This window comes from Globicephala melas, chromosome 9, assembly GCF_963455315.2.
Source record: "Globicephala melas chromosome 9, mGloMel1.2, whole genome shotgun sequence".
Lineage (NCBI taxonomy): Eukaryota > Metazoa > Chordata > Mammalia > Artiodactyla > Delphinidae > Globicephala > Globicephala melas.
The window spans coordinates 96,594,229-96,879,148 of NC_083322.1; the positions used below are offsets into that span (position 1 = coordinate 96,594,229).

A 284,920-nucleotide genomic window follows, 5' to 3' on the forward strand; every position below is an offset into this window, starting at 1 on the left:
GCCCCCTGCTGTGACATTCCTCCTGTGTTCTCCCCACCGTGGGGCCTGAAGTGGCCTCACTCCGCCCCTTTGGCAAGGCCCCCTCCCTGACCACACTGCGATGGTGTGGGCGTGGACCAGCAGGCGGATCATGTTGTGGGTCCACATTCCAGAAGGGGTGGGGCTGATTGTGGGTACCAGCACCACTCTGGAAACCCTGGGACTTCCCCATTTCTTCAGGGAAGAATCCTCTGGTTTTGCCTTTGGGTGGGTGGCTTGCACAGGTATCTGCTGTCTGGACAGGGTGTGGGAGATGTCCAGGGCCCGGAGCTGCAGCTGCTCTAGACGCCGACCTCCCATCAGTGCTGGGTGTCTGTGTCACTCCTACTCCTGGCCTCCACTATTCCCGATGAACTTGAGCTCAGGGCAACAGGGCAGACTTCCGGGATGTTGCCGGCTGTGACATCCCTCGCTCTGTTCACCCATCCACAAACACCTGTCCCCGTGCCTGTCTCAAGTCATCCTTAGACAGAACAACTTTCCTTCCTCCTTTGCTCTCATGGGTGTATTTTCTGTGCTTTTATGAGGGCATCCAATGGGGTTTCCAGAGGGATAAAAGCAAATGCAATATCAATGTTTAAATTATTGCTAGAAGTATGGGTGACAAAAAGGCATCACTTCATGGCTTTACTTTCCATTTCTTTGCTTACTAGTGAAATTTAATTTTTGTCACATGTGCATCAGTCATTTGTACTTCCCCTGGGACATGACTCTTCACATCTTTTGACAACTTAAATATTTGGGTCTTCATATTTTTCTTAATTTTGCATGAGCTCTTTATACATAAAAAGTTGTTCACGCTTGTTATAATATCTGCTGCAAATAGTTTTCGGTGTGTAATTTAAGAATAATGGATTCCTCTGAAGGAGAGTAAAGCCATGGTGAAAAATGTGTTCTTATCATTCACTGCTGCATTTGCATTTTATCTAGATCACAGGGCTGTTCATATATCTCTTTGAATTTAACCCAGACTACTCAGCACATCATTCTGATAGCCTCCCTCCACCTCTTTCTGATTCCCCTGAGCAGTACAGAAGCCAGATTAAACATGGGTAGTCTGATTTGCCCAGAGAGAATATCATGTGCTCTCTGCAATTACCTGTTACTTAACAACTCGATCTATTTATGTTTATAAGAATTAGTTGGTGCCAATCTAGTTCATGAAGATGCCACTTGATGGTGCGCCATGTAATTGCACCCGGGCTAATTACATAAATCGTCTATTTGTGTTCCAAAACAAGCTTTGAATGCTGTTCTTTTTCAATTGTTCCCCATAAGCAAACAGAATTAGGCCCAGAAAGCCAAACTGAGTGATCCCTGGTGATCAGTGGTTTAGAATCTGCCTTCCAGTGCAGGGGATGCAGGTTCGATCCCTGGTCGCCCTAAGATCCCACATGCTGTGGGGTAATTAAGCCCACATACTACAATTAGAGAGCCCGCTGGCAGCAACTACAGAGCCCAGGCATTCTGGAGCCGGTACGCCACAACTAGAGAGAAGCCCATGCACTGCAACGAAAGATCCCGTGTGCCGCAACTAAGACCTGATGCAGCCAAAAATAAATAAATAAATAAAGAAAGAAAGAAAGAAAGAAAGAAAGAAAGAAAGGAAGGAAGAAAGAAAGGAAGGAAGAAAGAATAAAGAAAAATGAGTATAAAGACAAGCTACAGGTTTGGAGAAAATAACTATAAACCACATATCTGAAAACAGGCTCATATCTAGCATATATAAAGAACTTTCAAAATGAAACAGTAAAAGAAATGGGCAAATATTTCACCAAAGACGGTATGCACATGGCAAAAATGCACATGAAAATATATTCGTTATTGGCCAGTAGGGCAGTGCAAATTAAAACCATGATGAAATGGTTTACTACACACCTATTAGAACAGCTAAAAAAAAATAACAATAACAATATCAAGTGCTGGTGAGGATTCAGAGAAACTGGATCTCTCACACATCACTGGTGGGAATGTAAGTGGTACAGCCACTCTGGAAATTCATTTGGCAGGGTTTTTCGCTTGTTTTAAAATTAAACATACAATTACCATATAAGCCAGCAATCACACGCCTGGGTATTTACCTGCTATGGACTGAATGTTTGTGCCTGAGCCCCTGCCACCAAAATGCATATGCTGGAATCCTAATCCCCAGGGTGACGATACTTGGAGGAGGTAGGGCCTTTGGAAGGTGATTAGGTCATAAGGGTGGAGTCCTCATGAATGGGATGCATGCCCTTATAAAAGAGACCCCAGAGGGGTCATTGCCCCTTCCACCACAAGAGAACACAGTGAGAAGGCTCTGGCTATGAACCAGAAGAGGACCTTCACGAGAACATGACTGTGCTGGAGCCTTGATCTTGGACTTCCAGTCTCCATAACTGTGAGAAATAGAGTTTCTGTTGTTTATAAGTCACCCAGTCTGTGGTGTTTGGCTATAGAAGTAAGTATGGTTTAAGGAGATGTGGAAGGGTGCCAAATTGACAAGGGGTAGACTGTGGTGGTTAACTTATGTCAACCTGCCTGGTCTACGGTGCCCAGTTTATTGGTCAAACACTAGTCTAAACGTTGCTGTGAAGATATATTTTAGGTGTGATTAATATTTAAATCAGTTTCTCAGACTCTACTCAGACATGGAGTAAGGTTACTAATGCTCTGTAATGTGGCGGGGGGGCCTCATCCAGTCAGTTGAAGGCCTTAAGAGCAAAGACTGAGGTTTCCTGAAGAAGAGGCAACTCTGCCTCAAGACTGCAGCACAGGGGCTTCCCTGGTGGCGCAGTGGTTGAGAATCTGCCCGTCAATGCAAGGCACATGGGTTCGAGCCCTGGTCCGGGAAGATCCCACATGCCAGGGAGCAGCTAAGCCCCTTCGCCACAACTACTGAGCCTGCACTCTAGAGCCTGCGAGCCACAACTACTGAAGCCTTCATGCCTAGAGCCTGTGCTCTGCAACAAGAGAAGCCACCGCAATGAGAAGCCCGCACACTGCAACGAAGAGTAGCCCCCCACTCGCTGCAACTAGAGAAAGCCTGCACACAGCAACGAAGACCCAATGCAGCCATAAATAAATAAATTAATTAATAAAAATTTAAAAAAAGATTTCAGCACAGAAACCCTGCCTGAGCTTCCAGCCTGCTGATCCACCCTGCATATTTCACAGTTGCCCCACAATCACATGAGCCAATTCATTAACATCCCTCTCCACTCTATTAGCTCTCTTTCTCTGGAGAACACTGAATAATACACCAAGAAAAAAAATCTCTGAACTTGAAGGAAGCCAATAGAAACTTCTCAAACTGAAATGCAAAGAAAAAAAAGAGCAGAACAGACCGTGCAAGAACTATAGAACAATATCAAAATATGTAGCATAAGTGTAATTGGAATACCAGAAGGAGAATAAAGAGAAAGGGAGGTAGAAGAAATATTTGAAGTAATAATGGTTAAGAATGGTCCCAAATTAATGACAGATACCAAACCACAGATCCAGGAAGCTCAGAGAACCCCAAGCAGAATAGAGGGTGAAAAAAACCACCTTAACTCTGAAGGAACAAGTGTAAGAATTAGAGAGACCTTTCTGCCAGGAACCATGCAAGAAGGAAGAGAGTGGACTGACATCTTTAAAGTGCTGGAGAAAAAAGAAACCTAGAATTCTACATCTAGAGAAATTATTTAAAAATGAATGAGAAAAAAGTAATTTCTAAAACAAAACTGAAGGAACTCATTGCCACCTGACATGCCACACAGAAATATCAGAAGTTCTTTGGGTAGAAAGGAAACTGCATAGATCAGATACTTGTATTTGTACAAAGAAAGGAATATTGCTGGAGAAGGAATAGATGGAGGTTAAAATAAAATATTTTATTTTTCTTGTTCTTAATTGATCTAAAAGTAGTTGTTTTTTTAAACCAGTAATAATAACAATGTATTGGGTGACTAAGTGAGGTGAATGATGACAATGACAGGAGAACGAGGAGGGAAAATGTGAGAATAGCCAGTACCTGTACCACATGGAGCTGTAGAGTGTTGTTTTGAAGGCAGACTAAGGTTAGTTAAAAATGTATAGTGTGGGCTTCCCTGGTGGCGCAGTGGTTGAGAGTCCGCCTGCCGATGCAGGGGACACGGGTTCGTGCCTCGGTCCGGGAAGATCCCACATGCCGCGGAGTGGCTGGGCCCGTGAGCCATGGCCGCTGAGCCTGCGCGTCCGGAGCCTGTGCTCCGCAACGGGAGAGGCCACAACAGTGAGAGGTCCGCGTACAGCAAAAAAAAAAAAAAAAAAAACTATATATATCTATATCTCTCTATATAGTGTACTCTCTAGGCCAAAAACTAAAAATTTTTCAAGAAGTATAAATGATATGCTAAGAAAATATGAAAATACAATAATATAAAATGCTCAGCTGAACTCACAAAATGCACCAATAGGGAAAAAAGAGCAAATAAGGTGACTATAAAACAGTTACAAAGATAGTAGATACCAATCCATCTGTATTAATAGTCATTTAAAATATGAGTTGTCTAAGCATACCAATTAACAGACAGAGGTTTGCAGAGTGGACATAAAGCCAAACCCAACTATGTTGTCTACAGCAAACCCACTTAAATATAAATATTTAGATAGAAAATCTCCCTAAAGAATGAAACAGAGAAAGAAATACCATGCTACTAATCAAAAGAACACTAATCAAACAAAAGCTTGAGGAACTGTATTAATTTCAGACAATACAGATTTCAGAACAAGAAAGATTATCAGGAATGAAGAGTAACATGATAGATTCTCTAAGAAGCTATAACAGCACTAAGCATGCATGAACCTCACAATACATTAAAAATATGTCAAAATATATAGAGCAAGACTAATAGAACTGAAATGAGAATGTACAAATCCATTTTTGTAGCTGAAACTACAACATGCTTCTGTCAGTAATTGATCAAGGAGGCAGGAAATCAGATGATCTGTTAAACACTATCAATCAACTTGACCTAATTGAAATTGAGAGAGTTCTCCATCCAACAGCAGAATACACACTCTTCTCAAGCTCACATGGAGCGTTCACCAAGGTAGACCACATTCTCAGCCTTAGAACACACCTTAACTGATTTAAAAGAATAGAAATCACACAAAGTATGTTCTGACAACAAAAGAATTAAACTAGAAGTAACAGAAAGAGGAGTGAAAAATCCCCAGATAGATGGAGAGTAAAGAACACACTTCTAAATCATCCATGAATCAGAGTCCAGAGAAACTTCAGAATACTTTTAACCAAATGAAAATAAAAATGATCAGACTTTTCATTTTGATAGTTAGCTGTTGGAGGCTGCACTAGAAGCCTCATACCTGCATGAGAAGAGAAGTCTCCGATCAATAATCAGAGCTACCACCTCAAGAACCTAGAAAAAGAAGTGCAGAATAAACACAAAGCAAGCAGAAGGAAGGAGATAAAAAATATGCGAGCAGAAATCAAGGAAATAAAAACACAAACGTAATAGGAAGACACACACGTCCGTGTGCACGTGCACGTGTGCACCTGAACATCCTCCTCTAGCCTTCTTTCCAAGAACGGACTGAGTTCCTCTTTTCTCTGACATCTCCCTTTCCCACCACGGAGAGGTTCTGCCTGGGGTGGACAAGGGTATTCTCTGTCCTCCAGGAACTGGGTGGATGGGCTGTGTCCTCCAGGCTGGGCCCTTGCTGTGTAGAAGGTTCCTATACAACCTGGGTACCTCCTCTCGGGTCATTTGCATGTCGCTAACATTATTTTGCATATCAAACCCAAACCTTCTTTCTTTTTAAACTCACTTGGTATAGATTCTTTCCTCTCTAACTTCTCCCCTCATATATGTTGTGGGTCCATAAAGGTCAGGATTTCAGAAAGGCGAAAGGATGGTCCATCACCCATTGCTCAGAGCACTCTTCCCATTGACCTGAAGGATGGTCTGGGAAGATGCTCAGCATGGCGGCCACCATCCAAGATCTATTTGTCACTTCTGTTCTAGAGCGTGGTTCCAAGTATCTTTCCCAAATGTCTCTTCCAGTTCTTCACCTGCAGGATGACCACTGTTCTATGTCTGCAAACCCTATTTCCAGGGATGTGCCTGGGGGTTGCTGCCACCTTGCTGGTGATACACCAGCTCTCATCTCTTGTCCTACACAGAATCACCACATCTTTTGCTTAAGGAGCTGCTGTTAAGCCATGTATCTTTTACCTCTTTTTTTTCACTTTTTATTTTGAAATGTTTCAAACATACAGTGGATATTAAAATGAATATCCATATACACACCGCCTAGATTTCACTGTTAACATTTTGTTATATCGCTACAACTGTTGTTTTTAGCTGAAGTATTTTAAACTAAATAACATACATTGTGGCATTTACCCCTAATTACTTTAATGTCCTCCTCTAAAAATCAAGTACCCTTTCCTATATAATACCAATCCTATTTTCCACACCTAAGAAAATGAACAATCATTCTTTGTCATCATCTCATACTTATTAGAAAGTCAAGTGTCTCCTATTGTTTCCAAGATATCTTTAAAATATGGTTCATGCAGATGAAGGACAGAATTTTTGAGTTTTTATTTCTTGTATCACTTTTAAGCTAAATGGACTCCTCCCTCACTTCTCTTTTTCACTATATTGTTGAAGAGGTCAGATCAGTTGTCTTGTAGAGGATCTGTCCTCTGGTGGGTCTGACTGTCCTGCAGTGGTTTAATGGCTCACTGTTTCCTGTCTCTGGAAAGGAGGTCCCTAAGCCCTGAGGTGGTTATGTCTGAACAATTTAAGCAGGAAACCACATCAGGGTTCCACGGGCTTCCTGACTGTTCCTTTTGCTCAGGTAGCTGTCTGGGTTTAGGAGCTGAAAGCTATTGGGGTGCGCATCTGGAACCCTGAGTGTATCTAGCCCCATCTACCTCAGGGCCCTGAGTTATTTCATCAGGGGCTATGAAAGGGGATTTTCTCATCTTATCACCTGTGGTTATTAGCTCGCCTAATGCCATACAAAAGATTGTTTTCTTATCAGCTGGGGCTGTTTAGTAACCCCAAATATGGATTCTGCAGGAAAGGTGAATAAGGCCTTCATTCTTCCCCCTGCCTAACTGAATTTTCAGAGGAAAGCATTGGTATAACTCTTGGTTCTAAAGAAGGCAAGTTAGGGAAGGGCTTTTGTTTGTGTGTTTGCTCTCTTTGAGAATTATGATGAGCTCATGGATTTTTATAGGTTGAATGTGTTTCAGTCAACCATGGTTACTCTCCTTTCCGATGTTTGCTTGTCTCCACTTTGGTTGGTGAGAGCCCTGTTCAGCTGCTCTGGCATCCTTTCTCCTCATCTACGGTTTGTCACGTTGGGCACTTTCGGAGGGCAAATCTCAAGACTTGCCTTTATTCCAATTAGACATGATAGCTTGTTCAAGACCGTTAAGGTTGGGGTGTGCTCAGAGCAGGGGGTCTGAAGAAACAGCTCCTCTGTTTTACAGCATACCCAACAGGAATCTGGGTGCACTGTGACAAGGGACACAAAACTTGTGGCCTTCCTATGAGCAAATACCCAACCCGTGTCCCTCTGCAGCTCACGTGGCTGTTGCACAGGACTAGTGGGACAGGGCTCAATACTGAAAGGAAAGCTATAGTATTTAGTGGGGGAGTTTGCCGCCTAGAGCCTGTCTGGTCCGTGCATGGGTGGACCATGAGTGGTCTTACAGACATAAAGGCTTAGAACCTCTCTTTTGGAAAAAAAAGAAAAAGAAAAATAGGTTCTATATACCATTCCGGAAAAGGGAAAACTATGGAGACAATAACCACAGTAAAAAGATCAGTGGTTGCCAGGAGATTGGGGGGAGAGGAGAGATGAATACACAGAGTACAGAAGCTTTTATAAGCAACGAAAATACTTTGAATGACATTATAATGATGGATATATGTCATCATACTTTTGTCCAAACCCATAGAATGTGCAACACTGTTCACTTCATTATAGTGAACCCTAAGATGAACTGTGGACTTTGGTGATTATGTGTCAATGCAGTCCATCACTGGCTTAAAAAAAAAAAAAAGGTACCACTCTGTTGATAATGGCTATGCATGTGAGGGGAGGGGGTATACGGGGAATTTCTGTACTTTCCTGTCAATTTTGTAGTAAACCTAAAACTGCTTTAGAAAAATAAGTCTCAAAAAAAAATTAACACTCAGGGTAGAAGTTTTTGGCAAAACTTTTGTTTCACTTTTATATATGTATACATATTAGATATGTGTTTGTTGGATTGTGGTGTAAAATGTATTTTTTAGATCAAGAAAGTTTTCTGATCACTGTAATTAAGTTATACTGGCAAACAAAAGCACAAATTAACCTAAAAAAAAAAAATCATCATTCTTAGGTCCAGGGCTGGTACCCATCCTCCCAGGCCATCTGAACCCCACACCATACCAATCCATCTAATTGCATCTGCAAACTTGATTAACTATTTGGAGATAATTCCATGAGGACAAGAAAATACATATAAGTTTGTCCAAATTTTGTATCACAAGTTCAATGGTATGATTTGCCGTCAGCCTCATGAGAACAGTGAGATTTCCCTGAGGGCCTGGAGGATTTACCACCTGACCAGAGGGCAAGCTACAGTGAGGGGACTGAGGGTGGGTCCTAACCAATGAAATTACATAGCCTGATTATCACGAGAGTCACTCCAGTGTCCCCTGGGGAATGGCAGGTTAGATGTGTGGCCCGTGAGCTCCCAAAAGACTGACTGGTAGAAGGGGCATGGCCTGGATGACCCCTCACATCTAAGAACTGCCCTGTAGCGAGATGTGTGGGAGTTGCTGTGATTCCGTAAGATGATGAGCAGCACAGAAGCAGAAATAGCAAGGGAGACAATGGACTCTGAGGGTACAGAGCACAGCTCTCAGGCTGTTGAGAAACTGACACATGGCACATGGCAGGAGGTGGTGAGTTCTCTTCAGGGGTTACCTTGTGTAATCTGCGACTGTAAGGGAGGAAACTGAGGCACGAAGCATGTAGTAGAGTGTTGAAGCCAGAGTCCCGCAGGCATGCTCTGTGGCTCCCACAGTCCGAGGCGCCCCCCACCCAGCTGGAGCCAGCTTGGTTATAGATGGGACTGGCAGGAAGATGGCATGCAGGACACAGTCTACAAACACTTACTTCTCAGGACTGTCATCAAAGGAAAACAGGACTTCTGCCAGTTAAACCCTAACGCGTTGACGGTGAAGTCTATCAGCTCACACTGTCACCTAATAGCTCACACGCCCAGTAATTTCACAAGAAACTGCAATCAGCCAACTGCCCCACACCCATCTGTGGGGATTCTAAAGCACGTCCTTTGCTGATGACTCAGTGTTCGTTTGCAGCGTGTTTGTGGGTTCACGAGGATTCTTTCTTCTTATTACAAAGGACCAAGAGTGATGGGTCCCTGTACCCCTGATGCAGGTTGGGAGCAGTTCCTCTAATTACAGGTTGTCAAATAGTATTTTCCCTGTTAACAGCCTGAATGGCTCTCACAAAGAGAATTAAGAAGTTTGTTATTTCGCTTGATGTGCCAAAACATGCCCATTAATTTCAGCGAACTGAGAGGGGGAAATACACATTGACCTACGGGCTGCATTACGAGCATCAAAATATTTGTGTTCTAAAGTGTAGCCTGGAACACGTTCTCCATATTTGCCTTTCCAGATACAGCTTTCATTTAGTTTTCACTCTTGAATTCGGTATCATGTCTGTTTAAGATTCTGAAAATTGAACACAATGTGCTTTCAAGTATACTTTAAAATATGGCGGTAGTTTCCTTTTAAGACTGAATATGCTTTTTAAAATAAAAAGGGTGTGTGTTTTCAGGATTCCAGTACCCTGCAGAATTTAGCCTGAGTTCTTCAGGGTTTTCACTATCTGGCCACTTGTGTCACACCCTTGTCTACGTCCCCTACACAGGACATGCCATTTGCCAGGCACTACTGTCGTCTGTACCTGCAATGTCCATGACCTGTTGTTAGACTCTGGAATATTTTCAGCTGTAAGTAATAGAAGAAGAGCTCTAGTGGCTTAAATAAAACAACAACAAGTCAGAGCTTGGCTCAGCAGCTCAAAAGTGTCAGGGCAGCCATTTTAACAATTGTCCTGACCTGTTCCTCATACCACAGCGTGGCCACTGCGGCTCTAGCCATCACATCACCTTCCAGGCAGGAACACACAGCTAACTTCTGCTCACCTCTCGGTGCTCTCCAGACTCTGTCACGTGATCCTCACAGCAGGAAGGGGTTAGGAAAAGGCAGCTGAGCGATTGAACTTTTCAATTGTTCTGAACAACAGCAACAACAACAACAACAACAAAAAATATATATGTATATATATACACATACATAAAATATTTTCAAAACTCTTTTGAAATGTTCTAAAGGAAGAAAGTGGAGAAGGAAAATCCTCTGCATATAAATCTTGGGGAACATATAAATCTTGACTGTCAGATTTTTTATTAATTTTTTTCTAAATTGGAGACTTTAAGAATAATTTCTGCTCACACTTTAGGAAGTTGGTAAAAACATTTGATTACCAGTCATGCTTACGAACAGGTTTGGGCTACTATTTTTTTCCATATCAAGGCCATCCTTGTCTCTAGGAAATGTAGCATCAGGGAAGAGGTGAAAGCGGAACAGAGCAAACACGGCAGCCTGTACCCAGGGCCCTCCAGGTAAAGGGCCTCTAAGAAATAATCACTAACCTGGTAGGAAAGGCCTGGAAGGTTCTGCTCTTCCTTGCACACAGCCTTAAGACTTCAGTGAAGCCGGGGTTCCTGGCTAGCACATAAATCACAGGAAAGAGACGATTTTTTGAGTCGAATCTGGGAAGTAATAGACCATGAAGATTTCACTTAATAACAGGTTTGAATACATCAAGTAGCAGCACCACCCTCAGATCAGGGTTAGGACGGCACTGTGAGGACAGGGATCTCAGCGTACACAGGCCAGGTAAGTGCCCAAGGCCACACCTATACGCTAGACAATGTGGTCCATCCACACCGTGGAACATCAATCAAGCATTAAAAAGGTAGGCAATTCACATGCTCTGAACCTTGAGGTCATTACACCACGTGAAATAAGCCAGACTCAGGAGGACAATACTGCACCATTCCACTTCACACTCATGGAGACAGGAAGTAGATAAGAGATTGCTGGGGGCTGCGGCAGGGGGATGGGGAGTTACTCATCAGGGGGCATAAAGACTCAGTTGAACAAAATGAATGAGGTCCCAAGATCCGCTGGACACCACTGTGCCTACGGTCCGCAATACTGAATTGTACACATAAACATTTGCTCAGAGGGTAGAGCTCATTGTAAGTGCTCTTGCCACAATAAAATTAAAATTGAAAAAGAAAGAAAGAGTAAGGAACACAGCCAGGCCTGATTCTGAGGCCCACGGGGTTCTGCTCTGCCCTGTCCCCGGACAGGCATCCACGGGTCCCCATGGACACAGGTGCTGGAGGCTGTGCTCTCTCTGGCGGTTTAAAGAGAGGAGATTTCAGTTCTGCCCTCCGTCCTGGCCACTGTGCCTGCCACTGGACCTCGCCCGGCCTGGATGGTGGCCCCTCGTGCAGCTCTCTAGGAAGACCCTGGATGGGATTCTCAGGCCCATTTCCCAAGAGGCAGCCTGCAGCTCTGTCCGTCCACAGACATGAGGCTAAGGCCAAGGTTGCCCTGGGAATGGCACAGTCCAGGGAGCGGGTAGGAATGGGGTGACACCAGAGCAGCACAGGGGAATACTGATGTCCATTTAAGTCATTTCTAATTACCCATGCGTAGGGTCATTGAGATCAAGGGAAAATATTACATGGGACGCCTCATACTAAAATTATTCATTGTGTATCTGAAATAAATTATGTCTCTAAGTTATATACCGCTTTAATTAATTCTATTTCCCTCTTGACTTAGCTCTCCTTATCAGTTAATTGTTTTGCAGAATTCGCTTATGAAATTCCTTGCATTATTGCCATTTTCCACGTCCATCGAGATGCACCTTCTACAGCGGCTACCTGCCACTTATTTCATTCCTTCGTCCCCTGATTATTTATTAGTGAGAAGCCGTGCTCAGTGCCAGCATTGTGAGCTGGTCTACAGAGCATGTACTGGCAGAACGTTGGCAGCTCTGAAAACTGTGCAGTGAATTTGAGTTCTGGAGGTGCCTCATAGCACATTCTCTGGTAGAAGTTGCTTTTTCATTCTTCGGGATTCCATAACATCTCTTGTTCAATGACTTTTTAAAATGTTGTTCACCACCCCCCCGCCCCCAGCACACAAGCATAACAGTTCATTTTTGTTCCCTTCCCCTTTGGGACAACGGCGATGCCCTACTTCTCCCCTCGAGGGGAAGGGCATTTAGTAACATCCACATAAAAGAGAAGAATGCTCGAAGGGGTGAAATCCATTTCAAACAGGGTCATGGCAAGTGCCGTAAGGATGAGCTATTTTAAGTCAGAATTTCCTTTTCTGCTCATAATTAATGCCCCTTTGAAGAACAGCATTGACATTTGAAGGAATAAATAGTTCTTCAGTTTGTTTTAACAGATTCATCAAGTTTCTTATTAAAGGAGTGCTTCAGTAGCACTGTGGGCTGCTCTGTCAATTTTCAGAATCCTGTTGCTAAAAGGATTTTGAAAACTCTGAACAGCAAATAAGTAGACTTGTTTCAGTAAATCATTTCTAAAATCAGCATGAATTTGGGGGCCTTTCTTCAGAATTGAAGTATGATTGCAACACTTCACATGAACAGGATTCTCTCAACTGCATCTGCTAATGAGAACCAACCATTTTTGAATGTGAGAGAATGGAATACAACTTAATGGCCACAAAATCACCCAAGTCCTTCAATTGCTCCATTTGAACAGTACAAATGTTGAAGTTAGAGAACCGTTTCATGCCGATGGCTTTGATGTCCATAGAAAGGACCTCAGATGCTCTCTGAGCAGCATTATGCAGAATCTGGGAAGGACAGCCCACACCTTCCATGGTATCGTTCCCTCCCTGCTTCAACTTTGAATAAACGTTGCATCTTTATGCAAATATCCCCCAAATGTGTTTGTGTATCATCTCCACTAAAAGCAGTGCAATTTTTTTCATGAACTCCTAACTCAGTAATAGAAGGTCTGCACAAATTCACCACTGTTACTCAAGGCTCTGCTGGAAGAGCTCTTACACACAATAGCCGTAGAAGCAAGGCTTTTTCAGGAGAAAAATATTGCACAAGCAACGGGAAAGTTTTTTCTTCATTGTGATGACTTGTGTCTGTGGCTATGCTGTAAAAAGGTGAAGCACTGAGATCTTTGACCATGCATGTATGTATGTAATGTCAATGGCGTGGTTACACTTTTGTTATTGCAAGAGATTTCGTGCCGGCACTTGAGAATTGGCTTCAGCGTTGGAATCAGAAAATACTTCTGGCAGCAGTACGGTGAGACAGTCATCTAAGCTGAAGGACTGATGGCTGTGAGCAGAGTGGGAGTCATTACAGCTTCTGCTGCCATCACTGGAGCTGCTTCATATGAGTTTCTGTTAAGCAAAAAAAAAATGTTATATTACGTTCTTTGGTACTCTTTGAGGAAACCGTATATCTCTGCTGGTTTATGTCTGACTTGTGTCCTGAACCAAGAGCTTCAAGAGAACTTTTCTTCTGCTTAGGAAATGTCCAATGTTCAGAAAACTCATCAGGAAATTTGCACTTGCATTTTGGCATTTGAGGCCCAAATACACAAAGTATAAATCATAGGAACATGGCAAGAATCAAAAAGACTGAGTTAGGTAATCTCGCAGCTGCCAGGACACACCTGTCGCTCCCAAGTCCAAACTCATAACTGACCGTAAGCAGGGGGTGGAACCAATGAAATTGATTATGAGCTTGTGAACTAGAAGTAAATTGAACCCGTTGCAGAGAAACGGAACTTCCTGTTTGTCTGCCAGGAGAGCTGGGTTTCTAGGGCTCAGGCTCCCCCATCAGAGCTCAGCTGACGTGACTGAAGGTTTTGGTGGCCTGGCGCTCAGGACCAGTGGCCTTGAGAACCCCCCGTGTTCAGGACTGGTCCCAGGACGAGGGCTGGTGCTCACGGGTGGGCTGTCAGGGCGGAGGTTTGTCCTGGATGCTTTTCAGAGACTCCGACATCACTGACTGTGTGAGAAATAAGTACTTTCCATTCTCAGCACTGCCCTTCCCCAAACCCCATCCCACCTGCGGGAGAGGCCCCCAGGGATCCCCAACCTTTGTCTGTGGAGGTCTGGCTTTCTATTTGTGGGACCACATAAGCGATTCTGGCTTCAATTACTGTGGTGGCAAATTAGCTCTAACTATCAAATTTTTTTGGTAATTTATTGTTAAAAGCTGAATATGGACCATTTAGGGCCTCCTGACATAGGTAGTACAGGATGCAAGGAAAACCATGAAATACAGGTCATACCTTGTAGATGCAGAATGCCTGACTACCCTAACTTAAGATTCTCTGGAGAGAAAGTGGGTCATAGCTTCCCCCCCACTTATAATTTTAAGATAAATGTGAGGTTTGACAGTGAGGCAGGTTCTGCTTCAGATCCTTGACCCCTTGTCACACCTGACGGGAGGGCTCCGTGTCACTGACTAGATGGTGCGGGGCTTTGTGGAACCAGCTGAAGCAGGGAAAGGAATGATACCAAAGAGCCTGGCTTAAGGGCTCCTTTCACCAGCCACACGCCCCCAGGTCTCCGCCACACCCCCAGGCTGTTGTGGACGTGGCCAAGGTCACCAGAGCCCCTCTGGACTCTTGCCGGCGCCCTGGGAGTCTCACCTAGTCAGAGGGTGCCTTGTGGCAGGTGGTGATGGGCATGTGTTCTCCAGAGTCTCTACAAAAACAGTTAGACTTTATAAAAGAGTTTGGTAAAAAGAATCGCTTCGTAGCAAATATGTTAAATGAAAAGCATTCACTTCTCCTGGAAGATCTGTCAGAGTGTGATGAGAAAAGCATTCACCTGGGAATAGAAACAAAAAGCACACGATGCACAGAAGAATGAGATTAATGAGAGCTGTACCAGCTACCAGGGACCTCCCGGAAGGTGTCAGAAGGGAAGAAAGCCACGTGGACGGGATGTGTCACATGTCCGCGGGCAAGCAGGCAGAACGTCGCAAAATGTGATTGTTTTCCCCAAGGTAATCTGTGGACTTAATGCAAACCCAACCCTTTAAACATCTTAAAGGATTTGGGAATGAATGAAACATTCGAGAAAAAAATCCTAAAGATAAAGGGAAAACATATGTGCAAGATTATCAAAGCTTCTGAAACAAAACAGAAATGATCAGGAGTTCCAGCTGCTTAAGATAGTGCTGCTAAGCTAAAATCTGCAAAAGAATATTTTTTTTTTTTTTTTTTTTTTTTTGCGGTACGCGGACCTCTCACTGTGGTGGCCTCTCCCGTTGTGGAGCACAGGCTCCGGACGCGCAGGCTCAGCGGCCATGGCTCACGGGCCCAGCCGCTCCGTGGCACGTGGGATCCTCCCGGACCGGGGCACGAACCCGTGTCCCCTGCATCGGCAGGCAGACCCTCAACCACTGTGCCACCAGGGAAGCCCTGCAAAAGAATATTTAAGCAAAGGTATAGACACACAGATCAAAGGAGAACGAAAACACACCAGTGTCTGAAACTTGCAAGATAGGGTACGTCTCTAAGGAAAGGATAGAAGGAAGGATTTGTTAATGAATGTCCTTAGACCAAGTGGATAGCAATCTCAAGGGGGGGCATGTTGCATCCACACCTTGCATCCTGTGCTAAAATTAAATCCAGCTAAATTAAAGCATTTCATGGAAAAAATAAGATTTGCAAAACTAGAGGAAAACCTAAATTATATTATCATGGAAGATAATTCTTTTCAGTTTTGAAGCAGTGGGAGAAATCACAGAGGACAATTCAGATTCTTAAAATAAAAATGTTAAATTGTGATATCACAAAAAAACCCTAAAGTCAAAGGGACAGTAGCTGATTGTTGAAAATATCTGTGTCATGTAGACTTTCCCAGAGCAATGAGAGCTGGGAGCTCGGGTCAGGCAGGGTTGGTTTAGAATCTCCCCAGGGAGTTTTCTGAGGCTGTTTCTCTGTTCCTTTCAGAGGAATAATAATCCTGCTTTCTTAGAATTGTGGAGGAAATGAGCACTGATAATGGATGTAGAGCGTCTGGCATATAGATGCTAAAAATGATAAGTCTCACTGTTACTACATAGATACAGATAAAGAAGCCCTTACTGACATTTTTATAAGAGAAACAATACCCCAGAGATAAGCAGAGAAAGGATTTGAAGAGACAAAATCATCCTTTCTTTATTTACCCTTCTATTTAAGTTCTTTCTCCTCCATCTATTTGTAAAAGAAAAATATAATTAGTAGACAATTGTCTGATAAATTGATCGACTCCTTTAAGATTTCTTAGTGTCCAAATGAAAGCATCTTTAATTATTTTCAAGCCAGTTCAAAATCTGTAAAGAAGTGTAAAGCACTCAATGCTTGCACAGAAGACACCTAAACGGCCATGTCCATGGTCCCTTCATGTGTAGCATCACAAGGAAAGGACAGAGCATCCACAGTCTGACTCAGTGCCCAGAAAGCCCTAAGGACAGGGTCGTTGTTTGGGCACAAGGATGTGTCGTCCTGACCCTGCAGGGCTTGCTGTCTGGTGGGCACTGCAAAGGCAGATACGAATTTAACAAGGAGGCTTAACCCTCCTGGTAAAAATAAGGGGGAGATGCCCCCGGCCCTCCTTAGAGCATCTACTTTAGGAAACTTGCAACTGTAAGTTCCTTCCCTTTCCCTTGGAAATATATGGAAATCTGGTTATAAGCAAAATAAGCTGGCCTCCAGCTTTACACCAGGAGTGTCTTTCTCCAGGATCCGGAACCGCCTCTTTGGAAAGACAACCTCCCAGAGAGATGGCACTCTGGCTCCCAGTGTCCATGGGGGTGTTAGTGTCCCACTAACCTCGGTGGGTGCCTGTCCCCAGGTTGCTAAACTACTCCTGTCATAAGGAGAGGAGATATTTGTTTTTCTTTTGTCTAAAACCAAGAAGCAAACCCAGGTGGTCACCCCCAATTACCGGACGAATCTAGGAGGAACTACATGTGACAAATGGTGCTGTCAGGTCTCTTACCTGAGAAGTTGTTATGTTTATCTTGGAAACACGTGGGTAGTGGGTTGTATCTGCTTAGAGTCTGAAGGGAGAGGCGTCTTCCTGTCTCTGCAATCTCTCAGCAGGTTGCCTGGGATACACATCCCATTCTGTTTTATTGCTCCCTCAGTAATACACCTGTTTTCTCTGCTCCCTTTCTGAAGAGATTTCCTGGATTGGGAGAAGCTTTTGTTTGCCGTCACATTTCCTTAGCAGCGAGCAGTGGTGTTGGGGGGACCATGGCTGCAGTGCGCTGAGCACAGGGGGAAGACCTCTCCGGTGACCAAACCTTCCGGATGCTTAGTCAGTAAAATGAGGAGCACAGAGGGTTGTCGCGAGAATTAAATACTATATGTAAAATCCAGAAGCTCAGTCTATGCTCAGGGCTCCTGTGTTCCCATCCCTTCCACCCTGGTACGGAAAAGAGGTAAAGAAAGAGGAACCAGGTAGAAAAGGTGCCTGGCTGAGCCCTGCAGTGACAGGACAGGTTCTGACTGTGCTGACCTCAGCCTTCGAGGGGGATCTGAGGAACCAAAGCATCCCCCCAGCCCCCCAGCCCGGGCCTGACCGGACGACTGGACGGCATCTTACTGTCCATTCTTCCACCGGCGTAAGCCTCTGTGTGCCCAGGTGTGCTGAAAAGCAGAAATGTAAAGAAATGGGAAGAGCCTCTGTTTTTCTGAAGAAGCGGAAAGAATTGCTGATCTTACAAAGAAACTTTGCTCCCTGAAGATTTTAGCGCTAATCTCGTACATTTAGAAATCTTGGTCACTTCGGCAGCACTGGAAGCAAAGTCCACATTTCTGGGGCTCATTGACTCGCAAACGTCCAGGCCTGATGAAATGGGAGCAAGCCTGATGGTACCAGATTTCCAGAGCCCAGGTGGCAGCTGGTTGTGACCCAGAGCTCAGCCTTCTGTCATCTGAACTATTTCTTACCCATCCATCAGTATCGAAAACGTGAGGGCCAGGGTTCAGTGCCTGAAAGCACTTACTCCTTCTGTGGTGACATCCCGGGGGAGGGGGGCAACACTTCAGACCGGCTCCTGGATCCCCATCCCGGAAGCCTTACAGATGACCCGAGGAAAACCAAAGCCGCGGAACATTTGTATCCCCCAAACCAGAGCGAAGTGTCATGTGTCCCATGCTGCATGGAGTTTCTGCTAGATGTGCCACAAACGGGACCAGACCAAGGGCTGGGAGGCCTGTGTCCTGGGAAGTGAGCGATGGAGGGCCTGCTGGTAGCCTGTCGTCGGGGATGGAGGGGTGGGCGGAGGGCTGGGGGCCCAGCTGGGCCGCGGGAACAGGGCTGCGCTGCTGAACAGCGTCAGGTAGAGGATGCGGCTTCCCAGGCCACTGAGAAAGTAATGTGAAGTCTGTTAAGAAAAGAGTTTCAAATAAAGGACTGTGGTCCTTTATATAGCTTACGACAGACAAAAGTGCCGCATCTTTGTGAGAACGAAACAGCAGTATGTGCTCAGCGTTTTTAAGGAAATTAAGGGCAATGGGATAATAAACAAAGACTTTTGAGATGACAGCAGGGGCAGAAGGTAAAAGAACGACCACGAGGAAACATAATTAAGATTTGTGTGTCCGGGCCTCCTTGCTGCTCCAGGATCTCACTTGCCCCGCAGTCACGCACACCTGTGACGGGTGGTCCTCGAGAGCACCCACTTTTCCCAGGGTGGGGATGACCAGGCCCTTCCCGATTGGTGAGCGATCCCTCAAGGATACAGTGATGCCAGGGCAGGCTCAGTGAGCCCAGAGTGCTGACAACGTGCCGGATTCTGTAGCGCCTGGGAAACGCCCAGGACCAGCACATCTGCTTGCTCGTGTTTCTTTCTGCCTTGCTAGGCGCCACCCAGCTCCTTTTTCCAAGTTCAGGGAAAAGCTGAGTGGGCCAGGCCCCTGTGCCCCTCCTGAGGTTTGTAGAAGGGCTGGGAGCTCCGGCCTCAGCCGGGAGGGCGGCACTGCAAACCCTCTCCTGGTCCTGCAGGGAGGTCTGTGAGCCAGCCCAGCCCTGGGGAAGGGGCCTCCGTCCCCACTCTCCTGGCTTCCTGGGTTTCCACCGACTCCTCTGGGAGGTGGGGACCGGCTTCACCTCCGGAGGGGATGCAAGCCAGACGGAGTGGAAGGCGGGGAGCCTGGGGGTTGGTCTCGCTCGCAGGTGTCAACTGTGCAGATGCTGCTACACCCGCTGCTCTGGTTCTCGTCCTTCTCAATGCTTTCTCACTCTTTCCTTCCCCCAGCTCTGTCAGCTGCAAACACATACTATTGATTTAAAGACGTTGTTTTAAGAAGCAGGAAGTGTGTGCCCTTGTGCACAGGCAGGGTCATCCGTAGCCCCTCAGGACGCAGCCATATGTCCCATACACTGGAGCCCATATCAAATTATCTCTCCCCCTAGAAAACTAAGCTCTGTGAGGACAGCGCTTCTCTGTGCCGGTGTAGACAAGGGAGGAGGGGATATTTGAATGAATGAATGAATGAATGAGTGAATGGATGAATGGCATGCTCACTTGTTAGCCCCACTCCACCCCCATGTGGACCAGGGAGGCTGACTCTAGCATTTTGCTGGTGTAGATGACATACTAGTGAGTTCCTAGGGATAAACATCTAGCAATGGCATCTGCTCTGAGCTCCCGGCTTGTCTTGTGGCTCCGGCCCCGGTAGGATGTGCGATCAGGCTGACGGGACCCGGGTCAGAGCCCACACCCCAGCCGCGAGCCCACCTGATGCCGTGCCCCTGGCCAAGGGCACAACCAGGAGGCCCTCAGCCGGGTCTAGCTGTTTCAACGTGTCCTTGGAGCTCCCATACTGTGTAACAGCTATGTTGCATCCTATCTCAGCACATGTCCCCTCCTGCCTCCCTCCCCCCACGCCCTGAAAACACTGGGGAATATGTATCCTGCGGGTAAGAAGTCATCTATTGGCACATGGTTGGCCCTCTCCCGGGAGCTGCACCTTTGATGCCCTCTGGGTGGCGCTGCGACCACAGACAGAGAAGCTGGCCAGGCAGCTCGCGGGGAGCCCACTGGCCGGGGAGAGTCCCCGCCGCCAGAGTGTAGACTCCCGTTGCCAGGACCTGCCGGGGCCCCAGAACCTGGGTTCTCTTGTGAGAGTGATGGACATCCCCCAGCGTTCTGCTGTTGGGTTGTACGAGAACAGGCTGAACTGCATTTGCAAAACTTCAGTAGAACAGAGAGCGGTCACCCAGCCCTCCCACGGACGGAGCGCGGCTGTGTTCTCAGGGCTGGGCCCGCAGCTCTGCCCTGGGCTGACAGCTCCAGCTCTCACAGGGCTCCCCTCCAACAGGGAGAGGCCGCCTGCAGGAACCCGGGGCTTCTGAGGGGACCAGGACCCCAGAGCTCAGGAGAGGGGACTCACAGGGCCCTGTACGAGTTGGCGGAGGGGGTGTGGCCAACCCTGGGACGGCTTCAGTTCCAGACTGAGATGTTTCATCGAAGGGGAATGGGAAGCCACCAGGGGCTTTGAAGCAGGAAGAGACATCATCGCTTCTTATTTTTTAAGGAAAATCCGCTGGGTAAGGTGGGGTTTGGAAAACTGGCATGGAGGGAAAGGAGGAGGGGGAGGGGAACAAGCATCCTTGGAAGTGGCTAGTGGGCGCTCCAACGTGAAAACGCTGCTGTGCCGCCCTTCAGGGGTTAATGAATGAAATGAGTCCTCCCCAGGAACACCGGACTTTAACTCTTTTAAATGCTCAGCGCCCTGTGCTTCCCCAAGGTTCTTACATAAGTGAAGCAGGCCCATCCACCTGTGTCCAGAGAGTCCTGGAGGATGAGGCGCCGCCCTGTTTAAGCAAAGTGGAAAAAACCCGTAGGTCAGGCATTGGTGAGTGGCATGGACATATACACACTACCAAATGTGAAATAGATAGCTAGTGGGAAGCAGCCGCATAGCACAAGGAGATCAGCCTGGTGCTTTGTGACCACCTAGAGGGGTGGGTTAGGGAGGGTGGGAGGGAGGGAGACGGAAGAGGGAGGGGATATGGGGATATATGTATACGTAAAGCTGATTCACTTTGTTATACAACAGAAACTAACACAACATTGTAAAGCAATTATACTCCAATAAAGATATTAAATTAAAAAAAAAGAAGCAAGGGTAGTTAAGCCCCTGTTAAATAAATTAAAAAAAAAAAAAAAAAGAAGCTAGGGTAGTTAAGCCCCTAACGGGAGCGGGGAGGGACCGCACTGCTGATGGGGGCCACCTGCCACCCCTGGGTGGAGGTCTGTGCTCAGCCACTCCCCTCCTTCAGGAAGCCCCCTAATCACCTGGGACCTCCTTCCAGGAAGGCCTTCATGGAGTCCCCTCCCCACCTGCCATGGCCTTTGCAGAGTGCTCTGCTCAAAGTGGGAACACAGCAAAGTTTCATCAAGCTGGGTTGAGCAGTGATTTCGCTGAATCCCCAGAAACCCTGGGGTTTCTTCTGCCTCTGGGGTCCTCGGAGAGAACTGTTTTTAGTGAGTGTTTTGTTTCCTAAGGTGAATAAACGTGAAAGCCAGGTTGCATGGACTAGAAAGTGCTCTTTCTAAGCCATGCAACTCACCCCGCTATTAGGGAGGGACCCCTGGCAGATCCTTCTGCTCTGCCATCCCCCCAATTCCCCCACCCCCCCACCATCAAGAAAGCAGGCACCTGGCAGGCAGGGGCAGGAAACCTGGGCCAGGGGGCCGGGTCTTACGCCGTGAAAGCACCGCCTGCGGTGGCACCCACAGTCCTGCCTTGTGCCTCTCCTCTCTTTAAATAAACCCTTCAGAAACTCCTAGCCCTGGAGGGGCCTCCAGACACTCACTCACTCAGGCCACAGATTTTACACATTTTCACAAATGTGTGGTCCATTGAGAGATACACAGTTTATCTGCAGACCCACAAAGACAGAGGCGTTTGCAATACGCTGTCCTGCATCATTTAAGGTTCCTGACACCTCGGTATATCTGAGAAATGCCTGCTGGACAGACTCTCTCCCTGACTGAGCTCTACCAGGCTCCTCTGAGCCTCTTCTCCACCAAGGCTCAATCTTGGGCTTCGTGTTCTTCCTGGCAGAGCTGTTTATAGCAAGAACCCTGCTAAACACGTGTAGAGACAGGTCCCCACCTTGACATCTGATCAAATTCCACATCCACCACCCTCCCTGGGCGATGTCTGATCATCCTGGCTGCCCTCAGCAAGAATCCTGGGAGGTTGGTTTAGCTAGAATCATCTGCCCACCCTTACCCCTGATGTCTCCTCTTAGTGATTTTCCATCCACTGACCAGCCCACTCCTTGCCTTGTAAACCCTCACTTGCTGGTGCTGTATTTGGGATTGAGCTCAGTTCTGTAATGAGGTCTCCTTTCCCTTCTGCAGTAGTTCCTGGGTAAAATCTGTTTTTACCACTGTCTGGCTTTGGTTCTTCCTAACAGCCATTGGGAGAGAGCAAATGCAGAGATGCCTCTTTGCCCAAAAGCAAGTGAGGCTTCAGTATTCTGATGCAATTTTCTGACCTCCGCTGGGTGTCCCACGCTTCAGTTCAAACCTGACAGCAACTCCCTGGAGTCAGAGCAGACCCCTCAGGTTAGGCGCAAGGTCCCCAACGAGACTGCCCCACCTCAGATGCCAGCCACCAGCGGGGTCCCCATTTCTGCCCGGCTAGCTACTGATTCAGGGCTCACAAGCCCCCTCAGGTTGAATGAGTTGCTGACACCACACGCAGAACTTGGGGAGGCACCGTGCTTGGAGATTACTGATTTATTCCGAACGGTACGAGGGAATGGCCACAGGAAGAGCGCTATAGAGCGATGTCCAGGAGGGTGCTGAGTGCAGGATCCTCTGTCCGTGGGCCAGAGTGCACCACCCTCCCGTCTGTGTGCTCAGCCCCACAGGGGGCTTTCCTGTTCACCGCACGAGGAGACGCATCCGCTCATAGATTCCTATGGCCTGAGTGCAACCGTGTGAACTGTGTAGCACAGTGGCTATGTATGGCCACCCCTCTGCTGCTGACAGCGCTATATGCCCTTCTTCAAGAGACACAGTGACCATAGCAGCAGCCCTGAAATCCTGACTGGTTGGTAAGCCCTGCCACGTGAGGAATGGTCGTAGGAATAAGGAACACTGCCGCTGGAGATTCCTCAGACATCAGGTTCTACACCAGAAATGGGAACAGAGACATTTCAGCCGCCTCCAGTGGGATCAGAGGGTGGAAGCCACAGAGATGCAGATTTTGGTCCAACTGCAGGAGCGCTAGTGCTTTCTAATAAATAGAGCTGCTCTATGGCAGGATGCCCCCTGGTGAGGTGGTGTTTCCCCAGGACAGAGAATTCAGGGAATTTCAGTGACCATCCGGCTAGCAGGCTGTAGGGAGGGCCCTGTGTTCAGTGTGTTCATCCGCATCTGAGCTCCGATGAGATGAAGTTCACAGACCTCCCTTTGCTTTGAGTGGACTGGGACATGTGGTTCACAGCAGCTCACGTCACTCAGAGGTCGTGTAATGTTGAGGGTCTGTTATATCCCTCTATGTTTTCAACTTATGTTTGTTATCTCATTTTATCCTTGAGTTTCTGAAGGTTCCATTTTGTACATACTTTTAACTTTAAAGTTTTCCTGACATACAACAAACCATCTGAATTCCATAAACGCTAAAGGACTCACCCTCAATTCTCCCTCTTCAAAGGTTTTCTTTGTTCTCTGGTCTCTTCCTCTCTTTTCACAATCCCTAAGGAAGAAGATATGAGATTACATTTTAATGTGATTAAAGCACTGGAATGCAGCCGGTGGTTTTTTTGGGAGGTAATTATCACTGGAGTCAAATCTAAACAGAGGTCTCCGTGAAAAGTTGATAACGGTGAGGATTTTGGGTTTTGAGTTTTGACTAGTGATTAACTCGTTTGTTTATTTTCTGTGCCTCTACACGTTATTAAACATGACCGACCTCCTGTTAACAACTTGATGGGGAAACCAGGCTCCTGTCCCCGGTTATCAATTTTACCTCGCATTTCCTCTCCTCGGAGCAAAGCCATGCTCAGTCTACCCTCAACTTCCGGCCAACGTTTAGGGTCTGGAGGATGACTTGGTGGCTTTAGCAGACAGCGACCAGGCTAGCTGCAGTCTTCCAGGGGACTGGCCCTGCCCCAGTCTCTTTCTTTTCTAGCCCAATTCTATGACCTTCCAATTATTAATCATGTGTCTCCATCTCAATGAGTTTTTTTGGTTTTTTTTCAATGAGTTTTAATCCTGAGTATATCCCAACATATTTGGCTACTTGGGTCACTTCTCTTGTTATTCTCAGATGTTCCTTGCCAAAAATATCAATAAAATCTTACCAATACCACCAGCCCTCCCCACCCCACATGCACATGCTATCTTTCCTTCTATGTTGAGGATGGTGGGTGGACATTTACATCCTCTCTTTTCTATTTTCTCTACCCCATTCATTGATCTATTATTACACCAGAAAATCATCAATTTATTGATTAAATGATTATATCTTTATATAATCCTGAAAATTAATCCAGTCCACATAGTCTATTCTTCTTTCTCAGAAATTTCTTTGGGCATCTCAATTACCTACTTTTTACAAATAAACTTTCAGATGACGTTGCCAACAACTTAAGAAAAATGATCTCACCATAATTTTCTTTGACAATTCATTGGACTTTCAAATGAAACACATCTGTAGAACAGCCTGCAGGAAATGTGGACTGCACATTCAGGTATGCTGGGAAACTGGCTAGCCACATTGTAAAGCTCGAATCTAAGTCTTCTCATGACATCAAAACACATTTTATAAGGATAAAGATTCAGATGTAAAGAATTAAACCAAAAAGTGGGTGGAGTTCTGGTTCCGGGTAAGACGGAGCTAGGGTACTCTGTGTGTCTCTCCCATGGAATGAAGTTATGGATTGTGGACACAGTACCTGGAACAGGGGCATGAGACCCTGACAAGCAAATAATGGTGGACGGAGCTGGGAGATAGACAAGATTTTGAAGTACCATTAAACCAACACTCGGTTCCTGGTCTCTTTTATTTAACGGTGTCCCCTGGGCTGGGCTCAGGCTGCCCAACCAGGAGTAAGCACTGATGTGACCAGAGCCTCAGGAAGAGCCCTCCAGCATGGGCTCAGAGAGCGGAAAAGACAGAGAGGGGTGAAACATTCCTCCTTTCCCCCTTTTCTTTGGTTTGTCCATGCCCCAGCCCCCAGGCAGCCCCCCACCAGCAGAGGTGGTGGTAGGGGCAGCAGCAGCAGGGTCCCCAGGTGCTCAAAGTGCTGGAGAAAGGAACCTTCCTTCCAATCGGAGGAGCTGCTGTAGTTCTAGGAGGGAAGGGCGAGCTCCTCCTGCTTCTCTTTTCTCCTTGGCCTCCCTTCACTCGGCCCAGGATGCCGATGCCGTCATTGGAAGTTCAGGGTGGAGCAGGGTAACTGTAGCACCAGGACCAACAAGGAGATGCACAGAGATCAGAAAGTACCAAAGAGATCTCGGGAACGAGGGAGGAAGCCATGTGGTTGCTTGTGAGCTTTATGAACTCCTGACTCCAAACAACACATCAAGGAATTTGAGACCTGAGCCAGGGCATACACCACCTCAAGGCCCCAGGCTGGCTGTGGGTAGCACACGGGTAGGCAGATCTGGATAGTGGTGAAGAGCCTTTGACAATAGAATGGGCACTGAGACCACAACCCACAGAAGGTAGGTTGAACTTGTGGCCTGAACCTGACCTAATCCCACAAGTTCAGGGTACACAGCAAAATTTCTCCGCACACAAAGAACCAGAAGAATGTCAGTTTGCATAGGAAAAAGCAATCAACAGAAGTCAATGCCAAGGTGACGGAGGTGACCAAATTATCAAAGACTTTAAACCTGATCCTATGAAAGTACTTTAAGAAGTAATAGCGCATAATCTTGAAACATACAGAAGGATAGACAATCTCAGAAAAGTAATGGAAAACATGAAGGAGAACTAAATGGAAAGTGTAAACCTCAAAAATACAATAACCAAAACTAAAAAATTTGCATAATGGAGATGAGAGAGTAGTCAGACTTTAACATTGCAGAAGAAAAAGACTGAAAAAAGAAAGCAGTGCCCGAGCCTTAGTGATTTGTGGGGTGCTGCTGCAAGGTCTAACGTTTGTGTCCTGGATTTTCAGAGACGAGGAGAAAAAGTGTGGTGCAGAAAATATATCTGAAGACATAGTTGCTGAAAACTTCCCAAATTTGGCAAAAACCCTGAACCTACAAATGTAAGAAGCAAACTTCAAGAAGGGTAAACTCATAGAAACACAATGAAAATATATTATAAACACACTAAAGCCAAGAAAAAAATCTTGAAAGCAGTCACTGAAAAATGATGCAGTGCCTATCTATAAGAGAACAATGATTCAAATGATTGTGGATTCTCATTAAAACCATGGCGACCAGAAAGAAGTGGAAATACAGTTTTGAAAAAAAAGAACTGTCAATCCATAGTTCTAAGTTCATTCAGAGAATATCCTTTAGGAAGGAAAGTGAAATAAAGACATTCTCAAATGAAGGGAAACTAAGAGTCCTGAATGCCAGCCAACTCCTCCCAAAAGAATTGCTAAAGAAAGTTACTCAGACAGTAGGGAAGTTACTAGAGGGAAAAGGAACATCAGGAATGAAGGGAGAGGAACAGAAATGGGAAGTATCTGGGCACATGTAGTAACCTACAATTCGTCTCTTGAATTCATTAAAATGTGTTACAAGTGAAAGCAAAAAATATAACACTGGTTGAAAGTGTTGTCAATTTATATAGATGTAATTTATAGAAAATGGTATTGAGGTGAAGGATAAAGGATTTTCTATGGTGGTTAAAATTCTATATTGCACTGGAAGTGTAAAATATGGATTCTAAGTGGACTGGGAAAAGTTAAGCGTGTGTACTGTAGCCCTGAGAGCAATCAGTACACCAAGTAGATAAAGAGATATACATAGTCAAAACCACAACAGATACATTAAAATGGATTATTAAAAATGTTCAAATAATCAATATAAGGAGGAAAGGGGAAGCAGAAGGATAAAAAGTAGAGGAAACAAACAGAAAACGAAAATAAGATGGTAGACTAAATGCAACAATAGCAACAATTACAATACATGTAAGTGGCCTAAGCACACCAGTTAAAAGACAGAGAATGTCAGAATGGACGAAAAATGTGACCCAACTCTATGCTACCTGGAAGAAACTTACTTCAAATATCATGAAATAGTTAGGTTAAAAGCAAAGGGCTGGAAAAGGATCTAGCATGCAGGATCTGAGTAGGAAAGATGAAATAGGTACATTATTTTCAAAGTAGACTTCAGAGCAAAAAAATATTATCAGGGAGAAAGTGGTATTCCTAATGATAAAACAGGGTCAGTTTACCAAGAAGACACAGCAATCCTAAATGTGTGTGCACCTAAAATAAGGATTAAAAATACATGGAACAGGGCTTCCCTGGTGGTGCAGTGGTTAAGAATCCACCTACCAATGCAGGGGACACGGGTTCGAGTCCTGGTCCGGGAAGATCCCACATGCCATGGAGCAACTAAGCCCATGCACCACAACTACTGCACCACAACTAGAGAAAGCCCGTGTGCAGCAACAAAGACCCAACGCAGCCAAAAATAAAATATATGAAATAAATAAATTTATATGAAAAGTACATGGAACAAAACTCCTACCACTTGTTATAGCTAATCATTCTTAACATTAAGCTTTCTCTATTCAATATATAGAGAGCAAAATCAAAAGCCAACAGAACTGAAAAGAGAAATAGATCCATAATTATAGTTGGAGATTTCAATACTCCTATCTCTGTAATTTATAAAACAAGTAGACAGAAAATCAGCAAGAATGTAGAAGAATTCAACAGCACAATCAACCAACTGGATCTAATTGACTTGTATGAAACACTCCACCACAAACAGAATATACAATTTTTCAAGTGAACATGGACCATCCATCACAATCAACCACACCCTGCGTCATAATTAAACCTTAACAAAAGTAAAAGAATTGAAATCATTTGAAGCAGATTTTTCTCTATATAGTGGAATTAAACTAGAAATCAAAAACAGATAGAAAGGAGGAACATCTCCAAACACTAGGAAATAAAGCAGCATATTTTAAAATCATCTGTGAGTCAAAGGGAAATTCTCAAAGGAAACAGGAAAATGTTATACACTGAACAAAATTGAAATTATACCAGAATCTGTAGGATGCAGCTAAACCAGTATTTGGAAGGAAATTTATACCATTAAATGCTCATATTAAAAAAAAAGAGAGAGGAATGTCTTGAATCAGTAATCTGAGTTTTCACATTAGGAAACTAGGAAAAAAAAAAAAGAGCAAAATAAAACCAAAGAAAACATGTTCTAAATAGATATTTATGTCATTGGCAAAAACTTTGATTTTTCCTTTACAATGTTTGTACTTGTGTACTTTTCCCCCTCTTTTCATATTGCATTGGTTAGAATGCCCAGGAAAAACCTAAAATTTATTGATGATGGCGAATATTCTCATCTTATTCCAGGTACGAATAGGAATGCCTCCATTGTGTCACCACAAAGTAAAATGATCATTTGAGGTACATTATTCTTTATTATGTCAAGCAATGTTTTTCTTCTATTACTAGTTCAATAAAATGTTTTAAAATTAAGAATGGGTATTGAATTTAATTTTATATGTGTATTATTTATTTTGAATGGACACAGGTAAATGGAACACAATTCCAATAGCCTTCATCTTCAGAGATAAAGTGATTTTTTTTATCTTAGGGGGAAAGGGAGGAAATGAGAAGTGAAATGTAGATAGGAATAGAGAAGGGAGGATTATATTTTCAGTAATTATTATTTTTTTAGTAATTATTTTTTAAAAGAGCATTATGATAAACTTTGTAGGGAAGCTTGGTAAAATCCATTTGTTGATAAGACAATATATGAAATATATAAGAAACGTACAATTTCCTTTAAAGAAATTTTGAAACCAAAAGAACAATTTATATGAAAATCTGTAGAGAAGGTAATTGAAAATGCATTCATAAAAACTATTGCAATTGCATAATCTATGTATTATAATCTGCATAGTCTTTCAGAAGGTTATAAACAATACTAGTCATCATCTCGAGTTATTTCTCTTTAACTATTTTTACAGCAGATACAAACAAGTTAGGCATATTTCAAAAATAATCACAAAAGAAAAAAATAACTTTAGGAAGCATATGGTGTAAGGAAAGGCTTACTGCTTGTACGAACCCTGCTGCAGACCAAGGGTTCCTGCATCTACTTTCCTGCCACTCTGCCCGTCCGTAAAGTAGGGGGTTAGATAAATGTAGCAGAGTGCTGAATCACATGGACCAAGCTTACCTGTCACACCTCTCCTTGGGACAGCCTGACTAAGGAGTTGTGGCCACTTGGCCAGGACCTCAAAGGGGACGTGATGTGTCTTGGTCAGCTCTGGTGGCCATAACGAAACAACACAGAGAGGGGGGCTTAAACAACCAGCATTTATTTCTTACAGCTCTGGAGGCTGGAAGTTCAAGATTGCGATGCCAGCCAACTGGGTTCCTGGCTTGCAGATGGCAGCTTTCTCACTGTGTCCTCACATGACAGAGAGAGAAGAGAGAGAGAGAGACTGTTCTGGTGTTTCTTCCTCTTCTTGTAAGGGCACTAATCCTATCCAGGGGCCCCACGCTCATGCCCTCTTCTAACCCTCATCACCTCCCAAAGGCCCCGCCTCCTAAACCATCACATGAGGCATGAGGGTTTAACATATGAATTTTGCCCACAACATGGTGCTAGTCAGAGTCAAGGCCCACAAGGAACTCAGAGTGTGGCCAGAACCCACTTCTGTCTACATGTCCACCTGAGCCCTGGAGGACCCTGGACGCCTGCCCTAGAGGCTCTGAGCTCTTGTCACCCTGCTTGTTTGAGTGCTGGCCTCTGTACGTCTGCCGGGCCTCCTTTACACCTATGACGTCCAGCGTGGGGATTGCGCCTCGTGAGGCATTGTGTCAAATCCAGGCTGGGGACCAGCTGATTTTGAGTGAACGGTCATGCCATATGGACAGGAGTAATTTGTTTTGTGGCAATTCTGTTTTTGGGAGGAGGGGCCTCACCATGCGGCGTGAGGGATCTTAGTTCTTAGAAACTTATTCTCTCACAGATCTGGAGGCTGGAAGCCAAGGTGTGGGCAGGGCTGTGCTCCCTTCAGAGACTCTCACGGAGGAGGCTTCCTGTCTCTTCCAGCTTCTGATGCCTCCCGGTGTTGCTGGGCTTGTGGCCACATCACTCCAGTCTCACCTCCGTCTTCACGTGGTCTCTGCTCTGTGCGTCCCTGTGTGTCCTCTCCTCTCCTTATAAGGACACCCGTCCTCGGACTTTGGGCTCACCCTAAATCCAGGATGATCCCATCTTGAGATCCTTAATTAATTACATCTGCAAAGACCCTATTTCCAAATACAGTCCTGTTCTGAGGTTCTGGGTGGACATGAATTCTGGGGAACACTGTCCAACCTGCTCCATGGTGAAGAATATTATACATTTGTCCTTAGACTCCTAACCCACTTAACCACAAGTAGAATGAGCGTAGCAAAGTAAGAAAAGGTAAGTTCTTGCATTCATCTGTCAATGTTAGAGTGTTTCTCTTTTCTCACTTCTGAATAACTTGTCTACTCTATTGTCCTCAGAAGTCTTTCTTTTTCCTATTTTAGCTACGCCAGGAAGAACTGTAATATTTTCCAAGGCCTGAGCTGTCACTGTCATGGGCTCTTACCCTGGTTTTGTGCCTCTGAGTGATATTCTTGGGAAGAGGCAAGTGGAGTAGATCTTGGGCACTGGGAGGAAGGTGGACCTCTGCAGGGTCCAGCACAATTCTAAGAAGAGTCCCCGTGGTCACGTGGCCACCACCCGGGGCTTGGGGAGGTGTCGGTGAAGGGTGAGCTGAAGCACCGATGGTCCTAAAGCAGGCTTGCGGGTGGGGTTGGGCTCAGCCATGCAGGCGTGGGAAACAAGCGGATCTTTCTGAGAAGAAGCCTGACGGAGCTGTGATCCATGGTCACTGGTGTGTTAGCAGCAGGAGGGACAGGGGGGCCTGGAAGCAGTGCTAGCTGTCCAGAGGGGATATTCTCAGTCTGGACTAGAACCGATAAGTGTGTGGAATGGAGCAGTGACAGTAGAACAAGAAATGAGGACGATGCACTATTTACAATAGCCAAGACATAGGAGCAGCCTAAGTGCCCATCAACAGATGAATGGCTGAAGAAGATGTGGTCTGTTTTTTTTTCTTTTTTTTTTATTGGAGTAAAATTGCTTTACAATGTTGTGTTAGTCTCTGCTGTACAATGAAGTGAATCAGCTGTATGTATGCCTATATCCCCTCCCTCTTGGACCTCCCTCTCCCTCCCCCCGCCCATCTAGGTCATCACAGAGCACTGAGCTGAGGTTCCTACTAGCTAATTATTTTATACATGGTAGTGTATTTATGTCAAACCTAATCTCCCAATTCGTCCCACCCTCCCCTTTCCGCCCTGTGTCCACATGTCCGTTCTCAACCTCTACTCCTGCCCTACAGATAGGTCCATCTGTACCATTTTTCTAGATTCCACATATATGCATTAATATATGATATTTGTTTTTCTCTTTCTGGCTTGCTTTACTCTGTATGACAGACTCTAGGGCCGTCCTCAACTCTACAAATGAGATGTGGTCTATATATATACAATGGAATATTACTCAGGCATAAAAAAGAATGATATTGCCATTTGCAGCAACATGGATGGACCTAGAGAATATTATGCTTAGTGAAATAAATCAGAGAAAGACAAATACTGTATGTTTTCACTTATATGTGGAATCTTAGGAATAACACAAATTAATTTACTTACAAAACAGAAACAGACTCACAAGTCATAGAAAACACACTTATGGTTACCAAAGGGGAAAGGGGAGGGATAAATTAGGAGTATGGGATTAACAGATGCACACTACTAAATATAAATAGATAAACAACAAGGATTTACTGTACGGCACAGGCAAATATATTCAATATCTTGTAATCACCTATAATGGAAAAGAATCTGAAAAACGTACCTATAAGTGAATCACTTTGCTGTACAGCTGAAACTAAATAACTAACTAATAACTCCTGTACCTGTGTGAGGAGCTGCATTCGGAGTCCGTGCTGGGCACCAGTCATGCTTTTCCATGCAGATGCTCACTCAGACAGGTAACTCGCTGTCCCGGCCCAGCTCCCCATTGCCTGCGGGTGGCAGTGGTGGCCCCCATGCTGTGTTGACCTGGCGATGTGAGGACCCGCTCCCCTTCCTAGAAGAGATACTTGTGGGGCCCTGCAGGTCGGAGCTCCCCACGGTGGCGTTGAGCTCCGCGTGTCCACTGCTCAGGCCTGCCGTCCCCTCCCGCAGATGCTCCACCCGAGGGCACAGCCAGCAAACCTCCTGCACACGCGTCCCCATCTCAGAGACAGCCTCTGGGACCACCCAGCCTGCAGCAGGGCCTGGCGATTATAACACCTCCTAGGGAGGTCCCAAGGACTAAAGAGAGGCACGGGTGGAATATGAGCCGCCCCTGGCAGGTGGGAACTAACCAGGGATGTCGCCTTCCAGACAGAGCTCCAGGGGAGGCAGGTGGAAGTTAGGGTGTGACCACGGAGTGAGGCAGATATGCCTTCCTCATTAGCTGAGGGGGAGCACCGTGGGTCAGCCGGCTTCACCTCCCAGGTTGCAAAGAAAACAGCCACCGGGTTCCTTTGTTCACCAGGGATTTGTGAAATTGAGGCAGGAGAGGCTGAGTGTGCAGGAGAGGCCAGAATTAGACCGCAGGTGGTCATGGATCTGGAGGCCTTGGGAAAGCGAGCGCCAAATGCAACGTGGAGATCTTAAAAACTACACACTTAATTGCTCCAGAAAGCGCTGCGGCATCAGAACTATATTTGGATTGGAATGGCTTATTGGCAAAATATTGCAGCAGATGCTGGAGGCTTAATTGGAGGAGTCTGCCTGCTCCGTTTCCAGAGATTCTGAGTTTGATGCAATTTAATTTTTGCAAAATAGATCATCTTTTAAAAGGTTGAGAGCTACAATATAAGCCATTTATAGTTGTTAGAGTGGCATTTTTCTTTTCAAAATAATTGAAAGTAATCTGTAATGACTGGGAAAGAATATGTGATTTCTGGGAGCGGGGTGAAGGAGAAACTGCAGCTGACATGCTCCATGTCATTATTTAATTTACCCTTCACACTGAAACTCCCGAAAATTAAATAATTTTCTTTCTCCTTTCAAAATAAATTAGGCATCACAGAAAGCCAGCGGAGAAAATTGATTCTATCTTTTCTAATGAGGATCAAACATTGCACTTGAAAGCCGTGGAGTTTTCAAGGCACGTTTACAAACATCTTTACAGGATATTGCAGTAAATATTGGGTGATCTGCCCAGCCCTCTTCTCTAAGAATTGTCTTATCTTTCTCCAAGGTTGTCCCCTGAGACTATGCTTCCTGACCCCAAGACTGGCCGCAGTTGATTGGACTATGGTAGGTCACCTGACAAAAGTGAAATCTGATTTTCTCTGCTGGGTGTAGAGAAAGGAGGTGGGGAGAGACCACAGCAGCCAGACGGTGATCTTGGGAAAAGGAGATGTTTACTCTGGGCGAGTGGTCGTCCCCAGCCCCGCAGGCATCCCAAGAAACAGGGATTGATTCTAGGTCAGAGGTCCCCAGGTGCATCACAGAATGACCCAGAGGGCGTGTTGCTGGGCCCCGCCCCCGAGTTTTGGATTCACTAGGTCAGGTGGGGTCCCAGAATTTGCATTTCTAGTAAGTTCCCTGATGCTACTGATGCTGCAGGTCCAGGGACCACGTTTGAGATCCACTGCTCTAGACAAACGTCGTGAAGCTTCCCGTTCAAATACAGCTGACCCACGAACAACTCGGGGGTTAGAGGCACCGATCATCTTCACAATAAAAATTTGAGTATCCCTTATAGTCAGCCCCCCTTATCCACAGTTCCTCCATATCTGGGTTTCCTCCATATGCATGGTTCTGTATCCCTGGATTCAACCAACTGCTGATAGGATCATGTCGTACTATAGTATTTACTCCAATTATAAGTTGACCCATGCGGTTCAAACCCAGGTTGTTCAGGGTCTGCTATATAGTAGTAAACAAGATTGGCACAGAAATGCAGGCTGGAGCAGGGGACATTCTAGGAGAAAATAGAGAAGAAAGTCATTCCTCTGCCCTGTCCCCGGCCTGAGGCCAAGAACTTAAAGTAGGGGAAAGTGGAAATGGGGGGAGACCCCAGAGTGGGCGTCAGTATGAGCTGCCCTCACGTAGGGCCTGCTTCTGTGAGGTAGCTAGTCAGACATGAGCAGTCCGTCCTCCACCTGGACACTGGCGGTCAGAGCAAACCCAGAGATCCTCCCTCCTGTGGCCAAGGACCACGGCTAGGTTTCAAGCCACATCAGGGCCACAGGTTGGTGCAGGTGCACCAAGACATAGACGGTGACTCAAGGTGACCTGGGGTTCATGATGCTGTATTTGTAAGAAATCAGCATTGTGGTTTCTTCCACACACCCCTCCCCCTGCCACCATGGGTTTTGCTTGGGTGCTTATGGGTAAGCACCTGCACACTAAGAGAAAAGTTATATAACCTAAAGCTGTCAATCAACTTGTCAGTCAAATGACACAGGGCACAGGGAGGGACTTTCCACCGCTCCGAAAAACCCAACCCCACCCTGTTGCAGGGCTGCTTCTGGTTTCCAGACAGCCCGCTCTCATCCTTTCTCGGGAGTGACTTTCACCCTGCTTAATAAAACTCTTGCTACTTAAAACTGCTCTATGCCCCTTGACTGATTTCTTTCCCTCGAGAAGGGCAAGAACAGAGGAAATCACTGTTCCACCAGTGACACTTCTGTTGCAGGAAGGCGGACCCCTTCCAGGGCCCGAGAGCGGGCTCTTATCTAACACTTGAAAATGAATTGTCCGAGGAGACACGTGCTGACAAAGCAAGAGACTATTGGGAAGGGGCACCTGGGCGGAGAGTAGCAGGGTAAGGGAGCCCAGGAGGACTGCTCTGCCACGTGGCTCGCAGTCTCGGGTTTGATGGTGATGGGATTAGTTTCCCGGTTGTCTCTGGCCAATCATTCTGACTCAGGGTCCTTCCTGGTGGCGCAAGCATCACTCAGTCAAGATGGATTCCAGCGAGAAGGATTCTGGGAGGTTGGTAGGACACATGGACTGGCGCCTCCTCTCTCCTTTGACCTTTCCCGGTTGGTGGTAGCTTGTTAGGTCCGAGTTCTAACATGACTCATGCAAGTGGTTACTATCGGGCCTGGCCAGGGCGGGCAGCTTCGGTCAGTGTTTCCCTAACACATCTGGCAGTTCAGAAATTCATAAAACAAGATTAAGCAAGGTTTTTTTCCTTTCTTTTTTTCTTTTAAGTGAATTCACATTTATTTTTAGAAATATTGCAATCTATTCTATGTACCGTTGGACAACTTTTTTTTCCACTCAAAAGTATGTCAGATATCTTTCCATTTTGGTATTTAAAGATATTCCTCATTCTTTTTAATGACTACATAGTTTTCCTTACAAAACAAGTACTCTAATCTAACCATATACCTTTTTTTAAAACATTTTCGTTGGAGTATAGTTCCTTTACAATGTTGTGCTGGTCTCTGCTGTACAACAAAGTGAATCAGTTGTACGTATACACGTATCCCCTCTTTTTTAGATGTCCTTCCCATTTAGGTCACCACAGAGCATTGAGAAGAGTTCCCTGTGCTATACATAGACACTTTTCACTTTTCTTAAGTATACAAGTTGCTGATTTATTTTAAACCTGTGTACCCCCTGACACCCTTGAATGAAGAGCTATAGAACATTCTCACTGCCTCATATACCTCATCCATCATGTTCTTTCCTAGTCCATCTCTCCAAAACTGAGGTAGTTGCTGTCTGGTTGAAGGCACCATCGTTAGTGGGGTCGTTCTCGAACTTCACAGAAATGAAAGCACACAGCAGGCGCTCTGGGCCTGGCTTCATAGCCCTCTGAGATTCATCCGTGTGTTGCAGGTAACAGTAATTTAGTCTTTTTAAAGGTGTACAGCCTTGGCCTTTAAAAAAACTTTTTACGTTGAAATAAATGTAGACTGATAAGAAGTTGCAAAAATGGAGAGGTGCCCTTGTCCCCTGCAGCTGGTTTCCCTTGTCACAGCCTAACTGTGGAAGACTATTCACACCAGGAAGTTGACACAGGTACACTGTGCATGTAGTTATAGTTCTACGTCGTCTATCACATGTGTGGATGCCTGTAAACGCCACTGCAATCAAATTATAGAACCACTCCGTTATGGCAAAGACCTCCCTGTGCGGCCCCTTTGTAGCCCTGTTTGCCTCTTGCTGGTGTTATTGAGCCAAAAGACACAGCCAAGCCATAGACTGGGAGAAGGAAGGATTGATTACTTGCAGCGAGTAAGGAGAACACCTGGGATCTGTCCCAAAGCACTGGCTCCCCAAAGAGCAAAATTGGGGAAGCTTTAAGCTGAGAGCAGAAGCACATTCATGAAGGGACTTCAGTGGTGAACAGAGTCCAAGCTTTAGGGGACTGAAGTTACGAGGGTCAGAAAAGGTCAACATCGTCTCCCTTAGGTTCTAGCTGACCTGGTGGTTGAGTTCAGGCTAATCTTTACCATTGAAACAGAACGGGGAGTCTTTGCAACTGACATGTTATCTTTGCTATTGTTACTTCTCCGGCCTGACAGCAGTCCTTTCTTCCTGCCTGCTTTTGTTGCCTTAAGGTTATTAATTACTGAGACCTGTCCAAGGGCAAGCACTGTGGCCTGGCTTAGATCACAAAATGGCTTCTCTTCTGTCAAGAAAGCCATGCCTGGTTCCCTTTCTCCGGGGACCCCCTACCTATCTGCCTACAGTCATCCCAACCTTCGTCCTCTTGCTACCATCCCTGACCCGTGGGAACCACCAGTCTCTTCCCTACCTCACGCCTTTGTCATTTCAAGAATTATAATTATATAAATGGAACAGTGCAGTATGGGATTGCCTTTCTTCACTCAGCACAATGTCCTTGAGGTCTACTCAAGCTCTGTGTGTATCAACAGCTCTTTCCTTTTAACACTGAGTAGTATTCCATGGTTTGGATGGCTGGGGAGGGTGAAAGTTCCCTCCTACCCCTCTTGAGTTCTTTTGTCTGGTCTAATAATTAAATTGACATAGGTTAACAAGAGAAAAAGATTAATTTGTATGCATGGAGGTCTCATAGAAATGGGACCCCCAAAGTGACCAAAGCAGGCTGTTTATACATCATTTTCAGACAAGGAAACAATTACTTGTGAAGATTTAACAGAACAAAGGGGCTTGTCCTTGAGGTAGCAAACGAATGAAGAAGTAAGATCTGTATTACAGCTTTCTTAGCCTTGAATCCCCTAACTCTGGTGACAAAGATGCTTTCTGTCCTTCTGGTACAGGGAAGATACCTTCACATGGGGGATGTATTTCCTGCTTTCAGAGGGAAAAGGTAGAAGTGAGAGTGTTTTTTATATATTTTTTCCCACCGGCTGTTTCTCAATTTAATTCAAAGCTATCAAATATGCCGCTGTGGCATATCTTGGGCTGGCCTGTCTGAGCCTCAACAGGAGAACTGCAGTTCGTTTTACTACTCATCTGTGAAAGGACATTTTGGTTGTTTCAATTTTTGGTTCTTACAAATAAAGCCGATATTCATGTACAGGATTTTGTGTGGATGTAAGTCTTCTCTTCTCTGGGATAAATACCCAGGAGGGAGATTGTTGCGCTGCGTATCATCAGTGTATGTGCAGTTCCTTGAGAAACTATCACACTATTTTTCAGGGTGGCTGTACGTTTTACATTCCCATCAGCAACATTAGAGAAGCAACTTTTCTGCATGCTTGCCAGCATTAGTACCAAATACTATTATTATTATTATTTTTTGCGGTACGCGGGCCTCTCACTGTTGTGGCCTCTCCCGTTGCAGAGCACAGGCTCCGGACGCGCAGGCTCAGCGGCCATGGCTCACGGGCCCAGCCGCTCTGCGGCATGTGGGATCCTCCCGGACCAGGGCACGAACCCGTGTCCCCTGCATCGGCAGGCGGACTCTCAACCACTGCGCCACCAGGGAAACCCCCAAATGTTATTTTTATCTCAGCTATACTAATAGATGAGGAGTGGTGTCTCATCATGGTTTCTATTTGCCTTTCTTCTAATGGCCACAGATATTAAACATCTTCCCATGTGCTTATTTGGCCCTTGAATATCCCCTTCCATGATTTCATATATCTTCATCTTTTGCCCATTTTCTGACTGGAATATATATATGTGTGTGTGTGTGTGTATATATATATATATATACATATATATATATTACTATTGAGTTTTGAGAGTCCTTTATAGATTCTAGACACTAATGTTTGTCAGATATGTGGTTGTCAAAAAACTTTTTCCCCCAGTTTGTAGCTTGTTTTTTAATCCTTTTGATGGGGTCTTTTGCACAGAGAGCTAAGATGTTAAATTTTGCTTAAGTTCAATGTATCAATTTCTTTCTGTTATGAATGTGTCTTTGATGTCAATTCTAAGAACTCTGCAACACACTCTAGATCCTGAGGATTTTCTACTGTGTTTTCTTCTAAAGGTGTTAGAGTTTTACATTTAAGTCTGTGATCTTTGTTGAGTTGATTTTTATAAGGTGTGAGGAGTGAAACTGAAGTGAAGGTTCATTTTTCTGTTGGATGTACAAACACTCCAGCAGCATTTGTTGAAAACGCTATCCTCCCTCCATTGAATTGCTTTTATATGTTTCTCAAAAATTGCTTGTCTGCACTTGAGTGGGTCTGTTTCTGGGCTCTCTTCTATTCCACTCAGCTCTGTGTCTTTTTGCTGATACCACACTCTTTATTACTGTCACTGTATAATGTCTGAAAGAGTGTTTCCTCACACTTTATACTTCTTTATTAATATGTTTGATCTGTTCTAGTCCCTTTGCCTTTCCAGGTAAATTTTAGAATAATCTAGTCCACATTTTATACAATTCCTGCTGGGATTTTGATAGAATTACATTAAATATGTATAGCAATTTGGGGAAGAATAACATCTTTACCACATGGAAGTTTTCAATACAAACACTGTATGTCTCACCAATTACTTATATCATCTTGCATTCCTTTCACCAGCATTTTGTAGTTTTCAACATATAAGTTCTGTACACATTTTATTATATTTATACATAAGTATCTTACTTTTTGAGCAGTTAAAATAGCATTGTACTTTTAGTTTCTGTTTCCATGTGTTCCTTGCTAGTAGAGAACAACATAATTGATTTTGCATGTTGGTCTTGTCCTATGACCTTGTTGAACTCACACTAGTTCTAGGAATTTTTCTTTTTTTTTTTTTGGAAATTCCTTGGGATTTTCTACTTGGACAATCATGTCATCTACAACGAGCATTGCTTTTATTTCTTCCTTTCCAATTTCTATGTCTTTTGCTTCCTTTTCTTACTCTATTGCACTGGGTAGAACTCCCAGCACTTTGCCAAGTACAGGTGGTGAAAGCTGACATCCTGACTTGGTTTCAGCCTTAGAGGAAAAGTATTCATTATTTCACCATGACGTATAATGTTAGCTGTAGGTTTTTTGAAAATCCTTTTTTTTCAAGTTGAGGTAGGTCCTCTCTATTCCTAGTTTTGTAGATTTTTTCTTTTTTGAGTTTTTTGAGTTATCAGGAATGTCGAATGTTGTCAGATGCTTTTTCTGCATCAATTGATATGATCTTGTGGTTTTTCTTCACTAGCTTATGAATATGATGATTACATTGATTGATTTCCTGAATATTGACCCATCCTTGGAAACCTGGATTAAACCCCACTTGGTCATACATTTAAAAAAAATACAAACATCGATAAATTGGCTTGCTAATATTTTGTCAAGGATTGTTGCATCTCTACTCATGAGGGATATGGTTTATAGTTTGCTTTTGGTACAATGTTGGTCTGATATTGATATCAGGGCCATTCTGGCCTCGTAAAATGAACTGGTAAGAGTTCACTCTACTTATTGTTTGAAACCCAAATCAACTGTCACCTCCTCCAGGAAGCCTGACTCAGCTGGTCCTTTTCTGCAGAGCTCTGTTAAGCAGCATCACGTAAGGACTGGCCACCTGTCTTTATTCACCTTTAGACTCTAAGCTCCTCCAGAAGAGGGTGGGTCCCAAGTTGTCAATGGGAGCAGATACTCACTGTTTTTGTACTGAACGGAAGAGTGAACAGACACACACCTGACTGCAAACTGGAATGTGGCCAGGCTGGGACCAGAGCTCCCAGTGCCATACTGGGATCTGTGCCGGGTCAAGGTAAGGTCAAGATGCCGTGCTCAGGGCTAAAGCTTGGTCGTCAGGTCACTCTCTGAGAGGGTACCACCAAAGGGGACACGCTCAACAGAGGAAGCCCAGCCTGGAGAGCAGACATGCCCAACCCTTGTGCTTGAGAGAGAGAGGGTGGACTCGGGCCCCGAGGGGACGCAGTCTTCCTCTCTGTTGGGCCACCTCCTCCAGGAAGTGGGGCTCTGTTACAGGTGAGCTCTGTCCAGGGGAGCCACCTGACCACAATGGGCAGAGGCCGGTCGCCTCAGGGCTGGGAGCTCTGAGCTCTTGCAGCCCAGGAAAGGCAGACTGTGGGGGGCTGCAGGGGCTTGACTCACAAGGAGGCTGGGCTGCGCTCCACGCGGCTGCTATTCTCATATTCTTCTAGGAAACCTTGACAGCTCTTCCCAGGATGTTTGGGGCCACCTTTAGGGACAAAATCCCTCTTCATTGTCACCATTAGACGAGATTTCACGAGCAGACTTGCTCAGGACCACGTTTTGTGCTGTACACAGTTTGTTATGAGTAAGAACTTTCATTCTGTATTATATTTACGTGATATTTACAAAGCCCTGCCTCAGTGAGGCTGGTTTCACGATTTCCCCATTTTCCAGCTGAGAGAGAAAAGGTGAGGAGGGTCCCAGGCACAGAAGCCCAGCATGTCAGCCTGGCTTCCCAGGCCATGAGCAGAATTGGCATCTGGGTTCTAACCAAGAGGTTCAGACAGACATTCCCACTGGAGTCTGCATACTATCTACTCAAAGCGGCAATTCCTGAACTCCAGATGATTCCATCTGATTCCCTGGTGCAGCCGAGGGCATAGCCCATGGAATCAACCAATTCAAAGTCATTCAGTACAGAAGTGTGACCGGATGGTCATCTCCCAGGTGGCGTGCCCAGGAAAGGTGAATGAGGCCAAGGATACGTATAAGCGCTGCATTTCATTAGCATCTGCAATGCCCTTGATGGAAGCTAGGCGGACGGCCCCTCGACCATCCTAAGGGAGTAGTGGGATAAACACAGTGGAGATCTTTTACTGTGATTTCATCTGTCATCTGTGCATGGGGCACGGAGCTACACCTCAGCCTGGAGGGATGGTCAACAGTGGTTCCCCCTCTCAGAGAGCTCACAGCATCACGGGAATTCAGGTATTGCTCCACTGTAGGAACAGTTTAATAGAAAGATGTAAAAGGGAATATTAATAAGGAATATTTATTGAGCACTGACCATTTCCTAGGTAGCAATAGTAAAACATCATTCCCTGTAACAGCCTTGGAGGTAGGTTATTATGACCCCCATTTACAGAAATCAAGGCCCAGAGAGGTCAACCAACTTGCTCGAGGTCATTCAGCTAGAAGTGTTGGAAGAGGGTCTTGAACCCAGGTGGCACTCTTGACCACTGAAGTTATAACTAATCTGGGAGCAGAGTTTGGGTGCTTGCAGGTTGGGGTGCTGAGGACAGGGCTCACTTCGCTGGGGGAGGATGGTCACAGGGGTAGGACTCCGAAGGTGGAAGCTTGTGAGCTGAAGCAGGAAGGCTGAGCAAGTGTTCCCAGGTGGAGAAGGTGGGCAAGGGCAGTGAGGCAAAATGGGCATGGAGGCCACGGTGAGCCGGGCGAGTTCCAGAAACTACAAGCCCCTCGAGTTGGTTGGGGCCCAGGGTGTGGGGACAGGTGGAGCTCAGAGCATGTGCGACCTTTATGGTCTGAACCAGAGGTTATTAAGAGACTCTGGACAGTGTTAGACACAAAGAGACACACTCATATTTCCATTTAGAAAATTCAACTTGATGACACTTGAGGGGGTGGGGGTGAGTAAGAGAGGGGAGAGGCTACTGTGGTGGGAAAACAGCTACCTCTCAGGCAGCAGGGATGGGGAGGGAGAGAGAGATGCAGTGGTACCCAGTGTCCGAGAGATAGGTATGTGATTGGATATAAGAAAATAGAGGCACCTAGCATAATCCCCAGGAGCTTTTCTTGGATGACTGAGTAGATGGAAGAGAGATTTACTAAACTAAGAAAAAAAATAAACCAAAGACCGAACAAAACAATAATGACAAGGGAAAAAAAACTAACAAGGGCAAAGCAATATGATTTTAAGGAGGAATATGGGTGGACCAAACAAAACAATAATGACAAGGAAAAAAAAACTAACAAGGGCAAAGCAATATGATTTTAAGGAGGAATATGGGTGGACCAAACAAAACAATAATGACAAGGAAAAAAAAACTAACAAGGGCAAAGCAATATGATTTTAAGGAGGAATATGGGTGGGGATATCAGTTTTTCACAGACTGAGCTTAAGATGCTTTTGCAAGAAGCAGATGAAGATCTTTAGAGGGTCGTTGGTGGGCAGAGGCTTCCACAAGAGGAGACTGAGAGTTAATCATCATTGCAGCTGCTGAATTTTGTTCTGTGTTTCTGGTGAGCCAACTACGAGGATCTATAACAAAAACACAAGAATGAACAGGCCAGGGGAAAAACGAGTGACAAAAGTGCCAGTGCCAGTCCAATATGTAAGCCTTCAGGTTAAGTGGGAATAAATGCTCTTGCATCATCTAGCCACTCAGAAGCCTGTGGTGGGTGGCATGGTAAGTAGCTGCCACTGTCTGTCAGTTTACAGCATGGAGCTGGTCTGGGATGTGCAGGGGAATCTAACAGGGACGTTAGCCCTGAAGGACAGGGTGAGTTAACCCGGCTCCTTTATTAACCAGGACCCTCGCCAGATGAACAACGATGATTGGACAGTGCATCAGTGCCAGGAGAGAAACCAGACAGGATCGCCTCTGATTTGTTTGAAGCAGTTAACAGATGTCTCCTCTGGTTTTAGCCATAGAACCGACAGGCTTGGAGTGGACTTTTTGCTTAGAAAAGGTCAGAACCCAGAGACAGGAGGGTATAAGGGCCCCACTGAGATAATGTAGCTTCAAACAGATACTGGAAAATAAAAACAGATCTTTGGTTTCAAAATAAAGTCTTGCTAAGATAGCCATCTGGGTCAAGGGACCCTGTTGGGGTGCTGGAAATATTTACTATCTTGATTTGGGTGGTGCATCTATGAGTTTATATTGAATAGGTAAGTAAAACTTAATCTACATTTTTAACATCTGTACATTTTATTGTATTTAAGCTGTTATAGGCTGAATCGTGCCCCCCCCCCCCAATTTTACAAATTGAAGTCCTAATTCTCAGAACTTCATAATGTGACCTTATTTGGAAGCAGATGTAGTTAAAGATGAGGTCATCCTGGAATAGAGTGGGCCCTTAATCCAATACGACTGGTCTCCATATGAAAAGGAAAAATTTGGACACACACACACACACACACACACAAACAGGTGTCATGTGAACATGTGAAGACTGGATTATGCTGCCACAAGCTAAGGAACCACCAGCAGCTAGAGACAGGCCTGGAACAGACCCTCCCATAGGGCCCCAGAAGGAACAGCCCTCCTGACACCTTGATCTTGGACTCCCAGCCTCCAGAACTGTGGGAGAATAAATGTCTGCTGTTTCAGCTGCCTAGCCTGTGATACTTTGTTATGGCAGCTCGAGGACACTAATAAAGAATATACAACATTAATAGGAAAAAAGGAGAAAAAAATGACCATTTCAATGGACACAGGAAAAGCATCTGACAACATCCAACAACCTTTCATGATAAAAACACTCAACAAACTAGGACTAGAAGGAAACTTCCTCAATATGATAAGGGGCATCTATGAAAAACTCACAGCTAACATCATACTTAATGGTGAAAGGTTGAATGTGTTTCCTTTAAGATCAGGGACAAAACAAGGATGTCTGTTCTTACCATTTCTATTCAACGCTGTACTTCAGGTTCTAACCAGGACAATTAGTCAAGAAAAAGACGTAAAAGGCACCCAGATCGGAAAGAAAGAAGTAAAACTATCTCTATTTGTAGATGACATGATCTTGTACATAGACAGTCCTAAGGAAGGAACTTACAAAATTAAACCAATAGAGCTAATAAGTTGGACCAGTTTGTAGGATACAATATCAGTGTACACAAATCAGTTTAAATAAATGGGAAGATATCCCATATTCATGGATTGGAAGTCGTAATATTAAGACGGCAATACTCCCCAAATTACCTACAGCTTCAATGTTATCCCTCATAAAATTCCAATAGCCTTTTTTTTTTTCCAAAAATTGGCAAACTTATATGAAAACCCATATGGAAATGCAGGGGCCACACATATCCAAACAATCTTGAAAAAGAAGAACAAAGTTGCAAAGTTGGAGGGCTTACATTTCGATTTCAAAAACCTACTTGAACGCTAAGGTAATCATAACAGTGTGGTACTGACACACAGATAGACATATGGATCAATGAAATAGAATGGAAGGTCCAGAAATAGACCCAACATCTACGGTCAGCTGATTGCAACAAGGGTGTCAAGGCAATTCAAAAGGGAAAGAATAGTCTTTTCAACAAATGATGCTAGGATAATTAGATATCCACATGCAAAAGAATGGATTTGGAGTCTTACCTCACACCACATAAAAAAATAAATTTAAAATGGAACAAATACTTAAATGTAAGGGCTAAAACTCTAAAACTTTTAGAAGAAAGCATAGAGGTAAGTCTTTGTGACCTTGAATTAAACAATTTCTTATTTATGATACCTAAAGCATAAGCAACCAAAGGAAAAAAATAAGTTATTTTGCCTACATCCAAATTAAAACTTTTATATATAAGAGGACATTATTAACAAAGTAAAAAGAAAGCCCACAGAGTGGCAGAAATCATATATCTGATAAGCGTCTAGAATGTGGAATATTTAAAGAACTCTTCTTACAACTCAACAGTAAAAAAATTAAAGACCCCAACTAAGAAGATTAGAATAGGTATTTCTCCAAATAATATATATAAATGGCCAATAAGCACATGAAAAGATGCTCAACACTGTGAGTCATTAGGGAAATGCAAGTTAAAACCACAGTGAGATACAAGTTCACACTCAGTAGGATGGCTGGAATAAGAAGATAGATATTAGCAGGTGCTGATGAGGGTCATGGAAAAACTGACACCCTCATTCGTTGTTGGTGGGAATGTGAAACGGTGTAGCCACTTTGGAAAACACTTTGGCAGTCCCTCCAGAGGCCAAACCGGAGGACTCTGCAATTCTACTCTTAGGTATATACCCCAGAGAATTGAAAATACAAGTGCACACAAAAGGTTGTACACAAATGTTCATCACAGCATCATTCATAATAGCCAATCCAAATGTCTATCAACGGATGGATGGATAAATAGCATGTGTTATATTCATACAGTGGAATATTATTCAGGCATGGAAAGAAATGAAGTACTGATTCATGCTATAATGTGAGTGAACTTTGAAAACCTTATGCTAAATGAAAGAAACCAGCCACAAAAGCCACATAATATATAATTAAATTTATATGAAATGTCCAGAGTTGGCAAATCCATACATAGAATGTTGATTGATTGTTGCAAGGCATTGGGGGTGGTGAGGATGGAGCACGACTGCCTTGAAGTCCTGAAAATATTGCAGAATTAGTGGCAATTGTACAGCTTTGCAAATTCATTAAAAACCACTGAATTATCCAGTTTAAAATGGTGATTTTTCTCTTTCTGACTTACTTCACTCTGTATGACAGACTCTAGGTCCATCCACCTCAGTTCAAATAACTCAATTTCGTTTCCTTTTATGTCTGAGTAATATTCCATTGTATATATGTGCCACATCTTCTTTATCCATTCATCTGTTGGACACTTAGGTTGCTTCCATGTCCTGGCTATTTTAAATAGAGCTGCAATGAACATTGTGGTACATGTCTCTTTTTGAATTATGGTTTTCTCAGGGTATATGTCCAGTAGTGGGATTGCTGGGTCGTATGGTAGTACTATTTCTAGGTTTTTATTGGGAAGCAGCCACATGGCACAGGGAGATAAGCCCGGTGCTTTGTGACCACCTAGAGGGGTGGGTTAGGGAGGGTGGGAGGGAGATGCAAGAGGGAGGGGATATGGGGATATATGTATATGTATAGTTGATTCACTTTGTTATACAGCAGAAACTAACACACCATTGTAAAGCAATTATACTCCAATAAAGATGTTTAAAAAAATGGTGATTTTTATGGTACATGAATTACATCTCAAAAAAGGTAAAGACAAAGTAAAATTGAAAGATAAAGAACAAACCACAAAATTATTTATAATAATTAAAACAAGTGAAAAGTTAATATCTTTAAAATATATAAAGATCTGTTGAAATCCAATTTTAAAACACCACTAGAAAACTCAGTAAGGGACACGAAAAGACAGCAAACAGCCTCATATCAAATGAAAAAGAGATGTAAAGGCAAGAAATAGATGACAAGATGTCTGTTTCACTAGTAAATTACTTCATATTAGAAGGAGATAAGCATTGATTGCATCCTTACTGTCCCTCTATTTTTTACATTTTCTGCAGTGTGTGTTAGTTTCCTATTTTAGTATAAGAAAAATTCATTTAAAAGCTACATGATGGGTGGTTAGGAGTCCGCCTGCCAAGTCAGGGGACACGGGTTCGAGCCCTGATCCAGGAAGATCCCACATGCCGCAGAGCAACGAAGCCCGTGCGCCACAACTACTGAGCCTACGCCCTAGAGCCCACGAGCCACAACTACTGAAGCCCACACCCTGGAGCCCGTGCTCTGCAGCAGGAGAAGCCACTGCAATGAGCAGCCCGCGCACCCCAACGAAGAGTAGCCCTTGCTCGCCGCAACTAGAGAAAGCCCGCACACAGCAACGAAGACCCAATGCAACCCAAAATAAATAAATAAATAAATAAATTTATTTTTAAAAATAAGGCTACGTGATGCTTTAATTAAGCCCTTGGGGATGTTCAGGGACTGGGCCATTGACAGGAGGGAGGGGTTTCCCTTTGCTCATTTCTCTGACTACACCTGGCTTGTGCGGCACGGTGCACAGGCGGTTCCTTTTGATTCTGTAATAGGATATTAAGCCTTCCTTTACAGGTGGAGAAACTGAGGCTCAGAATACAGAGATGTGACTCATCAAGGGCCGCACAGCCAACAACTGGGAAACAATGGGGAAAGAGGATTCTCCTGGGCCCGTCTCATGCTGTTTCCGCCCCAGGAAACCCCGTTCATGTCCAAACATAATCTTAGAAGGAAGACTCTTATCAGTTGTCGTCCATGGAGCGCTTGGACTGAGGGGAGGGGCTGGTACCCCAGGTGCCGGAGGAAGTTCTCAGACGTAGGCTCCTTGAAGGTGCAGGCCCGCACGGCCCCTCACAGGAGTGAAGGCAGAGATGGAAAATGGGCTGCATCACTAGGAAGCAGCCAGCCTCGGGGCCCGGAGATACCAGGAGAGCCCTTGGGATGAGGGGCCCTGCCTCAGAACCCAGGAAAGCCGTACAAAGGAGAAGTGACAGTTGGAGCACCCAACAGCAGCTGGGAGCGGCAGAAAGCAGAGCCAGCAGAGATCTGAGGCCCTGTGGGGATTGCCGAGGTGCAGTGGGTGGGCCTCTGGGAATGGGGTCTGCAGGAGAGGGTACGGCTCCTAGAGAATCCTGCTCGTTACGATGGCTGGGCCGTGTGTGTGCCGGCGGCTGTGTATCTGTGTGTGTGCATACCTGTGGGTGCCTGTGTGTGTACATGTGCGCGTGTGCATGTACATATACTGGTCAGAATGTGCAAGAGAGCAAAGTGTGGGAATGTGGATGTCTTACGGCCCACGTAGGCAGGGCCATCAGCCTCGACTCTCAGACCCCAAAGTGCAGCTAACAATCCCCCATCCTGAGATGACTGAGTGGGTATCTCAGGGCAGGAACCACCTGCAAAGTGCTGTTTCCGTGTGAAGGACCCCGTCCTAGGCCAAGGGGCCCAGGGTTCCTGGCTCTCTGTGATCTGCCCCAGGAGAGGGCCCTCTTGGCGGGTCCAGAGCACAGGCACCGCTGAGCACCCTGCCCTGCAGCCTCACTCCTTGCCCCCAGTGCTGGGGGCTTCTCACGCTTTACTTTCTTCTTTCCAGTTCCCTAAATTTAAGAAGAGGCCAGTGCAGGAGTGACAGCGAGGACCCTGGGACCAAGCCGCCCGACGGAGCCCCGGGTTACTGCTGAGGGACTGCGGGTAAGCCACCTGCAGCTCTGTGCCTCAGTGTACCCACCTGTCCCCATGCCCAGGATCGCTGCCAGGATTGCAAGAGCTAAGATGCCTAGAATGCTTACGCAGGGCCTGGCACGCAGCGAGGGCTCTGCATACTAGCCCCTGTTATTTACACTCACGGTAGAAAATATGAAAATGTATACAGGAAACTATCTTCTGTACATTGAATTCTAACCTGCTTGGAATCATAGGAACGCATAGTGTTGACTTTTTACTTTTTCCATTCAGTATGAGTTCATGAAAGCCCGTTGTGTCATTAATAATTTTAGGACTCTAAACGCACTGAAAGCTTTCTATTTTTATTTGTATGAATACATGAACTAGACACTGTGGGGAGACCCAGTACTGAAAGTACTCCCCCTGGATCTAGTCAAAATAAAACTCACTGAAATCAACATGAATCTTTAAAGTGATAGAAAACATTTAGGTAAATGTGAAAATTCTTCTTTTAGCATTCAAATCCTGCTGTGCTGGGTTTAGTGTTGTAAATTAGAGTTCCTGTCCCCTGGTGGTTTGCTGCCCATGGACGGGATGGGAATGGTGAAGTGTTCTCCATTTGCTTTGCCTGTCTGACCCACTCAGAGTGAGACGACACAGCGACCACCTTGAAAATTTAATGGGAAGAGTCACCGCTTCTATAATTGTGTAGTTATATATAGAACAGATTATGTCTGTCAAATAAAATTGTTCATTTCTATTCCTGTTCAGATAATGGGAAATGCAAATTTTAGCAATTTAAAAACATTTTCCCAAGTTTTCAATCAGATTTTAGTGCTTTTATCTCATAAGCTGATTGAGGAAATAGAGTAACATAGGCTGTTTAGGCAGAAAGAAATGTTTATTGGTAGTACTTGGTAACAAATACAGCAGGGTCCCTCGACCAGCGGCATCACATCACCTGGGAAATTGTTTAAAATGCAGTCTTTGGCCCCAGCCTAGACCTACTAACCCGGAAACTGGGAGAGGGGAGGGCAGCCCTCCAGGGGATACTGATGCAGGCTCAAGTTTGAGAACCACTGATTTATAGCGTGGAATTTGGGATAACATTCCCGATTATATAATTCAGCAAAATACACACACACACATGCATACACGGACACACATACACTCACATACATACATACATACACATACACACATACAAAAACAGTTTAAGGCTCTCTCTGACTTTCACAGAGAAAAACAGTGAGCTAGCTATGAGCAGGTTCTTCCTGAATGACAGCTTGAATGTCTCTGCAGCTCAGTTTTTTTCCTGATCTTACAAAATAGGCTTTTAAAAAAATGTGTGTGCATCCCTAAAGTTTCCGTAAAGTTTCATAATTTTATCTCTATAGGACTTGCACGTCTTTTGTTGCATTTATTCGTAGGTACCTTAAACTTCTGGCTATCATTATAAAAGGGATCATTTGGAAAATTCTGTCTCTGTTTGTTTCAGAGGTATAAACACCTCTGTTCTTAATTTTTTTTTTTTTTTTTTTGCGGTACGCGGGCCTCTCACTGCTGTGGCCTCTCCCGTTGCGGAGCACAGGCTCCGGACGCGCAGGCTCAGCGGCCATGGCTCACGGGCCCAGCTGCTCCGCGGCATGTGGGATCTTCCCGGACCAGGGCACCAACCCGTGTACCCTGCATCGGCAGGCGGACTCTCAACCGCTACGCCAACAAGGAAGCCCTGTTCTTAATTTTTGATGTTGATCTTATAGCCAGTCATACTGTTAAATATGTATCATGTCTGATAATTTAGGCATGGATTTTCTTGAATATTTGATGTAGAGTATCATAAATTAAGTAATACTAGCTTTGTTCCTTATGATCTTCCAATGCTTAAAGCTTTCAGATCTTTAGCAACTATTTAATACTGTTTATATTTATTTAATACTATTTATTATAGTTTGCCAGGACCTCGAGTAAATTGTGAAACTAATTTATGAGAATGGGATTCCTTGTCCTATTCCTGAGTTTTAAAGAAATGATTCTAAGATTTTATCATAAAGAATAATGTTTTTGAAGACTTTTATCAAGAAGTCACCTTCCATTTGTATTTAATTAGATGGATGATGAATGTGTGATGAATTTTATCAAATGCTTTTACTTCATCAATTAAGATGATCATATGGTTTCTCCCTCATCAATCTATTAATTTGGAGAATGATACTTACAGATTTTTTTTCTAATGCTAGCAAAGCATAATAGCTCATAAAAGAACGTGGAGTGCACCCAGTTTTTCTATACTCTGGAATTGTCTGTGATTCTGCAGAGACGGATTCCTCAAAAGGTCGGTCGAGCTGACCACTAAAATCTCCTAGGCCTGCTGTTAATTACTGACCTGATTCTTTTAATGATTATGCCACTACTGGAATGTTTCATTTCCTCTTGAGACGTTATTCTTAAGTTATATTTTTCCAGGATCAGTTTATATATGCTTTTAAATACGTTGCCACAGATTCATGAATGGTATCATCTTAATTTCTTTAAACTGCAGCTTCTGTAATTAAGTCCTCTTTTAGATTCTTAATATTTTCTTATACTTTCTCTCCTTTAAAACAATCAACTTCTACAAAGCACTGTCAGATTTATTAGTCATTAAAAAAAAAAAACCATTTGGCTTAGTTGATTCTTAAGATGGAATACTTGTTTTCTATTGAATTTTAGACTTTTCTTTACTAACACTATCCTCACATGATATTCTATAGTTCTTTATCCAGCCTCTTAGGTTGGGTTCTTAGTTTTTTATTTTTAGCCTCGCTTCTTCCTTATTTAAGTATTTGAGGCTATACATTTCCCATTAAATACTGTGCTCATTATGTCTCAAGTTTTGCTATGCAGTATCTTTTATTGTTCAGTTTGAAGTATTTTGAATTTCTCTGATATTATTTCACTTTGAATCATGAGTTACTTAGACATATGGGAACATTTTAACAATCTTTTTATATTTACACACATTTTACTTTCATTGTGGCTGGGTGACTGGTTTGTATGAATCTGAGTCTTTGACATTTTTGAGGTTTGCTTTGTGACCTAGTGTTAAATTTTTGTAAATGTTGCGTATGTGCCTAGAAGAATGTATTATTGCATAAACCAAGTTTGTTAACAGTTTCATTCAAATCTTGTTTAGCTTTACTCATTTTTTGTCAGCTTGAATTATTAATAATTGAAAGAGGTGGATTGAAATCAACCACTCTGATAATATGTTCATCAATTTCTCCTTGTAGCTCTACCAATTCTTAATTTACATATTTGGAGTAGACTTTTTGCATGCAAATTTAGAATTCTTATACTGTATGCATTGAATGTGTCTCTCCCCCAAATTCACATGTTGAAATCCAATCCCCAATGCAATGGTATTAGAAGGTGGGTCCTTTGGGAGGTGATTAGGTCATGAGGGTGGAGCCGCTGTGAATGGGATTAGTGCCCTTCTAAGAAGAGGCCCCAGGGAGTTCCCTGGTGGCCTAGTGGTTAGGATTCTTGGCTATCACTGCCATGGCTGGGGTTCAATTCCTGGTTGGGGAACTGAGATCCTGCAAGCTGTGTGGCCAAAAAAAAAAAAAAATTAAAAATAAAAATAAAAAAATAAGAAGAGGCCCCAAAGAACTAGTTTGACCTATTCCTACCATGGGAAGAGAAGTCAGCTGTTTGCAACCTGGACGTGGTTTCTCACCAGAACTTGACCATGATGGTACCTTGACCTTGGCCTTCCAGCCTCCAGAGCTATGAGAAAAAAATATCTGTTATCGTGGTGTTTTGTTACAGCAGGCTGAGCTGGTCATCACCTGTATTTTCCTGATGAAGCTGTTGATATTATGTTGTGATCTTCCCTGTCCTTAGGAACACTTTCTGTATTAAAGCTTATGCTGCCTGGTGTTAGCCTTGTTACCCAGCTGTCTTTTGCTCAGTGTTTGCTTTTCTTTCCTGTTTCTTGACTTTCCATTTTTGGGTGTCGTTACCTATTAGCTCTTATAATCAAGGAATTACTTAATTTTGTTTGTATGCCCAGTATTCGTCTTTTCACTCACCACACAGTTCAGATAATTTTTCTGGGTTCATTTTCTTTTCCTCGTGGAGTACTCCTTTAGAAATTTCATTATTGTTGGTATATTGGTGCAATTCTCTTGGTCTTTGATTTTCTGGAAATGTATTTCATCCTCATTCATGAAATTTTTTTTCTGCAAATTGCACCATTCTCAGTTGAGAGTTATTTCTTCTCAGTCCCTATAAATTGTAATTCCCCGGTTTTGAGGGCTACTTTTTGTTGCTGTTTGAAAAGTCTGTTCTCAGGCCACCTGTTGTTCTTTTGTAAGTTGCAGATCTTTCCCTTCTGGCCGCTTTTAAGACACTGTGTCCTATAGTCTGTTGCTCACTCACTTCTGTAACTACACGTTTAATTCCTTAAAAAATGTATTCATCATTAGTTGATACTCTGTATACGATCATTACAATATCCCAGGTCTTTGAGGGTCTAAATCCATGGTTGGTTTTTTTTCTGTTGACTGTTACTCTCAGTAGTTTGCTTCCTTATGTCCTTGATGATCTTTGAGTATGAACTCAGGTTCGGTTTATATTAGTCTGAGGAGATACCAGGCGACCAAACCGAGGCGCTTTCTGACAGGCAACATTTAATGATTCTGTTGGTAGCCAAGGGGCACTTCTGGGCTGAATTCGCTGCAGGTGCCCCTTTTCCTTCCCTCCCTCTTCCCTTTTCTAACTTTCAATATAGAAACTTTCCAACATAAGGGAAAGCGGAAAGAGAGTTTTCTTTAACTGAACACATTCGATGAAAGTTATAGACATTGTGAAATTTCATCTCTAAATATCCCAGCATCCATGTCCTAAGAACCAAAACACTCTAGTTCGTCACTGCAACATCATTATCACACTTAAGAAAATCAAGTCAGCTGGCCACCTAGTAATTCCCCAATATCGTCTCAGACCCAGGCCATTTTCATGTTTCCCTTACTGTTCCCAACAGCTCTTTTATGGATTAAAAACTAGGATTCTAGAAATTATCATACTAAGTGAACTAAGACAGACAAAGACAAATATTATATGATATCACTTATATGTAGACTCTAAAAAATGATACAAATGCACTTACTTACAAAACAGAAACAGACTCACATAGAAAATAAACTTATGGTTACCAAAGAGGAAACGGGGGTGAGAGATAAATTAGGGGTATGGGATTAACTGATACCACTATATATAAAATGGATAAACAAGGGCTTACTATAGAGCACAGGGAGGCATATTCAATATCCTGTAATAAGCTATAATGGAAAAAATCTGAAAAAGAATAGATATACATATATATGTGTAACTGAATCACTTTGCTGTACACCTAAAACAAACACAATATTGCAAATCAACTGTAGTTCAATTAAAAAACAATCAACAAGTAGGATTCAATCAAGGTTCATGTGTTGCTATCGGTTATTATGCCTCGTTTATTCTAGACCAGTCTCCCTACCTTTTTTATATAAAAGAAAAGTTTTTTCCCCTAGCATGTGATTTCCCAAAGGGGAGTCCGGGACTGGCTGTACCACCCACACTGGTAAACTCCAGCCCGGGCCCAAGGTGACTGCTCTGGGTCGTCCCTTTCTCCCGCCATGAGGAAGGAAGGAAGAAGTGGAGGACAGCCTGCTCCCCAGCCCCTGAACCATCCCACCCACAACTCCTCAATCAATCTCCCGGTGGGGCTGACCGGGAGGTGGAGCTGACTCCCGGTGGGGCTGACTGCCTCCCACCCACAGTCTCTCAGGGCATTTGTGGGGGGCTCTCCCCAGTACTTCCACAATGGGCAGAGCACCCCATTTTCACAGCAGTGAGGGAACATCAGTCACCCTCCTTTCAACAGATGAAAATATTGAGGCTGAGAGAAGGGAGGCTGGCAGAGGTCTCACCCGGACAGGTGGAGGGTTCGCTCTGGAAAAGGTCAATGGCAGCAACAAACCCAAGGGGGGTGTAAGGCTGGAGCTGAGCTCTGAGTGGTTTGCAAAGTGAACTGTGCCCCTCACCCCAGTAACTCCCACCAAAATCCAGGTGCAGTGCCCAGGAGTGCCCAGCCTGCCCACCGTGCTCACGGGTGCAGGTGTGCACACAGGTGTGCATGGGGCTGGGGGCTGCACCCTGCCGAGCACTCGGGGACCTGGGCCACACCCCTTTGCATCCCACAAGCCTTGAGCAGTGGGCTCTGACGTTGCGGCACCCTCACCAGTATCCTGATTTGTCCATCCCCCCCGGGGTGCAGTGGCACTTGCATGAAGCTTGGATTCTCTCTTCCATGACTTCTTAGCATTCTAACTCAGTTTCTGCCTGGGAACTTTTATTTTATTTTATTTTTTAATTTTTATTTTTGGCTGTGCCGCGTGGCCTGCAGGATCTTTGTTCCCTGACCAGGGATCGAACCTGTGCCCCCTGCAGTGGAAGCACAGAGTCCTAACCACTGGACCGCCCGGGAATTAATACGTGATAACTAAGCATTTACCCCCTGCTTGCAACTCTCTGTGGGGAGAAGGAAGCCCTCCCTGCAGGGTTCCAGCTCTCTCTTTCTAAACAATACCTGACCAAAGAAAGAGTGCGTTGACCAGAGTTCACCAGGGAAGCCCAAGACCTGCTTTGCTGTCATTTCTGGCCAGGCCCTGGAGGCAGGCTCTGCATCTTCCCCCAGCAGGCCGGGAACAGGGACTTAATCACTGTGAACTGAAAACACATATAAACTGGCTTGCTTTTCTCTCATTGAGTACAATTTGTCTTGACCTGCCCAAGAAATACAATAATATATTATTGTATATTGTAATAATACCCATTATTATTGTAATATTATTATTACAATAATAATGTTTATTTTGCCTACTTTACAATGGCCAAAGTCCTTCCCTATCTGTTCTGATTTATTCATTAGTCCTCACAGCAAACCTGTAATGTGTTGGATTTCAATCAACCCATATTAAATTACATTTCCCTGATTATAAAAATTTGTCATAAAGGAATATTACTCAGCCATAAAAAGAAACGAAACTGAGTTATTTGTAGTGAGATGGTTGGACCTAGAGTCTGTCATACAGAGTGAAGTAAGTCAGAAAGAGAAAGACAAATGCCAAATGCTAACACACAGATATGGAATCTAAAAAAAAAAGGGTTCTGAAGAACCTAGGGGCAGGACAGGAATAAAGACGCAGACGTAGAGAATGGACTTCAGGACACAGGGAGGGGGAAGGGTAAGCTGGGACAAAGTGAGAGAGAGGCATGGACATATAGACACTACCAAATGTAAAATAGATAGCTAGTGGGAAGCAGCCGCATAGCACGGGGAGATCAGCTCGGTGCTTTGTGACCACCTAGAGGGGTGGCATAGGGAGGATGGGAGGGAGACGCAAGAGGGAGGAGATATGGGGATACATGTATACGTATAGCTGACTCACTTTGTTATACAGCAGAAGCCAACACACCATTGCAAAGCAATCATACTACAATAAAGATGCTAAAAAAATTTGTCATAAAATTTTTGTAAAAATTTATGCACAGAAACATGTATGGGAGAGGAAACAAACACCCATACTTTCACCCACAAGAGGCACGTGGACGCCTGGCTTCATGCACGTTTGCCGTTCTGGGTGCCTCGCCACAGGTGGGCGAGGGCGGCCTGAGATTCAGGGCCCCAGCGCTGGGCACACCAGGGACCACAAATGATTGAGTAGCTCGCCCTGACTCAGTGGCCATCACTACTCTGAAACACGGGACCCTCGGTGCTATGAGACTCAACGAAACTTAATGCAGGAACATTTGCTGGCTACTCGCTGAGGGGAGCTAAGCCCTGGGTGTGGAGGAGTGGGACGTAAAAATGAATAAGGAGTGGCCATGTGCTCCAGGGGTTCACAAGAGAGGGAGATGCAGGTAGCTAAATAATTGTCCTTCAAGACTGTAAGAGTTTCCTAGGGCTGCTGTAAAAAAGTAACCACAAACTGGGTGGTGGTTTTATAGCAGAAATTTATCCTCTCCCCACCTGGATGCTGGAAGTTCAAGATCAAGGTGTTGGCAGGGCTGTGCTCTCTCTGAAACCTGCAAAAGAATCCTTCCTCACCGCTTCCAGCTGAGGTGGTGGCTGGCCAGCCTTGGTGTCCTTGGATTGAGGCAGCATCACTCCAAGCTCTGCCTCCGTCCTCACATGGCCTTTATCCCTCTGTGTCTTCTCCTCTCATAAAGACACCTAAATGCAGGATGATGGCATCTTGAGACCCTTAACTAGAGTTAAGTAAGAACTTATTTCCAAATAAAGTCCCATTCTGAGGATCCAGGTGGACATGAGTTCCAGGGGGACCCGGTTCAACCTGCTACAGAGACAGATATTGATGAGTGTGGAAAGGCAGGGGAGCATGGAGGGAATCAGCGTGGGGCGATGGGGGGTCTCCTTTGATGAAGAGGGAGCCAAGTTGACCCTTAAATGGGGATGTGCTGACTGTGTTTTATCTTACCAGTGTCACAGCCTTTCCCAGTTGACATGGCTCCAATGGGACGCCAGGCTAATGTGTCTCCCTGATGCCCCCTTGCCTAGGGAGGACACAGGACCCAGACTCTGGGGCTGGCTATCGGGGACTGTGGGCTCCCGGCAGAGTGACTGTCCCAGCAGTGAGCACCTGGGGGCCGCTGGGCTGCCTTTGCTGGCGTGTGGAGGACAGAGCTGCCCTGGAATGACCCAAGGTGCAAGAGGCACCTGCCCTTCCTGGCGTTGCTCCCACGGGTGTCTGGAAAGCATGATTTGGGCCTCAGGACCCATCAAAGACGTGCAGCAAACCTGCTGCTCTGGTTTCCACTCCTTTCAGTTGAGCTGGAAGGTTTCTGGCCAATGCAGTGGGTGAAACTCTGCAAGGCAGAGGAGAGGTTTGGAGAGGGCATGACCATGCAGGTGACAGCAGGCAACAGGTAAAGCATCACCAGGCTGAGCTGGGGGCAACAGCACGCAGGTGTGTAGGGGAGGGGCGGTCTGGGTGCTGGCCTGCCCCGCCTTGCCCAGAGCCCATTCATGCTACGTGGTGCCCGTAGGTGTTCTGTGGTCAAGTTAGTTGAAAGGCAGCGTTCAACCAGGGTACGTGGGTTTCCTGCCTGCAGCATCTCTTGAAAGCTTTCAGACACAGCGTTTCTTTTCTTAGGGTTTTCCTCAGGACGTGTGTGCTGTAAAAACACGCTTGCGGGATGCTCTGAGGCAATAGGAAGCATCTTTTTTTAGAGCATGGAATGGATAAGACGCTTTCTACATTTTAGGGAAAATGTGCCAGCGACTGAGTGATGGGAGGGAGGGCGGTTCCAGTGGTCCTGGCAGGAAGTGGTGAAGACCCGGATGAAGACAGCTGCAGCGGGCGTGAGTGGAGACGCAGAGGAGGAAGCTATTTCAGGGGCCGGATTCACAGGACTGGGAAGCAGATTGGACGTGAGGCGAGGAAGGGAGGTGTGGAGGGAGGCTGCCGGGCTCCTGGCCGGGGAAAGGCAGTGCCTAGAGACGCAGGGAATCCGGAGCGGGCTGGGGTGGGGTCCCGCTCACATTTCCTGTGGGCTGACCTGAGTGCTGTCACCAACACTGAGTGTGACCCAGAGCTGCAGCTCTTCAGCACGGAGAAGGGCCAGCTTAGCCAGACCCCACAGCAGTGAGCATGGGGCTGGCGGGCAGCAGCGTGGCTCTGCACCTGCCTCCACCCTCTGCAAAATGCACGGCTAGGAGCTCATCGCTCAGGTGCCCTGGGCTGCATTTACAGCACTTTAAGTCCCTTCCCTGTACAGCAGATGCAAAATGCATTTAAAAATCCTTCTGGAGTTTTGGTTTTCCTTTTAGTCACAGATGGCCTTTTCGGCCTCTGGCTCCTATATTTAACCTATTTAATGAGATTTCTTTTCCAGTAATTCCTGAAACTGGTAATCTCTAATTGGGTCAAATTCTCTACCCACAAGCCAGCGATTCTATTTTTAGTGCAAATCCTCAGGCTGAAGCTTCCCTGCCTTTTGGGTGCAGCTGTCACAGCCGACTCTCCGCCATGCAAAGCTTATTTCCACCCCGCTCCCCTGCACGTTTCAGGGTGCGCCTATAGCTCCACCCTCCTGCCTCCCCATCACCTCCAGCCCTACCCTCCCGGGGATGGTTTATACAAATCCACTTAGTGCCGGTCAGCTTAGGTCCCCCGGGTCACTACAAATAACCATCAGCGGCCGGCGTTGGCGCGGGGCCGAGCAGGCACCCTGCCTGTCGCTTTCTGTCCCCGTGGTGGACGGTGCACCAGGATGGGGAGTACTAACAGCATTGTTTCATGAACTGTAAGGACCCCGAACATCACTGGGGAATCCATAGAGAATCCCGTCCTTGTCCTTTTCAGTCGGGGGACCCCGCTTGGTTTCAGGGTGCACGCTGGGCACTGTCTCTAGGGTGGGTGGCCCTTGTCTGTGCTGACCGCCCCGTCCTCTCTAGCAGCAGAGGTGACCGTCTGGGCACTGAGTCTGTCCCCTCCTTTCTCCCCGCTGGACAGAGCCACGCTCCTGTGCAGGGCACTCAGCCCCTGCGCGCTCACCGACTGAATGGAGAGCTCCTCTCCCTCGGAATATACCCACGCACACCTGCCTGGAATCTAATTTCTTTTGAACTTAGCAGAAAAAAAAATGCGATTTAGAGGAAACAGGAAGGGGATGCACTTGCTCTGGCTTGTTGAGGGAGGTGTGTTAGTTACATCAGGAAAGACAGCGAGGGCATTGCGGGGGCTTGGATGAGCTGCCTTCTGCACCCGCGAGTGTCCACTGTGGTCTCCCTCCCAGGGTCACCTGGACCCTTCCATCCTACCCGTGGCTGACGTCCCCTCCTCATGAGGCCACTTGCTGTCTCACCAGGATGACACAGGAACCTCGCAGGGACCCCTAAGGAGGTCAGTCCACACCCCCTTCCCCACCCCGAGTCTGGACTAATCATCCAGGCCCCACAACGTGCTCTGGGCATCAAGAGCTCGCGGCACTACGTCTCCCTGCTGCCGCCGGTAGCCCACTCTGCTGGGGGCTCAGGTGCTGTTCACAGAGCCCAGCGTGGCCTGACACCACTCCGCTCACCACAGGTTTCACCCAAGGACATGCCCTGCGGCTGCTCTCTTGGGAGTACTTGCCTCAGTTGTGATCGCATATTTATCTGTGTGATTGCTGGGCTTGGCGCCGGCCTCTCCCACCAGCCAAGACTCCTGCTCTGTTTGATACCAAATCCTAAGTGACAAGGGCAATCGGCAAAAGTGTCAGTCACACCAACCTCCGCCCGCCAGCCAGGTCTCCCTGCAAAAAGCTGGGACAGTCCGCTGTTATCTGATGCCTTCGCCCCTAGGCCGGCCGGCGACCCTGGCACGGAGGGCAAGACGCTGAGTCCCCCAGGACCGGCGAGCCCACCACCCTGGGGGGAGGTGAGTGGGAACCAGCTCTGGTGCCCCAGTTAGGCTTCTTCCTGCCAGCACTGCAGGGGACAGTGATGTGTGAAGGGACCGAAGTAGGCTGGTCGCCTGCCCGTTGGTCATCCAGCCGCTTGTCCATCTGCAGTCCCTGCTTGGGCTCGAGGACTCCCCTGCCCTCGGTTCCAGGAGTGGAGCGTCTCCCCCAGGGGCCTCCCCGGGCCTCTGAGTTGTGGTCCTGGGTCATCCATCCAGGCTTTCAGTTGGGAGAGTGAAGTGGCCTCCTAGTTTTCCGGTTAAGGTAGCTGGGGTTGGAGTTCTCTGCCCCCTTTTGACTGGAGGAGTCCTGAACAGATCCCCCGACCTTTTCTAATCGTGGTCCACAAATCATGTTCGCACGTCCCTCATGCCCCAGACAGCAAGTCCACCAGGAGAGACCTGAGGAAGGCCTGAGAAGCATGCTGTGGTGGGTGTCAGAGGAACATGCGTCCCAGGCACCCTGGAGGCTGAGCTCTCCCAGGTCACCCGGCTGCAGGTGTCTCCACTTTAATGGCCCGTTGAACCTGTCATGTGGGTCGTTTGATTACCCGGCAATGGCTCTGACAAAATTAACTTTCCTGAACGTAGTTTCTTATTGAACTTTCCCACTTCTTTCCTGACCAACCTGCATTTCCACAGTGGTTCAGAGTCAGTTCACTAGAGGTGGGTCTCTTCAAACAAACCCACAGGGCGAGCTTTGTCCCAAATACAGAGTGGCCAGCGGAATAAGAAACGCTCGTCTGGAAGCCAAGTCTCTGGCCAAAGTCCGAGGAACTCAACGAGCTAGCTTAGAGCGATGTCCCTGGTATCGTGGTCTCTGTTCGGACATGCCTGAGACTCACACATTTACCTCAAAGAGTCTGAATGACACTTGACCCATTCCTGTGTGCATGGAACGTTCATTCATGAGAGGCAGAAGCCGTCCACTTTGTGCTTACGAAGTGCAGGCTCTGTGTGCAATTGGGCCTCTCTTCCCTTGATAACCCTGTGAGCCAGGGGCTGTTACCTACTCAATCTAAGGAGGACATGAGGCACAGAGAGGTTAAGTAACCTGCCCAAAGTCACACAGCTAGGAAGGGTGGTGCTGGGATACCAGCCCAGCTATGTGACTCAGGGTCCACCACCCCTGTGGTGTCCACGATGCTGGACCTGGCTCCAGGCTGGGCCCACCCTGAACCACGCCTACGCACAATCTGAAATTGGATTAGTTTCTGAGAAGGCCAGAGCCCTTGGCAGTTGTGAGGCTCAAATGCAAAGATACACATGAGATTCGTAAACAACAGGAAGTCAGACAGAGGCCCAGTGGCGTTACTGCCGCAAGAAGTACTGCCTGCCTGTCTCAAGTGAGGCGTCAGCTCTCTTTCTGAAAGTGGGGAGAGGACTCTGATACCCCCAGAGGAACAAGGGGGCCAGAGGTATACTAGTTTTGTTTTGCTCTTTTTTTGGAGAGGAAAGCTTTTGTTTGGTGACAAGGAGGTAACCGAATGCCCGTCTTCCCAGACCCGCAGGACACAACACGGCCCACGATGGTGCCCTGCATCGGTTCACCTCCGCTGGGGAGGACGTGCTCCCCAGGAGAGCAGAATTTCTCCTTGTGATCTTTGCAACCCCTTCACTGTTGGTCAATATTTACCCTCTGTAACATGGAACATTATCCAAAATAGACCATATGCTAGATGTATCACTCTGCTAGGGCCCCTGTAATAAAATACTGCACACTGGGGGCTTAAACGACAGAAATATATTCTCCCACGGAAGTGGGAGGCCGGAAGTCCAAGATCAAGGTGTGTGGGGAGGGCCACGCTCCCTCTGAAGGTGCTGGGGGAGGATCTGTTCCCGGCCTCTCTCTTGACTTCCAGTGTTGCTTTGGCTTGTGTGTGTGTGAGTCTGTCTATCTCCAAATGCCCCCTTTGTATAAGGACACCGGTCATATTGGGTTAGGACCCACCTTACTCCAGAATGGCCTCATCTTAATTATATCTGCAATGACCTCATTTCCAAATAAAGTCGTGTTCAGAGGTACTGGGGGTTAGGACTTCAGTATATGAATTTTGGCGGCGGGGACACGACTCAAGCCGTGACATCCAGAGAGAGTATGGGATGTGTGCATTTGACTGTCTGTCAGATAACTTCCCTGCTAGCCCTGACTGCAAACTGCCCATGTGAGGCCTTCTCCTTTCCACCCAGAAGATTCGATGAGACAAGATGAACTTATGAACAGTGCATGTCCCCACTGTGGCAACCCCTCCCACCAGCTGGAGTTAGGAAGCTGGATCCCTCACAGCTCACACGAAGCTCTGGTGTGTTCCTGTCTCCGGCATTGCACAAGCATCTCCGGGCCTCTGCTTCTTGGTCAACAAGACGAGGGTGACAGATCTTTTCTCCAGGATGCCAAATGGGATGATGGATGTGACAATGACCTGTGAACTGTACCCCATGGCCCTGGCTGCTTTGTCAGGAGGACCACGTGTGGCAGCAAGCAAAGGGCATGGTGCCTGTGCCTGAATCTCTTTCCATCAACCCTGACACACACAAGCTCTTTAGAAAAGGAGTTGATGCCAATTTTGTCTATTAAATTTGTTGGCCAAGGGAAGAGTGTGCCGTTGATCTGTGAACTTTGCACCCAGGTCGCTTTGTCATACTTGTTTCATTCTTACGTAGTTTGATCCGTTTTTGGATATCATTCAGCTTTCCGTTCATAAAATCATTAGGATAAAAAATATACTACGTCATTTAACAAGAGAATATATTCTTGATACTCAGAACTTAAAAAGAAAAATCCTGCAGACTTTGCTACCATTTGGGGGCAGGGAGAAAACTAGATGATGGAAGTCAGACACTTTGCCACATGAGGGGGAGGCAGGTGATATTCGTGGTTCAGACACGGCCCTCCCAGGGCTGCCAGCTCCACGTGAGGTTGGACATAAACAAACTGATGACCAGATAGAGTGGTGGGTATTAGGGGGGAGTAGGAACTGGGCTGAGGAAGCCATTAGCTGGGTCAGGGGGAATCGGGAAGGCTTCACAGAGGAGGTGCCCTGTGTGGGGAGGCCATTTCACCAGGAGGGACCCGATGGCCACCAAAAATTTGCTGATGTGAACTGCTGGGGACATGGAGTGGAGGTGCCTAGGCAGAGTCTGTGAGGTGCTGTCTTTATAGCTATTGGCACCGGTAAGGGATTACTTTGGACTCTCACAAAAATGGCAACTTCATACGGCTCAACTAATACCGGTACCAGAAAGATGTGAAACACACCTCAAATTCTAATTCTTCACACCATTGTAAAGCAATTATACCCCAATAAAGATATTAAAAAAAAAATTCTAATTCTTGTGCCCACATAACAATATATGGTGCAGCGGCTCTTACCTCTAGAGTCCCTGGACCCCAGGGAGTACCTCTAAAACAGACCCATGCTCGGGCTGCATTAATTAAACCTGTTTGTCTGGAAGTGGGCCTTGGGAGGGCCTCCTGCAGAGGGCTAGCCTCCTGGTCTCGGGGACTTCCTGGGACCTCCTGGTCCACTGGGGGTTCACACATATGAGAAGCAGCATGGGGTGATGGAGGGGACAGGGGTTCCGCTGTGAGTCCTTACACCTCTCCACACCTCCTGGAGCCAGCTGCTCACTCTGGGATCCCCATGGTAAAGGGCGGACAGAGGCACAGCCCCCGGGGCCACTGTGAGCACAACACAGGTGGAGGCCGGCACAAAGCCCCTTCCCTTAGAGTGAATGAATGAGTGTAAGCCGTGGGTCCCACGCACGCGCCATGGCAACAGTCCCTACATTTGTCCTGCTGGAAGAAAACATCTCCCCATCACTTGGGTTTCCAGTTTCCTCTTACGGCAAACTGCAGGGTCCCTTCTCCTTTCGACACCCACCCCATCCCTGAACCAACAACCTCCCACCTTCTTCCCTAGAGGCCTCACCGCTAGGACTCTAACCTGCTCCTTCTGCACCCAGGTGGCACTGGCCACACGCCCCACGGCCCGAACTCCGGCTGGGGGCTCTGCTTGTCGGACTACACCACCTGGTCACTGCTCCTGCACCGCTGCACCCACTCACGGGGGTTGTAGGAACCAGGGCAGGACTTGCCCACAGCCCGCCGTGGGGAGGGTCCCGCGGGCAGAGGACCTGTGGGGAGATGCCGTGGCGGCCACCTTCCTCCCTGCCCCCGGGTCCTTGGGCATCGCTTCACCTCGCAGGGCCCTAGCTATGGATCCGCAGTCAAGCATGGGCCCCACTTTGCGTTCCTCTAGAATAGGGGACCTGCTTTTATTTGGGGGGCATGCAAGGTAAGCCCTCCCACAGGGGAAAAGCGCAAAATTTCAGCATTTTTAACGCCCCGAGAGACAGCACAGTGCGTGGCACTGCGCACCAGTGGGGAAACTGAGGCCGGGAGCGGGCTAGGTGGGTGCCCGAGGTTTACGCGGCCCCTCCGGCGGCGGGGGGCCTGGGATGCGGCGTTGGGGTGCGGGCCGGGGCGCGCGCGTGTGCCTCGCGCGCCCAGGCCCGCGGCTCCGAGCTCGGCTGTCGCAGCGCGGTCTCCGGAGGACCGGGGCCGGGGCGCGGGCGGCGCCAGTGCGCAGGCGCAGCGGGCGGGAGGGGACGCGCTCGGGGCGCGCGCGCGGGGCAGCAGGCGCCCCAACTCTGCCCGCCGCGCCCCGGCGCCTCGCCGCCCGCCCGCCCGCCCGCCCGGCGCCCCGGCCGGCGAGGGGCGCGCCCGCTGCATGGCGCTGGGATGGCGGGGGCGCCGCGCGGCCGAGGCGGCGGCGGAGGCGGAGGCGGCGCGGGCGAGTCTGGGGGCGCCGAGCGGGCGGCGGGGCCGGGCGGCCGGCGCGGGCTGCGGGCGTGCGACGAGGAGTTCGCGTGCCCCGAGCTGGAGGCGCTGTTCCGCGGCTACACGTTGCGGCTGGAGCAGGCGGCCACGCTGAAGGCGCTGGCCGTGCTCAGCCTACTGGCGGGCGCGCTGGCCCTGGCCGAGCTGCTGGGTGCGCCGGGGCCCGCGCCCGGCCTGGCCAAGGGCTCGCACCCCGTGCACTGCGTGCTCTTCCTGGCGCTGCTCGTGGTCACCAACGTCCGCTCGCTGCAGGTGCCCCAGCTGCAGCAGGTCGGCCAGCTCGCGCTGCTCTTCAGCCTCACCTTCGCGCTGCTCTGCTGTCCCTTCGCGCTCGGCGGCCCCGCCGGGGCCCACGCCGGGAGGGCAGCGGTGCCGGTGGCAGCCGACCAGGGCGTCTGGCAGCTCCTTTTGGTCACCTTCGTGTCCTATGCCCTGCTGCCCGTGCGCAGCCTGCTGGCCATCGGCTTCGGGCTCGTGGTGGCCGCCTCGCATTTGCTGGTCACGGCTACCTTGGTCCCCGCCAAGCGCCCACGTCTCTGGAGGACGGTAAGTGCCGCGCGCGCTCCCGATCCGGTCTGGGACACACCTGCCCGGGAGGGACTGGGAATGCGGGGAGGAGGGCGCGCATCGCCAGGCTGGGCAGGTGGGGAAACTGAGGCCCCGAATTCGAGGGGGGACGTTCAAGGTCACTCAGAGAATTGGGGACACAGTGGGGGCTGGCACCCTGGGGCCGACTCTTTTCCGAGTTACAGTCCACAAAGCGCTCCTGGGTGTGGAATGTGGAGACCGGTAGACTAGTGTAGAGAGGGCAAAGATTGGCAAGGTCAGGCAGCTGGTGAGCGGCCAGGTGCGGCCAGAGCTCGGGTCCGACGCTGTCTGCGCCCATCCCCGCAGGAGGGACGAAAAGTAGGCGCGGGGAGCAGGCCAGGGCAGGCAGGATTCCTGCAGGCTGTGCGCACAGCCTAGGGTGCCTCTCCCTCACGCTTGGCGCCTGGAGCCCATGCGGCGCTCGCAGAGACCCCCTCCCAACCGTGCCGCCATGGGGGAGGTGGGAAGGGGGCAAGGACTTTGGCCCCCTCCAGCCACCCTGGCGCCCAGTTGTGGACCCGTTTGGGGTCCACAGGGACAGGGTTTGCCAAGGTCGCACAGGGCTGTGGTCTCTTCCGACCTGCTCTGCCGCAGCCGGCACCCAGGCTCGCAGCGCCTGAACTTTGTCACTGTCTTTCCCTGGCGGGCAAGATCGTTGCGAGGATCCCATGCCGGCTGCTGCCCGTGGGCTCCTCCCCAGCCCAAGGACCCCAGAGGTCTTGCTGCGTGGTGCTTTTGGAGCTTTTCCGTGCAGCCCAGCCTATCCCACCTGGGCTTGGAGGGCCCTGAGGGAGGGTTCTGTTTCTGCCTCTGGCTGCATTTTGGCAAGAGGGCGGGGTGGGTGGGGTGGGGTGGGGGAGCACATCGAGGGAGAGAAAGGGGGAGATGGAGGAGATGGGGTGAGGAGAGGAAGCTGGACAGATCTGGCTTTGGGAGGAGCAGCTGGGGTGGGGGGAGTGATGGGTGTCAGACAGCTGGGGCTGGGGCCCCACTAAGGACCCACCACCCGAGGACCAAGGGAGGGGCCCCCAGACGGTGATGCCCAGGATGTACAGGGTCAGAGGGGCCATGGGACACACAAGAGTGACACAATGCTGGACCTATATTTCAGGGCCCAGAGAGGCCAGTGTGTGGTGAGGGCTGGGAGGGGAGGAGGAGGGAGTATGTGGAGAGGGGCTGGGGGGTGGGGGGAAGAGAGGAAGGGAAGTAGGGGTGAAGGCCGGAGGCAGAGAGGAGGCAGCGATAAAGGCAGAAAAAAGAGAAGAGGGCCAGAGGGCTGCGTGCCCCCAGGGAGGGGAGGAAGGTGATGGGAGGGGGGAGGGGGAGGGGAGGGAGAGGGGGGAGGGGAGGGAAGGGGGAAGGGAGGGGAGGGGGAGGGGAGGGGGAGGGAGGGGGAGGGGAAGGGGGAGGGTTTGTTTCTCCAGCAGGCCTCCTATGGGCTTTGAGTGCAGCTTGTTTGACCTTCGCAGGGGGCACCCCTGTATCTCTCCCCCAACAACCCTCCCATGTGTTGTGGTTGTCCCTCTCCCCCCCCCCCCCACAGCCAGGTCCCCCCAGCAAGGACAACTTCCCTACCAGGACCGGGAGGGAGGCCAGGTCAGCTGCAGGTGGGGAGGGGGCCTGGACAGGCCTGGGCTGGGGCCTGGCTCAGTTCTGGTTGCACCCAGGGCTTCAGTCAGCTGCTTCAGTGACAGGCAATACTATTGTCTTCTTTTTTAATAACCAATGCTTTATGTAGCCTGTAGTCATTCCTTTTAGAGAATTAAAAGATTAAAACAGAGAGGGGGGAGGGGTGCGGGAGGGGGAGTCTGTAAAGGTGCCTCGGGCACTCAGAACTCTGCCCCTCCCCCAGGATAAGAGGAGCGCCTGTATTCTAGGAAGAAAGGGAGACCATCCTGGGGGCGTGGGAGTCGTAGGGAGCAGATATCTGGGCTTCACTGCCACTGGCTGTGATTCCCTGGGCAATGCAGACCCTTCCTTTTCTGAGCCTCAGTTTCCCCACCTGTCTAAAGGGCGTCGCAGCTCCCCTGTAGGGCTGTGGTGAAAGTTCGTACTGGAAAAGCACATATTGGAAACCTCAGGCCCCTTCTGAATCGTTTTGGCTTCTTTAGAATGTTCATATTCAAACCCATGAGTCTGTACAGGTGGTGGTGATATTGACAGATAGATGGGGATGGATGCAGAGGAATACGTGGTGATCCGACTGTGTGGCGCCCCAGGGATCCTCCCTTCCAGTGAGAAAATTCTGGGAGTCTGTGAAATCTGTCCTTGGTGAGCTCTGCAACTTGGTATTTGAGACCAGTGAAGAAGATAGCACCCATGTTTCCGAAGCATGTCCGCTGCTAATCACGCTTCACCGCCTCCCTGCCATCTTGCAGTCCACTCACCTGCTCACAGCGCTGCTCCCGCAGGATGGAATTTGGGGCAGGCAGAAGCCCTGCAGGACACAGGGTAGAGGCCAAAAAGCGGCAGAAGAAGGACTGGATGAATGAGGCGGTCTGTGCATGGGTGCCGCCTTTGCTGCCTATATGCAGCGTGTCATATGCTCGCCGGAGAAAGCGCGCTCTGGGGACTGAGACCGGGGTTCAAGTGTGGGCTCCCAGAGCCTCAGGCCCTCCGCAGGGAGGCTCTAAGGCTTTCTTGCAGCAATCCTGTGCCGCCCTGGTGTGTGGGGATCTGGGGACGCAGCCGTGTGCCTTTGGGCTCTGTAGAGCCGGGACCAGCCCAGTTGCCGGGAGGCCGAGGTGGACATGCAGAAAGCCGGCCACGTGACTGCACTGCTGAAATTTGGGGGCCTCCACCCTTCCCCGAGAGGGTATGCCTGCTGCTTTCCGCTAGAGCAGAAAGAATTTGGGGGAAATGGCCTTATTCCCACCTGGACCAGCACCAAGGATGAGCCCCATGAATGTGGACCGGACTGGGTCCCCCCCCCAGCCCCTTGCTTTCAGGGCCCCCCGGTTGTACCTAAACACAGTCACTTTTATTTAACTGGGCAACGTGTCAGAACTGAAGGCATCACGTTCAGGAACACCTGAGGCCTGCTCAGAACCAGCAGCGGTGGGCAGGCTGGAGGGCATGGGGTTGGGGGGTGAGCACAGCAGCCTGGGGGCCTGGGGCTTCGAGGGTGGCGGAGGAGGGGAGGGGGAGATGCCAGATTTGTCCCTTGTTGACTGACAGAGCCTTGAGGGGGGAGGCTCTGGGAGGAGGTGACTGTGCTCAGGGACAGGTTGGCTGGGGAGTGGCGGGGAGGTAGAGTCAGGGCAGTGCTTGTGAAGGTCATTGCCGGGGAGTGACGGTGGGGCAGGAGGGGTGTCTCTGGAGAAGGGTTGCTGGCTCAGGGTGCCTGCTCTGCCCCTCAGGCGCCTTGCCTGTGACGGGTGCAGGGCGCAGAGCCCCAGCTTCCACCCTGTGCTGACTCTCTCCCCAGGGCTCCCTCCCGGATGCCCGCTTTGTGGGCAGGCGGGTCAGGATTGCTGTCTCTTTTCAGAGGGGGGATAGCGAGGGTCCACTGCAGTGTGCAACTTGCAGTGCAGTCTGGTTGCCTATCCACGTAAAGGAAATGTGTTTAGTGCCTGAACCACAGAAAGGGTAACAAATCGCTGCTGTGCTGGGGAGCTGGGAGCTGGCCAGAATTCCCCCTGCCCCTCCAGTTGGGCTGAGCCCTTGAGGAGAACGTGAGTGCTGGCAGGTGGAGCCACGTGACCGCTGTCAGAATCACCATGTGTGCTGGCTGTACCGGCCGCCACACGGGCTTGGGCAGCCCATGCCTCCCGCCCCTATGTGTCTCCCACCCCTCCTTCCAGACCTGTGCCCCTCCGTCAGCCCAGCGCCTCCTCAGGCGGGGCCCTCCCCCCCATGGCCCCCTCTCCACTGGCTGGCCCTCTTCCCCTCTGGTCCTCTGCACCTCCCCTCACCCCACCTCCCTGGACCCTCTCCTGACCAGCCCGCCTCTGCAGCCGTGCCGCACAGCCGGCCCCTCACCCCGGTGGGGCCCCTTCTCCTCTGGCTGGGCTCTTTCCTAGGTGGGGCCCCTCTCCTGCTGCACGTAACCCCCCAGCCTCCTGACTGCCCCCTACTGGTCCCTCCCTCTCCCTCCCCTGCCCTGGCTGGATCCCATCACCCGCTGGCTCACCTGCCTTGGCTCCCGTCACTGGGCAGGGCTCAGCCCCATGGTGACTTACTGCCCCGGCTTCCCACCCCCTGCACATGACAGCCCGGCTGCTCCCTGAGCCTTGGGCAGTGTCCAGTGGCTCCTCCAGGCCTCCAGGTTCATGTCCAGCGGGCATCCCACAGGGCACACCTGATTCCCCAGCCCCCTTGTCTGCTGGGCGGTCCCCTCCCTAAACCTGGTCTGTTTCCATCACAGCTGTGTCATCCTCCCGCCAGGGCAGCCTGCTCAAACTGTAAGAAGCATCCAGAGCTGCCTACACCAGGGCAGCAGGAGCTGGGGCCTGGGTGAGGGGGAACCGTCCTGGCGTCGGGCGAGGGTTCCCACCTGTTCCCCCTCTGGGCGGTCCTGTGGGCCCCAGGCTTTCCTTTGTGGCCGCAGGACCCCCAGACTGTCCATGTGCTGGAGCCTGGCCCCCCGGTGGACCTGGTGGAAGGGACGGGGACCAGGCGAAGCAGACATGGCTGTGAAGCCTTGCAGCTGCTCGGGCTGGGGCACCTTCTCTGGACAGTTCTGTGATCCACGTTTGGGTGCCAGGCCCCGAGCTAGGGGACCAGACCACCCGCCCTCCAGAAAGTTAGTCTCTGGGGACCCCGATCAACAACTGGGACTGCAGTGTGTGTGTGACCTTCGGAGGCGTGTGAAGGGGACAAGGCAGACAGGGGGCTCAGGGTGGCCTCCTGCGGACAGTGCGCTCCAGCCAAGGTCCTGGATAGATGAGGCCAAGGGGCTGCTGGACCCTGGGGCTGCAGGTGGCTGCCTGAGGGACTGAGCTGGTCACCACGGGGCCAGGGAGGAGGGCGTGGAAGAAAGGCACGTGCGGGGAGGCCCTGGGGCTCGGGCCACAAGGAATACTTGGAGGTCTCCCTCAAGCGGGTCCTGTGGGGAAACGTCCCCACCCGCTGCCCTTTCCATGGGCTTACAGTGGTTCTGGGGTGATGCCCTTCTCCCCTCACATCTGTGAGGTCCAGAGGGTCAGGGCCCAGCCTCTGGGTTGACGGGTCTCCTGCTGGCTCTGTGTTCCTGCAGCTTGGAGCCCAGAAACGTCCTCGGATCATTTCCTGACTCAGATGGGGTGGGTCGGAATTCCCAGCACCGCGGGGGCTCTGCTCCGAGCTGTGGTGCGGTGGGCAGGGGACTTACCCTGTGCCTCAGTTTCCTCCGAGGTCATGCCCGTGGTTGTGTAGGTGCAGGTGGCCCTCTGGGACCGTGGCGTCCCCGCAGCGTGGGCCAGCACTCAGTGAAGTGGGAGTCTCCTCTTGTCATCACCAATTGAGCGTAGCCTGTGACCTACGAGTTTTCCCTACCTTGGTGACCCTCTGTCTGGTCTTGGTCAAACGCTGAAAGAGACGCGCAGGATGCCGGTGGCAGGCCGTCTGTCCAGACTGTGCCCTTTGGGTGTTCCCATCGCTTCCGGCCGATGTGCTGTTGGGAGCCCTCCCGTAGCACAGCCCAGCAGCGGCAGCCAGAGGGCTGTGTCTGTGCTGAGGCCTCCCCAGGGCCAGGGCTTCGCTCGTCCACGTGCCAGGCTGGGCAGGGGCTGGCGGTGGGGCAGGAAGGGCCGCATGGCAGCCAGGAGGCCTGGGCCACCACCCCGCCCCTGCACCTCCAGGTGAGACCCTGTTCCTGGACTGCAGGCACCTTAGTTTGCACCGAGGGGCTGAGCCAGGCAGGCAGAAAAGAACTTCCCGCCCCTAAAGTGCTGGGTTCCGCCATGTTTGAGGATGTGAGTCACATGTGGTCTGTTGTCTCTCTCACACGCATGTGCATGCACACATACAAACACACTCAAGTGCACACTCACACCCACACAAATGCACATACAAGCACACTCACACACATTCCTACTTGTACGTACGTGCTCTCACACTCACGTGTGTACATGCATGCACACATAAACACACACCCTTGCACGCTCACACAGGAACACACCCACATGCACACTCACAGGCGCGCTCACACACGTTCACGCAACACACTCTGATTATTTTTACTGTTTTCCGGGTGGACGTGTCTCCCCCGAGGGAAATGGGGCCCGGGGCCCTCCAACTCCACGACCAGTGCATGAAATGACACCAGGCCCCAGGCTCTGCCCAGGGGGGGAGGTCGGGTGAGGGGGCCGTGTGTGTAGGACTGAGAGCCTTGGGGAAGAGTGACAAGGGCCGGGACCCCCACCGGCTGTGTCCCTCTGCCCTCTGTCTGCTTTGCGTCAGTCCAGGCAGGGCAGGCTGGGCTTCCTCGGGCTCACATCCACGTGCGGGGTGTGGCATGGGGCTGACGCGGCGTCCCCACCCACTGCAGGCTGTCCCTCACTGCCGCGTCTGCGGCCCTCCAGTCTTCGTCCCCCCTGGATCCTGCTCTGTCCCCTTCCCTCCTGGACCCTGTCTTCTTGGATTGGAGAGTGGTGGGATCTGCCTTGATACTGAGCTGTCAGGGTTCTCTGGGCGGGGCTGTGCAGAGCATGCCTGTAGCTCTGGGGGCGGGGGCCTCTGCGTGCGCCTGCGCGTGTTGTGGACGTGCGCGCGCGCGAGTGCACACGTGTAATGTACGTGCCTGTGTGTGCACACGTAGGTGCCCGTGTGTACACACGTGCATGCATCCTGGTGTGCAGGGGTGTGAGTGTGTTCACGTGGGTGTGCCTGTGTCAGGCTTGGTACAGGGTCTGTGGTCTGAGGGCCCACAGCCTGGGCGCAGGGACAGCAAGCAGGGCCTCTGTGTGTCTAGGTCTGGAGTCGGGGGCACTTGCCGAGGTGGGCAGTGCAGCTTGGAAGGGGGCCTGGCCAGGCAGTCGCGGCCTGTGGGGATCCTGTGGGCAGCGGGGCTGCTGCAGGCCCAGAACCAGGGTGCTTATGAGGGGTCCCAGGTGAGGGGCCCCTTGTGCAGGTAGGTGGAGGGGATGTCCAGGTGAGGGATCCGGGTGCAGGGGGACAGCATGCCCAGAAGAGTGACCCGGGGGATGGGACTCCCATCCGTGGTGCATCAGGGTCACTGGACATGCTGGGTGCTCCCTCCTGCTGTCCACACCCTGCAGAGGGGGAAGCCCTCCCTGTGGGCACATTCCCAGTCTGAAGGCAGCTTTCTAGTTTGATTCTGAAGTACAGAGTGACTATATCAGGGTCCAGCTTTTCCTTTGCTGACGTAGACCCTGGCTTCCCGGGAGCACAGCTGACTCTGATGCATGGATGGGTCTTGTTGTTCATGCAGTGGCTCGTATGGGGCCCAAGGCACCATGTGCCCAGGGTGGGGGATGTCAGATGCCACACTCTGGACAAGGAGAATGACCGACCACAGCAGGGCCTGCCCCCTCGAACCTGGGCCGTGCCCGGGACCCTGGCCCTCCGGCCGGCCCTCCTGTGTGGCCTCTTGTCCCGTGCACTGTCCCCCTAGCGCCCTTCTCAGCAGCTGCCTGATGAGCCCGTGTGAGACTGCATTCTTCCAAGGGTGCTTCTCACATCTGCACTGGCAGTCTTGTGCTGCATGTGAGCATCTGAGGGAGGCGTCCGCTCTGGGACACTCTGCCCACTGCTGCTGCGTGGATGAGAAGCTCAGTGAGCACATCTGGGGAATCACTGGTTTAGCCTAAGGATTTGGAAATATCTCTGATGCTTTATTTTATTTTTTTTAATTAAAAAAAATTATTTATTTTATTTTTGGCTGCGTTGGGTCTTCATCGCCGCACGCAGGCTTTCTCTAGTCGCGGTGAGCGGAGCTACTCTTTGTTGGGGTGCGCAGGCTTCTCATTGCGGTGGCTTCTCTTGTTGCAGAGCACGGGCTCCAGGCGTGCGGGCTCGGTAGCTGTGGCTCGCGGGCTCTAGAGCACAGGCTCAGTAGTTGTGGCTCGCGGGCTCTAGAGCGCAGGCTCAATAGTTGTGGCGCACGGGCTTAGTTGCTCCGCGACATGTGAGACCTTCCCGGCCCAGGGTTCAAATCCATGTCCCCTGCATTGGCAGGCGGATTCCTAACCACTGTGCCACCAGGGAAGCCCCTGATGCTTTATTTTAAAGCAGATCCTTACCTGCAGGAATCACAAGTGGTTCCTGGGTACTCACTGTGTCCCGGGAGCACCCTGTGCGGTGGGACCCTTTTCTGAAGTCCAGTTTGTTCAAGGGTCAGAAATGGGCAGTGGGGTGAGATCTTCTTTGTGGATAGAGTCGGCGTCCAGGTGTGTAAAGGTGAACGGAGGCGCTGAAATACTGCAGGTGCTGTTTATGGGTGGGTGGGACTTGGAGGCACACGGTCCTGTGGCCCAGCTCACTCGTGCACCAGCAGGTGGGGTGAGCCGGGACCCCAACACCAGGAGGTGCCCTTGATGAAGATGCCGAGGGTTACATAGCACTGCGCCTGGATCCTCCCGCCCCTACCTAGGTGTGGTGACCACAGCCCAGCGGGCCTCAGCCTTGGGGCTTAGAAACCCAACGGCAGGAGCTCACAAGAGCCCATCAGCATCTTTTAAAAAATAACTTGTTTTTATTTTATTTTTATTACGGAAACTTCAATCATACACAAGAGTAGAAGGACCAGCGTGGTGATTTCTTGGGTAGAAGCCCTCAGCTCCAACAGTTACCGACATTCTGCCCTTCTTCTTTCAAAAGATGGTAGCCCTAAAATACTTCTATTAATTGGAAAACAGAGCTAAGAAGCAATTACATTAATTTGACAACACACCTGTGAGTGATGTGGACAAGCCAGCTCTGCTTGAAAAGACAAGAGCGCCACCCGGCTTGCGGTGACTGAGTAGAGGTGGGAATGAATGGGTCCCCCTGTGAGCACCCTTGGAAAGGAGGTGAGAGGGACCCAGGGGTCTTAGGGCCTGGCCCACAGACCAAACGCACAGTGGCTCTGCAGGGTGGGGTGGGAGGCACGTGGGGAGTCAGGGGGTGGTGGAGCGGGGGGTGGGTGCTTTGGGCAGCAGCTCCCTCCTTGTCTTGTGACCGCACTGCCCTCTGTGACTGAGGAGGACATCCTCGAGCCGCACCCTCGAGTCCACACACCTGGCTTCTCTGCAGGACGGGCCCCGGGTCCCGTGCTGGGGACAGTCTGGGCGGCAGCAGATTGAAAATGGATCAAGTTCAGTGGAGGAGTTTGAATGCTGAGTAGGGGTGATCTTGGGGTGCCTCGGGATTGGGGGGTCAGGAGGCCGCCGAGTGAAAGGAGGGGAACCCTTGCGGGCAGAGGCATCAGTGAGCGGGAGGAGTGCCGAGGGGAGAGCGTGGGCTCCCCAGAGCTGCGTGCTGCGTGGGCCGCGGGGGCATTTGGGGTGCGACACGCTCTGTATGTGGATGGGGGAAGGGGGACAGGGGAGCGGCCGGCCTGGGAAAGTGGGCAGAGCACGGGGCTCCTCGGGTCTCAGGCCTGCCGTGGAGGCGGGATGTTGTCCTGGAGACCACGAGAGTGTGAGAGCAGCGACCGGGGGTGTGGATGCAGCAACTGGGGGTGTGGGTGCAGTGACGGGGGGACGATCTTCTGCAGATATTTTTGTTTTTTCTTTGTGGCGTGTGTGTGTTATTTCCCCTCACGAAGGGTCCCTCTGAGGACACCAGGGGCACACGTTTCCCGTTTAACTGCCCAGCTTGTAAATCTGAAGTGTCTGCCCTTCCTTCCTGAGGCCCTTTGGGGATGGAGCAGGGCCCTCCGGGTGGTCCAGGTCTGACGCAGGCGCTTGTGCTTTCCCTGTTTGGCTTCTTCTGTCTTTACATGCTTGGGGCTGACCAAGCGCCCTGCAGAGGAGCCTCTGCGGGAAGCCCAGCGCAGCGGAATTCCACTGGGGGACAGAGCGTCGGGGGTGTGAATGTCTGAAACTCAGCGCACACGTGCTTCAGCACCAACGGGGTGCTCGGCTCTGCCTCTCAGCTCAGCCCCCCGTTCTGAGATGGCCCCTCAGGAGATGGGGAGTTTGGGGGGCAAGGGTCCCAGGGGCGAGCTGGGCCCTGTGTCTACACTGGGCGTGGTCACTGTGCTGGGGGACTCTTAGCCAGGTGGGATTATGCCCCACCCGCCCGGGCCCTGTGGAATTGGCGCGAGCGTGGGGTCTCCCTTAGGGAAGAGGTGCAGTGCAGACCACACTCCTGGGTCCACGTGGGGACCAGGCCGTGAGAGCCGCAGCGGTCCTGGTGTCATCGTCCCCTGGGAAAGCAGCCCCAGGCCGGGTGTGGTCGTGCTGGTCACTTGTGCGCCAGCCCCGGCCCAGCCTCGGAGCCCAGAAGCCAGTGGTCGGGCCCCGGAGGAGGGACTTTCTTCTGGATTGCTGTCTCCCCATGCCAAAGAGACGTCCGTTTGGCTAGTGTCCAGTGCTGGGGGGTCCCCCTGGGGTGGGAGCCCCTTGGACATCCCCATCTGGGAGGAGGTCCTCTGAGGGGCACCGAGACGTGGCACTAGTCTTGCTCGGGCCAAGTGGCAGTTTCCCACGTGGGCCTTAGAGGTGCCCGGGCACAGTTCCACTGCTGCCGACTGCTGTCCGTGGCAAGAAGCCGTGGGCTCCCCTGGGCTGGGCAATTCTGCCCGGACTGGCTGCTAACTCCCCTGGCCCAGGTGTTGTCTTGGGGCCTTCCCGGAGAACCCGAGGGGTGATCTGCCGCTGTTTCCTTCCTGTGCTGAGCAGTGAGTGATGTGGGTGCCCATGGGCTCGCCAGGAGTGCAGCCGGGCTGGACTGGGCCCGAGATGGGATCACTGCTGCAGGAGTGGTGGGTGATGCCTCCCGACGCCTCCTCCCCTGACTCTCCATCCCTCAGCCTGTGGGCACCTGCATCTCTGAGAAGCTTACGGTGACCCCCGGCCTGTCTCCCTTGTGGTTTCTGCACAGCAGGTGCTAAACCATGTGGTCACCATCTTCAGGGCACCTCCGGCCGGGCCACGAGTTCAGAGAGCTTCATGGGAGGACTTTTTGTTTTTTTTGCTATGTCATGAGGCACGTGGGATCTTAGTTCCCCAACCAGGGGTTGAACCCGTGCCCTCTGCGGTGGAAGTGCGGAGTCTTAACCAACCACTGGACTGCCAGGGAAGTCCAAGAGACCTTCGTGGGGAAAGGAAAACTCCTGAACCCTGGGGAAACCCCGGGGCTGGCCGGTTTGGATCAGTAGATGCATTGGGCGTGTGAGGAAGCTCCCGTCTGGCAAGGTGCGGAGGTGGGGGGGACACCTGGTCCTAATGGTTCACATTGGGGGGGCTCCAGGTGGGAGGGCCCTGGGGGTTCCCAGGGTGGGGTGACAGGTGGTTGGCAGACGCCCTCCCCCAGTCTCCCTGAAGCGTCCCTTCCCACCAGTGATCCCATTTTAAGAAATCCCTTTGATCGGATTAATGGATACAGAAGATGTGGCACATATATACAATGGAATATTACTCAGCCATAAAAAGAAACGAAATTGAGCTATTTGTAATGAGGTGGATAGACCTAGAGTCTGTAATACAGAGTGAAGTAAGTCAGAAAGAGAAAGACAAATACCATATGCTAACACATATATATGGAATCTAAGAAAAAAAAATGTCATGAAGAACCTAGGGGTAAGACGGGAATAAAGACGCAGATCTACTAGAGAATGGACTTGAGGACATGGGGAGGGGGAAGGGTAAGCTGTGACAAAGCGAGAGAGGCATGGACATATATACACTACCAAACGTAAGGTAGATAGCTAGTGGGAAGCAGCCGCATAGCACAGGGAGATCAGCTCTGGGCTTTGTGACCACCTAGAGGGGTGGGAGAAGGAGGGTGGGAGGGAGATGAGAGAGGGAGGAGATATGGGGATATATGTATAGGTATAGCTGATTCGCTTTGTTATGAAGCAGAAACTAACACACCATTGTAAAGCAATTATACGCCAATAAAGATGTAAAAAATAAATAAATCAAAGAAGTCCCTTTGCTGAGTGCTGCTGGAGTGGGGGGCAGCTCCCAGCTCACTGCAGGGGTGCGGACGATGTGTGGTTTTCCTGCGGGATGCAGGGCCCACAGGTGGTCTGAAGTGGAGTGCAGTGGAGTATGGGCTTATGCCGCTCAGGTTTCCTAGCCGTGGGGGAGGTGAGCTCTTCCGGGGAGAGGGAGAACAGCTGCTTCCCCCCGAGTGGGCTCCAGCCGAGCCCAGTGAGGGATGCAGTGGCTAGCGGTGGGCGGGGGGCAGGGGGAACGTCTTTCTGCTGGGCAGACGAGCAGTCCTTGGCCTAGCCATTGTACTTGGGAGGGGTGCTGACCACACACATGGCAGGGGTGTGTGTGTGTGAGACCCAGGACCCTGGCAGATGAGGACAGACTGACTGGTCAGTCACCTTGAGACACACACACACACACACACACACACACACACACACACACACACACACACACACACACACACACACACACACACACACACACACACACACACACACACACACACACACACACACACACACACACACACACACTGGCTCTTTTATGCCCCCCAGGGACTCGCCATTCCTGTTTGTAATCTAACCCCAAAGATGGCAGGAAGGAAGCTAAGATGATGAGAAAATCCCCAAAGGGAGGTTTCTGATCTTCTCAACTATAGTTTTAATTTCAAGGGCTGGAGTCCACCTTTCACATCCTCCCGTGCAGGCCTTTCCGAAGGTCCCCTCACGCGGGCTCTCATGGCTCCAGGGGCCCCGCCCCCTCCTCCAGGGCTGGCCCTTCCGGATCCCTGTGTCCAGCCAGTGCCCAGGATCTCTGCTGCCGTCTCAACAGTCTGCTCACGTTCTGCCTGTGTCGCAGCCACTCCCTGACTCCTTGGCACCTGTGATGGGGTCCTTGTCCTGAAACCCTGCTGCCCTGAGAGCGTCCTGCTGCCCCTGCCCTGCCGCCCCTTCCACACTTCCCACTAGGCACTTGTCCCCACCTGCCCTGGGCCTTGTGTGCAGGACAAGGGGCGGGTGAGGCCCCGGCCATCCCCCGACCAGCCACAAGCCCGGCAGCCCTGAAACCCATGACTGCCACCACCCGTGCAGGGCCCCCAAGGCCCATCCACCCAAGGCCTGGATCCAGAGATGTGCCCGTGGCCTGGCGGGCCCTGGAGTTACGTGCCTGTGTTTGGGACGTCCTGGCCTTGGGACCTCGGGGAGATTTAACCTCTCTACGCCCGTGTCTTCCCCATAAATGGCAGGCCTCATTTCCGGGCTCACCCACCTGCCCAGGGCCTGCTTGGGGCCTGCATGGTGCCACCTTTGCTTCAGTTTGTAGCAGTCCCTGCTCGTGTGGCCTCCTGGAGGTTTACCTTCTGCCTCCTAGTAAAGGTAGGCCTGCCCTCCTCCCATAGCCCTTAGAGTCCTGAACAATGGGTTCTCCTCGGTTAAGTTACTGATCTCACAGCCTCTCATGGGTGTGAGATGGGGCTTCCCTGGTGGCGCAGTGGTTGAGAGTCCGCCTGCCGATGCAGGGGACACGGCTTCGTGCCCCAGTCCGGGAAGATCCCACATGCCGCGGAGCGGCTGGGCCCGTGAGCCATGGCCACTGAGCCTGCGCGTCCGGAGCCTGCGCTCCACGGCGGGAGAGGCCACAACAGTGAGAGGCCTGCGTACTGCAAAAAAAAAAAAAAAAACATAATGATGCAACGTTCAGGTGCGTGTAAAGGGGTGGGGGGCAGTGAGCCCTGTTGGTTGTGCAGGAAGCGAAGCTGCCGCGGCCTCGTGCTGAGCGGCAGGGGGAGAGCTGAGGGCAGCGCAGCGGGGCCTGGGGGCCAGGGTGGAAGGTGAGGGTCTTGAACGAGCTCTAGGGCGGCGTGCCAGGCAGGGAGCAGGGACGTGGGATGGCGGAGTGCCGGCGGTGTTTAGAACTCTTGGTGTGCAGGAGATGCTCACTTGACGAGGGCTCCCAGCCCTGCCTGAGAAACTAGCCAAGACCTGGGCATGTGATTCCATCTGCAGGGCGTGTGGGGTTTGGGGGGCAGCGGGCGAGGGCCCTCCGGCTGGAGAGCAGTTGTGTGCCTTCCTGAGTGCAGGCCAACTGCAGGGATGTAAACGCCTGAGGAGGAATTCTCCCCCCAAGTCTTTGCCCTGTGTCACAAGAGTGGCAAAATATTGGGAAGTGCTGCGAGTACCATCGATACGTCACGGTTAAGAGAAAGATGCCCTTCGTCGTGGTTTCCTGCAGTCACTGAATCAGTGATTCTGAGCACACGTCTGACCGACAGAGTGGGTGCCCCGGAAGTCCCCAGCTGGGCCACTCGGATGAGGGGACACAGGCAGAAGGTCTAGCCCCCTCCCCCCGTGCCCTCCAGGTGGTGGCCTTAACCTCCTGGCTGGGTCTGTATCTTTGTGGTCACTGTGGACTCAGAAAAGGCCTCCATTCCACATGCCAGACCAGGCCTGTTTGTTCTCAATCCAGCCTCAGAGCTCATCTCCTCCCAGCCCCGGCAAGGCTCGCCTGGCCCTCTGGGACCTGGAGTGGCCGGGACAGGAGAGCCCTGCCTGCCACAGGGGACATCTGGACAGTTCATGTTGACTGATGACCCCACGCGCCCACCCACTGCGCGGTACCAGCTTCTCCCTGCTCTACACTGGCCTTCCCAAGGGGCCGGGGGACCCCCAGTGCCCACTGTGGGGTGGGGTTGGCTGCCTGCCCCGTGGGCAGAGGCTGACGAGCTGCCGTGGCCATGCACACCTGTCGCCAGGTGATCTCATCCTTTTCCCTGCAGTGCTTCCTCTGCTGGCCATCTGCCCAGGTCACGGGGCCTGCAGGGCAAGGGCTTGGGAGGGGGATGCTCCTGCCAGGCCTGCCCCGCACGCTCCAGTGCCGTTCCCTGGGCTGCGTGATCTGGTCCATGTGTGCATGTGTCTGTGGGCTGTGTCCCAGCAGCTCCCACCAGCTCAGCCTGCCCCAGAAGCCACGTCACTTTCAGACACTAGGACACGTTGATGCCTTGCCTCTTTGTTTTTTTTTTTTTTTTATATTTTTCCCAGTCTAGCTCTTATATTTAGATTTTTGATCCATTTTTAAAAATAAATTTATTTGTTTACTGCTTTTATCTTTGCCTGTGTTGGGTCTTTGCTGCTGCGCGCAGGCTTTCTCTAGCTGCGGTGAGTGGGGGCTACTCTTTGTTGCAGTGCGTGGGCTTCTCATTGCGGTGGCTTCTCGTTGCGGAGCATGGGCTCTAGGCACGCGGGCTTCAATAGTTGTGGCATGTGGGCTCAGTAGTTGTGGCTCGCGGGCTCTAGAGTGCAGGCTCAGTAGTTGTGGCACGCGGGCTTAGTAGCTCTGTGGTATGTGGGATCTTCTCAGACCAGGGCTTGAACCCGTGTCCCCTGCATTGGCAGGCGGATTCGTAACCACTGCGCCACCAGGGAAGCCTGATGTCTTGCCTCTTTTGTGCCTCTCTTGATCGTGGAAAAGCTGGGGTCCCTCCCCACTGCCCATCTGACGAGGCATATGAGAGTTGGGACACAGTCTTATCAGGTCTCGTCCGAGACAGCCTGGAGAGAGGTTGGGCAGTGCAGGTGGCAGCACAGGTGTCTGCGTGTGAGTTCTCCCTCTGTCCCTTTCCAGCAATGTGACGGGGCCCAGCCCCCTCACCACCCCGTGTCCTCAGTTATTCATTCAAGAAATACCAGGCACCTGGTATGATACGAGAGGCTCTATTCCAGGCTCCCGGATCAGTCGTGGACCTGACAGACTGAGGCCCCTCGAGGGCTAGACAGCATGCAGGGAAGGTGACAAGTGAGTTAATGTTATATAACGTGTTGGAAGACGGTAACTGCTAAAAACAATAGGAGGAAAGGAAGAAGGAAAGAAATAGAACTGGTCAGCGGGAGAATACTCCAAGCCCAGGTGAGAGTGTGTGCCTTTGTAGACACAGGGGTCGGGTCGGCTGTTTCGAGAAGGTGCCTTGTGAGTGGAGGCCCTGGAGGTCGGGGGTGAGCCAGGCGCTGTGTGGGAAAGGGGTCCCACCCAGGGACGCAGGGCAGAGGCCCTAAGAAAGCAGGCGAGGCCGGGGGGACACGAGGAGGACAGGGTGTAGGGGCCTCTGGCCTGGGCCACGGAGGGCTTTGGGCACAGGAAGACTGCAGGTCAGGGGTTCAGGGCAGAGGACCGTGCGGGGAGCCTGCAGAGCTGGGAGGAGCACAGGGCGGGTTAGGAGGTAGCTCGGTAGCCAAGCAGCCGTCGGCAGCGGGGTGTCAGCGCCCCGTCTGTTGGAGACGGAGCCGGGAGGATTTGCTGGTGGGGGCAATGGGCCCAGGCCTGAGGGGCTTCCAGGGGCCCGGGTCTGCTGAGGTGGGAGAGGCTACCAGGGTGAGTGCTGGGGGTGACCAGGGGTCCTGCCAGGGTCTGTCCCATGCAACGTTGGGCTGGGGAGGGGCACGGCTGGCTGGCCCAAGCTGAAGGTGTCGATCTGGGGTCTTTGGCACAGGGCTGGGCTCCCGAGGTGAGTGTGGATGAGACATCACGAGGGGTGGAGTTTGCGGTGGAGGGGGGTCCAGGTGTGAGGCGTGGACCAGAGGAGGCTGGGGAAGGGGCCAGGGGAGGGGAGCTGACGGTGGGCTGGGCACTGGGACCTGAGCGTGGGCTCAGGATGTGAAGGTGGCCCCGCCCAGGGCAGCTGTGAAGGGAAGGCAGGCTGGGGTGCGGCCCAGGCGGGGTGAGGTGAGGCCTTTTCAGGAGTTTTGCTGGAAAGGGGAGAAAGATGGGCCCGCCTGGGAGAGGAAGAGGCGTTAAGAGAAGGATCTCATTTTCAGGGGAAAGAAATAATCAGACGCTTGCTGTCGAGGATGATGGTTGGAAGTTGCGGGTCCCAGTTGAAGTGGGGGGGGCGGCCCGCAGGCAGTGGGCAGTGGGACCGGCTGGGCTGGGCAGAGGGAGGTCCCCGGGGGAGGAGGGACAGACGAGGATTCCCTTGTGGCCGGAGGAGCACCCCAGGCACAGGGTTGTGCACGGAGCTGGCTTCGCTTCCAGAGTGTGAGCGGGCAGGGGGCTGTCCTGTTGGGCTGTGGAGTTTCAGCTAGACAAGGAAGAGAGCTCGAAGGGCAAGGGTGGGAAAGGTGCAGGATTGAGGTCCCGGCAGGGCCCTGGCATCCAGGGCAGCGTGGGCTGTGGGAAGGTCCTTGGGGGCCCAGATGCTGAGGCCCGGTGTGCAGGTCTGCTGGGTGTGCTGCGCCCTCTGCAGCGGGGGGCCCTGCCCTTACACGGGGCCTGTGTGTGTAGTGCCAGCAGGGGTGCCGTGGGGTTGGCAAGGACTTGGCATACCAGGACGCCCTGTGGTCCTGCGGCCACGTGCTCTGGGGTGTGGTACTCAGCCTCCACCCCGGCACGTACCCTTCCCCGAGCTCAGAAGCCTCTCAGCCTGTTGCCCCCGTCCCCTCTCTTCTGGTGCCGGTGTGAGCCAACGCCCTCTCCAGGTGACCTCTGGGCCAGATTCTCTCTGCCTTGTCACCCTCGTCCCTGATCACTGATTATGAGGCCAGTCTTGATACCTCCCTGTGCCCCATGGGGGCAGGGGCTGCGCCTCTTGTCGCTGCTGTGTGCCCGTCACCGTGGCTGCTGGTCTGGGGGTGTGTGGGAATGCAGGGGGGCAGGTGTGCCGGCAGCTTCTCGTGGACGGCCTCCTCTTCCGCTCTCCTGCGGGAAGATCTCTGGGGCGCGTGGAAGCACCCTGGGTGTGTGAATGTGAATGCAGAGCACCAGGCAGGGGAGACCTGCCCGCTCCCCAGATCGCTGCTTCCGCCTCGCCCTGCCCGCCAGACTCCAGCTGTGGGGTGTGCCGTGGGGCTGTTTTCCATGTGAGCAGCTCACACGGTGTGGCAGGGCAGCTAGGTACTCAGTGACTGCGTGGCTGGGCCTTGCTGTCCCTGGGGGGGTCACCATGGCCGGAGTAAAGGGAAGGTGGGTGTAGAGGAGGTGACAAGGTGGGGCTCCCGGTGACCCAGCCCGCTCCCACTCTGCTCCTGAGTTTTCCCTTGACCAAACTGCCCAGCCTCTGCTGGCCCTTCTGCCCCCAGCCCATGCCTCACGTCTCTGCCCAGACCTCAGTAGGGATCCGCACTCCCCCCCTTTTCTGCCATCGGCCACCTGAGGCCCTGCTTTCTGGAAAAGCCGCATCTGCCAGGTGTGACCTGTGGCGTCCTGCACCCTGTGCTGAGCTGACCCCGGGCGCCTGGCCCCTCAGTTGGACTCCTTATGCTCCACCTGACTGCGTACTCCGCTCGACAGTGACAGCTGGGCGCTTCACTGCAGGGGTCACGGAAGCTGTGGGGCTGACGGGCTGGAGGGCATCTTGGGAGAGGTGTCCTGTGTGTTATATGTTCTGCATGTTCAAAACCTTAAATAGAGGCTGGGAGGGGCGTGCAGAAGCCACAGGTGATTAAGGGTCTGCTGGGAGAGAAGCGCATTTTGTGCAAAGACTCACTATCGTTTGAATTTTTAGAAACGTGTTCACTACTGCCTGTGGGCGTTTTAAACACGCTCAGTACGCATTTAAATATTGACTCCACCAAACTACAATTTATTGTTTCATATACGCCGGTCTTCCCGCTGCCACCAGAAAAGCGCCTTCCTCTACAGACTGGGATGAGCTGATCCCAGAATACAGCAGGTGGTCCTTTAGACGCAGAAAACGCTGCGTGGTACGGGGGCCAGTGCAGTGCACCGGGGTGCAGCCAGTGCTGGCCACTGCCTGTGAGAGGTGGCACAGGCGTTGAAGTTGCGTTTGTGTTCCAGCCCCGCACCGGTTAAAGCATGGACGCTCCAGCTAGCGGGACGCTCAGATTTGGAGGTGTTCAGGGGCACAGCAAAGATGATCAGGGTCACATGGAGATACTCGGGGTCACATGGAGATGGTTGGGTCGCACGGAGATGCCCAGGTCACATGGAGATGCTCAGGTCACAGTGAGGTGTTCTGGGTGACAGTGGGCACCATTTTTTTTTTTTTTTTTTTTTTGCTGTACGTGGGCCTCTCACTGTTGTGGCCTCTCCCGTTGTGGAGCACAGGCTCCGGACGCGCAGGCTCAGCGGCCATGGCTCACGGGCCCAGCCGCTCCGCGGCATGTGGGATCTTCCCGGATCGGGGCACGAACCTGCGTCCCCTGCATCGGCAGGCAGACTCTCAACCACTGTGCTGCCAGGGAAGCCCTCTTTTTTGTTTTTAATCAACTCTCCTTCACTGCTTCTCTCCAGAGCTTTCCATGTTGCCTTTGTGGGAATAACCACTCTGTCTTCACGTTCAAAACTTCTGGGTGTAATGGTTTCCTCGGGCTGTTGTAACTAAGTGCCCAGACTGGGTGGCTTAAACAACAGACATTACTTCTCACACTTCTGGAGGCTGCTTTCTCCCGAAACCTTTCTTCTTGGTGTGTCAACGGCCATCTTCTCCCTGTGTCCTGTCTTCCCTCCGTGCGTGTCTGTGTCCTGATCTCCTCTTCTTATAAGGACACCAGTCATGTTGGATTAGGGCCCAGCCTAATGGCCTCATTTTAACTTGATTACCTCTTGAAAGACCCTGTGTCCAAATACAGGCCCAGGCTGGGGGGTTAGGGGTGAGGACTTCCACGTGAATTTCGGGGGACACACCTTGCGTCCTTTCCTACTGTTCCGTTACGTGACAAGCTTATAGCACAGGTGACCCCTGCACAGGGTGAGGGATGAGGCCTGGCTCGTGGCCATGTGAAACCGGCTTGGCACCGTGGGTCTGGCTGGCGTAGTCGTTTCATGGGCTGGTGGTCGGAGGACGCGTAGGAGCCTCTGCTGAGCTGGGCCCTGTGTGTAGCCCTCTGCAATGTTCTCTCCCCTCCAGCTCGGTGCCAACGCCCTGCTCTTCCTTGGCGTGAACATGTACGGGGTCTTCGTGAGGATCCTGGCTGAGCGCTCCCAGAGGAAGGCCTTCCTGCAGGCCCGGAACTGCATCGAGGACCGGCTGAGGCTGGAGGATGAGAATGAGAAGCAGGTCAGTACCCGGGGTTTCGCCCCGAGGGACATGGGGGGCCCGGGGCGGGGGGCATAGAGCCGCACAGCCTTCTCACCAAGGGCACTGGGAGTGAGGCCCAGCCTGGCCCGCCTGGGAGTCGGGTAGGGGCCTCAGGCCCCGGCTGGCCCCTCTGTCTCTGTGGACCAGCCCCCTCAGCTGGTCGGAGGAGAGGGGACAGCTGCGTGGGAGCAGAGGCAGAAGAACTGCCACCGTGGTCATCCCTGGGCTTCGGCGTAACTGTTGGTGACATGAGGTACGGGGCTGTGGACGAGACGCCCAGGAGGCAGGCCTCAGTGGAGGCAGAGGAGAGCTGGCCTTGGTGCCGCTGGAAGGCGCTGAGTTGCTAGGAAGTGATGGTCACCCTGTGAGCCTCACACCCGCAGCTTGGCCTGAGGCTGCAGAGCACCCTGCCCGGCTCCTGCCAGGCCTGCTGGGGCAGCTGCACTGTCCCCTGTGATCTAAAGGCTTGGAGGGAGCCGGGTGGGTTCCCACTGCCCCAGCTACCGTCCCCTGCATGTCGCGGGCTCACCGCTTTCGGCGGCGTTTCCTCTGCTGCTGTCCTGGGGCTGCGGGGACGCTCCAAGAGCCCTGGGCGAGGCCTTTAGCTGGGAGCACCCGGACTCCTGTGCTTTCCCAAAGTGCTTGTTTTCCCGGGGTAGGGTGGATGGGACGGGTTTATAAACGAGATGCTATTATTATTGTGAATACGAGGCGTTAAGAACAGACTGTACACTTAAAAATGCACACGCACGTTTCCATTTGTAGGTGTTGTAACGATGCCTAGTGTTTACAGTAAAAGTTGGCCATCACTTAGAAACAGATGGTGCCTGTATGTTTAGATCGTGTGTGGATCAGCGGGTGGCTCTGTCTGTGGGTGGTGTTCGTGTGGGAGATGTGTGTCTGTGAGGCTGTGTGCATTCTTGCGATGTGCATGTGGGCATGTGTGTGTTGTATGCACGTGCATGGGCACATTTGTATGTGTCTGTACACGTGTGTTTGTGGATATGTGGGGCATGTGTGCAAATGTATATGTGCGTATATGTGTGCATGTCTGTGTGTGGGTATATACATGTGTGTGGATTGCATTCACGTGGACTGCGTGTGTGCATGCCTGTATGTCGCTGTACACACCGTGTGCACGTGTGTGCACTTGTGGGTGTGTGTGCATATGTGCACGTGTGGATGTGTGTGTATGAGTGTGCTAGCACCCACATGCACAAGTATAAAGAGCACGTCTCCTGGGGCTGTGCGCTGAACGTTTTCCCATGCCAGCGTCATCGGCGCCGATGGGGAGTCTTCGGTGCGAAGAGACCCTTGAGCTTGGTGCCTTATTACGTTCATCACCTCCACGGGATCCCAGAAGTGACTCTTCAGAGTCCTCTCCCCTTAAATACATCGCCTGAAGCACTGGAAAAATCAACGTGGGGGCCATTCTTGTGTGTTTCTGAATCTTCCTTTGCTTTCTCTGTATTTTTCTATCCTCTCCATCTCCTTTCAAGTATCTTCCTTTCCCACTTCCTTCAAAAAATCACTTTCTTAAGAAAAAATATTTATTTTTACTGAAGTATAGTTGATTTACAATGTTGTGTTAGTTTCAGGTGTACAGCAAAGTGATTCACTTATACGTACATATATATCTACTTTTTTCACATTCGTTTTCCACATAGGTTATTATAAAACAATATTGAGTAGGGTTCCATGTGCTATACATTAGGTCCTTGTTGATTATCTGTTTTATATATAGTAGTGTGTATATGTCAATCCCAAACTCCCAGTTTATCCCTCCCCCCCTTCTCCTTTGGTACCCATAAGTTTGTTTTCTATGTCTGTGGGACTATTGCTGTTTTGTAAATAAGTTCATTTGTATTATTTTTTTATTTTATTTTTTTTGTGTTACGCGGGCCTCTCACTGCTGTGGCCTCTCCTGCTGCGGAGCACAGGCTCCGGACGCGCAGGCTCAGCGGCCATGGCTCACGGGCCCAGCCGCTCCGCGGCACGTGGGATCCTCCCGGACCGGGGCACGAACCCGTGTCCCCTACATCGGCAGGCGGATTCCCAACTACTGCGCCACCAGGGAAGCCCCATTTGTATTATTTTTTAAGATTCCACATGTAAGCGATATCATGTGATATTTGTCTTTCTCTGTCTGACTGATTTAGTATGCTAATCTCTAGGTCCAGCCATGTTGCTGCAAATGACATTACTTCATTCTTTTTTATGGCTGAGTAATAGGCCATTGTATATATGTTCCACATCTTTTTTTTAAAATTTAATTTTATTTATTTTTTTATACGGAAGGTTTTTGTTAGTTATCGATTTTATACATATTACTGTATACATGTCAATCCCAATCTCCCAATTCATCCCACCTCCACCACCCGCTCCCCCACCCCGCTTTCCCGTCTTGGTGACCATACGTTTGTTCTCTACTTCTGTGTCTCTATTTCTGCCTTGCAAACTGGTTCATCTGTACCGGTTTTCTAGATTCCACATATATGTGTTAATATCTGATATTTGTTTTCCCCTTTCTGACTTACTTCACTCTGTATGACAGTCCTTGGGTCCATCCACGTCTCTACAAATGACCCAATTTCGTTCCTTTTTATGGCTGAGTAAATTCCATTGTATATATGTACCACATCTTCTTTATCCATTCATCTATTGATGGGCATTTAGGTTGCTTCCATGACCCGGCTATTGTAAATAGTACTGCAGTGAACATTGGGGTGCATTTTGAATTATGGTTTTCTCTGGGTGTATGCCCAGTAGTGGGATTGCTGGGTCATATGGTAGGTCTAGTTTTAGTTTTTTAAGGAACCTCCATACTGTTCTCCATAGTGGCTGTATCAATTTACATTCCCACCAACAGTGCAAGAGGGTTCCGTTTTCTCCGCACCCTCTCCAGCATTTATTGTTTGTAGATTTTTTGATGATGGCCATTCTAACTGGTGTGAGGTGATACCTCATTGTAGTTTTGATTTGCATTTCTCTAATAATTGGTGATGTTGAGCAGCTTTTCATGTGCTTCTTGGCCATCTGTATGTCTTCTTTGGAGAAATGTCTATTTAGGGCTTCTGCCCATTTTTTGATTGGGTTGTTTGTTTTTTTAATATTGAGCTGCATGAGCTGTTTATATATTTTGGAGATTAATCCTTTGTCCTTTGATTCATTTGCAAATATTTTCTCCCATTCTGAGGGTTGTCTTTTCGTCTTGTTTATAGTTTCCTTTGCTGTGCAAAAGCTTTTAAGTTTAACTAGGTCCCATTTGTTTATTTTTGTTTTTATTTCCATTACTCTAGGAGGTGGGTCAAAAAAGATCTTTCTGAGCCTGCGCGTCCGGAGCCTGTGCTCCACAATGGGAGAGGCCACAGCAGTGAGAGGCCCGTGTACCGCAAAAAAAAAAAAAAAAAAAAAAAAAAAAAAAAATCTTTCTGTGATTTATGTCAAAGAGTGTTCTTCCTATGTTTTCCTCTAAGAGTTTTATAGTGTCCGGTCTTACATTTAGGTCTTTAATCCATTTGGAGTTTATTTTTATGTATGATGTTAGGGAGTGTTCTAATTTCATTCTTTTACATGTACCTGTCCAGTTTTCCCAGCACCACTTATTGAAGAGACTGTTTTTTCTCCATTGTATATCCTTGCCTCCTTTGTCATAGATTAGTTGACCATAGGTGCGTGGGTTTATCTCTGAGCTTTCTATCCTGTTCCATTGATCTGTATTTCTGTTTTTGTGCCAGTACCATATTGTCTTGATGACTGTAGCTTTGTAGTATAGTCTGAAGTTGGGGAGTCTGATTCCTCCGGCTCCATTTTTTCCCCTCAAGATTGCTTTGGCTATTTGGAGTCGTTTTTGTCTCTGTACAAATTTTAAGATTTTTTATTCTAGTTCTGTAAAAATTGCGATTGGTAATTTGATAAGGATTGCATTGAATCTGTAGATTGCTTTGGGTAGTATAATCATTTTCACCATATTGATTCTTCCAATGGAAGAACATGGTATACCTCTCCATCTGTTTGTGTCATCTTTGATTTCTTTCATCAGTGTCTTATAGTTTTCTGAGTACAGGTCTTTTACCTCCTTAGGTAGGTTTATTCCTAGGTACTTTGTTCTTTTTGTTGCAGTGGTGAATGGGATTGCTTCCTTAATATCTCTTTCTGATCTTTCATTGTTAGTGTATAGGAATGCAAGAGATTTTTGTGCATTAATTTTGTATCCTGCTACTTTACCAAATTCATTGATTAGCTCTAGTAGTTTTCTGGTGGCATCTTTAGGATTCTCTATGTATAGTATCATGTCACCTGCAAACAGTGACAGTTTTACTTCTTCTTTTCCAATTTGTATTTCTTTTATTTCTTTTTCTTCTCTGATTGCCATGGCTAGCTAGGACTTCCAAAACTATGTTGAATAATAGTGGCAAGAGTGGACATCCTTGTCTTGTTCCTGATCTTAGAGGAAATGCTTTCAGTTTTTCACCAATTGAGAATGATGTTTGCTGTGGGTTTGTCATATATGGCCTTTATTTATTGAGGTCGGTTCCTTTTATGCCCACTTTCTGGAGAGTTTTTATCATAAATGTATGTTGAATTTTGTCAAAACCTTTTCCTGCATCTATTGAGATGATCATATGGTTTTTATTCTTCAGTTTGTTAATATGGCATATCACATTGCTGGATTTGCATATATTGAAGAATCCTTGCATCCCTGGGATAAATCCCAATTGATCATGTTGTATGATCCTTTTAATGTGTTGTTGGATTCTGTTTGCTGGTATTTTGTTGAGGATTTTTGCATCTGTATTCATCGGTGATATTGGTGTGTAATTTTCTTTTTTTGTAGTATCTTTGTCTGGTTTTGGTATCAGAGTGATGGTGGCCTCATAGAATGAGTTTTGGAATGTTCCTTCCTGTGCAATTTTTTTTAAGTGTTTGAGAAGGGTGGGTGTTAGCTCTTTTCTAAATGTTTGGTAGAATTCAACTGTGAAGCCATCTGGTCCTGGACTTTGGTTTGTTGGAAGATTTTTAACCACAGTTTCAATGTCATTACTTGTGATTGGTCTGTTCATATTTTCTATTACTTCCTGGTTCAGTCTTGGAAGGTTATCCCTTTCTAAGAATTTGTCCATTTCTTCCAGGTTGTCCATTTTATTGGCATAGAGCTGCTTGTAGTCTCTTACGATGCTTTGTATTTCTGCGGTGTTCGTTGTAACTTCTTTTTCATTTCTAATTTTATTGATTTGAGTCCTCTCCCTCTTTTTCTTGATGAGTTTGGCTAAAGGTTTATCAATTTTGTTTATCTTCTCAAAGAACCAGCCTTTAGTTTTATTTATCTTTGCTATTGTTTTCTTTGTTTCTATTTCATTTATTTCTGCTCTGATCTTTATGATTTCTTTCTTTCTACTAAGTTTGGGTTTTGTTTGTTCTTCTTTCTCTGTTTCCTTTAGGTATAAGGTTAGATTGTTTATTTGAGATTTTTCTTGTTTCTTGAGGTAGGCTTGTATAGCTATAAACTTCCCTCTTAGAACTGCTTTTGCTGCATCCCATAGGTTTTGGATCGTCGTGTCTTCGTTGTCATTTGTCTCTAGGTATTTTTTGACTTCCTCTTTGATTTCTTCAGTGATCTCTTGGTTATTTAGTAACGTATTGTTTAGTCTCCATGCATTTGTGTTTTTCACCTTTTTTTCCCTTGTAATTGATTTCTAATATCACAGTGTAGTGGTCGGAAAAGATGCTTGATATGATTTCATTTTTCTTAAATTTACCGAGGCTTGATTTGTGACCCAAAATGTGATCTATCCTGGAGAATGTTGCATGTGCACTTGAGAGGAAAGTGTAATCTGCTATTTTCAGATCAATGTCCTATAAATATCATTTAAATCTGTTTGGTCTATTGTGTCATTTAAAGCTTCTGTTTCCTTATTAATTTTCTGTCTGGATGATCTGTCCATTGGCGTAAGTGAGGTGTTAAAGTCCACCACTATTGTTGTGTTACTGCCGATTTCCTCTTTTATAGCTGTTAGCAGTTGCCTTATGTATTGAGGTGCTCCTGTGTTGGGTGCATATATATTTATAATTGTTATATCCTTCTTGGATCGATCCCTTGATCATTATGTAGTGTCCTTCCTTGTCTCTTGTAACATTCTTTACTTTAAAGTCTATTTTATCTGGTATGAGTATTGCTACTCCAGCTTTCTTCTGAGTTCCATTTGCATGGAATATCTTTTTCCATCCCATCACTCTCAGTCTGTATGTGTCCCTAGGTCTGAAGTGGGTCTCTTGTAGACAGCATATATATGGGTCTTGTTTCTGTATCCATTCAGCGAGCCTGTGTCTTTTGTTTGGAGCATTTAATCCATTCATGTTTAAGGTAATTATTGATATTTATATTTCTAATACCATTTTCTTAATTGTCCTGGGTTTGTTTTCGTAGGTCCTTTTCTTCTCTTGTGTTTCCCACTTAGAGAATTTCCTTTAGCATTTGTTGTAGCGCTGGTTTGGTGGTGCTGAATTCTCTTAGCTTTTGCTTGTCTGTAAAGCTTTTGATTTCTCTGTCAAATGTGAATGAGATCCTTGCCAGGTAGAGTCATCTTGGTTGTAGTTTCTTCCCTTTCATCACTTTAAATATATCATGCCACTCCCTCTTGGTTTGTAGAGTTTCTGCTGAGAAATCAGCTGTTAACCTTATGGGAGTTCCTTTGTATATTATTTGTCATTTTTCCTTTGTGTTTTTAATAATTTTTCTTTGTGCTTAATTTTTGGCAATTTGATTACTATATGTCTCAGTGTGTTTCTCCTTGGGTTTATCCTGCCGGGGACTCTCTGCACTTCCTGGACTTGGGTGGCTATTTCCTTTCCCAGTTAGGGAAATTTTCGACTACAGTCTCTACAAATATTTTTTCGGGTCCTTTCTCTCTCTATTCTCCTTCTGGGACCTCTAAAATGAGAACGTTGGTGTGTTTAATGTTGTCCCAGAGGTCTCTTAGGCTGTCTTCATTTCTTTTCATTCTTTATTCTTTCCGCAGCAGTGAATTCCATCATTCTGTCTTACAGGTCAGTTATCCGTTCTCCTGCCTCAGTTATTCTGCTATTGATTCCTTCTAATGTATTTTTCATTTCAGCTATTGTATTGTTCATCTCTGTTTGTTCTTTAATTCTTCTAGGTGTTTGTTCTTTAATTCTTCTAGGTCTTTGTTAAACATTTCTTTATCTTTTCAATCATTGCCTCCATTCTTTTTCCGAGGTCCTGGATCATCTTCACTATCATTACTCTGAATTCTCTTTCTGGAAGGTTGCCTATCTCCACTTCATTTAGTTGTCTTTCTGGAGTTTTATCTTGTTCCTTCATCTGGTACATAGTCCTCTGCCTTTTCATTTTGTCTGTCTTTCTGTGAATGTGGTTTTCATTCCACAGGCTACAGAATTGTAGTTCTTCTTGCTTCTGCTGTCTGCTCTCTGGTGGATGAGGCTATCTAAGAGGCTTGTGCAAGCTTCCTGATGGAAGGGACTGGTGGTGGGTAAAGCTGGGTGTTGCTCTGGTGGGCAGAGCTCAGTAAAACTTTAATCTGCTTGTCTGCTGATGGGTGGGGCTGAGTTCCCTCCTTGTTGGTGTTTGGCCTGAGGCGACCCAGAACTGGAGCCTACAGGCTCTTTGGTGGGGCTAATGGCAGACTCTGGGAAGGTTCACGCCAAGGAGTACTTCCCAGAACTTCTGCTGCCAGTGTCCTTGTCCCCGTGGTGAGCCACAGGTGCCCCCCGCCTCTGCAGGAGACCCTCCAACACTAGCATGTAGGTCTGGTTTAGTCTCCTAGGGGTCACTGCTCCTTCCCTTGGGTCCCGATGCGCACACTACTTTGTGTGTGCCCTTCAATAGTGGAGTCTCTGTTTCCCTTGGTCGTGTCAAAGTCCTGCAGTCAAATCCCTCTAGCCTTCAAAGTCTGATTCTCTGGGAATTCCTCCTCCCCTTGCTGGACCCGCAGGTTGGGAAGCGTGACGTGGGGCTCAGAACTTTCACTCCAGTGGGTGGACTTCTGTGGTCTAAGTGTTCTCCAGTTTGTGAGTCACCCACCCAGCAGTTGTGGGATTTGATTTTATTGTGATTGCGCCCCTCCTGCCATCTCACTGCAGCTTCTCCTTTGTCTTTGGATGTGGGGTATCTTTTTTGGTGAGTTCCGGTATCTTCCTGTTGATGACTGTTCAGCAGTTAGTTGTGATTCCAGTGCTCTTGCAAGAGGGAGTGAGTGGATGTCCTTCTACTCCGCCATCTTGAAACTGTACCACACCTTCTTTATCCATTCATCTATCAAGGGGCACTTAGTTGCATCCATGTCTTGGCTCTTGTAAATAGTGCTGCTGTGAACATTGGGGTGCATGTGTCTTTTCAAATTATGGTTTTCTCTGGATCCGCTTTCTCTGGTTCTGTCTTGCGTTTCTTTTCTTACTCTTGCTGCCTTTCCTATAGACTACCTAGCATCTACCCTTAAAACATTTTCGAATGCTTGGTGTGCCCTCTGTGCCTCCAATGGGTCCCATCTGTTGATGGCGAGGATGCTGGCCATGGTGTGGCCACTCTTGCTGCCTGCACGTGCGGGTTCTGCAAGTGCACATCCCTCCCCCTGCACGCCTGTCCAGGGAACACAGTGGCCAAGCAAGCACTCGTGCTTGCTGCGAACCTAGCCTTTGCTGCTGTACGTGTGTCACCTCTCTGCAGCTCCGAGAGCAAGGAGCTTCTCAGTCCCAGACTCACGGAAGCTCAGCGACGGGTCTGAGTTCTAACCGCCGACCTGATGTTCTTAAGCAGGAAATGTGCAATCACCCAATCCCATGAACCCAGCTGAGTGCTCTGTATTTTCGAGTTTCCGTCCTTACGCACATTCTCTTCCCTCATCTTCGTCATTTTGGTGTATACGTAATTTTATTTTCTGCATTTTGACTTAACATTTCCCACAGGTGTATCCACTGGTGCCCTAAAGGTCACCTAAGACAGCTGCTGCTTCCTCGTCTTCATGCAGGTCTCCGCATCTGACTTTTAGACACCATGTTTTTAAAAATGTTTCTTTCTCATAAGCATCTTTATTCGTATAGACTTGAAGTATCCTTGGTTACATTCTCAGGAGTGCAAATATTACAGTGTCATCTCTCTCCCTGTCCTGGGTATTTTCCAAAACATGTTGTGCTTCCTTTTATCTTGTAAGTAATACTTAGTTACACCCAGCTCTGGGTAGCAGTGGTTGAGTGGGGTCCTGGGGCCGACAGGGTTGGCGTCAGAGGGAGCCTGCCAGAAATGCAGATTCTCAGGCCTGCCCAGTCCCATGGCTGGGAAAGCTGGGGTGGGCCCAGCGTTCAGGGTTCTGGTGTGTATCCCCAGCGTTGCACGTGACCCACTTTCTCTCTCCCTCCGTCCCTCCTTCCCTCCTCTCTTCCCGTTAGAACTCGGTACCCCCTGTTTACTCAGATGCCGGTTCCTTGCGTGGTGGCCACTTTTCCATGCGTGCTTACCGGTTGTGTTTCTTCGTGGAGCGCATGTTCTGATCCTCTGCCCATTCATGCTCTGACTTTCCCGTGGGTTTGAATGAGCCGCTCACTAGGGAAAGGCTGGTGTTCCTCAAGTCTGTTCCTCTAGCTGTGCTTTTCTTTGTGTGAAACCTCAATCTTTCGCGTATTCCACCGTATCAGTCATTTTCCTCTGTGGCTTCATCTGTTGCTGGGAAAGCTGAGCACACGAAATGCAGAAGTGCGGATGGGTCACCCCTGTGAGTTCCCTTGGCTGGTCCTGAGAGGGGGCGAGGCAGTATCCTGACTTGCTATATTTTTTTGATTGGAACCCCCGGGTCGTATCACCGGACAACTCTCTCCCTGGGAGGCCTTGTCCCTGGCACTCAGGTTACTCCCTGCCTCTGGCTGGGACGCCTGTTTTTAGCTCAGGGAGCCCTGTCTCTTTGGGGGGCAGAAGGCAAGCACTCGGGCTCAAGTGGGGCTCAGCCACCTCTTCAGGGCTCTCAAGCACCAGTAGGCACCAGGCGACGGCCTGGCCAGGCCAGGGGAGCCTGAAGGTGGCCAGGCAGCTCTGCCCAACTCACACCTCTGTGTCAGTGTGAAAACCGCAGCCCCCTGAGTTGCAGGTGAGGGACGCCCTGACCATATGGGCTTGTCTGCGTTTTCATGCTTCAACTCAAGTAACAGAGCAATCCAGTTCCATAGCCGCTTCCAGAGTCTTCTCCAGGCCCTGACCCAGTAAGGCGGCACCCTAGGTGATGTGAGGGGATGGTGGATGCACCCTGGTTCTGGAAGGGGGTTCTGGGAGAGGATGCTGCGGACGTGGTCCAGTTCTGGGAGGGGGTGGGGTGGGGCGTCCAGCTCCAGAAGGACCACTGTGTGGCGGCAGCTGTGCCCCACAGGCTTCTGGGGGGAGGCAGGGAGATGCCGGGTTTGGGCTGCAGGGGCTGGGAATGGGGTCCTTGAGCAAGACCGAGTCAGGGAGGCGCATGAGCGGTGAGACGGGGCGGGGCATGTGATTGGTGGTCAAGGGGTGGCGTGTAGTTTGTTGTGGCCTCAGCTGGAAGGAGATGGGAGAAGGTGAGAGGGAGGCAGGGCTTTGCCCTCGGTGGAAGGTGGCGCACCGGACCGCGTGGCGGGGCCCCTGATGTGTCTGAGCAGGACAGAGAGCTGGTCAGACGCAGGTTGGGGGGGGGTCAGTGCGGAGGCAGGACTTGCCCTAGAAGCCGGGCAGGTTGTTCTTTCCTCTCTCCCCAGATGAGTGTCCACCCAGGTATGCCGAGGAGGCTTCTGCAGGCAGGAGAAGATTGTGCTTCATGGCCCGAAGCAGGAGTTTCTCCAGAGCCCCCCTAGACGTCCTCTCTCTGGGATGCACCTGCAGGACAGGCGTGCGTTTGTGTGGCCACCACTGGCCGGCCAGGGTTTGCGGGAGGGGCGAGTGAGGGACCTGCTGTGAAATGCAGACACGCAACCTCAGAACCCTCGCCTGGCCCAGCTGCTGGACCCTTTTGTTCCGGGACAGGAATCAGCAGATGCAAACTGTTGAGAAGCATGGCTCCCACTGCAGAATCCCGGGCAGTAACTTAGACGGGATTCGCAGGTCCTTCCCCGCTCTGTACAAATCTGATGCCAACGTTGTTCTCGCCCAGGTTGATCGGTTGCTTCTTTCTTTTCTTGAAGTATAGTTGGTTTACAATACTGGGTTAGTTTCAGGTGTACAGCAAAGTGATTCAGTTACGTAGATTTTAGGGTGCCCTTCACCTCAAACCTTGGGAAGAGTCTCTGACTGTCTTAGGCAAGGATGCCACTGTGAGCTCTTACCTCTCACCCGCCTGCAGCCGGGAAGGACCCGTGGGCATTCCGTGCCTGTAATCACTGATTTTCGCAGCAACACTGAGAAGACAGTGATGATTGTGCCAGAAATCGGGAGCATCTCCTCCCCTCCCATAGGGTTTAGAATTAATAGCCCTGAAGTTGCTATTTTAAAAGAAAGTCCAACTGCTTTGGCTACAAAATCTGAGTGTTTCTTTATCTCCTGCCCTGCTCCCTGCAGACACGGACAGGCATGTTCTCCCCAGACCAGTCTCCAAGAGCAAGGCCTCCTCCAACGTTTTCACAAGTGGGAATATTAGAAGCGTTCTTTCCTCCTCAGGGCAACCCACAGAACCAGAGGGGCTGGAGAGGATGGGCAGGGGGCCTGTCTGCTTCATTGGACGCACTCTACTTCTAGAAGGTTCTCTGCTATATTTTGAAAAAGCTACCTGAGTTGTCAGTGACCCCCTCCTCCCACCGAATCAAAACAGCGGCCCCTACGCAGGGCTGCCCGACTCTGTCCTGTCCCGCGGGGTTGTGGCAGAAGAGAGGAATGTGTTTGATCGGAAGGTGTTCTCTCCTCTGGGTTCTTAGATCTTTAAAACTAATTTCAGCCCCCTGTATTGCAGTTAAGCATGTAAAAACTTTGTTCCGTTTTGTAAACCCGAGAACTGGGGCTGGCTCGGAGAATTTAAATGATGTGGGAAGGCCAATAACGCAAGTGACAAAGCCGTTGGTGGCAGAGGGAGGAGAGCAGGGGCCAAAGCCCAGAATCCCCCCCAAACCAGCTGTGGCCCGCTTTCTGCCTTTACATCCTCGTGTCTCTTCAGCCACAAAAAAAGGCTCACACAGATGTTTTGGGTTGATTGATATCTGGATTAAAGTATTCCAGAGGGCTGTGAGGGGTCTTTTAACAGGACTCTTTCAGTTTCAGACAAAAGCATCAAAAATTGGTTCTTTGACACAGAAAAACTTTAGAGAGACTGACCAAGAAGAAGGAGCAGGTACGAGATGATCCGGGATGGGAAAGCGCACGCCCTAGGGATAAAGCCAGGTTAAAAATAGATGAGAGGGAAACGCTAAGAGGTTTTTTTTTTTTTTTTTTTTTTTTTTTTGCCAGAATATTTGAAAACTTAGACAGAATGGACAAATTCCCAGAATGGTGTTAGTTACTAAAACTGATTCTAGAAGAAAAAGAAAGCCTGAAACATCCTATGATCATTAAAACGATGGACTCAGTAATGAAAAGTTTGCCAAAAAGTCATCACCAGGTCCCAGTGGTTTGACAGCTGAGTCCTACAAACGTCGAAGGAAAACACCTTTCCAAGCTGATCTCGCATAGGACAGAAACTCCTCTGAGCGCAGGATAACCTTGCTCATGACTCTGGAGGATGGAGCTAGGATTCCAGAATCTCAGTTATGCGGCTCAGACTGACACGCAGGGGAGCAGCCCCTGTGTCCCCAGGCTTGCGTTCATGAGTGGTGTCAGCCCCGAGGCCCTTTGCCTCTTGGTGCCCGAGTGGGTTGGGAGAGGCCCAGCTGGAATCCCTGTGGGGGTAGTCATTCGTGACTCTGCACATCTGAATGCTTGGCCCACGGCTCTGGAGACCCTGGGATGGAGGGAACCTGGTCTCAGCAAGATGTGGTGTAACTGGATGGGAGACAGAGAGCAGCAGCAGTTGGCCCCTGTGGCGAGGCCCAGCTGGAGGATGGGCGTGTCCGAGGGGCATGCTGTGTGTAGGGAGGGTGGGACGTGCACTGGAAGAGTATTTGGTTGGGGCTTTGAAGGATGTGTAGGAGTTTGCCAGGTAGGGGCTGGGAGATGGGGAGCAGTGGGTGGCATTCATAAAGCTAATGGGGGTGGGGCGCACAGGTATTACTTTCCAGTCAGGGCTGGCAGGTTGGTAAGCTGCAGCTCTGTCTTCCTACAGCTTGGTGAGAGTTGGGGTAGAGCTGGAAGGGCTGCTCCACTGGGGGGCAGGGACCACCTGGGAGCCTTAGGTGATCACAGCTCCCCACCGGGGTCTAACCCTTAGGTCTGAGCCTGTCAGAGCTGGTGATCCTAGGGAAGGGGGTGAGAGGCCTCTGAAGGTCACCCCTTAGCTCCTTGGGGGCCTCCTTTCCTGCCGTTCCCCGTAGCCCAGCCAGGGAGCCTGGGCTTGCAAGGTCCTACCCCTGAGATCGCGTCCTTGACCTGACTGCACAGGCCACTGCTCCAAAGGCCCTGATATTCCTCAAATACCATTATTAATTCGTAATTCTAAAATTACCTACAGCTGTTTACAAAGCACATCTTCAGTTGTCATCCTAACAAGGTAAATGGGACAATTTTGATTTCCCATTGTGAGGAAATTTATCAAGAGGAAGCACATTTCCTTTTCAGTGATATAGGATGGATTTTTAAAGAGGTCTGACTCATTCACAGCATCTTTTGAAACCACTATAGTTGCTATTTATTTTTAATTTAAAAAAGCCTATTGATCTATAGTTTATGTATCAGTACTATTAAGTTCAATGTAAAGTTCAAAACAACTAAATGTTTTTTTTTGATATTTTGAGTGTGTAACCATCACAATAATCTAATTTTTGAATATTTTCATTGCCCCCCAAAGAAACCTGTACCCATTGGTGGTCACTCCCCATCCGCTCTTCCCAGACCTAGATGCCACTAATCTATGTTCTGTCTCTGTGGGTTTGCCTGCTCAGGACATTTCACGTAGCAATACATGGAATCACACAGTACGTGGCCTTTTGCGTCTGACTTCTTTCACTGTGCGTACTGTTCTCAGGGTGCGTCCGTGTTGTAGCATGGGCCAGTGCTTCACTCCTGTTACAGCTGAGTAGTATTCCACTGTGTGGACGGACCATGCTGTTTATCCATTCATCCGTTGATGGACGTCTGGGTTGTTTCTTCTATTATTTTTCCAGTCTGTTTTTCAGTTGGGTTAATTTCTACTGTTTCGTCTTCAGGTTCACTGAGCTTTCCCCTGTCCTCCCCATTCTGTTGTTGTTGCCATCTGTCGAGCTTTTTATTTCAGATTTTTTTCCAGTTCTAAAATTTCCATTTGATTCTTTTTTTGTGTCTTCTGTTTCTTTGCTGAGAGTTTCTGTTTTTTTGCTTTTTCAGACATGTTTGTAGTTGTTCGTTGAATCATTCTTAGGATGACTGCTTTCAAATCTTGGTAGTTATTCTGATCATTCTGTCGTTTGGTGTCGGTGTCTGTTGATTATCTTCATTCGTTGAGATTGTTCTGGTTCTTTGTGTGATGAGTGATTTCTGATTGGAACCTGGACAGTTGGGGTGTTACCTATGAGACTCTGTGTCTTCTTTGAAAGTGGGGACCACCACCCCAGTACTTCCTAGTGGGGCTGTAAGTCCAGGCTCCACACTGGGCCTCGGTTGGGGTTCATGGGGGTGGGGATACCTCCTTACTGCTGTGCAGGAGAGAGTTCTGGCTTGTGACTTGGAAGGAGCAGGAAAGCCTTTGGTCTTCACTGACTATGTGGAACAGTGTGAGAGGTGAGCCGCGTGTTACCAGATGGGGGAGGCCAAAGGCAGGGGTCCCTGCATGGCCTCTCTGACACCCCAGCCTGGGGTTGGTGCTTCCTCACAGCCTGGGGAGGATGGAGGTTTGCAGATATTTTTGGAGGTGTGCCTGGAGTGGGACCATTCTTGTACAGCAGTTTTCTCACAAGGCTGCCCCTATCCTGATCCTTTGATTAGAGAGAGCCGACTTTTGTTGGAACTTACTGCCATGCCTGTCGGCACCTCTGGGCCACCCACATGTCCAGCACTCAGTCTGGGTTATGTGAGGCAAAAAGAAAGTCCAAGGACTTATCTCCATGCCATCCCTGGTCCTGAGGTTCCTGCCACCTCCTCTCTGCCTTTCACAGCCTTGGATGACTGTTTTATGTGTAACGTCCTGGACTTTTGGTGTATTTAGTGGGGGGAGCAGGGAAAAGTACATCTCCATCTTTCCGGAAGCAGAGCCCTCACAATTGTTGTTTAAATGTATTGAGGATAATACGTTTAAGTCCCATTTTGATAATCAAGAAAAACACTGAGGTTTTTATATAGCCTTCATAGGACGCTGGGATGTTTGATATGATCCATGTTCATAAATCTGTCCCTTTGATTTCTGGCTTTGTATCTTATTCCACTGGTTAGAACTCATTAGCGTAGCTGTCTACTCCTAATGTAATGAAGGTCTCATTGCTGCCTGAGGCTTTAGGGCTGTGTTTGGAATTGGATTTCAGGTCTTATCTTTAGGATGTCAGAGTGCTACTTTGTCTTAGGTTGCTCGCTGGATTTTTTTTTGTTTTTAATCGGGGATGGGTGCTTGATCTTTTCAGGTGGCTGCTTTCCTCCCCGTGGGAGAGGCTGTGTGCTTCTCTCTAGTCTTGATTATTAATGTGTGTTGGCTTTAGGCACCATCACTAATCTTGTGGATGGAGTTCATGCTGGGCCCTTGGTCAGAAATATAACCCGCAATTAGGAACTTCATACGACAGTGGCTTACCCAAGTGAGATAACCCTTGTCTCTTACATACGTATTCCAGGGTAGGCACTTTATGGCTGACGTGGCAGATCTGATCCGTGTAGCCCTCACACCCCAGTCTCCATCCAGTTAAACGGTCTCTGCCATCGCTGGTGTGTGGCCTTCATCCTCCTGAACAACGATGGTCGGTATAGATCCAGCCATCATGACTGTATCCCCAGCAGCAGCAGAGAAGAGGGAAGAAGAACAAGCTATCCTTAGGGAATATTCCAGAAGCTTCCACAGGACCCTTCAACTCCTATCTCCTTGGCCACATCTAGCTGCACAGGAAGCTGGGCAATGTAGTCTTCACTCCAGGTCTCCAAGTCCCCCAGTGAGAATAAGGGGCTGGATCGTGGTGCTGGTGGTGGAGAAGGGATCTGGGGACAGCACTGACTCTGCCGCAGCCATCTGTCCTGCGCCCCTCGCTGCACTGGGTGTGCACGCCTGGGCCACCAGCAGCCCTCTCCTCTGTCCTCTGGGATTGGCACCTGCCTCTTCATCACCTCTTGCGTCTGGGGCCGGTCAGTGTCCCTCTGCCTTTTCAGTCCTTCCTTCCCTCCTGGTGGCTGCCTCGGTTTTCCTGTTCTAACTCCAGATGGTGCCGGGCAGCCGAGGTGATGGAGAGACCAAGAGTGGGGCGGGCTCCCTTCCGCAGGGGCCCCCGGGGGGAGGCCGTGGCTCGCTCAGGGAGAGCGGTCGGTTCCGAGGCTGTGAGACGGGGCACGTGCAGATCCCCGACGGTGCAGGAAGGAGTGAGACGGGCGCCGGGGAAGCACAGTTTCGCTTGTCTGATTTGGCTTGGACAGCACCTGACTGGTTTTGCAGGTGCAGGTGACAGATTGTAAAGATGCAGGAGACAAGAGAGCGAAGCCGTGAAGAGCTGTCACTGGAGGTGCTGGGAGGCGTAGTACCAAGTAGGGACCCCTGAGGGTCAGCCAGGGCCTGAGACGTTCGTCCCCTTCTCAGAACACCCTGCTGAGGAAGTTGGTGTGATTTTCGCCCTGACAGACGGGATGGGATTGTGACGGAGCTTGACTAACCGCTCCGAGAGGCAGAGCCAGGATGTGAGGCCAGGCAGCTGTCTTGCAGGCCCTGGGACTCGCCTTTTCCCCGACACCTCTGTGCGGGGCCCTGGGGTGCAGGGGCCCAGGGTTGTAGACGCCCACGACACTGGGGCTGCGGGAGAGGGCACAGCTGCCCTGTGTGTTCCCAGGGCCCTTCCTGGGTAGCCTGCCCTGTCGTCCAGCTGCTTTTGTTTTCCCACCTTGCATCTCAGGGCGGTGACAGTCTCTGGAAGCTTCCAGGTGGTCCTTTGATGGTGGCCCGAGTGAGCCCCCTGCCGAGTTCCCTCCACCTCAGGACAGCCGGCCACCTGCAGAGGCTCCTCTCCATGGGCCGTGCTCGGGCTTGTCCCAGAGGCCCCTCTGCTAAGGAATGGCCGACGTCCTCCCATGCAGGCTCAGGTCACACACCAGCTCCCGTGCCCTGGGCAGTGGGGCTTTCCGTCCCTGAGGCTGTCCCCGAACACACGCTCGGACCGGCACTTCTGTCTCAGAGGGTCCTCTCCCCGTGTGGCCATGGACAGCTGCGCTCTTGCGATGTCCCTCCTGAGTGTGGAGGTCTGTCCAGCCTGGAGCCGCGTGGGGACCACAGTGGGTGGGGCCCCCAGCATAGATACGGGCCTCGCTCAGGACCCAGGGCCCCGGCCACAGCCTGGCTTGCCTGGGCAAACACGCTCCGCTCCACCTGGCGTCTGGCGGGCCTGGGCCTGGCCTCCCTCCTCAGAAGTGTATGTGGGGATGCGTCGCCTGGGGAGACTCTTCCAGTGCATCAGAAACATTCTCCCATCTTAAAATAAATGTGTCACCTGGAGCCAAGGCGGAGAAGCCCTGACACCCGCACCCCAGGCCGGGAGGCGGGCTGGGCTTTTAGGGTCTGTGACTGTTGCCCTACTGCTGCTCTGGTTGTCCTTCAGAGGGTGTCGCGCAGAGGAGCGTCTGCCCCCGGTCAGGGATGTGGCCTCACACTGCAGGGTGGACGTGCGGTCTAGGAGGGTCTCAGGGCCTGGTGGCTGCACCCAGACCCTGCTCCGGGTGGGCCATGCCAGGCATCCATGTGGCCCCGTTGGAGCCTCCTCCATTGACCGGACAGGCCGGGGCCGAGGGGCTGTGGGCCCAGCCTGGGGGCTGCTGGAGGGAGGGAGGGGCTTCCTGTGCCCCCTCCCTGCCCCATGTTCACCCTTGTAAGACGTCCACCTGATTCCAAGCAGGATCTAAATTCCGATCTTTTGTTTGCTTTCTGAAGCAGAGTGGGAGGGAGGGGCTGTGAAAGGGATTGAGGGAGGAGTGGGGCCTCAGTCCAAGTGTCTAGAACACGGTTTCTCAGATACAGTGTGGCCAGTGGGTCTGAGGCCAGGGGCGGATCCACCAAGAGGAGGAGGAGTGGAGGCCAGAGGAGGAAACCGAGGGCCCGGAAGGGCGACAGCGTCCCCAGGGCGGCACGGCTCCTGTGGATAAGCCCAGACGTTTGCTCCATCCTCTGGTGGGGACGGTGGGGGGAGGAAATGTTTGTCTCCCGCAGATCGGGGGAAATCAGAAGACAAGACCGGGAGGAAGTGCCACAGTGTGTCCAAAGCCACTCACTCTGTGTGAACACGGGCCCCGTCTGCTGGGACACAGGTGCTTTCGTAGCCCACCTCGAGGTCCCTGCTGGGGCCACGCTGGACAGGTCTGCTTGGCGGCAGCGACACTCCCCCCCTGTGACCCGCTGCTCACTGAAGCTGGGGCTCACGGGCGGGCCGGGTGTTCTGGAGGCGATGCTGGTGCCTGTGCAGTGCTCTGGGCGCGGGTTACCTGTGCGGTGACAGCCCAGGCCTGCTCACCACCCACCTGGGGCTGGGAGGGTCCGGGGGACTGGACCACGTGCCGGTCACGTGTGAGGAGGGTCCGAGGCCCCTCGTGGAGGGCAGCTTCCCGGCACCAAGGTCACTGGGGTGGGCGTGTCCAGGAATCGTCGGGGGAGCTGCCGTGTCACGTGGGCCCGTCTCTCCTGTCCAGGAGCGGCTGCTCATGAGTCTCCTGCCCCGGAACGTCGCCATGGAGATGAAGGAGGACTTCCTGAAGCCCCCCGAGAGGATTTTCCACAAGATCTACATCCAGCGGCATGACAACGTGAGGTAGGGCTGGCACTGGCCTGGCCCTGCGATGGGCCTAGGGAGCACAGGTGGGAGGGGATGGAGGTGGGAGGGGTATGGAGGTGGGGGGGGTATGGAGGTGGGGGGAATGGAGGTGGGGGGTATGGAGGTGGGGGTATGGAGGTGGGGGGTATGGAGGTAGGGGGTATGGAGGCGGGGGGTATGGAAGTGGGGGGAATGGAGGTGGGGGTATGGAGGTGGGGGTATGGAGGTGGGGGGGATGGAGGTGGGGGGAATGGAGGTGGGGGGGATGGAGGTGGGGGTATGGAGGTGGGGGGATGGAGGTGGGGGGATGGAGGTGGGGTGGGATGGAGGCGGGGGGTATGGAGGTAGGGGGTATGGAGGTGGGGGGTATGGAGGTGGGGGGAATGGAGGTGGGGGGAGTGGAGGTGGGGGGGTGGAGGTGGGGGGATGGAGGTGGGGGTATGGAGGTGGGGGGGATAGAGGCAGGGGGTATGGAGGCGGGGGGTATGGAAGTGGGGGGAATGGAGGTGGGGGTATGGAGGTGGGGGGATGGAGGTGGGGGGATGGAGGTGGGGGGAATGGAGATGGGGGGTATGGAGGTGGGGGGAATGGAGGTGGGGGGGATGGAGGTGGGGGGATGGAGGTGGGGGGGATGGAGGTGGGGGTATGGAGGTGGGGGGAATGGAGGTGGGGGGAGTGGAGGTGGGGGGGTGGAGGTGGGGGGATAGAGGCAGGGGGTATGGAGGTGGGGGGGATAGAGGCAGGGGGTATGGAGGTGGGGGGGATGGAGGTGGGGGGATGGAGGTGGGGGGGATGGAGGTGGGGGGATGGAGGTGGGGGGATGGAGGTGGGGGGATGGAGGTGGGGGGGATGGAGGTGGGGGGATGGAGGTGGGGGGATGGAGGTGGGGGGATGGAGGTGGGGGGGATGGAGGTGGGGTGGGATGGAGGTGGGGGGAATGGAGGTGGGGGGGATGGAGGTGGGGGGGATGGAGGTGGGGGGATGGAGGTGGGGGGGATGGAGGTGGGGGGATGGAGGTGGGGGGATGGAGGAGGTGGGCAGAGGGCGCTAGTTTAAGGGAAGGAGGGAGCAGGTGTGGGTTAGGAGCCCAGGGGAGCACTTGCCCAGCAAGGAAGCAGCTCCCACGAGGGGGTGTGTTGGCTTCTCGGCTGATGCAGTTCACAGCTGCCCTTTCCCATTTTCCCATTTTCCCACCTTCTATTTCCTGTGTTGGCTAGAAAGGGTGGGAGCTCTGTTCCTAAGCCAGGTTTGGGCAGTGGCCATTGGGCTGGGAATTTGCCTGCATCAGGTTAATAACTGAGCATTGTTCTAGTTGGTGCCGGGCTCTGGGGTAGGGGGTCTTCTCACTCTGTTCATCTCATGGCAGCCCCAGGAGCTAGGGATTGTTATTCCCATTTTATAGGTGAGGAAACTGAGCCCTTGGAGTGAATCAACTTTCCCTGGACACTCTGAGGTTTGCTTGTTTGTTGTTAAAGATTCTGTTAAAAAGCAATTAATTGTATTCAGTCATGCATTCCCTTTTAAAGTACCTGGAATAGATAACAGTGTTGCTTGTCTGGGAATCATATCGATACTTTACGTAAGTGTCACTCAGGCAGGAGATGGCGGTTTGAAGGACCCCCTCTCATCCTGGAGACTTGTGCTCCACTGCTTACTGCTTGTACTCAAGTTCCAAGCAGTCTGCCTCTCTCAGCTTTTTTTTTTTTTTTTTTTTTTTGCGGTACGCGGGCCTCTCGCTGTTGTGGCCTCTCCCGTTGCGGAGCACAGGCTCCGGACGCGCAGGCTCAGCGGCCATGGCTCACGGGCCCAGCCGCTCCGCGGCATGTGGGATCTTCCCGGACCGGGGCACGAACCCGCGTCCCCTGCATTGGCAGGTGGACTCTCAACCCCTGCGCCACCAGGAAAGCCCTCGCTCAGCTTTTGATAAGTCATTATATGGTTCTCAGTCATCTTAGTTTCCACATGCTATTTGCACTTCTGAATCAATCCCCTCTTCCTTTCTTCTTCCTTCTCACCTCCCTCCCTCCCTCCCTCATTCCTTCCTTGTGTGTCTGGATAGTGCCTGGGGAGGACAGCTCCAGCCTGGCTGCATCCGCGAAGTGGGTGTTGTGCCTTCCCACAGAATCCCAGGCTTCCCATATCATTGCTTCCCTGTGCTCTGTGCCTCCCACCTGTGAGCTGTCTTCCCCGGATGCTGAGCTCCTGAGGACAGGGACCTGGGGTGTAAGAGATCCTCCACGCATGTTTGCCTGCGTGCGTGGGGGACGTTGGGTGCTTCGGGGGTGACGTTTCCCACAGGTAGTGGAGGAGGACAGGCAGGGCAAGCCCTGGGGGCTTTCCTAGCATGGGAGTGAGCAATGCTCAGTCGGTTTTTGAGGAACGAAGTGAACGGGCAGAGGCTGAGAAGCCAGTGGATAGAGGAAGGCCTGTGAATGCATGGCTAGTTATAGAGAAGGAAGAAAACACAGTGGCTCCTCAGAGATGTAAATAAGCCTGAATTTTATACCAAAACAGAGGGGAAAGAAATCGGTGTTGTCTATCTCCGCCCACTCTTGCAATCCCTTTTCTTAGCTTCTCAGTATCAGTGACACTTCTCTACCCTAGACACCCAGGTTTTACTCATTCATTCATTCATGACACAGGTGTGCATCCCCCTTGCTCTGTGCTCGGTGCTGTGGGCATATAAGCTGGGCCTGCATCCTTCAGTCCCTCACAGTCTCAGTGGGCAAAGCTGCCCTGCAGATAGAGGATTATAACTGGACGTTCGGCTCGTCATGGGGTGAACACAGCGTCTTTCCAAGCTGGGGCAGGGCGTGGTTGAGGTGGGGCGAGGGCCTCGTCAGGGAGAAGCTTCTCTGAGATGTGGGCTCCTGGCCCCTGCCTGTGAGGTGGGTCGCTACTCTCTGGCATGAGGTGTTATTGAAAATGCAGAACTGAGGTAAGATCTGGCATCAGGAATTTTAAGATATGAACACAATTGTGTAAAAAGAACAAACCACTTTCATTCCACATCACTTTCTTCATTTAAACTGGAGATGCATGTTTAAGTCTCACAAACCCCTCCAGTGTACCATGTGTGTGATTTCCCAAGTATCACAGCTGAGGGTGCTTTTGGCTGTAGGCGACAAAATTTGGCCATGCAGTGTCTTCAAGAGCGAGGGGCTCTCTTTCCCCTGGGGCGAGAGGTCCAGAAGTGGCACCTGGCCCTGGTCCGGCAGCTCCGTGATCAGGCCCCATGGCCTCTCCCAAGTGGGTTCCGTGGAACACCTCGTCCTGAGACAGGCCCCTGATCCCATCTCCCTCGTCCCTCACATGTGGGAGGGTCAGGGTGCTTGGAGGACTCGTCAGGAACCCCAGCCTCTCCCAAACGTACGGCTCGGGGAGGTTCTCTGTTGTCCTACAAGTTCTCTGCCCTGCTTTGGTCCTCATTACTTAAGCCTTTGAAAGTCTTTCTAGCATCCAGGATGCCAGCTGTGTGCTATGGGTGGGCATTGACTTGTTTAGACTGACCCAGGTACTGTAGTAAACGGACGCCCCGCATATAAGAGGGGTTGCCCCCCCCCCATAGCCGACTGAGGGGTGACCCTGCGCGTAGCACAGGACTCCCGTGAGGCTCTGACGGGGCCTGGGCCTCAGTCGCCTGCATCACCTGTAGGAGGTGTGGAGGAGGGCTGCTCATTCCATAAGAGCACGTCACTTCTGCTCACCTGCCACCAGCCACGGCCCCGTCACAGGGCCACCCTGGGAAAAGGGACAGGCCTAGTGGGCGTTGAGCTTTTCCCCTGTGTCTGGGGAACGCCGAGTATATAGACAGCATGCGGTGGTCACTGCTGCTCCCCTGTGTCCTGGGAGGAGCTCTGAGTGGCTCCAGCATTTCCTCCCTCTATGACCAAAGAGTCCCCCGGCTTCTCCCAGCCTCAGTCTCCTCACCTGTGACACGAGAACAGCAGAGCCTTCCTTTTCCGCTGCTTGAGGGATCAGCAGGGGGCTCTAGTTTCAGGTGACGTGCGAAGGTAACGTCCGTCTGAGTGGCATGAGCCTGTCCGTCTGTCGGCGGAGGAGGGCAACTGGCACCCCTTTGTCTTGCAGCATCCTCTTTGCAGACATCGTGGGCTTCACGGGCTTGGCGTCGCAGTGCACGGCCCAGGAGCTGGTGAAACTCCTCAATGAGCTCTTCGGCAAGTTTGACGAGCTGGCCACGGTAAGCGCAGCCTCTCCCTTTGTCTGGAGGTTCACTTGAGTTGCTCCTGGGGTGACGATGTGCCAGGTGGATCCCCATGTTGGAGATGTGACCTAGGCTGGTTGGGACGCGGTGTTCGCCCGTTGTTCCAGCCTCACTGCTCGCTGGTTCCTTCCCTGGGACCTGAGCGCTACCTTTGCAGACAGGACGGCGCTGCACCAGCACAGGCAGCGCCTCCAGTGAGGGGCCCTGGCAGCACGAGGCACCGGCTGAGCTGCGTGGTCTTGCGCGCAGGCCGCCCTCCACCTTCTGTCCTGTGGCACGTGTCGCTTGGGCTGGCCTTGGTGGAGGACTCTTCGGAGCAGGCCTGTGCTGCCCTTTTCCGGGCCCGCTGCCTGCGCTTGAAACTTGCCTGCTGGGGGTCAGCTGGTGACGTGTCAGGATGCCCGGCCCCCTTGCTCGCTGCGGGCTGAGCGCCAGGGTTTTGAAGTCTTCCTGGAACAGGTCACATCTAAGGCCGGCAGAGGTCAAGCCGAGGCTAACGGCCTCACTTGCAGCATATGCAGGCCTGGGACCCCGACCCCCACCTGCCCTGTCCTGCCAGGACATGGGGGAGACACAAGGACATGGACAAGTGCACCTTCTCCTTCAGCCTCGCTCGAGGTGGAAACAGAGGCCCCTGAGTGGGTGGTTATGAGACGGAGGGAGGGAGGGAGGGACGGGTCGGCCGGCAGATTCTGTCGAGGTCAGACTCCTTCTCAGAGGAGGTGACAGTTAAAGCTCTTGGAAGGAAGAGTGAACGTCCCCTCAGTGAACAGGGTGAAGAGAGGACCCCTGGCTGGGCCTGGCTCATGCAGTGGCCAGGAGTCCTGAGGGACGCTGGGTGGCGGGTACCGCGTGGGCCGCAGACTCGGACCGGCCTCTGGGCAGGACACAGAACACCAGGCCCCGGCCTTTGCTCTTGCCTTGCAGGAAGAGCGAGCAGCGGTCACACTGCCTGTGATGTCGTTTTGCTGGGCATGGAGCTGCCTGTCCTCGAGGCCCTGGCAGCCTTTGTCTGCGCGGCCACTGGACTTGCTCCCGGGAGCGAGGCTGAGGTCTGTGCAAACACGTGCCGCCTCGCCTTCCTGGTAGAAGGCCTCCCGGGCGTCCTCCCGCGGACAGGGCTGCATAGAAGAGGCGGGGAGGGCGTGAGCGTGGCCTGTGCCCGGGCCTCCAGCACCTTTTACCTTTGGGTCAGGATGTGTGTTTTGTCCGATGCAGGGGGTGACTGGCGGCCGGGGGCTCTCACAGTGCTGCTTGGGAGCTTTCTCAGGCCTTCTGCTTCCTCCCCCCTCACCAGGAAGCTTCTGGACCAGGGTCCCACTCGGCCCACCAGGGCCTCTTTTCTGAGCATCTGCTGCTGACGGGAGGGCCTGTGCTCTTTGCCTCCTCGTCCGATTCTGTCTTCCCAGCAGCTTGAGGTCAGCATCATGGTCCCCGAAGGATCAGGGCCAAGTTTGGTCAATGATTCGTGGTGAGCAGTGCCGCCTGCCCCTCTGCTGTCCTTGGGAGACCCCCCTGCTCCAGGCCTCTCAGGACATAACCTGCTTCCCAGCCGCCCAGGAAGTCTTTACGGATTTTCCGCTGGTCCTGTGTCAGATACCTGATTTGCAAATATTTTCTTTCCCACTTTGGCCTGTTTGTTCATTTGCTGACAGTGTTGTATAAAGGGCAGAGATTTTAGTTTTTATGCAGCCCAGTGATCACTTTCTTCTTTTGTGGGTGTGGCGTTCCCAGAGGTGGGCAGTCCGATGGCCGGCCCCACCTGTGCTGTGTTCTACTGGAACAGACGCAGGGCCTACCCCGTCCAGGGGTTGGAGAGATGGGCCTCCCTGGGTGGGAGAGCACGGGCGGAGATGGTGCCCCAGGAACACCCAGGTCTTCGTTCTCAGGATGAAATGTGTGATCTGGGGGCTCCCTGTCCTGTCCTCTTCCTTCCTAGAATACAAACTCCCTCTGTCGCTTTGCCAGTTTCTTCTGTTTTAAATCAGCTGCAGGTGTGAGTGTCACCTTGAGTTCCAGGCCTGTGCCCTCACCCTGGCCCTGGGGGCACCTCTCGGGCCCATGTCCCAGCTGTGACATCCATTGCTCCTTTCTATCGGCACTGCACCCAGGGTGCACATGGCAGGGTGTCCACTGGGCCTTCTGGGGCATCACACGTTCCCTCAGAATGTCTCAGTGTTCCATGTGTTTCCTCAGATTGTTACAATTTGCCTTTTTTTGGTGTTAAATTTATCCCTAGGTATGTCATTCTTTTTGATGCAGTTGTAAATGGGATTATTTTCTTAATTTTACTTTCTACTAGTTCGTTATTAGTATATAGAAACGTGACAGATTTCTGTATATTGATTTTGTATCCTGCAACTTCACCGAAATCATTTATTAGTTCTAACAGTTTTTTGATACAGTCTTTGGCGTTTTCTGTATATAATATTATGACATTTGCAAATAGAGACAGTTTTACTTCTTTTCCGATTTGGATGCCTTTTATTTCTTTTTCTTGTCTAACTGCTCTGGTTAGGACTTCAACACTATGTTGAATAAAAGTGGTGAGAGTGGGCATCCTTGTCTTGTTCCTGATCTTAGAGGAAAAGCTTTCAGCTTTCCACCAGTGAGTATGATGTTAGCTGTGGGCTTGTCATACATGGCCTTTATTATGTTGAGGTAGGTTCCGTCTATACCCACTTGGTTAGACTTTTTATCATGAAAGGATGTCGAATTTTATCAAATACCTTTTTTGCATCTATCGAGATTGCTATATGATTTTTATTCTTTATTTTGTTAATGTGTTTGTATCACATTGATTCGTGTGTGTTGAACCATCCCTGGAATAAATCCCACTTGATCGTGCTGTGTGATCCTTTTAATGTATTGTTAAATTCGATTTACTGAAATTTTGTTGAGGATTTTTGCATCTATGTTCATCAGGGATATTGGATAATTTTCTTCTTTTGTGCCATCCTTGCAGGATAATACTGGCCTTGTAAAATGAATTTGGAGGTGCTCCTTCCTCTTCTGTTTTTTTTTAGAGTTTGAGAAGGATTGGTATTAATTCTTCTTTGAACGTTTGGTAGAATTCGCCAGTGAAATCGTCTGGTCCAGGGCTTTCCTGTATTGGGAGTTTTTGATTACTGATGCAGTCTGTTCAGATTTTATATTTTTTCGTGATTGAATCTTGGTAGATTGTATATTTCTAGGAATTTATCCATTTCTTCTAGGTTGTCCAGTTTGTTGGTACGTAAGAGATTTTCTCTTTTATTCACTACTAGGCTCTTTCACCAGGACACTTACTAGTGTCTGAGATGTTGGATTAGATACTTTTATCAAGGGAAGTGCACACCCTCCAGAGAACAGGTGCTGCACACACTGGAGCCTCATGGTGGGTTGACTGGAGTAAGAGATATGTTAGGTGTGTGTATGTGTACGCATGTGAATGAGCATGTGTATATAAATGTATGTGAGTGTGTGTGTACATGTGAGTGCATTGTATATACGTGAGTGTGCATGAACATGCATGCAACTCTGTACATGTGTGCATGTGTGTACACGAGTTAATACGTATGAGAATATGTAGGTGTACGTGTGTGTACATGTGTGTTAAGTTTTTGTTTAGATTTTTTTTCCCATCTATGCTCCTGAAGGATATTAGTCTGTGGCTTTCTTTTCTTATGTTGTTTTTATGTGGTATCAAGGTAATGCTGATTTCATAGAAGAGTTGGGGAGTATTTCCTCCAGTTCAATTTTCTGGAAGAGTTTGTGTAGCATCGGTATGATTTCTCTCTTAAATGTGTGGAGAATTTACTGGTGCATGGAGTTTTCTTTGTGGAAATTTTTAACTATAAATTCAATTACTTTCAGTAGGGCTCGTGGGGTTATTTATTTTTTTCTTGAATGAACTTGGTGTTTTATAATCTTTCAGGGAGTCTTCCCATTTAACCTAAGTTGTCAAAATTATTAGAATAAAGTTGTTCACACTATTTCCTTGTTATCCTTCTAATATTTGTAGAATGTGTGGTAATGGCACCTGTCCCATTCTTGATTTTGGTGATTTGTGTCTTCTTTTTGTCTCGTCATTCTGGCTGCAGATTTATCAGTCTTATTGATTTTTTAAAAAGAATTTGCTTTTGGTTTCATATATCTCTATTTCAATTTTATTAATTTCCTTTATTTTTTTTTCATTATTTTGTTTCTTCTGCTTATTTTGGTTTTCATTTGCTCTTCTTTTTGTAGTTTCTTAAGGTAGCAGCAGAGACCATTGTGTTTTAGATCTTTTTTCCTCTTCTGATATAAGTGTTTAATGCTGTGAACTTCCTCCGAAGTACTGCTTTAGCAAATTTCTGATATGTTGTGTTTCTATTTGTGTTCAGTTCAAAATACTTTATCATTTTCCCTTTAATTTTTCTTAGACCCATGGATTATTAAGACGTTTGTTTTTTGAGGGAGTTTGCAAAGATCTTTCTGTTTTTGACTTCAAATTTAATTTGATTGTGGTTGGAGAGCATACTTTTAAAATTTGAATCCTCTTAAATTTATGGCCCAGAATATGGGCTTCACTCATTTGTGTGGTCTACGTGTGGCATATTTCCACGTTTTATCTTTTTTTTCTGTTTAATTTCCTCTAATGTTTCTTTTTCTCTTTTTTTTATACATTTATTTTTTTAAATTTATTTATTTTTGGCTGCATTGGGTCTTCATTGCTGCGCGCGGGCTTTCTCTAGTTGTGGCGAGCGGGGGCTACTCTTTGTTGTGCTGCGCGGGCTTCTCACTGCGGTGGCTTCTCTTGTTGTGGAGCACAGGCTCTAGGCACTGGACTCAGTAGTTGCAGCACACAGGCTCAGTAGCTGTGGCTCATGGGCTCTAGAGCACAGGCTCAGTAGTAGTGGTGCACGGGCTTAGTTGCTCTGCAGCATGTGTAATCTTCCCGGACCAGGTCTCAAACCCATGTGCCCTGCATTGGCAGGTGGATTCTTAACCACCGTGCCCCCAGGGAAGCAAGCCCTCCTCTAGTGTTTCTTGCAGTGTGGGCCTGCGAGTGACAAATCCTTTCAGCTTTTATATTTCTGAAAGAACTCTTTATTTGGCCTTTATTTTTTTGAATTTCTTTTTTGCTGGGTATAGAATTCTAGGTGCAAAGGTCTTTCCCCCAGAACTTTAAAGATGCTGCTCTTCTTGTCATCGTTCGTATTGTTTTCAACAAGAAGTCTTCTGTCAGCTCTTTGCTCCTCTGTATGAAATGTCTTTTTTCTCTGCCTGCTTTTAAGATTTTCTCTTTGTTGCTGGTTTTCAGCACTTTGATTTTGACGTGCCTAGCTGTGGTTTTCTTCAGGTGTCTTGTGCTTGCAGTTTATTGAGCTTCTCGCATCTGTAGTTTTCATAATATTTGGGGAAAAACCCTCAGTCACCGTTTTGCAAATACTTTTCTATGCCCGTCCTCCTCTTCCTTCAGGAACGCCAGTTTCACCCACGTCAGGATGGTGATCTTGTTTTATTTTGGGGGTTCTTTTTCTTTCTGTTTCATTTTGGACAGTCTCTACTGCTGTGCCTTCAGGTTCACTAATCTTTGCATCTTCAGCGTCTAACCTGCCACGTACCATCCAGTGCAGCTTCCAGCTCAGACATCATGGTTTCATCTTGGATCTTTCTTCCTTCTCATTGAGGTGACTGTGAGGAAGCTCAAAATTAAGATGGCCTCATTCCCTTCTAATTTATTGCTTTTTTTCTCTGTCCTTTTGTGCATGGATGTTGTGGGTTTTAAACATATTTTCGTTCTAATCTGCTGGTGTCCTGTTTTGATGAGCACCTGGACATGTTTTTCTCACATGTGCTTGTTTTGTGTCCAAGGGCCCGGTGAGGAGGGTGTGGTGACCCCAGGGATCCAAACCCATCCTCCTTTACAAAGGTATCTGCCGGGCAGTTAAGCAAACACAGAGCGTGTTTGTCTTAGTCTCCACAGGAGCTGACGTTTTATTTACCCTCATCCACGGCTGATGACCACAGATGTGCACTATGTTTTTGACCTTTCCCCCATTTATTGGATCCATTTTAGATTTGTGTTTGCTCTGATCTCCGTGTGGATTTGGCAACTGGCTGCACCCTTTGGGTTTATGGAGAAGCCCCTGTCCCAGGCTCAGCCCTGCTCCACCGCCACCTGTTGGGGACGGGGCCCTTCTCTGGATCAGTTTTCTCTGTGGGAAAATGAACTGGCCGGGTGAAGCAGACGTCCATCTGGCTGGTTCGGGAGGTGTGGGCCAGCGTGGAGGGTCCTTGGTGTGCCCACTACGGAGACGAGCCTGAGTCCCGGTTGTCCTCTTATCCGCAAGGCCACCTGGGCTGGTTGTGGCCCCCTCCTCAGGGGTGACAGGCAGATGAGAACACAGTCCTTAGCTCTGGTCATGACCCCGGGAATCCTTCAGGGACTGTTTCCAGAGAGAGCTTGTCGCACTGTTGTCAGTTCTCAGTCCCGAGGTGGTGGTTGCCTGGCACAGGATGGGGGTGCATTGGATTTAGGACAGTGCTGGTGGTGCCCGGGGCCAGGAGGCTGACCCACACGCGTCATGGGTGGTTAGCGAGTGCGGACAAGTGTGGGAGGCATCCCCTCTCTGGTCCGAGCATCCCTGGGGATGCTCAGAGTCTGCTAAGGGGCTCTCCCTGGGGATGCCCACCCTTGGGCTTGGCCAGTCTGCGCTGTCCCTGAACTCGGACGCTTCGTGAGCCTTTCTGGCCCGTGAGGACCCGACACCGAGGGGCTCCTGGACAAGAGTGTAGGGGGTGCAATTCCTGAAAGATGACTCTGATGACCTGTGTCAGTGAGGACATTATTTTTCAGTTATTTGTGTTTTTCTGGATGTTTCTGAAAGGGACCCATGGAAGCTGGTCCAAGGGCAGAGCTCCCTACCCAATTCCGAGCTACTCGGGGGTGTGTTCAGGTCCATCCTTCCTGTCCCCCCTCATCCCTCCTCCTCGGGAGACTGTCCTCGGGATCATTTCAGAGGGTCAGGCCTTCCTGCTCTGACTCCCTGGTCCCGTAGCTGCGCAGCGTTGGCCGCGTTCAGGCCTGACACGTGCTCGTGGGTCAGTTGTGACTCTGCTGGACGGTGTTCCTTTAGCAAAGCCACCTGTGCACCTGCTGTCGGGCAAGGGGTGCTGGAGCACAAAGACGGAGTCAGGGAACTTACAGCCGGGGTACTTACAGCTCGGGTGGGGAGACCTGGAGCCAATTTTGCAAAACCAGGATTTGCTGAATGAGATGTTTGCTAGCGTGTGGTCAGGATGTAAACAGACATTGTGAGCACAGCCTGGAGGGGGTGGCGGTGGAGCTGTCGCCAGAGCTCAGCTTGGAAAACTGACCCAAAGGAACGATTTTAAGTGATCAAATAACATAGAGAGTAGAATCCCAATTTTCACACTGTGTGTGCACACACTTATGTGAGTGCCAGAGAGAAAAGGCTGGAATGAAATATCCCAGAATAACTGTGGTTATTGCTGAGTTGTGATTTTTAATTTTCTGAACTTTCTGCATCCTTGATGATGAACCTGGATTTCTTTAATTATCCCTTGATTAGCAGGGAATAGATATTTTTTCTTCTTTTCTTTCTTTTCTTTTTTTTTTCGGTACGCGGGCCTCTCACTGTTGTGGCCCCTCCCGTCGCGGAGCACAGGCTCCGGATGCGCAGGCTCAGCGGCCATGGCTCACGGGCCCAGCTGCTCCGCGGCACACGGGATCTTCCTGGACCGGGGCATGAACCCGCGTCCTCTGCATCGGCAGGTGTACTCCTAACCACTGTGCCACCAGGGAAGCCCCAGATATTGTTTCTTGAAAAGCCAGTAGATGTTTGGAATTTGAAGGAGTCTGTCATTCGTATCAGGCCACCTGTAGAAACTCAACACCCTGTCTGCTGGGAGGAAACCTTCATTCAGCAGCTGCGGTGGCCCAGGTCCCTGTGTGGGGAGATGTGCTCTAGGCAGAGGGAGGAGGGTGGTGTGGAGAGCAAGGTTCACTTGAGGCCTGAGTGGGGAGCCGCGGTACAGGGAGAGGCAGGGTAGTCTGAACGGGCCCCTTGAGTGCCGTGCACAGGAGGAGGACGTGTCTCCTCCATGTATCACCAGGGAGGCACGTGTTCATACTTGGCTTCAGAAAGCAGCTCCCCGGTCCCTACTGTGTGCCAGCATTGTCCTAGGTGATAGGGGTGCAGCATGAATAAGCCAGATGTAAACCCTGCCCTTGAAGGTTTTAGAAAATTCACACAAGCACAAAGGTAGAGACAATAACGTCACGCCCTCTCCCCCGGCACCCACAACCCATCCTCGACAGTAACTAACGTCTGGCCAGTCTTGTTTGGTCTGCACTCTCCCCCGCAGGTCCTGCCCAGCACCGCGCAGCACGCTTGCATCCTTGGTGAGTAGCTCTTCCACTGAGCACGTTATGGCCAGCACCACCTCAAGGCCCCTGTCGCACCCAATTGCACTGACTGCAGTCACAGAGTCCTGAGTCTGGCTCTGGGCTTGGTCACCCTGCTCGTCTCAGACGTGTCTCTTCTTCAGAGCTGGTTTGTTCCAGTCAGGGTTCACATGAGGTGGACGTGTGTCTGGATTGTACCCTTGGGTGATGACACAGAGGCTAATGGCATAGAAGGATGCTCTATCACTCATGGTCCCCGAGAGGAGGGGACACACCAGGCCATCCAAGGTCACAGGGGACCACCGGGCGCCCAGGTTGCAGAGGGGGCTGGGAGAGCAGGGCGGGGCTATATTGGCGTTTCCACGGGAAGAGGGGGCAAGCAGACGCAGGACTGGACAGTGTGGATAGTAAGGGCTCTGGGCTGTCGGTGTTCCCTGCGGTCTGGTCCCTGCCCTGGTGATTAGGGTGGGGACAGTGGCCGGAGTGTGAGAGCCCGCAGAGGAGACGTGGCCTCTGATCCGCCGGTGTAATTGGAACAAGCCGTTGTTTGTCTCCGGGAATTAGCCAGCCCTGCGCGGTGGTCATCGTTCCCTGCCAGCGAGGCCCCCGAGACGTCAGACCTTCATAGGATACAGAAAACTAAAACCTGGATGAATACACACACCGTATTCCTGGATATGCCAAGCGTTTCTTGGTTTCGGTTTTTCCTTGTTAAGCCTCCTGCCTTTTGTGGCGGCTCAGCCCCAAGGCTGGGTGTGTCCTGTGCTTCTCCTGAACCAGCACACCTTCTCTACCTGCCTTAGATCCTGGGCTCGCTCATTTGTGTTGACAGCCCTTCCCTGGAGCGCAGTGCTGTCCCCAGTGCACCCCTCCCCGCTGGCCTCCTCCCTCCAGGGCGTGTGGGTTTGAGGTTCCCGTGTTGTTACCCGTCTCCCATGACATTGCACCCGAGGGTCACAGCAGCTGCCTGGCGAACTCGGCCCATCGGTGTTCACTCTGGTTGCCACAGTGGTGGTTTTCGGATCCTGTTGTTTCCTCTGCATTTTCTAGCTTGTGGTTCCTTAAAAACGAAGCACATTTAGTCCTCAGCTCTTGGGTTATCCTCAGTGCATGCTTGGTTCTTTTCATTTCTTTATCAAGTTTCAGGACTAGAACCCTCCGAAGGGGTGAGCCGTGCGGTTGCCTCCTGCTTCCTCTCGACTCAGCCCGTCCCCTCTGAGCGTGGTCCTGTCTCACAGATGCGGCGTTTTCCGGAAGCCCTAGTTTCTTCCACTGGGAAATGGTTTTTCCAGCCTGTAATCTGGGTGGTCTCCGGTCCTAGGACTTTACAGGAGCCAGACATGGAAGATATGTTTTAGAAAAAGAAAAATTCATGAATGAATTCTGAGTTCATATTGATATTTCCAATTCACTTAACTTCACTCCTGTGATTCTTAAATTTGTGTCCCTTTTCCTTTGATGCTGGAAACCCTAATGACAGTAATAGAATTTTTTTGTTTCATCCTTTTATATACAGTTGATTCAAAATAGCATTACCAATATTATTCCCCACAATAAGACCATTGAATAGAATCTAAGATTTCTTTAGTGGTTGCTCTCGTTACCTTGCCCTTGAAGTACATCCCACTAGATATCCAGTCAAATACGTGTTTTCCTGTCACTTGTGAAACCACTTGTGAAACCACTTGTGAATTGTGCTACCAACGTGGTCCCAGTTATTTCATTTTGGTTTTATTTTTAGGCACTGCTGTTCTAAATTTAATTTTTCTTTTTTAAGTACATCAACTATTTGCACGGCTCTGTCCCACAATGCAGACCCTGAGGCAAGATACGTGGAGAGAGGGCTGACCCACCCCACCATCGCCCCCCGCCCCGTGCAGTTGGGCATCTGTGCCCTGTTTTGGGTTGCTCCTCCTCTGTTCCTTTTGGACACCAGGAGCAGAGGTGTACATGTGACTGTTTATTATTGGAGAGTGTGCCTCAGTGGGGCTCGTTGATGTCTCTTGGGCGTGGCTGAGGCTGGAGAAACTTCCGGTCCTGAGTTAATGCGGCTGGTCTCTGCTGTAGGACAGACGTCTGTGCGTTCTTGGGTTCCAGCTCTGTTGCTCCTGTGTGGTCCCTCCCCGTGGGCAGGAAGCCCTCGGAGCACAGGGTCCTCGTCTCTTCCCTTCGCTTGTGTCCGCGGTCCTTGTTGCAGTGGGTGGAGCACGTGGGACTCAGTGAAAGGAACTGCAGGAACGATCTGTGGAAATGGAAGTTGAAATGATTATGTGTCCTACTTTCCAGCGATAGCCGTGGTTTATATCTTGGTGCATTTCTTTTCAGCTTTGTGCGGACGCAGCAGGTTAAACGCTGAGACAGCCTCCTAGAAGGAACATTTTCTAAAATCTCTTATTTGGTTTTCCCACGGATGGCCCGGCGCCGTGCAAGGTTAACACCACTTGGCCATTTGGTTTTGCATGCAGTCACCTGGGGCTCAGGTGCAGTCACTGGGTCATTTCAAGCTCTCTCTCTGCATCTCCCCTCCCACAGGGGTGCCACCAGGTCTTGGGAGCTCCTCAGCCTTCCCAGAAGCCAGCTGCAGTGTGGGGTGCACATGATGGCCTCTGACCTCTCTGGACCCCGCTGTTTCAGAGCCGGCCTCAGAGGGGTTTGGGCCTCTTCCGGTTCTGAAGCTGCAGTGGCTCTTCCTGAGATCCCACTGAATTCTCTGCTTCTTCCTGGGTCCAGGGCTGGGCGGGCAGGGTCACAGAGCCCTTGAGTGTGGGAGTCTCTGCCGTCCTCTCGGGCAGGGCCAGCCAGGTCCAGAGTTGACCAGCGGGCCTGCAGACCATACCTGGGAAGCAAAGGAGACCCTCCTGCCTGGATCCCCCGGCAGCCCCTGTGCTGCTCTGAGGGGGCTCTGTCCATCATGTCCTGTCACTCCTGTCCCTTCCCAGCAAGCCCCGCCGTCCCTCCTCCTCCATTTTCTTTCTTTGCTTTGGCCACGAAGCAGCTGTTCAGGTGTCACAAACGCTCCCTGCGGGGGAACTCCAGGCTCTGGCTTTCGGTATTTACAGGGAAGATGTTGTTATCTAAAACACCAAAAGCAATGGAAAACATCGTCTTTTTGGTCTCTTAAGCTTGTTAACAAAAGTCAGGAGAGTTGAGATTAAAAAACAAGGGGACGGGTGAGCATTTCACTTCCCCAGTCTGTTCTGAGCCCGGGAGGGACGGTCTCAGGATGGTCGCCAGCGACACATGTGTCGCTGGCGGGCTGTAGTTATGCCCCTGCGTGTGTTGGCTCTCCCCAGAATGCAGTGGGCCTCATCTACCTGTGAGCCCGCGGCCTGGATGTCACTTGCTAGATGCCCCGTCCTGCCTTGGAGAGCAGCCCTGCTGGGCGTAGGGGTCACTCCTGAGGCTCGCCAGGGACACCACTTGCATTCATCACAGTTTACAACGACAGGGTCCTTCAGCACCTCCTGTCCTGAGGGGTCGGCCAGCCCCACAGAGACTCCCTTTTCTGTGGCGGCCACTCTTGAGTCTCTGTGTCAGATATGACGGTCGGGCTCATAGGGTGGCTGCTTGGGGGGCAGCCCCACCCACGGCCTCTGATTTCCCTTGAAATCTGACGGCACAACTGCCACTTACGACCTGCCCGTAGGATTTATGGCCCATTCACACACACACACACACACACACACACACACACACACACACACACACAAGCGCGCGCGCACACCTGCCCGCTCAGTGACCTTGTACCGAGCACCTTCCAGTCCCAGGGTCACAAGGCTGGGGTTATGGGGCCTGGAGGTGGCTGGGAACTCCGCAGAGCCAAGCTGGGGGATGCAGGGATGTCCGCAGTCACCCGCACTCAGCGTCCCACGGAGATGCTGATGGGTGGGGAATACCTGTCATCCTCGAGGTCCCCAGAATCAGGGCTTGGTGACCTTAGAGATCTTCTGCAAGAATGCTGCCCACGTGGGGTAGGTGCTTGTGCGGGCTTCTCAGAGGGAGGGGTCTGGATCACCAGATCCAGACAGCTCGGAGGGGGCTGGACGAGTCGGGAATCATGAGCCTTCCACCGAGGGTCTCTGCGCCTGGGGAGGGTCGGGCCCCTGGCAGTGGACCCTCATCTCATCCTGGGCGCTCGGGTCTAGTGAAGGCAGCCCGACTGTGAAGACGGGGCACAGATGTATGGGGCGAGCTGCCCCTCGCTGGCCTGCACGGTGTGTCCTGGCAGTGACGGTGGGGACAGGTGAGGACGGACACTCTAGAGGTGCCAGAAGAGAGCCCGGGCTGCCTGCTAGCCTAGAGAAGCCTGGCTGGCTGCCTCCCAGGGGCTCTGCAGTGTGGACGTCTGCACCAGGCCCTGGGCTCCCAGACTCTGTCACGGGACAAGTCAGCCCCAGCACGGCCTGCCCATGGAACGCTGGGAAACAAACCCCTTCTGCAGACCAGGAGGCTGGTGTCCTAATGGTTAAGTGGCTGCCTCTGGTCTCTTGAAGGATGAGTGGCTGGACCCTGGACCTCCCTGAGGCCAGCTCCCTGTCCACAGGGGGAGCTTGTGGGGCTTAGCATGGGGAAGACCCGGTCACTGGGTTTCCCCAGAGACCACCTGACAGGTGGAAGTGACTGCTCTTCTCTTCCCCTTTGACCGACTGTCCCTACCTTGAGGGAGGCCCAGGGCTGGGGGGAGCTGGGCACCCAGCCATTCAGTGGCCTGGGCCATCTCTCAGGAGAGCAGCAGGGTCGCTGGCCCTTGTTCCTCCCCGACCCTCTGCACCAGTGGACAGCGTCCTGCAGAAGAAGTGCGGGCCGTGTGTGAACCCGTGGGTGGTGAGGGCTGAGAATTCTCATCCCAGGGCACTGTGTGAATTCACAGCATTGGAGAAAACCTGCAGGAGGTGGCTCATTTGTAAGAAACCAAAGAGCAGAATTAAATACAAGCTGTAGAATGTGTTCTCAGAGTAGGGTCGTCAGAGCTCTGGGCTTTACAGGACCATCCGGGGGGCTGTCCGTCCCGGGGGCTGGGAGGTCCGTCTCATCCACGGACAGGCTGCGTGAAGCTGATCTCCTTCACAGACGTGCACAAGCTCAGGAAACATGATGTCATGAATGGTAGAACAAAGCATCCAGCTGTCTCCTGTCAAGACAGATACTGGAGACTTGCAAACGTGAGAACGATGCCTTGCTTCTCATTTGTTTCTGTTTGGGGAAGTGTCATAATTTTTCAAACAGTGTTACTTATGTTAATATATAACACATTTGCTATTGTTACTTTAAATGCTTTAATACGTTTTAAAAAATCTCTCAGTTGTAGCTTCTCATGTGGTAATAGCCATAGCTGTAACCTGCTTACATGAAAACTTTTTATGAGATCCTCAGTTATTTAGGGGGGGTTTGAAGGGGTGTTGTAAACAAAATGTTCTAAAACTGCCGTTTTAATGCTGTCCTTGAAATAAAACTGACAGTCACCGTCATAATCATAGCTGACCCCAAAGGACTGGTGCAGGACAGGTGGCAGTAAGCGTCTGGCGTGTCTCTCTGTCCTCAACACGAGGGCGAGGTGGGCACTGGCATTCTCCCCTTTGTGTAAGTGCGAGAGTAGACCTTCTTCAGTGTCGGAGGACTCTCCAAGGTGTTCCCCGTGGGTGGTGAGGTCTGGGCTCAGGCCCCGGCTGGTGGTTCTCCGGGGAGAGCTGCTCACACGGCCTGTGGACCTTGACTCTGGGTTAAGCCACGGGCACTCAGATGCGTGTGGCCTCCCCTTCCCGGGCTGGCGAAGGAGCCTAGCATGTTCCAGTAGGGCCAATCACATGGTGATCCGAGGACGGGGACTGTATTAGCCCCTCTTGGGAGAGGGGGCCCCTCCTTGGGGAGAGGACCTGGCTCCCAGGCATGGGGTGACCTCCCCTCCTTGAACGGCCTGTGGGGTTGGCCTGGTGATCTGAAGGGCAGGGGAGGTGGACCCCCGCGTGGGAAGAGGCTGAGTGCGGGTAGCGGGGACGGCGTGGGGTGCCCCAAGGCGACCTAATCACAGCCATATAGGGGCCACCTGCCCTCTCGAGGTACCCTGACTGTGGGAGAGCCGCCTGGGCCCTGGTCTAGGTCGGGCCTTGAGCTCAATGGTCAGCGCACCTGGTGGTGGCAGAGGCGCAGGTGCTCGGGCAGCCCCAGGTGCGTCACTAACATGCCCTTTGCCCTCTCGCCCGAAGGAGAACCACTGCCGTCGCATCAAGATCCTGGGAGACTGCTACTACTGCGTGTCCGGCCTCACTCAGCCCAAGACGGACCACGCCCACTGCTGCGTGGAGATGGGCCTGGACATGATCGACACCATCACGTGAGTGCCCTGCCGTGCAGGCCTGCCTTGTCCTGGCCAGTGTGTCCGAGGTGGGTCACCTGTGCCGTGGCTGCGGAGACCCAGAGCCAGGCGGCGAGGTGCTGGGTGGAGTCCCGCCTGCTCTGTGCAGCTCTGCCTCTGAGATTCCCTTCTTTGCATTTTGTGGGGACTGCATTTCCCTGTCCGCGGTGATCCAGGGTATTGCCAGCTATACGTTAGTCAGGCCAAAAGAAATGACCCTTCGAGCTTAGCCGGATAAGATGTTCAAGGAGTTGATTGCGGGAAAGGGTTGGCTCAAATCCGGCCGCGTTCCAGTTGAAAAGGAGTCCCACGTGCTTGTCCACGTGGACAGGTGACCAGGTGTCAGGGGCTCTCTGTGGAGAGAGGGTGGGGTGGAGCAGGTAGTTTTGGAACACTGGGGGCCTGGCCTGCTCCTTTCTTAGCTACCCTCATAGCCCTCGTCAGGCAATGAGGAGGTGGGAGCCTTCCGTCTAGTTAAGGAGGGTGTGGAGCTGGGAGGTTGGGCTGGTGGGCGGAGCTTAGAGCCACATCGCGGCTTCTCGACAGCCTGGAGAGATGGCTTCGGCTCCGTGAGATGGGGTCACCAGGGCCTGCCGTGGTTTCACACTTGGGAGCAGAGAAGTAATAGCACGAGAATGGGACGCGATGGGATGAACGGCAGGCTCAGCTGCACAGTCCTCGCGAGGCAGACTGCGGGGTCCACACACCTGCACACTGTGTGCAGAAGCAGGGCGCTCAGCACCTCGCCAGCGTGCTCGGCCTGGTACCCCGCTTCTCAGGAGCCAGGAGCTGTGTGTCGGCATTGCCTGGGCAAGTCGAAACCCTGAGGCCTGCTCTGCCTGGAGAGCCAGTGGCAGCTGGTCTGGGCTGTGGTCTAGGATTGAGGGTGGAAAAGCCCCCTCCTCTAGGTGATTTCAATATGCAGCCCTTGCTCTGGAGAAAAGCTGAACTGGAGAAGAGGCTGGTTGTTGACCGGCCTGCTCTTTGGGGAGGCCAGAGGTGGCCCTGGGTCGCGGACACAGCGCCGTGGGTGACCTGGAAGCAGAAGAGGCTGTGGTGCCGAGATGTCCCTTGCTGGGGCCACAGAGAGGTCTGCTGCAGGCCTGGGGACCTCTGAGTGGACAGAGGACACCCAAAGGCTGGAGGGATGGTTGGCAAGGTTATGAGATTCCTGAAGCATCTCGTGCAGACGCCGTGCGTGGTGACGCAGATGCTCAGGTTCGGGGGATGCGCGAGCCCCACCGTAGGGGTGTTGGACCACTGTTGTCAGCTCCCTCTTCAGGCGGACGCTTTGCGGGCAGCACATCCACCAGGGTCGCTCGCTTCAGAAAACAGGGCAATCCACTCTGACTCTTGTGAGTGCAGGACCGACGTGTGTGGGTCAAGCGCTGCTGCCGCCGGATAGAGAGGAGCGGAAGAAGGAATCTGTAAAAACCGAGGAAGAAACCTCTGCAAGGGCAGGGGCAGGCAGGCGTGCAGCCAGACCGGCCCTGACCTTGAGTGAGACCGGAGGGGTCGAGGGTCTTCTCCCTGGCCAAGAAGTGAGGAATGATCTTTTTTCCACTTGGTAGAAAGTTCATTTCTACGGGGAAAACAGATGAAAGATTTTCCATGCTCCGTGTAAAAGACCGAGTGAAGAATGCAGCCTGAATGTGGAGTCCCAGGGCTCTGAACCCCCTCCCAGGGGAGTGGCAGTGCCCGAGGCCCTCTGGGCTCCTGCTTGGGGGAATCTGGCCCCCATCTGCCCGCAGCACCCAAATCAGATCCTCCTTTCAAACTGTGGACCTCATTAAGGTGTGCAATGTGCTCTTAAAAAAACACCACATGTTAATTGTTGTTGGTGTGATTTTTAATAATAATTTAAAGTCATCTATATATTCCCAGTTTTGGCCAGGTGGCACCTGACTGTGGGAGGAATGGAGATAGAGTGGGAAGAGCCTTACGTGCCCAGCAAATGTGGTGACTGGCTTCGTCTTGCCCCTGCAGAGCTGTGACCCTGGCTCTCAGTTTCCCCATCTGAAAAATGGGAGTGATGGCTTCATGACATCCAGGGCTCTGAGCGAGGTTGGATTGGCAGAGACCAGGGCAGTGGGACCAACCTCACAGCCACGTCCAGGCCCTGCGTCCTGGTGGTCAGGGGCTAGTCCTTGACCTTGAAGGTTCTGGGGAGGTTTCTCCAGGACTCCTGGTGGTGTCGTGCTGCTTGGACCTGGGTCTTTGACCGTAAGTTCTGCGGCCCCTCCCCAGGGTACCCAGGCCTGATCCTGCCCCCCCCACCAATGGGTGTGCTGCCCATGTGAGATCTGTGCCTCTACCCTTTCCTGCACCCCAGTGCCAGCTTCCCTCTGTCAGGCCTTGAATATTAGGTCAGACCCAAAGAAACTGCTCCTCTAGTCTGGTACAAGAACGCTTCCTGAGTTCAGGTCATCAGTCCCCAGATGCAGCTGTTCCTGAGTGGGCTGGGGGCTTCCTGCCCGAGGAAGCAGACAGGCCCCCTGGGTTCCTGGTTCCCCATCCTTGAGGTGATGCTTTGGTTTCCTTGCATCCCTGATTTTCTCTGCTGTGACATGCAGAAACCGTGTTTGCATCTCTGAGCTGTTGTGGGAATTAAATGGGATCCCAGGTTAAATGGGCTGGCACGGAAGATGCTGGGTCCCCAGCCACTGCGGTCATCAATTCATTAACCCCCAGAAAAGGGAGCCAGCTGAGCTGCCGCTGTCCCTCCCTTGGGCTCCAAAGCATCAGGATTCTGTGCACTTACAGGAACGGGGTTTGTCCACTCCACGGGGAGCACCTTGCCCGTCACAGGTATTAGCAAATCACGAATCAGACCTCCAAACAGGCAGGGTACCGTTTTGCTAAATCCTTCATCCAGACGTGGCTTTGCTTGTGGTCTGGGTATTTTTGGTTCACTATATTGAGTTAAGTAGAAGTAAATGACATGTGCTCTTCCTTCCCTGACCCGTCTTTGAGCTGGTAAGGCCAGCTTGCCTGTGCTCAGGTCATGGGTAGACCCGATGTGCCCAGGCTGGAGGAGCCCAAGGCTGGAGGTCGAATGAGAAGAGATGGCCGAGTGACAAAAGTCATTTCTGGTTGTTCTGGAGGCCTGGTCCTCCCCGTCCTTCAATTTTCTCAGTTCTTGGCAAACGCTCTTCAGTGAGACAGGTTTTTTGTTTTTTTCTGTTTTTCTTTTCTTTTTCTTTTTCATACAATTTTTTCTTAACTCATTGTGGTGGCTTCTCTTGTTGTGGAGCACGGGCTCCAGGCACACGGGCTTCAGTAGTTGTGGCTCGCGGGCTCAGTAGTTGTGGCGCACGGGCTTAGTTGCTCCGCGGCATGTGGGATCTTCCCGGACCGGGGCTCGAACCCGTGTCTCCTGCATTGGCAGGCGGATTCTCAACCACTGCGCCACCAGGGAAGCCCGACAATTTTTCAATTGTAGTATAGTTGATTTACAATGTTATGTTAGTTTCAGGTGTACAGCAGAGCGATTCAGTTACACATATATATGTATATCTATTCTTTTTCAGACCTTTTCCCCTTACAGGTTATTACAAGATACTGAGTATGGTTCCCCATGCTGTACAGTAGGTCCTTGTTGGTAATCTAGAGTGAGACAGTTCTTGAGGCAGGATTTATCTACAAGTGACTGTCCAGCTCACTGCACGTCTGCTGTTCCCCCAATTGAGAGCCTGCTCGAAGGGGTGACAGACGGGGCGAATTGGTGGAGTGTCCTGGGCTGCACAGGTTGGGTGGAGGCTGGCAAAGGCCCTGCACACTGCGGACAGGAAGGCCTCCTTGAGGAAGGTTGGACGTGGGTCGCAGCAGTCCCCCTGCCCTTTGCCCTTCCACGACTGCAGAAGTAGAAATGCTTAAAATGCACAAAAACATCTTTTGCAAGTTTACTTCTTTCCCGAACTCATTTCTTTTTGTGAATTAAGAAAAAATTTTTTTTAAACCTTAGTTTTGTTGTTTCAGTACCTTTAACTGGCGATTGGCAAACGAATGAAAAAAGAGTTAAAATTGAAAAAAAAACACATTTAAAGTGTATACAATGAAATAGGTAGTAAAGATATGTGAACAGTCAGGCTTCCACAAAACCTTTATTGTAAATTCGTGGCACGCAGGCTTCTGAGGTTATCAGAGCTGAACACCAGGATGCCCGGGGCCCTGTGTAGATGTATCTGGTTCTACGGTCCAGCCTGGCCCCCTGAATACGGAGGACGGTGAGGCTGGGCTCGAGGGCCAGCTGGGAAGGCAGTGTCTCGGCACGCCTCTGGGGCCCGCGTGTGCCATGGTTTTGGGGGACAGGCCCTCGGTGGGTGATGCGAGCAGTTGCAGGCAGAACTGCTTCTGGTTAGAAGACAGGCTGGGATGGGGGGGGAGGTTTGAGTGGAGGCCGCTCGGGGTGGGGGGCCGTGGCAGGGGCTCCTGGCTGGCAGGAAGCCCTGCCAGGCTGTGGGTGAACGGTGTGCAAGTGGAAGTCAGGGTAGGGCAGGTGGGCTGGGTCCAGTGAGCCTCACGCATGCTGTGGCATTGCTGACAAATGGGGTTACCCTGCCCCCCAGGTCCTGTCCCTTCCTGGTCGCAGCCTGCAGTTTTTGATCTGAGGACAGGACGTTGGCATTGAGGCAGCCGAGTGTGCACGAGCCAGGCTGGGGAGGTGGAGCTCTGGGGACCCAGCCCGAGGTGCACCCCGGGTGTAAGTGTTTGCTTCTTTAATGCTGCTACTCCTGTTATGATGATTAATAAATCGTGGATCATTGGTAAGGGCATCACGCATCAGTAACCTGCTAGGAAGAGATCATGGGATAGTTTCAGAGTCCCTGGGGATGCTAGTTTCAGAGTCTCTGGGGAAGGCCCAGCCTTCCCGCGGGGTGGCCCAGCTCTGTCCTCTCTTCTGCTGCACAGAACAGGCTCCTTTGCTGTCAGAGGCACGTGAGCCAGGGCTTCGGGACTTTCCTTCTCTGTCGACCTCCTTGCGATGTTGTGGACTTAAGTTGTGTCCTGGTGGCATTCATTTTGTTTCAGATGAAGATTCCCAGTCTCTTTATTTCCTCATCATTTGAAGCCCCTCGTCTTTCTTTAGTCTTTTAGATTAAGGGTTTTTTTCTTGGAGGGCAGCGAGCTGGCGGTGGTCAGCAGCTGTGTGGGCGAGGGGAACTGAAATCTCATTCCACACCGTTTACTCACGAGGGTCCAGGACCGGTGTTACACCAGGCCCTGGGAAACTAATGGCCAGGATCCCTTGTGGATGGCCTCGGGTCAGCAGGCGGCAGGCCAGTCCAGGCACAGAGGACTTCCAGGTACCGAGCGTGGAGGCAGGCTCACGCGCAGTGACCACCAGGTGGGATGGGGCTAGTCAGGACACGGGACGCAGGTGGGCTGTGGAAGCTAAGCCAGGGCAGGAGGTATCAGCTACCGCCTTCCTTCTCCCTTGGGCTGACACCAAACCCAAGGGGCCATTGGCGGGCGCTGTGGCCGGAATGCATCTGTCCAGCGGCTAAGCCCTGTTACAGCTTGCAGCCGTCGCGGGTGGGGTAGGTGGGAAGTCCCAGCCGCCTGGGACAAGACACAGGTGAGGAATGGCCTGGGGCAGCCCCTCCCAGGATGCTTGCAACCTACTCTCTGAGAGGGCCCTAGGATGTCCGCCAAGCCTCTGGTCAGTAGAGCCAGCCCGGCCATGTGGCCATGTGGACGCAGTAGTCTCTGATGGAGCCTGACCCAGCGGAAGCAGAGTGACAAGGGTCTGGGCAGGGACGGGGGTGGGTTTGCTGTGGTGAAGGATCTGGGAGGGCTTCCTGGCTGCAGCATCCGGGCTGGGCCTCTGTTATGTTTGAACAGGGTGGGATGCACATGACTCAGCCCTGAGACTTGGGGCAGGACTGAGATTTTGCTCACAGGCTCGGGGCACCTGCTGTATTGTGGGGGCAGGTCTAGATGTGGTTGGACTACAGGGCAACTGCTGTTGGGAGGGGACGGAGGGTGGGTAGTCCATGTCGGGCTGCCCGAGGGTGGTGGCAGCGTGGCCCTGTGTGCCTTTGGTCTCCCAGTCTGCCTTCCCTCTCACAGCCGATGTCCTAATCATGGGGCGCTGTGTCCCCGAGCCTCAGCTCCACCTTCCTGCCCTTCTTGCTACGGAACGTCTCCACCGGCCGGAGAGCCCCATCCAACACACGTGCCGGTCGGGGCCACCTTTGGACCCGCCCAGGGTGGGGAGGGCTGGGGGCGCCGTGGCCGACCCCCTCCCCGCCCTCACGGCTTCCTTGCAATTCTGTCCCTTGGAGCACACCAGCCAGGCCCGACATTGCTTCCTCAGCAACATGCTTCAGACTTTTTAAAGATTAAATAATCTCTTGCTTTTGGGGAGAAGTGGAAAGTCCAGCAAAGTGGCATCAGAGGGCGTCCCCGTGGCTGCGGTGCGTCCCCTGCGCTCTGGCTGTGCGATCACAGGCCCTTTGCGTACTTCCTGCATCTCACTTCACCGTGGGCCTCGTGGGGCTGGAGAAACCATGCAGGGCGTCCTCGTTCCTTTAAAAGGAGCTTTTAAAACCACCTCCTGTTTCTTCTGACGCATGCTTCCAGTGACACTGCCCCCCACCTCTGAGGGTGGTCTCTCCTGGGGCCCTCAGGGCTTCCTGCCAACCCTTTCCTCAGCTGGGGCTGGAGCCCAGAGACACGAGCGCCTGGGGCAGTGGAGCGCGCGTGCACTGGCCCTGCAGTCTGATTTCAGCGTCCGCGTGTTTCGTCTTGTTTTCTCCCTTGAGCTGACTGATGCAGTTTGCAACCCACAAGGTCCCCCTGTTGTTCGGGGCAGGTTTGTGGAGCCTCGCACCTCCCCACAGGCCGGGTCTGCAGCCCACCCTCTCAGGGAACTCAGGGTCAAACCTTGACCGTTCCCAGGGCTGCTGGGACCCTGTCCGATGTTCCCCGGGGCTCTCACGCTGGCCCCTGGCTAGCAAGCAGGCACGGACACCCCTGATGAGGTCAGTGGTACCCAGAGCAGGATCGGGGTCCTGGATCGGGGTCCTGGGCTCATTTCTCTTCTGCTGCTGCTCTGGGTGGGGAGGGGGATAGGGGAGGTGGGATGCCTTGTGAGATGGCCAGTGGCCAAGGGAGCAGGGGGGAGCCAGCTTGGAGTGACCCCTGCCCACCAGGGCCCACAGCTCGGGGGTCAGGCTGACTAGGTCAGGAGACCCGCCCCCCGCATGCTCCCGCTGCCCTGTGCTCCTGGCCCTGAGGGAGCAGACCACGGGGCCCCAGCCCCACGCCCTGCCTGTGTTTGCTGCAGGTCCGTGGCCGAGGCCACTGAGGTGGACCTGAACATGCGTGTGGGGCTGCACACCGGCAGGGTCCTCTGCGGGGTCCTGGGCCTGCGCAAGTGGCAGTACGACGTGTGGTCCAACGACGTGACCCTGGCGAACGTCATGGAAGCCGCCGGCCTGCCTGGGTAAATCGGGAACCCTGAGGGTAGGGGCGGGGGATTCTAATTCAACCTTCTGTCTGGGAATCTGGGAATGCCCGGCTGTCCCAGCCCCACCCCCAAGGCCCCAAAGAGAGTGGGCGAGCCGACCCTGGAGGAGGAGACTGAACGCTGCCCCTGTGGTCTGCCTGGCTCGGAGCTGTCCTGCGTGCTCAATGTCGCTTCTCTTTTTGCTTTCTTTCTCAGACTTAAAGTGGAAAGTGTTCTGCCTTTAGAGCCCCACTAGGGAAGTTACAGATTTTCTTCTAGAGTGAGGAGGGTGCATTTCTCACTGGTCCGTGCACTCCTAATGCTTTCTCATTACAGTCGCCTCCTTTGGTCTCATTTTCTTCAAACCATTCCCCAGAGCCAAGGCATCATGGACGGTGAAAACATTAACCCGAGAACTGAACGGGACCTCCCCGCCCTCCACGAACGGTGGGCAGCAGGGGGACGATGTGACTGCAGAAGAGGGGGGGCTCTGAGGCACACTCCCATGGCCCCACTCTCCCGATTTCCGCCTCTTAGAGGGGTTGGCAGGCCGTGCTCACAGCTGCTGCAGGGCCCAGCTGCAGTTCCCAGGGGCTAGAGCTGAGCGTTAGACACCTGCACACGCATGTCTGCTTCTGTCTTACGAACCTCAGGGCAAAGCTCTGTGCCCTCCGCTCTGCGGGGCCTCAGGGCCCCTCTGGCCCTGGCTGCCTGTCCCCAGCTGTCCTGTTCTCACCCTAGAGACCTGGCGTCCTCTGGGCCGCATCTTCCCCCCTCCCTCCTGGCCTGACTTTTTGGGGGAGGTGGCGGAAACAGGTGACACCTTTCCTTGTGCCAAGGCCCTGAGCTCGGCCGAGGGACCAGTGAGTGACATCCAAGGCCACTGGCTCTGGAGAGCAGCTTTGAAATTGCAGGAAAGGAGGGCTTACGGGGCTCCAGGAAGCAGCAGACCTGGAGATTAGAATCCAACGAGCCTGGATCCATGCTAAGCCTGCCATGGGAGTGGCCACGGCATTTCTAAGCGAGCTCAAAAATTGCGGCACTGTCATCTGTGACCTGGGCTGCCTCTGAGCGTCCGCCTGGGGGGACCCTCTTGGCCACCGGCCCCTCCTTCCTCCAGGACCCCGTCCTTCCAGCACCCCTCCACTCCTCCTGTTCTCCACCCTTCAGAGCAGGGTCTCGGTGGGGGGAGGGGACACCTTCTCACTGCGCCTGCCCCTCGCCCTCTGGGCGCCAGAGTGAGTCCCAGCAGTAGCCCGCCTGCAGCCCCGCTGTCCTGCACAAAGTCCAGCCCCCTGGCCGGCCAGGTGGTGCCAGGAGCCGCCCACCTCCCTCCTCCCCTGCCCACTGAGGTCTTTCAGCGTTCCGCCTGCCGTGCGGACAAGCACATGGACTTCCCACCGCCAGGGACCCCGCTCCGCAGCCCCCTCACCTGGCCAGGGCGTCTTTCAAGTTCCGGCTGACCGGTAGCTTCCCTCCTTCCACTCTACCTACCGGTCCCATGGTGGGGGGCGTGCATCCTGCCTGCCCTGCTCTCTGCTTTGCTTCTTTCTTCCCTCCTCCCCTCCACTCCCCCTTTCGGAGACACCCACCTCAGGAGCACAGTGTTTACCGAGCACCTGGCTTTTCCAGGACGGGGGAGGGTGATGTCGGCAGCGAAGACAAAGCCCTCGGCCCCGGTGGGGTTCACGTTCTTGGGGGGCCACCGGGGGGATGCAGAGAGGGGAGCACGACACGGGGCCGGGGGGAGGTGCCTTTATCACCTGTCAGCCTGGGTCTCCTGGGCACTGAGGTCAGTTTGGAGCTGGGCGGGGGTCTGGGGCGCTCACAGGCCCTTGGGGGCACTGAGACCCTGGCACTGTGCGTGGAGCGCCAGGAGGAGGTGCGAGGAGGAGGGAAGATGATGAAGGTCCGAGCCTGAGAGCTCCTGAGAGGAGGGGAGCGCGAGACAGGAAGAGGGGCAGGGGAGGGTGGGGTGGTGAGAGGGAGTGCGGGCAGCCAGGAGGAGGGCCGGGGAGGAGGGAGAGCCGTCAGCTGCGTTCAGTGCTGCAAAATGAGGACTGGACACCAGATCAGGTGTGTGCAGCCAGCGGTGGCCTCAGCAGAGGGTTCAGGGCACACGAGGGCCAAAGCGTGAGTGCCTGGCTCCCAGGGAGACAGCATTGCGACTCTCCCCGCAGGGCAGGGGGCGGAGGGGAAGGAAGCTGGCCTGGGAGGGGTTGCTGGAAAGCTGCTCTGTGAGTGGGGACCAGGGCTGCTGAGCCACCCTCCCCAGTGCCTCTAGGGGCCTGGCACACGTGGTGCGTGCACCCCTCGGGGTCCTGCCTTGCCCTTGCAGCGGGGCAGGGGGGGAATGTGTGTGATGGGGCTTTTCCAGTAACCTTCCGAGAGGCCCCTGGAGATGGTGTCCGCCCTGGAGCTTCTCAGGGTTTCCTCACTCTGCCTCTCTAGGTTTGCTCTTTCTTGCACTATTCTTAATGTGATTCCTTCATTCTTTTAAAAAATTTTATTTTATTGAAGTATAGTTGATTCACAATGTTGTGTTAATTTCTACTGCACAGCGAAGTGATTCAGTTACACGCGCATATATATATCAATACGTTCTTCTTCATATTCTTTTCCATTATGGTTTATCACAGGATATTGAATATAGTTCCCTGTTCTGTGCGGTAAGACCCTGTTGTTGATCCATTCTCTATATAATAGTTTGCATCTGCTAACCCCAAACTCCCAGCCCATCCCTCCCCCTTCCCCCTTCGTCCTTCTTTTGCTTTCTTCATCCACCCACCTATCCACTCATCCATCCTCCATACTTCCTCCATCCACCCATCCATCCTCCATCCATCCATTCTGCAAGCACCTATCTTCTATTCATTGGGTATTCGGGGAGTGTGGCTGGTCAGACAGACAGATGGACGGGCGGACAGATGGGAGGAATGAATCACTGCTGTGTCTTTACCCCAGCATCTGATGCTGGGACCCCTGGGACTTGATTCATGGACTCCTTCCCAAGGCCGTACACCCTGAGTGGTTGCCTTGGAGAGGCCAAGGCCAGGGAGGGATGGGGCACCTGTCTGCTTCTTGCACGGAGACGGCCTCCAGCTTCTTGGTGGCAGGAGACCACACAGCCCTCTCTGCTGCCCTGAAGCACACACAGCTCCTGGTCAGCCCCAAACTGAAGTGCTGGATGCATGTTCCAGGCTGCCTGGAAGCAACTGAAATTGGGTCCTGAGCAAATGGCCTACCCGCGCCCCCCACCCCAGGGGCCCTCAGGTAGGAACCATGATTGGGGTCACCTGCGTACCCCACCCAGCTCCAGGGTATGGTGGAGCCCCCTCCGCCCCAGGTCCCACATCTCCCCACCCCTATTGTCTTGGACAAGACAGTCTCATCAATAACTGGGCTCTGGTGCGGCGGGTCTTAGGGATGGCAGACACTGGGCGTCCCCACCCTCCGTCACCAGGGCAGGCGAGCTAGCGTGGCTGTCTTCACTCCCACCACCTGTGTTGGGGGAGGGATCGCCCCGTGAGTGGTGGGCGGCACTTGGAAGTGAGGTGGCCCTATCCCCTTTAGTGCCCTTGCTGCTCAGGACCAGCCAGGCCTCCAGTTTCTCCCCAGCCCAGGCTGAGAGCCTGGATGCTGTCCATTGCCACCATGTGCTTTTAGGGCAACCTGCACCCGAGACCCCTCCTCTTTTCCAGAGCCTGAGATGCCCTGCACTGAGAGCGGTCGCTGATGTTTCTGTCTCCCTATTGGCCCCTCAGCTCAGTGACAGGACTGTGCCGTCCCTCTCTGTGGTGGAAGGAAGGGAGGAAGGAAAGGAGGGAGGGGGACCAGTGAATGAATGAGTGGACGTGCGTGCATTTCTGGAGACCGTTGATGCCGTTTGCAGTTCAGGGCCAGGCTGATGGGGTGACAGTGTCCCAGGTGCCCTCAGGGCCAGCAATGGGGGGATGCTCACTCCTGCCTCAGTGCCCTGCATGTGTCTCCCCCTCCCCGACCGAGGAATTCAGGAGACTGTTTGGGGACGTGAGGGCTCAGGTCTTTGCAGGGAGTGTTTTGCATGCTGGGGAGTTTGTGTTTCTCCCTAAGCCCCAGTGCTCAGGCCTTGCTAAGGGCCGGAAGCTCAGGCCACGTGTCTAGGTTACGTGGGGACTGGGTTTTGCTCAGGTTATGCTAACAGAGGATTTCTCCTTCTCTCACCAGAAAACTCACTGGGGTGGGCGTGAATGCCGCGCACACGGCTCTGTTCCCACCCGCCCACTTTGTGTGGGGACAGTGTGGGCCTGATGTTGGGCTGGGGTCCTCCCGCCCTGGGGGTTTGGCTTCTCCTCTCACCTTGCCCCCCTCTCCTTCCTTCATCATCCTTTCTGTGTCCTCTGACACTTGCTTCCTTTGTCCCCTTCAGTTCCTCTTGTGTCCCTCTGGCCCCTTATCCCCTCTTCCTGCAGCCCTCCCTGTTCTTGGCCCTCCTTTGCACACTCCCCCCTCTCTCGTGGGGTCCCTCCCCTGCCCCATCCCACCTGTCAGTCCTCCTGTGCGTATGCCCCAGGGAATCTGAGTGTTCCTTCCAGAGCTCTGCCAGGACCCCGCAGAGCATCGCCCGGATGCCGCCCAGACCAGCTGTGGCCCCGCAGGGGAGGCTCCGTCCAAACCTCCGCCTCCTTTTCCGTAGGAAGGTTCACATCACAAAGACCACCCTGGCATGCCTGAATGGTGACTATGAGGTGGAGCCGGGCCATGGACACGAGAGGAACAGTTTTCTGAAAACTCACAACATCGAGACCTTTTTCATCGTGCCCTCCCATCGGCGAAAGGTGGGCTCCAGAAGGGGTCCTGTGCGGAGCCTTCTTAAGGACTCATAGCTCCCCAGATCGCTGCTTCTCAGGCCCTGAGCTCTGCGCACATGGGAGGGTGTCCCCGCTGACCTTGTGTCCTGGGCCTGGCCTGTTGCCCGTGAGGGGAGGGCCGTGGGGGAGGGGAGGGGATGGAGCTTGGAGTCAGGGCCCTGGGGTCCTCGAGGGCTGGGCCATCCTGAGTCCTACCGCACCTCCCTGGGCCTTCACTGCCTCTCCTGCAAATCAGGTTTGAGAACCCTCTGCAGGAGGTCAGGGATGGGGTGCGCTATGGATCGAGGGGTGCTGTGCACACAGGAAGGCTTGTGACCATCCTGTGTGAGCGCTGAAGGTCACTCTGTCCTGGGAAAGTGATCTGGACACGATTGAGGGTGACCGAGCCACTTCCGGGGCTCAGGTGAGGGGTACAGGGCTCAGGTGAGGGACGCAGGACTCAGGTGAGGGGCACAGGACACAGGTGAGGATTGCAGTGCTCAGGTGAGGGGCGCAGGACTCAGGTGAGGGACGCAGGACTCAGGTGAGGGGCGCAGGGCTCAGGTGAGGGACGCAGGACTCAGGTGAGGGGTGCAGGGCTCAGGTGAGGGGCATAGGGCTCAGGTGAGGGACGCGGGACACAGGTGAGGGGCACGGGACACAGGTGGCCACAGTACTTCTTCAGGATACAAGCAGGTCAGGGAGAGCTTGGGGTTTCGCTGTCCTGGTGCATCTCCAGGCCAGGATGCGGTGGCCCCCATGTGATGTGGGAGCTGGGGATGGGTGTGGCACTGGCCAGGGGAGAGAAATGGGGCTCAGGGCAGGACAGGCAGGGCAGGGTGAGCTGACTTCTGGAGAAGGGGAGTGAGTGTGTGAGGGAAGGGCAGGTGTGAGAGGTTTGGGTGACCAGCTGGGGTCAACCTGGGGACATAGGAGCAGAGGGCAGGGCGCCAAGGAGGAAGGCCTGCGAGCCACTGCCGGGATGCAGGAGGTTGTGAGTCAGAGGAGGGAGCCTTGGTGCCATGAGTGGATGCCGCCCCACCCGTCATACAGAATTAAACAACGGCGTCAGCCATGGCTGCGGTTTGAGGGTGGGAAGGATGGCGAGGTCTGTACGATGAGCAGCCCCTTGGGAGAAGTTTGGGTTGAGGAGGAGAGAGAAAAAGGTGGAAGGCAGAAGGGCAGGTCTGCAGGAGGGGCCCCGGGGGCCAGTGGGTAACACTCATCCGCGTGGTGCTGCCCCAGCTGGGTGATGTCCATGCATCCGCCCCGGGATTCGGGCATCGCTCTCGTTTCAGAGGCATTGGACGTAGTTGAGACCTGCGTGTTTTGGGACTGGGTTGCCGGTTCTGTTCCCTGCTGGGTCTGGTGAGCCGCAGGTCCTCAGCAAGTGGCCTGTGATCTCCCTGCCCCGTTAAGTTCGTGCTCCCCGCCCAAGAGGTAGGACGTGTGTGTCGGCTCACAGCGTTTCTCTCTGCTGCACGTCCGCACAGATATTTCCAGGGCTGATTCTCTCAGATATAAAACCGGCCAAGAGGATGAAGTTCAAGACCGTGTGCTACCTGCTGGTGCAGCTCATGCACTGCCGGAAGATGTTCAAGGCTGAGATCCCTTTCTCCAATGTCATGACCTGCGAGGACGATGACAAGGTAGGCGGGCCCCACCCCCGTGTGCCGGTCCCGCAGGGAGTCCCTGTGTGTCTGTCCTCCCAGTGCCGTCCTGCTGTGGTCGGCTCCAGTAGCCCTCGTCCTTCACCTCGCACAGTCTTGTAAATGCTGTTCAGAGCTGGGCTGCTTTTGCTTTCCTGCAAAACACTTTTCATTATGTTGTGGGGTTTTTTTTGCAACTTGGCATCCCATGGATTTATCGGTAAATTCAAGCCACAGACCCCAGCTGTTGTTTAAATCTGTCCTCAGGATATCTGTACGTGTCAGATATTGTATTGCTGGTTCCGGAGCCCCCGACCTCCTCTGTCTGCACCCCGAGAGCCTCAACGTGGTGTCACCCCAGCCTTGCCCTTCACCTCCATGGAGAGCATCTCTGGCCATCCCCTCCCTCCCTCTCTGGCTCTCATATCAGAGGCCACTCCTTCCTGGGTTAAGTCCCTCTAGTTCGTGGTACATGGCCTCCAGCACCTGACGGAGGTTCCTTTTGTGGGTGTTCCTGCAGGTGACCTGGGTGCAGGATTTTCCGTCTTTCTTCTTGGGTTGGTCAGAGTCACCTTCGTCTTTAGTCTGCTGGGATGGGGCGAGGCCTGGGGTGAAAGCCTGGAGCTGAGCGGAGGCAGCATTGTGGCTGGCGGGGGGATCCTTGGTGTCTGCTTCAACCACACAGGCATACTGTCTGTAACCCGGGGCCAGAGACCCTGATCCCTTCCCCCCCCAGGGAAGACCCTGGTCCTCTGGGGCAGGAGGGCCGCGTCCCGGCAGCCTGGGGTGAAGCCTGTGCTCCGCCACTTCGTCAGCAGCTTTGAGCGTCCTCCCCGCGTCCTCTTGTCTTTGGCCCTCCAGCCCCCTCACCAACGGCTGTGCCTCCTGAATATTCTGACTTTCACTATCACCTGTGCTCTTGGGTCTGCACATCCGTGACCGATTGCCTGTTTCCCGAGATTGCATTGCCGCTTCTGCACTCTCATTTTCTCCTCCGTGTGGGTTTTATGCCTTTAAAAGGAATTCCCCCATCACAGTTTTAGTGGCTTTTCGGGAGGAAGCAAAATCCTGCTGACTCTCGCTCGTGGTGCCTTATTCTAGAGGGATTTTCTTGTGATTTTGATGACGAGCTCCTGTTTGGGAAAACTTTATCTGGAGATGCCTAAGAGCTCTGTTGCTGGTGAATTCCCTCAAGAAGATGGGCCTTTCCTCTACTGGCCTTGCAGGAGGCTAAATGCCCGGCTTGTGGTTTTTAGATGTCCCAGGTGGTACGCAGCTAGGTCTAAGGCCAGCTGTCTTAGACCGACCCCACTGCGTGGTCTCTCCTGGTTGGTGTTTGCTGACGGAGCCTCTCAGGGTCTGGGGTTCAGCCGGAGGGCTTTGACCTCACTGCCCGTCTTGCTTGGGCCCCTGGATTTCTGTGAGCCCCATGAAAGCTTGATGGTACCATTCCCTGGCCTGCATTCCTACTGTCCCGACGCTTCTGGCCTCTGGTCATTTTCCTTACTTTCTTGCCAGCTCAGTTGTACATTTCAAAGTATGTATGAGTTAGTATATTTACCCAGAATTTGTAGCAGGAGAACTCTCAGGCTTTCTTCTTGGCCAGATTGCCAGGGTAGAAAGCCTGATTTAATCTCTGTCTTCTTCCCACACTACCCCCGCCCCAACCCCCTTGATTCAGCTTGACCCCCCCGCCAGGGATGGGACTGGGGAAGGGTTATGAGGTGCACAATTTAAATATGCTTCCAAAACTCAGTATCAGGATGTGCTTCCCTGGTGGCGCAGTGGTTAAGAACCCGCCTGCCAATGCAGGGGACACGGGTTCGAGCCCTGGTCCGGGAAGATCCCACATGCCGCGGAGCACCTAAGCCCGTGCGCCACAACTACTGAGCCCACGTGCCACAACTTCTGAAGCCCGTGTGCCTAGAGCCCGTGCTCCACAACAAGAAGAGCCACCGCAATGAGAAGCCTGCGCACCGCAGCGAAGACCCAACACAGCCAAAAATAAATAAATAAAATAAATGAATTTATAAAACAAAAAACCAAAAAACCCCCTGAGTATCAGGATAAGTAATAGTGCAATATTTTAAAAAATCAAATGTAATCCAAAAGAATCCACAATGAATGAAAAATCAAATTTTAGTTGAAGCCTGGGCAGTGCAGAGGCATCGTCCTGGAGCCTGAGGCAAGGGCTGGCGTCCCCAGGACTCCCCAGGGGGGTTGGGGTGCGGAGCGGGGAGGGAACGCGTCATTCCTGCTGGATTGCCCAGGGTGGAGGAGTTAATAGGCTTTTCCAGGGCAGAGCCTGCTGACCTGTGAAAGGAGCCTATGACCCCTGGATTCAGACTGTGTCCGATGAGCCTGCACAGCTAACATCAGCCTCTCCTTCGCTGGGGCCGGTGGCTCCTTGGTGTTCGCACTCGGACCACAGAGCGCCAGTAACGCCCCCGCCCCAGCCATGGCTCCTTAGGTTGGGGAGGAATCGCACACCTGGGCTCAACGCCCAGGACAGGAGCTGTGCAGCTCCTCCCGTCCCTCCCATCCCAGGAGTTGGGGGAGGCAGACCTGCTGTGTGCAGGTCCCCTTCCCTCCCTCCTTTTCTCTCTTTTTTTTTTTTTTTTTTTTGCTGTACGCGGGCCTCTCACCGCCGTGGCCCCTCCCATTGCGGAGCACAGGCTCCGGACGCGCAGGCTCAGCGGCCATGGCTCACGGGCCCAGCCGCTCTGCGGCATGTGGGATCCTCCCGGACCAGGGCACGAACCCGTGTCCCCTGCATCGGCAGGCGGACTCTCAACCACTGCGCCACCAGGGAAGCCCCTTCCATCCTTTTCTTCCAGCGTCACGAGTCACGGTTGGATTCCTGGATTCCTCGTGCCCCGAGCCTCTCACCTCCCCAGCTTTGCAGCCCTCCCGCCTCCCTTGGGAGCATGCGTGGTGGTGTCCTGGGTTTCGTCCTTGGCGCCCTGTCCCCGCAGTCTCCCGCGGGTCTACCCTGTGTGCTCAGGGTCCCCATGCCCCTCTCCGACACACCCGACATCTCTGGTGCTTGGGACACCTCCGCCACTGCCTGGCTGGCTCCAACGGAGGAGACCGCAGCCCAGGCTTGCGCTCTGCTCTCAGGCGCCCTCTGCACCCAGCCCGCTTCTCTCTCCGTCACGCCGCCTCCTCCAGACTCTGACCCCTCGTCCGCAGGGCGCCCGATTCCGGCCTCGATGCCCCCTGGGCAGCCTCTATGGGCCCAGGCAGCTCGCCTGCTGGGGAGACAGAGAGCACAGCCTCCATGGGCAGGTGCCGCAGGCTGGGAGCCGAGCTGGGAGCCCGGGCCTCTGCTACCCTGCTCTGTGCCCTTTCATTGCCACCTGCCCCCCGTGATTAGTGAAAACGAGGATGGGGAAGGTAGAGGGCTGGCACCGTGGGGGGGCATCAGAGGGTGAAGACAGGGCAGGCGGCCTGAGGGGGGGTCCATGGTGGTCCTGGGACGATGGGGTGGAGAGGCTGTGCACGGGCGGGGCCGGCCACCAGTGGGGACATTTGGGGAGGATGACATGAGTGCCCCGTCCGGTGACCCCCGAGCAGAGCAGCCCCTGCCTTGCAGCCGTTCTCCCCGGCGGGTCTCAGATCCTGCACCTACTTTAGGATGAGGTCTGCCTCATCGTTCCTGTTCCTGTCTTCCGTTTACTCTATCCGCACCTTGAGCCTGACCGAGGGGGCCTTGGAGATGGAGCTGGGGAAGCCGGCGGGATCAGGGCAGTGGGTTCCACTGTCGCCTGTGCCTTTGTGCCGAGTTTGTGAGACATTGTGTCCCAGGTTCTGGGGGGTGACTCAGATGTACGTGGTCAGCCTCAGACCACAGCGCACCTGGGGTTCCCGTGTTCTTAGCCTCTCCTGGGTCAGCGGTGTGGGAGCCCAGGGCGAATCGGCCGCTAGGTGGCGATACCGTGCACGCACCTCCGGCCAGGGACCTGGGCTTCGGGGTTTGGTGTCAGGGCTCCAGTGCAGCTTTAGGGTACTTCACGTCCAAGGTACTTCTCTCCAGTAAATCCAACCCCCGCATGCTTACGCCTGTCTGTTTCTTCCTTCAGTATTCCTTTCTGATTATAAAAGTAATTTATTGTGGAAAATATGGAAAAATACAAAAATGCACAAAGAAGAAGATGAAAAGCCTTCATCTACAATCCGATCACCCTCAACCAACCTATCGTCAACATTTTCGTCCTTCTAGCTCCTTAGATGTGTGTATATTTATAAATTTCTACAGAAACTTGATGGGATGATATGCAATCAGTTTGCTGCTTGTTACTTTATTTTCACTTGCCAGTGTATCGTAAGGGTTTCTTTATATTATTGACTATTCCTCAAAAATAGAATTCTCTAATCATTGTGTAGATTTCCAGCCTAGGGAGAGACCGTTTACTTACTCAGCTTCCACTCAACTTCCATTGATATTTAGGTCATTTCTGCTTTTATTGTTTTTTTTTGGATTTTTTTTAAGCAAAATAAATGATTCACAGCATTTTTTTGCTCACGAAAGTGCACTTACATCTCTGGTCATTTTGTAAAATGGATTTCTCTGAGTTGAGTATCTGCGAGAGTGTAGCTGGTTAGAGATTGTAGCACCAGTGTTACCTGTAGCAGCAGGTGGGAGACAAGCCTCCCCCTCCCTGGCCAGCCTGGGGAGATGCTCTCTATGGAGTCCCCTAATACTGCCAGTAGATTTGCCCCTTCCAGAATGTACACCAGGAGCCTTCCAGTTCTCTCTCCCCTTTTAAAAAATGCTGCCTCTCTCCTTCTCTTCAGATTTAAAATTACCTAAGCATATTTATTTTAAAATACAAAAGTAACATGTACCCGTGATACAGAAAGTCCAATCCCCTGAACTGTTTACGATTTTGTGTTTTTTCTTCCCCCCCAGAAAAACCTGGCTGTGTGCTAGAAGGTTAATGCCAATAAGACTTGACCTGTTTAACTGTCCCAACGCCCTGTCTTTTCACTCAGTGACAGACCTTGGAGGTCCTGGAGGCTCGTACCAGGGGACCTCCACCTGCAGACAGACTTGTTTCCCGGTGCCTTGCTGATTGCATGGGAACATGATTTCCAGATTTCTTCTCTTGGCCATCGGTGCTGAGAACATTCTTAAATTAAAAAAAATTTTTTATACATCTTAGTGAACTTTACAAGGATAGCCTGCGGTAACTTCTTTGTAGTGAAATCACTGCGTTAAATGGTGCCTGTATTTGAATTTGTGATCGCTGTTGCCAAATTGTTCTCTCCATGTTTTCCGCACTCACTCTTGTGACAGCTTCCCCAGCACGGCCTCAGCACAGTTTAAGCATTGTTCGTTGCTTCATGCCGCGTCTCCCTTCCTGATCTATTTCAGGTCTGCAGAGGGCCTTTCCTACCCTGTTTCCCAGCTTTTTGTTTTAAAGATGGCTCGGAATATTTTAGAAACATAGTTTCCACCATTACTGCTTGAATTTGATGAAGATCAAATTCTAGCTTATGTTTGGTCCATACTTATTGAAACTGATTGTAATAACTTTTTTACTTCCCTTGGGTTTCCTTGATATACAGCGGTATCACTTTTAAATAGTGATAAATTTTGTTTCTTTTTTTACATCCTTTATTCAATGATAGTGATGAGTGGCATTCTTTTTTTCATTCTGGCTTAATTAGTTAAAACAAATAGAGTTTTCTTATTAATTGTGATGCTTTTGGTAAGAACTAGTAATGGGTGCCCAATGATCTCAAGAAAGTAGCCCTGTGAGTGAGTGTTTGCACTTGTTAAAATGAGAAGTAGATATTGAATTTTAGCAAATAGTGTTCGGTATCTATTGAGATGATCATTCTGGTGGCTTTTCTTCTCTGACTCTTACAGGGTAAATGGTATTACAGGCTCCTCCAAGGTTTCTTTGACATCTAGTAGCTTTTTACTTGCTTTGTGTCCCCACCGAATCAGGATGCCCCAGGTATAACCACTGCAAGGGACAGCGGTTGGCTCCCCTCTCTGTCACCACAGTGATGTGTGTGCCACTCTTTTGTCACTGGCTTTTAGTTGTCGCAAGAGGACACTCTGACCCCTGAGGTGACAGGCTGACCTGAGGTGGATCTATATGTCCATCAGCCCCAGACAAACCAGACCAGAGCACAGTCGCCATTGGCCACTTACCTTCTGAGCTGAAGGTCACTTACCGTGGTCGAGACCCAGACCAGGTCTGCCCACCTGGGAACAACCTGCACTGGCATCCGGAAAGCTGCTGGACAGAGCAGAGACACTCGCTGAGCTGGATCTGGGCATGGTGTTCTCGTTGCTTAGGCCTCAGAAAAGACTTCACGCCTCAGGACGGTTTCCAGGGGCTCGTAGGATTTCTCGTCTGAAATCACCCGACTGAGCCATCCCTCATGGCCCCGCTCGAGAGCTCTGTGCTTTCAGCTGCTGCCTCCCCTCCTGGCCAGTTTTGGTTCAGCCCTTGTGCTGGCCCTTGTCTGGCAAAACTCCAGTGGGTTCCAGTAAGAGGTTCTGCTCTTCCTTGCTCCCCGACAGCCCATGTCCTTGAAGTGGATTAAACCCCGAGCTGTCATCCATGACGATCCAGCCAACACAACCATTACCATTGTCCCCCGGGGAGCAAGGGGGCATCGTGTAGATCCTAACGCGTTCATAGTTGAAGGTAAGGTGGCAGCTTTACAGCCCACTTCACAGTTCAGATGAAATGGACAAATTCCTGGTAAAACTCAAAAGGGCAAAAAGACCCAGGCAAAAGTGGAAATGTGAATACTCCTTTGTCTGTTAGGAACTCAAGTCTTACTAAATTGCTTCCCAGGAGGAAACTCCCAGCCCGTACGGCTCTGACGGTGGGTTCTCCTGGTCATTGAAGGAGTTCTAGTGCCCCCTCATATATGGACTCTTGCAGAGAAGAGGAAGGAGAGAACTTTGCAGCTGCTTCAAGGAGGCGGTGGATACCCCCTGATGAGGACGCCCCTTGGGAGGCGTGAGCCTGGCCCCTGCCCCTGCTCTGGGAGAGGTTCAAACAAGGAATTCTTCGTGGAAAAGGGTGGAGAAAAGCCTCCAGTTCTTAGGCTGATGAGTCATTTCTAGAAAGTCGTCTGTGAAGTGATAGCATTAAGCCCCTGGGCTGTCCCTGTCCCTTCAGTAGGTGAGGGTGGATGGCAGGGCCGCTCATCGGGCCCTGTGGGGAGCTGGATATGTGAGGGGACTGGCTAAGACCTGGGGCAGAGCAGCCGCCTGCTGCCTGCTCCCCAGAGGGGCTGATGCTGGGCAGAGACCGTTTCTCAGACCATGGCCTTCCTGGGGTGTCAGGTGTGAAAGGAGACCTGAGACGCAGCTCTGTGCTTTGCAGGCCTGGGGACACTTTTACTGATCTCAGCTGCTCATATGCTTCAGGAAGGTGGGTGCCCAAGCTCAGCCTCAGGAAGTGCATGCCTGCCCAGTCTACCCCAGGCCAGGGTTTCAGCTCCATGCTGTGGGAATGCCCCATCTTCCCTGTCCCCCAGTTCACCACCCTGTCTTCTTGTAACTACCACACCCCATGGCAGGTAGAGGGCAGATTGGGATTGGAGGAGCAGACAGGTCATAGCATCCAGGAATGCTGCTTCAGAGATGTGTGCTTTCGGAGGTAGTGCTAATCAGGAGTGGGTTTCAGGACATATGAAGAAAACCCCAATCATGGTGGCTTGAACAAGATAGCGGTGAGTTTTCTCACGGATAAACTAAATCCAGAGAGCAGGCAGTTCAAGGCTAATGTGGTGGCTTCAAAGCATCTTGACCAGACCCTTTCTCTTTCATTATTCTGGCTTGGCTGCTCTGCCACCTCATGGCCCAAGATAAATGCTGGGGCTCCGGTCATTACATCTGCATTCCAGCCAGCAGAAAGAAGGCAGAGCTGGCAAAAGGCATATCTCTCTCCTCTTGAGGATGCTCCCTAGCAACACTTCTGCGTATAGCTCATTGGCCAGAACTCAGCCACACAGCTGCACCAAGCTGACACGGGAAGGGGAGAAAGGCAGTGCATTGGCTGAGACCAATGCCTTTATAGAACTTGGGTTCTGTGACCAAGGGGGTATGAATGTCGGGGAGACTGCCAGCAGTCTCTGCCACGCACTTGCATCTGAGACCCTGACATCGGTGGGTCCATGGAAATGTGCTGGTGTGGATTGAGACCCAGTGGCTTTCTTAGTGGCAGTGACACAGAACATTTCCATCACCACCAAGGTCTCGCCCCACTCGTGGTCACGCCTTCTCCCTCCTCACAGCCATCCTTAACCCTGGATCCCACTAATCTGTTCTCCATCCCTATAACTGTCACTTGAGAATGTTGTATAAACGGAATCACACAGTGTGTGACCCTTTGAACTTGGCCTTTCTTATGCTCAACTCTATGCTTGGGTCCTTCCAGGTTGTTGCTGGGATCAATAGCTCCTTCCTTTCCGTGGCTGGCTGGTATGCCGGGTTGGAATGGACCACCTTTGTTTAACCACTCACCTGTTGAAGGACATTTTGGTTGTGTCCAATTTTGACTATTACAAATAAAACTACTATAAACGTTCAGGTACAGATTTTTTACGTGGACATAAATTTTCATTATTTTTGGATCGATGCCGAGGTGTGCCATTGATGGGTCATATTTGGTTTTGCTTTTTGTTTTGTTTTTTTAAGAAACCGGCAAACTGTCTTCCAGAGTGACTGTACCATTACACATTCCCATCAGCAACATATGCGCGATCCAGTTTCTCTGCATCCTTGCCAGCCCTTGGTCCTGTCACCACTTTTTTTAAAGAAAATATATTATTGTTCTAATAAGTGTGCGGTGATGTCTCCTTGTGATTTTATTTTGTATTTCCCTGATGGCTAATGATGTCAAACATCTTTTCAAGTGCTTATTTTCTTTTTTGTGTGTGTGCTATTTTCTTCTTAACAACTTTTATTACCAAAAGATGCATGTTCCCTATTAAAATTTCTAGCTGCATACTGATCTAGGAGCGTTTTCTCAATGGAAAGAGTCTTTATTCTGACTTTTATCTTTCTGACATTGTAAGAAGATTTTAATATCACTGATTTATTATTCCCCTCTGCTGGCTGGTGAGCTTTTATGTTTTCAGCCAAACTGTCTGTACAGCATTTCATCTACAGATCTTTACACGTGTGCAAAGATACAACAAACAAAGCACAGGGGAGAATTGTGACAGTGAATTTCCAAATGGTCCTCACAAAGCTACTTTCATGTCCCCCCAAATTTGAGGGGAGTAAGAAAAACTAAAATACAAAGTATTAGATATAAAATTAAAGAGATACTTCATACTGTAAAGTAGATACAGGCTAGCTCTGCAAGGGAATGACATTTAATCCACTTTGAAAAAGAAATAAAAAACGGCTTCCCTGGTGGCGCAGTGGTTGAGAGTCCGCCTGCCGATGCAGGGGACGCGGGTTCGTGCCCCGGTCCGGGAAGATCCCACATGCCGCGGAGCGGCTGGGCCCGTGAGCCATGGCCGCTGAGCCTGCGCGTCCGGAGCCAGTGCTCCGCAACGGGAGAGGCCACAACAGTGAGAGGCCCGTGTACCGCAAAAAAAAAAAAAAATAAATAAATAAATAAAAATATGTGTTTATGTATTTCAAGATTTAATCCCTCATATAAAATGCTATGCTTTAATATTGATCGAAAAGCGAGTGCTTATATTTCTATCCATGTGTTTTTTTGGCCACACTGCCCAGCTTGTGGCATCTCAGTTCCCTGATGAAAGCCCAGGATCCTAACCACTAGGCCTCCAGGGAGCTCTTTGTATGTTCTCTTCTTTGGTGAAATGCCCCTTGTGTCTATTGTCTGCTTTCTAACTGGATTTTATATTTTCATGTTTTGTAATGTGATCCACTCTGAGTTAATTCTTTTTATAAAGTGTGAGGTTTGAGTTAAGTTCATTTTTTTTGCTAATGGATCTCCAATGGCTCCAGCACTATTTGTTTAAAAGCTTTGCTTCTACCATTGAATTGCTTTTGCACTTTGTCAAAAATCAGGTGACCATACTTGTGTGAAGCTATTTCTGGTTCTCTGTTCTGTTCCATTGATCTATGTGTCTGTCCTTCTGCCAAAACCATATTGTCTTGATTGATATAGTTATATAGTGAGTCTTAAAATCAGTAGAGCAATTCCTCTCACTTTATTCTTTTTAAGAAAAATGAGCTATTCTAATCCCTTTGCTATTCCATTTAATATTTAGAATAAGCTTGTCTAGCTACAAAAAAAAAGAATATCCTGCTAGGTTTTGACAGGAATTGACAGTGTGGGGAGGATTGACATTTTCACTATGTTGAGTCTTCTTATCCATGAGCATGGTATGTCTGTCCATTTATTGAGATCTTCTTTGATTTCTTTCATTGGCATTGTGTAGTCTTCAGCATACAAGTTCTGTTGTTAGATTTACACCTAGTATTTCGTCTTCTCAGTGATTATAAATGGTACAGTATTTTAGTTTTGGTCTTCACACGCTCATAGCTAGTATAAAGAAATATGGTTGATTTTGTATGTTTATCTTTTATCCTGTGACCTTGTGGAACTCACTTATTTGTTCTAGGATTTTTTTTCCTCCCACTGGGGTTTTCTGTGTAGACTATCATGTCTGTTTCTATCATGTCTGCAAATAGGGACAGTTTCATTTCTTTCTTTCCAATCTGTTTTCCTTTTATTTGCCTTCCTTGCCTTATGGCACTGGTTGGGGGCACTGTATTGTATTCAAGGTGAGGGTGAGCCAGAAATCTCTGCCTTACTGCAGATGGTAGAGGGAAAACCTTTTACCTTTGAGTGTGATGTTAGCTGTAGGTGTTCTGGAGATGTGCTTCATCAAGTTGGGGAAGTTCCCCTCCATTCCTAGTTTTCTGATCATTTTTATCATGAGTGGATATTGAATTTTGTCAAAGGATTTTTTCTGTATCAGTTGATATGACCATGAGGTTTTCCATGTGGTGGTTAATATGGTGTTAACACGATGGATCACATGGATGTTCAGATATTTAAACAGCCTTGCATATCTAGTAAAGGTCATGGTGTAGGCCTCTACTTATATATTGCTGAATCCTATTTGCTAATGTTTTGCTAAGGATTTTTGCATCAATATTCATGAGGGATGTGACCTCAAAAGTGGTTTTCCTTTTTTTAATACTGTCTTAGTCTGGTTTTGGTATCAGTATAATACTGACTTTATTATTTATATAAATTTATTTATTTTATTTGTATTTATTTTTGGCTGCATTGGGTCTTCATTGCTGCCCGTGGGCCTTCTCTAGTTGCAGCGAGCCAGGACTACTCTTTGTTGCGGTGCGCGGGCTTCTCATTGCGGCAGCTTCTCTTGTCGTGGAGCATGGGCTCTAGGGGTGTGGGCTTCAGTAGTTGTGGCATGTGGACTCAGTAGTTGTGGTTTGCGGGCTCTAGAGCGCAGGCTCAGTAGTTGTGGCGCACGGGCATGTGGGATCTTCCTGGACCAGGGCTTGAACCCGTGTCCCTGGCACTGGCAGGTGGATTCTTAACCACTGTGCCACCAGGAAAGCCCCTAATACTGACTTTATAAAGTGATTTGGGAAGTGTTGACTTCTATTTTCTGGAAGAGATTATATAAAATTGATGTTAATTCTTATTTAAATGTTTGGTAGAATTCACGATGAAACCATCTCAGCCTGGAGATTACTTTTGCATGAATTTTAAAATTACGAAGTAAATTTCTGTAGCCATTATAGGACTTTTCTAGTTATCTTTCCTGTTGGGTGAGTTGTGGTAGTTTGTATGTTTCAAGGAGTAGGTAATTGATCTAAGGAGTAGGTAATTGATTGTCAAATTTATATGTGAACTGTTGTTCATAGTATTTCCTTATATCCTCTTGATGTCTCCAGGGTCTGTAGTAAAATTATATTTCTTTCCTGAATTTGTTAGTGTCTTTCTTTCTTTTTCTTTGTCATGCTTGCTAGATATCTGTTGATTTTATTGACATTTTCAAAGAACCAGTTTCATTGCTCTGTGCTGGGCACTGTCCACTGCACATGAGCGGGGTCCCTTAACCCTCCACATGGTACCACCGCACAGGTGCCATGTAACCCCACTTACAACACCAAGGATGAGATAACTCACCTGGGATCTCGCTGCCAGCAGGTGGCTGAGGCGAGATTGCATCTCAGATCCCCAAACCCGGCCCCCCAGACTCTGCAGTGGGCAAGCACCCAGGAGGAGGGAGCGTAAGAGCTCTTTTCTTTAATAAGTGGAGAATTTGACACTATCCCTTCCTTTCTTTCCGTGACGGGCAGCGGAGGGCATTGAGAACAGCCTCAGAAAAACTCAGAAACCGCTCGTCTTTCTCTACAAATGTTGTCCACACCACCCCTGGGACACGCGTCAACAGGTACATCAGCCGCCTCCTGGAAGCCCGCCAGATGGAGCTGGAGATGGCGGACCTGAACTTCTTCACCCTGAAGTACAAGCAGGCTGAGCGAGAGCGAAAGGTGAGTGCCGGGGGGGGGGGGGGGGGCTCTGGGGGGGCTGGGAGTGAACGTGGGTGGCCCTTCTCGCTGTAGTTCTAGGCATCCCTGGCGCCCTCGGGAAGACCTTGGCGTCTCCAGGAAGCTGGGCGGCTGACGGTCCTTTTCTGTGTCTTCTAGTATCACCAGCTTCAGGACGAGTATTTCACCAGCGCCGTCATTCTGGCCCTCATCCTGGCCGCCTTATTCGGCCTTGTCTACCTTCTAATAATCCCGCAGTAAGTACTGTTCCGGGTCCATCAGTCAGAGGAGAAGGTCACCAGGAGTCCTTTTCTTTTCAAGTTCAGGTTCGACTCCTGCGGTCACACTCCTGCGGTGCCCTGGCCTTTGGGGACGGCCTGAGCCACGCACCAGTTCTCCATTTACCGGAGGAACTAGCTGAGCACGCCTGATGGCAAACGTGTGGAACGCTCACTCGCAGTTTTTAATTTTAAATGTGCTCAGTTCTCAGACCCCGTATATTTTCAGTGACTCTGTCCACACCACATGCGCCATTGACCTCATGACAGCGTCCGCAGCAGGAGACAAACAGGGCACCAAATGGGCACCCTGGTGTCTAGGTGCTTCTCATTTTCAGAAACATTAAAATGAGGAAAAGCAGGCTTTGGAAAGGAACAAAAGCATAATGATTTTAATAACATTTAGTCATCGTCCCGAGTGGAGCAATTCTCCTGTGAGTTTCCAGAAAGTACATGGAAGCCGCCCCCCCCCCCCCCAGGACACTGTGGACACACAGTGGCCATCTGCACGGCCCTATGTGGGGATACAGCTTTTCCTAGAAAAACCCTTCCCAGTTGAAGCCCCGTAAGAGGGTGGTACCCAGCAGCCAAGTCTGTGCAACCCCAGCCCTTCCTGCATAGGGGAAGCATCTCTCAGGCACTCCCAGGACTAGAGAGACCCTGGGGGGCTTAGAAGTTGGGGTGGACACAGGAAGGGCTCCTCCCCTAGAAGAGAGCCAGCATGGACAAGTCCCCAGAGACCGCTGTTCCTTCCCGGGGGCCAGCGACTGGGTGAGGCAGGGGAGGAAGGGTGGGTTCCCAGGCATTTCTCGGGCACACCTCGCCCGGCCCAACCTGCAGTGCCCACGTGTCTTCTGTCCTAGGAGCGTGGCCGTCCTCCTCCTGCTGGTGTTCTGCATCTGCTTCCTGGTGGCCTGTGTCCTGTATCTACACATCACCCGGGTCCAGGTATATGTGTGCTCGTGTTCTCTACCTGCTCGTTACCTAGTCCAGGTACCAGTGTGTGTGTGTCTTGCACCTGCACATAACCTGGACAGGTAGGTGCATGGCTTCTGCCTGCCCTGTTGGCAGGACAGGTGGGGTAGTGGAGGCAGTTCGTCTGCTTGCCTTCTTGGCAGGCGGAAAGAGCTGTCCGCGTATTGGGAGTTCATGAAGCCCGTCATGATATGCCAGGTGCAGTTTGGAGTTCTGGGAAGGTGCCCCATGGACACAAGGGTGGGTGATTGGTAGTGACTGGATAAACGAACACGAGGTGTGACGCTCTTCTCTGCGGATGGAGCGTCCTGTGGCTCGTCGTGGGTTCCCGTCCTAGCCTGGGGCGGCCACACTCTCGAGGATGCTTCATTGGCTTTGGAGCCAGGGCTGAGTGCGTGGCCCCGTGTCGCCCATGGCTCCTGGAAGAGGGCTCTGTCCTGGTCCCGCACGCCTCTCTCCCATCCTGAACCTTCCTTTTCAAATGTCCCCTGTCCCCACTAGACCCCCACGTGTCACGTCTGACCGACCCAGGGTTATTTTTGCACAGTTGTGGAAAACAGCTACTTCTTGAGAAGATCGGCTCTAGTTTTATTTATTTAAATTTTTTATTATTCATGGGTAACTTGTTGAGTAAGAAAAAATGCTATTTATTCAAACCACGTTCCCAGCTCTTTGATTTCATAGATGGAGTGGCGTCTGGTTTGGTAAACTGGAATTTCCCACTTCAGATAAGATTGCTTTATTCACCTAATTTCAAGTGAAAGCATGGCAAGTGGATGCTAATTTCTTAGCCCGTCCCATTCATCCCCAGTGTTCAGAATCTGTGCACCTGGTGGACAGTTTTCCTGGAGGAGGTGACCCTGGCTCCCCCAGCCCCTTTCTTTCCACCCACATACCCCTCCTTGCCCTCCCCCATGGGCCTGAGCATTTTTTCTAGGTGTGCGATTTTGATCCATTGCTTCATGGGTCCACTCAGAGCGATGGTCAGGAAGCAGCGGGGTGCAGCGTGCATGGTCCTGGCAGCAGGCAGCTGCAGGTCGCCCGGCCGGCGCGCGCCAGTTCAGGGGCCAGTTTACACACTCGCACACTCCCCTTCGCAGGCCCTGCGCCGGGCTCTGAGCTCACCATGGGGCTTGTGCAGAAGACTGGGCGCCAGGCGACAGGAGGGGTCAGACAGCAGGCAGGCTCTGGCTGGGGAGGGTGGGTACAGGCAGCGGGGGCAGGGTCGTCCCGCAGAGGCCAGCACGTGCTGAGATGGGGAGACGTGAGTGGTCACGGCTGTGCACGCAGGCGGGAGGGTCCATTGCAGCTGAGCATCCCCGAGAAGGCCTGGGAGTCAACTGGGCAGAGTGCCTTCCTCTGTGACATAGAAGCGGCCGCAGCCAGGGCATGCAGCCGGTGTGGCAGCTCCATTGCTAGGGGCTGCCAGCGCGAGGGCCTCAGTGTCTCCGTCCGTGAAAGGATATTCATGATGTACTGGGAGCAGGGCCTGGCACACATTCTTCCCGTATTTCAGCCTCACTTTTCTGTCCGCCGTCCCAGTCACCCTTTTGTGGTCCCCTGAGCGAAGGTACCGCTCAGGAGGTGGGGCTCCTGCCTTGGGCTTCCTGCCCTCCCTACGGCCCTGGCAGGGCTGGCCTCCGGGGAGGAAGGCTTCCTGCCCCCGGCCCGGCCCACCCTAGACCCTGCGAGCCACCTGCAGTGGGTGGGGAAGGCAGGGAGGAGGTCTGCAGTGGTGGTGAGATTCCGCTTACACTGGACGTCGTCGATGAATGGACAGTGCCTGGGAAGTTAGAAAACCTGTAGGTTTTCCCTCCTTGGGGAGGGAGACGGAGCCTCAGCAGAGGACAGTGACCCTCCGGGGACAAACTTGAGGGCTCTGCTAGCCCCTGAGAGTGCCCCGCCGTCCCCGTGACGCATCCTTTTCTACCTCAGCCCCAGTGGCTTCTGCAGTGCATCTGTGTGGGGTTGAGTTCATGTATTTAGCATAGGGTAAGTCATATTTTTTAAACTTCAAATTGCAACTCTCTGGGGGGCTGTGAAATTGGGGTTTTTTTGGCTTGTTTTTATGTGTGGTTTTTTGGTTTTCTTAGGTTTTTGTGAGATGTGAACAAAAGGAATGGAATAGGAATGAATGAAAATGCCATCCTACATCAACTGTAGTCAGGGTTTCCTGGAAGTTTGCTTCAGTTGTGTGTACCTGTGCGCCGTAGTGTAAAACGCAGTTCTTACTACACTTGATCTTAGCCAAAGGCTGATGCCAGGTTTGATGCCTGGTCAGAAGCCTCTGAAGCCCCGCCCCCATGGGAGCACGTGGTCTCTGGCCACGCCCTGTGCTTCTCTGGGCCCTCAACACGCATGGGCGGAGAATAAGCCCAGAGCGCAGAGGCAGGGCTGAGTGGAGAAGGCTGCGGTTGTGTAGTTGTCGCCTTTGCCTAGGTCGTTGAGACTCTGCAGCCACGCGGCTCCGGCGGAGTGTCGCCCGCATTAGGACTGACCTTCCACGGTGCCGGGCGGTCACCCCTCCTTTCGCCGGCCATCTGGCGCGGCCGCGGTTTCTTCCGCGTGTCGCGCCCTGGTCACAGCACGCTCCACGGCTCCGCTTCTCTGCAGAGCACAGGGCAGGGCCTTGCTCTGCATCCCCTTACCTCGCGCCCTTGTCACACTGCTGGGGTCCTTTGTGAAATTCAGCTCAGGCTGTGAATCCCCGTCTGGCCGTGGGGTCCCGGGCGCTCAGCCTGGCCATTGCTGCAGAGTCCCTTCGTGAGACAGTGACAGCATGCTCTGAGGATGTGGCAACGATAGACAACCCCCTGGGTCACCTTTGACTAATTGTGGGTCACGTTCTGGGGGAATTTTCCATTGTTTATGTCAGATCAGCTACCTTTTTTCTATATTATGACAAACTATTTTTCATGCTGTTTTTAGGTCTGTGGAGATGTGTGTGTGTGTCTGTGTGTGTGTGTGTGTGTGTGTGTGTCTGTGTGTGCACGCCTGTATATTTGTTTTTTTGCTCAAGAACTAATAAGTTGACCCAAATTAACTGTAAAAAAGGCGGCCAGCAGTCTTAAAATGAACAGACAGCCCTTCTTATCATGCCTGTGTTCTTACCCTCTAGTTGCTCCCAGCAAACAAGCCCCAACTCCACGTGGGTCCTTGTGATTGTCATTAATTTCCAGAGAGGTATTTTAACTCTTGTGTATTCAATCAAACACGTTCGTAGGATCAGGCAGTTAGCATGGAGTGAAGAGGGTCTCAGTACCCCGAGGCTGGCCGTCACAGCTCTTCACCATTGTGTGATCCAGGGGCGGCCTTAAACAATGTTATTTTGCAGGTAATGGAAGAGCCAGCTCAAATGGTCTTAAATGAAAAGGGAATTTATTGTCCTCTATATTCAGAAAATTCAGAGGGAGGGAGAGAGGGAGGGGAGGAGGGTGGGCCCAGGGCTGGTTTTATCCAGTGACTCCATTCAACTACCTGAGACCAGTTTCTCTCTGGGTCTTCTAACTGCCCCTATGTGCCGGCTCAGCCCAAGGCTGCCCTTCCTTGGGTGGCCCAAAGGCATCAGCAACCCAGCTGTACATCCACGTCCACCCTCCAGGCCCAGAGCGGGACACACCGTGGGCGGGGCTTGCCCAGCCTTGGCCAGTGGCCCTCCACTCATAGCCTCCCGAGAGACATTTGTCCTGTTTTCACCTCTCCCGCAGCACCAGGGGCCAGGCCCCACTCCCGGTGGCGGCGTCTCCAGGGTTTGCTGAGTAAAAGGGTGAGCAGCCTGTGCTTCTTGGGGCTGGGGGCAGGAGTCCCCCTGAACATCCACGGCCTTGCCCAGGGCTCAGTGGGAGAGAAGACTGGGATGGGCATGATGCAGGTACTAAGACAGTGGGGCTCACACCGCCGCAGAACAGCTCCTCTGCGTGAGGACCTCAGAGGAGATCTGTGTTTCAAGGAAAATACAACAGTATTCAAGCCTAGAACTGGGACCCAGATCCACGTCCACCACTGTGTGAGCTGGAGCGACCCACCCTGTGTCTCCTGGACTGGAGAGTGAGTGGTGTGTGGGCCGCATTTCCTCACCGGTAGAGCGGGGTCGGTAATGATTCCGACTTCACAGTGGGGAGGATAGAGGGATAACCGTGTAGATGGTCCCGGGCTCCCTGGCTGGTCGGTGTTTTCTGTAATCTCCCTGTGGTCTCTATTTTCGTTTTTGTTTCTAATTTCAGAAGTGTGAGTCTAAGAAGAACGTCTTTTATCCATGACATCATTTTTTGAATATTGCAAAATGTGTTTATTAAATAGACTTAACATAAGACTTCTAATGACAAAAATTTTATAAAGCCTGTGTGAAGAAAATGATAAAACTTAGTTAAAGCATGTAAGACACAAACGAATGGAAAGTCTTACCATTTCTGAGATAGAAGGATGCAGTATTCTGAACACGTCAAGGTAATCTGTTCAGTGATTGTCAGTGCCACTCAGCGTCACAGCATCTTTTTAATTTAAAGGCTTCAGTTTTCGTCTTTTTTAGTTTGGGCAGCTTTTCCACCGGGGAGATTAATTATATGAAAACAGCCAAGAAAGGCGTGTGAAGGATGAGTAGTCGGTGAGACTCTAGCTGCGTACAGGTGGCTTTCAACATTCTGCACTGTGATTTACTGTGAACACGATCGACTTTGTAACAAGAGGCCGTTTTCTCAATAGCATTTTGTTGTTCAGTGTTTTCCAGGGTGCCTGACGATCCAGATCCGCACCGTCCTGTGTATCTTCATCGTGGTCTTAATCTACTCCGTGGCCCAAGGCTGTGTGGTGAGTGTCTCTGCTGAGCACGGGGCTGGGCGTGGTGAGAGCTGCCAGGCGCAGGTACGTGGGGGGCCCTGCGGGGACCACCCTGGAGGGCCTGGCCCTGGGCTGGGGAGGGAAACAAGGGGATCAGAGGTGGGCCTGGGGGTGCTCAAGGAAGTGCGGGGTGGGAAGGGGACGTCACCCAGTGCAGGACACGCGATCCTCCTGGGAATGGAGGCCCGGCCTTCGCAGTGCGCAGAGGATGAAGCTTGGGCAGAGAAACAGGAAGGAGGGGGTGGGGGGAGGGACAGGATGGAGCTGAGTGGTTTGGGAGGATGGTAGGGGTTTCATGCCCCCAGGCCCAGGCCCTGGGGAGACTGCCCCCTCTTGGGTAGTCAGGAGACTAGCAGGGCCGGGAGCAGGCAGAAGTTTCCGAGGCCCGGCTGATGGCGCCGGGGGAGCGGGTTGGAGCGGGAGGCCGTAGGGGGCTGGGAGCAGGGCGCGTGAGTGTCCTGAGTGGGGCTCCTCCCACGCTCCTGGGTCCTCTGTCCCCCTTCCAGGTGGGCTGCCTGCCTTGGGCCTGGAGCTCCAGTCCCAACGGGTCCCTGGTGATCCTGTCGTCTGGGCGCCGGGACCGCGTGCTGCCCGCCGCGCCCTGCGAGTCTGCGCCCCACGCCCTGCTGTGTGGCCTCGTGGGCACCCTCCCGCTGGCTGTATTCCTGCGGGTGTCCTCCTTGCCAAAAATGATCCTGCTTGCCGTGCTCACCACCTCCTACATCCTCGTCCTGGAGCTCGGCGGGTACACGAAGGCCGTGGGGTAGGTACGCTGTTCCGGCTAGAGCCGGTGGCCAGGCATCGCCTGTGTCCACGCGAGGGGCCCTGTGTTCCGATTTGCTGAACAGAAGCTCGCCGGTGCCGGGGCTTCTCCCTTTCTTCACTTGGACCCACGTTCCAGCCACTCCTCGGGTTTCCCCGGGGATGGGGCTCTCCGCCCGGGTCAGTCCCGGGCGCCGCTGGGGGTGTCGCGTCTGAGGGGCCTCTGGGGACCGGCCTTGCGTTCGGGACACTGACGTGGGTTTCCTTCCTTTTCTTCCCCAAGGGGTGACGCCGTCTCGGGCCGCAGCTTTGAGCCGATCGTGGCCATCCTCCTGTTCTCGTGCACGCTGGCCCTGCACGCCCGGCAGGTGGACGTCAAGCTGCGGCTGGACTACCTGTGGGCCGCACAGGCAAGAGGAGCCCCTCTGCTTCCGTGGGGTGGGGGGGGCGGGGGCCCCTTGGGAGAGGTGTCAGGTGGGGGCTCCCGGCTGGACGCTGGCGGCTCTGCGGGTGGAGCCACTGGGGCTAAGGAGCAGGAAGGCAGGCAGGCGGGGGGCGGTCTGACGAGCCCTGTGCGACGGTCAGAGTCTGACTGCTTTGCCAGCCGTGAGCAAAGGCGTGCTGGCAGAGGGGTGACGGTGCAGAGGGGCTCGGCCTCCGCTGGCCGGACGTGACAGCGGGTCTCATCAGGCTCGTGGAAAATTCCTGAAGATGCCGAATCTCGCGTGGCCCGCTCCAGATTTAGGTCTGTGGTTGGGGGCCGGGACCTGATGTTTTTACAGTGCATGCTGGGGAATGCTGAAACGAGAGGGAGAGACACGGAGGAGTAGCAGACCCGTGAGCTGTCCTGGGCCCTGAGCCCCTGTGTCAGGCGATGACCTCAGAGCACAGGCGCACCGGGCATACCCAGGGCCACTTCTGGGCCCAGCCCAGGTCACACGTGGTGTGGTGTGTCTCCGAGCCCCCTCATCACCTGTTCCTTGTCCCCTTGTCACCTGCTCTGTGTCCCCGACTCTGGGAACAGAGGGCTTCCGGCTTTCTGGCCCAGAGGCCAGACTCCAGCTGTGTAAGTTGCACACTTCCTGGCTCTGGACACGTTGCTCCCCCTTGGTTTCCTCGTCTAAACGTGGGGAGGCAGGTGTGCAGTAGAACAGAGGCTGCAGGAGAGTCTTCTCATTCTGACACATGCAGAAGCAGCTGTCTGAGGGAGTTCATTCTGTTCCGTCCTCACAGCAGCCCTGCCCCGGAGGTGGGGTTACAGATGGGGCTCAGACACAGATGTGACGTGCCCAGGGCCAGGGCTGGAATGACTGGAGGTCCCAGCAGGTCTGGGGTGGGTGGGAGCGTCCGCATACCAGGGACCCTGTGTGCAGCCAGGGTCCCAGTCCAGAGCCACGTGGCTCTGAGCCAGGTGTCTGGGTGCACCCCGCCGTCACCCCACACTCTCCCCGCCTGCTGGGGGGCCCAGTCTCCTTTTTTTTTCTGCCTGCCCAAACCCTTGCTTCAGGAAGACGGATGACGCCTGTCCGTGTCCTGCGGTGGAATAGGCAGGAGGTCAGTGGCTGAGGCCCTCGCTGGTCAGCTGTGTCGGGTGGGCAGGAGGTGGGCCTAGAGTTAAGTGGTCCTCCTCGGGAATCCCACAACTCCACTTGGGGTCCCTGGTCCGCAGTAGAATGGAGTGAGGACCCTAATCCCGTGTGGGAGTGTATTGGTTGGGTTCTGCAGAGAGGAGGTTTATTCCCGGGATTGGCCTGCGAGGTTACGGAGGCTGACACGTCCCGCCGTCTGCCACCTGCCGTGAGAGAACAGGAGTGCTGGGGTGTACGTAGTCCAGTCCGGGTCCCAAGGTCAGAAACCGGGAGTGCTGATGTCCGAGGGAGGGGGAAGATGGACGCCCCAGCTCAGGCTGAGAGCGGAGTGCCCCTCCTCTGCTATTTTCTTCCCTTCAGGCCCCAGGGGATTGGATGACGCCCGCCCACATTGGAGCGGACGACCTCCTCCCGCAGTCCAGCTATTCAGAGCTAATCTCTCCTTCAGACACACTCAGAAGGGATGCTCACCAGTGATCCGGGCGCCCTGTGGCCCAGTCAGGTTGACACATGCAATTAGCCACTGCAGTGAAGAACGATTACAGTTCCCTTCCCAGCAGGCTTGGCGCACAGTCGGTGCAGACACCGTGTTACGTCTGACAGGCTGCAGGCCCCACTGGGCTCTCTCCGGAGCCACTGCTGGGTGTTCTCCCTGTGGGAAGGAGGGGCAGGGAGGGGGGATGGGAGGGCTGGCTGTGATGGCGGCGGAAGGCAGCGGCCACTCCAGTGGAAACTACTGTTCACCCTCTAGTTTAATTAACCTGGAAAAGACAGATGCTACTAAAACAGGTTGCTGTCTGCACACCAGGGCAGGTTGTATTCAAGATCATGAGCAATCATTCCATTACTCTGGGTAAACAAAAGAAAGAAAATGTGCGTGTGTGTGTGTGTGTGTGTGTATCTGTCTGTGCACACACGGATATGCTAGGTGAAAAGCATGGCTTATTTATTCCTTTTTATACAGCAGCTTTGCTGAGGTGTAGTTCACATCCCACGTGGTTCACGCACCCATCTAAAGTATACAATTCCGTGGCTTTCAGTATATTCACAGCATCGCGCAACCAACACCACAGTCAGTTTTAGTACATTTTTACGCTGCCCAAGGAACCCCCCATAACCATTAGCGGTCGCTCCCCATTTCTAGCCACCCCCCAGCCCTGAGCCAGCACTCATCTACTTTCTGTCCCTGTGGATTTGCCTGTTTCTTTATTCTTCAGCCTGTACTCTTAAGTCAGTGCCTGTTCTGGACACACTGACTCCCTGTGTGCGGCCAGTGGGAGCCCTGAGCCAGCCCTTGCTGGGACAGACCCCTGATTCGCAGGGGCCTGTGGCCCAGCCCTGTCTTCACTCCATACCTGGATTCCAGGTGGGCAGGAGGCCGCTGAGATCTGAGCCCCCTGGCTCCCTCTGCACAGGCAGGGACCCCCCAGGTGGGCTCTCTGGAGAGCACTGGCCCCAGTTCCTGTGCAGCTTGGGCAGGGCCCCTGGTGAAGGCATAAGGGTGGGAATCCACCTGATTCTGGCTCACCCCGCTCCTCGGGGGACTCAGGCAGCCGCCTTCACCGGTGCCAGATCGAGGCCGCAGCCCCACCGACATGTGCACACCATGCCCAGCCAGGCTTCTGGGAAGAGCCTGGGCTTCTCTGGGCCTCTTGGACGCTTGAGACTCAACCGTGGGGGGGTGAGGGGCTGGCGTCGAGGAAAGGGGACAAGGTGTGTGCCAGGAGGGGGAACTTCACAGAGACCCCGGGGGGAAAGGGTGGCGGGGAGACCATTGAGGGGTCAGAGCCCCCCGTTCTCTGTGGGCAGGGCTGACTGCTGGCCCCAAAGCCAGGGTGGCAGGATCCCATCCCTGTCTCTGGAAGGTGGCCTGGCCATGGAGTGTGATGGAGCAGGGGCAGGGGGAGGCACCCCTGGGTGGGGACCCCACAGTCACAGGGGCCACCAGGGGACAACTTGGAAGTGGCCCTGTAGAGCCCGGGCGTGGTTGTCCATCAGGCGCGGGGGTTGCGGTAGAGGTGGGTGTGGTCTCAGGCACGTAGCACTCAGTCTGGGCAGAGGGCAGAGGGCGCGCTCCAGACCAGTGAGGTCAAGAGAGCTAATGGCACTTGGACCATCTGAAAGGTGGGGCAGCGATAGGACAACCCCAGGCTGGTGCAGTGCCCAGGGCACCACAGTGGAAGGGGTCCTCAGCACCTGGGACAATCTGGGCCACCAGACAGGATTCACGACCTTCCGCCAAGGGACACAGCCAGCCCCCAGTGACCAAGCTGGGAGAGACCCAGCCACGCTCTCCTGCCTCCCTCCCAGCCCCTACTGATGTTCCCACCGGCCGAGCCCGGCCAGAAGCCAGCGGCCTGTAGGTAGAGCCCTCTGGGTGGGTCCTGGGTCAGCACAGACGCCAGGGGAAGAGGCCGGCGCACACCATTCCTGGAAAGGGGATGCGGCTGCTGCAGTTTGCCAAAGCCGTGCCAGGTAAGGGAGGACGGCCCCTTTGTGGTGGGCTGTGCCGCTGAACTTGGTCTTGTCCGGCTCCGGCCGGGTATCCAGGGTGACCGGGCAGGCTGGTCCCCGAGATGTGTCTACTCGCCGTCCGCTGGGCCCTCTGGTTTAAGATCTTTCAGTTATGAGTAGCTACTCAGAGCTAGAGAAGAACGGGCTTAGGATGAGCCAGGAAGCGCTGGACCGGCTTGGGAGTGTGGGAGATGGGGTTTCCCACTCTTTGACTGGGTGCCCGTTCTGGACCTCATGCTCAGAGAGTGGGATTGAGGCCCTGGCTGTCGACTCCCCCAGCTGGGGACCCCTTCCCCCAGGCGGGCAGGCAGGTTCTCTCATCTGGATTGGCAAGAGCTGTTCTTGGCATTGGTGTCCCCTTAAATGTTACTAAGTCCAGTGGTTGACCCTGTCCTGGGGTCCTCTGCCAGCGATATCCCTTGCACACCCGGCCCCACTGTGAAGAGCGCTTTCCAGGGAGTCTGGTGCAGGAGAGGACCTCTGTGTCATGGGGGAAGGGTTGCCTACATGGAACACACTGACATATTTTTCTAACGATGTGTAACGAGAAACGCCTCGCTTTCCTGTAAACGCAGCAAAACAAGGAAATTTCTAGACTTTGCCCATTTGCCCTCTGGATATTTCAGCATGTCGTGCAGAGGCACATCAGAGTGCCTCGAACTGTTGCAAAATTGCCAGACCAAAGACTCAGTGGGTTAATTATTTATTGAGACCCAGCTGGTTCTATAAACCTAAATAAACAGATGGGCTTTTCCTTCCTGACGACTTCCTCAACCTCTTAATCTGGAACTATCGGAATGCCTTTGCTCCAGTGATTTTTTTTCTTTGAACTCAGTAGATAATCATGATGACACTTATAATTTTGATTATGATAAAAATTTCTCTCTCTACAATGAATGCCTATTCCGACGGTAATTCCCACTTGTGCAGCGGCCATTCTCAGCACTCGGTGGCCGGGGGGAGCTCAGACGTGGAGTTCCCAGTGGCTGGGCTGAGCTGAGGCCTGCTGCAGCTCCTTCTCCAGTCACTTCCCAGGCCTCCTTTCTCCACACGCATGACAGGCCCACGGCCTGACCAGGCCCCCAAGTTGGTGACATTAGCCTATAAAGATAACACCTGATAGAGTCTTGGAGATTTTGGAGGAGTTAGCCAGGGAGAGGTTCTGTCGCTGTTGGATGGTGTTTTGTATATGTCAGTTAATTCAGGTTCTGATTTTCTCTCTAGTCATTCTATCAAGTTTTGAGAGAATGGTGTTGGAATTTCTAACTACAGCTGTGGATAGAACTTGTTGCAGTTCTGTCAGTTTTTGTATGTATTTTGATGATCTGTTATTAGGTGCATAAATATTTAGGATTATGTCCTCTTGATAAATTGAAACCTTTTTCCTCTGATCAACAAAAAGTCGCTCTTCGGGCTTCCCTGGTGGCGCAGGGGTTGAGAGTCCACCTGCCGATGCAGGGGACACGGGTTCGTGCCCCGGTCCGGGAAGATCCCACTTGCCGCGGAGCGGCTGGGCCCGTGAGCCATGGCCGCTGGGCCTGCGCATCCGGAGCCTGTGCTCCACAACGGGAGAGGCCACAACAGTGAGAGACCCGCGTACCGCAAAAAAAAAAAAAAAAAAAAAGAAGACGCTATTGTATACCTGTGGGCTAAAACCAAAAACTCCAAATAAATATCGATCCCTAAAAAAAGACCTTTTTCCAGGTAATATGCTTAGCTCTGCAGTCTGCTTTGTCTGATATTAATATAGGTAATCCAGCTCTCTTGTTATATGTTTTTCCATCATTTTACTTTTAACCTATTTGTATCTTTTTATTTAAAGTGGATTTCATATAAGCAACATACAATTGGATCTTGCCTTTTAATCGAGCTGTTCCGTTTACAATTAATGTGATTATGGATGTGGTTGGATTTTAATCTTTAATCTTCCATGTTGCTGTTTCCTGTTTGTCCCATCTGTGCTTTGTTTTCATTTTCCTCTTTTTCTATTTTAGGTTAATTAAATATTTCTATTATTCCACTTGATCTCCCTCTTTTCTTATTAGCTCTAACTCTTTGTTGTATTTTTTTAATGGGTACTTATCATAGCTTGTCTTCAAGTGGTATTATACGACCTCACATATAGTATAAGAACCATAACAACAGGACGTACATCGGTTTCTTCCATCCTAGGGATTTTGCCATTGACATCATCATAGATTTTATTTGTACATATATTATAACCCCCCAAATATATTATCATTTCCATCATAAACATTAAAGTCTGTTTTAAATATATGTTATAATGAGAAAGAGTATTTTTTGTTTACCCACATAGTTATGATTTCTGGTGCTTTTCATTCCTCTGTGCAGATCCAGGCTTCTGTCTGTTGTCATCTTCCTTCTGCCTGAAGGACCCACTTTGATGTTTCTTGCAAGTCTGTTGGTGATGAATTCTTTCACCTCTTGCGTGTCTGAAAAACTCTTCATTTTGCCTTTGTGGTTGAAAGATACTTTTGCTGGGTATAGGATTCTGAGTTCATGATCTTTTTTTCTGCTCAGTGCGTTAAAGACGTTCCGCCACCTTTCGTCTGGCATTCCTTTTAACGATAAGTCTGCTATCATCTTTATCTCTGTTCCTCTGACCCCACCTCCCCTCGTGTTTCACCCTCTTGACAGTGGGTGGGGGGCTCCTCTGGATGTCCGTGCCCCGTGTGGCCTGACCAGCCTGGTCCACCCTGAATCTCCACACTTGTCCCCTCTGCAGGGCAGCCACTCTCTATGGAGACAAGCACCATCATTGATCACCTGCCCAGCTGATGCAGTTGTTGATGCATGTCTCACAGAGTGCCTTTTCCTCAAGTGAGACTAAATTATCAAAGGGAGGCAACTAGGAATGATTCAGTTCAAGAGTTAGAGACGAAGTCCTTCTCACCTGGGGACTGATGACCTCTGTCTCAGCTTCTCTGTGTGCTTTGGAAAGGCCCTTTCCCTTTCTGTGCTTCCCCAGGAGGAGGTGGTTCTCAGAGCCTTGGCGTCCCGAAGAGGGGGTGTGTGTACCCCAGAAGGCAAGTGAGATAGCACAGTGGGGTTTTGGAAGAAGACATCATGATGTTAGCTTATGTGTGAACTTGGCTGGATCACGAGGTGCCTAGTTATTTGGCCAAAGGTTTTTCTGCGTACCTCTGGAAGGGTATCTCTAGATGAGATTAGCATTTGAATTGGGTTCAGTAGAACAGATTCCCCCTCCTAATGTGGTGGGCCTCATCCAATCCATTGAGGGAGGCCTGAATAGAACAGAAAGGTGGAGGAAGGGAGAATTGGAGCCCCTCTCGCCTGTCTACACGATCTGGGACATCGCCTCTGCCCTCAGCACCCCGGTTCTCAGACCTTCAGGAGTCACACCACCAGGTCTTCTGGGTCTCCAGTTTGCAGACAGCAGATGGTGGGACTTCTCAGCCTCCATAATCACGAGAGCCAACTCCTCCTCATAAATCTCTTCCTGTATATCTATATCTGCCCTATTCTTTCTGTTTCTCTGCGGAACACTGTGGAACAACATCAGAAGTTCTGTTTATAGTGAGCGAATCTGAAAATTAAGAAACATGCTTTCCTCGTTGAAGAATGAGCTGGCTGGGTTGATCTCACCCTGGCCAGATGTCACTTCTAGGACACAGGCAGGGACATCACTTCCCAGGCATAGCGAGGCCGGTGCCACCCTCCCTCAATTGCTCATTTTTAGCGAGCTGTCCTTAACTCCAGCTGCTGGGTCAGGGTCTGCTTGTTCGGCTGGTTAGACTGAAAGCTTCACAGCACCTCATAGGGGTCACACCGAGAGTCACAGGGCACAGCGGCTCACCGGTCATCTGCCGGGAGTTGTCAGGTTGTGCTGTTTTTTGTTTTTGCTCTGTTCTGTTTACCAAAAGATAGTGATCCCAGGCTGGGTGCCCTTCTGAGATGCCGTGTAGCTGTCTGTAAGTGTCCCCTGGTAATTAATTTCTGGAAGGTAAGCTCCCATAATCTGTCCTATAGAGTCAGGGGTCAGATTTTTGACACGTGAGAAGGAACGTGCTTTTTTAATTTAATTCTTTAATTTTTAATTTTTTTGTTGAAGTATAGTTGATTTACCATGTTGTATTAGTTTCAGGTTGGTTATCTATTTTATGTATAGTACTGTGTATATGTTAATCTCAAACTCCTAATTTATCCCCCCTCCTCTTCCCCTTTGATAACTAAGGAAACTATGGTGTAGAAAAAACTTTTTTTTTTTTTTTTTGGCGGTACGTGGGCCTCTCACCGCTGTGGCCTCTCCCGTTGCAGAACACAGGCTCTGGACGCGCAGGCTCAGTGGCCATGGCTCATGGGCCCAGCCACTCTGCGGCATGTGGGATCTTCCCAGACCGGGGCACGAACCCGTGTCCCCTGCGTCGGCAGGCGGACTCTCAACCACTGCGCCACCAGGGAAGCCCGAGAAAACATTTTGAAAATGGATGTTGGATGTGTCTCTGTCGTGTGATTTTGTTTACAGGAATAATGTATATTACCCACAGCTCTTTCTTACCAATACTTCCTGGCTGGTTGGAAAGTCTTACAAAAAGAGAACTTCAGTGGATTTTCATCTTATTTGTGAAAAATATAACGATCCAACTTCTTCTGCTTAGTTTGTAAGAAGATAGACATTTATCAGTCAGATTTCAACAGAAACGTTCACATCCGTGGATGGATTAAAAAGTAGTTGATTATTTAGAAAGAGAGTTAATCTGATAGCCCATAAATCTGAGTTAGCTGTAAATAAATTGAAAGAAACCGAAATTAGAACGAAAGCTTTTCAACACACAAAGTGATCAATCAAAATTTTTTAAAAAGTTGAAACATATTCAGTTACACTGCATTCATTAAAATACTGTTAACGTTAATATTTTGGAGAGAGCAAACATTTTTGTGTCATTAATAAATTTCTAAACACCTGTTAGTTAAAAACTATTATTTACTTTCTCTTTACCTCATCTTTCAAGAAACTTTCTTTTGTGTGTCAGTGCACACGTGTTAACAGGAAATTAATTATATGTGTCTTAGGAGAGGTTCCTGTTTCCCTTGTGAGGCCTTTCTTCCCCACACAGCTGTGTCTGCTGTTACCCATCTCAGCCGCTGTCCGCAGCCACAGTCCTGTCTGCAGGGTCCATGCTTGTCTGAGCCGGGTCCTGGGGCTCCTGGGCTCCTTCTTCTGTCCTCGCCTGCAGCATGTCTACCCGCTTTAAGGGGCAGGACGAAGCCTGTCGTGCATCAGCCCCGTTGCTAACTGACCGCTCCTGTGGACCACACATCTCGTTTTCCCAGAAAACGCCCTAGAGGAGGCCTGGGACTCCTGGCTGGGCCCCCTTCCTCCTGGCAGGTGTGGCCTGAGGCCTCCTCACATCCACCTTTGGGGGTCTCACATGCTTGCTTTTAACTGGTAGAATCACTGCATGAAACCCAGCAGCGTGTAGCCGACCCCTTCCACTGTTATTATAATAACAACACCAAAAATAGGTGACACTCTTCAAGGCTTACGAGCTAGCACACGCCCTCCTAACCCCTTGACAGGTAGGAATGGTGCCTCTATGAATGGGTGTTTCATTTTATGACGAGGCAATTGGAGCTCTGTACCCGGCCACTTGAACCAGGGTGTGCTGCCCTCCACGGTGTGGGTTTTGGTGGCAGCCGCAGGCCATCAACACGGCATGCCTGTGACATTGTCACTGCATTCAAGAGCTTGTTGCCCCTGTAATGCTGATGTAATGTCCCCCCAGTTGAGCTCCTTCCCTGGCTACGGCCAGGTGCCAGATGTGGAAGTGGGGGACAGTGACCCACAGTGATCCGGTGGCCTCCATTTCTGAGGGCTGGCACCTGACCTGAGGCTGGCCTCAGCACTTTGCCACCATCGCCTCTTGAGCCCTCATGGTGCCCAGTGAGTGGGGCCATCACCACTGGTTGCATTAGTCTCTCAGGGCCCTGGAGCTAAGAGGCCAGCCAGCTGGGACCCGTACCGCACCTGCCATCTGCTTGGCCGTGTCCCCCAGTTGGACCCGCCGGCTTCTACCCTCTGCTCCGCTGGGTCTGCCCCCCCGGCCCCTGTAGCTTTCTGCTTGTCTCAGCACCCAGAGACTTGTGAGTCCTGCTGAAAGCCAGGAGATTCTAGAGGACGCAGGAGCTTAGGGAAGGTCCACCGCTGGCTTCGGGCATTCCCAGTGAGGCCGGCAATGCTCTGGAGGCACGTCGGAGGCTGCTGGAGGCCTGGTGTGTCCTGGGAGTGGGCACGTGCCCCACAGAGGGCTGCTTCAGGCCTCTGGTCCCCAGAAGATGGCTGGGGGTAGACCCTGGAAACTGGGGCCAGGCCCCTTATTGTCTGTCCTTTGGAAGCTCTAGCTGAGCCGGGTGGTGACTAGTCCAGAATTGCGTGGATCCTCTGAGCCCCTAATGTTGATCTAGTCACTACCTGGAGGGGGCGTGGAGATGAGCCTGGTGGAAACTGTTGGCATACTTGGCATTTAGCTTGGATAGCAGAAAGAAGCATGCGTTACAGGTGTAATAATTCAGAGCTCTCATTAAAGAGGGTAAGGCAGACATTTTTCGGGAGTGTTGCGTCAGGCGTAGGGACCAACCACTGCAGCGGAAGAGAGAGCGGGCTCAACCCAAAATAGAGGGCGGGCAAGTGGGGCTTTGTAGCCAAGGGGCAGGGTGGGGGGCGGTGGATGGGAAACTCCCAAAGGAGGCATCCAGCGTGAGGGGGCTTCCGGCTAAACTGACCTAACAGGATCCCTGCTGAGAGCAGGCCAAGGTGATCCGACATCACCTGGCTGGGCTCGGAGATGAGGAACGCGATCAGATAACCGGGGTGATCAGAGGTCAAGGGTGGGGCGTCGTGTTAAATTGACTAAGCAGGGCTCTTGCTCGAACTGGACGATGCAGAGATGAGCGTGGATGCCCCGACGTCAGGGCACATTGGGGAAGAGCGTCCAGAGTCTGGTCCAGGCGAGAATCTTGTTGCATGGCGGGTAGTCGAGCGAGCAGGGAAGCGTGAGTGGGCGGGCCAGTGGCTAACGGAGGACCACTCCCCAGGCAGAGGAGGAGAGGGACGACATGGAGAGGGTGAAGCTGGACAACAAGAGGATTCTCTTCAACCTCCTGCCGGCCCACGTCGCCCAGCACTTCCTCATGTCCAACCCCCGCAACATGGTGAGCACCGAGGTGGAGAGGCCCCTCGGCCACCCCAAGGGCAGGGTGGGAACTAGACCATCTGAGGCCCCTGGGCCATGGGGGTGACAGGTGCCCAGATCTAGCGTGCCCTCCCCTTTGATCCTGGGAGAGAGCACAGCATCCACTGTCCCCACAGGGAAGGCGAGTGGGCTTCAGTAAACTGCACACGAGGTTGGGAAGCGCCGTTTCAAGGCCTGCACGTCCTGGGTGGCCCCCTAGAAACTGCCGCACCCACCCGTAGGGCTGGCGGTTCACTCCCTTCTCTGTGCTCAGAGCTGTCTGGGTTGCTCAGAACGTCCTAGTGGCCGCGACCTACTGCAGTAAAGCTCTGGGACCACCCAGTCAGCATAGGGCAGGGCTTCTGAAAGCCGACTCAGCAATAAAGAGGCTCCGGCTGGGCTTTTAGGTCCTAAAGGCACAAACCTCCAGGCTTCGCTTCACTAGCTTTGGCCTGAAATAGCTCCAGGGCTCATGTTTTCGTCCCGCTGGGCTGGGGGCTCTGCACCCACCTGTGAGCTGACTTACCTCGTGTGGGCCTCGATCCTCCGAGCCCCCTCCTCGTGTGGCACGGGGTGCCGGCGCGTCCTGGCAGCCACGCCTCAGGACTGGTCCGCAGGCCCTGCTCCCAGCGCCAGCCCTCAATGCTGCTCTGCCTGCCTCTTCAGTGCTTGACCCAACCTTTGACCCCCAGGACCTGTACTACCAGTCGTACTCGCAGGTGGGGGTCATGTTCGCCTCCATCCCCAACTTCAACGACTTCTACATCGAGCTGGATGGCAACAACATGGGCGTGGAGTGTCTGCGCCTCCTCAACGAGATCATCGCCGACTTCGACGAGGTAAGGGCCGCCCCACAGTCCTGACCCCCTGGGGCCTGGGCCGGCCTGGTGCCCCTCCTCCAACCGAGTCCTGAATTGTGTCCACCGATGTAGCACGTTGCTCTGTGGATGGCAGGGGGCCAGGGGGAGCACGTGCCTTTTGTCTCCTTGGGAATCCCAACCAACCGTGACAGTTGAGGAAGGAAATTGGCCTTAGGATATGGGGAGGGCGGGTGCTGGCGTCTGTGCCCTGCCTTGTGAATGTCGAGCTCAGGTGGGCGGCTTCACCTGCAGGTTGGGGGGGTGGGCAGGCACCTTTGCACCCTCCAGAGCCAGGCTTCCAGTCTGCGCCAGTTCTGCTTCCCTCCCTGGGGCCCGTCTGCCCGCTGGGTGGTTGTGAGCTCAGCTACTGGAGGACGGAGAGGACGGGAGTGCATTCCGTATGGCTCCTCCTTGGTGCCTCTTTTAAGCACCTTTGCTGGAGCCCCTGAGGCCTGCGCCTCTCGGTTCAGCCCCAGAACTTGTCTCATGCCTACATGAAGAAGACACACTGCTTTCCAGAACGTACCTGTCTGCGGTTGCTCCTGGCGGCCGTGCGCCGCCGTGTCTTTTATAAGATGTTATGTAACGTTTAACAGTTTTGTGTTTCAAACAAAGCTCATGGACAGAGACTTTTACAAGGACCTGGAGAAGATCAAGACCATCGGAAGCACCTACATGGCTGCCGTGGGGCTGGCGCCCGCGTCCGGGACCAAGGTGAGCACAGGTCGACAGGTGGGCCCTGCTCAGGGGCTGGGCCCCAGCTCTGCCCCCGGCTCTGCCCCCAGCTGCCCAGGGACCATGGGCAGGCCCCCCACTGTGGGCCTCAGTTTGCCCTCTGCACTGGATTAGGGCAGCAGCCTGCAGGCTGTCTTGTCAGTGGCCAGTTCCGTGTTGACCTTCTGGGGAAGGTCAACACGGAAGGCCGGGCACAAGAACTGCCTCCAGCCCTGCCCCCTTCCTACCACCCTGGCCCCATCCTGGCAGCCTGGCACCACTGAGTGTTCCCCTTTCCCAGTTCAGGATTGTGAATAAAGTCCTCAGGTTGCCCCTATAAAAAAGGCAGAAAAAGAGAGGAAGATGTAAAAAAAGAAGTGTCATGGATAAAAAGCAGTTACACATATGGTAGATGCTAATCTAACTATATCAATAATCACCGTAAATGTGAATGGCCTAAATACACCAATTAAAAAACAGAAACTAACAGAGTGGCTAAAAAACAAGACCCAGCTAGGTTTTCTGCAAGAAACACACTTTAAATATAAAGTCACAGATACATTAAAAAATAAAAGGATGTAGAAAGAGATACCATGCTAGCACGGTTAAAAGCTCAAGTAGCTATCTTAATTTCAGACAAAGCAAATTACAGATCAAGGGAAATTATCAGGGATGAAGAGGTACATTATAAAGGAGTTAATTCTCCAAGAATACGTAACAATCTTTGATATTTATGCACTTAACAACAGGGGGCGAAAACTGATAGAACTGCAAGGAGAAGTAGATGAATCCACTATTTCTGTTGGAGACTTCATTACCCTGCTATCAGTAATCTGTAGATGCAGTTGGCTGGAAATCTGTGAAGAGAGCTGAACTGAACAGCATCGTCAATCACCTGGATGTAATTAACATCTATAGACTACTTCATCCAAGGACAGCAGAATATACTTCTTTTGAAGCTCACATGGGACATTTACCAAGATAGGCCACATTCTGGGCCATAAAACACAGCTTAATAAATTTAAAATAATTGAAATAATGCAAACTATATTCTTAGACTAGAGTGGAATTAAAGTAGAAATCTGTTGCTAGGAGATAATTGGAAAATTCCAAAATATTTGGAGATGAAGCAGTACACTTCTAAGTGATACAAAGGAGAAATTAAAAAAAAAAGAAATCTTGGGCTTCCCTGGTGGCGCAGTGGTTGAGAGTCCGCCTGCCAATGCAGGGGACATGGGTTCGTGCCCCGGTAGGGGAAGATCCCACATGCCGCGGAGCGGCTGGGCCCGTGAGCCATGGCCACTGAGCCTGCGCAAACGGAGCCTGTGCTCCTCAATGGGAGAGGCCACAATAGTGAGAGGCCCACATACCGCAAAAAAAAAAAGAAAGAAATCTCAAGAGAAGTTGAAAAATACTTTGAACTAAATGAAAATAAAAATATAACTTATCCAAATTTGTGGGGTGCAGGAAAAGCAGTGCTTAGAGAGAAATTTATGTCATTGAATTCATACATTAGAAAAGAAGACCAATCCAAAATCAATAAGCTTCCACCTTAGAAAAGTAGAGAAAGTAGAGCAGTATAAACCTAAAGCAACAGAATAAAAGAAATAATAAATATCAGCGCACAAATCAATGAAATCAAAGACAAGAAGTCAGAAAATCAATGAAACCAAAAGTTGGCTCTTTGAAAAGTTCAATAAAATTGATAATCTCTAGCCATGCTAACCAAGAAAAAGGGAGAAGACACAAATTACTAATATTAGAAACAAAAGAAGGGCCATTTCCACTGAACCAATGGACATTTAAAAGATGTTAAGGGGCTTCCCTGGTGGCGCAGTGGTTGAGAGTCCGCCTGCCAATGCAGGGGACGCGGGTTCGTGTCCTGGTCCGGGAAGATCCCACGTGCCGCGGAGCGGCTGGGCCCGTGAGCCATGACCGCTGAGCCTGCGCGTCCGGAAAAAAAAAGATGTTAAAGTATATTGTGGACAACTCTATGGTGCTACACTGGAGGTCCTGGCCAGTCCAATAAGGGAAGAAAAGTAAACAGAAGAGTTATGAATTGCAAAAGTAGGAACAAAACCATCATTCTCAAATTGCTCGCATGTTTAGAATATACAGTGCTAAAATGTTTCCATATAAGCTGATAGAATTTTTAAGTGACTTTACCAAACTTGCTGGATATAAAATCAACGTAGAAATTTCTATTTTATCTCTGTATCTTAACTACAGACAATTATAAAATCAAACATTTTAAAAGTTACTATTTCCAACTGGTATAAAAGTATAACTATGTGTCCACAAATTTGGTAACTTAGGTGAAATGGACCGATTCTCTGAAAGATGCAATCTGCTAAAACTCACATAAGAAAAATAGATAATCTGGGTAGGTCCATATCTATATTAAAAATTGAACCAGTCATTAATAACCTTCCAAAACAGAAAGCACTGGGCCCAGTGCTTATTTAGATCAAAGATCTAAATAAGTCAAGAGATACTCCGTATTTCTGCATAGGAAAACTCAGTATCATTAAGATGTCAGATTCCCACTTGATCCGTAGATTTAATGCAGTCCTGATGAAAAGTGCAGCAAGTTATTATGTGACATTGACCAACTGATCCTAAGTTGACATGGAGAGACAAAAGACTGAGGGTAGTCAACACAACATAGCAGAAGCAGGACAAAGTTCGAGGACTGACACCACCAGAAATCAAGGCTTGCCATAGAGCTGCAGTAATCAATACAGTATGGTTTTGGCAAAAGGGAGGTAGTCAAATAAACCGGTGGAACAGAATAGAGAGCCCAGAAATAGATCTACGTAAATATCGTCAACTGATCTTTGACAAATGGAGCAAAGATAGTCTTCAACAAATGTCGCTAGAAAAATTGAATATCTATCTAAATTATATTTTTTAAATGAATCTAAACACAGACCTTACACTGTTCACAAAAATTAACTCAAGATGTATCATAGGCCTAAATGTGACATGCAACACTATAAAACATCTGGAAGATAACATAGGAGAAAATCTAGGTAACCTTGGGTTTGGTGATGGGTGTTTACATACAGTACCAAAAGCATGATCCGTGAAAGAAAACACTGTTAGATTGGACTTAATTAAAATTTTAAAATTCTACTGGTGGAAAATACTATAATGAAAAGACAATCCATATACTTGGAGAAAATCTTTGCAAACCACCTATCTGATAAAGGCTTTGTACCCAAAATATTACAAAGAACTCTTAAAATTAAGAAGACAAATAGCCCAATCAAAAAGTGTTCCGTCCAAAGATGGGAACAGACACTTTACCAAAGAAGATATACAGATGGCAGATAAGCATATGACAAGATGCTCCCTATCATATGTCCTCAGGGAAATGCAAATTAAAACAACAAGATACAATTTCACACCTATTAGAGTGGCCAAAATCCAGAACGCGGACACTGCCACGTGCTGGTGACGACGTGGAGCCGTAGGAACTCTCGCTCATTTCTGGAGGGAATGCAAAATGCTGCAGCCACTTTGGAAGACAGTTGGAGTTCTTACAGAACTAAATATGCTCTCACCATATGATCCAGCAATCACTCTCCTTGTTACTTATCCACAAGAGTTGAAAACTTATGTCCACACAAAATCCTGCCCAAGGATGTTCATAGCAGATTTATTCATAATTGCAAACCTTGAAAGCAACCAGGGTGTCCTTCAATAGGTGAATGAATAAATAAACTGTAATACATCCATACAATGGAATATTATTTAGCACTAAAAAGGAATGATCTGTCAAAGCATGAAAAGACATGGAGGAACCTTAAATGCATATCATTAAGTGAAAGAAGGCAATCTGGAAAAGCTACATACTTTGTGATTCCAACTGTATGATATTCTAGAAAAGGCAAAACTATGGAGATAGTAAATAATAGTTTCCAGGGTTTGAGGGAATAGGTGGGGGATTTAGAGGACGGTGAAACTATTCTGTATTCTACTACAATTATGGATACATGAAATTTTGCATTTTTTAAAACCCATAGAGCACACAGAGTGAACCCTAACGTAAACTGTGGACTTTAGTTAATAATAATGAATCAACGTAGGTTCGTTCAGTGGTAACAAATCTACCATAGCCTAAAGCAAGATGTTAATAATAGGGGAGACTCTGTATGTGTGAGGGGTGGTACGGGGGTAGTATATGGGAACTCTCTACACTTACCTGCTCAATTTACCTGTAAACCTAAAACTGTTCTTTAAAAAATTGTCAGTTAATTTTTTTTTAAAAAAAGCATTAATTCCCCAACTTTGAGGACTATGAAAATATTCCTAAAACAAGAAGAGCAAGTAACCTTGATATCATTAGAAAAAGAAAAAAAATTACAGTTGTTTTCTCACAAAAGAGAGGATCTGTCAACACAACACGATGAAAGAGACGGAATCAGTGTGAGGAAGGAGGGCTGGAACTGCTCTCTGCTGTGTGAGCAGTTGACTCAGACCCCCTCTGCTCACCTTACTTTGCTTGTTTCCAATGGGCTGGTGGCAGCCTTGTCTGAGCAGTGGGACATCTGATCTCCCACCACAGGGTTCCCCTCCGCCCCCATTCCTGCAGAAGGGCTCTGCCTGGGCTCAGATGGCCTCAGTCTCTGCCCTCAGGAGCTGGGAGCCTTGGGCAATAATATTCCTCCTCTGTTTCAGTCTCTTACCTGTAGAATGGGATGATAAACACACACTAGGGCAGCTGTAGGGTGCCACCCAGTCAGCCCCAGGCCCAGCCAGCGGGGCTGCTGCATGGTTGACGTGGGGGTCAAGTCCCTGATCCTGTGAGGGGTACAGCCTGGTCCGCCCACCCCCGCAGGTCACTGGCTGAGTGTCCCTGGCCCCTCTGCCCTTGCACCTGTCAAACATAACCCGTGTCTGCTCACGTCCAGGCTAAGAAGTCCATCTCCTCCCACCTCAGCACACTGGCAGATTTTGCCATCGAGATGTTCGACGTCCTGGATGAGATCAACTACCAGTCTTACAACGACTTCGTGCTCCGTGTTGGTACGTGGCTGCGAGCTGTCCCATCATTTGGGCCAGCTCACCCTTCCTGCACGGGCCCCGGGAGCTGGTGGCCTGGGCTGTCCCCTGGGAGCGGGGGTCATCGGTCCAGGCTCCCTTGTCTCACAGGAAGGAGGATGGTACCACCCAGAGGAGTGCACGGGACGCAGGGACAGCTGGGTCCACCTCAGAGCTGGTTATCAGTGACTGAGGACCTGGAAGAGTCATTGTGCAGCTTAGGAAACGCAGGAGAAATCTTGATTGTCTTAGAGACTCTCAGATACACCTCTGAGTCCACACTCAGCTGGAGGAAGGTGCCCCTGTCCGCAGGCCCGAAACGTTGGGGCCGAGGCTGTGCAGAAGCCCAGGGTGCAGGCTCAGGCTGGGTCTTTGGTCCTCCTGGGTTCCCTGCCTTGCCTGCGAGTGAAGAGGGGAACCACCCGGGGTCTAAGCTCCGCTCTAGCTCTTATCAGACTTGTAGGGTTTCTGTTTTCAGTCTTAAATTCACTTTTTTCTGGGAATACAGGTTTACCAGAAAAACTTGTATTAGTCGAGGATATAGTTAAACGAGAGATGTCTTTCTTTCTCTCTCTCTCTGCCTGTCTTCCTTTCTGTCCTTCCTTCCTTCCTTCCTTTCTTTCTTTCTTTCTCTCTCTCTCTTTCTTTCTTTCTTTCTTTCTCTCTCCTTCCTTCCCTCCCTCCCTCCTCCCTCCCTCCTTCCTTCCTTCCTTCCTTTCTTTCTTTCTTTCCTTCTCTCTCTCTTTCTTTCTTTCTTTCTCTTTCTCTCTCCTTCCTTCCCTCCCTCCCTCCTTCCTTCCTGCCTTCCTTCCTTCTTTCTCTCTCTCTTTCTTTCTTTCTCTCTCCTTCCTTCCCTCCCTCTCTCCTTCCTTCCTGCCTTCCTTCCTTCTTTCCCTCTCTCTCTCTCTCTTTCTTTCCCTCCCTCCCTCTCTCTCTCTCTTTCTTTCTTTCTCCTGTTTTCCTTCCTTCCTTCCTCCTTCCCTCCCTCCCTCCCTCTCCCCTTCCCCCCCATTACCTACTAGTCCACGATATAGTTAAACAGGATATTTGTGGCTGTTTTACAGTTCAAATGTCTAGTGGCCTTAAAGAACAGCACTTAGAGCTGGGCTTGGGCACGAGGGGTGGTAGCCTCCAGAGTGGGTAGAGTTCTGATGTGCTTAAACACGGTGCTGACTTAGCCCTGGTGCCCGGCCCGAGGGACGTGCTGGAGGTAGGGCCAGAGCACCCTCTGCGCCTCACCCCCGGGGTCCAGTTCTCCTCTGGGGCCGCGGGCTTGGATTAATAGACGTAAGGGTCCATCAGGGAAATTCTGTTTCTTACTCTCCTACTGAGGACCCATAGGCCCGTCGCACCTCTGTGCCCGGATGGCCGGTCACACAGGAGGCTGCATCCTGGCTCAGTCTCGTCCACATGGACTGGGGCATCCGGGGTGGTAGAAGGGGTTCCCCAGGTCCCACCAGCCATCTGGAAGTGGCCCCTTTGGGGCTCCTTCCTGGGCTCCCACATCCACCTAGCCTGAGGCTCCCAGCTCAGCCCGTCCAGTTCCACCCCTGCCTCCTCCCAGAGATGCTAGCACCCACTGCCCCGGCTTTGGGGAGTTGACTAGGCCAGCGTCTGAAACTGTATTAACGCGCTTGGCTAAGCTCAGGAAACTCGACGCAGAGTACTGAGTCAGAAGGTGTGCTGTGGTGTCAGCCCAGACCTGGCTGCAGGGGCGACTGGGGCTCCTTGGGCCTGTGTCACTGTCCAGGCCAGTTGGACCCTGTGCCACATAAAGACAAGGGCGCCCTGAAAATACGTAGTTCTGGGCCCGACACCCAGAGGAGCTGAGGGGATCCCTCATCCAGGGGACCCGTCGAGCCACTGTCCTTTCTGGGAGAGGGAGCTGGGGGCGGAGGGACATGCTGTGGCCCACAGCCTGAACGGTCAGCCTTCCGATCCGCAAGCCTCGGCACGGGGTCGCCGTTCCAGGAAACGGGACTTTTTCCCAGATCAGGGCTGCTTCCTGACGGTGTGGCATGCAAGCAGAGCCCGGGAGCTGCCTCTCGGCGATGCTCTGGGGTCCCTGCTCTGGGGAGGGGCGTTGCACTGCGTGACCCCAGGAATCCGTGACCTCCCACGGGGCTGCTCCTCCCTTCGGAGGCTTCCCCACTGACGCCCCGCGCGACTGTTTCCAGGCATCAATGTTGGCCCCGTGGTGGCTGGAGTGATCGGGGCTCGCAGGCCGCAGTACGACATCTGGGGAAATACGGTCAACGTGGCCAGTCGGATGGACAGCACCGGCGTCCAGGGCAGAATCCAGGTCAGTTCACTCGGAAGCCCCCGAGGCACAGGGGCCCATCCTGCCGGCGGGAGGCTGAGGTGGAAGGGGTGAGGGTCGGGCGGGGGCGGCCGCCCAGCCCCGCAGCCTGCGTCCTCCCGTCCTGGTCTGCCTCTTCTGGGGAGGGACACGGAGCCGCGAGGCTCAGTGTGTCTGCAGCCTTGGAGGTTGGCCTCTGTGTGGCCAGGCGCAGAGATGGGGATGGCGAGTGATGGCTCCCGAGAAGGGAAGGGGCTGCCTCACCGTTTGAAGGGCAGGTGCTGTGGGGCCCCCTGACCTGAGAACCTGCGGGCGCTCACTTGGGATGCGAAGCAGGTGCTCTGGCACTGGCTGGCACTGAAGGTGTAAGAGACAGTGGCCCCTGCGCTTCGTGGTATGTGGCCGTGCGGTTCCGCTCTCGGGATTTCCCTTGGAACAAACATGCAAGCGTGGGTCACACGGAGGGAAGGAGCCTGTCCCCCGTGTGTGGCTTCGGTTGGCCTCTGGGGGCCCGGATGGATGGGGCAGAGAACGCAGCGCTGGGTGACTAGGGCCACTGCCCTCCTGCTGTGGCCTGGCCTTGAGGTAGCCACCAGCTGGCAGCCAGTTAGCACTGGTCCTTTACTTGATCACAAAGTCTCAGTCCTCCGTAGACCCTGCGAGACACGTGCATTCACCCCAGGTTTTGAGAGAGGCACTGGGGTGCGGCCTCTGCAGGATGCGGTTCCAATGAGAAGGTTGCCCGCCTGGGGCCCTCTCGTGTCATACCTGTTCAGTTCCTGGGGCCCCCGCCTGCATTCATCGGGTGCTAACCCTCGGACAGGTACCTTGGTGGGTCCCTTGGGTCCGTCAGCTTAAAAGACAGGCACCAAAATCTTCCTGGGGCTCTCCTGCTCGGAACACAGGCGGGATCTGCGTGCAGCCTCTCTGCACCTCTGCATTCTTTCTCTTCAACTTTTCTCGCGGTGGTGGAATACACATGTCGGAAAGCGGACCGTCTTAGCTGTTGTTAAGTGCACAGCTCAGGGGCGTTAAGCGCATCCACGGTGTCGTACTGCCGTCCATCCCAGGACACCGTGTTCCTTTTCTAAGAGGATCTTTCATCTATGTTTCTCACAGTCTTCCCCAGGAGCTGGTCATGCCCCAGGGGACACCTGGCGGGAGCCCCCTCCACCCTCCAGCCTGGCTTCTGTCCAGTGCCAACATCACATCTCTAAGTTTGTAACATCCGATCTGCGTCGGCCACCCCTCTGCTCAGAACTGTCCCTGCTCCCTCCGGCCTCCTGTGAGGGCTGTTTGCCATGGCAGGGACTCCGGCACGCCATCCAGCCTCTGCCGGCTGCTGGGCTGCCCGGCGATATCTGTGTCTGGACTCCCGCAGGGCAAAGTCCCTCGGCCCGGACCTCCTGGAGGTCCGCATCGCAGGAGGTCTTAGCAGACCAGGTCCCTCCCCTCCCGCCCTTAGGCTCGGGTGGCAGCACCCCATGCACTTGGGACAGGGCAGGACAAAAGCAGGGCTCTGGTGACATTTGTCAACCTGGGTAAGACCTGCAGTCCCTCCATCTGGCGGCCCACGTGACCTGGCCTGGCCGCTTGGCCACCCCCTTGGCCGAAGGCTCTTTCCCTCCAGCCCATCGTGCTCGTCATCCCAGTTTAAAGGGAGAAACACTTATGCTCCACTGTTGTATGGTTCTCGTAGGTGTTCTTGGTCACAGCCCAGGAGAGATCCCTTCCCTTTGCCAGCCCAGGTTAAACCTTTGGTTCTTTTAAAGAAGTGAACAAGAGACTCACATATTAATGATGAAGGTTTGCAAAGAGGTGTCTTAACTTTTTCCTGAGGATAATATCTAATCAGATATCACCTGCCCAAATGCTCATTCCTTAGTCCTCAGCTGGGAGCTTTCTTTCTTCTGTGTCAAAATTCCTAAAAAGGAGACCCCTCCTCACGCCTGCTGTCCCAAGAGAGGCAGACAAGGGGGTTCTGAGCAGACTAAAGTCCCCGGGGCATCCCAGGGCTCCGTTTTCCAAGGAGTACGGCAGCCAAGAGAAGGTTGACTGTGACGATACCCAGGTTCCACCTTGGCCATCAACTTGAGGACCAAGCAGGTGCTTCCCGGGAAGTGTCTCCGTGGGAGCCCAGCACCCTCTCTCAGACAGAGCGAGGTCGGTGTGGTTGCAGGGTGGGTGTGGTTGCAGGGTGGGTCCCCCCCACTGCTGGCCGGGCCTCACAGGGAGCTCTAGAGAGAGTTCCCAGCCCACCTCTTCAGAGACACAGGGATTCTCATGCAGGTGGCTGAGAATCAGACTTCACAGGGGACTCCCTCTCGGCCTCTTGGGGACCTCGTGTCTCTGAGCCCCTGACCTGGACCCTTTCTGGGCCCCCCACGGTGACGTCATACACAACCCCGATTCACAGCCTGGGACTTCCTGGCTAGAATGTCAAGGCTGAGAGATGCACAGGGGCGGCATGCAGCCCGAGCTCCCAAGCGGCCCGGAAGGACGCCCAGGCCCGAGCCCACCTGCCTTCAGACCTCGGCTTTACTGCACGTGCTGGTGGGTCATCTTCACCTCCAGCATTACCTTGTGCGATGATCTGAATATTTTGTTACCTCTCATTCTTCGTAAGACAAGAGAATACAGTGAGAGGAAAGAGCTCACGTAAGGATAAGACTCAGAGATTTTTGTTAATGTGTATTTTGGGCCTTAAGCTGGACGTCAGGGTTCTAGGAAGGCCAGATGAACAGATGAATTGCGGGTTGGTTCAATCGTGAAAGGAAGGAGCACGATGGAGCCTTTGATCGCAACAGCAGGCCTCTGAGATCACCTTGCGTCTCAGAGGCCACATCTGAGTGGTGACCTTTGTGACAGTGGCACCTCCCCTGTGTCACCGGCCAGCCTGTGGCTCAATTCCATGAAGGACTCTGGGGTGCGCTGAGCCCTGCTGGGGACCTGAGTGAGGCCGTGTGGCTCTGGCCCTTGTGTGGCCTTGGATCGAGGTCTTTGGCAGCACTCTGGGGAGTTTCAGCACTCCCCACTTTTTCTTGACCGTCCAAGTCTTTGTGAATGTCATAGTCATCATCAAGTTGACCAAGGGACTCTTCTTGTAAGTGGACGACATGCTTCTCCTTTACGAGGTCTGGGAGGGACCACCTGACCTGCTCCCAAGGCCGAGAGATGCAGCCGACCTGGTGAGGGTCTAGGCCTCAGGCACCCACCTGCCGTTCTCCATCCCGGTGGGTGGGCGGCAGCAGCCCTGGTGAGGGGCCGCGGAACTTTCTCCAGAACACCAAGCAGCCCCCTGCCCCCCGCGCGAGCACCAGCCAGTGCCTTGCTGATGAAAATCCACAGAAACTGGCGGAGTTAATTAATTAAGGGGAACGATACATCCTTGGCCACTTGTTGTGGGTTGAGCATACTCTGTTCCATGCCCTCTGTCTACACTGGATCAGCCAGTTTTGCTTGTTTGTGCCATGAGGGGAGCTGAGGGACCCCCTCCCAGCACTTGCAGATCCATCGGCAGATTTCACTGTCCCGGGAGCTGTGCAGGTTGTGATGTTCCGTGGTCATTCTTGTTTCCTGAACTGCGGGCAGGTTTCTGACGGGCCTTGGTTACCTCCCTCCCTCCCTTCCTTCCATTGGTCCCTTTATTCTTTCATTCAGTGAGCACTTATGAACACCAGGAGCCTTGGTAAGTTGTGCTGAGACAGACCTTTACCGTCGCACGCGAGAAGCAGGCTGACGGTTAGCGAGGGTGAGAGCCGCGTTGGGGGGAGGGGGTGGGTTCAGGGTTCCAGCGAAGCCGGCGGGGAAGAGAGCAGCCCCTCTGCCCAGCTCTGCTGGGGACTGACACCCTGGGGATGCGAGACCCTGGCCTCAGGGTGGGCTGAGTCGTTTTAAATAAAGACGCCAGAGGTGGGTGACTACATGGGGTGGGGGAGGGGGGATTTTCAGAGCAGCAGCTGGGAGTCGGGGTGACGGGGAGAGAGGTGGTCTCTGCCTTCAGTGTCAAGTGAGGAGAATCCAAATGATCGTGTCCTCTTCTGTGTACAGAACCTTATTAGAAAGTGCTTTCTTGCCCTTTACCTTTTTCATAACTCTGTGAGGCAGGAATTCTTTTGGCTAAACCCTTGCCCGGGACCTGAGCATCAGGAAAGTTAAGTCACACCCCTGTTGTCCCTGGGAGAACGTGCCCTCTGCCCTCTCGTGCTGGTGGCCCACAGAGGCCCCAGGGGTCCCTGGCAGGTTGGTGTGAGCCCACCGGGGCCCTGAGGGTTCCGTGCCAGCCACGGGGATGGGAGGCGGTGCTGTCCCCTTCCAGCTGAGCTGCTACCTGCCAGTCCCAGACCCTCGAAGACGTGTGGGGTTACCGCGTCCCGAGGGCCCTGGCGGCACAGCCGGAGCCCTGTGTCCAGGCATCTGGTTAGGGCTTGGGGTGATCACGGAGCTCACACCGCAGCCCCTGGGACCGGGTCCGTGTGGGCCCTGTCCAGCCCGCCCACCCACTCTGGGCACCCCCCATGGCGAACGCTGTCCTCTCCTGCTTGTCTAGGGCCCCGTTGAGGCCCCTCTGAGTCCCCTGCTTTCTCTGCAGGATCACGTCCTTCTCGCCGAGTGACCATAGGAGGGGCACAGGACCCGACTTGCCGGCCGACCTGGGGAAGCCAGAGGCCGGGCGATCGGGTGATCAGTGCAGGTCGGGGAGGGACCCTCTCGTGGGCTCCCCGTTGACCAAGAGTGACGCCCGCCTTTCTCCGCTGTAGGTCACGGAGGAAGTGCACAGGCTGCTGCGGCGGGGCTGCTACCGCTTCGTGTGCCGAGGCAAAGTCAGCGTCAAGGGCAAGGGCGAGATGCTGACATACTTCCTGGAAGGCAGGACCGACGGAAACGGCTCCCAAAACAGGTCCGTGAACTCAGAGCGGAAAATGTGTCCTTACGGGAGAGCCGGCCTCCAGACCAGACTGGCCACGGGCCACCCCCCGGTGCCCCCTGCGGCCGGCCTCCCAGTCAGAGCCGGGCCGGGGGCTCTGCAGGGCTCGGGGCTTGCCCCCTGCCCCCCAGGCCACCACCTGCCCCCCGGAGCAGCTGGGAAGGAGGCTTAGCGGAGCCCAGGCGGGCCGCTGGGGGCACAGCGCACAAATGCTCGGGGCGTTGGTGGCCTCGGGGCTCCCGCAGGGACCAGCCCGGCCAGCAGAGCAGGGCCGGGAACCAGTGGCCGGGCTGGGGAAGGGGGACTGTCCAGGCATGACCAGAAGCAGCTGGGCAGTGACTCGGGTGAGGGGAGAACCCAGACTGCGCAGACGCCGAGGCTTTAGCAGTGTCTTTGTTTGCTCCGTCCTCTTCTCGGTGGCCGAGGGAGGTTGTCTGGGTGAGCTTTGGACGTCGGGACCGTCGGGACCGTCAGGACGTCCACCAGGGCCACAGGCTACAGCGAGAGCCTTGGAGGTCTGGCTGGCAGAGTGACTGGGCTGCCCAGCTCGTGTGTGCCCGGAGACGGATTGGCATCAGCCCAGCTGTGTGGGTCCCGTGAGGGCAGCTCCCGCCCTGGGCGGTGGCCTGCAGAGCCCAGAGTAAGAGTCAGGACTCTCTTGGCCAGAGCCAGAGCTGGGCAGGCCTTCGGTGGACGGTTTGGGAAGAACTGAGAAGCCCCTGTCCCACTGCATGGATGGTGGTGGCCGCTGGCTTTCGTCGAGGTTGGGTTTTTGTTAAGAGCCAGAGGCAGGTCTTCTGGAATTCTTGGGGGACCCTGCAGCCACATCTCTGTGACCAGCATAGTTCCTGTTCCACCTGTGCGCTCTCCACCTGCCCTGCTGAGCATATCGGCTCCTGTAAAACCTGGACGTTCCCTTTTCTGCCCACGTCACTGTGTTTGTTCAAAGGAGAGAAGGTGGTCGGTGTCATTTCTTACCTCTTCCGCCACGGCATCTTGGGTTCCCGTACGCTGAACAACAGTGCAAGGCTTTGTTGATTTTGAAAACAAGTGGACCTCGCAACCATGAGAACGCTTCCTGGATGGAAGGCGTTTCTCTGGCAGAACCAGTCCCTTGGACGTGGAGATTTGGAGTTAGTTTATGGCTGTCGGTACAGATGTCCCTGCTCCGGTTTGCAGGGAAAGTGACTGCAAGTAATTCTGTGCAAGTCTGGGAATCTCCTACCTAGGCATCTCTGCGGTTGCCATGGAGATGAAGAATGCGGCCATGCTGGGATGGGCTCCTGGGCGTGGGCAGTGATCTGGGAGGGCCAGTGGGAAGAGACTGGCCAGAAATAGCTGGACGTGGAGACCTCAGCTCTCGACTGCAGGGAGGAGGGCAGCTTGAAACTGGAGGGAACCTTCTGGGCAGGCAAGTCAGTAGGGGGATGGCCATGCAGAGACCCAAGCTCCGAGAGCAGCCCGGAGGGTTCTGTGGGTTGCAGGGGAGCCCTGCTCGGCAGAGTCAGCAGGCCTGAGGGTCCCATTCCACACCGCTCTCCCTGGGGGTCCCGACTTTTCAGAATTGGGACAGGGGCTCACTCTGGACTGAGCCCCATGGGGGTGGCTAGTGGCGTCCCCCGGGCTGCCTCTGTTGTGGGTGTATGACTCGTGGCTGTGTGGGTGTAGCTGACAGGGCCGGCCACTTAGCCCATGTGGACGGGCCAGTGACAGAGGCGGGCAGGTGGACAGTCTTTCCTCAGATGTGCCCTGGGTGAGAGCTGAATTTCCTCCCCCCTCCCCTTACAGACAGAGCACAAGCTGAGTCATCTCCAGAGCCCTCTGAGCACACGGCCTGTGCAGGTGTGCACACCTGCGTCCAGCTGCGGGGCTGAGACCCTGGCCAGGGCCCTGCTGCCCACCTGCTCCCCATGGCCGAGCTTCCAGCCCAGGGCAGGGCGGAAGGGGGGTGGACAGTGCAGGGGATCCTGACCCTGCGAATATGCTCTGTCACATGGCAAAGGGGGCTTTGCAGAGGGAATTCAGGGCTTGGGGCAGCAGCTGAGGAGAGGATCCTGGACCATCTGAGTTAACTCAGTGTGACCAATGCGACCACGTGGCCCCTTAGAAGTGGACACGGAGGCCGGGGCAGTCAGGAAGATTCGAAGCACGAGGTCGCTGTTTAAAGATGCGGGGCCCGCAGCCGGTCGAAGGTGAGGACGCCCCAGCCATCAGCCGGTGAGGAAGCGGGTTGTCGATCCCACAGCTACAGGCCTTGAATTCACATCACCCTGAGCGAGGTGGACCCTGAGCCCCGGGATGAGAGCCCAGACTCGCTGTGCTGGAACCTCAGGTCCACAGAGCCACGGGACCACCCCCCCCCCACAGGAGTGTTGGCAAAGCCACGGAACGCGTGGCCAGCTGTCACCGCAGCCGCGGGAAGCCATCGGGGCCTCGGCTGTTATGCAACGGCGAGGTCTCCCCTTCGATGAGCAGAGCCTCCTTCATCATCAGCAGTTCCAAACCCTACCTGCTTCCTGTGGGCCTAGGGGCCGTGCTCAGCCATAATGTTCCTTGGGGTTTGGCCAATGACTTCCTTTTTATTTGTGATAAGACTGTATGATATTGCCTTATTTATTTTTAACCTTGTACGATATTCATGTACAAATGTTAGAGCCTTCCAAGTAGGATTCTCTCTAAATTATTTCTTTTAAGATGCTCTGTAAATAGCGCACCGGTCTGCCTATTCCATTCTGACCAAAATGAAGGTAAGCCCGACACCCCGTGTGAACAGCACACTTTAGCCGATGCGCGAGGTTCCTAGTGCATCGCCCCTGCTAGGCCAGGCTGCTGCTGCCCTTTGGAATGACCCCATCCACGTGTCCCTTCGAGACCCTCGCATGCCTCTTGTGCCTGACCTCAGTAGATTAGAACGCAGCCCCGAACTGCCAAACGCTTCCACGCCCCTGACCCTGGGGCAGTCCACTCCAAGGTCTGTGTCCTGCAGGGTGGACCCCACGCCCCCCAGACCCAGACACCCTGAGCCTGCCGTGTTTATCGGACTCCAAAGCCACCAGGACTTCCGATACCTTCTGTCACTAGAAGCAATAACTCTAAACTGTACAGACAGGTCTGGTCCAAAGCAGATTGGTGATTCAGAGACAAGCCATGTGTACAAGTTTCCCCAAACTGAAGAGCACACTGTTGGGGGGCTGACACCCCCAAATCCGGGCTGACGTGCAGGCTCGGACAGGATCTGGCCAGCCTTCGGGGACACCTTGCTTTGTCTCCCCCCATAGGAACCCTGCACCACCGTCCCAGTAGCGACCTAGATATAATATTTGAATCCCCGCTTTAACCTGCCACGCGGGAAGGAAGGGCTGGGTTGGCCTGTCAGCCGTGTCTAGGTTTCCTCCCCGGCAAGTGGACCCGTCTCATTTCCAGGGTGTGCCCGCCCTTCTGCAAAGCGTGTTCTGTGATCCCCTGAGTCTCGGGGTCCTGCGGGTCTCTCCCCACATGACAGGCCCTGCCCGGGACACCCATGCGTGACCCGTCAGGCAAGCACTGCCTAAGTGTGCGTGCACCGCGCGGGAAATGCAGGTTCACACGCGTGTGCCCTGCATCCAGCAGTTCTCTTACCGGGGTATCACAGACCTGCTGTCACACGTGTCATTCTCGAGTGTGCAGACCTATTGGTTGTGTATGACGAGCCCCCCCCCACCCCCGGAAACTGGCTTGCCCTGGGTTTTGTAATGGCTTCAGTGAAAAGCAACAACAAAAATGACCCCCAAATCCAAACTCCACAGAGGCAATTGGTTTCAAAATATTTGCTTTGGTGAAGTAAGTGAGGGGTGAGCTGTGGCCGACTGGCAGGTGGAGGACACGACCGTATCCCTGGGCCCGGACATCCCCCCTCCACAGCTGCAGTTTGCTTTGAAAGTCTGTGCTAGCCGTTTCCCGTTTTCAATCAATACTGCCAGTTTTGTAGTGGATGATGAAAGACATGCCGTTTCTTCATACAGCCTCCTGGGTTTGCATCTGCCTTCGCAGGACCTTAGGCTGGGGGTGGGTCTCAATCAGATTCAAGGTCTGCTGGGGCCTGCGCTGCCAGGCCCAGAGGTCAGCAGGCGGGACTGGGGGCCCACGCCTGGGTGATGGGAGGCCAGTCGTGGTGGCTCGGGCCTCCACACTGAGTTTGGGAGACAACAAGGAGATGGGCTTTACCTGAGGGACTCTGCTGACACAGGGCCCATTGTCCCATGACATGTGTCATGAGCAAAGGCCAGGCCGGGTGCCCAGGGGTTGGCCAGGTGGGCCGTGCGGGGAGTGGCGTTGTGCGTTTCCCCAGGATGGACTCAGGAGCTTGGGGCTGGTGTCCGAGGCCTGTGTGGGTGACCACCTCGCGAGTGCTGACAGTCAGTTGTCCCCCAGCCCCGGATCCCCCAAAGCAGGAAGACATCCTTGATTCTGTGTGGACTGACAGCCAGGAGCCACAGGCAGGCCCCGTGCCTGGGAGACAGTGTGGGTGGGAGAGTGGGATGCAGTGGGCACCCCAGTGGCCAGGGCTGGGGTAGGCGTGGCCAGCAGCGTGGCCAGTTAAGCCAGCTACGGACCAAGCTGCTGGAACCTGACCTAGATTTCAGTCTCGGGTCAGGGGCTGTGCGGGTGCACCCCAGACAGCCGGCACACAGGGGAGCTCCTGGGGACCCCTCACCTCCAAGAAGCCACAGGAGGCTTTGGAAAGGATTCGGGGAGTTTTTCTTTGTCTCCTGTCTGTGTACAAACTGGAGACCTGTACTGGAGACAGGTCCTGTGGTGGGATGAGGAAATCTGTCTTCTCCATTGTCCATTTCGTAAAATTAACAAACCCAATTTCAGGTGCCCCATTTGGGGCTAGACCTCCCTAAACAACTTGACTTTACGGCAGTGGAACAGACATTCGTATTCCTTAATTTCCCTGAAAATATAACACATCTGTTCACTAAGATAAAAAATAACTTTTCTGCCAGAGGCCAGGCTTAATCCAAGTTTGTGTGTGTGTGTGTGTTGTGTTTGCATGGCATGGCGTAAGCAAAATTAAAATCAATTATTTGTTCCTAGGATTAGGATGGATTCATATAAGAAACAAATGAACTAGAGATACAGACAGATGGCTACCCCCCAGGGCATCGGGGGAAACCGCCCCTGAGTGCCCCGACCCAGCTCTATTTCCTCTAGAAATCCTGACCTTAAAAGGAGGAGTAAGGGCAGCAGCTTCTCGGCCAGACACAGAGGCAGCCTTGACCCCCGCCGGCGTCCACGTGGTGCCCGGGCCTCCCTCTACAAGTACTAGAGAACCACTAGAGAATAAGAAAGTCTTCCTTCCTCCCTCCCCTCCTTCCTGGAATCTCTCCACAGTATCAGTACAAAGTCCAGGGATGTCAGGGCACTGAGCCGATCCCGTTTTCTGTTGTTTGTGTGGTCGTTTTATTTCTGTTGTGTTTGGGGTTCCGGTGTACACTGAGGCCTGCGGGGAGTGCCGCAGGAATTCTGGAGGGAGGAGCCGACAGCCCCCCCCCCCTCCACCCGCCTCCCTCCCAGTTACCCGGGCAGCCACTTGCAGGCCCGGCTTCAGTCTCTGGGCTGTGTTGTGCGAAGAGAAAACAATAGACAGGTGGTCTTCAGGGGTGTGGGTCGCAACTGGCTGGAAAAACACCTTGGGAATCAGACAACTGACCCCAGTGGCAGCCCCCTGGTCTCCCGTGATTACAGTAAGCTCAGTTTCTTCAGCCCTTGATGGTGGCTATCCGTGTAGATATAATTCTTCATTCCTTTGTGAAATTCCTGCACTTCCCCTGATTCAGTGTGTTCTACACTAATAAACACCGGGAAAGGCTGGGTCGCTCTCCTATATAGTTAAACTACGTCTCTGGTGGACTCTTCACGTGACTACAAACTAAGGGAATGATCATGACTAAGACCCGTATCTTGCTCAGCAAGTACACCTTTCCTGTGCTTTTCCCGCCCCCTTGCCTCCAAACATTCTGCAGAGGGAGGCGTGCTTATGCTCCGCATGTTGTCGATGAGAAATCTGAGGCTCAGAGAGGTTACAGACTTGGACAAAGTCACACAGCACTGTGTGGCAGGACCAGGATTCATCCTGTTCCCATCCATTCCAAGCCCCCGGTTTCCCATTCTTTTCGGCACCTCTTAACTAACTGAAATCGGCAAAGTTGTGTTGGTTTGGGTGGAGCCTTTAGCTCTTGCACACACAAGTAGTGGCGGTGCCTGGCCGGCTGGGTCTGAGCAGCCAAGCAGGCCCCCAGGCAGCGGGTTTGCCCCACAGCCCATCCCTTGGATGTGCCCAGGCACAGAGTTGTCCTCACCTGGGCCTCACGTCAGGACGGTAAAACAGTGCCTGTCTCTCCGCTAAGCCCTGCCTCTGCTTTAACAGCTGATCCCCGGCAGAGACTTAACAGTGTTGGGCCTGAAGAATCCCTGCCTTGTCTTGTCATCCTTTCTATCCTAAAACTATGTCCTGTAGCACCACCTGCCATCGTGTCTTAGAAAACACAGACTCTCCCTCAGTGAGGACAGTTGTCTTATCTCTTTCTGTAAGGCCTCTCTGACATCAGCCAGGGGGAGAACCGGGGCCCCCGGGTGCCCCCAAACTGCACACGCTTCTCCACTTACAAGGAGCCAACCCAGTCCCCAGCTCCTGGTCAGAGTCCTCCAATGTCCTTGTCACGCTATGGCGTGGTGTAGGCGGTCAGTGTTCCTTCCTGGGGATCAGAGGACGCCCAACAGCAGGTTTCACTGAGAATACGCAGAAGGCGAGACAGGGACCACCACGGATGGTGAAGGATTGGCAGCCACCCTGCGCAGGTGTCCCCGCCTCTCCCAGGCTCTGGCTCCCGTGGTTCCTGGCAACTCATCTTCAGATGGGTTGGATTCCAGAACAGCTGGCAGTCGCATCTTGAGAACTGACGTTTAAGCAGAGAGCAATTCCTAGACTAACCCTGAGAGATCTGTCCACCTCTTGGGCTTGGTGAACGCGTGCAGGGCAGCCAAACAGAGAGCTGTGTCTGGGGCTCTCACTGCCTGCGGTGCGAGCAGTGGGCAGTGGGCCCACCAGCATCCAGAACTTGTTTCTTGACTCCCACCAGCAGCCCGCACGCGATCTCAGGCCCGGACACGAAGCACATGTCTCAGGGGACTGTTCCCACATTCTGGGAATCCCGGGGAAGCCACCAGGGCCTCTTGCACAGGCCGGGGGTGCCGGCACTCCCCAGGCATCAGCCCCAGAGAGGCACGCGGTTTTGTCTTCATCCCTGTTGAAAGTGTGGCCGCGCGAGCCATTTGCACTCAGCATCGCATGCCGTGAAATTCCTAATCGTGTGAAACTTACTTTTGGGATTCCGAAACACGCAGCATGTGCAAAGGGGCAGGCCCAGGCCACCACGGGTTGTCTGCCGGCAGGCTGCAGAGCGTCCCGTCACAGCAGATCCTGGACCCTGAGCCCGTGCAGCTCCTGCACTCCTTCTGCAGTGTCTCCCCTCGGCCCGAGCTCCCCCCGCCAACCTCTCATTCACACTGATTGCACCCCACCTTGCACAAGCGGAGATTATGTACCGATTACCACCCTCTCTTAGCAGCAGATTCCACTCTCGTTTAAGGTAAACCCAAAGCCCACTCTTGGATTTTCTTTACTCACTGAGAAGGGTTGTGTGAACCCCTCGGCCCTCCTCTGTCCCTCCAGGGAGCACAGAGTGGGCCGGGGTGACACGTTCTCCTGCCAGTAGAGCTCACAGAGGATGCTTCTTTAGATGTGGAAACGAGATGTCTGTACCAGAAGGACAACAACTCAATATCACTGGGTAACTTCTCATGATAGATTTGTATAATCAATACGGGTCTATTTTTACGTCCACTGAACACTGTAGACTACCTACCAGTCTTTTCCAAGATTGTTAAATTGAGACAAGTAATTGAATAATTTGTCCTATTTTTATTTTGAAAAAAAAACAGTGAAATGGACTGAAATGTTAAATGTGAATGTACATTTCTTAATTGCAACTTTTCTACTGAGTGTTTGCACTATACTTTCTGGAATCTTATTTAACAAAAATAAAGGGAAAAAAATTGCTTGACTAAACTCTGTGGCCATTTTAATTGAAAAACTAACAGTTGTGTGGATGTTTTAAAGACCCTGGGACATGTTCTGTAATTTTCTAAAATGCTGTCACCCCGTCCTTCCTCGGGGCCCTGGTGTGGGCCCTGCTCCTCCGACGTGACAGGTGGGCGCAGTGGATGGACACGCTTCGGCTCTTTATTTATTTATTTTTGGCTGCGTTGGGTCTTTGTTTCTGTGCGAAGGCTTTCTCTAGTTGCAGCGAGCGGAAGCCACTCTTCATCGTGGTGTGCGGGCCTCTCACTATCGCGGCCTCTCCCGTTGCGGAGCACAGGCTCCAGACGCGCAGGCTCAGTGGCCATGACTCACGGGCCCAGTTGCTCTGCGGCATGTGGGATCTTCCCGGACCGGGGCACGAACCCGTGTCCCCTAGCATCGGCAGGCGGACTCTCAACCCCTGCGCCACCAGGGAAGCCCTAGGCTCTTTTTGATTTCCGCACCTAAACATGAGAATCCAGGAAAGATAAGTTTGTATTATTTGCAATTCCCCATGACTAGTCTCTCTCTGACGAGTGTCCTCCGGCTCTTTTAATCTTTTATAAAAGAACAGGGAAGAATCTTGCCTGCCTGAAATGAAATACGAAAGTTGGGGTTCAGTCTCACTATTGACCAGCTGTGCACCCCTGCAGACCTAGGGAGTGGAGGGGCTCTGGGGTCCTGGGTCACTTGAGCAGGTGGGAATGGCCACCTCCAGGCAGAGGCCACAGTGAAACAGCACAGCCCAGGGCTACTGGGCACAGAATTTCATGGAGTGAGTGACGTCTGTCATTGTGATTTAGGAAAAAAAATCCATGCCAGCCCTGAGTGGAGTGTGGTCCCTAACTGTGGCAGATTCTGAATCTCAGGCATCCTCAGAGAATGTCAGTGGCTGCCCCTGACCACACCCTGGGCCTCCTTGAGAGCAGGTTAAGCTGTATCCCTGCCCTGGACCAGCAAAGCTTCCTGCTGGACGAGCCGGTGAGTGGTGTGAAGAGTGGCCAGGAGAGGAACACGGTCACCACGGAGAGCTGAGATCCGCGGGTTAGAGCCTGGACCACCGGGAAGCCGTGGGCAGAGGCGGGCGCAGGAGAAGGGACAGGCGGAGAGGTGGGGTGCGCAGGCTTGGGGCTCTGGAAGTGCCCAGACGTCTGACGGGTTCTGTGCTCTGCGGGCGCGTGGGGGGCACCTAGTATTGGAGGCTATGAGCCTGGATGTGCTTGAGCTGCAATGGCCACGCTGCGAGCTCCGAGTTGCTGCTGGTGAAGAGAAATTATTCACTGGCCACTTGTTAAAATGGCAGGGAGGAGTTTATTCAAGGCTAGTACAAAAGTGGGGAGAGATTGGACTCCACTCTGGATACAGCAAAGACAGCTGAGGATTCTCGGCCACCGGGCAGAGTGAGGGGCTCAGTGGCTACAGAGTGACTGAGAGGAGCTTGGTCAGATGCCCAGGATGGTGATGCTTGCTGTAGGGTAAGCCACGGACTTGGACATCAGGGGTGGGGGGCTCCCCCATAAGCCACTTAGCAGGATTCCTTGCTAAAACTGGGCTCTTGGCAGTCCAAAGTTAGGTCAAGGTCAGGGCCTAACAGAGAAGAGGAGCTTGACCAGAGTGGTTTGGACGAAAACTGGAGACGCCCCGGGTTTTGGAATCCTGTCCATTAGGAATTCTGTCGGCTCTATCTTCCCGATTGATCGTCCGCATTTCACGTCACCTCCTTGCTGGCCCCATCCTGTCCAGCCTGTCCCCCCTTTCCTGAGTTACAGCAGAGCTCACTAAGCATTCTGGTCACTGAATCTCCTCCCCATGTCTATTCAAAGGCCAGCTGCAGGGGTTCTCTTAAAATGCCGATCAGATCGTGACTCCTTGACTCAAACTGTGCGGGGCCCCCAGCTCACGTAAATGAATGGGGGTCTGCCTAGGAGCCGAGACGCTCTCCTTGGGCTGCCCTTACTCTTTGCTGTTGAGGCCACTCCATCTGCAGGGCTCCTGGCTGCCCAGTGATGCACCAGACATGCTCCCCCACTGGGATCAAGGGCTCCCTCTGTAGGACACGCCTCCCTGGCTCCCACTGGACTCCCCGTTCCTCCAAGTCTTTGCTCAAATGTCAGCTTCCCCAAGGGGCCCCTTCTCTTCTGTGGTTAAAACTAGCCTCCCCACCGCTCGCTGCACTTTGCTTTCCGCTGGCCGTCATCACCTCCAGATATGCCTACGATGTACAGGTTTTGTCTGTACTGCTTCCTGACCCCTCACTGGAAGGTAAACTCCTGAGAGCAGGGATTCTGTCCTTTTTACTCATCTACTCAATGGAAATTTATCAAATGAATCAATGAATAAACAGGGTGACCACTTAGGTGGCCATGTTAGTCTCCTGTCACAAATTACCAAAAACTGGGGGGCACTTATAACAATAGAAATTTTTTCTCTTACGGTTCTGGAGGCTAGAAGTTTGAGATCAAGGTGTCACAGGGTTGGTTCCTTCTGGGGCTTGAGGGAGACTCAGTCCCATGCCTCTTCCAGCTTCTGGTGGCCCCAGGTGTCCTGGGCTTGTGGCCGCATCACTCCAATCTCTGGTCTTCACATGGTCTTCTCCCTCTGTATCTGTGTCTTCTTTACTGTCTGTCACTGGATTGAGGGCCCACCTTAGTGCAGATAATCTCATCTCCAGATCCGTACCTTAATTATATCTGCAAAGACCCTTATTCCAAATAAGGTCTGCTACGGACTGAATTGTGTCTCCCCAAAATTCATATGTTGAAGCCTAACCCCCAGTGTGGCTGTGCTTGGAAATGAGGTCTTTAGGGAAGTCATTAGGGTTAAATGAGGATCAGAGCAGAGAAAACTTGAGTGGCCCATGGATGGTGATGATGATGATGATGGAGGAGAAGGTGGTGGAGAAGAAGCACCCCCAGCAGCCGCAGCAGGAGAAAGAGAGCTCTGAGCACCCATGTACATTAACCCATTTACCCCCGTCACACCCACACCACACTGTAACCTACATTTATGCCTTTGAACAGGCCGTGCTCTTTAGGGACACACAAGTGAGTTGTTCTTTTTTCCTGAGCAGCTCCTGTTTTCCCTGGGCTGACATATCCCTGCCCAGCATCCCCAGGGCCCGGGGTGGAGGAATGTCCTAGGCAGGTGTTCACAGATGCCAGCAGTGAACCTCTCCCAGCCGGTGCTAGTTCCTGCTGGTGTGACTGTCAGATAAGCAGTGCTGAGGCGGGGAGGGTCTGGGAGAAATGGGAAGGACTTTGGGGACAAGTGGGAAGCAAAGGAAGGGATATCACTGAGGGTTACCAAGGGGCAGGAACGAGGGGACCTGAGGGTTGGGCAAAGGATCCAAGGAGACTCTGGAAAAACACCACGGATGAAACCAAAGTATTTATACCCCTAAGAGACACAGGGTCATATCCTAACTCTGTATGGGAGAGTTCCTCAGTTTTATCTTCCAATGCTGCTATGGAATTATTTGTTAGATTTTAAATTTCTGAGGCGTCTTTTATTTGCTGGGTATGTCTCTCTATGGCATCCTATTATTTCACCACTATTCCCTTAAGACATACTTCAGGTTCTCTGATGTTTTCTTCTGCCTTCATAACCTGTTTCCCATATTTTTGTGTGTTTCAGTCTCTCTCATTTTTTATTTATACATTTATTTTATTTATTCTTTTTTAAAAAATTTTTGGCTGTGCTGGGTCTTTGTTGCTGCACACGGGCTATCGCTAGTTGCGGTGTGCAGGCTCCTCATTGCAGTGGCTTCTCTTGTTGCGGAGCATGGGCTGTAGGCATGCGGGCTTCAGTAGTTGTGGCTCTAGAGCGCAGGCTCAGTAGTTGTGGCGCACGGGTTTTGTTGCTCCGTGGCATGTGGGATCTTCCTGGACCAGGGCTCGAACCCGTGTCCCCTGCATTGGCAGGCAGATTCTTAACCACTGCGCCACCAAGAGAGTCCCCTCTCTTTCTTATTTGAATTGAACATTTGCCGTCATCTAAAAACTCTGCATCTGTGGATGGGGCTCGTCTCCTGTGGGACAGGCTGAGCTGTTAATGGGGTGCCTCGACATCTCTCTTTGGGGAGGTGCCCCATCTCCTCCTGGGACTGTGGGCCTGGCTGCATCCATAAACTGTAGGGAGACACCTAGACTCTCAGTGTCCAGTACATAAATCACCCTGTACTCACCATGCCTGTCAACAATTAGAGCATCCGAGCCCTTCAGAGCTCCTCCTACGCCCCCCATGAGTATTCCCACCCTCCTCAAGGGTCATAACAATCTTAAAAATATTACAGATAAAGAAGATGTGGCACATATACAATGGAATATTACTCAGCCATAAAAAGAAACAAAATTGAGTTATTTGTAGAGAGGTGGATGGATTTAGAGACTGTCATACAGAGTGAAGTAAGTCAGAAAGAGAAAAACAAATACCATGCTAACACATATATATGGAATCTAAAAAAAAAATGGTTCTGAAGAACCTAGAGGTAGGACAAGAATAAAGATGCAGACGTAGAGAATGGACTTGAGGACACGGGGAGGGGGAAGGGTAAGCTGGGACAAAGTGAGAGAGTGGCATGGACATATATACGACTACCAAACGTAAAATAGATAGCTAGTGGGAAGCAGCCGCATAGCACAGGGAGATCAGCTCGGTGCTTTGTGACGACCTAGAGGGGAGGGATAGGGAGGGTGGGAGGGAGACACAAGAAGGAGGAGATATGGGGATATATGTATATGTATAGCTGATTCACTTTGTTATACAGCAGAAACTAACAGAACACTGTAAAGCAATTATACTCCAATAAAGATGTTAAAAAAATATTACATAACTGGGTTAAAAAGTAACCCAGTTATGTAATATTACATATGTGAGGCGCTTCCCTGGTGGCGCAGTGGTTGGGAGTCTGCCTGCCGATGCAGGGGACATAGGTTCGTGCCCCGGTCCGGGAAGATCTCACATGCCGTGGAGCGGCTGGGCCCGTGAGCCATGGCTGCTGAGCCTGCGCGTCCGGAGCCTGTGCTCCGCAACGGGAGAGGCCACAACAGTGAGAGGCCTGCGTACAATGTGAGAATCTCTCTTCTAACCAGGGAATTTAACCCATTTACTTTGGTTATGCTAAATTTGAACTTGAACCACCCTGCTTTTTAATTTTTTGTCTTGTTTTTGTTTTTTTCTTTTTATTAATTCACTTTCTTGCACTTTCATTGATTCACTTTATTGTGAATATTAAGACAGAGGGAAAAGAAAATTTCATTATTCACAGTATTAATTACTATATTATACCCACTCATAATAAACAACACTTGAACCACTATCATTGCCCTACCCTGATTACATGCTATTCTTACCCATTATTTTAGTCCTGTGCTTTTTAAAAATCTCACAGAAAGATACTAATATAGGCATACATTAGAGATATTCAGGTTTGGTTCGAGACCACCACAGTTGAGCCAATACTGTAGTAAAGTCCCATGAATTTTTGGTTTCCCAGTGCATGTAAGAGTTATGTTTACACTAGAGTCTATTAAGTGTACAGAGGCATGTCTAAAAAACAATGTATATTCCTGTCTTACCCCTAGACAGGAATAAAGACACAGACCTACTAGAGAACGGACTTGAGGATATGGGGAGGGGGAAGGGTGAGCTGTGACAAAGCGAGAGAGAGGCATGGACATATATACACTACTAAATGTAAAATAGCTAGCTAGTGGGAAGCAGCCACATAGCACAGGGAGATCAGCTCGGTGCTTTGTGACCGCCTGGAGGGGTGGGATAGGGAGGGTGGGAGGGAGGGAGACGCAAGAGGGAAGAGATATGGGAACACATGTATATGTATAACTGATTCACTTTGTTATACAGCAGAAACTAACACACCATTGTAAAGCAATTATACCCCAATAAAGATGTTAAAAAATTAACATCATTTAAAAAAAAACAATGTATATACCTTAATTAAAAAATACTTTATTGCTAAAAAATGCTAACCGTCATCTGAGTCTTCAGTGAGTTGTAGTGGTAACAAAGATCACTGATCTCAGATCTCCAGAACAAATGTGATGATGAAAAGGTTTGATATAGTGTGAGAATTACCAAAATAAAATTAGCAAATGTTGGAAAAATGCCACTGATAGACTTTCGATGCATGGTTGCCACAAATCTTCAACTTGTGAAAAACACATTATCTGTGAAACACAATAAAGTGAAGAGTAATAAAATGAGGTATGCCTGTATTTTATTTTGATAGTTTAAAATTTTAATTTATACTCCCCATTTTATTTTTCACCAGTCTTTCTTGCCTCTCAGACTAGCCTGCTGGGATAATATTTCTTGTTCCATCTTGTAGGAGCTCCTTTAGCTCAAGCTGCAGCAATAAATTAACTTTATGTTCATATGTAAATCTCTTCATCTCCCTTCTTAAAAGATGAAAAACAGGGCTTCCCTGGTGGCGCAGTGGCTGAGAGTCCCCCTGCCAATGCAGGGGACACAGGTTCGTGCCCCGGTCTGGGAAAATCCCACACGCCGTGGAGCGGCTGGGCCCGTGAGCCATGGCCGCTGAGCCTGTGCGTCCGGAGCCTGTGCTCTGCAACAGGAGAGGCCTGCGTACCACAAAAAAAAAAAAAAAAAAAAGATACAAAACAAAACTGTGTACACAACTATCGGTTGACAGTTTGTTCTTCCCTGAAAAATTTGAAATATTATCCCATCCAAGTTTAGTTGATGGTGTGAGGGATGGCTTCCATCACTGCTTTGAGAAATCTTGTGTCAATCAAGTTGTTTTTCCTTTGTGTGTTGTCTTAGGGTTCCCAGAGAAATGGAACTAATAGGTGTGTGTGTGTGTGTGTGTGTGTGTGTGTGTGTGTGTGTGTGTGTATGAGAGAGAGAGAGAGAGAGAGAGAGAGAGAAAGACAGACAGACAGAGAGAGAGAGAGAGAGTGGGGAAGAAGGAGGGGGAAAGAAAGAGAGGGAGAAAGGGAGAGATGGAGAGAGAGAGATTTATTTTAAGGAATTGGTTCACACGAATGTAGGGGCTGGCAAGTCCAAATTCTGCAGGGCAGGGCAGCAGGCTAGAAACCCAGGGAAGAGCTGAGACTGCATCTTGAGTCTGAAGGACATCTGGAGGCAGAATTCCCTCTTCCTCATGGGACCCCCGTCTTTTCTCTTAAGGCCTTCAGCTGATTGGATGAGGCCCACCCATGTCATGGAGGGTCATCTGCTTTACTCAAAGTCTGCTGATTTAAATGTTAATTTCATCTAAAAAAAAAAACCTTCACAGCGACATTTAGATTGAGGTTTGACCAAACAACTGGGCACCATAGCCCAGCAAAGTTGACACATAAAATTAACCTTCATCTGTGATGTATAGCTTTTCTCTGATAGTGTCTTTAATTTCAAATAAAATCAACTCCTAGGAAAGAGATTTTAAAAATCATTATGAATAGCACAATATCCCAAAAGGAAAAAAAAAGGCATTTACAGGATTCTCAGAGAAGAGATACAACTAACTAGAAAACATATGGACATATGTTCAACAGAACTCTCAGTGAAAGAAATGTAAATTAAAAAAAATTTTCATATCACCTTTCAGTTTGGTAAATGTTTTGGTTTTTTTTTTTTTGCGGCACGCGGCCCTCTCACTGTTGTGGCCTCTCTCGTTGCGGAGCACAGGCTCCGGACGCGCAGGCTCAGCGGCCATGGCTCACGGGCCCAGCCGCTCCGCGGCATGTGGGATCTTCCCAGACCGGGGCACGAACCCGTGTCCCCTACATCGGCAGGCGGACTCTCAACCACTGCGCCACCAGGGAAGCCCCAGTTTGGTAAATGTGTTAAAAGATTTTTTAACCCTAGGAAAGCCACAGTGAGCTCCCATTTGGGCACTGCTCTTGGTAATTTGTACCTCACTTGGTAACACATAACAGGGACCACAAAAAGTATATTCTTTTTCCTGGTGTAGTTTCTATTCAACTTAAAATGAGACGTTGTCTCAGTTACATCCTTAAATCCAGTAAAATAACTTCAGGATTCTACATCACAAGATTGGTAGACATGGGCACAAAGCATTTTGTACTAAGGCTGTTATCACAGTGTTATTTATAATGATGAAAAATTGGGAACATACTGGTGGACGGAATGCTAAAACGAACCCCCAAAGAGTCCATGCCCCCGTATCTCTAAATCTGTGAAGGGATGAGATATCACCCCCCAATCACAGTTGTGGGATTGGATATGTTACCTGGCACACTGGACCTCATAAAAGCCCTTGAAAGCAAGGAAATTTCTCTGGCTGGTGACAGAAAAGAAAGGCAGAGGGATTTGAAACATGAACAGGTTCCGTTGTACGGTTGACAGCTGAAGACGGAGTAGGCCATGAAAATGGGGGCGGCCTTTGGGATCTGAGAGTAGCACCCAGCCCACAACCAGCAAGGAAAAGGGGCCCTGAGTCCTACGACCACAGGGAACTGGGTTCTTCCATTCTCTCCCAGGTGCCCCAGGGGAGAGTCTACCTTGATCTCACCTGGAGAGATCCCAGGCAGAGGCCCAGCTGAGCCACCAGAGCCAAGCAGAAGAGGTGGATTGCTTTGAGCCGCTACGTTTGTGGCCACTTGTCATGCAGCAGTAGAAAACTAAAACACAGCAGAAGCTAAGATACACTGACACACAAACCAAACATCCGGCAATGGGGAAATTGGAACACGTAAGGCTGGCGTGTCCATGCAACAAACGCAGTCTCCACACAGCAGTTTTCTGAACCACGCTTAGTGACAAGGGGCTGCACATGCTGTGTGGACTACACACATTGTGCTTGATCTTTTAGGGGAAAATGTGTTATTTAAATAAAGCTTAGAAATGTCTTCTCATTTTAAGTTAGATAGAAACTGCAGCAGGAAGAAGGAGGCACTTCCTTTCCTTGTATGTTTTAAAACTGCATTTTCTGCAAAACATACAGGTTTGTATACATAACAAGAGTTAAGGAAATCACTTTCATTCCAAATAGTGGTGTAAGTCACACCCATGCTGGGCTCTAAATGAACATCACTAGTGTGATTCCCAAGGGCTACCGTTAAGAGATTTGTCATGTTGCCAATGACAACCATTCATTTGGAAATCTTGCAGATTCTCATTGTACATCCCACCTGAGCTGGCAGTACCCGTTGTCCTGAGTGCCTCGACCTGAGAATGTCCCCTCCTGTTCATTCCCAGCTTCTCCCAGGCCAGCCCTCCTCCGAGGATACAGTGGGGTGCTGGGGGTCAGACGGACTCCGCTCCACTTGCGCGATCTGGCCCTCGGGCAGCAGACTGGCCAGCACAGGCTTGTTCCTCTGCTTCCCGCCACCGCCCTCCAGTGGATGGAACTTGTGCACAAACACCTGTGTTTAACTTGGGAGATATTCACGAGAATTGCACTTTAACTAGAGGGCCTACGATACTTACATATACTCCAATTGTATGAATGTAAGAATCTGGTTTTTCGGTTCGTTTTGGGGGGTTGTTTGTTTTGTTTTTTTGGCCACGCCATGTGGCACGCAAGATCTTAATTCCCCAACTGGCGATCGAACCCACGCCCCCTGCATCGGGAGGGCGGAGTCTTAAGCACTGGACCACCCGGGAAGTCAAGAATCTCTTTTGTTAACACATAGGAGAGCGTGGACAAAGGATGTCCCCTGCCATTTCAGTGAACAAAGGATGTTGCAGTCCTCAGCCACTGCCGCTGCTCCAATGGTGCACCCTGAGGGGATTCAGGATGGAGAAAAACTGGATGCTGGCCCTGGATAGCTAAGGTGCACATCAAAGGAATGATTTCGAGGACTCCAGCCTCTTGCGTCTTCCCATATAGAAAAGCACTAGAGGCTTTAACTTGAGATGTCTGCTTCTTTAATTAGCAATAATATTTTGATGTTCAATGACCTTTTTTTTTTTTCCAAAAACTGTGATATATCCTGGCTCCTCCTTTACCTCTTCAGAACCATCCCTCTGAGTGATCCAAGAGGCTGTATCCAGGCTTAAGTCCTCAGTAAGTCCACTGAGTAGAAAAATTCTCAGATTTTAGGTTGTGCGTTTTTTTCAGTCAACAAGACTCAACATAAATATCTAGGAAATTATCTCAGGGGTAAACCTTTTTCCTGAGTCCCTATAATTCCCAGTCTTTCAAAACAAGCTTCCCCAAAGTCCCTACATTATTTTTCTTCCTCCCTAGACTCATTCTCAATCAGATTTCTTTTAAAGGATGAAAACAGATAGAATTCACTTGGTTACACATCTGAATTACTTTGTATCAGACACAGACTTTGGGAACAGTTCTCGTGAAAATTGTTTATTTTTAATGACAAAGACGGGAAGGAATTACACTGAAGTATTTAATCTCCATGTTATTGCAATTATAGGTAGTTTTTCTGCTTCTTAATTTTTCAAATGTAACACAGAAGTATGAACTATTTTATGATCTGGTAATTGTTATAAAAAAGGAAAAGTGAACAAGTCGAATAGTCAGCTTGTAAAGGAGAGAGTAACTCATAAAACTTAAATGTTTAAACACACTACACAGTAAATAAGTTCTTGCCAACATATATAAGAACATCAACAGAGGAAATTTGAAGCAATTATCCCAATAATTGCAGCCCTCAGCCTGCATCTAATCCCCTGTGAGGAATCCCGATCATTCCTTCTTTATTCAAAACCTCCACACAAATGAAGCCTCTTCCAGGGAGCACCTTTCTGATCTGGAATGCCCTCCACCCACCCAGCAGCTCCAGAGTAAGACTCTTCCCTCTCTCTGGACCATCCTCAACCTTGCCGTCCCTTGGAATCTGCCACCTCCTGTCATTTCAGGCCAGCCTGAGCCTCTGTTTAGGGTGCCCGGTTGGACTCTGCTCTAGCAATAGGCTTTATCTGCGTCCCTGAGAAGACCCAGGTCACGGATGACTGGCCTGGAGGATGGGCTGCGGAGGCAGCACACGATGGCACTGGAAACGTAAGCGCTTTTGGTTTTTAGAAGGAAGAAAAAAACCACTTTTAAAGTGGAGGGGTGGTGTGAAAGCATTTACAAGGATAAAATCTAGCTCTGTATTCATAACCACAACGGGTCCACTAACAGACGTGTCTCAGAAATGCCTGGACCTGGGACGCTGATGCCGGGCTATGCTGACTGAAGTGCCCTGGGCACCCGTTGTTTTTTTTCCTTACAGTATGAGGGTCACAGAAACCTCCAGCCCTTTCGTGGGATCTTTATCCTAAGCAGTGAGGTAGAGAGCTCAGTTCTAGAGAAGGACGGGACAGGAGACAGCCCCGCACAACTGCAGGGGTTTAAATTCCTCACCCCGCCCCCCAATACCCTAAACAAACCAGCAACCACAAAGTCTCAGAATGCCCTCCAGTTGAGAGCCACTGTTTTGGCCTTTCCTGGAGTGGCAGTCTAAGACCCTGTCCTCTCCAGCTGGGTGGGCTGCCTAGCTCCTTGGTATTTACCTGTGAAACTTGGTCCTATTCCCTACATTGTGTCATCCCAGCATCTCAGGCTCACCTGGCGGTGCTGGGGAAGAAGACAGGGTAGATGGGTTACGTCTCATCTCCGGGTACCTCCAGGGTGGCCCTGGGGCATCCACCTCACCTGTCTGTACCTGCTTCCTCTAACCCCTCATCTCAGTTGGCGCCTCTGAAAGCCACATTTGGAATCTGAGTAACAAGATCATACGCCAGTTCCTCCCAACCCACCCAGAGGTGCAACGGAGGTCAAGGTTGGACCCAGAGCAAGTCCTGAGGAAGGTGTGGGGTTGACAGACAGACAGTCGGATGGACAGATGAGTAAGTCAGGCCACAGCAGGAGCTCCTGAGCACAGCTGCGTCCCGGTCCCGGGGCTGAGCACTCAGTCGTCTTCGATGGTGAGTTCGTGCTGGGTGGCCTCCTCGATGCTCTGAAGCTGATGGATCTCCCACTGCCTCAGCCGCTCTGTCTGTTAAAAGAAAGGCATCTCTGAGGTCTACCTTGTAGGAGCACTGACATTTGCTAGAGACAATCTGTGTTGGAAAAGCAGGTGCCCACCCAGGGCTGCAGACCCTCACACGGGTTGACTTTCGGGCACCACCCAGGACTCACAAGTGAGAGCTGGCCTCGCCAGCATCCACGGCTCTGCCCCCGCATGCCGGGCACCATGACCCCAAGACGGAGCTAGCAACCTCCCAGAGGACCGAATCCCAGTGTGGGGACTGGCAGGTATGTGAGTGGATGGGGTTAGGACCCCAGGATCTGGGTCTGACAAGGGCACAGAGAGGTCACTGGGGAGGGGACAGGAACAAGGAGGGACCAGCTAGGCATGGTCCCTAGGGGAACGTGAGGGGTGGTTGGCACCTGCAGATGAGTGAGTGTCTGTGTGAGGCTGTCTAGACGGGCCATTTTCCTGCTGTGTTTTCAAGGGGCTCTTCCAGAGCTGCCCAGGGCAGGGGAGGGAGGGAGAGGGTCCCCAGGACAGCGTGGGGAAGATGGAAGCAGGATGACTTAGGTTGCTGAACAAGGCAGAGGCACATAGAAAGTGGAGGGGGGCAGGGCTCAGGTGGCTTAGCCAGATCCCGTGGCGTTTGGTGTGGGGACTGGATCTCAGAGGACAATCGTGGAGGCGAAAGGAAAGAAGGCTGGGGTCTGCTGGCCACCGATGGCAGGCCCGCTGTGGGTCAGGGTCCCCCAAATACCCTGAAAGTATAAAAATAGAGGCAAGCCCTAGGGGCAAAATGAGGAATGGGAGAGCCTGGTGTGGTGGAGGACCCAGTGTCTGTCCCAGTGATTGAGGAAGAGGGTCTCTGCCTGCATGGAGGGGCTGCACTGCTTCTGGGGACCCAGGCTCAGCTGGGGGTAGGTAGGGTTTGTGGCAATCTCCCCCCACCAAAACCAGTGAGACCTGCAGGCCCCTTCTCTCCTTCAGCTCCAGAATATTCCAGCCAGGCTCATGCTTCTCCTAGCAGAAGGACATTCGCTTGTGGGGATACTGACCAGTGAGAGAAAGCATCTGTCCTGCAATGGAGAGGCAGCCGAGGCCCCCGGGCAGCCCCTGGTCGACAGGTCCCACCCAGAAATGCACACAGAGCTTCTGATCTGCTGGTAATTACCTGCTCCTGACTACAACCAGGCACGGCCCCGAGACTCAGCAGGGTGTGGAGGGTGGCATCAGAAAAACTCACTCCATGAGCAGCGGCCCCAGAAAGGCAAGTGAAGCCAAGCAGAGGGGGCAAAAGGCCAATGAGAGGAACTTACGGGAATGAGGGAGCTCCTGGAAAGTCAAGTCGTCCTGCAGTAGGTAACCTTGGAAGGTAGAACCGAATGACACTCTGAAGAAGTAGGGTGAAAAAGTAAGACAGGAAAGAGAAAAGAGACCACTAGGCAATGAAGATGACACGAATAAATGAAAAGATATTCTGTGCTCATGGACTGGAAGAATTGATATTGTTAAAGTGTCCATGTTACCCAAAGCCATCTACAGATTCAGTGCAATCTCTATCAAAATTCTAATGGCATTTTTTACAAAAAAATTTGTATGAACAATTTTAAAATTCATGTGGAACCACAAAGGCCCCCACAGAGCCAAAACAATCTTGAGAAAGAACAAAGCTGGGGGCATCATGCGTCTCCTGATTTCAAACTATATTACAAAGCCATAGTAATAAAAACAGCATGGTATTGGCATAAAAACAGACACATAGATCAAAGGAACAGCATAGAGAGCCTAGAAATAAACCCATGTATATATGGTCAATTTATGACAAAAGAGCCAAGAATGTACAATAAGGAAAGGACAGTCTCTTCGATAAATTGTGTTGGAAAAACCAGACAGCCACATGCAGAAACAATGAAACTGGAACACTATCATACACCATACACAAAAACCAACTCAAAACGGCTTAAAAACTTGAATGTCAGACCTAAAACCATAAAAGTCCTAGAAGAAAACATGGGGGTGAGCTCCTTGACAATGGTCTTTGTGATGATTTTTTTATTTGACACCAAAGCAAAGGCAATAAAAGTAAAAACAAACTAAAAAGCTTCTGCTCAGCAAAGGAAACCATCAACAAAATGAAAAGCAACCTATGAAATGGGAGAAAATATTTGCAAATCGTATCATATCTGATAAGGGGTTAATATCCAAAATAGATAAAGAATTTATATAACTCAATAGCCCCAAAGCAAACCCAACTTAAAAACGGGCAGAGGATCTCGTGTGAAAGGCAAGGCAGCAGTGTCCACAGCAGTGCCCCTTCCCGAGAAGCTCCTAGAACATGAGGTCACCAGAGGACCAGCTGAGGGGCTGGGAAGCAGAGCTCACAGCGGGAAGGGACCAGGAGACCCTCCACCCACCAGGACCCCGAGGTCGGCCAGAACAGGGGAGCAGGTGCGGCTGCAGGGGCTCGTGGCTGAGAGGAGGACAGAGCAAGGGGCTTTCTGGGGACTCCCACCCTGTGCTATCTCATCCCTACAGCACGGGAAGGCAGGCTATGCTAAGGAGTTTGGGGAGCACATGGGAACCGTGGGAGGCACATATTTCATGGCACAAGCAAAGGTCCTTCCCGTGGGGTCACGGGAACCCCTCAGAGTGGGGGAAGGATGGGGTACAGGCAGGGCCCTGAGCTGGACGATCTCCTCCAGTCCTGGTGACCTCACAATGCCCAGGCCAGGGGCCCATCAGTGAGGAAAGGTCAGCGTTTGCTCTCTCAGTTGCCACCAGGATGCTTCCCAGGGGGCCTTGGGCAGGGGCCCAGAGCTCCAGGGGATGGGTCGGGGTCAGGTCCTACCGCAGCAGCCAGTCTCTTCAGGTCCCGTGGCCTCCTCCTGGCTGTGTTCGGGATCCCGGGCAATCCCGGGTTTGGTGGCGATCTCCTTGCTCGGGGGGACTTGCGCTGCTGCTGCTGCTGCTGCTGCCGCCACCGGGTGACCGAGGCTGGCACGGGTGGGTCTTCCTCCAGCGCAAAGGGGTCCGAGTTGGATCCTAGCTGTCCACTGGACACCTCAGAGGCCCGGATGGTGGAAAGCCGCCTCTTTCTGAGGGGGGCCTTGGGGCTGAGCTCTCCCGGGGACGAAGGGAGGTCCCAGGGGGAGCGCACAGGCAGTGGGGACCCGCCTGCAGAGCCCCCTTCCTGGTGTGAGGGGACATAGCCCAGTAGCTCTGAGTGCCAGCTGGGGGCAGCTCCCTCTGGGGTGCTGTGCTTTAGGACCCTTGTCAGGGACGTCCGTCTGGTCACGGAAGAAAAGCCCTCATCCTCAGAGGAGCTCAACTCAGGAAGCTGCCAAAACAAAGCACAGAGGTCAGCATCCCAGAAGGTCACAGCAAGTGGAGCCTCGGGCCCGGCACCAAGCCCCACCGGGCACATTCCTGAGGTACAACCATGAGGCAGACACTCCAGGTCTGCCCAGCGAGGGAAGCTTCCAGCACAAGATGAAACCCATCACAGGACAAGACCACACTCATGCTGTGCCTGCCTTTTCAATAGTTTTGTCTTTTTTTGGTGAAAATTTTAAGCATCTGTCAGAAAGATGGTTTTTAAGGATAGGACTGAAAAAACAGATGACTTTCAGGTAATACTTTTCAGAAAAAAAAAAGTTTGAAATGTCAATGAAATCATCTCAACATTGAAACTCAACATGAAAAAACAAAACTGCGGTTTTGGGTACGTAAGTGGAATTGTGTTGTGCAGGTGCAGATGCTGAGAGTGGGGTGAGGTGTGATGCTTTTGAAAAGCTTGATAATATCCCAGTGCCAAACCCCACGACAGACAGCAGCGAGTCCATCGTGGCCACCTTTTTTCTTCTTCCAAAATAAATCCTTGACTAAACCATTAGAGGTGCTGAAAATACAGTCTAGGGAGGGCTTCCCATGGACACATTTATTCCATGGAGTGTGCTGCAGCGTTCAAAATCTGTTCTCCTGGATTTCTCACAGTGTTCTTATGAGGTGGGTGTGATCTGCATCAAGGAACTGAGGGGAACATCAAGGCGGGGTGGGGTGAGTGACCAGAAGCAGGTAAGCAGAAGAGACGAGCTGTGGATCAGAGCTGTTGACGCCCACGTCTGTGGAGGTCTGGCTTCATGCACCAGGATGCCTTGAGCTCCGCCAGAAAGCAGGGAGGAAGTGCCCCTTCCTCCTGGGAGGATGAACTGATCACGATCATTTACATGGCGTCTTCTGTGTAGCCCTTGGGGTCTTTTTGAACATTGTTTCCTTTAGCAAAAATGCTTAGAGTGGATTAATGTAACTCTAAATAAACCTGAAAGATAAGATTTACTCCAGAGAATGAGTTGGTATCAGAAACTACCAAAATATCTTCCAAAGTGGCTATGCCATTCTTCCATCCCTTCCATCCCACCAGCAGCGAGGGAGAGTTCTGTTTCTTCCACACCTTCACCAGCATTTGGTACTGTCAGTTTAAATTTTTTTTTAAATAATAAATTTATTTATTTTATTTATTTATTTTTGGCTGAGTTGGGTCTTCATTGCTGCGTGTGGGCTTCCTCTAGTTGCGGTGTGCGAGCTTCTCATTGTCGTGGCTTCTCTTGTTGCGGAGCACGGGCTCTAGGCACGCAGGCTTCGGTAGTTGTGGCTCGCGGGCTCTAGAGCGCAGGCTCAGTAGTTTTGGCGCATGGGCTTAGTGGCTCCGCGGCACGTGGGATCTTCCCACACCAGGGATCAAACCTGTGTCCCCTGCATTGGCAGGCAGATTCTCAACCACTGCACCACCAGGGAAGCCCCTAAAATTTTTTTAAAATTTCAGTTTTCTAATAGGTGAGTAGTGGTATCTCATTTGCATAGTAGTTTTCATTTGAATTTCTGTAATGTCCAGTGACATTGAACATCTTTTCATTTACTTATCATCTACTTATCTTGTTTCGTGAAGTGAAGTTCAAACAGCTGCCACATCAAATGCAAAGAGAAAAAACTCACCTATTAAAAGACTCTCAGATTGGATTAGAAAGAAAATCCAACTCCACACTGTATACAGCAATAGGCACTGAAGATGAGGTGTTCAGAAAGTTTTGAAGTAGAATGATGGCAAAGACAATCAGAGAAGAACAAGTGAAAAAATTCAGCGACTTCACTATTTATATTGGAAAAGGCTGAATTCATGGCAAAATACATTAAGATCATAAAAGTACAGTGTAATAAAAGCCAAAATGCTTTTCTGTTATAATTATCTTTGCACCAGACAGTATAGCATCCACACTCATAGAGCAAAATCCAAGGAGAAATAAGGAGAAACAGAAATAAAGTAGTAAGGATAATTCACTTTTTTTTTTTTTTTAGCCCCTGCTAGATCAAGGAGAAAAATAAATGATCCAAACCCCTTGGAAGATAATCAACACTTATCCAAAGAGACTAAGTCTTCCTACTTCAAACAGGGACTGAGATCTCAGAATAAAGACGTGGGCTGAGGGGGAAGGTTGGGCTTTTACAAAAAAGAAACTTCAAGCGAAGATATTCTTTTTTTTTTTTTTTGCGGTACATGGGCCTCTCACTGCTGTGGCCTCTCCCGTTGCGGAGCACTGGCTCCGGACGCGCAGGCTCAGCGACCACGGCTCACAGGCCCAGCCGCTCCGCGGCATGTGGGATCTCCCCGGACCGGGGCACGAACCCGTGTCCCCTGCATCGGCAGGCGGACTCTCAACCACTGCGCCACCAGGGAAGCCCTAGCGAAGATATTCTTATTAACAGGAGCTACTTTTAACTAACCCACTTATGAAAGTGAATAAAGAGCCAATAATTCAATTTTGGAAGTTCGATGTTTTTTAATAAAGCGATATTGTAACATATTGAAAAAATGTTTTAGTATTACAGAAAAAATGATTTAGTATTGTCTTACAAATATATATACAAAGCTTACAGATAAAAAATTAGTATTGTTTTAAAAAGATGGTCTCGAGGGCTTCCCTGGTGGTGCAGTGGTTGAGAGTCCGCCTGCCGATGCAGGGGGCGCGGGTTCGTGTCCCGGTCTGGGAGGATCCCACATGCAGCGGAGCGGCTGGACCCGTGAGCCACGGTCGCTGAGCCTGCGCGACCGGAGCCTGTGCTCCACAACGGGAGAGGCCACAGCAGTGAGAAGCCAGCGTATCGCAAAAAAAAAAAAAAAAAAAAAAAAAAGATGGTCTCGACATTCATATGGGAATATCATATGGGAAAAGGTAGGCTTTCAAAGGAGTAGGGAAGAGAGGTTTTTTTTCTCTTCCTCTTTGCATGTTGTTCTGACTGGTCAGTCATTTGGAAAAAAACCAAAACAATAGTAAAAACATGTTCCTACCTCATACCTTATATAAAATAAATTACAAGGCACTGAATATTATATTCTTAAAAAATTCATAGATTACCAGGAAAAGGCAGGATAATTTTAAAAAATCTAAAACAAAGTTGGATTCTTATTCACATCATTCACCATGATAAATTCCAAATGGATATTTAAATGTATAAAAGCAAAGCTATATAAGAATTGGAAGGAAACAGTGGTGAATTCCTCTGTAAATTTGTCAGAAATAAGGCTTTTTAATAACTCATAATACAGAAGCCATAAAAGAATAAACTAAATATAATTTTTTAAAAAGATGATATACTAAATGAAAAAAGATAAAACACAAGTTCTAGAAAAGATAAACAAGGTGTTAATTTTCTAATATCTAGGAAAAAACCGACAGCCTAATGGATAAATGTGCAAGGACCCTTAACAGTGTTTTATATACAATTTAAAAAAATATATACAGATAAGGAAAGATCTCTTTGTTTTAGGTAGAGTCCTTTTGTACAACGGAGGGAAAAAAAGAATCTAAAGAAAGTTCCAGAAGAGGCTAAAAACATGATGTTTACTTATGCTGCGGGCTGGACAGAGGGTGGCGGGAGTCACTGTGTACCTGTTTATGCTTTTTTATTTTGAAATCATGGGTACGTATTACCTCTTTACAAATGAAAAAGAAAAGAAAGCCCTACTTGGCTGGTGAAGAGACAGGCACACCGAGACTCAGAAATCCCCCAGGAATCCCCTGGTTGGGACGGAAGTGGTTGAGGGGTCTCAGGTCGGCTGGTCCCACTGGAGCCAAAATACAGGGTTATGAAGGTCAGGATTTGAACTTCCCCTGGGGCCTGCGACCTAATTGTGCAGCCCCGCTTTCCATTTCGCTTCCGGAGCAAGGCGTTGCATGGGTTCCCCTCTGCCGCCCACTGCTTCCCGGGGCCTCCAGGCTTTCCCCAGAGAGGCCGAGACCCAGGACAGAGGGTTTGGGGGATGAGGGGTGTGGGGGGCGGGGGGCAGCAGAACAAGGGAATCCCCTCTGATGTCTCTGGGATGGTGCATTGGGTGCCGTGCCTGGGCAAGCGGGGCCTCCGAGCACAGGTTGCCCGTTGGGGAGAAAAGTGGGCCTGGGTCCCCAGGCCAAGGACCAGGAGGCCCCCTGATGCCAGCGCAGGACCTGCCCGACCTACCGGGAGCTCAGGCGGATCCTGCTTCTGCCTCAGCCGGCGGCAGGAGCTGGTGCCCCCCTACCTCGGCTGCCTGTAGCACCCCTCCCCTCCTGCCTGGTCCCCGGCACCCCACCAAACCCCCACCCTCCAGCCCCATCGTGCCCCGGCTTACCTGCGCCCCAGGCACACCCAGAAGCCTCCCTCTCCACCGCCCCACCTCGACCCTGCCTTCACGCCCGCATCCCCCCTCCTCGCCCCCATCCTGCCGCCTCGCCCCCATCCTGCCCTGGGCTACCTGCGCCCCGGGGTCCATCCTGCTTCCCAGCGGGGACCAGATGCCTTGGCGAGCTGCAGTGCACGGCGAGCCCCTGCGCCCTGAAGTACCCGTGGGGTCCACACGGCAGGCCCACGCAGGCGTGCAGGAGCCCACCTGTATGCAGTCTCCCCTTGATGACCCTGCAGGTGCAAGAGCCACGCAGGGGTGGAGCCCTGAGCCTTGAGCGGCTCCACCTGGCAGGTTCCTCTGTGTGCAACTGGGTTGTGTGTCCCGGCCTTCAGGAAGTCAGGGCCCACAGGTGGGTGCCCTCACAGCGTGCCAAGTGGTTTACCAATATTGCCACCACATCCTAAAGGAGTGGAGGTCATCGCCCCACCTCAGTCCCCAAGGCATCCGAGACCAGATAGGCCCTGTCGTGACTGGAATGCAGAGTCAGAAGGTAGGACAGCTGAGGGTGACCGCAGCAATCGGACTCGGCAGTCCCAAACTTGAGCTGATTGGAACTACTCCAGGGCCTGTTGGAGCCCCCAGCTGGGCCCAGCCGCAAGAAGGTCTGCACGAGGACCCATAACTGGCATTTCTAACGACTCCCAGGGGACGCTGAGTGAACGAATGGTAACACCACTTCAGAATACTGGTCACTTAACACACTAACCTCCCACCTCGCCTTAAGCATCTTGGGGGTGGGGAGGGGCTGAAGGGAGGGTGCAGCAGAGAAGAGCAACAGCCGCCACCCTGAACCCGCAGCCTGTGAATGTTGGTTCTGAGACGTGATCTCAGCCTCCGAGGAACCCAGAGCAGCATGTTTATTATCCCCATTTCAATGAGGAGGAGACTGAGCCGCGAGGGGGGCGGGGTAGCTTCCCAAGATCATTTATGGGCGCCTAGCAGAACCACTAAATCCTCACCCTCTGAAAAACCTTTCTCGGCAAAGATCTGATAAACGCGTTCACTCTCAGGTGTGACTAATAATACTTCAAAATGAACAACAACAACAGAAAAGACGAGAACCCCAGACTGTCTGACTCCAAAATCAGCACCCTTTGCCCTTGCTACTCTTCTGGTATTTTTAAAAAGAATTATCCATCTGAACTTTGCCACTAAGTTGCTGTGTGATTTTGGGTGGCTGGATTTTGTCCCCGTTCTCTCCTTTGTCTTTAAATTGAGGCACTATCTGAGGTCACATCCTAATGCTTTGAGATCCCTGAATCCTGGAGGCACCCAAGAGTGTTGAAGGAGATTGTCAGAGACAGGGGTTCTACTGGGGACCCATCCCCTTCTGTTGGCACAGACCATCACACCGGGGAAGCTCTCCAGGCTCAGGTGCTGTGGGTGGTGGAAGGGAGCCCTCGCCACCCTGCTGCTTGGGCTCTCGGTGGCCACAGCCCTCCCGGAGGGCAGGTCAGCTTTCAGCGTTGGGTGCAAGGCTTGAGAGCACGCACGACCTTTGAAGGGGCAGTTCCACTTATAGGAGCATCAGGAGACAATGAGACCAAGTAGTCACTCATTTCCTCTTACGTCTGTGGAGCGTTACCTTTAAGAGCCCTGATAGAAGTGCACACACATCTAAGGACAGGAATGCTCTGCAGCCAGTAACCTGTGTGTCAACATGTGTACACACATGTGTACATGTGTACACGTGCATGTATGTACACACATGTATGCTTGTATATGTAAATACACACTGTAAACAAAATGTTCATAATGTATTAAATGAAAAAATGCTGTAGAACAGACGGTATAGTGTGATCCCATTTTAAAAATCACACATAGACACATCACACACACACACACACACACACACACACACATCCAAAAAGAGGTTCATGGAAATGGGAACATCGGTAATATCTAGGAGGTAACATGATGGGAAATTTTAACATCACTTAAATCCATTTTACGTTTTTCTAAAAAAAACATGTAATTAGTAAATAATAATTAAAAAATGAAGCTCACCTGGTACAGTCCATCATTTTCCAGATGGGGAAACTGAAGATTGCAGAGGGGAAGAGTTTGCCCCAACTGCTGGAGTGAATAAGGTGGGAGCTGCCTGGACACTGTCCAGCACCCTGAGGTCTGGCCCAACGTTTTCTGCTGCATCAGTACACCCCCAGGGTCCCCCTGACCTCATGGCACCTGGGCACGCCGCTTTGAGTATAACGTAAGGCTCTTCTGTTTGTGTTTGTGAATGAAAACATTGTGAAATCTTCAGTGTGTCCAGAGTCGCATTAGTCTAGCACACAGTGTTACCTGTCATCAGTGCCCTTCACTACAACATCGGGCAGCCCTCTGGGGAGATGTGCGGGGGCCTGGGCATGCACAGGGGCCCTGCACGGACTCCAGGGCTGGCCCATGGCAGAAACTGACCCACACCCTCCAAGCTCCTGATCTGTGCCGAGAGCCCGCTACATCCCTTGTGTTGACTCCCAGAAGCCCGAATTCCCCTCACCGTGCAGGTGAGGACCTGGGGAGGCTGAACTCAAGTGTGATTCAAGTCCAAGTTGCGGGCACGCACATGCCTGCTAGTCTGCCACACTGAACGCTGCATTACGGATACAAATAATGCTCCTGGTGTAAGAAGGGCTGCTTCAGAGCCTGGCTCTGGTCATTGAGAAGGTGTGGGCCCAGGCCAATGAGAGTCATCCCACTGTGTGTTCTGATCATGTGTAGGAATTCCTCAGTACGATGCTTGGCACATGGTAGATACTCAGCAGCCGGCAGCATCTGTTGTCAGCACGCCTGCTGCCCATGCTGTAAGACTTGTCATGCTCCCCCAGTGGTTTCCACTTCCACCGTACACTGGGGCCTCTTCTGAACTCCAGCACAATGAATTACTTATTGTTTCCGTATTGTATATATTTTTCTTTTCTGTAGAGTATGATGTTTTGGCACCTTACAAACCTTTCTGGCTGGGAGAGACTGGCCCTCCCTGGCTAGCCAATTCTTGGAGATAGAAAAGGGCTCATCCAGGAGCATGTTTTTGATATATGGGAACAAACCAATCCAGAGTCAGGCCTATTCTATCTGGGCTGTGTTCCCCAGGAGGCAAAATTCTTCTGCCGTAATCACCCCATGGCCAGGTACCAGGCAACCAGAGGCCAACTCTATAGCTTAGAGCCACCAACACTATTCAAACGAGCCAGTCCTAAGCGCTTCACCTTGCCCTGCCCTGCCTTTCCCAAGGAGACCCCAATAAAGGCCATGGCCTTGGCTCTCCCCTTGCTACCATTTTCTACCTCCTGACCACGCTGGTGCTTCCCCTGTGGCCCTGCATGGTGTGCTGGGGCTCCTGTATCCAGGACCTGGGAGTGAAATACATGTCTTATTTCTAAGACATTTCTATTCACATCTACTCCTGTGGCCCATCAACTTCACAATTCCATATCTAAGACATAAATTCTTAGCACAGTTTCTACATAACTGATATGCTCAATGTTGCCTTTGACCCCAGGTTATAAATAAGAGGCTAATAGTTGGTACTCTTTGTAAAGCACAACTGAGGAGAAGAAACGTGTAAACTTCATTAATAAATAAGTGCAAAATATCATAGGACAAGCACTGCTTTAAAATTATTCAAATTTGCAAAGAGAAAATGCCAAGATACTCTCCAAAACAGAAAGCACCAGGTCCACATAGACTTCTACTTAACAGTTAAGGAAGAAATTATACTAATTCTCTATAACATTCCAGAATATAGAAGCAGAGGAAAGAATTCCTAGCCCATTCTATGAGACCAGCATTACCATAACACCAAAACCAGATGAAGACATTACAAGAAAAGAAAACCACAGACCCATATCTCTCACTAACATAGAAACAAAAATCCTCAACAAAATATTAGCAAATCGAATCCAACAGTGTATAAAAAGAATCGTATGCCTTGACAAAATGGGATTTACCCCAGGTATACAGGCTGGATCAACACTAAAAAATAAATTAATGTAATCTAACACATCATAGGCTAAGGAAATACCATACAATAATAACAACATATATAGAGAAAACATTTGACAAAATCCAACACCCATTCATGATAAAAACTGTCAGTAAACTAAAAATAGAAGGGAACTTCCTCAACTGTAAAGAATATCTACAAGAAACCTACAACCAAGTCATACTTAATGGTGAGAAGCTCAAAGCTTTCCCAATAGGATCAGGAACATGGCAAGGATGACCTCTTTCACCATTACCTTTCAACATTGTACTGAGAGTCCTAGGTAATGCAATAAGACAAGAAAAGGAAATAAAAGTATATAGATTAGGAAGGAAGAATTCAAACTGTGTTTATTTGCAGATGACATGGCAGTCTATGTTAAAAAAAATCTGGAAGAATCAACAAAAAGAATCCTAGAACTAATTAGTTATTATAGCAAGTTTGCAGATACAGGTTAATATACAAAAGGCAATCCCTTTTTTTCTTTTTTTTGAATTTTATTTTATTGTTCTTATTAGTCACCTATTTTATACATATTACTGTATATTAGTCAATCCCAATCCCCCAATTCATCCCCCCCACATATTCCCCCCTTGGTGTACCTCCGTTTGTTCTCTACATCTGTGTCTCTATTTCTGCCTTGAGAATTGGTTCATCTGTACCACTTTTCTAGATTCCACATATATGAGTCAATATACGATATTTGTTGTTCACTTTCTGACTTACTTTACTCTGTATGACAGTCTCTAGGTCCATCCACATCTCTACAAATGACCCAGTTTTGTTCCTTTTTATGGTTGAGTAATATTCCATTGTATATATGTACCACATCTTCTTTATCCATTCATCTGTTGATGGGCATTTAGGATGCTTCCATGAGCCGGCTATTGTAAATAGTGCTGTAATGAACATTGGCGTGCATGTGTCTTTTTGAATTATGGTTTTCTCTGGGTATATGGCCAGTAGTGGGATTGCTGGGTCATATGTTAATTCTATTTTTAGCTTTTTAAGGAACCTCCATACTGTTCTCCTTAGTGGCTGTATCAATTTACATTCCCACCAACAGTGCAAGAGGGTTCCCTTTTCTCCACATCCTCTGCAGCATTTGTTGTTTGTAGATTTTCTGATGATGCTCATTCTAACCGGTGTGAGGTGATACCTCATTGTACTTTTGATTTGCATTTCTCTAATAATTACTGATGTTGAGCAGTTTTTCATGTGCCTCTTGACCATCTGTATATCTTCTTTGGAGAGATGTCTATTTAGGGCTTCTGCACATTTTTTTGATTGGGTTGTTTGTTTTTTTTAAATATTGAGCTGCATGAGCTGTTTATATATTTTGGAGATTAATCCTTTGTTGATTCATTTGCAAATATTTTCTCCCATTCTGAGTGTTGTCTTTTCATGTTGTTTATAGTTTCCTTTGTGGTGCAAAAGCTTTTAAGTTTTATTTGGTCCCATTTGTTTATTTTTGTTTTTATTTCCATTACTCTAGGAGGTGGGTCAAAAAAGCTCTTGCTGTGACTTATGTCAAAGAGTGTTCTTCCTATGTTTTCCTCTAAGAGTTTTATAGTGTCCAGTCTTACATTTAGGTTTTTAATCGATTTTGAGTTTATTTTTGTGTATGGTGTTAGAGAGTGTTCTAATTTCATTCTTTTACATGTACCTGTCCAGTTTTCCCAGCACCACTTATTGAAGAGACTGTCTTTTCTCCATTGTATATCCTTGCCTCCTTTGTCATAGATTACTTGACCATAGGTGCATGGGTTTATCTCTGGGCTTTCTAACCTGTTCCATTGATCTATATTTGTGTTTTTGTGCCAGTACCATATTGTTTTGATGACTGTAGCTTTGTAGTATATTCTGAAGTCAGGGAGTCTGATTCCTCCAGCTCTGTTATTTTCCTTCAAGATTGCTTTGGCTATTCAGGGTCTTTTGTGTCTCCATACAAATTTTAAGATTTTTTTGTTATAGTTCTGTAAAAATTGCCATTGGTAATTTGATAGGGATTGCATTGAATCTGTAGATTGCTTTGGGTGGTAGTCATTTTCACAGTATTGATTCTTCCAATCCAAGACCATGGTATATCTCTCCCTCTGTTTGTGTCATCTTTGATTTATTTCATCAGTGTTTTATAGTTTTCTGAGTACAGGTCTTTTACCTCCTTAGGTAGGTTTATTCCTAGGTATTTTGTTCTTTTTGTTGCACTGGTGAATGGGATTATTTCCTTAATTTCTCTTTCTGATTTTTTATTGTTAGTGTATAGGAATGCAAGAGATTTCTGTGCATTAATTTTGTATCCTGCAACTTTACCAAATTCACTGATTAGCTCTAGTAGTTTTCTGGTGGCATCTTTAGTATTCTCTATGTATAGTATCATATCATCTGCAAACAGTGACAGTTATACTTCTTCTTTTCCAATTTGTATTTCTTTTATTTCTTTTTCTTCTCTGATTGCTGTGGCTAGGACTTCCAAAACTATGTTGAATAATAGTGGCGAGAGTGGACATCCTTGTCTTGCTCCTGATCTTAGAGGAAATGCTTTCAGTTTTTCACCATTGAGAATGATGTTTGCTGTGGGTTTGTCATATATGGCCTTTATTACATTGAGGTAGGTTCCCTCTATGCCCACTTTCTGGAGAGGTTTTTCTTTTGTAAAATAGGTGTTGAATTTTGTCAAGAGATTTTTCTGCATCTATTGAGATGATCATACGGTTTTTATTCTTCAATTTGTTAATTTGGTGCATTACATTGATTTGCATATATTGAAGAATCCAATATATGTGGATGATTGGTCTTGTGATTGGTCTGTTCATATTTTATATTTTTTCCTGGTTCAGTCTTGGAAGGTTATACCTTTCTAAGAATTTGTCCATTTCTTCCATTTTAATGGCAAGAGTTGCTTGTAGTAGTCCCCTATGATGCTTTGTATTTCTGTGGTGTCTGTTGTAACTTCTCCTTTTTTCATTTCTAATTTTATTGATTTGAGTCCTCTCCCTCTTTTTTTTGATGAGTCTGGCTAAAGGTTTGTCAATTTTGTTTATCTTTTCAAAGAACCAGCCTTTAGTTTTATTGATCTCTGCTATTGTTTTCTTTGTTTCTATTTCATTTATTTCTGCTCTGATCTTTATGATTTCTTTCCTCTACTAACTTTGGGTTTTGTTTGTTCTTCTTTCTCTAGTTCCTTTAGGTGTAAGGTTAGATTGTTTATTTGAGATTTTTCTCGTTTCTTGAGGTATGCTTGTATTGCTATAAACTTCCCTCTTAGAACCGCTTTTGCTGCATCCCATAGGTTTTGGATCATTGTGTTTTCATTGTCATTTGTCTCTAGGTATTTTTTGATTACCTCTTTGATTTCTTCAGTAACCTCTTGGTTATTTAGTAACATATTGTTTAGTCTCCATGTGTTTGTGTTTTTAATGTTTTTTTCCTTGTAAATGATTTCTTATCTCATAGCGTTGTGGTCAGAAAAGATGCTTGATATGATTTCATTTTTCTTAAATTTACCGAGGCTTGATTTGTGACCCAAGATGTGATCTATCCTGGAGAATGTTCTGTGTGCACTTGAGAAGAAAGTGTAATCTGCTGTTTTTGGATGGAATGTTCTATAAATATCAATTAAATCTATCTGGTCTATTGTGTCATTTAAAGCTTCTGTTTCCTTATTAATTTTCTGTTTGGATGATCTGTCCATTCGTGTAAGTGAGGTGTTAAAGTCCCCCACTATTATTGTGTTACTGTCAATTTCCTCTTTTATAGCTGTTAGCTTTGCCTTATGTATTGAGGTGCTCCTATGTTGGATGCATATATATTTATAATTGTTATATCTTCTTTTTGGAGTGATCCCTTGATCATTATGTAGTGTCCTTCCTTGTCTCTTGTAACATTCTTTATTTTAAAGTCTATTTTATCTGGTATGAGTATTGCTACTCCAGCTTTCTTTTGATTTCCTTTTGCATGGAACATCTTTTTCCATCCCCTCACTTTCAGTCTGTATATGTCCCTAGGTCTGAAGTGGGTCTCTTGTAGACAGCATATATATGGGTCTTATTTTTGTATCCATTCAGCGAGCCTGTGTCTTTTGTTTGGAGCATTTAATCCATTCACATTTAAGGTAATTATCGATATTTATATTTCTAATACCATTTTCTTAATTGTTCTGTGTTTGTTTCTGTAGGTCCTTGTTTTGTAGGATTTGTTGTAGAGCTGGTTTGGTGGTGCTGAATTCTCTTAGCTTTTGCTTGTCTGTAAAGCTTTTGATTTCTCTGTCAAATCTGAATGAGATCCTTGCCAGGTAGAGTCATCTTGGTTGTAGATTCTTCCCTTTCATCACTTTAAATATATCGTGCCACTCCCTTCTGGCTTGTAGAGTTTTGGCTGAGAAATCACCTGTTAACCTTATGGGAGTTCCCTTTTATGTTATTTGTCATTTTTCCCTTGTGGTTTTAATAAGTTTTCCTTGCCTTTAATTTTTGTCAATTTGATTACTATGTGTCTCAGCATGTTTCTCCTTGGGTTTATCCTGCCTGGGACTCTCTGCACTTCCTGGACTTGGGTGGCTATTTCTTTTCCCAGTTAGGGAAATTTTCGACTACAGTCTCTACAGATATTTTATCGGGTCCTTTCTCCCTCTTTTCTCCTTATGGGACCCCTAAAATGAGAACGTTGGTGTGTTTAATGTTGTCCCAGAGGTCTCTTAGGCTGTCTTCATTTCTTTTCATTCTTTTTTCTTTATTCTGTTCTGCAGCAGTGAATTCCATCATTCTGTCTTACAGGTCAGTTATCCGTTCTCCTGCCTCAGTTATTCTGCTATTGATTCCTTCTAGTGTATTTTTCATTTCAGTTATTGTATTGTTCATCTCTGTTTGTTCTTTAATTCTTCTAGGTCTTTGTTAAACATTTCTTTATCTTTTCAATCATTGCCTCCATTCTTTTTCCGAGGTCCTGGATCATCTTCACTATCATTACTCTGAATTTTCTTTCTGGAAGGTTGCCTATCTCCACTTCATTTAGTTGTTTTTCTGGAGTTTTATCTTGTTCCTTCATCTGGTACATAGTCCTCTACCTTTTCATTTTGTCTGTCTTTCTGTGAATGTGTTTTTCATTCCACAGGCTACAGAATTGTAGTTCTTCTTGCTTCTGCTGTCTTCTCTCTGGTGGATGAGGCTATCTAAGAGGCTTGTGCAAGCTTCCTGATGGAAGGGACTGGTGGTGGGTAAAGCTGGGTGTTGCTCTGGTGGGCAGAGCTCAGTAAAACTATAATCTGCTTGTCTGCTGATGGGTGGAGCTGGGTTCCCTCCCTGTTGGTTGTTTGGCCTGAGGTGACCAAGCACTGGAGCCTATCTAGCTCTTTGGTGGGGCTAATGGCAGATTCTAGGAGAACTCACACCAAGGAGCACTTCCCAGAACTTCTGCTGCCCGAGTCCTTGTCCCCACAGTGAGCCACAACCACCCACTGCCTCTGCAGGATACCCTCCAACACTAGCAGGTAGGTCTGGTTCAGTCTCCTGTGGGGTCACTGCTCCCTCCCCTGGGTCCTGAAGTGCACACTGCTTTGTGTGTGCCCTCCAAGAGTGGACTCTCTGTTTCCCCCAGTCCTGTCAAAGTCCTGCAGTCAAACCCCCCTAGGCTTCAAAGTCTTATTCTCTAGGAATTCGTCCTCCCATTGCCAGACCCCCAGGTTGGGAAGCATGACGTGGGGCTCAGAACCTTCGCTCCAGTGGGTGGACTTCTGTGGTATAAGTGTTCTCCAGTTTGTGACTCACCCACCCAGCGATTGTGGGGTTTGATTTTATTATGATTGCGCCCCTCCTGCCATCTCATTGCAGCTTCTCCTTTGTCTTTGGATGTGGGGTGTCTTTTTTGATGAGTTCCAGTGTCTTCCTGTCGATGACTGTTCAGCAGTTAGTTGTGATTCCAGTGCTCTCGCAAGAGGGAGTGAGCGCACATTCTTTTACTCCACCATCTTGAACCAATCTCCAAATTCAATCCCTTTGGAATACAGCAATAAATAAGTGGAATTTGAAATTAAAAGCACAACACCATTTACATTAGCACCCTCCAAAATGAAATACTTGTGTATAAATGTAAGAAAATATGTACACAATCTATATGGGGAAAACAATACTCTGATGAATGAGATCAAAGAAGAACTTAATAAATAATTTAATAAATTTAATGGAATTTAATCATGGTTAAGAAGACTCAGTATTGTCAAGATATCAGTTCTTCCCAACTTAAATATGGATTCAAGACAATCCCAATGAAAATCACTAAGTTATTTTGTAGATATTGACAAACTGATTCTAAATTTTATATGGAGGTAAAATACCCAGAAGAGCCAACATGATGTTGATGAAGAACCAAGTGGGAAGACTGATATTACATGACCTCAAGATTTATTACAAATCTATAGTAAATAGATTATGACATATAAATGTATAATTCTATAGCCTAGAGTGTGATATTGATGAATTAATAGACAAATAGAGCAGTGGAGCAGTTTAGGGAGTCCCCAAATAGAATCCCATTAATATCATCAACTGGTCTGGTACAAAGGAACAAGGGTAATACAGTGCAGTAATACAGTGCAGGTAATACAGTGCAGACTAACAAATGGTGCTGGAACAAACAAATGGTTTGTTCTTTTCAACAAATGGTGAAAAGTGTTTTCAGCAAATGGTGCTGGAACAACTACACATCTACAAGCAAAAAAAAAAAAAAAAAAAAATCTAGACACAGACCTTACACTCTTCACAAAAATTCACTCAAAATGGATCACAGAACTAAATGTAAAATGCAAAACTATAAATTCTTAGACGATTACCTAGGAGAAAACCTAGATGATCTTGGGTATGGTGATGACTTTTATAGATGCAACACCAAACACAGGACACAATAAAACAAAAATTTATAAGCTGGACTTCAATAAAAGGAAAAACTTCTGACCTGTGAAAGAACATGTTAAGAGAATGAGAAGAAAACCCACAGACCAGGAGAAAATATTTGCAAAGGACAAATCTAATAAAGAGCTGTTGGCTAAAATGCTAAAAGAACATTTAAAACCCAAAAATAAGAAAACAAACAACTTGATTAATAAGTGGTCAAAGGCCTTACGAGACACATCCCTAAAGAAGATAAACAGATGGCAGCCAAGCACATAAAAAACCCTCCACTTCATATTTCATCTGGGAAATGCAAATTACAACACAGATACAGGCACACAACTATTAGAATGACCCCAACCCAGATACTGACAATACCAACCGATGAAAAGTTTGTGGAGCAAAAGAACACTTATTCACTCTGCCTGGTGACAGCACCCACAATGTTCATGCTGTAATGCGGGTGAGATGCCCCCATGATGTGCACACTTGATGCAGGTGACAGCGCCCTATGTGATGGACTAGAAATTGTAGTGCAGGAGGCAATCCCCCACTTGTCGGCCCAGGGTCCCTGCCCTTTGCCCAGGTCAGAGAATTAGCAGAGTTGTGTAACCTCATGCCTGGAAGGCATGAATAAAGTACTACATTGTTGCTGAGTTCTGTGGGTGGGAGACACCCTGTGGCCCCTGTGTGGGTTCGATGGGGCTTGGCGAGGGGGATCCCGGACGTTTGAGGTTGACCGATGTGTCCATAGACATATTAAGGTCTTTGTGCGGAGAGCTGGAGAGTGTGGACTTCCTGGGGGACATCACGGGCCCAGTCTGGTGCAGCAGCCTTTTCTCCTCATTGAAGTCATGGACACTTTTAATCATCTATGAAACCACAGAACTCATCACCAAAAAATGATCATCAACGCTTAACCATACAACATTATGCCTAACATAGCAGAGAGGCTAGGGATTTCCCGCAGCCCATGGGCAGAATCTTCGCTGCTACACGGGGCAGTGAATTCTGGCTGGAAATGACTCACACGGTTCATCTGGGGTGAGCAGCAGAATTGAGACGGGACAGCTCAGGTCTCTTCTCTCCTTCCAAGGTTCTTCCATCGCCTCATGCTGCCCACCCCCCCAAGTACGGCAACGACTCTTCTATCCATCACCCTGCCCTGAACTCTCTGCTGCCAGCTTCTTACGGTGTGGTTTTGAGTGGCAGTGGGATGGCCTGGGTCTTCTAAATGCCTTCAAACTTGAGCGAGCATCAGGGTCCCCTGGGGAGCTTGTGAAAACAGAGGGCCAGCCCCCATCGCCAAGCTTCTGGGTCAAGGGTCTGGGTGGGACCTGGGAGTATGCATTTCTATCCAGGCCCAGGTGATGTGAGTCTGGTCTAGACCATGACTGAGGCCCCCGGTGCAGGAGGAGGGCAAGGGAGTGATTACCCTTGAGCGCCATCCACGTGTCTGGCACTTGTATCCCAACCCCAGTGGCACCCCAAATGGGAATGCAGGGTGGGTGACCTGCCAAAGTAGAGATTAAACCCTGGTCTTTCCACGGGGCCCTCGGGCACCGGCCCCACCCCGGGCACACTGTTTGAGCTCCTGTGTTTAGGATCTGGGCTGTGTTGACGTGACAAAAGCGAGGTTTGCTTTTCCACTTTGATTAGCAGGGGGAGTAGACTTGCCCTCAGTTTGCGGAGCGGTGGCCTTCATTGCTCAGGAGCCGGGCAGCAGGCCAGGCCTTTGCAAGATTTGCATCATTCGCTGTGTCCATCGATCGCGGAACACGGCAGAACATCTTTTTGTGTTTTTCCCCCCGGGTTAAAAACAACTTCCCTTGGAGGTTCCCCTGGATTGCAGCGATCTCTCCCTTTGAAAATCTGATTTTGCCCTTGACCTTTGCATTGTTTTTCAGAGCAGCGATTGCCCAATTTTCCAGCTGGTGGTGAGTAAGCAGCTCGTAACACGGAGGCAGAATTGGAAACAGCAGGTGACGGAAGGCCCCACGCAGTTTCATCATCCTCTGCTCTGTGAGCGCACCCTGTGGCTGCGGATGGTGGTGACAGCTCACATTTATGCAGGGCTGACTGTGCCAGCCTCTGCCTTATCCCCATTTTATAGACATGGAAACTGAGGCGCAGGGAGGTTACGTAATATGCAGGACGTGGAATCCAAGGTGCCAGCACAGGAGGTCTTGCTGGGGAGCTCCCACGCCTGCCCTTTAGGGGTTGATGAAACTCTTGGAGCTGAGTTCTTGGAGCTGCAACCAGAGGTGGTGTGCTGTGAAGCGTCATGAAATAAGCAGCAAAGACGCTGTGTGCAACCCCATTCAGGTCGTGTCTTCTCCTGGGGCCACACAGAGAGACTGCTCAGATTACATGCAGCTCCTCTGCTTTTCTGTGATGGCAACAGTGGTCTCCTTTCCTCTGCAGGCAGAAAATTTACAATGCGGGGTGAAGAAGCAGAGTGCCAGGCATCTTCTGTGTCACTGGAGCTCCACGAGTGTAATGCTTTGTTTTGCCTAGTTGGTAAGATACAGATTCTGTAGCTGGCACCGAAAACTTCCCATACGTACCCCCAAAGCTACTTTTCACCCCTGTCCCCCCAAATATACTCCCAATTGCCCTCGCACACACAGATAATATTGGCCCTTCCTTACATCATCCTTACGTCTATGTGGTTCAGCATCAAGGGTACCAGCTTCGGTTTGGGCAAAGGGGGGCTTCACCCCCAGCTGGTGTGATAAGCCCTACCTCTTGAGCTCTTGGGGAGGACCCCTGGCAAGTCTGGCGAGCACAGCCAGGCGCTGGGTACCTACAGTTCACGTATAGGAGACCACGGCTCCCCATCCCCCCACCACGCCCTGCTCCCATGCTCTGCATCCAGGAGTGCCTGGTTCTTGGACTCTAGAGTCCTTAGGAAGATGGGCTGGGGCACCATTAGTGCCCTGGGCATGGCTGGGGCAGGGTTCTCTGTGAGCCTGTCCCCTGCCCACCCAGCCTGGCAGGAGACACACAGGTAAATGCAGGTTTATGTAGCTCTTCAGCTACAGTGCCCCTAACCCATCGTCACAGTCTTCGGGAGCGCAGAGGGGGCACCTCATTCTACCTGGGAGCTGCCGGGAAGGCTTCTCAGGGGAGAGGAACTTCAGGTGGATCCTGAGGGACGGAAAAGGGGCAGAACATCTTCACCAACACCGTGCAGATGTGGATGACAGAGAGATGTGGATGATAGGGGGACGCGGACGGTAGGGGGACGCGGACGGTAGGGGGACGTGGACGGTAGGGGGACGCGGACGGCAGGGGGACGCGGACGGTAGGGGGACGTGGATGGTATGGGGACGCGGACGGTAGGGAGACGCGGATGGTAGGGGGACGTGGATGGTAGGGGGACGCGGACGGTAGGGAGGACGTGGACGGTATGGGGACGCAGACGGTAGGGAGACGCGGATGGTAGGGGGACGCGGACGGTAGGGAGGACGTGGACGGTATGGGGACGCGGACGGTAGGGAGACGCGGATGGTAGGGGGACGTGGATGGTCGGGAGACGTGGATGATGGGGGACGTGGACGGTAGGGAGGACGTGGACGGTAGGGGGACGCGGACGGTAGGGGGACGTGGACGGTAGGGAGGACGTGGACGGTAGGGGGACGCGGACGGTAGGGGGACGCGGACGGTAGGGTGAGGAAAATTCACTCATGGAGAAAATTCACTCAGCAAGAAGAAAGTCATGGAGGTATGACGGTGGGTTTTTTTCTTCTTGAGTTGGGGTGGAGGGACATTAAGCCTGGAAAATGAGCCGGAGTCTGCAGGGCTGGGATTAGGGGAGGTGGGGGAGGCTCCAGGTCTATGACACATAGGGAGGGGCTCCCTCCCCCACCACCCTGCAGCTCAGTGCCCCCAGCAGGAGCGCCCCCTCATGCTAATAGGGACCAGACCTTGGGGTCAGACCACGGGGGGCACGGAAGGCCAGGCCAGGCTGTGGATGCCAGCCAGTGGGCGGTGGGGCCTGGGATTCAGGATGCACCCAGAAATGAGCACAGCAGAAGCCACCTCTTGACCTTCCAGGAGAGAGGGACAGACGGCCCACACAGGCCTCGAGGAAGAGCCCTGTCCGTTTGTGTTGACGGGGTTGGAAGCAGGGAGAGCTCTCTCTGGGTTGGTGGTCATCTGGTTTGCTGCTGCTATGAGGCAAGCCTAGGAAACATTTGGGAAATCGATTCACCAGGAGAGGAATTTCCACTACGTGCAGGATGAAGGAGACCTCAGAGAGGGAGGGAGGGACCTCACCAGGCGAGTGCACAACTGGGTGAACTGTACAGGGCTGGCAAATTGCCAGGCACACGGTAGGTGGGGCCCAGATATTTACCAGATGATTATCTCTTTCATGTGTGTCATTGAGAAAACGTTTCAAGTGGGCACGCCGATTCTAAATCGAGGAAGTCCAGAGAGAACATTCAGAGCACAAGTTCTTTTGGGGAAATGAAATCCTTTAGAAACTCACCTCAGAAATAAAGTGAAAAAAGTCAAAACCATTGGTCTGCTCCTGAACCAGACACTGACCTTTGCTTTGTAAAAATAATGACCAACATGACCGTGAACATCCAACTGCAACTGTTTTCACCAACCTTATTTTGATTGTTCCTGAGGACATGCTGGGGGGCAGGGGTGACAAGTTATTGATATAATAGTGGCAGAACACAAGGCAAGTAACTTTCCCAAGGCCACAGAGCCAATGAAGTAACTAGAAAAAAAAGCTAGTAAATTAATTTCAATTTGTTTCTTTTTGAGATAGATAATATAACTGATAATGTAAGTACCTGATAATACCAAAGAAAACATAGTATTTACTAGATAATGTGAATCTAGAAGGATAAAAAAGAGTGTGAAGGGAAAACCAGTCTCTTCCCCAGTCACCTAATTTCACACCTCCCCTCCAAGGCAGGCAGTGGTAGCAGTTTCTTCATATTCTTCTCAGAATACTCAATACATTTAGGATCACAGTGACATATACATTCCTATTCCTTTTTTGTACACAAACAATGGCATATTCTGTGCCTTGTTAGTTTTACTTCACTTGGAAATTTTACTTAACTTGCATAATATTACAAACCTTGGAGATTTTCCTCCATCAGTAAATATACAGCTGCCTTGTTCTTGTCAGTAGCTGCCTGGTTTCCAGGGACCGGGTGCCAGTGAGGGCACCTGCAGTACCTGGACAAGGGCAGGGCCATATCTCACTGTCTTTGAAGGTACAGTGACATTTTTCTTTCCACTCAAGAGGATATTCAGAAACAGGAATTCTAACTAGAGAGAAAGCCTTGGTCATCAACTCCTGATAAAAATCTGGTCTGAGGCTGAAAGTCAGAGGAAGCTGGGGTCTGGGCTTCGTTCTGCACCCTCGCCCTGTCTCTGAATGGCCCCGAGTCCCTCTCTCTCTGTAAGCTCAGTTAACAAGGTGGGTCTCTGGGGGCTGTGGTGACATTAGCGAGGGTGGCATCAGCCCTGGGAGGAACTGCCCCTTTCCTTCCTTCTTTCCTCCTGGGAAAGGCTCTCAGGACAGCAGTTAAGGGGCCCGTTGGTCTTCTTTCTGCAGAGGGAGAAACAGTTCTGGGCTTTGCCACTGAGAAGTTACTAGGGCTTTCAAACACCTGGCTTCTATCTAAGCCCATCCTTCCTTCCTCTGCCTGGGCCTTGATTTCCCCACTTGAAAACTGGCCAATGCGCTGGCCTTGCCCAGCTTATCTCTCTTGCTTTCCCTGGGTCTTCCGGGGACCGCCGGCAGACTCAGCCTGAAGATGCCCCTTGAACGAAACAAGCAAGCGCCACCCTCCACTTGGCTGTGCGCTCCTGGCTGGAATTGCACTTTGGCTCCAGGTCTGAACCCTAACGACAGGACAAACACTGTCTGAAACCTGGACCGTTTGCCCTCCTTCTACCCACGGTTTGCGCAGGGCAGTGCGCCTACAACCAAAACAAACTTATTTTGAACACCGGCCGCGAGCACGCGGCGCCGCCAATCATTAACCGCTGGTTCAGGTGGCCCGGCCGGCGCCCTTCATAAGGTGCACCCGGTGTCCAGCGAGCATCAGCCACCGCTCAGCCAGCATCGGCCAGCGCGCCGCCGCCACCGCCTAGCGAGCACCGGCTCCTGACCGCCACCGCTGCCTGGCGATGCCCCAAGTCCCGGCTGTCCGCGCCTGGCCGCTTCTGCTCTCGCTGGCCGTTCAGCTCGGCTCAGCCGCTGACGCTCCCCAGCCCTGGCGCTGCGCGCCCTGCTCCGCCGAGAGGCTGGCGCTCTGCCCTCCCGTGCCCGCCTCGTGCCCGGAGCTCACCCGGCCCGCCGGCTGCGGCTGTTGCCCCACGTGCGCCCTGCCGCGGGACGCCGCATGCGGCGTGGCTACTGCGCGCTGCGCCCATGGGCTCAGCTGCCGCGCCTTGCCCGGGGAGCCTCGGCCCCTGTACGCCCTCACCCGCGGCCAGGGCGCCTGCATGCCCGCGCCCAGCGCCGAGGCCACAGGTACCAACCGTCTCCCCGCCCGGGTCCCTCCCCTGGGACAGATGGGGTGGGGACTGGGGCGGGCAGAGGGCTGGGGCTCCACCAAAGCTCACAGCCAGTGGGGAGTAAACCCGGCCAAGCTCAGAGCTTGCAGCCAAAACCTGTAAGGGGAAAGGATTTGTCACCCAGATGAACTCCATCGTTGTGTGGTCCTGCAGGGGGCGCTTAGGATAGGGCAGGACACACGCAACTTGGTGGGAGAGCTGGGGGAGGGAGCCCAGACCACCTGGGCAGCCCACTGATCTATAGAAACCCAGAAGAGGGAGGCGATGGGGTGCCCGGGCAGCGGGGTGCCACTCCAGCCGCCCCTGGCTCTCCTCCCTGCCAATGCATTAGTTTCTGGGAAGACCTGCAGTGGGAGCCTGTACCGCTGGCCTCCTGGGAGGTGTTTGGAATGTCCTTTGAAATATATGTCCTGTGCAGACAGTATGTGCTTCCCAGATGTTTACAGAACATAATGTGAAAGTTCAGGCTAAAAACGTCACTTGCGTTCATTGTCATAGAAAAACAGTGGTTGATGTGTGTGCTGCCTCCTCAGAACTTGACAATCAGAACTTTCCTGAATTTAGCAGTGATTTATTTGTAGTGGGAAGCAGAGGAAATACACCCACCTCTACCCCCTCTCCCTACCTCTGTCAGGGCAGCTGTATGTCCGGCGATTCCGTGATTCTTGGCGGGATCTTGTGGCTCTATGCCCTGATAGGGATCTGCTGGAGTGCATCACCCTTCCAAGGTGGGGACGGTTTTCCTCCTGGTTCTCTGCCTTCAGAGTCATCTCTGTGGTCCTCAAAGGAGAGGGTGTCCCCCCGTGTTCCCTCAGGAGAGCCAGTTCTCTATCATTCTGTCCATGCACCAGATCCAAACCCTAGGACTCTGCAAGAAATCTGGTGACCCTCCCTCTTCCCAGGGTTGCAAAGAAGTCACTCTGTGGGAAGGCAGAGCCCCTGGAAAAGAAGAGAGTAGAGCTGCAATCTAGACTCCACCTCTAAACAAACCCTACCACCTGTTCACAGGGAATTACTAACATGCCCATTTTATGGATAGGAAAGCTGAGGATGGGGTCAGGAATTGAATTGCAATCCATGGCTTTCTCAGGGCTCCTCCCGGGCTTTGACACATGTGCATGTGCCTGCTTTAGAAGCAGAAACACGGGGCACTCTTGCCATTGGTATTGCTGTTGGGTCATCCCTCTACCTGGAAGCCATCAGAAGTTCCTTTAAAGTGGGAGTAGGCAAAACTACATGGCCATCCTGTCCCCGTCCGGTTTTGTGGGAAGGGAAGCAGCTTCAGGGGAGGGGGGCACAGGGGCAGATGCTTCGGAGAGAGGCTCATGGGTTTTCGTTTTTCCATTTTCAGAGGCAAAGGACCCTGCCACCCTAGAGAACATGTCCCCTGAGAGCTCAGAGATGACCCAGGAGCAGCTTCTGGACAATTTCCACCTGATGGCTGCGTCCAGTGAGGACCTGCCCATCCTCTGGCACGCCATCAGTAATTATGAGAGCATGAGGGCCCTGGAGATCACAGACATCAACAATCGGAAGGTGAGAGCCTCGGGGTAGGTGGAGCCTCTAGCTTGAATCTGCTTGGCCCTGCAGGTCCGGTCCTGAGCCCTGGATATAAACAAGTTCCTTCCCAAAGCCTAACAGACATTTCTCAGCTTAGCTTTGGGAACTTTTAACCCAAGGGCTTTCAGCAGAGGAGCCCTCTGGATGGAAAGAAAATGCAGTTCGTGCTGTGCAACCTTAGATACATTACTTCACGTCTCTGAGCTCATCTCTAAAATGAGGGTATCAGACTGGCAGTGTCTAAAGAGCACTGAGCTATTCTTAACATCCTCCTCCCCCATCCCATCTTCCCCCCACTTTTTAAGAAATTGTGGTAAAATATTCATAACATAAAATTTAGCATTTTAATCATTTGAAAGTATAAAGTTTAGTTACATTAAGTACAGTCACATTATTCTGCCACTATCTATCATGACCGTCCATCTTGAGCAGTTTTTCATCTTCCCAAACTGAAGCTCTGTCCCCTTTAAGCGCTAACTCCCTTGTAGCATCTTAATTGATGTATGTTTTTAGTCCTACCACTTGAGGGCGACAAAGAATCAAAGTTGGAGTGACTTGGGTTCATTTGTGAAAAAAAGAAACTCACTTCTAAAAACATGCGTACCCAGAAAAGTGGAGATTGAACCATTTTCTAGACACTTCAGAGTTTAAGCTTGAAATGATGACAAATAGAGAAAAGTTCATGCTTATCTCAGATTGTCCAGATGAACGCCTTAATCCTCAACGAATTTGGTTCATGTGAACTAACCTTGTAGATTACAGAGGAACGTTGTTCAAAATTTAGAAAGCTCTGCTACTAAGTTCTCCATTCACAGAGTTGTGCCCATTCTCCTTTCAACCAGATGACTGATGCCAGAATTACTCACGGGGGGCAGGAGAGTCGGAGTGCTCATGGCATTGGTGATGCTCTTATCTCCTGCAAGTGTTTAGTGAATGTTCAGTGAGGGAGGGCATGGGGTTCCCATCCTTTATCTTAACAACTCAGAACAGAGACTAACCACCCTCCTTCTATAGGTGAGAGAGTGAGGCCGAGAGAAAGTGGGTCCAGGCCTGTCCTCAGAGCCCACACAAAACCTCTTACATCCACTCCCCTTTTAGGCTAATAATACACTGTTTCTTGTCATTTATCCCAACGTCAAATTTTTCTTTCAGGAGCCCTGCCAGCGAGAACTCTACAAAGTGCTGGACAGATTAGCCAGGGAGCAGCAGAAGGCAGGAGACAAACTTTACAAATTTTATCTGCCAAACTGCAACAAGAATGGATTCTATCACAGCAAACAGGTATGTGCATCCTCACGCGACAGCCCCGAATGCCCACACCCCAGCCAAGCGCCAGCCTTTCAACAAACAGGGTGTCCAGCTCCAAGTGAGCAACGTAAAACCATGTAACAGATCATATTACGCAAGACCCACCCCTCTGGGAGTAGGAGGCACTAGCCCCCCGTTAGCCTGAAGACCAGCCCCATGCTCAAAGCCTGTGTGCACTCGGGGGCCCTGAGCTGAGTGTCGCTCCATCAGCTAGCAAATCTCAGCAGGTGGGGACCGTCACAGGCCCCTCACGTTCTGGATCTCAGTGTCTCACCTGTAATAGAGAGGAACAGGACAATTCTGCTTAGGAAAGTGAGTATCTGTTTGGACATCTCTTACATTTTTTCTCCCTACAAAGGGAAATGAACTTTATAATTAAATATAATAGCATTTTTTTGGCTTGCCAGATAATAAGTGAGATTAAACAAACCAAGACCTAATTTTGAGGAGCCCTTTAGGACTCAGTGAAGCCTAGGTTCTGTGGATATTTCTGGGGGAAACTGGGGACCAGGAAGTGCTTTATAACAAACAAGGAATTTGGCAGGGGGTACGACAGCAAGGTTGGCCACACATGGGCAGGCTCCCTCCGGGCTCAGGCGCTCTGCCGTAGGGGCCGTGAAGCAGACAGTTCTCCGCACGCTGTACCATTCAACACACGCGTGACATCCTTATTGCACTGGGCACTTACCCTTAGTCTCTATTTTACGAAGAGAACCAAGACGGTGTAGGATTTGCCCTCAGTCATGGTCACGGCCGGTTGGGGATGTCCATGGCCTGGCTCTCAGCTGCCACGCCCTCCACACGGCACTGGGCAGCACGGAGCTCCGCCGCCCTCTCAGCTTCACAGGGGCTGCTGCTGACCTCGCTTCTTTTCTTTGCAGTGCGAGACATCCCTGGAAGGAGAGCCTGGGCTCTGCTGGTGTGTCTACCCTTGGAGCGGAAAGAAGATCCTGGGGTCCGTGGCAATCAGAGGGGACCCCAAATGCCATCAGTATTTTAACTTACAGAACTGAAAATAGATGCAGTATGATCTATTCCTTCACATGAAATATTTAAGTACATATGATATTTATACTCTGGGATACACACACACTTATATATATATAGATGTATATGTATATACCTAGGAATTACTTTTTATACTCCACATATGACTTGCTATATAAAGCTGTGGTTTATTTATTCACCATAAATTTATTTTTTTCTACATGGTAACTTGTGTTATATTAATTTATATATAATGAAACACTTCCCATCACGTTGTAGGTAAATACTTGTATTTTAGCTCTTCAGAGGTTCCTGCTTCCGTCTTAAAGAGCATAGGAAAATGCTGCCGAGGAAATGCAAAATCAAACGTGTAGCAGTGATTTTCTTTAAGTGGTTTGATGGAGGACGGTTAGGCTGTGCTTAAGAATGATTTACTCTGTTTATTCCATGGATCTGTGTTTCGCGTAAATTTGCAGGCAAACTTGAATGTTGATCGTGTAGTCAAAGCTACATGTGATGGTGTTGCCACGTGTTAACATATGTATTGCAGATATTGTCAAACGCATGAACACAGTGTAAACACCCTGGAATAAATATCCCACACTGGATCATTGTTATCGTCACGGACATTTGTTGAACATAACGTCTTCTTCCTTCCTGAATTCCCTCCGTCCGTCACCTCCCCTTCTGCATGCAGCGCTGGCGAGTCCAGTCTGCAGGTTCCTGGTCCCCAGTGCTGGCAGGTCTGCCCTGCCCACTGAGGGCTCCCACGCCCGGGGCACCCCTCCCTCCCTCTGCGGCCCCTCACCTCTCCGCTAGCTCCTTCCCTTCCTCTTGTAAATAGGCCAGGGTTTCTCCTATCTTAAATGCAAGACAGAATCACTTCCTTAACTTCTCCCTCACCCGTCTGTTCTCTGACTCTGCCCAGCCTATGGCCCCTGGAGGGCTTCAGTGGCGCCCTCCAGGGCAGCACCCTGCTTGCCCCTCTGTTTGCACGACTAAGACCTGAGCCCAAGACATGGGTCCTCTGCCACGTGGGTTCCTTCCTTCCTGACCCCCCTTCCTTCCTGCCCTGCTGACTGCTCCTTCCTTTTCTCCCCCTGGATGGGCATCTCATCCATCCCAGCAGATCCCAACCGGCCCCTCTCTGCTCTGGGCTCCAGCTCCCTATCTTGGGTCTCCCTCTTCACCCCCTGACCCCCACAGCTGCCATCCTCCCTGTGCCGAGCCCGCAGGACTCACTGTGAGCTCAGCCCTCAGATGCATCATTCAAAATATATCAGCCCGACGTGTGTCAGCCACGGCCCCATCCCACCCTGCTAAAAAGAACCGCGTGGTTATCGTCATGCTCGCCATTATCCTGTGATGGCAACGGGAGCTTTTCTCAGCGCTTCAGCCCCCACGAGGGCCCTGTAGGACCCAGCCTGAGGGTCTGGACTGCACCTACCCCTCAGGTGTGGGCTCAGGAGCAGAGCTGGGGAAGGTGGACTTCCCTCCCCACGATGCGCAGGAGGTGACTTCTGGGCAAAATAAAAGCGACACAACTCTAAACTTGAAGGCACTGGCACAGCAGCGCCTACAGGGGGTTCTCAGTCTCAACTGAAGCTGGGGGTATTCATCCACCTTGACCATGGCATGTTTGGGTGGTTAGTCAAAAGTATCAGTTAACTTAGACTGGGCGGGGGGCGGGGCGCGAGGGGCAGGGCGGGCAGCTCTGTCTAGTCCCAGGGCTTCTGGACATGCTCTCATGCAGCAGTCGTGACCAGCAACAGTGTCTCATATTTCCAGTTCCGGTTCCTTTCAAACGAATCAGGAGTTGATGGGCATTTGGGAGGCAATCTAAGAGTCCTTCACGATTCTAGTGCCCCCATCTTTTATTGTTGTTGGGTCCACCTGATTCTCCAGCAACTACTCAGCAGCTCCCTTGGGTCAATCCTATTCATAGACAGGACAGCTCTCTCTGCTCACACGTAAAAGTCATGCACCCACATGTTGAGTTATGTAGTCACAACAGCAAGTCCCATGGGTTCACACAGGTCTGGGGGTAAATGGGCTCTGGGGACAGCTCCTGGGGGGACAGAAGGATCTCTGCTCCAGCCATGTTTGGAATCTATTCCACGTCTGATCCGGGCCATAAGCGTTATTAATAGGATGGTTTCTGTGGCCGGGTCAGGCCCAGAGCATTGCTGCACTTAGTCATGACAGCAAGCAGAGGCAGAAGGTCCAAACGGAGCCCCTCCCATGAAAATCATCCTGCTTGTCCATGCTTTTGCCTCTGTGGGTCTAAATTGGGACAGCACTTCCCTACTTCCAAGCTTGGGAAACTCTCAAGTCTGAGACAGGTAGAGCAGTGCTTAGAAGGAAATTTACAGCTATTAAATGCCCCTATTATTTATTAATAATAGACACCAGGTGTCTGTGTAGGGGTAGGGCAGGTACTAAGGGCACTAGTGGGGACAGGGCCACAGCAGCCTGTCCCTTTAGTTTAATGCTGCAGCACTGCCTCCTGCCTCACCCCCTTAAAATCACCTTTGGCTGCCATCTGTCTTCCCAGGGGCTTCGCTGTTTCCAATGACCTTGAAATTCTCCTTCAGGAATCCACAGCCACCTTACTGGAGGTGCCTGAGGTGTTCCCGGGGCTCAGTCTGATGTGTCTCTCAACCTGAACTTGTACAGAGGTCCCGAGTCCCCCCTAAACTGTCTTCTCCTGTTTGCTTCTTCAGGGGAAATGCTGCTTTAGTTGCTCAGACTTGCTGTCATTCCTGACGTTCTACGTCCACCTTCTCACCCTCACATCCAGTCCATGCCTTATATCTGCAAAATATGCTCTGACCGGGCCGCACCTCAGCCCCCCAGGGCAGCGCTGGTCCGATCCGTAGTCTCCAGGTTGAGGCCTCCCAGGCCTTGGCTTCTGTGGGGCCGCTGGACCAGCCTGTCACAGCTCAACAAGGTCACCCCCCTCTGCAGCCTCCCAGCCCCCCATTCACTCAGCACAAATGTCAGGGCACTGGGGTCCCGACCTGCCCGCTCTCCGGCTGCAACTCCATCTCCCCCCATCCACCCCCCTCCTCCTGCCTCGGACAGGGACACTGGGTGGCTCCCCGCTCAGGCTCCGGGGGCCCGCTCCCTCACTGCCCCCAGTTCCCTCTCAGCTAGGCCTTCCTTCACTAGCTTTTCCAAATTAAACAAAACTCCAAAAATATGCCTCCGCCCGCCAACAACAACAACAACAAAAGAACATTTACTGCAGGCTTTTTAATATTAAGAAGGGGACATACAGGTTCTCACGTCCGATGCTGAGAATGGTAAAGAGGTTATAAGTTTTACCCTGAGGCAGACGTTGTGGGTCCATTAAAAAGACGCTGAGGTACACTAAAAAAGAAGAAAGTGAGACAGGCTGGGACCTGGGGCCGGGGACACTTTGCTGCAGTGCTTACACCTACACAAACGTCTCCTCGAGCAATAGAATACGAAGAAACTGTAAGGGACTAAAAATAACTGCACGCATGCGCAGTTGGGGGGCAAGTATGAACAATAACATACAAAAAGGCCACAAACCAACCGCCCTTTCTGAGGTGCTGGGAGCAAAAGCAGGGTGCTGGACACGATCCCAGCACACAGCACCAGCAAGGAGGTGTGCAGATCACCGAAGACACCCCTCCGGCCCCACCCCGCCATCGGCCCCCACCCTCACCCCATTGAAGGGACCAGCTCCCCCGTGCCTTGGGGAGCGAGCAAGGGCACCGGTTACTTGTTCTCACTCGCTGTCCTGCCGCAGGGGCCCCAGCCTGAATTTCTCATCTGGCCTCCTATCAATTTCTATTACTTAAAAAAGAGTCCAAGGACCCACGTCGGTAACAAAGGGCAGGGAAAACAGAAGCAAGGACGCCGCTGGACGTTCCGCGCCCCCCTCTGTTTTCCCACACACTCATCTCCCACGGGCCGCGAGTCCCACTGGCTCGCCTCGTTTACTGTGTTTCTCTACAAGAGCAGCGATCCTGCGTGTTCTGTTCACTGCGTGCAGACCATGCCAGGACCAAAGCCGTAGACCGTATTGCTGGTGGAACGCGGGGCCAGGAGAGGAGGCCAGGCCACCCCCGAGGTTTGGGGTACGGCTGGGCCGTGGAGACGAGCTGTGGGAATGGGAGCCTGAGATGCTCACGGGATCAGACCCCACCCTCCAACTTTGGAAGCAGATGCCTCCCCGGGCAGTGGGCCACCGCTCTGCCACACGGAAGCAGCACACTTTTCTAAATAAAAAGGAATCCATTCATGTTCACTACGGAAGTTGTTGAAACTGTAACTATTTAGATATAAAATAAGGACGTTATCTACATTCACAGTGTAACCAGGTTACCGTTTTGGTGCCTTTCCGTTTGGTTTTATGTGTGTGTATGTGTATGTGTGTGTGTGTGTGTATGTGTGTATGTGTATGTATGTGTGTGTATGTATATGTGTGTGTACGCAATATAATTGCATTTTGCTCTTCCTTTATCCCACCATGAGCATCTTTCTGTATTATTACCATCAAACACATTTTAGTGGTGGCATAATATTCCTTTCTATGGATGTATTTCAGTTTAATATCCTCATGCTCTCTGGGCACATCCCCTTTGTGCCTTTAGGATACGTTTCTGGAGAGGAATGGTTGGTTCAAGGACTTTTGAACACATAAGAAAATGGCCTTGGACAGGTTGCCTTAACACTGAAGCCCCGTTTCATGACACCCACGTAAGCCCCGTTTCAGTACCCACGATTGGTAATTTTCCAGTGCATTTATTTGCTAGCTGAACCCTGGTAAGGGGTTGCCATAGCAACAGCATGGCCTTGGCCCTGGTGAGTGGGAAGCCCAGATCACTCATTTCTTTGTGCCCTTGGGGGATGGTGGCTGAGGACTCATGGTACTTGGGGCTGGCGATCCTGGTGGGGGGGTTGGTGAACCTGGGAGGACGGCCCAGAACTGGAGGCTTACTGCAGACGTGACGGATGCCAGCAAGGCCACAGGCTGGCTCCTTGGGTTCTCTTGCCAGAGATGGAAGCAGGGAAAGTTCCGACTATAGTCGGAACATCACTGCCCTCTGGGTTATTTCGTAACACAAAACCCGGAACCGGTCACTATCAAGGGGAAGGGGATTTCTTTATGGTAAAAACTTTATTTACTATTTATAAATACATTGCAAGACGAACTTTTCAAAAATACCTTTTTTTTTTCTCAAAAACTTAATTAAAAAAATAAAGGAAAGCTAATAGGTAGGCAGAACATCTTGAGATCCCTTTGTGTTCTCCAGGAGGGCTGTGTGCAGCGTGCATACAACCAGAGGCTACAGTGGGGCGGCCGAGGGCCCCTCCCCACTCTCCTGCCAGACCTGGAGGGTGGCCTCCAGGAGAGCGGCTGCGCCCTGTGCACGAGCCCCCTCCCTCCGTCGTGGCCGTGTTTATATTCTCTAGCATTGCTTACAATTCGTCTAGGATTATCTAGTATAGGTGCTATCATATCTGGACGATGACGTATACACTGTGAACAGTCATGAAGAGGGTATTCTCTCTGTGTGTACGTGTGACTTAGAAAGAAAAGAAGGAAGTCCAAGTGCAGCAAAGCAAGGGGGATTCTCTGTGTTCTCCCAGTGTCCTCGACCAGCTCCCCAGCAAGCCATTCGTCTTCCAGGTTAGATAGAATCATTATTTTTTACATTGTGCCAAGGAGGACAAAAGGGGAGAGATGAAAATAAACCTCTTTTGTCTTTAAGGAGCTTATCCTCAAGAATACACTTGCTCTTGAATTGTTGAGTGGGAAAACGCTATTTTCTGCAGTCATTGGAGAACAAGGCTATTATCTGTGATGCCCCTGGCTGTCACCCTGCCCCCCTGCCCCACGGGGCCTCAGCAAAGGCTGTGTCTTCAGGAAGCTGCCTGACAAAGAAGGGTCAGAAATCCCCACCTTTGTAGGTTCCCAGAGTTCCCTAGAACATTCTTGGTCATTATTATTATTATTTTTTTGTGCAAGATTCCACCTTATTCTCTCCACTAGTTTCCAAGCAGTGCAGGTCCCTTGAAGATACAAAATATCTTCTTGGTCCAGGGACCCCGGCCCTTGCTTCCAAGACGTAGCTTCAGGTGGGTGCGTCGTGATGTGCAGGCATCAGAGGGCAGGGCGTTCCTCTTCTCGATGAGGCCTTGTGTCATCTTACACGTGGGGACGAAGCGCGCGTCTACATAAGCAACACTGTCGCTAAGGCATGAAGTGGAGGGTTGGCTGCGTCGGCAAACACGTGGGGAGGGTTCCAGGGTGGTGTGAGCTACGGCCACGCCGTGCTTGAGCTTACAGGAAGCAACAAGAAGAATCAAACTGAGTTTCACTGACTACTGGAAAGTGGAAAGAGGCCAAGTTCACCATTTGGAAGAAAACTAGGCATTTCAAACATCTCTTTCTAAACTTTGGTTTAAAAAAAAAAAAAATCAATTCACCACAAAAAGAAATTGAAATCGAGGCTGTAGCCAGCTGCTGATCATGTCCTTGGCAGTCTTTTGTGCAAAATAAGGCATATTTGAGCTCCACATGAACTAAAACAGAAAGAAAAAGGAATGTATTGAAATGACTCCCCCCAAATCAAAAGGGCGCGGTGCCCACGCTGGGATCACAGGCATGATAGCCAGGCAATTGGCAGGGTGGAGGCTCATTCCACACTTTTTAACAAAGCAGAGAACACCACGAGACGCCCACGGTGTTCACTAACATAATCACCCTAAAATTATCATTATTTTTTCCAACTTGCAAGGCAACAGAACTTATCACTAAAAATGACAGTTTCTTCTGTTTACTTAAATTTGTCTTGAGATGATGAAATATATTTATCTTTTTCCCCCCAATAGCTCTCTCATTTATGAAAAAAGATTTTTAAATATGATTTCATTCTTCCACGTGATGGTTTGAAATTTCATTTTCACGTTAGATTTAAATAAACTTTATTAACATGCTATTAATCATAGACTCCCAGAATAGCCATAATGTATTTTACTGGGAAGAAAAAGCCACGTCTTTTAGAAACACATTCCTTTAACAAGTTCTTTTGGATGAAAACAGTTTACATGTGAAGATAAATGAACCATCAGGCTCACGGGGGAAAAGCTTAACTTTGGAAATCTTACGTTGTGTATGAATGTTTAAGTGTTCTAAGTTCTTTAAAAATGAGGCAATGCTATATTTAAAATGGATAACCAACAAGGACCTACTGTATAGCACGGGGAACTCTGCTCAATATTATGTAACAACCGAACTGGGAAAAGAATTTGAAAAAGAGCAGATACATGTATATGTTTAACTGAATCACTCTGTTGTACACCTGAAACTAACACAACATTGTTAATCAACTATACACTAATGTAAAATAAAAAGTTCAAAAAAAATGAGGCTAAGTATCTCTAAGACAAGCTGGCCACAGACCCTCTTTCCTGCTCTGGTTTGGGCGGGTTGAGGGCTCTGTCTCGTGTGGGTCTGTCCTCCAGGCCAGTGCCGCTTCTGGGTCGCCAGCCCCTGGGATCTATAGATGCCCCTCCCACCAGGCTGGGTCCTGCGCCCCCTCGGATCCCACCAGTGCCCAGGGCTTACGTGGCCGCAGTCGTCTACTTGCTCTCCATGCTGTAGCAGTGCACGTCCCCTTTCCCCTTCACGTCGAAGCCCGGGAGGGGCTGCCCGTACTTATCCACGCACCAGCAGAAGCCCCGCTTCCTGCCTTTGGAAGGGCGGCACTGTGGGCAAAGCACAAATGATACAGTGAGTCCCGGAGAGGCCCCGCCAAGGGGGTCCTGACGACGGGGGCAGGTGCTCAGCACCCAGGATGGTTTCCCAGCACGGCCTCTGCTATGCTGTGGAAGCGCGACTGATCAAGGTCTTGTGTGCACAGCGTGTGTCTGGGGGCATGCTGGGCAGGTATGAGTGCCCCAAGAAAGCAGGGGTCCTGGTGGTTTTGTGTCCCTCAGGGTCTTGCTGGGGTGGACATTGGCCCCTGTTGGTCCTACAGGTCTATCTGCTGAATGGGGGGAATGATAACGTCCCATCTGCCCTGTGCTTGTCACATTTGGGTGTTTCAGACCACACCCCAAGCTGTGTATATGGTAGCTTCTCAGGGTGAGTTTGCTGAATAAGGACTGATAGAAATATACGAAAAGGCAAAGAGACCAGTAGCCACTGAACAGGATGGGGCCCTCTAATCCAGGCCACTCCCACCAACACTCTGAACACGGCCCTGTGTTCTGTGACTAATTCCGTAGATGCTGAGGTAGGAGGCATCCAATTAGAGAGTCCATTGAGATGCTCCCGTAGAGTGATCTGAAATCTACAGAGGTACACTCAGCATGCCTTAAAGTAACAATGTATCTGACCCTTTACAGCTGGTCACCACCAGGAAGGCACGGGTGTGGAAGGGACCAACGTGGGACCTCAGGGTAAGCCTCCTGCCACAGCAGCTCACGTCAGGCTTCTTGGAAATTCTCTACAACAGTTAATAAAAACATCCCTCCACGGTGCAGTGCGAACGTGTCTGGGTCCCTCTATGGCTAGTAAGAGGCTCCAGGGAGCCCTCGCGTTGCTCTGTGGGTCGGGAGGCAGAAGCGGACAGCGGGAAGATACCAGGATTTAGGGATTTAGGGGACGCCCCTCGGAGGTCTTGGATGTGGCAGGAACCGCAAGCAACAGCGGCAGCCAGAGCATTTGGGTGGAGGGCTGGTGTCTCCTCCGCGTAAGCGGACGGTGGGAGAGAAAGGAGCTCGCGGACCGTGCTCACCTGCTTTTTCTTGTAGAAGCCCTTCTTGTCGCAGTTGGGGATGTGGATGCCCCTGGGGCTAAGCATGTTCAGGAACTTGAGATGGTTCAGCGTGTCCTCCATTTCCCGGCGGCAGGGCCCCTGGGGAGAAAACTCAGGTTACCTGGGAACTCCCCGTCTGACAAAACCCTGCAACGCCCGGGGAACCGGCCACGTGCCCCTGAGCGTCTCTGCCCGACTTAGCTGTCACCGTGCCCACGCAGCTGCCAACCAGGGCTCCCTGTCTCTCTTCTGACTCTGCAGAGCGAGGCACAGAACTGGGACAGGGACCCACAGGCCAGGACACTCGGGGGCCACGTGAACAGCTCTTGTGAGAACACCTCTCTGCCCTGCAGGGGCCTGGAGAGCAGTGCACTGATTCTCAGGAGATCTCTGCCATAGGGGAGGGTCAATAGCCCTTCTGTAAGGATGGGCTCTTGGTTGCCCACTCAAGCAGCAGGACCACCGGAATAACTGCCGGGGCTCTTGAGTAAAGAGCAACCCCGTGATCTCCAGATGCCCAGGCCGGGCAGCCCCACCCTCAACAGCAAAAGGAAAAGCGCTCACGTATTCCGTCTCACGCTTGGACTCGGACGAGAAGTTCTGCGTGTCTGTGCTCTGAGACTCATAGTCGACCTTGTAGCGCTGGCTGTCCTTGGCGTGTCCTTTCTTGATGACGTCCATCTTGGTGTGGACGGGGTGGAATTTGGAGTCGGGCACCCTGTGCGTGCTGGTCAGGGCCTGGTTCTCTGTGCTCCCCACGCTGTGGCCTTCCTCTGACTCACTGCCATTTCCTTGAAAGACACAAGGGAGACACAGACTTGAGGGTCATTGACATTTAACGACGGGATCTTACCATTTTGACCAAGTCCGAACCGAATGGAAATGTGATTCAATAATTCCAAGTTTAGAAAAACACCTCGATAAAGTATTATTCCATAATACTAGTGGTGAATGGTACCCCCTTGGTCTCAAGAAGGCATCTCTTAAAAATGATATCTGACACGTGCTATTACAAAGCGGGTGCTGCTGAAGAAAAATGCTTTTCGTGCTCTCAGCTTTCAAGTACCTCCCATCCTCCACCAGGAGGGGGCAGAGCCGAGCCAGGAAAGGCTCCGAAGCCCACTCAGAAATCCCTCAGGGATGCCCCAGTGCGGGCCTCCCCCGTGTGGACTTGTGGACAAGCACATCCTCTGCCCCACCCGGCGCTGCTGAATCAGAAGCGCTGGGGCGATGGCAGAAACCTGGGAGTCAGCAAGCCCCAGGGATTCTGATTCCAGCCCGTCCTAAGTGCCGCCAGGCAAAGGGCTCAGACGGGGAAACTGAATTCTCCACAAAGCGCCTTTGCCTCAGGCCCCTGGACTCATGAGGCATGTCGGGTAGTGTTTCACAGGTCTCGCCGTCACATCTCTCACTGTCCGCGCAGGGTCTGGAACACCCACAGGAGCTGCACAGACCCTGCGGATCCTGGGGCACTGTCCTGGGTGAGTCCTTCCTTCCTTGTCTGCATAGGAGCAAATGGGATGGGGACACCACCAAACAAGGCTTAACAATCCTTTGTGCCAAAGAGCTTCACTCTGAAAAGGAAGCCGCTTCTGCACATCTCTGATTGTAATCAAACTAACGAAGACACACTTGCTATTGATATTGGAATGTCCACAGCGTCACTGGGATTTGAAGTATACTGGCTAAATTGCAGCTGATATGGAAGGAGAACGCTCTCTGTTCCTTTCCAGGATGAACTTGGGCCGGCTAAGGGAGAAGGGCCAGTGGGGAGCCCCTTCCTCTTGCCTGGTTCTGTGCAGCCAGGTAACTGTCATAGGATGACCTCACTGATGAGCAGAGTCCTGATGCCTCCCCCTCCTAGGTGGGGCTCAGTTCGCTATCTGATCCCACATCTACTACCCCTGGGGTGCCAAGCGCACTGCTCCAGCTGACCTGTTCTCTACCCTCCCGAGAACTGGCCCATCAAGGTGGCAAGCCTGCTCACCTGCCTGGAAGCCTGCCAAGGCCTCTGGCTCTAGGCTCCGAGGAGCAAATGTCTAGCTCTGGCTTGGAGAGTGCTTCTGGAGGGTTGAGAAGGGCTGAAAGATACTCTGCTTCTGTTGCAGAAGCCCTGCTCTCTCCTGGAGGCATCTCGGGCAGGTGCGCTCACAGGGGTGTTTGGGGGAAGTCCTCGTTCTCTCTGGGTTTCGATCACCCGGGAAAAGAAACAGTTCCATGAGGAGAAGTTGCAAAGTTCCCAAGGGGTCTGGTGTTTGGGGAAGCACAAATTTATCCAGCCCAGCAACCGACAGAGTAAGTTTTTAATTGGTAGAATTTGGTTTCAATTTCCTTTCATCTTAGTTTTATTTGTTTATTTTTTCCACGGAAGTACTGGGGCAAAGGGGATGCTAAGAATATGCAAATGAATATATTTGCATTTCTTTTCCAAGAACTCTGAGTAATTTCTTAAACTTCCTTGGTTTCTTTCTAATGCCTGCTGAGAGAGGAAAAGAAAACCGTTCCATTTAAGCCACATATAATTTTCTTAAACTTTTGACTGTTATTTAAATGTACCCCCCCAGGTGGATTTTAGAAGTCACTTAGATCTTTCCGTAATTTTATAATAAACCCCATCAACCTATACTGTGGAGCTACTAAGACAGTAATCTTACTTCCCATTATAGTCTAGCCAAAAGTTACAACATCTATAAAAACTTCTAAGATCACTTTCTGAATATCCAAAAATGAACGGTAACAATGAAGTACACACACAGCAAACGCCCCAACTGCCCTGAGAGACAAATACATCCAGCAATTCTAACCAGTCTACCGGAGCCAGTATATGTTTCAGGCAGTTGTAATTTTACCTTTCCACGAGTCCTGAAAGGAAATAGCCTCACCTGGGAGTGGAAATCTGCAGGTAAGGAAATTATAAGGGGATTTCCATCCTTCTAGCCCCAGATGGGGGCTAGCCCACGGTGGCCTGTCCAGCTGGTGGCTGGAGGTGAGGGCTTTATCTCCTAGCCTTCAGCGACGCGGTAAGTGCATTCACATACCTGAGTGAGGCTGGCTAAGCGTGCTTGAAATTTAGAGGAACACCTGCCAACTCCAGAGTCATTTCTTTCTGAACGTCAGGTTGTCCAACCCGGTTCCCACCTCGCTGCTTCTGGGACACCCCCGGGCCTGAAACTGCTTTGCAAACCGTAAGTCTGTGTAATTCAGTATTTTTAAAGCCAGCTACCATTTCCCTCAACGTGCCTGCCCACCTTCCCCGTCCAAATCCGCCCTGGCCCATTCCCTGCGCCCCCCGGCCCCGCAAGCATCCTCGGCATGGACACGCTCGCTCTTCGTTCGTGGGAAACAGAAGTCGCGGTACGGAATTGGGCCGCACAGTACACGCCCACGTTTCGGCGCAGCGCCTGCATGAATGGCTTGAGAATCTCCTCCGTCCAGGATCTCTCCACTGACCGTTAACCTCTGCATCCGCTCCCTCCCTGCCCAGGAAATCTATAACCCATTTTCGCCGAAAGCGCTTTACAATTTACAAGAACTCTGCACTCAAAGAACGGAGCGAGTAGAGGGCCGGTTGCGGAGGGTCCCTCAGGCGAGCGCCCTCGCCTCGCGGGGCTTCAGCTTCCCCACTTACAACCCTTGGGGTGGGAACAGCAGCGAAGTCTCCACAGAGGTACAACCTTTGGCCTTGGCCGAGGGGCGCGCTTCGGCGGCGCACCTGGCGTGGGTAGCTCACCTGGCGCGGGCGTTGCGGGCAGCAGGTAGGCGCGCAGGCGGCCGGCGGCGCTGGCGTTGGCGCAGATCCCGCGGCCGTCCAGCAGCGCTTGTAGCGGGCGTGGCTCGCCGGGCGGCGGCTGGCAGCGGAGGCCGGAGCCGCAGCGCTCGGTGTAGACGCCGCAAGGCTGACCCTCGCGCAGCGCGCACGTCAGGCAGCAGCCACAGCCCGGCTCGCGCACAAGCTCGGCGCACGGGGGCGCAGGGGGAGGTGGCGCGCACTGGGCCAGGGCACGCGCGTCGCACGGCTCGCAGCGCACCACTGGGCCGGTGCCCGCAGCGCCCGCGCCGGCCCGTGCCGCTGGCGGCCCGTGGAGAAATGCCAGCGCGGTCAGAGCCGCAGTCCAGAGCGCGGAGCGCGCCCTCAGCATGGCAGGGAGCGGGGATCCTCCTCTCCGCCGCGGAGATCCGATGCTGGGCTGGCCGGGGGACGCGGGGACGGGGCGACAGCGAGCGGCGCGAGGATGTGGGAGCGTGGCAGGAAGGGTCCAATCCTCAGTGTGGAGCCGCCGCGCTAGCATCTGGGCAGCCTGGGTGCGCCAGCCACTATATAGAAGCCGGGTGGCCGAGGACACGCCCCGGAACGGCGCGCCGTCTGCGGGGAGGGGGGCGGGGGCGGGCCGGCGCGGACCCGGATCCCCGGGCCCGCGCCTCGCCCTGTGCGGCCTGGCCGAGTGCGGGGGCGCGTAGCGCGCGGCCGTCCGCGCACCTGCTTCGCTCGCTCATGCCCGGCGCCCCCCCCCACCCCCCCGGAACCCCTCGGTCCCCGGGAACTCGGCAGCACCACCACCCCGCCGTCCCAGGTGCCTCCGGCCACCCAAGCGCTTCGGCCACCCCGGCATCTCCGGCGCCCCAGGCCACCCCAGCGCCCCCCACCTTGGCCACCCCGTTGCAGCCGCCCTTCTCCCTCTGTGCCCCAGGTTGAGGTCGCTCCGTGGCGAGATGGTGTCAGGGAAACTGGTGAGCACAGCTCTTCACCGTGTGTACTTGGCAAAGCTTTGCAACATTTAATACCTTGGGTCGGGGGATGAATTTCTGAATGAGGATACCCGATTCGCATCGGGGTCTCGGGGAGCCAAGGACTCGGGGTTTTATCATTAGCACCTACCTTCCCCCCACAAATGCGCGTCTGCAGGTGCGCACGTGGTTTTCGTCCTTTCCACGTAACTTCTCAAAGAGGTGAGAGCTCACACTTGCCGTCTGTACGCAAGTACTTGGTTAGCAAAGTGGGCCGGCGGCGAATGGGTCCTTAGCAAGGCTTGTCAGAGATTTGACATGACGCCTGTTCTTGTTTTAGGCATTGTTTTCCAATAGAGCTTACATTCACAACAAAAGAATATAAAAACCAATAAAGCCAGCACTGCTGAAGCGTGATTAATAACCTAAGTCCTTAAAATTGGTGATTTCCACTATCATTTTTTCAGGTCACTTTGTATTCCTGTACTAAGTTTCCTGCGGTGCGTTGAAGTGGAGACTTTGGAATTCTCGCTCATCTGTGCAATGTAAACACTTTGCACTAGGGGGGGAAGTCCGAGAGCACAATTGCGCCGGGAGGTCTCGGTGAATCTGGTGGGCCGGCTCCGTGCGGATCTTTTCAACTGTGTCTGCGCGCCCCTTCCCTAGGTGACCAACAGAGGACGCCAGTGGTCCAGGATTGAATTTGGAATTACACTTGCAAGGCTCTTACAAAGGGCGTGTGGATCAGCAGTGGGAAGTGGCGAGACCACCGCGTGAGCGGACTTTCCTGGACGCTGTAGAAAACGGATACTTGTCCTAGGAGGAGGATCGGTGTCTAGGAAGACCCTTTTGCAGTTTGCAGTAGAAACAGCAAATGAGGACCTCCTTGCATTCCCTCCTCCACCCCGGGCAGAGCTCTACGCAGCCGTGGGTGAAGTTAACATGGTCCCTACTCTGTGTGTGTATGTGTGTATATATATATATATATATATATATATGTATATATCACCATACATCGCCTCCTTTTAGTAAATTGGGAAGGCCAATTTACTCATAGCAAATAAATAATAAAATAATAGTACTAACTGAGGCTTTACAAAGGAGAACAGATAAAAGGCAGAGAGGGTCTTGTCTTCCCCGGCCCGCAAAGGCACAGCCCCTCATGTCCCCGTCGTGCCCCACCTCCTTCCCCATCACTCAGGCTAGATTGCCCTGTTTACTGTGAACTGTGCCATAACCATCGCTGTCTATTCCCTTTCTCCTGTACCACTCCTTGTACCTGTATGTTATCTGCTTTGACAGCCAAGAACAGGGTCTCCAATTTCATTGGAAAATTGAAACAAAACATGTGTTCCTCCTTAATAGCTAACCATGGAGAACTTGACTCTGATATTCCGGCCGGTTTCTGTATCAGAAGATTCTTGGGGTGGCAGGTCCGCCTCTGTTTAGCACAGTGTTATACCCGGGGCTGAGCTGGTCTTTGGTCAGTGTGACATTTTTTATCAGCATTGTCTATTTTATTTTATTTTTGGCTGCCTTGGGTCTTTCTGGCTGCACACGGGCTTTTCTCTGGTTGCGGCGAGTAGCGGGGGCTACTCTTCGTTGCGGTGCGCAGGCTTCTCATTGTGGTGGCTTCTTTTTGGGAGCACGGGCTCTAGGTGGGCGGGCTTCAGTAGTTGTGGCACACGGACTCAGCAGTTGTGGCTCACGGGCTCTAGAGTGCAGGCTCAGTAGTCGTGGCGGACGGGCTTAGTTGCTCCGCGGCATGTGGCATCTTCCCGGACCAGGGCTCGAACCCGTGTCTCCTCCATTGGCAGGCGGAGATTCTTAACCACTGCGCCACCGGGGAAGCCCCGGGGAAGCCCTTACCAGCATCATCATCTAAGTAGCGGACAAGGGAAGCCCAGGGAGAATGTCTAAAGTCACAGACCTCGCCGTGCAGTTGGAGAAAAGGTGAGTGTTCTGCGCGGAGTCCCTAGGGGGCGCCTAAGCGTCGGGATGTCCCTGAACAAGCCAGAGACCAAGAAAACTAAAGGTTACACTGTAACTTGCAATAACGTTCCACAACAGCGTTTCATAGACTCTCATGACCTTTCTCGTGAAATCTTGCAAAGTAAATCTGGGGCAGTGATGTGGGGAGAATTGTGTTTCAATTTTTAATCATTTTTATTTCACAAAACTGCAGGGAACCACAATCCCCTCCTCCCCTCACCATGGAATGTAGTTGTTGCAGGGAAGACTTGGGGACTTGGACGGGATAAAACTTAATTTTGTGGCATTCTAGTTAATTTTGTCAAACTACCAATTCATCTGGCGTTTGTGGTTATTAACATAAAGTGGTTGGTAGGAAAGATGGCTTTTCCCCTGGTGAAGGTACTTGGCATAAATTGCTGAATAATTGTGAAGTAGCAGACAACCGTTGGCATAACAGACAGGAGACAGGATGGGATATATCCCTTTTCACTAACAAAATTCAGTTGGCCTGATTATGAGGGGTGATTGCTGGGTCAGCCTGCCTATCTTCACCTCATGACAGAGGCCACTCATTTCTTAGAGCAGCTCACAGGCACCTTGTCTCCATATGACGTCCACCTCCCTTGCTTCTCTTCTGCCCGAGCTGGACACACCACCCTATGGTCTCTCTCCCTGCCCCTAGCAGCAAGCCCTCTCTTCTATGTCCCAGAGGTGTGGCTGTCAGGTTTACCTACCACAGTAGACTCTGAAACAGAAATGCCCTAACTCCTAGAGGGGAGTGATGTTATGGACCTAGTTTCAGGGATCGGTGCCACTCTGCCTAAAGCTTTGCCATTTCCCGCTAGAGGAGGTGTGGGTGGGGAAAGGGAACCTAATTTCCCCTCCATCAGATGGCCTGCTAGGTAAGTCTCCTGAGTTTGGGGATGCATTAGGACATTACTGCTGAGAAGAACACTAGAAATGACCCTAACCTACAAATGACACCGTTAAGAGTTTATCTGTCCGCAAACGGAGCACTTCCATGTGCTGGCCACAGGGTCCCACAGGCTGTCTGGAGAGACTGATGGGGGCCAGACAGTGGTGTGCAGTGTGACCATGAGAAACACAGAAGAGTTGACCAAGTGTGTTTGTGACCCAGGGGAGGGGGCACAGACTCTCCTATGTGGTCGAAAGGAGCTTCAGAGAGGTGAGTTGAGTCTTAAGGAGGGATATGAGCTTGCAAGGACCGCAGCTCTGTGTGCCTGGAGGGATGAGGGAGGCCTTGGAATGGACAGCATGGGTGTTGGCATGTGTCTTTCAGAGGAGGTGGAATTCTGAGAGGGAAGCTTGATAAAGTGGATTGGGAAAGTGGCACCAGTGGCATTAGAGCCGGGGACTTCAGAGTTAGTGCCATCCTGCGTGGTCTGACAATTTGGAGATGGATGAAGGGCTTCCAGAGAAAGGGCTTGGGCACGTTGTAAGCAGAAGACAAGCCTTCTGGGCTCCCACCTGGTGAAAGGCAGGTTTCTGTTCAGCACAATGATTCCCTGTCCACAGCCTTTGCTCTCACAATAGCATTGCTGTCCCCATGGGCCCTGGCACCCATGCCTGTGTAGTCATTTACAGGGCGAGGGCTGTTCCTCTGTTCTGGTCGTTCACAGGGGGGCAATTCCTGAGTCTGTCTCAGATCCAGCTTTTGTTCAAGGCTGGAACTTCGGGAACTAAGAGGGAGATTGGGACCTTGATCACAGGAGACCTGAGTGTTTGCCCACCCTTGCTAGCTTCTGACCGGAGCAGGTTCTGAACCTTGATTCCAAGACCAGGAAAGAGCACTGCTGTGTATCTCATGGCATCCATGGAAGGATTAGCTCTTGGACACAGTAATACCAGTACATGGGAAGTCAAAATTTATTCCTGTATTTACAGAGCCACCTGAACAAACCTTAAATTAGAGGATTTATTCTCAAATGGATTCCAAACCAAAGCCCCCCCAGCGCCCCCCCCCCGCCCCCCCCCCCCCGCTCCAGATTCCTGACTCATTAGTTCAAATGTTAACATGTTTCTTGGCGATGGTATGCAGTGGTCAAACTGGCCATGGGCATAATATGGTCTTTCCCTGGCCAATAGGGAGCAAGGAAGATTTGGGGGGCATTTTCCATTCAGCTGGTTTGCCTCTGGCACTGACACCAATCCTGTCACTTCCCAACCAGTGATCTCCTTTCTGTTACTCTAGTTTGCATTTTCTAGAATTTTATATGAATGGAATCATACAGTATGGACTCTTTTTCATCTGGTTTCTGTTACTCAGCATAATTATTTTGAGATTTATCCCTGTTGATGCAGGGAAGAATAGAGTTCACTTCTTTTGTTGTTGAGTTGAATCCCATTGTATACATACAACCCTGGTTTTTAAAATATATTAACTTGTATATTTGAGTTGTTTTCATTTTTTGGCCATTAAACATAAAACTTCTGTGAACATTCATGTACAAATATTTGTATGGGTGCAAGTTTTCAGTTCTCCTGGATAAATACTAGTAGTGGAATATCTGGATTATATGATATATAATCATATATATATAATACATATAAAATATCATATATGCCCAGACATTTATATATATTCATATATAGAATATGTATACACATATATGTGTGTGTATATATATATATATATTTATATATAGATATACTTGATGTTTTATGAAATCGACAAATTGTCAAGCTGTTTTCCAGAACGTTTGTATCATTTTACATTCCCACCAGCAGTATATGACAGTTCCAGTTGCCAACACTTGGGATGGGCAGTCTTTTTAATTTTAGCCATTCTATTATTTAAGTAGTGGTATCTCATTTTGGTTTTAATTTGCATTGCCTTAATGACTACAGAAGCTGAGCATTTGTCTTGTGCTAATCTGTCATCTGTGTATCTTCTCTCTTCTGAAGTGTCTGTTCAAGTTTTTGCCCATTTAAAAAATTGGGCTGTTTGTTTTCTTATTGAGTTTTGAGATTTCTTTATACATTTTGGATACAAGTCCTTCTTTACTGGATATGATATTTTCTGGATATATTATCTCCCAATCTATGGCTGGTCATTTAAATTTTTAACAAGATATTATGAAGAGTGAAAATTTAAATTTTGATGAAGTTCAGTTTATCCTTTTTTCTTTTATAAATTATGCTTTTAGTGTTATGTTTAAGAAATCTTTGCCCAACCCAAGGTCACACACCAAGGGTTTATCTTGTTTTCTTCTAAAAGTTTTATAATTTTACCTCTTACATTTAGGCCTATGGTCCATTTTGAGTTAATTTTCAAATTTGGTGTGAGGTATGGATTGAAATTATATGGATATCCTATTTCCAGCATCATTTTCTGAAGACTATCCTCCACCGAACTGCTTTTATGCCTTTGTTGAAAATCAGTTGTCTATATATGTGTGGGTATAATTTTGGGTTCTCTATGCTCTTCCATTGATCTATTTATTATGCCATCTCTATTTATTCATCTTTCTGCCAGTATCACACTGTTTCCATTACTGTGGTTCTATAATAATCTTAAAATCAGATAGTGCTATAGTCCTCCAAATTTATTCTTTTTTTTAAAAAAAATTGTTTTGGCTCTTTTAAGTCTTAGAATTTTCACATGAATTTTAGAACCAAATTTTCAATATCGATAGATCTATCTATATATATCTAGATATCTATATCTATACCTAGATATATCTACCAGCATTTTGGCTAGGATTTCTCTGATTCTAGAGATCAATTTGGGAAGAATTGACCTCAATAATATTGGGTCTTCAGACTCATGAACACAGTATATATATCCATTTATTTTTCAGCGTATAAGTCGTGCATGTGTTTTGTCATACATATTTCTAAGTATTTCATATTTTTGGATGCAATTGTAAATGGTATATATATATATATATATATTTTTTTTTTTTTTCCGGTACGCAGGCTTCTCACTGTTGTGGCCTCTCCCATTGCAGAGCACAGGCTCCGGACGTGCAGGCTCAGTGGCCACGTCTCACGGGCCCAGCCGCTCCACGGCATGTGGGATCTTCCCAGACCTGGGCACGAACCCGTGTCCCCTGCATCGGCAGGTGGACTCTCAACCACTGCGCCACCAGGGAAGCCCATAAATGGTATATTTTTAAGATTTAAATTTCTAAGTTTTTATCACTAGTATACAATTGATTTGGGTATATTGATTTTGTATCCTGCAAATGTGCAAAACTCATTTATTAGTTCTAGTAGTTCTTTTTTTTTTCTTTCAGTTCTAGTAGTTCTATTATGTATTACATCATCTGTGAATAAAGAGGTTTTACGTTGTTTTCCAACCTGGATGCCTTTTCTTTCTTTCTCTTGCCTTGTGACACTGACTGGAACTTCTAGTATGATGCTTGGAATGGTAAAAGAGGACATCCTTGTTATGTTTCTGATCTCGGGGGAAAAGCATTCGGACTTTTATAATCAAGTATGATATAAGCTGTCGGTTTTGCATGTGTGACAATTATCAGGATGACAAAGTTCCTCTCTTTTCCTATTTTGCATAGAGAGCATTTTATTAGGAATGGATGTTGACTTTTGTTCAATGCCTTTACTGCATCTATGGAAATGATCATATAGCTTTTCTTTCTTAGGTTATTAATGTGGTGAGTTACATAGAATTATTTTCAAATGTTAAACCAGCCTTGCATTCTTGGGATAGCACACACCACCCCAATCTCTTCCCTTAGCCCCTTGGTCTTATTCTTTTATATATTGCTGAACTTGATTTGCTAAAATATTTTTTCAGAATTTTTGAATCTGTTCATGGGAGATATTAATCTGTAGTTCTTTTTCCTTGTAATATCTTATTTCTGGGGGAGTTTGTATAGAGTCTTTGATATTACTTCTTCTTTATATAGTTGGTAGAATTGATCAGTGAAACCATCTGGTCCTGACGTTCTCTTTATAGGAAGTTTTTGATTTGTTTTGTTTTGATTTTCTCTCTGCAGGCCCCGAGGGTGGAGCATCAAACAACAGAGGATTATGCTCAGGTCCTCAAACCTAGTGGAATTTGCCCTGCTGGGTTTTGGACTTGGGACCCATGACCCTTTTATTCCTTCCAATTTCTCCCTTTTGAAATGGGAATGCCTATCCTATGCCTGCCCCACCACTGCATTTTGGAAGCAGATAACATGTTTTCTAGTTTAAAAGGTCTACACATGGAGAGGAATTTTGCCCCAGGATGGGTCATACCCTCAGTATCACCCATCTGGGCCCTTTAGGCAAGTAGATTATGGGATGTGGAACTTTTTGAGTTGATCATATTTAGATGACATTTTGGGATAATTCTGGAATGGAAGATTTTAAGATGAGGTGAATGTATTTTGTATGCAGGACAGATGTCAATTTTTGGAGGGCAGAGGGCAAAATATACTGAATTAAATAGTGTTACCTTGAAATTCATGTACACATGGAATATGAACTTATTTTTAAACATCTTTGCAGATGTAATTAGTTAAGATGAGCTCATATAGGATGAGAGTAGGTCCTAAATCCAGTGTTAGGTGTCCATGTAAGAGGATCTCGACACAGGCACAGACAGAGGGGAGAACGCCTTGTGAAGAGAGGCAGAAATTGGGGAGATCTAGCTATAAGCCAAGGAACGCCTAAGATTGCCTGCACCACCGTACGCTAGGGGAGGTGAGGAATGATTCCACCTAATGTCTTAGAGGAAGCCTGGCCCTGCTGGCACCTTCCTTTCAGACTTCTGGCCTCCAGAACACGGAGGTAATAAACTTCTGTCATTTTAAGCCACCCCATTTGTGGTAATTTGTTAGGCAGCCTAAAGAAAGGAATATATTTTGTACTTGAAACAATGAGATTGGATGAAATTACCAAAGCAGTGAGTGAGGTCATGAGAAACTAAAAAGGAAAGAAAAAAACCTGAGTTATCAGCGAGGAAAGGAGAAAAACCAGCACAGGTGGGAGGAGAAAGGGGGAAATAGAGATCACAAGCATGGGAAGGTGAATGGCTTGGGAAAATGGTAGCATTAAGGACCCACTGGAATGCCATGAATTTAAAATAAGACTAATTAGCATGACCGTGTCCTGTTCTCCAGCTCTATTCAGCAACAGGTGCAAAGAGCTGTCAGACAGTTGGACTTAACAGGGAGTGGTTTCCCCAAGAGGGTGAGCTGAGGGGAGATGGACCAGGAATTGAGACAGGCGGGCTATGAGTGGCCACAGACTTTAAGTTCAAAAATCAGTTCTCCTTTCAGTTTGATCAGCTTTTGCTTCGTGTATTTTGAGGCTCTGAGTCCGGCATATATATTTTGGAATCCTGTGAATTGACGCTTTATCGTCACGCAATGTTCCTCCTCACCTTGTTAACATTCTTTCCTCTGAAGTCTGCTTATTTGATGCTAGACACTCCAGTTTCTTTTGATTATTGTCTGCATGCTATACCTTTTCCTATTCTTTTATTTTTTTAATTGGCCCACTTAAGAATTAGACAGTTCTTCTTTTAGAAGAAGTTGAGAATTAGACAATGAAGTCGTTCTTTTTTAAAAAGCGTGGGTACATCTGTTTTTTAAGGACTAATCCCAGATACTTAATTCATTCAAGTAGTTTTCTATCCTCAGCAATCAAATTTTTAAAATAGTTACAGTGTTCAGCGAAAGAGTTGTCAATGCTGTACGAAGGGTAAACTATCACTAGTATTTGTGTCCATTTTATAAGATGCAATTTGTGAAGAGTTTTATAAAAGTTCACCTATGTATATACAGGTAATTTGCCTCGAAGAATGTCTTAGAAACACAGTATAAACATTTATACTATAGACAGAGTTCACTGTCTCCACTGGGGCTGTCCACAGAATCAACAGGTTTTCTTGAAAGCAGGTACAAAGTGACGTCAGCATAAGATCTGCTGGGATGACTGCCCCATAAAAAGGAACAAGCGTGGTTATCTGTGGCTTTTAACCTTGAGCCGCAGTTAGGCTGCGGATCCCCACCCTGGCGATCTAGAGTCAGCAGGTGGAGATGGCAACTTCTCCAAACATTGTATAGACACTGGTTTCCGGGCTCTGATGGAGACTTCGGAGGCCATCAGAAGTCCATGGGCTCAGATCCGGGGCAGGATGAACCTTGACATCCCACTTTCCCCCATCAGTGACCGGCCACAGGTCTCAAAGTCTGTGTGCAAACATCTGGACGACCACCCGGCTACTTGACAAACCTCCCGTGGTTGTCTTCCTGACCTGTTTATGGCTTCCTCCTTGTGAAGGAAAATCCTTAGAGAACATTTCTGTTCTCTTTTATGCAATGTGTTACATTCTCTGGCTTTTAATTTCTTTTCTTTATCTTTTGTTTTCCACAGTTTGATTATGAAGTGTTCGCCTATGATTTCACTGGAGTTTATCCTCTTTAAGTTTTCTCACTTCTTGAATCTGTAAATTTGCATTATTCATCAATTTGGGGAAGTTTTCAGCTATTGTTTTTCAAATTCTGTTTTCTCTGCTGATCTTTTCTTATCATCTTCCATGTTACTTTGAGATTGTTGTGTACCTCTCTGGTGCTCTGGTCATAACACATTTGTTTTGGATCTTTTTTTCTCTCTGTTGTTTAGACTGGATAATTTCTATTAATCTATTTTAAAGTTCATTAACTCTTTTCTTCATGATCTCCATTTTGTTACTGAGCTGATCCAGTGAATTTTTATTTCACATATTACATTTTTTTCTTCTAAAATTTTCATTGAGTTATTTTTTACATTTCCTTTTTCTGTTGAGCACTTTTCTTTCACTTGGAGGTTGTTTTCTTTGGCCTCATGGAGCATGGCTTTAGTGGCTACTTTACGTTTTTGATCATTTCTACGTCTGGGTTGTCTGGAGGTTGGCCTTTGTCGACTGTCTTTTCTCTGGAGAATTATTCATACTCTCCCAGCTTCTCTGCTGTGTCTTCCATGCAAGAAATGTATGTCCTTTAGACCCTAGGTGCAGGGTCCTCTTATAATCTTATGGGGAATGTTGATGCTGTTGTTTGTTTGTTTATTTATTTTTTAGCAGTATATCACCTTGGTTAGGTCCAACCACAAGTTCTGTTTCACTCTCTGTGGCCAGTGGTTCTAATCTCAGTTCTGCTTTAAAGATTTGTGATGCTGCTTTGGGTCTGCCTCAGGCCTGAATTATACAGGGGTTATTCTGTGATGTGGGCTCTGGTCTAAATCTCAGTTCAGTTCTCAGAGCATTTGGGATGCTGCTTTGGGTACTTCCCATTCACGTGCCCCTTGGGGATGGAGGACCCACTTCCAGGATGGCTTAGTGACATGGCTGTTGGCAAGAGGGTTCAGTTCCTCGCCACGTGGGTCATCAAGCTGCTCGTTCATGACATGCAGTTGGCTTCCCCAGATCATGTCATCTGAGGCAGAAGGCAGCCGGGACAGGAGCCACAATCCCCTTTAATGACCTGCTCCTCAAGTCACAAACTGTCACTTCTTTATTCATTAGAAGCAAGTCACCAAGACCAGCCCATACTCAGGGGAGGGGAATCAGGCTCCGTCTCCTAAAGAGGGAATACCAATCAATTAATTATTGAGGGAAGAATATGAACTTTCCAATTACATCTGTGGACTTATCTGTTTCATCTTTTATTTCTGTAAGTTTTTGCATCATGTATTTTCAAGCTTTGTTACTAAGTGACTATACACATTTAACATTGTTTGTCTTCTTGATGAATTGATTCTCCTTTAAAAAACGAGTTCTTGGGCTTCCCTCGTGGCGCAGTGGTTGAGAGTCCGCCTGCCGATGCAGGGCACACGGGTTCGTGCCCCGGTCCGGGAAGATCCCACATGCCGCGGAGCGGCTGGGCCCGTGAGCCACGGCCGCTGAGCCTGCGCGTCCGGAGCCTGTGCTCCGCGACGGGAGAGGCCGCAACAGTGAGAGGCCCGCCTACTGCCAAAAAAACCCCCAAAAAACAAAAACGAGTTCTTTCTTTATCTTTGGAGGTACTGTTTTTCTTGAAGTCTGCTTCATCTGATATTGATTTAGCCACTGAAACTTTCTTATAATTAGTGTCTGCTTGGTATATATATTCCATTCTTCTGCTCTAAGCCTAATGGTTTGTTTATATTTAAAGTGCATCATTTATAAATAGCAGTAGTTGGGTCTTTCTTTGATTTTTAAACGTAGCCCGATTATCCTTGTCTTTTAAGTGGAGTGTTTTTGTTAATTAATGTTTAATCTAATTATTCCTTTGATTGGGTCGAGTTCACCATTTTCCTGTTTACTTTATTTGTAAATGGTACTGATTTTCCTCTTCTCTTTTTACTTATTTGTTCCACTGAATCTTCATCCCCCTTCTCTTTTCCTGCCTTCCTTTGGATTCATTAAATATCTTTTGGTTTTCCACTTTCTTTCCTCTGTTGGCTTTTTGTATTGTTTTCATTGTTAACTTTAAGATTTTTTTTGTGTGTGTGTGTTGTTTTTATCCTTAACTTTAAGATTACAGTGACCCCACTAACCGTTTCTCAGGAAACCAGGAGTTCCTATCAGACCACTTCTCAATGTGAGAACTTCAGAACAACGTAACTCTGTTACCAGGATCTGCACTGTTGTGCTGTTGTGGTATGTGTTTTACTTACACACATGCTATGAAACACACAACACATGCTATTATTTTTGCTTTAAAAAGAGTCTTACATATATTAAAAATATTTTTGTCTTTGGCCACGTGTCGACTCACGTGGGTGACTCCCTCTCTCTCTGCAGACACGTGTTTCATCTCAGATCATCCCCTTCAGCCTGAAGATCTTCCTTTAGTATTTCTTTCAGTGTCGGCAGGGTGCTGAAGCCTTCTCTCAGCTTTCTTTTTTTTTCTGGGAATGATTTATTTCATCTTCATTTTTAAAGTCTGTATTTGCCAACTCTAGAATTTAGGGTTGGAAATCTTTTTCTTTCAGCATTTAAAAAAATTAATTAATTAATTAGTTTTGGGCTGAGTTGGGTCTTTGTTGCTGCACGCAGTCTTTCTCTAGTTGTGGCGAGCGGGGGCTACTCTTCGTTGCAGTGCACGGGCTTCTCATTGCGGTGGCTTCTCTTATTGTGGAGCACGGGCTCTAGGCGTGTGGGCTTCAGTAGTTGTGGCTTGCAGGCTCTAGAGCACAGGCTCAGTAGTTGTGGCGCACAGGCTTAGTTGCTCTGTGGCATGTGGGATCTTCCTGGACCAGGGCTCAAACCCGTGTCCCCTGCATTGGCAGGTAGATTCTTAAGCACTGCGCCACCAGGGAAGCCCTCTTTCAGCATTTAAACAGAAGATTTCATTTTCATCACTCTGGCTTCCTTTGTGCTTTAGGAAAAGTCACCTGCCTTTCTTTTTGTTGTTACCCTGAACATAAGTTGTTTCTTTTCTCTGCATGCTTTTACCCAGCTTCTCTTTTTCTTTGGTTTTCAGAAGTTTGACTAGGGCATGCCCTGGTATAGATGTTTGTGTTTATCCTTCGTTGGATTTGTTGAGCTTTTGAATTGTTGGTTTGATGACTCTGACAAGGTGGGGAAATTCTCACTTATCATCTGTTCAAATGTTTCTTTTGCTCCTTTATCACCCTCCTATGAACTCAGTTACATCCTTATTAGACTGTTTGATATTGTCTACATATCTATGATGTGATGCAGTATCTGTTTTATTTCTTTCTATGCTTCAATGTGAGTCCTTTCTATCGACTTATCTTGAGTTCACTGATTCTTTTTGTTCTGTTCAGCCCCCTGTTAAACCAACTGAATAGGTTCTTAATTTCAGTTATAAGGTTTTTGAATTCTAGCATTTCCATTGGGATCTTTTGCCTAGTTTTTCATTTCTTTGCTTAAATTATCCATCTTTTAATTCATTTTCCTATTCTTCTTTGATGACTTTAGTATACTTATAAGTTATTTTAAATCCTTTTCTGCTAATTCCAAAATCCGTGTCACCTCTCAGTGTGCCTCTGTTACCTGTTATTCCCTTTATTGTGGCTTTCATTTCCTTGTTTCCATGAACATCTGATAATTTTGGTTTTACCCTTGACTTTGACTATAAAGAACAGTGGAGAGGGTGACCAGAGTCAGGAGCTCATCCCTTTGATCCAATCAGGAGTTAAGCTGGGCCATGGCTGGTTTGTGCTGTTAGTAGTTGCAATTCATTTCTGGTTTCAAACATCTTGAGGGTGACACCAGATTCCTCTCTGGAGTAAAGGCTTTGGATCTAACTGCCTCCAAACTATGGAGATATCCCTGTCTCTCTTTGTAGACTAACCTCCATCTTCTCAAGTGGGAGAATCGGCACATGTGTGAGCTAGCTCTTTTTTGGGGGATCCTCCAGATTCCAACCCATTAAATCTCTTCATCTTGGCCAAGTTGCTCATCTGCTCTGCAGTGATCTCAAGGAGGAAAGCGGCCATTGATCTTTTCTTACCTGGGGAGGGATTAGAACTCTTCCGGAATTCAGTAAATTTGGACTTCTTTATATCTGCATATTTCTGATAGGTTTAAGTCCCGTTTTATTTTGTTCTAAGTGTATCTTCTTTTCTCATTGTTTTGGTGAGAAAACAATGGGACGTTTTGGTGAGAAAACAAAGGGGTGGTCTTTTTACCGTTTCTGTATTCTGCCTTGAAGCAGACGCCTCAATCATCTTTACAGATGCATGGTATTTCCTCAGGTGGCGTGCGGTCACTTTCCCAACTAGATCCTATTGATTTGGAATGTTTCCAGCTTTCTCTTTTCTGTTTTTTTTTCTTTTCCTTTCATCTTTTTGTATTTTTGTAAAATACTGCTGCAGTGAGTAACCCTGTGCATATGTCTTTTTAAAATTCTTGCCAGTAAATTCCTAGAAGAGACGTTGCTGGGTTGAAGGGTAAATGCCTGCATGATTTAGCTAAATTGCCCTCCACAGGGACTGTGACATTTTGCATTCCCCCTGGGTTTATGGGAGACAGTGTTTTCTTTAGTCTTGCCTCATTATATGTGGTCAACCTTTTGAATTTTTGCCAATCTGATAGGTGAGAAGTGGTAACTCAGTATACTTGGAATTTGCTTTCCTCTTGTTCTCAGTGAGTCAAGCATCTTTTCATATGTTTAAAGGTCATTTTCAATTCTTTTTTTTTTTTTTGTGAACTGCTCTGTAAACTTCTTGTTCTTTTTCTTCTCTCTTCTCTATAGTAAGAAACTTCGTATTTTAAGGCTATTAATCATTTGTGATGTAGGTTGCAAATTTTTTTTTCTTTGCGGTACGCGGGCCTCTCACTGTTGTGGCCTCTCCCGTTGCGGAGCACAGGCTCCGGACGCGCAGGCTCAGCGGCCATGGCTCACGGGCCCAGCTGCTCTGCGGCATGTGGGATCTTCCCGGACTGGGGCATGAACCCGTGTCCCCTGCATCGGCAGGCGGACTCCCAACCACTGTGCCACCAGGGAAGCCCCGGTTGCAAATATTTTACATTTTAATTTTTTTCTGTCGTTTTAATGTTTTGCACAGACTTTTGACGATCCATCTGGAAGTCTAATTCTTGAAGGCCTCAGTAGTCACTTCAGACACAATTGGACTCGTCAGATATTTTTCACTTATAACGTAGATTTGCTGCAGGATCTCAGAAAGCTTTCTTTGACACATCTCAGTTTTCTAATAATCCCCTTTAGTGGTTTGGCCACACTGAGTTATGTCTTAAAGACACCGTACTACTTCTTGCCTTTTGTTTAGGTGCTCAGTGCCTTTCCCTTCCTCTGGCAACTTCAAAACAAGGCTGAGTGGTTACCACCTGTGCCAGGCCTTCCCTGACACCTCCAGACTTTTTACTACTGTCCTCTGTGATTTTCCCGTGCTCCCATCATAGAGCTTATGCTGCTTTTAAGAAAATTGATTACATGCCTGTTTCTCCTCTTCAGGGCAGGGACCAGATCTTACTCAAATCCTGAATCAAATCCCAGGTCCTGAACCCGGGTACTCAGTGAATATTTTAAAGGTGGAGAAAGACATATGATTTGGCTGTGTCTGCTGGGCAATCGAGATGTCAGGGGTTTTAACCCATGATGGTGGGCCCAGTATCTCAGTGACCAGAAGCAGGGGTAGGGGTATTTAGAAGTCAGAGGTCACTACAGGAAAGGCAGGGGCCTTGCTGTGGCGTCAGGGTCAGGATGGACTGCTGCTGTGGTCATCTAGCAGCTGAATCGCCGGGGGAGGGGGCAGATATGGGAAATAAAAGCACCATCGGTCACTCCTTGGACACTGATTGTGTGGCGTTCTCTGTGCTAGGCACCTCAGTTTATAATACTCAGTCCCTGCAGCAATTATTTCAGACCGGGAATCAGACTCAGGGAGCCCCTCCGAAGAGGCCATTAAAGTGGGTGGTGGTGACCCTGAGGGTGCATCCTCTGTTCTCCTAGCTTGAAGTGCGTGCCATTCTCAACCATAGGATCGTGCCTTCATTTAAGATTGTCTTCCAATGCAATTTCTAGTAGGACTTCTCAACGCAGAGGCCACTGCTATTCACCAAATAGATGAACCGTGCTCTTACTTCTTGAGTTTGCGGACATAGGATAAAAGCCTCCGGCTATTTACAGGGGGAAACCTGGCAGTGTGTTGGAAGGCAAGTGGGATGCCACCACTACAGCTGCACAGGTGGGATTTTACCCACTGTGGGTTATTTAGGAAGATACATGTTCTGCTTTTTGCACCTTCTTTTAAAAAAATGATGTATTTCTTAATTGCACAGCCTGTCCCTGTCAGGGCAGACAGAGGGGCTCCTGTGCGGCCAGACTGACACAGAGTGGGAGATGGAGTTCTGCCCTGAGTCCATGGTGTGCCACCCTGCAGGGCCTTTCCCTGCCTGCGCTTCCTGTGTGGGAGTTGCCTATGGTCCCTGCTTGCGGCCTGGGCACAGGGAGAGCTGAGATGCAGCAGTTCCAGACCGTGCAGCCACCGGCCTAGACTCCGTGGGTACCCGGGGCCAGCAGTACCGTGAGAACAAAAGTACAAGTACCCGACAAGGTGGCAAGTCATGCATTTGTTTTACTTTGAATATTATTTCAATAATTTGTATTAATCTGGAACGTCTTTTAGCTAAGCACACATGCAGAACCGTGAGAGGGGCTCTCCGGAGCAACACGCCCCATGGCAAATGCATTGGGGGTTGCAGCCATATGTGGTTGGGAGAGTCTAGGCATCCTGGGTTCTGGGGAGACTATCTCCTGCATGTGAAGTCTGGGCTGAACCCAGAACCTGGAGTTTAGAGAAAGCCTGGGAGAATAGGAGGAGGCTGTCCTGGTCAAATATTTCAGAGACTTACAAAAAAAATAAAAACGTCCTCTGTTGCGTGGGCACATCAGCTGCTTTTAAAGAGTTGGTGGAATATTTATTGTTGGACAAGATTCCATTTCTCAGTGAGGCAACGGGAAAGATTTCTGACCTCCCATACTTTCCTCATTCCATGTAAAACAGCCTTCCTGGGGACTGTATATGTGTGTGTGAGCGTGTGCGTATGTACGTGTGTACACACGTATGAGTGTGCAAGTGTATGTGATCGTGAGTTTGCATGTGTGTTTTGTGTGAGAATGTGCCTGTGTGATGCAGACACAAATCCACATTTGCCGATTTTATCACTTGTTTTTAGTTTAACGAAGTATTAGCTGAAGCCATAATGAAGCAATAATTATCAAGATTGGCAAAAGTGCAAGCATCAAGTTAAAAACAATTTTAATGGCCAAAATAGGTTGTATTTTGTTGAAATGCAGTAAATAATTTTCATTAATTTTAGGTTGAGGGAGTTAAAAAAAATAAAACCTGTGTAAAGACTTCTGATTAGCCCCACCCCCTGCCCCAAATTTTTGCTAAAGTCCTGGCATAATATGAAATTTATTTAAAACGTGGTCACTGTAAACTTCACAAATTCATCAGCTTCGAAGCACTCAAAGAAACGCGTTGAAACATATAAAATAAGTTAAGAACGAGAGTGAGTAACTTCTCTAAAAACCTGCAAACAAATAAGCAAATTCCCAGCCCCACAGAGGCAGGCCATATAAAAGTGAACCCCAAATAGTGCAGACTATTTCCTGTGTGAAATATACAGCATGTTGCTTGACCTGAGTAAAGTGACAGGGCTTTGGAGAAGCCGCCAAACCTTGCCTAAATCCCAAACTTGAGAGCCTTTTGGCTGGTACTTTGTGTTACCAGGGCAAGGTAGTCAAGCAAATCTAAATCCCCACTGCTCTGAACACCAAAGCTGTACTTTCAAACGAATGGCTGGACCTTCCCTGGTGGCGCAGTGGTTAAGAATCCACCTGCCAAGGCAGGGGACACGGGTTCGAGCCCTGGCCCGGGAAGATCCCACATGCCGCGGAGCAACTAAGCCCGTGCGCCACAACTACCGAGCCTGCGCTCGTGTGCTACAACTACTGAGCCCACGTGCTGCAACTACTGAAGGCTTTGCGCCTAGAGCCCATGCTCCGCAACAAGAGAAGCCACCGCAGTGAGAAGACCGCGCACCGCAACGAAGACCCAACACAGCCAAAAATAAAAATTAAAAATATATAAATTAGTAAAACAAAAACTACCGAATGGCTGTGCTAGACCCTGAATATGGCCTCTCCTGGGAGGGAGGGGTCGGGGGGCGGATGGCCCCTTACTGAACTTCCCTGCTGGGGGCCCGGGGCTCTGGCTGGTGTGATGCAGTCTCCCAACCCAGACACATTAATGGGTTTAGGGTCCTAATCACTCTACCTAGCCAAAGGGTATTCAAAATAAGAATAACCCTCAGATAAGTGTGGCAAAGTGTGGATAGGGTGTGACCATTTGAACGGGGGCTCCTTGTGCCAAGAGAGCTCTGTAGGAGTCTTTGGGGGCTTCCTGGTGGGAGCAGCTTGCCTTGCAGGGTGAGGCTGGGTGGGTGCAGGGTCACAGGTTGGGGTCTGGCCCAGGTAGGAGAAGTGAAGGTAGGGGCTTGGAGCAGGCCATCCATGTGGTGTGTGGGTGGGATGGGATGGGCTTGGGGTCCTGATCTCTCCTCTCCTCTCCTCCCTGACTCTGCTCTGCACCACTGGGACTTCAGGGTGCTACTGCCCTCCCCCTTCCCTCCCTCAATGCAGAAGCCAGTCTTATCAGGACTTTGCGCCTGGCCTGTGTGTGCTGGACCTGGGTTCTGGCCCCCATGGGAGGCCCTGTGTGGGGGCCAGTGGGATCCCATCTCTGGGGTGGGATCCCACCTCTGGGGTGGCTGAGCTCACACAGCCTCTGTGTAATCCTCAGGTATGACGGCCTTCTCCACTTGGCTGAGTTACGGACATACAGAGCTCACCAAAGTGAGGTCACACCACCCACATGTTTGTTTTGGTGAACAAAAAATGTTTCCTGCTATTTCAGTAAACAGCAAACGTTGGCAGCCATCAGCCACTGCAGCTGAGGCCCGCCCTCCCCCTCCCCCCAAAGGTGCACCCTGAGGTGATTCAGGATGGAGAAAAACAGGATACTGGCCCTAGAGAGTTGAGATATATATCAAAGGAATAATTTCAATGAGCCCAGACTCTTGCATCTCCCCATACATAGAAAGGCACTAAAATCATTAACTTGAGATGTCTGGTTTTTTGTGATTAGCAGTAATCTTTTTTTAAAAAATTAATTAATTTATTTTTGGCTGCATTGAGTCTTCGTTGCTGCGCGCGGGCTTTCTCTAGTTGCGGCGAGCGGGGGCTACTCTTCGTTGCGGTGCGCAGACTTCTCATTGCGGTGGTCTCTCTTGTTGTGGAGCATGGGCTCTAGGCACGTGCTTCAGTAGTTGTGGCGCACGGGCTTAGTTGCTCCGTGGCATGTGGGATCTTCCCAGACCAGGGCTCGAACCCGTGTCCCCTGCATTGGCAGGCGGATTCTCAACCACTGCGCCACCAGGGAAGCCCCAGCAGTAATCTTTTGATGTTTTGGATACTTTTTTTTCCCCAGCAAAAATTCCTATATATCCTGGCTCTTCCCTTACCTCTTAGGAACAATTTCTCAGCGCTAGCTGAGAGCCTGTCTCCTGGGCTATAGTCCTCAGTAAGGTCCTAGAATAAAACATACTTCTCAACTTCCAGGTTGTGCATTTTTTTCAGTTGACATTTTCATGCTGAAAGACCTGGTGTGGCTTCTTTCCTGAGAAAGACTTTTCCCTGGAGCTATGAACAGGCACCAGCCTCTAGGACATTAGTCCTGGAGAGATTGTTTCCCTACAGGTCTGGGACTGACTCCCTTTCTTAGCAGGGTCCGTACAGCCTGTAAAGGAGGGTTTAGTTTTACAGGCTGATCCTTAGAACAGACCTCATCTCCTGATCTGTCCTGATGGTGGGATCCCTCGTCAGCCAGGTGTTCACAACCTTGGGATTTCCACCTGTTCAGACTTCTGTCATCACGTTGTATAAGATGCTCTGGTCACCCTACCGGTTACTTATCCAGCTAACCAGTTTGAAGAAAGTAATACTCTAAGGAAAAGTAATCCTATAATTAGTAACTTATGTTGTCGAATTTTTTTTAGTCAAAAACGTCATTAGTATGTTAATTAATATATGAATGCTAAGTAATGTTAATGTACTATTCTGACACCAGCTACACGTCTGATCACCAGCTCCCATGTTGGGAGTTTTTCCCACACCAAGGCAGCTCTCTGACACCAGCTGGGTGTTCTGCAGTTCAGCTCAATTCTGACTGTCTACTCTCAGGTAACATCAGATCCCACGAGACGGTACCCCTTCCCCGCAACTTCAGATGGCAGTCACAAGTTCCAGGTTGTCACCTGTGCTTCTGATCAACTGGCTATAGGTGGGAAGTTCCAACGACCCCCTCTGTGGGTTCAATTCATTTGCTAGAGTGACTCTCAGAACTCAGAGAAGCATTTGACTCACTAGGTCACCTGATTATAAAGGCATAAAAAACTCAGGAATAGCCGAATGAAAGAGATTCGTACGACAAGGTACGGGGAAAGGGCATTGTTGATGAAAAATTAATCAGTTGATCTAAGAAAGAAATGGAGAAGTTTATTCAAGCCAAATTGAGGATTATAGCCCTGAGAGAGCATCTCAGAAAGCTCCGAGAACTGTGCAGCCCATTAGAAGTCAAAGCACAGTTATATAAGCCTTCTGAGACAGAGGGCTGTACGTTAAATGACACATTATGGACAGTTTCCACAATCCAGATCTGTAAGTACAAAGTGGTGGGTCAGCCTTGTAACCCAGCAGGACCCTATGGGGCCTTCCCGGGACAGACCGCTCCCCCATATCCTCTGCTGTAGCTCCTCTCTGAGGTACCTAGATAACAGCATGTGATGGACATTTCCCGAGTTGCTTTACAGATGCTAACCCCCCCGCCCCCGCAAATGGAAGATGTTAACTACTTGATGACCTTGAGCATGTAGCCTCCAGGCTTACTGGAGACTAAAGGTTGATAAGGCTGACCCCCGTGACACCAGCCTGTTACCTCACCATCCACCGATCAGAGAACTGTGCACAAGCCGATCACATACCCTGCGACCCCCCAACCCGCCAAAACATGGCCTTTAAAGATGCTTTGCTGAAACCCTTCAGGAAGGTTGGGGTTTTGGCTTTACTGTGTGTGGGCAAGCAGACCCAAGTCTGGTTCCATAACCTTGTGACCCCTTACAAGATCAAGAAAGAAGGTTATATTTTCAGGAGTTGTCTTATTGAGGCCAGGAGAAAGTTCTCTTTATGGTTGAGCAGGGATTCCTTCTGATGGGAAGGTTAGGTCCATACGCACTGCACATAAACCGTGGTGGGAGAGAGGAGGCCAGAGAGCAGAGAAAAATTTTATGTTAAAATTTTTCTTGGCTTGCCATAAAATATGAATTTTATTTCATAGCCAGATGGAAGAGATGCATAAGGCAAGGTATGTGGAAAAGGTGTGGAGCTTCCAGGCCCTCTCCAGGAGCACCGTTCTCCCCAGATCTCCATGTGTTCACCAACAGGAAGCCTCTGAACCCTGTCCTTTGGGTTTTTATGTAGGCTTCATTACACAGGAACATTTGATTAAGTCATTGGCCATTGGTGATCGATTCCACCTCCAGCCCCTCTCCCTTCCTGGAGGTCAGGAACTAAAAGTTCCAACCCTCTAATCACGTGGTTTGTTCTCCTGGCAACCAGCCCCCATCCATAGGGGCTTTTCAAACTCACCTCATTAACATAATAAGAGATATTGTACCATTATAGCTCACATTGTAAAGGGCAGAGCCAGATCTGACTGCATGTTGGATCTGTTCCTTTTACTTTAACCTTTGCTTTCCGCCGCTTTTGTTCACTAAAAGGATACTGTCTCTACAGAATGGCCTGCCTCGGGAACCCCGCCCCTCTGCCTGAATGTTAAACCAAAGTGGCTTTGTTCAGGCAAACATCCGGACCCTGTCCACCTGTGGATGGCTGCAAGAAAGAAGAAATTAACACCTCCCCTCCCCAAGGCTGGTCATTCCAGGTGATATCTGCAAAACGTATGGCCTTTTTGCTTTACTTCCTCATCTCCTCCTCCTCTGTGCTATAAAAGAAACTGGCATCCAAACCCCGATAAGATGGTTATTTTGAGACTTTAGCCTGCCAGCTTCTCCGTCTGCAGGCTTTCCGAATAAAGTCGTATTCCCTGCCTCAACACCTGTCTCTGATTTATTGGCCTGTCGTTCGGTGCACAGCGAGCTTGGACTCGGTAACATCACAGGAAATTACAAGGGTTTTAGTTGATCTGTGCCAGAAAGGGGATAAAGACCAAATATATATATTTTATAATAAAATCCAATAGCACAATACGTTAATTATTAATCAAATCCACCAAAAAGCTGGTTATAAAACCAGTTTTAGAACATGTTGTGAACCTGACATATTCTCTCTGCCCCCAGGGAGTGGTTGGAGATACACTTTTTGGCCCCTGACTCCTTTGTAAGATCCCTACAGGGGTCTTGAACGTGTCTCTTGGAAAATAGGCAATTCTGCTCCCAGACCAAACACTGCTAAATTCCCGGTGAGCGGCTACAACTTCGTTTTCTGCAGCAACTGTTTCCAAGGAGTGCTATTAGCGCTGGGTGGAAACCCACCAGCAAATCCGCTGTGAGGGATTTTCAGCTTCACTAGAAGCAGGAAGCCACAGTAATATCCAAAGTAGAGCCTGCCTGGTGCAGCCTGACCAGCTAAGCTGGTTAAATGTTTGGTTGTGATTTGAGGGTCTAAAAACTTTGAATGAATGAATGGAGTTCTTGGTACATCTTCATTGATGGCTGTCAGTTTCAAATGAAGAAAGAAGCTTCTGAAGGACTGTACAGATGAGGTGACAGGCTTAAACACTGAGCAGAAATAACAGAGCAATAATTTTTCTACTCTTTTAAAAAATGAGTCCCTTCCTGTGATCCTACGGGATGTGGAAACTCAGTTATTTGGAAATACCAAGTACTATGTAATCACGTAGGTTCACCTCAAAGAAATGAAAACGCTGATTTACCTTTAAGAAAATTTAGGAAAAGGTAATAAGTGCAATTATATATCATCATTTTATATCAAAGTAGTACCTTTCCAGAAGGTTATTTGCTCCTGTGATCGGAGATTTCCCCAGGTATTAACAGATTAGGACTCACTAGAATATCTGCTAAATATCTTGCCTTGGTGGAATGGAAGCCCATCGCTGCATAAGTCAGTTTTGTTAGCGCTGTCTTCTAAGTCCAAAAGGGCAAGTCTTATTGCTTTTACAGCTACTCTTCTTATTACAGAAGCTTTTAGAAGGATGAATGTGCTTTTAGTTAGATTGAAGGCGGAGGAAGAGACTCAGTACAGTGGCTGAGTCAGCGGGCAAATACAGCTGGTGGTCCAGGGTGAGCCAGCGCAGGTCCTGTGGTTTGTGGTTTAGGCAGCATTTAGGGTTGTTCTTTTCAGTGACGTTGGAATTGCTCCCAGGCCACAGCCCCACTTCTGCATGAATTACTTCTGTGCACACCTGTTGGCAAGAATGGAGGCTGTGGTCATGCCAGGCAGCCCAAGGGCCTAGGGAATGTCCAAGCTCAGGGTTCCCATGACCCCAAAGAGGGTACACTGCGGTTTTCCACAAAGAGGACACACCTTTGGGCTTCCTTCTGCCTGCATCTTTTTTTTTTTTTTTTTTTTTTTTAAGCTGGGATATACTTCCTTACTACACAAGGATCCACTGAGCCTGTTGAGAGAAGGAATTTGCCAAGTTCCTTCCTCCACTTGAGAAAAAAGATCATCATAAAAACATGAGTTCACATTTCAAATTCGGTCTTTCTTACGCGTCATGTCCCCTCCAACAGGTAGTCTCTTTCCAGCGCTCCCTCCAGCCTCCCCTAAAGCCAAGGGTGGAGGGAGCGGCCTGGCGCATCTCCCAAAGTGTCTTGTCTGGATTCCTCAGTGAGAGAGGACTTGGACCAAGAGAACAGAACCTCATTCTCTGACATGGGGGATGCCAAATTCATACTTGTTGGGAAAAGGAGCCCTTAGCCTGCAGGACTATGGTTTTACTGTTCCTAATAGAACACTGAACTCTCCAGCTTCCCGAAGGCCAGAGCAAAGGCATCCCTCCCTCAGAATAGCTGGCTGAGCTGCAGCCGTCCCCTCATGAGTGAAGTTTTGCTCCAGGAAAACCCAGCTGCCCTGGCAACCCACCAACAGCTTGCCGCCTCCAAAGTGGACTCACGGGCCCATCGCTCTGACTTGAACGTGACCAGGTGGTCTTGCACCCAAGTCTCATTCTCGGTACAGGTGAGAGGTTTTACGTGACTCAGGTGGCCCGCGTGACTCACCTGTGAGCTTACGTTTGGCTGCCGTAGCGGGGAATGTGCAGGGCAGCGCTGGATGCTCTAGCCGGGACCAGCTTCTCCCCACGTCCCCTTGTTCGGTATTGAAAACTTAACATTAGGAGAGAGGAGAGGGCACCTCTGAACACACGCCCCTTCCCAGAGGCTGGGGGCTCAGCCTGATTTCGTCCCTGGTGAGGCTCCATCTCACCCCCAGGCACCTGGCTGTCTGGCCTGTCAAGTTCACACAAGGGAGATCCCACCAGGAACCCCTGTCCCCCTCGACCCACAGAGGGTGTCAGGCAGCCTCCTGCCCCTTCTCCCAAGGGCGCTGGGCCCAACCTGCCTCTCACCCCCCCGCACCTGCTGTTCCTCCAGATTGGTCGTTGTCGTCCTCTGGCAGGGTGCACATCGGGGCAACGGGCAAGGCCTGCTCCTTGGATCGAGGGGCACTGATTAAGGGGAGCTCACGGTCTCTCTCCCTTCCCTTTCCATTTTTCAGGGAAAGACTCCGACAACGTGGAAGTGTAGAGTGGGATGTGCCAGTTTGCCAGACTTGCCCTGCCCTGCCCCCTCCTGTCCCCACCTGCCCTTACCTGCCTTCACCTGTTCCCACCTGTCCCTATCTGCCCTCACCTGTTCTCACATGTCCTCACCAGCCCTCACTGGCTCCCTCTTTCTCCTCCCAGAGGTGGACGTGGCTATCGATTGGTGAGTGTCGCACAGGACCTCCCCATGCACTTCTGTGACGTGTAGAATTTCACCGGGATTTAACCAGGATTATGATGCACCTGGGGGTGTGCAGCAGCCTCTTCCCTACAGCAGGTCCTCAGCTCTTTCTACGCCAGCACACATACCTCTATTTCATCCTTTTCATGGCTGCGAGGTTGACTTGGCATACTGAGCTTTCCCCCTTTATTCAGGAAGGTAAGTGTTCCATGAGTAAACCGTGTGCAGTGGATTGAGGCTGTGAAGCTTTTAATCAGCTAACAATCAACGTGACTGGTGCTGGAAATCAACGAAGGTATCTGTTGTGTGCTGAGCTTCCCAAGTGAACCTTTCCTTCCCTTCTGACTAAACTTTTTCTTTAAATTTAATTTTTATTTTATATTGGTGTATAGTTGACTTATAACATTGTGTTAATTTCAGGTGTGCAGCAAAGTGATTCAGTTATACATATACATATATTCATTCTTTTTCAGATTCTTTTCCCATATAGGTTATTACAGAAATGACTCACCTTTTTCTGAGAAAAGTCCAATTGTGAGGAAAACTCAATGCTCTTTAGAGGAAGAATCTCATTAACTGAGCAGTGTCCGGGTGACCATTCTGAAAATTTAGTTGCAGGAAGATGAGGCTGTATCGTGTTCTATGTTTCGCTTTTCTCATCTCTTCGTGTACCTTTCCCCCATGCATGGAGCTCTCCTCACTTTCCCGAAGGCTTTGCAGGAAGGGACCCCGGGCATCTTGGAGGAGGTTCTCAAGTCAGTACAGAGTCTTTCGACTCTGAGCATGTGTGCTGTGTGACACAGCAGGCCAGGCTGTTAAATCCGACAGGATCATAAACAGTGCAAAGCTCTATCAGTGGTTAACACTCTGGCTTTATCTGCCTGTCCTCATCCGATGCATGACACAAAATATTTTATTTCATTGAGGACTTGGCGCTTCCACGGCTCAGATGCAGAAGGTTTCTGAAGCTTCACCCACATCGACCAGAAGGATCGCCGTGACTGAGTGGTTATAACCTCCAGTCACTGCAGGTGACTTGTCTGTGCAGGTGTTTGCCACCTCCTGCGACCTAGCGGTCTTGTGCTGCCTTCCTGGGCCATCGAAGGAGAGACATCAGATGCCCCACCAAGGGGCAAGGAGGCACCTTATTAAATAAGCCAGATGGGTGGAAGTTTTCTCACGTGACAGTTTCCTTGGGCATCTTCCCGCAAATGTCTGAAGTGTCCCAATCCACGGAGGAAACTTCCTCTCCTAAAACCCTGCTCTTTTTGTGGCAGCAGTGTATTGTCCATTGCTTACTGCTTTGTTTCTGAAGTTGACGTGGCCTCGTACTGTTCCAGGGATTGACAGTGAGGCCACCAGCCCCCGCCGGGAAGGCATTCTCAGAGCCCAGCACTGCTGTTTAGAAACCATACAGTGTGAGTCGATTTCCAGGTGCTGTGTTCATTTTCAGATCGGTTTTCACAGCAGCAGAAGGTGTGGGTTGGAGCCCCTGGCCTTTTGGAGTTGTTTTTGGAAAGGAAAATGACCTGCGGGCAGTTCCCTTTAAGCCAGAGGCCTTGTATCAATCATCAAACAGGTACCTGACATTTATTGAGTGTGAAGGGTGCCAGGTGCCAAGACAGAGGCTGAGCACAGAGTGGTGGAGAGGGGCCCACCTCCTGAAGAGTCAGGCTTTGGGGACCTGATTTCAGGGCTGGGAGGTGAGAAGTACAGGGGAGGCCTCTGTGGCTGCTGCTGCCTGGGGCTTGGGGCAGGCTGCCCAGACCAGGCGATGTTTGGACGTGGCTTCGACGGTAACTAGGAGTTTGCAAGGAGGAGAGGTGGAGAGAGCAGAGGTGCAGGAAGCCCCGAGAGGCCCCATGTTTGGGACGGGGGAGAATTCTGTGAGGTCGAGGAGGGAAGTCTGGGGGCACTTTGGGACCAGACGGTGGGTGGTCCCCCGTGTGGCCTGCACTGCATGTGACCCTCATTTTCATACCCTGCTGCCATGAATTTTTATATTATTGTCTTTTGTTTCATTTTGGCAGGACGTGTTGATGGACTTCTAAAAATGGACAGGACTGTTATTCTAGCCCTTTGTGGTAAAAGCCTGAGGGCCTGACTGCTGCTGTCCTCGCAGGCTTCTTCCTCGGGGCCAGTTCTGTTCCTGTTTCCAGAGCTGCTGACCCTCTGCAGAAGCTTCGTAAGTCAGGATGGCATTCAAGTCTGCCACCTCGGAATGTACCAGAAGGGCTAACGGGTTTGGGCGGCTGTGTGCATTTCTCATCCCGCTCAGGAGGGGAAACGTTGGGTGTGGACCGCAAGACCTCTGTGGGTGTGAAACACTCTGGTCTCGGGCAGGGAACTAGCTGAGACCCTCTGATGATTTGGGAGCTGACATTAGATAGAAGTAGCCAGGAGTGCCCAATGACAAAAGCGGTGACCCTGGAGTCTGCCACGTGCCTCTCCTTTGCCTTCTAGGCTCGAAGCTCTCCTCCCTTCCTCTATTCTGTTTGCTTTGCTTTTTATTTCACTTCCCTCATCCTGTCTGTTTCTCTCATTTCTGAGAAAATATACTGGGTCACCTTTCATTTAAATTCACTGACAGCTGTGTACCCACAGAGCCTGAACTACTGTTAAAGTCATCTTCCTGGGTACCTGGGCTCCTGTCCCCTGCTCTCAGTTTCCTTAGGACTTCTGGGGGTTCCACAGTGTCCTCTCACAGAAAAGCAGCCCTTTTATTTTGAGGGGTTGCCTCTCCCCATGTCTAGAATCATGGTTTTTGCTGGGGGCTGCACTTACATCCCTCAGTCAGATGTCACAGGCAAATGGGTCCTTCCAGGAATGGATGTGTGACCCACTGCGGCTAGCAGGAGCGCTTCCCGGGGGATTTTTCTATGTGGAGCTGGCAGGGAAGACAGCTGTCCTCTGGTCTTAAAGCCGCAGGTTGTAGACCTGGAGAGGCTTCCAGCCTTGTGGAAGAGGGTGAAAGACTCCCTCTGTAATGGAGCAGAACCCTATGCGGCCGTCTCAGGACAGACACCTCCCATATCTTCCACCTGCTTCTTGTCTGTAGAAAAACTTTATCAGGGAATAAATTTAATCAGAGAAGTGAAGAAGTGCAGACACAAAGGAAAATAGTCAAACAAGACAAAATAATAATAGTTTAGCCATTAAACAAAGTCAAGGACCTTTAATTCCTCCTCAAGGGCTATGGTTAATATTCTGAGCTATATCCTTTGAGATATTTTGCAGATACGGAAGCCCCTATCAGGTGGAAAAAGTTAACTACATGATCACCAGACTGTAGCCATGACATAAGCTACTCCACCTTGCACAATGTCAAGAACCGGCCTCAGGGAAATGGGAACAAACGGACCCTGGAATTGAAGGTTAAATGTACTTAAAACCATCAATATGACATCGATCAGACCATTGCATGACTAATATCAAGGTGATTTTTGGAGTTGTTCTGTACATGGCCACTCCCCAGCCTCTGCATCCCTGAAACTCCCCTTTAAAAGTTCTTGCCCCTGATCAACAGTGAGGAGTTGGTTCTTTGGGACATGAGTCCACCTTCTCCCCAGGATTGCTGGCTTCCTCAATAAAGCTATCTTTCTTTTGACCCAACACTTGTCTCTCAGTATTGGCTTTTGAGCAGCGAGCAGCTGAACCTGAGTTTGGTAACACTTCCCTGAGGGAATGATCCATCACAAACAAGGAGAGAAAGAAACAGAAATAGAGGCCCAATGACCACATTTACGCCTGAGGCCCATTCCCTTCCTCCTGGTCCCTTCCTCTGTCCTCACCTGCCCCTCCCCTGCTCCCTCTGACTTGTGGATCCTCTGTGCTGCTGTGCCCTTCAGGGGATTTCTGTGGAAAGTGATGTGGCATCTGGACTCTCATGGTCAGTGGGACACGGCATCCTGGGACCACGGCACCGCCCTCGCTTCCGGACACCCCAGGCCCTCTCCCAGCATCTGAGGCAGCATCTCGGCCCTTCCCAGCTCTCTTCAGAGAGACCGGCTGCCCTAGGGAGGCCCCCTCCTCACTCTGAATCATGAAATCCCAGCGATTCCTTTACAGCACTCACCCCGTTCCGTACTTGCCTTTTGATTTGCTCTCTGCCCTACGAGGAAGTCAGTGCTGTGAGAGCCCACCAGTCCGGGACCCACTGGCTGCTGGTCCCCCAGGGTGGGCACAGAAGCTGCCGAATGAGCACAGATGAGTGTGGGATGGGTGGGTCCCCCTGGATCCTGCTGTCCCTGAAGTGACTTGGCTCTGACCCTCCCAGTGCCTTCTCGTGTGCGCCCCTAGACCTCCAGAAGCTGTCTCTTTTTCATCATACCCACATTTCACTGCCCCAAAGGCCAGGTTAAATGTAGTAAAATTGGGAGCACTGACCTGGAACTAGGAACCGAGGGAAACACGGCATCTGGGCCCAGTAGGTGTTCAGAGCTGGGTTGGGCCTGAGACCTCGAAGCTGAGTCTTCCACAGGTCCCAGGCCAAAGGCCCAGTTTTAGGAAAAGCCCTCTGGACGCCTGATTGGTGTCCCTCCTGCCCCCGACACACCTGCTCTCTGATTTATCAACTTCAGCCTCATCAGTAACCTTCCCAGTGGAGGATATCACCTTTGTCTCTTCCTGTGCAGTTGGACCAGTAGGCTGGACACCGAGAGCAGGAGAAAGTCCATCCCCTTGGATCAGCCCTGGATGTGCAGGACCTCAGTGGAAGGACGGTGACAGCATGCAGCTGGGGACACCCAGTGAGCAGAGTAGAGGGCTCTGCAGCTGGGCTGTGGGGCGGGAGGTCACAGCACCCGCCTAGGACAGTACAAGTCCTTGATGCAGGGAGTGTGGGCTTCAGCAGACCAACGTGGGTGGTAGTCATTGGATTGTGGGGCCCCAAGGAGCCGTGGGGGCAGGTGAGGGTGTGGACACTTTGAGTTTGGTCACAAGGTCCCCGGGTGTGGGGTGAGACTTGTGGAGGAGGAGACTGGGGTGCTGCTGGGGCCTCCATCAACGTCTGCAAGAGAACTGGGTGGGGGGACACCCAGGCCAAGGTCATTCCCCGAGGAGGGGACCCAGAGCTGATTCAGAGGAGGGACCCAGGATGAGGACATGAGGAGGGGTGAGCAAGAGCTCCAGGCAGCTGAGACACAGCTGCAGCACCTGACCCAGCAGCTCACTAACCTCACAGAGGCCTGAGCTGTGCACAGAATGTTCTCGAATGCCCCTCCCCCTGCACACCCTGGGGAAGTGGGCACAGAGCTCAAATGCCCACAGTCCACCTTAAAAGCGTGAGCATGCTTTTTATTCTACCCAGTAATAGGTCTTTTTATGTAAGGTAAATGTCATGCTTTCGATTATTTACTATGAAGGAAACGTAATGCTGCAGAGCCTCGTTTAACCTGGACTGCAGCGTCTCGAGGTGGGTTCTGTTATTATTATCAGGGAGACCTGGAGGAGTTAGGAGCCTATCGTCACACTATACATCCCAGAACCAAACCTCAGGTCTCAACCAGATGGGAATAAAAGCAGCCAGCAGTTCCTGAGGGCCAGGGCCTGCGGTGCCCGTGCCATGGTGCCCTGTGTCCTGAAAGGGGAATTGCGAAACACATGGGGACTGCACCCCATGCCTAGTATCAACAGGCACCCCCGTCCTGGGTTCCCTTAACAGATGGTGTCCTAAAACCCTGTGTTGTGGGCTGAATATTCCTATCCCCCAAATCCATGTGTTGAAGCCCTAACCCCAATGGGATGGTATTTGGATGTGGGGCCTTTGGGAGGTGATGAGGGTCAGATGATGTCGCGAGGTTGGGGCCCCCATGATCAGATTAGTGTCCTTCTAAGAAGAGACACCAGAAAGCTTGCTCCTCTCTCTCTCACTTTCCCGCTCTCCCCTCTGCCACGTGAGGGCAGAGTGTGAAGATGGCTGTCTGCAAAGCAAGAAGGGGGTTCTAACCAGAACCCAACCATACTAGCACCCTGATCTCAGACTTCCCACCTTCAGAACCCTGAGCAATCAATGCTTAGGCCGCCTACCCTGCGGGACTTAGTTCTGGGGCCCAAGCTCTCTAAGACACCTTGGTTCTCTGCCTGCACGTGTGCAGAACCCTTCTGTCACCACCTGGCCTGCACTGTCAGTTGTGATCAATGTGTGTGGGGGGGCCCCAAGGGGCTGGGGGCAACCTGGAGGTGACCTTTGGACAAGTCCCTTCTCCCTGAGTTCTGATGGGGCATCAGTTCTGCCTGGGGAGCCAGCAGCCAGAAATTCAATCTGGAGCCCAGTGTGCCTGGGCAGAGCCTGTCATCTTCCTTCAGGAAAGGATGGTGAATTTCTGCAGATTTCCAGGGCCTCCTCTGTGCTGACAGGAGGGAGCCTCAGCTATCCCTGTGGAGCCCTGAGGACCTGTGTGTGGGGAGGGCACGGTGTGAGTTGTAGGTCACATGGGGCCTCAGGCTGACCACTAGGTGCCACTGCCCGGGGGAAAGTGCTGGCTCTCTGCGCGCCTTGTGCGGAGGCTGGAGATCCCAGAGATTCACGGCTACTCTAGAGACGGGGATCCGGGTCACAGAGCTACGGCTGTCAGAGCCGAGGGTATTGATCTCTCCCAGAAACAATGTGGTGCGTGGGATCCAGATTCACCACCTTCAGACATCGTCCACGGGCTCCAAGCCTGCCTTCTGCATTCTCATTCTCAAAGTCATCCTTTGAAGGGGGCATTGTCTCATTTTTAGAGACAAAGAGGCTGACGCTCGGAGAGATTCAGTTCCATTTCTGCAGACACACAGCTAAGTGAGTGGATGGCAGAGCTGGGGTTCGGAGCTGTTGGGGCCCCCAGGACCTGCCTTTCTCCTCGGTGCCTGACTCCCCTTTCGCAGTAGGGGGTCCTTCTCCCCAGGGACTGACGTTTTAGTCGGGGGGGGTGGTGGTGGTGACGGTCGGCCACCATAGAACGTTGGTGTGAAAACTCTGTCCCAAATCGTGTGTGCTCTGTGACACGCAGGGACCACAGCGCCAAAGGGTCCCCACCCTGCAGGAGGGTTACCGAGTCCAAGCTCGCCACACGACAGGCCAATAGATCGGAGACGAGGTGTTGAGGCAGGGAATGTGACTTTATTCCGAAAGCAGGCAGACCGAGATGGCAGGTTACTCAAAATAACCATCTTGTCGGGGTTTGGATGCCAGTTTCTCTTATAGCACAGAGAGGGGGAGGAGATGAGGAAGTAAAGTAAAAAGGCCATAAGTTTTGCAAATATCCCCTAGGATTGGCCAGCCTCGCGAGGGGAGGTGTTAATTTCTTCTTTCTTGCAGCCGTCCACAGGTGGACAGGGCCCGATGTTTGCCTGAACAAAGGCACTTTGGTTTAACATTCAGGCAGAGGGGCGGGGTTCCCCAAAGGCAGGCCATTGTGTAGAGACAGGATCTTTTTAGTGAACAAAAGCGGCGGAAAGCAAAGGTTAAAGTAAAAGGAACAGATCCAACATGCAGTCAGATCTGGCTCTGCCCTGTTACAGGAGGGCCCACACCCCCGCCGGGGCACTGAGCTTCCAAGGGCCAGTGGGATGCACGGGCCTTGCCTCTAGACCCCCAATAAGGCAGAGTGGCAGTGCCATTGCCACCTGCGCTTCCCGCAGGTGCTGAGACCCCGAGGGCCCGGCCAAGAGGCCCACAGCTCACAGAGGGGCACAGAAGTGCTGGGCTGTGCCCCAGGCCTTCCGGGGCTAGGCCGTCTCCTCCCTGCCCTGGGTCTCCCCTCTCACTGCCTCGCTTTCTGCTACCAGACGTCCTCAGAGGATGGGTTTGGATGAGGCCCGTGGGGGAGGGAAGTGTGAGCCCTTTGGTGGTGAGGGGGCAGCATTCAGGCCCTCGTCAGGGTTTGTGAATATTGGAAGAAGTGTAAAGTGAGATTACCGGCGAGGAATCTGAAACCTGAGGTTCATCTCGAGACGCCTCTGGGGCTCCCCACTCGCCCCTTCTCTCTCTTCTCCCGGACCACCAGTGTGGAGTGAAGCATCCACCAGAGCCCAGCAGGACCGGGCACTGGGGATGCCCAGAGTGCTCTGTGAGGGATGCCCAGCCTCAGAGCACCAGGCTCCATGGGTGCCCCAGGAAAGTGTTCCGACTAGGCAGGCCCGTTGGCCATGACCCCACCAACTCCCGTGGGAGGCTCGGGCTGGGGATCTGGTGGGCACCCGTGGCTGTGTCCAGGTTCTGAGCCTAAATTTTCAGCATGTCTGAGTCTGGGCCTTGGGGGTGGGTTCGCAGAGAGCAGCATATTCCCAATGGGGGCTTCCTGTTCCCAGGCGGAGGCTGGAGACAGGCTGGGGGCACTGGGGCTGGGGGCAGGGTTAGCAGAAACTCAATGCCCCGGGGTCTGGACGGCAGCGCCAGCTGTCCCTCATTCCATTGTGTGAGGAGCTTAATAACACAGGGTAATTCAGCCCAGGGGCAGGTGCAGCAGATGCTGGCAGGGTAGGGGAGGCCCCGTAGGAGCATGATGTCATTGGGCTCCCAGGTGGATGGGGTTTCAGGAGGGCTAATGTGGCCACATTTAACTGATGAGAATTAAGGTCCCGGGAGGGCAAGTGAGGAGCTGATGTCATGGACATACACGGGGCGTGGGAATCATTCTCAGTGACCTGGAAGCAGCTCTAAGCCTGAGTGCCTCGTCTCCAGCTGCCTCCCTGTCCTGCCAACACCACTCACTCCCAAACGCTCAGTGCTTCCCGTGACCCCTGGGGCGGCCCAGTGTCCCTGGGCTCCCTCCTCGGGGCTGGAGGGGGCGGTGATATGCACCCATCCCTCTCCGGGTCATGGGACAATGGGAGCTGCCTGGACATTCTCTGAAGACACCCTGAGAAAGGGCATCGTCTGCTTTTCTGTGGTTACGGGCACGTAGAATTAAGACCAGGACGGAGAAGTTGCGAGGAGAGAGACTGGCTCATCTAAAGAAAACATTCCACCCCAAATAAGTGCTGTTCTGCCCTAATGGAAGCATCTCCCACACTCCCGTGCTGTCTGGGAGAGATGGGTGGCTCTTGCCCATGGTAGGACTCAAGCCACGGTGGGTAGGCAGCCGGATAACCCCACACAGCCCTTCTGACTGCAGAATGCTGGGTGCTGTGCTGGTGTTCACCTTCCCTCCTGCCTCAACGGTCAGCTCTTCCCTGACAGTAATAACGAACAGGACTCTGCGGCTGTACCTCGTGCACTTTGTGTCCACGCCTTACTGTAGCCTCAGGGCAACCTTCAAGGTAGGTCTGTTAGCCCCGTTTTATAAGGATTCAGGACTACCCAGGCTCACGGCTATGAACTAGCTGGGATCGAAGCCTAAATCTAAGCCCCTGAAGCCGCTACTCTTTCTGCGTCCACCTCAGCCCCCACCTTTGCCCAGCTGACCTGGCGCCACTGGACAGTCTGGCTCAGGACCCTGGCCAGGGATGCAGGCGCGTGCCGGGCTCCACTGGGGGGGTGCGGGGGGGTGGAGGTACCGGGGTTCAAGACCTGAGGGCTTCTCTCTGCCCCTTGATAGTTCCCTCAGGTCTTGTGACTCCTTCTCAACACCTGGGCTCCCAGAGAGAACTTTCCTGACCACCGGCTAAAGCGGCCTCTCCCATCCCCTTCTGAAGCTGCCGCCCCGCCCTGCCCCGGTCTCCACAGTACCCAGAACATAGGCTCCAGGGAGCAGGGCACTGTCCGGCTCACTCAGTTCTGGGACGTGGACCAGCACAGAGGAAGCACTCAGTGCTTGTTTGCTGAATGACTGCAGGAAGGAGGCAGGAAGAAGGAGAAGGCCCTGCATCCTCAACCAATTTGCTTTCTAGTGTGGGTGGTGTGGAGAGATGCAATGACCAAACCAAAATGGCCAAGGTGACTTTAGGTTGTGCTAAATGAAGGCAGAGTGATAGAGAGGATGGGAGGGCCTGTGGGAAGAATGGCACTCCATTTAAGACTGAACGATGTGAGGGGTCAGCCGTGGAAAGAACAAAGGAAGGCACTGAAGGTGGGACAAGAGCTCGTGCAAAGGCCCTGAGGCAGGAAACAACTCAGCAGGTTCAAATACAGAGCTGAGGTGAGTTCACTTGGAAGGAGATGCACCCAGGGAGGATGGAGGAGCCTGGGTGGGCCCCTCACATCCTCTAGGGCCCCCTGAGTCACTGGTCTGGGGCTGTCAAGCTCTGCAGGTGTTCCTAGAGAGAAGCCGGGACACACACACATACCTGATCCACAGGGGCTCATCGGAGGATCTGAGCAGTTGATCCTCACAAATGGTCTGTGAAAGAACCACCCCAAAATGCAGGCATTCAGCTGGGTCCATTTTCAGTGCATGGACTTCACAGCTTTTACATGTTCCTTCCTGACGTTATGAATCTCGATTTCATGAAACCAAGAAGATTCATCAGGAAAACAGAACTGTGCCGGCTGAAACGCTGTTGTCATTAGCCATTGCCCCCCCCCCCCCAAAAAAAAGAATCCCCCTACCTCTTTGCTAACCATTTTACAAGAAAGGAGTCTATGAAGTATATTTTTTGAAAACAACTAGTGCCCGTGACCATGGGAAGTGCAGGCAATGAGGAAGCCTCCCCTCCCCGGGCTGGGGGTGTGCGTCTCTGAGCTGTGACCCGCAAGCCCGCTGTTTCACGTGTGAGTTGTTCTTGATTGATGGACAAAGATAAGCCCAGTCACACCCTTGGATAGGAACTCAGGGATTCAGTCCCATCAGCTTCACACAGACCCAAGGCTCATGTGTCTAAATTATGGGAATTTGGATTTGGCCTTGGCTGTCCACCACCAGCATCAGGAAATCTCTGAAAAGGAAACCACACAGACTCCAGCTGTCCAGGTGTCGTTTACCAGAAATGGCTCCAGGGAGATTTTATTTACAAAAGAATGACTCGCGCTACAGTGTAAGTCCTTGACCGGCAGCCTGCAGCTGTCCAGTGTGGCTCAGGGGGTCCAACGCCGGGGCCCAGCTGAGCCAGACCTGGTGGAACCCGCCTGTGATGGGGAAGCAGGTCAGGGACCAAATGGGGCTGTGGTGACGAGGTGGGGCTTCAGAGCAGCTGCCCTGTTCACAGGCTGCTGGCCATGCGCTGGGGGATCAGACCAGAGCATCACGGCCTGTCCACACGGGACAGCCTACTTCTTTGAGCCTCGTTTTCTCATCGGAAAAAGGGATGGATTATAGAAGCTGCTTCTTCATTTATTTCAGCTACACCTGCCTCTGCTCCGGCCAGGCCCTGGGGCAGCGCGGTTAGAGGCAACCCTGGTCCCCACCTAGTAACTCTCACAGTGGGCCTCCAGCTGAGTGTCCTCCGCCGCAGGGCAGGTGACCTTCCTCCCCCATCCTTGCACGTAATAAACGGACAGCCACTGGCCCCACGCAGGACTGGCCTTCTGGGTACCTCAGGGCTCCTGGGCTCCTGGCCTCAGGGGCAGAGGTCCCGGGAGAAGTTCTAAAAATAGCAACCTTTCCAGGACTGTTACTTCCAAAGTCACACCTGACTTTGCAATACTAAATAAATATTAACAAAGCTGATGCTCTCTTTCCTGCTAAAACGTCAACCTTTTCTAAAATCGATGTTAATAGAATCTCAAACCTTTGACCTGCAGGAAGCCCCTTCTTTGGAATACTTGCTAAAAAGCTGGTATCTCATAAAATAAACTCTGAAGAACTTAGGAAGTCCAATGCAGTCTGGGAAAAGTCATAATCCAGTAAGAAAATCTTAAAAAATGTTTTTCTTAGTTTCTTGAGTAATGGAGTTTAGACTTTACAGAGAGCCGAGTTTAATATCTGTTGCTATTTCATATTCTTTAACCAAAAAATCTGCCCTCCCTATTAAGGATGATTTGCATATTCAAAGAGTTTTCTGCTTTCAGGAAAAATAACAAACAGTGCCGTCTTGATTAGGTGATTATTTTGCTTCAAGTCCCGAGGGCTCCCGATGCCCTTTGGAAGAAATCCCAGGTGCTGAACAAAGCTCTCACCATTCAGTCTTGCCTTTTGCCACCCTGTCCACCCGCCTCCACACAGAACTTTCTCCCCTGAAAGACGACTATCTCCTCCATGGGACCCTGGTGATCTCAGGGGTCCACACAGGCCATGGGGCAAGGCTGGAGCTATGGCTGGACACAAGTCTTTTCAGAACGTCTTGTGGTCCTCCCAGACCCCGGGATCGATTGTGAGGGGCTGCCATCTCTCAGTCGCTTCACTGGATCAAGGAGGCCATCACAAGTGTTTTCTCGTTTGCCTCCTGGATTTTGAGGATGTGTGAGGCCTCCTCCTCACCTCCCTTTAGAAGACAGAACTGCTTCCCTGTTGCGTGCCAAGGTATCCCATCACTCACGGCCTTCTCTGTCCTCTGGCGCCCTCGTCTCAGCACCACCTTGCACAAGGACATGGGGAGCTGTGGCCCCTTTTGCTTCTCTTCCTCCCCCATCCCTGCACATAATAAGCTACTCTGGCACCAGCCAGAGGGTGGCATGAAGCCAGCTGCACAGCTGAAAGGCCAGAAGGGTCCCTGAGCCATCACAGAGCTGGAGGGTGGGCCTGCATACCCTGACGCCTTAAACAAGGACCTCTGGTTTCCCATCACATGGCCCGGGTTCTGGAAAACACTAGGGTGACCCTCAGGGCAGAGGGACCGGCTAGGCAGAGCCAGGGTCAGGGAGAGGCTGCTCAGGGGTGGCTGAGGGCAGGAGGTGCACCTGTGGAGGTGAGATAGCCCCAAAGAGTGGCACTTCCCCCTCAGTCCCAGGGGACGTGGAGCCTGAGCGCTTGGCGGGCCCTGCGGTGACCTCCCCTTGGCCGTGTGCACGTGCGTCCTCCCGACCCTGGGAGGGGGTGTGAGGGAAGGGCTGGGGCTGCAGAGGCGGGTTGGGCGTAGGGGGGCTTGGGATACATGCATCAGCCCTCACTGGTCAGGAGGTGTAAACCCTGAACCCTTCCCAGGCATTTCAGAAACGACCCTCCCAAAGGAGCAAGTTAAAAGCAGGAGTGGCCACACTCGCACGCCCCTGAGTGGAGCTGTTCTTGGTGTAAAAACCCACTCTTCCCCTCTCCCCACTCCATGGCTGGGCCCGAACCTGGAACAGCAGCCCTGACAGGCCTTGTCCTCAAGTGCCCTGTCCAAATGGCGTCCAAACAGGGTCTCGGGAGCTCTCGGACTGCTTTTACTCTTGCAGAATCCTGCAGGTTGAAACAGGGCATGTGTAAGGCTCTCAACTTTGCTGAGGTCAGAAGTTTTTGACAGTGAGTCCTTGGTTGGTAGGTATCACTGAGGCCCCCTGGGCCAGGCGAGAGCAGGTGTGTTTACTTTTGATTTTGGGGGCATGCAGGCCTCTTGAGTCTCTTCAAACCCAGAAGGCACGTAGGCCCCTTGGGGTCCTTTCTGGTTTAGAAACTTTGAGCTGCTGGAGCTTGGAGTCTGGGTTGAAACCAGAGAAGAAGTTGGCAAAACGAAGGTTGGAGAGAGAAAGACCAAAGCCTGGTTGAGTTTGGCTCCCTGGATCCAGCAGTTCCTGAAGTCCACACCTCAGTGTGAAGCAGTAACACTTGTTTGTCATTTTGTATAAGCCGGGTTGAGTTGAATTTGTGCTACTTGGAGCTAAAAGGGTCCTGAAGAAGCTAACTACTCCTGAGAAACGTCACAGAATGGTGGGTGCATCCCTCCCCAGGGGCCCACACTGGGGGACAGTTTGTGAAAGGGGAATGGAGAAGGCAGTGTTTTCTGGAGTCCAATCAAGGTGAACAGGGTGTATCCTTAGGAAAAGACCAAATGCCACAACTAGCCAGGCTCATAAAGGCCCTTGAAGGCAAGGAATACCAGCTTTTATCCGTGGGTTTGCATCACAACTAAAGTCGCCGTTCTGTCATCACAGCAGAAGGGGGGTCGTCCCCCAGAGGCCCAGGGGAAAGAGACAGGGCACCAGCCTCTATCAGCCACCGCGGCGCTGCCAGGAGAGGAAGCTCTGATTCCAGGTGGTCCCCCTGCCCCTGATGGCAGGAAGCTCCCCACAAGGGGCCCTTTAACACGTCCCAGATCAACGTGGAAAATCTTTGAGAATGTGCAGGCCACTTACTCTAATCCTAACAGTGACTTTCTGAGCCATGCCTTGGCTAATTTGGGGATGAAGAGGATGGAGACCTTACCAGACAGAATAAACAGGAGAGTGTTCCTTTTAACCTTGAAACCTGACAGATCCACGCTCTTGGGTGTGTTCTCCTCCGGAGCACGTGCCTTGGTCACTGACCCGGGGTCACCGTCTGCGGGCATGCGGATCTGTCAGCTTTTGGGGAGCTTGGTTGGTGGGAGCCTAGAAGGGCTTATCCCCTTGTGTAGCCTGAGGAAAGCCAGGTTTATGGACCTGAAAACAGAGGTTTTCAGACCCTGCAACAAATGCTTCTCATTGCAGTTTAAGTTCCCAAATAACGTAACCAGTGTAATCTTTTTTTAAAAAAACTTTTATATTGTACTATAGTTTATTAATAATGTTGTGTTAGTTTCATGTGTACAGCCAAGTGATTCAGTTATACATGTATCTGTGAGTTGTTACAGAACATTGAGCAGAGTTCCGCCGTGCTATACAGTAGGTCCTTGTTCCTTATCCATTTTAAGTATAGCGGCCTGTACAGCAAGTGTATAGCAAGTTGCCACCAGTTTCTGATTTCAAACTTAGGAAAAAATTCATAAAATGTGTTTGATTGGTAAAGAGCTAAGGTTGAACACGTCAGTGGACATCCATGAGAGAGGTAATCGGGGGCGAGAGGGCCAGTGGGAGAGGAGGGGATTGAGCTCGGGGACAGGAGCAGAAGGGAACAAGAGATAGGGCAAAACAATGCAGCGCGAGGAGGGGCAGTCAGCCCTGCAGCCAGCCTCTAAGAGCTTCCTGACTCTGGGCCTCACAGGCAGCAACCCAGAGGCTCGTCTTTCATTCATTTCCAGACCCAGGCTTCTCCAGCTCCCTGCAAACTCTGCTTCCAGCCTCTGCTTTGAGAAATGGTGTCACATCTTGCAAAGTTTCTCTCTCTCTTAAAAATTTATTGGAGTATAGTTGATTTACAATGTTGTGTTAGTTTCAGGTATAGAGCAGAGTGATTCAGTTATACACCTGTCTATCTATCTATCTATCTATCTATCATCTATCCTTTTTCAGATTCTTTTCCATTATGTTTTATTTATTTATTAATTTTATTTAACATCTTTATTGGAGTATAATTACTTTACAATGGTGTGTTAATTTCTGCTGTATAACAAAGTGAATCAGCTATACGTTTACATATATCCCCATATCTCCTCCCTCTTGCGTCTCTCTCCCTCCCACCCTCCCTATCCCACGCCTCTAGGTGGTCACAAAGCACCGAGCTGATCTCCCTGTGCTATGCGGCTGCTTCCCACTAGCTATCTATTTTACGTTTGTCCTTTATGTTTTATTATAAGATATTGAGTCAAGTTCCCTGTGCTGTACAGTAGGTCCTTGTTGGTTATCTATTTTATATATAGTAGTGTGTGTATGTTAATCCCAAACTCCTAATTTATCCCTCCCCCCACTTCCCCCTTTGGTAACTGTAAGTGGGTTTTCTATGTCTGTGTGTCCATTTCTGTTTGAAGTTTCTCTTTCTTAACTCAGTTCATGTGTAAATGAGACCCCGTCAGCCAAGTGATTGCGATGTGTAAGGGCATTCCTAGCAGAAAAAAGCAGAAGTGGAGGGGAGAGCAGACACCTGGAGGCTCAGCTCTGAGCAGACACATGCTAACACAGCCCTGGGCACACCGGGCCAGCAGGCCCTTGACCTGCGGC

The 284,920-nt window shown here is 50.6% G+C and overlaps 4 protein-coding genes and 1 non-coding gene across 5 annotated transcripts; 3 read left to right on the forward strand and 2 right to left on the reverse strand.

The window, feature by feature from the left end:
- Positions 1 to 7,459: 7,459 nt before the first annotated feature.
- On the forward strand, positions 7,460 to 7,590 carry LOC115861032 (small nucleolar RNA SNORA11). The gene has a single exon (XR_004042658.1). It is a non-coding gene; the product is annotated as a small nucleolar RNA SNORA11 (small nucleolar RNA).
- A 57,340-nt stretch (positions 7,591 to 64,930) lies between these two features.
- Positions 64,931 to 190,221, forward strand: ADCY1 (adenylate cyclase 1). The gene is given in 21 exon segments (XM_030871268.2): positions 64,931 to 65,575; positions 85,508 to 85,657; positions 104,577 to 104,695; positions 108,788 to 108,899; positions 123,522 to 123,649; positions 130,962 to 131,120; positions 135,799 to 135,940; positions 137,446 to 137,601; positions 149,903 to 150,097; positions 150,254 to 150,351; positions 151,236 to 151,320; positions 156,064 to 156,153; positions 156,690 to 156,946; positions 157,229 to 157,355; positions 168,126 to 168,242; positions 168,955 to 169,101; positions 169,738 to 169,836; positions 174,753 to 174,867; positions 177,060 to 177,184; positions 181,942 to 181,972; positions 181,975 to 190,221. Coding segments are annotated over 21 exon segments (3,549 nt in total). The 3' UTR covers positions 182,427 to 190,221.
- Positions 190,222 to 202,094: 11,873 nt separating this feature from the next.
- CCDC201 (coiled-coil domain containing 201) lies at positions 202,095 to 212,025 on the reverse strand. The gene is made up of 3 exons (XM_060304980.1): positions 211,882 to 212,025; positions 205,006 to 205,494; positions 202,095 to 202,181 (listed from the first exon to the last, which is right to left on the reverse strand). The coding sequence occupies exons 1-3, from the start codon at positions 212,023 to 212,025 to the stop codon at positions 202,095 to 202,097; spliced, it is 720 nt and encodes a 239-aa protein (XP_060160963.1).
- A 14,883-nt stretch (positions 212,026 to 226,908) lies between these two features.
- On the forward strand, positions 226,909 to 231,179 carry IGFBP1 (insulin like growth factor binding protein 1). Its single transcript, XM_030871371.2, has 4 exons — positions 226,909 to 227,254; positions 228,650 to 228,834; positions 230,011 to 230,139; positions 231,048 to 231,179. Exons 1-4 carry the CDS (start codon positions 226,909 to 226,911, stop codon positions 231,177 to 231,179), a joined length of 792 nt encoding a protein of 263 aa, XP_030727231.2.
- A 5,130-nt stretch (positions 231,180 to 236,309) lies between these two features.
- Positions 236,310 to 244,225, reverse strand: IGFBP3 (insulin like growth factor binding protein 3). Its single transcript, XM_030871269.3, has 5 exons — positions 243,685 to 244,225; positions 240,519 to 240,745; positions 239,934 to 240,053; positions 238,760 to 238,899; positions 236,310 to 237,714 (listed from the first exon to the last, which is right to left on the reverse strand). Exons 1-4 carry the CDS (start codon positions 244,091 to 244,093, stop codon positions 238,774 to 238,776), a joined length of 882 nt encoding a protein of 293 aa, XP_030727129.1. The 5' UTR covers positions 244,094 to 244,225; the 3' UTR covers positions 236,310 to 237,714; positions 238,760 to 238,773.
- Between the last annotated feature and the right edge of the window lie 40,695 nt (positions 244,226 to 284,920).

What these genes read in the sequence shown, in the direction of transcription:
- CCDC201 (XM_060304980.1), bottom strand. Translation starts at nt 212,025, where the DNA reads ATGCAGCAGAAAACGTTGGGCCAGACCTCAGGGTGCTGGACAGTGTCC. An exon ending in AAAATGATGGACTGTACCAG is followed by an intron (nt 205,495 to 211,881) that starts GTGAGCTTCATT and finishes TTGTTTTGGCAG; the next exon opens with CTTCCTGAGTTGAGCTCCTC. An exon ending in TGAAGAGACTGGCTGCTGCG is followed by an intron (nt 202,182 to 205,005) that starts GTAGGACCTGAC and finishes TTCTTTTAACAG; the next exon opens with ACAGAGCGGCTGAGGCAGTG.
- IGFBP1 (XM_030871371.2), top strand. Translation starts at nt 226,909, where the DNA reads ATGCCCCAAGTCCCGGCTGTCCGCGCCTGGCCGCTTCTGCTCTCGCTG. An exon ending in CAGACATCAACAATCGGAAG is followed by an intron (nt 228,835 to 230,010) that starts GTGAGAGCCTCG and finishes TTTTTCTTTCAG; the next exon opens with GAGCCCTGCCAGCGAGAACT. An exon ending in GATTCTATCACAGCAAACAG is followed by an intron (nt 230,140 to 231,047) that starts GTATGTGCATCC and finishes TTTTCTTTGCAG; the next exon opens with TGCGAGACATCCCTGGAAGG.
- IGFBP3 (XM_030871269.3), bottom strand. Translation starts at nt 244,093, where the DNA reads ATGCTGAGGGCGCGCTCCGCGCTCTGGACTGCGGCTCTGACCGCGCTG. An exon ending in GCCCGCAACGCCCGCGCCAG is followed by an intron (nt 240,746 to 243,684) that starts GTGAGCTACCCA and finishes GTGTCTTTCAAG; the next exon opens with GAAATGGCAGTGAGTCAGAG. An exon ending in GCTTCTACAAGAAAAAGCAG is followed by an intron (nt 238,900 to 239,933) that starts GTGAGCACGGTC and finishes CTTTGCCCACAG; the next exon opens with TGCCGCCCTTCCAAAGGCAG.